The following is a 224,488-nucleotide window of genomic DNA, read 5'->3' as shown; positions in this document are numbered from 1 at the left end:
GTGCCATTGACCAGTCAGCACCGTTCCCAGTCCACGGGGCACGCCAAGAAGACCAGAAAGATGCCTTCTTCGCAGCAGCACCGAGGAAAACCAGAGACAGAGGCAAGACCCATGTCGGGCAGTCCTCGATCCCCACCGGTCTCTAGGCCTCTGACTCACGTAGAGCGGAGTAGCCTGGCCCCTTCAGAGCAGGCCTCCCCTGATGTCCGGATGCCATCCACACCGGAGGCCCTGCAGGTGGCCCGGGATGTTATGTCCATACTGGTACCAGGAGCACCGCTGATGTCGGCCCCACACTCCAGGGGCAAGCCACTGCTGGGATCTCCACAGTCACCCCCAGCTCGGTACCGGTCTCGGTCCAGGGAGTGTTTCTGCTGCCATTCACCACCCAGCGACTGTTCAGGGCAAAGTCCACATGGATCACCCTCGACGCCCACCAGACTATCTAGTTGGGTTCCATCAGCACCGCTCCACCTCGAGGAGCGAATACTGATGGGACCGAGGCAGGTATCACCAAAGGTCCTTGTCTCAGAGAGGTTATCGCAGCCGGTCACAGCAAGGATGTCGATGCTGTTCCCGCTCAGAATCCCACTCCAAGACCCTGCTAAAGCATTGCCTCCGCAGCCCTGGGCGTCAATCGCTGGTGTCTCGCTGTCGTGAGTCTGCCCATCGGAGCCAATCGCAGAGCAGCTGTTACCGATGGTACCGGTCCTCCGTGTCGGGATCGCCATCCTGTAGTCAGCATCACTCCTGGCACCACTGCCCCTCCCAGTCTGGGGACAGCGGCAGGTCGTACATCAGCCCAGCCTCCGCTCATAGTTGTCCATCAGTGGGCTAGGCCGAACAGCTGGCCCCGCTGGTGCTGCAGCAGGTGAAGTGGCACTAGGCGCCATGGCCGGCTCAATGGTACCAGTGGGCACCGTGGCCCCCGACGCAGTCCCCAGTGGGGGCTCGCTTGGTGGCTGGAGCCTCAGAAGCACCATTGGCCTCGCTCTCCAGGCCTCTGAGGAAGGAGGCAGTGGGACGTACATCCTCAGCACCATGCCCAGAGACTGACGAGGCGGTGGATCCTCCGGTGCCAGCGGATACCCAGAGTACCACACAGGCCTCCTCGCCCTCCCCAGATGAGGCAATTACGGCCCCCCCCCTCCGTCCTACAGGAGGACTTTAGGGCTCACCAACCACTCTTAAAAAGGCTGGCATCAAGCCTCCACTTCCAGGCAGAGGAGATGGAGGAGCCCTCGGACTCCCTGTTTAATGTGCTGTCCTCTTTGCCACCGGGCAGGGTGGCCTTGGCTGTCCATGAAGGGGTGGCAAAAATTTCAAATGCCCTGTGGCAAACACCAGCTTCGTTGGCCCCCATCTCTAAGAGGGTGAAATGCAAGTACTTTGTACCCGCCAAGGGACATGACTACTTATACACCCACCCGGTGCCCAGCTCCTTGGTGGTCAGGTCGGTCAACCACAGGGAACAGCAGGGCCAGCCAGCCCCAACCCCAAAAAATAAAGATTCACGGAGGCTGGACTCTTTTGGAAGAAAAATGTATTCGTCCTCGAGCTACCAGTTACGAGTGGCAAACCACCAGGCTCTCCTGGCCCTGTATGAGTTCAACCTGTGGGACTTCCTGCTCAAGTTCAAGGACTACCTCCAGGAGTGCAATAGGAAGGAGTTCAAAGCACTGGTGGAGGAGAGTACAGCGGCTGCCAGGGCAACCCTGCAGGCAGCTTCATAGAATCATAGAATATCAGGGTTGGAAGGGACCTCAGGAGGTCATCTAGTCTAACCCCGTGCTCAAAGCAGGACCAATCCCCAGTTTTTGCCCCAGATCCCTAAATGGCCCCCTCAAGGATTGAACTTACAACCCTGGGTTTAGCAGGCCAGTGCTCAAACCACTGAGCTATCCCTCCTCCCATCAGATGCAGCAGACATGGCCGCGCGGTCCATGGCCTCCGCGGTGTCCATGAGAAGGGCGTTGTGGCTCCTGCTCTCTGGGCTGTCCAGCGAGGTACAGACCTCCATGCAGGATCTCCCATTTGAGGGCAAAACTCTGTTTGTGGAGCAAATGGATACAAGGCTGCATGGCATGAGACTCCTGCACAACCCTCCAGACTCTGGGTCTCTGTGTTCTGGCTCTGGCTAAATCTAAGTTCAAGCTGCAGCAGACTCCCCCCGCTCAGGCCACCCACCCGAAATACGAGGTCACCCATAAGAAGTTGCGGGACTATAAGAGGTGCCCTCAGAGGCAGTCTCGGCCTGCCCCCCAGCCTGGGTCCTCCAAGGGCAAGCAGGCGGGGAAAAGGCAGTTTTAATGGGACGCTTGGGGGTGCCCTGCCCGTTCTCATCAGGGATCCGCCCTCAGTAAAGCTTCTCTTCTCCAATCGGTTGTGTGCTTTCCTCCCGGAGTGGTCGCGGCTGACCTCGGACCGATGGGTCCTCAACACCATCTCCCGGGGCTACACCCTCCAGTTTACTTCTTCCCCGCCCAACCATCCCCCACCTCCATCCTTCCTGGGGGATCCCTCACATGAAGCTCTGCTCGAGCAGGAGGTGGGGCAGCTCCTCGGCCTAGGAGCAGTGGAAGTGGTGCCCTGGAAGTTTAAAGACAAGGGGTACTACTCCCGCTATTTCCTTATCCCAAAGGCCAAAGAGGGACTCAGGCCCATCCTGGACCTGTGAGGTCTGTACCAATGATGAAGCTCAAGTTCCGCATGGTCTCCCTGGCCTCCATCATCTTCTCCCTGGATCCCGGGGACTGGTACACGGACCTCGATCTGCAGGATGCGTACTTCCACATTCATATATTCGAGGGGCACAGACGCTTCCTCCATTTTGTGGTGGGGCAGAATCACTACCAATTTACGGTCCTCCTGTTTGGCCTGTTCACTGCCCCCAGGGTATTTACAAAATGTATGTCGGTGGTAGTGGCCTATCTCAGGTGCCAGGAGGGTCCAGATCTTTCCCTATCTGGACGATTGGCTGGTCAAGGGCAGCTCCTGGTTGCAGGTGAGGGATCATGTGACGCTCCTCCTGTTCACATGCACCACTTTGGGCCTGTTGGTAAACAACACCAAGTCCATGTTAGTCCCGGTTCAACGCATAGAGTTTATTGGGGTGCTCCTGGACACCTCGTCAGCCAGAGCATCCCTCTCACCAGACTGGTTCGAGACCCTGAAGGGGCTCATCGACACAGTCACAAGATTCCAGGTGACAACAGCCAGAGCGTGCCTCCAGCTCTTGGGTCACATGTCGGCATGCACGTACATGGTCCATCACGCCAGATTCTTCTCTTTCGCAGACTAAACAATCCCACTTCCCTCAGCCTCTCCTCATAAGTCATGTGTTCCAGTCCCCTAATCATTTTTGTTGCCCTCCGCTGGACGTTTTCCAATTTTTCCACATCCTTCTTGTAGTGTGGGGCCCAAAACTGGACACAGTACTCCAGATGAGGCCTCACCAATGTCGAATAGAGGGGAACGATCACGTCCCTCCATCTACTGGCAATGACCCTACTTATACATCCCAAAATGCCATTGGCCTTCTTGGCAACAAGGGCACACTGCTGACTCATATCCAGCTTCTCGTCCACTGTCACCCCTAGGTCCTTTTCTGCAGAACTGCTGCCTAGCCATTCGGTCCCCAGTCTGTAGCAGTGCATGGGATTCTTCCGTCCTAAGTGCAGGACTCTGCACTTGTCTTTGTTGAACCTCATTAGATTTCTTTTGGCCCAATCCTCTAATTTGTCTAGGGCCCTCTGTATCCTATCCCTACCCTCCAGTGTATCTACCTCTCCTCGCAGTTTAGTGTCATCTGCAAACTTGCTGAGGGTGCAATCCACGCCATCCTCCAGATCATTTATGAAGATATTGAACAAAACCAGCCCCAGGACCGACCCTTGGGGCACTCCACTTGATACCGGCTGCCAGCTAGACATGGAGCCATTGATCACTACCCATTGAGCCCGACAATCTAGCCAGCTTTCTATCCACCTTATAGTGCATTCATCCAGCCCATACTTCTTTAACTTGCTGGCAAGAATACTGTGGGAGACGGTGTCAAAAGCTTTGCTAAAGTCAATGAACAACACATCCACTGCTTTCCCCTCATCCACAGAGCCAGTTATCTCATCATAGAAGGCAATTAGATTAGTCAGGCATGACTTGCCCTTGGTGAATCCATGCTGACTGTTCCTGATCACTTTCCTCTCCTCTAAGTGTTTCAGAATTGATTCCTTGAGGACCTGCGGCATGATTTTTCCAGGGACTGAGGTGAGGCTGACTGGCCTGTAGTTCCCATCAAGGAACTCAGGGTGGTACGGCTGGCATGCGTGGCCTTCTGCTTCTGCTTGGAGGACAAGGTGGTCAGGGTCCTCACAGACAACACAGCCTCGATGTTCTGTATCAACAGGCAAGGCGGGACCAGCTCCTCTTCCCTCTGACGTGACGCCCTCAGGGTGTGGGATTTCTGTATAGCCCACGACATCGCTTGAGCAGGGATGTCTCCTCTCAACATGAGTGGTCTCTCCACCTGGAAGTGGCTCACAGGCTTTTCCGAGTGTGGGGGACTCCCCAGGTGGACCTGTTCACGACTCAGCAGAACCGGTGCTGTCCCCAGTTCTGCTCCAGGGAGGGACTGGGAAGGAGCGCTATTTCCAATGCCTTCCTCCTGTCCTGGTCAGGCCAGTTTCTCTATGCCTTCCCTCCATTCCCATTGATCAGCAAGGTCCTGGAAAAGATAAAGACAGATAAGGTCCGGGTCCTCCTGATTGTCCCGGAGTGGCCCAGGCAACATTGGTCCAGGACCCTCATGGCTCTGGCGGTTGCTCTGCTGCAGCCATTGCCATTCCCCCTGGACCTGCTCTTCGAGGACCAGGACCACCTTCTCCACCCCAACCTAGCGGCTCTCCACCTCATGGTGTGGCTGCTCAATGGCTAGGTAGGGAGGAGAGGACGTGCTCAGAAGGGGTTCAATGCATCCTCCTAGAAAGCAGGCGGCCCTCCATGCGCCGCGCCTACTTGGCGAAGTGGTCCTGGTTCTCTAGATGGGTGTGTGAACGGGGTGTCTCCCCGGTGGCCACCCCAATCCAGCTTATCCTTGACTACCTTCTCCACCTTAGAGCCCAGGGTCTGGCACCCTCTACAGTAAAGGTGCACCTGGTGGCCATATCGGCCTTCCATCCGCTGGTCACACAGTATTCTCCCATGCTATGGCTGGCTGGTTCCTTAAGGGGGTGGACTGTCTTTTTCTGTATGCTAGGCCCCCAGTCCCACAGTGGGACCTGAACCTGGTGTTGGCCCGTCTCACGGGGCCCCTGTTTGAACTGCTAGCCACGTGCTCCTGGTCCCACCTCTCATGGAAGGTGGCCTTCCTGGTCGCAATCACGTCGGCCCTAACCTCCGAGCCTCCGTACATGGTATTTCATAAGGACAAAGTCCAGCTCCACGCGCACCCTGTGTTCCTCCCAAAGGTGGTCTCCGCTTATCACGTGGGCCAGGACATTTTTCTGCCAGTCCTCTGCCCCAAGCCCCACATGTCCAGTGAGGAGTGCCATCTCCACATGCTCGACGTGCAGTGGGCTTGGGCTCGGGCTTTCCACTCGAGGGGACCGAGCCATTCGGAAAGTCCCCACAACTGTTCATTGCCTTGGCTGAACGCATGAGAGGTCAGTCCATCTCCACTCAGCAGCTTTCTAAGCAGATCACTTTGTGCATCCGTACCCTTTATGAGCTGGTAGGTATCGCCCCCGCACCGATTGTGAAGGTGCACTCGACTCAAGCGCAGGCCTCGGAGGCTGCCTTTTTGGCTCACATCCCCATCCAAGAGATTTGTAGGGCCGCCACGTGGTCCTTGGTTCACATGTTCACCGTGCACTATGCGATCATCTCTCAAACCAGGGATGATGCTGCATTCAGCAGGGCTGTCCTCCGTCCTGGGAACTTGTGAACTCCTACCCACCTCCAACAAATATAGCTTGGAATCACCTATTGTGGAATACACAAGAGCAATCACTCGAAGAAGAAAAGGCAGTTACCTTTTCCGTAACTGGTGTTCTTTGAGATGTGTTGCTCATGTCTATTCCACATCCCACCCTCCTTCCCCTCTGTCAGAGTTGTCTGACAAGAAGGAACTGAGGGTGGGGGGAGCGCGCAGCTCCCCTTATACTGTGCCATGCAGACGCCACTCCAAGGGTCACTGGGGTGCTCCCCCCCCACAGGTACTGCTAGGAGAAGAACTTCTGGCACCAATGCGCGTGGTGAGCACGCACACCTATTGTGGAATAGACAGGAGCAACACATCTTGAAGAACACCAGTTACGGAAAAGGTAACTGTCTTTTACACTTAATAAGGGGGCCACAGTATTCTGCACTAGCATCAACTTCTTTCAGGTCATGCTGCAAGGCCAGTTTGCCCTCCCAGACTTTCTGGATAGGAGGAATGAATTGATGTGGGGTTAGTCGAATTTTGGCTATGGATGGTTCCCTGGGGCTCTCTGAGGGCATTATTTTGGCCATAATCCTACTACTTGTTCATAGATTCATAATGACTGTACATGTGCCCTGATCTTTGGCTGGAATCACATTTATAAAATGAAATAAATAAATATGATATTTAGGGCCCCACTTGTTCCCTCTTTCAGGAAGTACCCACACAGAGGCCAGGAAACTCCATGTATTTTAACTTGTGGACTGTTCCACTGAAATAGGGGTTTTGCATACCAGTCCAGTAACCAAGCTGGGTCAAGACTCATGAGTATTCGGATATGGTCAAGGAAATTTCTAAGCTCGTGTGACGTCTGGGGACAATAGCGGCAGTTGTTCATTACTTCCCTGTGTGGCAGACAGATTCCTTCAGGAGCCATGCTGCTGTGGCCACCTTGCTGGGGGGAACAGGTAGGAGATGATGTCAGCATTGTCATCAGATCTTCTGTGAGGAAAATAATTCTCTTATGCTGTGTTAATTTTAGATGTGCGATTGTGTATGTAAGATTTGATCAGTTGGAGCTTGTATGGGGAGAGAATTTAAAATTAAGGATGCTAAGCTGTGTATGGCTGTAGATGACAGATTTCTTGGTGTGTTTGGGGTGGTTACTGGATCTATAAAGGTAACTGTGGTGATCGGTGGGTTTCTTGTATACAGTTGTCTTAGGGCTCCATTGCCGAAGATGATTGTGGTATCCAGGAAGTTGATGATAGTGTTGCAGTGTTCAAGAGAGAGTTTAATGGACGGGTAGTTGTGGTGGAAATCTATGAGAGCATTTTGGTCATCTGTCTAGAGCAGGGATCAGCAACCTGTAGCATGTGGCCCATCAGGGAAATCCGCTGGCGGGCCGGGACAGTTTGTTTACCTGCTGTGTCCACAGGGTCAGCCGATCGCAGCTCCCACAGGCCGTGGTTTGCCGTTGCAGGCCAATGGGGCTGTGGGAAGTGGCGGCCAGCACATCCCTCGGCCCACACCACTTGTTCAATATCTTCATTAATGATCTGGAGGATGGTGTGGATTGCACCCTCAGCAAGTTCACGGATGACACTAAACTGGGAGGAGAGGTAGATACGCTGGAGGGTAGGGATAGGATACAGAGGGCCCTAGACAAATTGGAGGATTGGGCCAAAAGAAATCTGATGAGGTTCAACAAGGACAAGTGCAGAGTCCTGTACTTAGGACGGAAGACTCCCATGCACTGCTACAGACTAGGGACTGAGCGGCTAGGCAGCAGTTCTGTAGAAAAGGATGTAGGGGTTACAGTAGACAAGAAGCTGGCTATGAGTCAACAGTGTGACCTTGTTGCCAAGAAGGCTAACAGCTTTTGGGCTGTATAAGTAGGAGCATTGCCAGCAGATCGAGGGACGTGATCATTCCCTCTATTCGGCATTGGTGAGGCCTCATCTGGAGTACTGTGTCCAGTTTTGGACCCCACACTACAAGAAGGATGTGGAAAAATTGGAAAGAGTCCAGCAGAGGGCAACAAAAATGATTAGGGGGCTGGAGCACATGACTTATGAGGAGAGGCTGAGGGAAGTGGGATTGTTTAGTCTGCAGAAGAGAAGAATGAGGGGGGATTTGATAGCTGCTTTCAACTACCTGAAAGGGGGTTCCAAAGAGGATGGATCTAGACTGTTCTCAGTGGTAGCGGATGACAGAACAAGGAGTAATGGTCTCAAGTTGCAGTTGGGGGAGGTTTAGGTTGGATATTAGGAAAACTTTTTCACTAGGAGGGTGGTGAAGCACTGGAATGGGTTACCTAGGGATTCTCTTTCCTTAGAGGTTTTTAAGGTCAGGCTTGACAAAGCCCTGGCTGGGATGATTTAGTTGGGGATTGGTCCTGGTTTGAGCAGGGGGTTGGACTAGATGACCTCCTGAGATCCCTTCCAAACCTGATATGCTATGATTCTATGACATCTGTCGGGGCAAGTATAATGTTCAGAGGGAGGTTGTTAATGTTGTGGAATTTCTGGAGGAAGCCAGAACATGGTAATTGTGGGTGGTCTTGTTATTGTTGTAAAAGATTTCTTTGAAGCAGAGTCCCCCCCCTCATGACTGTAGGGGTGTTAATGGGTCACTTCCCTTGATGGATTGTTGACATATGTTAACTGCTTATGCTAAACAATCTGGACCACCTTCTGTTTATCTGCGCCACTCTGAGAACATTTCCCAGACCTGAAGAAGAATTCTCTGTAAATTCAAAATCTTGTCTCATCAATAGAAATTGGTCTGAAATCAACAAGATGAAATTCTAGATTACCACAATGGATCCATGATCAGGAGAATGGAAATGCATCTTAAAGCACCTTTTGCCTCTTCCCTGAGCTGTGGCAATCCGTGCAGCCACAAGCACATAAGAATGGCCATACTGGAGCAGACGAATGGTCTTTCTAGCCCAATATCCTGTCTACTGACAGTGGCCAGTGCCAGATGCTTCAGAAGGAATGAACAGGGAAAATAATCTGGCAGTCTGGGGTTAGGGGCACCCAGAGCATGTGGTTGCATCCCTGACCATCTTGGCTAATAGCCATTGATGGACCTATCCCCCAAGAACTTGTCTAATTCTTTTTTTGAACCCAGTTATAATTTTGGCCTTCACAATGTCCCCTGACAATGAGTTCCACAGATTGACTGTTTTTTTTGTATGCAGAAGTACTTCCTTTCGTTTTAAACCTGGTACCTACAAATTTCATTGGATGACTCAGTTCTTGTGTTATCAGAAGGGGCAAATAACATTTTTTTCTCCACATCCTTCATGATTTTATAGATGTCTATCATATCCCCACCCTTACCTGTCTCTTTTCCAAGCTGAACAGTCCGTCTTCTTAATCTCTCCTCAGATGGAATCTGTTCCATACCCCTAATCACTATTATTGCTTTTTTCTGTTCCATTTCCAATTCTAATATATCTTTTTTTGAGATGAGATGACCAGAACTGTATACAGTATTCAAGGTGTGAGCATACCATGGATTTATATAGTGGCATTGTGATATTCGTTGTCTTATTATCCATCCCTTTCCCAATGGTTCCTAACATTGTTAGCTTTTTTGACTGCCTCTGCACGTTAAGTGGATGTTGTCAGAGAACTGATGTCACAATCTTTCTTGTGATAACAGCTAATTTAGACCTCATCATTTTATATGTATAGTTGGGATTATGTTTTCCAATGTGCATTACTTTGCATTTATCAGCACTGAATTTCATCTGCCATTGTGTTGCCCAGTCACATGAGATTCCTTGGTAACGCTTTGCAGTCTGCTTTGGACTTAACTATCTTAAGTAATGTTATATCCTCTGCAACCTTTGCCAACTCACTGTTTACGTCTTTTTCCAGCTCATTTATGAATAGGTTTAACAGCACTGGTATCAGCACACATTCATGGAGGATACTACTGTTTACCTCTCCACCATGAAAAGTGACCATTTATTCCTACTATTTATTTCCTGTCTGTTAACCAGTTATTGATCCATGAGAGGCTCTTCCTTCTTATCCCATGATTGCTTACTTTGCTTAAAAGCCTTTGCTGAGAGACCTTGTCAAAAGATTTCTGAAAGTCCAAGTACGCTATATCCACTAGATCATCCTTGTCCATGTTTGCTGATCTCCTCAAAGAATTTTTATAGATTGGTGAGGCATGATTTCTCTTTACAATAGCCATGTTGACTCTTCCTCAACATATCATGTTTCTCTGTGTATGATGATTTTGTTCTTTACTACAGTTTCACCAATTTGCTTGGTACTGATTGAGGATTGCCTCCAGACCCTTAAAAAAAAAATTGGCGTTACATTAGCTATCCTCTAGTCATGTGGTACAGCTATGACCTTGGCTTTTTTGTTGATAAAAGTAACCTTTATATTTCCTATGAGAAGAGAGCCCTGAATTTCACAAGGAAGAATGTTCCTTCTTTTCTCCTGAAACCTGTTCTATTTTAGTTTCCTCTCCCTTTATTACAGTGCTTAATAGTTCTACTTTTAACACTGTATATATATCCTGTTTTACATAATGAGAATGTCCTGGTTTGCATTTCTGAAGTGGTGGTGTTTTGTACAAGACATTGTGACCCACACAGATGATCTCAGTAGCTAAAACAAAACTATTATGTCAGATTGGCATTTTACTCAATGGCTGTTTCGACTTCCTACAGTCATCTGTGAGACCTTCAGATGGAATATTCAACACACTGCAGAGCCAGCTAGTGAGGCGTATGCTTAGGTAGATTTATTTTGCTTAGGCCAGGGATTCTCAGCCTTAGTGTGGACCACATCTTAATAGCCAACTCTCCTCCCAACTGTAATTGCTTAAGATCCCCGTGGCACCTAAAATTAAATGCTTTCAAGGAAAAGTGATACAGTAACAACTGGCTTAGAGTTGTCCCGGTTAATGTTGTTTTGTTGCTGATCAATGAGAGAACGTGCTCATTTACAGTTGCGCAATGCTCCCTTATAACGTGGTGTGGCAGCAGCCTGCTTTGTCCACTGCTTGCAGGAAGAGTAGCCCGTTTAAGCTAGCTGGTGGGGGCTTGGAACCAGGGTGAACCGGCAGCCGCCCCATCAGCTTCCCGCTCCCCTAAGTTCCTTGTGCTGCAGCTGCCCAGCAGCCTATCAATTGCCAGCAGTTCAGCTGTCCTTCCCCCCACTGCCATGTGCTGCTCCTGCCCTCTGCCTTGGAGCTGCTCCCAGGAGCCTCCTGCTGCCGTGCCGGGGGGGGGAGAGAAGAAGGGGGACTAATGTCCGGGTGTCCCCCTCCGTCCTGCACCTCACTTATCCCATCTCCACGGAGCAGGGGCAAAACATGACAGGGCTCAGGATGGAGGGAGTTTGCTGGCTCAGCTTGCTGATCTACTTAAAAAGGCAAGTACTTAAACTGGCGTCAGTATACTTAAAGGGGCAATGCACATCTCTCTCTCTCTCTCTCTCTCACACACACACACACAGGGTGTGTGTCTCTGCCATGCTGTCTCTATTTGTGCTGACATGTAGAGTGTGAGGCTACATTAACAACAATGGATTAACCCTTGAGGGCTCAGCCGAGTGCTAGTTTATCATTTAGCAGTAAGGCATCCCCTGAGAAATATCCCACCCTCTGATTTCAGTGAAACAGCTGTTTAAAAAACTTGTTTAATGTAAACATATCAATCCACCATAACGTGTAACATGCATGTTTTTATATTTGTATTTTACTTTTAATAAAATATAAAATCAGTTATGATCACACTGAGTAGAGCAGTATGTTAATTTAAACTCTTGGGGGGGAGGGGGAGGGGGGTCTACTTACCATACCTAGGACAAAAATACATCTGTCCCTTTGTAGCAGAGTTTCCACAGACCTTGGGTTTCTTGTGAAGCAAGTCCTAATTTTTCTTTCATTAGAAACTCAGAGAGAACAGCAGCCAGAGTTTAAGGCAGTTAAACCTTTACCTTTAATGAGAGCAGAATGTAGCACTGAGGGATATGTTTTATGACCCAGTGGAGAGGATAGTACATGCAGCATTACTAGTGAAAAGTGCAGGAGATTGATATCAGACTGAGTTAACTTCACATATAAGCAGCAAAAGCCTTTATGTGGTCTGAAGGCATTAAGTATGTCTTTGATGCAGTCAGTACTGTACAGTAATGTCCAAGAGAGTCTTTCCCTGCCCCCAAATACCTTTGCATATGGAATATGTTAAATATTGACTGTTGAAGGGGGTGATTAAATACAGTTTTTCAGGCTATCAAATATTTTTACACTAGATCTTAATTGCTCTGGTTCAGTATTATAGCACATTAAAGCTACCGTGTAACAGCTATGATTGTGTGTAAAGCAGGAATTCATGTTTATTGCTGGTCTCAAAACACCAACAGCCAACTTTAAGCAGTGTGTTCTCTTCAAAGGCTAAAGCAATCTTTTCCCCATCCTGTTCCCTACCTTGCAGAGACTATGTATGCACACTCCCCCACTCTCCCATTCCTTTCCCTAAACATGTTCAAGGCTTTTATTCCCCCTACCTTCCTTGTGTCTCCTGGCTCTAGTGTACAGCAAGGTACTTGTTAGGCTCCCACTGCAATCCATCTCCAGCTGGGCACAACTTCAGGGTTTGCTCTGCTTTAGCATCACCACCTGGACCATTTTCATGACAGCTTAAATTACATTTCTAATGCTAGATATAATTCAGTGTGTCATTACCATGTTTCCAAAGTTGTTGATGGTGGCCAGTTATAACAAATGCTGCTTGTATTCAATAATATCTAGTACCACAAAGTTACAATAAGGCCATTGCAGAGAAACTAAATGAATTCTTTGCAATGGTCTTCATGGCTGAGGATGTGAGGGAGATTCCCAAACCTGAGCCATTCTTTTTAGGTGACAGATCTGAGGAACTGTCCCAGATTGAGGTATCATTACAGGAGATTTTGGAACAAATTGATAAATTAAGTCACCAGGACCAGATGGCATTCACCTAAGTTCTGAAGGAACTCAAATGTGAAATTGCAGAACTACTAACTGTAGTCTGTAACCTATCATTTACATCAGCTTCTGTACCAGATGACTGGAGGATAGCTAATGTGATGCCAATTTTTAAAAAGGGCTCCAGAGGTGATCCTGGCAATTACAGGCCTGTAAGCCTGACTTCAGTACTGGGCAAACTGGTTGAAACTGTAATAAAGAACAATATGGCCAGACACGTAGATGAACATAATTTGTTGAAGAAGAGTCAACATGGTTTTAGTAAAGGGAAATCATGCCTCACCAATCTACTAGAATTCTTTGAGGGGGGTCAACAAGCATGTGGACCAAGGTGATCCAGTGGATATAGTGTACTTAGATTTTCAGAAAGCTTTTGACAAGGTCCCTCACCAAAGGCTCTTACGCAAAGTAAACTGCCACGGCATAAGAGGGAAGGTCCTCTCATGGATTGGCAACTGGTTAAAAGACAGGAAACAAAGGTAGGTATAAATGGTCAGTTTCAAGAATGGAGAGAGGTAAATAGTGGTGTCCCCTAGGGGTCTGTACTGGGACCAGTCCTATACAACGTGTTGATAAAATCTGGAAAAAGGGGTGTCATAAATATAAAGGGAAGGGTAAACCCCTTTAAAATCCCTCCTGGCCAGAGGAAAACTCCTCTCACCTGTAAAGGGTTAAGAAGCTAAAGGTAACCTCGCTGGCACCTGACCAAAATGACCAATGAGGAGACAAGATACTTTCAAAAGCTGGGAGGAGGGAGAGACACAAAGGGTCTCTGTCTGTCTAAATGCTGCTTTTGTCGGGGACAGAACAGGAATGGAGTCTTAGAACTTTTAGTAAGTAAACTAGCTAGTATGCATTAGATTATGATTTCTTTAAATGGCTGAGAAAAGAATTAGGCTGAATAGAATAACTATTTCTGTCTGTGTATCTTTTTTGTAACTTAAGGTTTTGCCTAGAGGGATTCTCTATGTTTTGAATCTAATTACCCTGTAAGGTATCTACCATCCTAATTTTACAGAGGGGATTTCTTTACTTCTATTTACTCCTATTTCTATTAAAAGTCTTCTTGTAAGAAAACTGAATGCTTTTTCATTGTTCTCAGATCCAAGGATTTGGGTCTGTGGTAACCTATGCAAATTAGTGAGGCTTTTTATCCAACATTTCCCTGGAAAGGGGGGGGTGCAAGTGTTGGGAGGATTGTTCATTGTTCTTAAGATCCAAGGGTCTGGGTCTGTAGTCACCTAGGCAAATTGGTGAGGCTTTTTACCAAACCTTGTCCAGGAAGTGGGGTGCAAGGTTTTGGGAAGTATCTGGGGGGAAAAACGTTTCCAAACAGCTCTTCCCCAGTAACCAATATTTGTTTGGTGGTGGTAGCGGCCAATCCAAGGACAAAGGGTGGAACATTTTGTACCTTGGGGAAGTTTTGACCTAAGCTGGTAGAGATAAGCTTAGGAGGTTTTCATGCAGGTCCCCACATCTGTACCCTAGCGTTCAGAGTGGGGGAGGAACATTGACAAGGGGTAAACAGTGAGGTGGCAAAATTTGCAGATGATAAAAAATTACTAAAGATAGTTAAGACCCAGGCAGACTGCGAAGAGCTACAAAAGGATCTCTCAAAACTGGGTGACTAGGCAACAAAATGGCAAATGAAATTTAATGTTGATAAATGCAAAGTAATGCACGTTGTAAAGCATAATCCAACCTATACATATAAAATGATGGGGGTCTAAATTAGCTGTTACCACTCAAGAAAGAGATCTTGGAGTCATTCTGGATAGTTCCACTCGATGTGCAGCGGCAGTCAAAAAAGCAAACAGAAAGCTGGGAATAATTAAGAAAGGGATAGATAATAGGACAGAAAATATCATGTTGCCTCTGTATAAATCCATGGTACACCCACATCTTGAATACTATGTGCAGATGTGGTCGCCCCATCTCAAAAAAAGATATATTGGAATTGGAAAAGGTTCAGAAAAGGGCAACAAAAATGATTAGGGGTACGGAACGGCATCCATATGAGGAGTGATTTTTCAGCTTGGAAAAGAGATGGCTAAGGGGAGATATGACTGAGATCTATAAAATCATGGCTGGTGTAGAGAAAGTAGGTAAGTAAGTGTTTACTACTTCTCATAACACAAAAACTAGGGGTCACCCAATGAAATTAATAGACAGCAGGTTTAAAACAAATAAAAGGAAATATTTCTTCACAGGATGCACAGTCAACCTGTGGAACTCCTTGCTAGAGGATCTTGTGAAGACCAAGACCATAACAGGGTTCAAAAAAGCATTAGATAAATTTATGGATGATAAGTCCATCAGTGGCTATTAACCAGGATGGGCTTGAATGGTGTCCCTAGCCTCTGTTTGCCAAAAGCTGGGAATGAGCGACTAGGGATGGATCACTTGATGATTACCTGTTCTGTTCATTCCCTCTGGGGCACCTGGCACTGGCCACTGTTGGAAGACAGGATACTGGGCTAGATGGACCTTTGGTCTGACCCAGTTGGGCCATTCTTATGTTCTTATTCCCCCTTGTCACAGATTCACAGGGTCTGGCCTAGCCTGTAGCCAGTCCCTTAGGAGTGACACCTATAGCATGCTGGACCCTAAAGATCTACCAGTTCCACAGGGGCAGGCCCATAGACTCCACAACTTTGAAACTGGACCTTTGTGCACCAGTGATCCCCATCTCACTCTCTGTGGCTCCCTGCAGTGAATTTAACCAAACTAGATGCCTGCAGGAAGCTTGTTCCTATCCCTTCTGGTGAAATGTTCTATTTGGAACAACACCAAGCAGCCTTTCCAAAACAAGGTAACAATATATTAGTTACCTGGCATAAAGAATCTGAAAGTCCTTAGATCAGCATACAGAAGCAAAGTTTCAGACTGATTAAAGTCAGGGCCCCTTGGAGCCATGGTGCCTTAGGAACTCTCTTTGCTTTCTGTCTGTCTTTTTGTCTGAACCAGGTCAGAGCCCCATGTGCCTGAGTGCTCAAGCTCTTAACCCAGCCACCTGACCCCTTTTGCCTTTGTTGACCAGCTCATGGCCTTTACTCTGTGCTTCCCTGAAGAGAAGTGTGTGTGGGAAATCTCCTCTCTCTTGTCTGTTGGTTGCCAAGTGTGAATGTCCCACACTATTCACCTCATTCCTTCCCTTTATACTCAGTGCACAGCAATGCAAAGCCTCGAGGGAGGCTGAGGTGCACACAGGAATCAGAAATATTACCAAAATCCCCATATTCATCACACAATCCTAATATATGTCATACAAAGTAAATAATGCTTTTTCAGCAAGATGTGTGCCAGCTACAAAGTACTACTGTTTAGAGATGAGAAATCCCTGAAAGCCATCCTGCTTTAAAGAGCAGAGAAGCAATATCTGAACCAGTTTTCTTTCATGTTCCTTTGTTCCTCCTTGTGCCACTGATGTTTAAAGGATTCTGTCACTGCATGCCCTGTAACCTTGGGTTCCTTAATGCTATGCCAATATGGCTCAAAACCCTGACACCACTAGCCAGCATAAGAATCTCAACCTGGCTTCCAGCAGCTTAGTTACTTCTTACAAGGTGACCCCAACAGCGTTTTGAGTCCCAAGTCTCCCAAAATCTGTTAGGCCAAGTCCTTAATTACCAGATACTTGGACTACTCCCCTCTGCTCTATCACCCCCAAAGAGTGAAACCAGCTCTCCATGTTATCAATTCACGTTTGGACTTATACTCTACACAGTGTGCACGACAGACCTGCTTGGGGTAAAAACTGTTGATGCGCATTAACAGTTCACTAATGTGGTTTGGTTTAGTTTAGTCCCCTTACAAAGAGGAATTATTAATGTGCATCAGCAGTATGCACATGGACAGTTTGGCTGCAGCAGACTATTGCAGGGTAGATTCATACCCCAGCATGCCATGAACTAATGTGCAGATAACCCTTGACATAAAGGCTTCAGCTAGAGAGATATATGCAGGCAGACCCCTGTGCCTCCTTGTTGTCCTGCTGAAGTCAATGGAGTAGGCACAGTGGTCCCCCACAAAAACCCAGTTGCAGGAGTGGAGCCCAAGTCATTTCACTGTTCATGGAAAAAGTCTTGACAACATTTTTAAATTTTCCTTTCAATTATATTCGTGGTTTCTTTACACAAATTTTCAAAACTCACTTTTATAAATTCTTTAATCTCTTAGTCTTGTTTTAACTCCCTTCCAAATAACTGGTTTATTGGCTGTTTGTGCAGCAAACTTTTCACTGTCATCTTCTGTACTATCATCATCATCACCACTGTCACTGCCATCCTCTTCACCAGATTCTTCATCATGTTGTGCCATTCTGAAAATAAGAAGTTTTTCTCAGAGGTATAAAAGCAAAAGAACTTTCTGAAAGGAGAATGAAAACAAAGTAATTACCCTATGGAGCTGATTGGTCTGTTAGGATTTGAAAATTCTTTTCCTGAGTCAACATCAAATGGATCTGAAAAAAAACATTACATCTGGTAAGTGTTAAGTTTAAGATTCTTTCTTCACTCAGAGAGGAAAATTAAAGGGATTCTACTGACTAAGCCAACATTTGGCTCTATATGAGGAAATCCAGTGAAGCACTGCTGTTCATCTTGACACTTTGAAAACCAGGCCCCTTCCCTTTAAGGCATCTCCAGTTGAGTGCCCAAAAAATTGAAGCACTTAAAATCACTAGTCACGTCTGAAAATGTTGGCCCTAAGCTCCACCTCATTGACAGCTGTATCCATAACCTAAGTGAAAGCAGATACTTTAAGAAAAGCTCACAACAAATTGCCTTTAGTCAAGCTGTGGAATGTGTCAGTTTTGGCTTGAGGAAAAACTGAGATATAAATTAAAGTAAAACTGACTCCTTTACAGTGCAATAAAGTATACATTTCCCAGGGAGCTTTAAGGTTGATTGTAGTAAGTAGAGGGGAGGCTTATATTAAGTCTCCCTGTAATACAACCTCCTTTGTACAGTTGTCGGTTGCTATACAGGTGAGTATAGATTGGATATTAGGAAAAACTTTTTCACTAAGAGGGTGGTGAAACACTGGAATGCGTTGCCTAGGGAGGTGGTGGAATCTCCTTCCTTGGAAGTTTTTAAGGTCAGGCTTGACAAAGCCCTGGCTGGGATGATTTAACTGGGAATTGGTCCTGCTTCGAGCAGGGGGTTGGACTAGATGACCTTCAGGGGTCCCTTCCAACCCTGATATTCTATGATTCTATGAGTATACATACACAGCCTCTGCAAATCATAAATAGCTTTTGATAAAAGTGTTGGAGAGGGGCTCCTGACAGGAGGGAAGATGATTGAGTAAATGAGTCTGAACTTGGCCTCACCTCAGAGTGGACCAGAAATCAACCCAAGTCTCATCATCAGAAATTCCAGCTGACACTTCCATCTGGAAATCAGTGAGTTTCCAAAAGGTTAAGAGTCTGAGTAGATCCGGGCCTCAGTCTAAGAGTGGGAGAATTGCAGAATTCCATCTCAGAAGTGGTAAAGGCACAAAGCTTGACAACCAAGGCTGTACTCAGAAGGACCAGAAAGGAGACAAGTGCAGCTAGCCCTGTGACCGTGACAGAGGCCATCTAGTCTGCCTGCCTTTCTGAAGGACCAGAATAGCCTTGTTCCTTTGGATCTACTCAGGTGAGTTTAGGGATTCTTTTTCTAAATGTTTCAAGTAACTGGGTTTCCACTTCCCTAGGGAGACTATTCTATTCCATAAACTAATATACTCTAGGGACAAGATGATGTCTGTTATTCAGCTTAACTTTTCATTCAGTTTCATCCCCTTAGCCAAGACACCAGGGGCTGGCTGCCTGCCCTCCCCCTCAGAATGTGGATGAGATGCACCCGCCACCTCCCACCTTTGTGGGGAGAAGTTACTGGCAAAGCCAGGACACCATGGTTGCAGGCTTGGGTCATGTGAACTGTCAGCGCATTGTTAGCCTAGGGAGGGGCATGGGACTTATGCACCCAGAGCAGGGAGGGGAAGTGACAGTGGCTAAGAACTGCGGCCTTCACACTCACTTGGGCAGTTTGTGTTGGGATTTTTTTGTGTGCCTCCTGCAATGAAGTGCTTTCCCATGAGCAAGGGAGAGTGAGAGGGGAGACAGAACATGCAGGCTGAAAAACCACTGAAGGAGCCTGAACACAGGAAACTGGCAGCAGCTGTGAGACATGGAAACTGGGAAGGAATTGTACTATACTTTTAGTACGTTACTTTTGACTGACTACATCTGTCTGGATTTTTAGATAGCATTTCAGGCAGGGACTTTCAGTCTTCTATTCTGTCTGTACAGTGCCCACAAAACTGGGGGCCCGACGCCTGGCTGGGACCTTTAGGAACTGCCACAATACAAACATCAATCTAGTTTTAATTTGTGCCAATATTTCTCCTCTCTAGGTCTTCTCATATTTATCAGTCCTCAGTGTTCAAACTTCCCAATTCAGCACTTGTAAATGTAACAAGTGAGCTGTTTACCTTCTTTCTTCTTTAATTCCCTGAAAACATCCTTTATAAAACTAATCGGGGCAGCCACTCTGTTAGTAAATTTATGTCCATGTAATGCCTACTGAGATCTTTTTTCATCTTTAGCAACAGAGCATTTGGAATTGTTAGGAAACCACATGGAAAGGTCACTCAAAGGGAGGCTTTTACCTATATCTTCAGTTTCTCTTTCTTGTGCACTTGCTAAAAATTCCTTTTCAACTTTCAGCACCTCCTCCTGGCAATGGCAGGCCGCATATTTCTCCAAGAGATTTTTGTTCAATTCAAGAAACACTTTTCCCCATTTAAACTTTCTCAGAAGAATGGTGGCTAGATCAGAGAACCCTAAAATAGAAAACAAATATGACCAGCTTCTCTTCAAACATGGGACTCGTAACAAAAAAAGCTTACAGCTGCCTTGATATTCAATCAGCGTAAGTTCAATGCATAGTATCTGTCACTAAAACAGTGATACATGAGACATTTGTCAGCATCTTTGAATGTTTTGGAATCTAGGTCTGGAAACAGGAGACTTAACTTGAGTGCCTCAAGTGAATCCAGAAGAAATCCACTGCGTTCTAGTTAATCAGTCTCCTGAATGTGGAAATATAAAATGTTGTACAGTACTGTGTAAACAAAAGGTAGCTCTCTATGCAGCCAAAGTCTACTGTTAACCCACTTCCAAGCCCTCAGAGTGGAAAGTGTGGGTCTATGATGGTTTCAGTCTTCCTTCTCTAACAGGACTCAGAGTGGCGATGGACAACTGTTCCTTGACCACCTTGAGAGGTTGAGACATATCACAGGCTCTGCTGACAATATGTGATGACCACCAGCTCTATCTCCTCCCCAGCAGATGCATCAAACCTCATCCCAAACATGTCCCAATACCTTCCAGAGATTAGCAGGAGGAGGATGTGCAGCTGGCTCAAACTGAACCCATTCAGGACTGATGTGTTGCTGATGTGAAATGGAAACATATCAAAGAGCAGCCAAGACTTGGCACTCACTATCAGAGCATCTGCCACCCACTTGTTAAGGAGGTACAAATCTCCTCTGGTTACTAGTAGACTACACTTGATATCTAGCAATAATAGTAAGCATCTTCTACCTCTAGCTTGCCAGGATACTGCACCTCTTCTTTTGGAATGAGGATCTGGCCACAAAAAATGACATGTCACCTCCACAGTGGACCTTTTAAACTTACTGTATCTGGGGCTAAAGATGCAGGCAACATGGAAAATCCAGTCTGTGCAGAATAAAGTGACCAGCTCCTTAGCAGGAAAATACAATGAACACATCAAAGCTGCCCACTGGCTCTCTGTAGCAAAGAGGCATGGCCTCCCTCAGATTGACAGTGAGGGAGGGCCAGATGCCCCCTGGTGGGCAGAGTCAGGAAAATCATGCCTGCCATGCCAGAAGCAGAGGGGCAAGGCAGGAGCAGGACCTATAAAAGGCGGGCCTTGTAGCTCAGTTGGGTGGAAGCCACTGAGGGAGGCAAATGCTTCTACCTTGCTGCTGGAGCCAGAGCCTGCTGTGGGCTTTCGCTGGCCCAAGGACTCATTTGAACTGCCCAAGCTACCAGACATGCCCGATGCTGAGGAGCAGCTGGGATTACTGCTTGCAGCGTTCCCAGGGGAGACAGAGGACAATCCAGAGATCCAGGTACACCCCAAGGGAAGGGTAGGAAATGGCCCAGGGACAGCCGACTATGGTCTGGCTGGGTCGCTGCCTGAGTCTGGTTCAGCATGTTGTGGCTGGATCCCTACTGACTCAGTGGCAGAACCCTCTGCCATTGTTAGGGCCCTGGGCTATGATGTGGTGGAGTCAGGTGGACCCGTGTGACCCTACCCTCTGCCACCCCACCTTTGGCCAGGAGGCCTATGGGAGTCTACCACTGGCCTGGGTCCCCCTAGACTGTTGGGTTCTTACCCCTGTCTGAGAGGGCTGGAGCCCTAGATGGCTGGTACCCTGCCCTGCTTGTGGGCTGCGGTCCCCAGATTATTCAGTGGTCTGCCCTTCCTGAGGGTTGGGGCCCTAGACTGTGCTTGGTACCCCGCCCTGTCTGAGGGCCTGGGTTCCCACACTATACCTGGCTTTACCCTACCTGAGGGTTGGGCTTTAGACTCTTTGGTGCCCTGCCCTACCTGAGCGCTTGGGCCCCAATCACTCGCTGCTCTACACCACTGGAGGGATCGAGCCCAGAGACCGCTAACTTCCCCCTTGTCTTAGATTGTTATTCCAGCAAAGAGGCATGGCTTCCCTCAGAGACTGACAGCGAGGGAGGTCCACACATGCCTACACTCTCAGTAGCGCCAATTTGAGGCCCTAGTTTTAATCTTCAAGGTCCACAATGGGTGGGGGCCCAGCTGCAGCCAAGACCCCTATTCCAACACAACAAGAGCTGGTTTAAATTTTTCAGAACCAACCAATGAAGGTTTTCAATACCGTGGAACCCCATTTATCCAATCTAATTGGGAGCAGGGCCAAATCCGATAATAAAAAATTAGACTAATCTGGAGAATGGGCACAGAGCTTCTGCTGTCAGCTCTGGCTTCAACTGGAACCTCTGAGCCCCACCACTTGGGCTGTCAGCCCTGGTTTGGTTAATACGGACAGCCAGATAATGGAGGCTTGGATAAATGGGGTTCTATTGTAACTTCATTAAGAAATATTGAAGCTTTTCTCAAACCAGCTCTGTTTATGATCCCCTGAAACAACTCTACTCCTTCTAGCTAAGAGAAAAGCCTTCAAGAGTTAAAGATAGGGTATTCTCACTGATGATCGGCCGCATGCCCGACTGGAGAAGATAAGACTGAGCCTGAGTAACTGTATTCAGAGCACAATGGAAGTGAAGTAACCAAAGACAAGGCATTACATGTGTGGATACTAGTAATGGTATACAAAGTGGTCAAACCTAGAAGTAAAGAGCAGAATCCATAATGGACCACTCCAGGACTTGCTGTATTTATTTAGTGCTTGATAGTGCAGGGTTGGATGCTCAAGAATCTTTTAAGATATGACAGATACAGACCTTGAGCAAAACATTCTCTACATCTGTCCACTGAACAAGATGTTGATCAAAAAATTACTTAAAAGAAAACTACAATAACGAACACACAGTCCTGATTTTTTTCACATTAGCTCCACATTATAGCCTTACCAACAATACAGAAAGTAGCAGCTAAAGCTTCCACGCAGGACAGCTTGCACGGTCGGCCGTAATTTACAGGATTTGCTGCCACCAAGTAAGGCAACAGTCGGAGACAGCCTCCCCTCATTTTACTAAATGGTGTTTCTTCCAACTTGGCCCACGAGCAATCTATGACTGCAACTCCATTCTGAGCTACAACCTGTCTGAAAAACAAACTTTATTGTAGTTGGGCATCTAATATCTCATTTTAAATGTTTAGTTCTTTGGATTAAGGCTGGTACTGTGTACAAGAACTCCCCCCCCCCAAAGTGCAAACAAGCAATTTTTCATACGTGTGTTAACTGACTTGCCAAAACACTCCAAGTATATGGCAGAGCTAGGAACATAGAGTTCAGCTCTTCTTAGTGCGTGTGCCTTCATCACAAAACCATCTTTTCATTGTGAAAGAATGGACCTTTTTCAAGCTCCACAAGATACCATCACTCCTACAGTGTCAAGTCTCCCGAGAATAAGTGCTCTAGTTAGCAGGAATTTGATTATTTTCTTACTTGATTCATGGAACACACCTTCACAGATAAAGAGAAACTGATCACAGAACTAAAAATTAATGGTAACTTAGGTACAAGTGATCATGACAATCACAATGTGCAAGCAGAGTAAAGTTCAGACCAGTGATATATATTGCTGGTGCTTTAAAAGGGCCAATTTCACAAAGCTGAAAACAGTTGAGCCAAATCAGTTGGGAAGAAGAATTTAATCAGAAAAATGTGACTGATAATTGGGAATTGTTTAAGAACACCTTACCAGATGCCCCAAAAGCCACAATCAAAGAAAAAAGTTGTACTGATTAAAAACCGACAGTCTGGTTGTGTGTGAAAATGGAGGCAGCTATAAAAAAACAAAACAAACAAATGGAAGTCAGAAGGTAGGAATTGTAGAAAATTGACCAGCGAAGCAAAGGGACACAAGGATAAATCTATGGTCAGCTCAGTTCAGGACAATATGTTTAAGTATTAGGAACAAAAAAAGTCTTAACAATGGTACTGGTCCATTACTAGATTAAAAATGGCAGAATTATCAATACTAATGCATAAAGGAAGAAGTGTTCAGTAAATATTCTGTATTTTGGAAAAACAGATGATGTAGATATATGACAAGTCTCATTCCATTCCACTAGCATCTCAGGAAGATATGAAACAGCAGCTATTAAAGTTAAATATTTTTAAATCAGCACCCAAGAATTTTAAAAAAGAGCTGATAAGGATCTCTCTGGACCACTAATATTGATTTTCAGTGCATCTTAGAACACCGAGCAAGTTTCAGAAGACTGGAAGAAAGTTAATATGGTGTCAATATTTAAAAAGGGTAGATAGGATTTCAATTGAACTTTGATCCCACGCAATATAATGGAGCAGCTGATATGGGACTGAATTACTGGAGAATTAAAAGAGGTTAATAGAATTAATGCTACTCAAGATGGGTTTATGAAAAATAGATCCTGTCAAACTAATTTTCATATCCTTTTGATGAGATTACAAGTTTGGTTGATAAAGGTAATACTGGTGTTGTACTATACTTAGCATTCTGTAAAGCATTTAACTTGGTACTGCATGACATTTTGATTAAAAGTCTAAAAAGGTATAAAATTAACATGGTACAGATTAAATGGATTAAAACTGGGTAACTAATAGGTCCCAAGGTAACAGTAAATGGGGAATCATCATCGAGTGGGTGGGTTTCTATGGGGGTCCCTTGGGGATCAATTTTTTGCCCTACACTATGTGACATTTTTGTTAATGACCTGGAAGAAAACAAAATAATTAATGAAGAAGTTTACAGATGATAAATTTGGGGAGTTGTAAATAATGAAGAGGGCAGGTCACTGATTCAGAACAATCTGGATTGCTTGGTAAAATGGGTGCATGCAAAGTATGTGTTTTAATTTGGGTAAATGTAAACAGCTAGAAACTGTAAGCCATACTTACAGGATGGGGGACTCTATCCTGGGAAGCAGAGATTCTGAAAAAGATTTAGGGTTGGTGGTGGATAATCAGCTGACCATGAGCTCTGACTGCAATGCTGTGGCCAAAAAGACTAATGCAAGCCTTGGATACATAAACAGGGGCATCTCAAGTGGGAGTAGAGATGTTTATTCACCTCTTTATTTGTCACTGGTGTAACCGTTGCTGAGATCATGTATGCCGTTCTCATGTCCATAATTCAAGAAGGATGTTTATAAATTGGAGAGGAGTGAGACAGGAGCCACAAGAATGATTAGTAGACTCCAGGAGGTTAATATATTTAGCTTAACAAAGAGAAGGTTAAGGGGTGACTTGATCACCTACAGCTATAAGTACCTACAGAAGGAACACACTTAATAATGGGCTCTTCAGTCACCAGTGAGACAGGTGTAACAATCAAGCAGATGAAAGCTGAAGCTAATCAAATTCAGACTGGAAATACGGCATACATTTTTACCACTGGAACAGTTTACCAAGGATTTTGGTGGATTCTCCCTCACTGACAATTTTTAAATCAAGATTTGATGTTCTAAAAGATCTACTCTAGGAATTATTTTGGAAGTTCTATGGACTGTGTTATACAGGAGGCTAGTCTGGATGATCAGAATGGTCCCTTCTGGTCTTGAAATTTATGCACAGGACTGGACTAGATGAGCTCTCGAAGTCCCTTCCAGTCCTGTGATGCTATGACTTTCTGAAATTTGAAGCCTGGATTTCATAGTTGGCAGTTTAAAAAAAAAACAAACTACCATGAACTGGGCACTTTAGATATGGAATCACTAGGAAACACTAGTTGTGGGCCTCATAATATTAACCACACTTTACTGTATCAAATATTGATTTAAAAATAAATAAATAAATAGATAGATAAAAAGCAGTACATCTGACCCATTATCAGCATCTCTGCATAATCCTGGGGCCTGTTAAAGAAAAAGGAAGCTACTTTCCATGCATAATTAACTATATTAACGGAATAGGTAAGGCAAGATACCCCCATGTTACCATTTTTGTTGACAATCAAATAATGAAACGTCTTCCTTAGATCAGCTAACAGTACATTTGTTAACATCGGCACAGAATGAACACCAGCACCTCTCTATGAAAACTCATAATACGGCAAGAAGTAAATAAGCATGTGATAGTGGATTTGTACCTAAGAAATAACACTCTAGGACTGCAATTCACATGGAACCTACTTGTCAGCTGCAGAGACATACTGAGTTGCCATAGGACTGAGGATGAGCCCCGGGAATCTCTGATTGAGACGCAGGTTTCGGAGCAGGCCTTTGCGAGCCAATTTCCTCCCCGTGCATTTCTTGGGATCGCAGTGTCCCAGCTCCCACATGGCAAGAGGGCATGGGAATCTCACCTCTGCAGCATCCCCCTCTCCAGCGCCATCCTGCTGAACGCAGGCTGCAAACACAGAGCAGAGCTCAGCCTTCTCCTCAGAGGCCCAAAGACTATAGAGGGAGTGGGGCTTGGCAGTGGCTTCCCCACCCCCGCCGCAGGTGGGGCTCAGCAGCAGCTAGAGCTGTCAACCCTGTTTCTCCAGGAGTCTCCCAGAATCGGGCTCTATCTTCCGGAGGCTACTGAAGCCAAACCGGGAGATTTTAGGAGGCTGAAAGTCCAGCAGCACAACAGAGCAAAGGCAAGCTCCCTGCCCGCCTGGCCCCTCGTGGCAGCGGTCAGCAGGTCCCTACGGCCCCTGGGGAGGTCTAGGGGGTCTCCGCGCACTGCCCCTGCTCCTAGCGCCGACTCTGCAGCTTCCATTGGCTGGGAACTGTGGCCAATGGGAGCTGCAGGGGCAGCGCCTGCAGGCAGTGGCAGCTCGCAGAGACCCCTGCCCAGAGGCCCCAGGGAGCTGCTGGCTGCTTCTGGGAGCCTGCCTTAACCCCGCTGTGCCACGGACCAGGAGCCGCCTAAGACACCCCTCACGCATCCCAGCCCCCAGAGCACCCAGCCCCCCTCCCAGAGCTCGCACCCTGCCCCTCAGCCCCCTGCCCCAGGCTCAGCCTGGAGCCCCCTCCCACACGCCAAACCCCTTGGCCCCAGCCCAGAGCCGGCGCCCCAGCCGCCTGCTGCAGCCCCATGAACAGGGGCCGGGCAGGGGCAGCAGGGGCCGGCGGGGGCCGCGAGGCGGGGCCGCGGGACAGGGCGTTGGGTCTGTGCCATTAGGCAGTGGGGAGCTAGGCGGCGGCCTGTACCGCTGGGGCGGGTGGGGCTCGGCATCTCCTGTTCCCCGATCACCGGGGCGTGGGCGGAGGCCTGCGGCGTCTCCCCCGCCCCCGGCGAGCGGGCGGGCGGGCAGGTCCGTGGGGCAAAGGGGGCGGTTCGGTAACCGGCCCCCTGGAGTGGGGGCCGCGGGGTCCGGGCACCTGCCAGCGCCGCCTGCGCGTCCGCCGCGAAGGTCTCCAGGGACTTGGGCGCGCGCCGGGCGCGTCCCTCCAGGCGGCGAAACGGCTTTTTCCTGCCCATGGCTGGCGGGGCGCCCGCACCTCGGCCGCCGCCGGGCCTGGCCGACCGGACCGGACCGGAAGGCGCCGCGCTGCGCGGTTCCCCGGGAGGCATTTCCGCTTCCGGGAGCAATGGCGGCTTGGGCGCTGCTGCTCGCGCTGCTGAGCGCGGGGTTCGGTGAGCGCCACGGGGAAGGGAGGGAGCCCACGATCGTGGGTTGTACGGAGTGGGGGCGGAACCGGGCCCCTGGCCGCCCCCCTCCCGCCAGCGCCGTCGCCGACCGGGAGGCCCCCTCCCCCAACACGCTCGCAGCCGGCCCGCGGCGGGTCCCCATGAGCCCCGCGGCCGCTGCCAGCGCAGCGAGCTTCCCCCCACTGACCGTGCCCTCTCCGCTCTTTCTTATAGGTCTCTCTACGTCAGCTGGTAAAATGAAAATCGTGGAGGAGCCGAACACCTTTGGGTGCGTGGCCCTGGTACTTCCCCGTGCTGAACTTTTCTTGTTACTGACAGCAATTTGCTATCCCTCTGCGTCCGCCGGGCACGTTTACTTCTATCCCAGACATGAAGTTTGGTAGTGATGATCCTCATCTTCCTGTCAACCTCCTTGGCCTGTGGTTTGCACCCTGAGCAAACTTGTCTTACAGGAAAAAACATAAAAATAAAAATGTGTTTTTACACCAAGAGAGCTCTTTCAGTGTAAAATCCTAGTGGAAATGAGGCAAAGGTAGTTTGTACTTTGATGTGGCAAGTTGAAAAAACTGCTCCCTCATATGGGGTTTATCTTGACTACCTGCATCAAGGTTAAAACTACAGTGCCTTGCCTCCACAAGGATTTTACACTAAAGTAATTATCTTGATGTAAAATCACACACTTTTTTGCTGTGAGGATCTAACCACAGCCCTGCTCTCTGTGATCAAGTGAGTGCCACACAAAGAACTACCCGCCTCCAAGTCACAAGTTCAGATCTAGGGACTGTCACCTGGGGTATTTCAGATGGCACCTGTAGGTGATGCTGTTGCTCAGGCAGCTGGCTTTAAGAATTAAAGCCAAAACTAATTAGAACCAAAGTTGAATCCAGAATGCTGAGCATCGGTTAGATTGGAAAGTAATGCATAGCGTTCTAGGAATGAGGATGGGGCTATTACCTGTGAGATGGACCTTGTGCCAATGGGTAATGAGACAAATTGAGTCCATTCCTTGAGATGTCTAAAGCTTTCCTAAAGGAGGGCAGGATGCAGTAGACCAGGTTCTCTCTAAGAAGTGGCTGTTTGGCCCTTTTATGTAAGAAACCATGTTCTGACATTGCCAATGTATTGCTATGTCTTCAACTTGCCGTGTTTGGGGAAACGTGAAAAGGTCATGGTGAGGTAACTGGCATCATCTGGAGTCCCTAGATTTCTTTTATCTTTCAGTCTGGTTTCAGGTCTGATGACACAGAAATGGCTCTGGTCTTTTGGCTTGGTGATTTGTCCCAGTGTGATCGGGTGTCCAGGTTGATGATTTTAGGTGCAACCATGTATTCTACTTAGGTGTGAGAGTGTCTTGTGCTCATAGCTCCTCCCCTGGCTATCTGAGGCAGTACTGCCTCAACCCCCTTGCATCCGATGAAGTGAGCTGTAGCTCACGAAAGCTCATGCTCAAATAAATGGGTTAGTCTCTAAGGTGCCACAAGTACTCCTTTTCTTTCAACCCCCTTCAGTTTCTTCTTACTGCCTGGGGCTGGAGTCAGAGCTCTCTGTGGTTCCTAACCTCACAATCTCTATTTCTTAGTGACTTTTTAAATTGTATATACAGTGGACCCTCGCTAGAACACGTGCCTATATAGTGTGAATTCGCATATAATGCGGTTGCGGCCATGGATCCCAAATTTAATTAATTGCAATTCATTTTAACGTGGTCCCCGTTATAATGCGATACAGTGCATGGATCCCAAATTCCGCGTTCTAGCGAGGGTCCAGTGTAATTAATTAGTACTCTTAGTATCGTGCTAGTTAGATTTTAGTGTTAGTTAGCTTTTATTTAAGTATTTCTGTGGTGATGCCCTCACCAGGGATTAAGCATTATCTGTTTTGTGGGGGAGCAATCCCAACAACAATCCCCACATGCATGCTTGCTATGTTTGGGCAAAGTCCACTTCAAGGAGTGGTATTCAATTTCCAAATAGTGCACAAAATGCCACTTAGATGGCAAGGGATCTTCATCTAAAGCAGCACCTGCTGGGGACAGGCTGGGTTGCTTTCACAAGGCTTGGGGCTCGATCACCACTGACAGCTGGATCCTAAGCAGCGTCAGATTAGGCTATGCCATTCATTCCTTTCCATCCCTTCCTCCCACCCTGCTTCCCTGTCCCTCTTCAGGAACCCCTTTCACAAGATACTGCTCCTCAAGCAGGTTCACTCTCTACTGGCTTTGGGAGCAGTGGAGGAGGTTCCATTGGAACACCGGGCCCAGGTACTTTTTGGTGCCCAAATCCAAGGTAGGGGTAAGATCCAGTCTTGACTTTCACAGCCTCACCAAATGTATCAGATACACAATGTTCTGAATGGTCAATCTATTGACTATTCTCCCCACATGGTCTCAGAACAAGTGGTTTGCTGCTCTGGACCTTTAGGACATGTTCTTTTGGTTGGGAATTTTGCTGAGCCACAGAAAATTCCTTCGATGCATCATGGCAGAGTGCCATTTTCAGTACACTTCCTTTTGGCCTCTCTTTTGCCTCTCAGGTTTTTACCAATTGGATGGTCTTGGTCACATCTCCCTGTATTTGGATGACTGATTACTGAGGGGCAGCTCCAGAGAGACAGTCCTTTCTCACATCAACACTACACTATGCTTGCTCAACCATTTGGATCTCATCCTAAACAGCGGGAAAGTCAACTTTGGTTCCCCCTCATAAAATTGAGTTTATTGAAGCCCCAACAGAATCTGAGTTCAAGAGCGTCTTTGCTGACTGACCATTTTCAGGCAATTTGCTACCTTTGCCTCAGTCTGCAGTTGCAGCCTTCGATGACAATTTGGATATGCCTGAGGCTCTTGGGCCACATGTCCACTTGTATGTAAGTGGTATAGTTTGCAAGGCTGTGGCTTCACTCCCTTCAAATATGGCTCTGGACAGTTTACTGTCTGACTCTTCACCTCTTGGACAAATAGGTCCATCTCCCTCCATTGCTCCTAGACTCCTTGCAGTGGTGGACACTTCTGGAGAATGTTTGTCAGGGTGTTCCCTTTGTCTGGCCATAACCAACCAGTGCCTCCCCGATGGTCTGGGGAGCACATCTGGGGTCCGTGAAAGTTCAGGGTCTGTGGCTGGAGCAGGGGCCCCACTTCATATCAACGTGTTGGAACTTCGGGCCATTTATAATGCGTGTCATGCTTTTCTGGACCATATTGGGTTCAGTGGTTCACATACTTACCAACAATACCACCATGTTGTATTATGTGAACAGGCAAGGGAGAGCATTCCGTGTTGAGGAGCATATTCCTCCCATAGCTGATCACTTGCCCAGGGTCCAGAATCATCTCGCAAACCATCTCAGCAGGAATTTTTCCCATAGTCGCGAGTGGTCCATGAAGACAAAGGCCTCTGGGTCATCTTTGCAGCTTGGGGCATTCTGAAGAACTTGGAGTACTTGCTTCACCTTCAGTTGTCAGACCTTGTGCGTAGCTCATTGAGAGTGCATCTGGCAGTGATGTCAGCATTTCATTCCCCCATTCAGGGAAGATCAGTCTTCTCCAATGCCATGGTAGCAAGATTCTTAAAAGGGCTTCTTCATCTCCATCGTCTTGTCTGAGAGCCGGTTTCTCTGTGGGACCTTAACATGGTCTTAGTGACTTTGATAGGACCTCCATTTGAGCCCCTGGCATCTTGTTCATTTCAACTTTTGTGTCATAAGACTGCATTCCTGGTCGTGATAATCTACAAGGAGAGTCTGTGAGTTCCAGGCTCTGATGTCAGAGCCCCTTTATACACAGGTTTCAGAGTAACAGCCGTGTTAGTCTGTATTCGCAAAAAGAAAAGGAGTACTTGTGGCACCTTAGAGACTAACCAATTTATTTGAGCATATTTATTACAGCTGTAGCTCACAAAAGCTTATGCTCAAATAAATTGGTTAGTCTCTAAGGTGCCACAAGTACTCCTTTTCCTTTATACACAATTCTTCAAGAAAAAAGTGACTTTATGACCAGACTCAAAATTTTTGTCTAAAGTTGCTCAGTTTAATTTGAACCAGGTGGTGTTATTTCCTAAGACACATTGACCTCTGGAGAAGTAGCATCTCCATAGGTTAGATGTCAGATGATGTCTAGCCTTTTATATGGACAGGATTAAACTGTGTCATGCTTGCCTCATCTGCTTGTGTCATATGTAGATCGCATGAAGGGGCAACTGGTCTCTTCACAGATGGTCTCTAAATGGATAACATGCTTTATCAAGACTGCATATGAAATAGCTTCGGCTATACCTCAGTGGGTGCGAGTTCATTTTACGAGAGATAGAGCAATGTCAGTAGCATTCCTCGGTGACATCTCAATATTGGACATTTGCAGGGCTGCTGTGTGGTCATCGATCCATACAGTTATGAACCATTATGCCATTACCTATCATCCAGAGTAGATGCAAGTTTTGGTAGGGCGGTCCTGCAATCCTTGTTTAGGTAGACTCAGCCTCGCCTCCTGGGGTGCATACTGTTTGTGAGTCACCTAAGATGGCTACATCTACTCAAAGAAGAACCACAGTTACAGTAAGTAACCATGACCCTACGAGAGGTTCATGTGATCATACATGTCATTCTCATTGAAGACAATGAAAACTATAGGTCCTCAGGACCTTTGAAAATCAGACTATTATTATTCAGGTATGTAAATATGGATTTAGAATCCAGGTTTGATGGTTTTGGCTATTGTTTTCAATATGACAGTCCTTTAGATGCTCAGATACTAGGGTGCTGGGGGACATATTAAATACCTAGATAAAAATATTCTAATTTAATCTCATTGCAAATGGAAAAAAAAAATTTAAATTAGTCTAAATCATTTTAAATTAGTCTTTTTTTCTTTTTTAAAAGATTGAACAACCCATTCCTACCTCAGACAAACAGGCTCCTTCCAAAGATGGCACCTTCCCCAACCTCAGGTGTGTGCAAATGTCAGTTATTATATGTTTAGTTAATACCACTTTTGTGAATATAATCTCTAAAAGAATCTGTGTGTGTAATTTTTGATTGCAGTTGTCTAATAGTAAGATAGACTTTGGCAGAAGCACTTACCACAGTATAATATCTACATGATTAGTCCATGTTCTTTAATCCAATCATGAAAATGCTTCTTAGGCTTATGGATGAATAATTTCTTCTCTAAATTTCACAGATAATTATTGGCATCCCAGATGCTACCAGTTAGTACTTATCACTTATATAGCACCTAACCTAGTTAAAATAATTTTCCTGTGTGAATCTCTCTCTGCCTCAATTCCAAGTCTCTAAAATGGGAATAACAGTGCTTCCCTACCTCACAGGGTGTTTGAAGGATAAATACATTAAGGATTGAGGCACGAAGATACTATAGTAACTAGGGCAAAATAAGTACCTTAGTTTAGGTTTCTTGGATGCTGATTGCCTTATGCTCTGTAGAATGTTAAATCTGCAACCTGTATACATACAATTCTCTGATCATGATAACTCTGTTTAAATTTAACCAACCCATTGTCCCTTTTGCAAGCCATTTCATTTTATTTTCAGGTCCTGCACATCTCTTTAGGCTTGCTGGCAAGTGTTTCAGTTTTGTGGAATCTACGTGAGTAACTGGTTTAGGTGCCTGGCTGTATTTTTAGGATTGGCAGTGATATAGGCCTTCATTTTATTTTTTAAAATCTGACATATTTTGTTTCTTTAGGTATAAATATGAGTTCTGTCCTTTCCATAATGTCACTCAGCACGAGCAGACCTTTCGGTGGAATGCCTACAGTGGAATTTTAGGGTGAGACAATCCAGACATTTCTTTTTACTTTAGTTTGTGAGTTGCACTCTTTGTAGAACTCCTGAAATCAGCACTTTTTAAATTAGCTATAGTTACTTTACCTTGAAAATAAACTAATCTTGGCATTCAGTCCAAACACTGTTCCCTAAACAGTTTTCAGTTACACCAATGCCACTATCCTGTAGAAGCTGATGAGGTTGTAAGGGTGTAACTGAGAGCACAATTTGTGTGAAAGTACTGCAAAATGTATCTTGTTAAACCTCTTCTAATAGCCAAATCATGGACTTTTAGTAAATCAGGCTCCTTGGCCATTTATTTTAATAATTAATAAGTTCTTATTTGACTATAACATTTTATTCTTGAGACTTAATTTAAGAATATGTAAAATAAATCAATCTGACATCTTTCAACTGTAGGCATCATCTAGTTGCTGCTGTTCTCATTACTTTGTAGCTAATGATGAAAATAGAGTTTTGGTGGCTATTGCTTTAAACTTAAAAACTGCATGTTAGCTAAGCCATGAGAATCCAGAATTTGGAAATCCTACTTGGTCTTAACATATGCCAAGAGTAAAATATGAAAGAGGTCTCTAAAGGTAAGTATTCTTTCTAACAATCCTTTTCCCATTTCTGGATCACGTGTAGCATTACATCAACTGCTTGAGATTGCCAGGAATGGGAATTATCCCATATATGGGATCATGTATCTTAAAACACGAAATAAAAAGTCTTAAGGCAGAACTGACATAACTACAAAATGGAGGCATTATTGTTGCGTATGAGTTTTATTATTGGACGCTCTAAGAGCTCAAAAATTAAGTGTATTCTATATCTTTATAAAGATTTCCCTTTCCACTAAAATAAAATTTTCCCTATCTCACAACCCCTGGAAAGCCTGGGAAAGCTGATAGTACTTTTAATGTGTCCTAAAGGTCAACAAATTTGGGCTAAGTTGGACCAACAGGGCAATAAATTCCATTCTCTGAAGATACCATACCTCCAGCCTTCTTCCATTTAAACCATCTGTTCTGATGTTGAATGGCTTAGCTAATTGTAGTTCCAGTGGCATAACACAAAAAGACATGCAGTTTGAGGTAGCCAGGTACCAAACCATTAAGGGCTTTATAGTTCAAAATTAACATCTTACACTTAACCCAAAAACAGACTGGAAGCCATTGTCAACTGCACATGACATGCATTTCCTGCAAGAAACACAAAATAAGTATACAACCACAATTTACATTAGCCAAAGTTTCCATAAGCACTTTCTCCTTAAATCTCAGTTTTGAGTTGCATATAGCTCTCAAGTGTGATATCTTGAAATGAAACTCCTACTTGGTCTGGGCCTAGAAGTAATTTTAAATATATTTAATAAAAGCCCATTCAGCCTGTAGAGTCAGTGCCTAGATCCAGGTAGAGGAGCTAGCATACATTTAATTTAAAAACAAAGACTGATTTAAAGGTGCCTTCCTCTGTAAATATTTCCTGTGTGCAGATGGGTAGAATGTGAGTGAAGAGCTGGTCTTCCCTGCAAATAGGATAGTCAGAAAGTCTGAAAGGAGGAGGTTACACCCAGAAATATAGTGGGCCTTAGGACCAGACAGTTGCAGAGACTAGTTTGTAGTCACTCTTGTCAGCATCAGAGAGAATCCTACAAGCTAGCTGAGCTGCAGTGGATTCCTAGACAGCAGTAGGGAGCCCATGCCGGAGATAGGTCTTTAAGCTGTGAAGACCCAGAACCACTGAATGGTTAGATTTGTCTGGAAAGTGGGAGAGTAACAGAATTGTTGGAGAAAGTTCCTGACCTGAGAAAGTGTTCGGGATGCAGAGACACTGCACTGAGCTACTGAACAAGGGTATTTATCCATTTCAGAAATATTTTTGAAGGACCACTTTAGTCCAGGATCAGATTCTTGGGTGCAAGGGGCAAAACATCCTATGTTGCAGAGCCCTAGCTATGGGACTCTTGGCCAGAAATCATCAAAATGAGCCTGAGCTTGACTACAGGGGGGGTTGGACTAAATGACCTTCTGAGGGCTCTTCCCACCCTAATTTATGATTCAGGTCTAAGTTCAAGTCCTGTGTTTTCAAAAAGGCCTGTTTCCCACACATCAGAAAGGAGCCTCTTTTTACATATGCTGTAGTCAGTGCTATCTTTATTTGTTGTTTATTGCTTAGATACTTTGGGGATAGGTGCTTTGGAAATGTTTAAGATATTTTTTCAGGGGGTTAGCAAAACCTGGTTCTTTCCACAGTCAAGGACTTTTGTTTCAGTTAAGCAAAAACGAAAACTGATGTTCCAAGAGGACAGATGTGTGCTTGTTTCAGTTTCACTTTAAAATGTTTGTACATCATGAAAGATAGTGGATGGACTAACTTGATGTTTTAAAGGATTTCTTGGACTGAGAAACAAAAATGAGGATTTTACATATTTGACAATGAAAGCTACTGAGTATTTTTAAAGCGTGTGATTATTCTTTCTACTCAAATTAGATAATTCCAAAAGTTTAGTATCTAATTCCCTCCAGTTGTTCTGCTAAATGCCTTCAAACTCCAGGTGCAGAGAATCTGTGTCTTGGAGATCGCAGTGCATTCTGAATTGGGTGCCAAATCCTAAAAGGCAAGACCTTGCATTATCACGTAACAATAATATTTTACTTTTCTGCATTTGTTTCCTCCAGTAGTTTGATAGGCACCTTACAGATCATATATTTTTGGTCCTGCTTTGAGTAGGGGGTTGGACTAGGTGAACTCCTGACATCTCTTCCAAGCCTAATCTTCTATGATTCTATGATAAAGTTCCTGCCTCAGAGAGCTTAGTCTAAATAGACACCATACACATACACACAAAAGGAAAGATATGAAAAGCAAAGTGATTAAAAATTGAAGTGTTGGTTTGTTAGCCCCACAATTTTTGTATGGTTCGATTTCCATGTCTTTTTCAGTAAACTAAGGGAAGGGTGTGAATGGGGCAGGCTGAGGTTTATGGGTTGCCTGCCTTCTACTGTGTTTTAACATTTTCAAAGAGCTGTATAAATGTTATTTGTCAGGGCACCTCTGTGAAGCAGTAAGTATTATTCCCATTTTTACAAGTGGGAAACAGAACAACAGAGGTGAAATGACTTTTCTAATGACCTTACAGTGGCTGTTGTAAAGGCAGGCTTGCTCGTCTTCTCTCCCTAGATGACAAGGAAGTCCATGATCTCTGCATGGTTTCATGTGGATGCACAAGGCCTGGTTGCAATAATAACAGTGTTATAATACTGATGTATGGGGCTCCAGGAGTTTGCAATCGCAAAGGGGGTGATCTTGGCTATGCAGCAGCATTTAAATGGGGAGGTCACATCCAGCTTAAATGACCTCCCAGAGTGGTAGAGTGAACATAGGTAAACAGACAGCTTGGTCCTGATGTGGTGTGATGCAATGCAGTGTGAGAGAGCAACTGGAGGACTGCCAAGTCAGTGCGAAATACAGAAGTATCCACAAAAACCCTTTTCTGCACTAATTAATTCTGAAATAAACTTTCAAAGTGGATTATCTAATTTGCAATAATTGGCACTTCATTTGAAAGAAGAATTGTGTTCTATGAACCAAGGGCATTTTAATTTAAAAAAAAAAAAAGTTAATGTGAAAAAACCTTGGGTAGACAATCCCTAAGGCTGACCTCTGAGTCAGGATTCTATCCTGGCCCCCAACCTGGGTTGATGGTGAGACCACAGTGCCACTCTTGTGACTGTCATGAGTTTTATGGTCTAACGGAGAATATTTCATTTTAAATTGGAATAGGTCACTTTCCAGAAATATATTGTTCTCTTCACTGACAAGTTGTGAAGAGTGAGCATGTTTTTGAGTTTGTGTTCTTGTTTCACCCATCTGCTAACATACGTTGATTGGGCTTACTCTGTATTCTGAGTAATTGAGAAGATTGGAGTTTGGTAATGCCTCTTTCAAACAAATTATTGATGACAAAATCAAACCCTTTTTCAGTTTTATTTGGTTAAGAAAGTGTGGAAATGGTTTTGAGACATGTCAGAATAACCATAGTGCTCAGAAACTACTGTGATGGACTCTATAAGTAATTAAAGAACTCCACTGTGGTTATGAGGTAATTGATCTGTGATGGGGCAGATCTGGGCAGTAAGAAAAGGAGATATTAAAGGACCTTCAAAAAATTGAAATTGATAAAGTGAATTTTAATACAGTGTTAGAGTATTTTTTCTTACCAGGTTTTTAACTTTTCTCCCCAAAATTATAAAACAAGTCTTTCGAGCTGTTCTCTTTTTCCAGCATTTGGCATGAATGGGAAATTTACAACAACACATTTGTTGGCATGTGGATGAGAGAAGGGGATTCATGTGAAACCAAAAACAGAGAGACAAAGGTACAGTAATTAATCATCCTGATGCAGTTAATGCAGCTGGCATGTTTGTACCAGTTTAAACTATTAAAGCCATTAATATACCATAGGACTTGAAAACTTAGATGGGGCTTTACAAATTGAGATCTCTTCCTGCCCAAAGAGTTCATAGCTTAGGATATGAAGTAGAAAAATGCAAGATGAGATGTGGGACAACAGTTAGGAATGGAGGGTAAAACCAGGATAAAAGGCTGATGATGTTTTCACTCACACCAGTCTGGAGGCTTTAACTCTTTCTTTTTATTCATGCAAAATAGGATGTTCTGTTATTACCATTACCACTAGGGACAAATGCTGTGTAACTTCTGCTATGGGCCACTGCTACATAAGAGGAAGAGAAATAGGAGTTACTTGTGGTACTGGAGTTGCCAGCCACTACTGGATGACACATGTCTAGGGGGTCACGGGAGAGAGAACTAGGTGGTTTAGTTAGTTAGTTGAAAGGAAACCAAGTGGCCACGAAACTTGTATGGGAAAAGTAGAGGGCCAGGTCACAAAAGCGTGTGCAGGTGAGAGAGGAGCAGAACCGATGTTGGCAGAAGGGGTGGGAGGTGAAATGAACAGCAAAAAGAGACAGTATAATTAGCTTTTGTCAAAAAGACAAAACTATTAAAAACAGTTAAAATACATGACTCTTACATGTGAGCAGTTGCTGTTGCTGAAAAGGGATGTTACATGATTGTGAATGGGAAGAAGATGTCCAAAAGACTCTGAAAAGATGTGGTCCATACTATGTAAAAAATCTGAGAACTCCTGCCTTAGACCTCTCTCCTCTCCTTGTTAAAATAATGTTTGCACTTCTCTAGGTCCTTCCTAGAGATGAAGGAGCTTTACAAAATTAAATCTCAGATTTCTCTGTTGCTATTGCTATTGATTTTATGTGGAAGCACTTAGATATTACAGTGATGGGTGGCTGTGTAAAACCCTAAGATAGATAGGTTGATCAGTGGGAGAGGTGGGTAATGTAGTGACTTGGCCAAGATGACAGAAGAATCCTGTTGGAGAGCCAGCAATAGAACCAAGGTTTCTGATTTCCAGTGCACTGTCTTACTATGACAGAGTGCTGGGAGCCTAGAACAGACCCAGTACTCTGTCACTAAGGTACTACCTATTCCCCCCTGGAGTGGATTTAGTTGGAGGGAGGGTGCACAATTGTTTAATTAGGCAGGAAGCTGACAAGCTAGTGAGAGCAACCAACCTGTCATCTGGGAGGTTAGAGGACAAGAAGAAAGTGCAAGGGGAGTGGCTGGTAGGGACTTGGGGAGGCAGGATGTCAGGATGAGGAGATCTGTCCCTCTCCTTCCCTGGATAGTGGGCTAAGGGGAAAGTTTCAGATATATATTTCTTCACAAGGCTGTACTGGTGTTAAAAATAAAAAAATGGTGCTTATAAACTGGGAAGCATCCAGCCTGTTTGTGTTGATCCAAGGGGTGGAGAAGGGAGCCTATTACGCATGCCATAAGAGCATCCTTTCTTCCTGTAGTCACACTGAAGATATATTTGGTCTTCTAGTGTTGCATGATTTCTAATATTAAGAATTTGAATCCTCCTTGGGCTTTTGCTTGTAAAAGGTCATGAAACATTAAAGCTGAAAATGTAAAGATCATAATGAGCATCTACAACGTAGGGTAGATCAATATTCTCTGGAAAAATTAAAGGACATAAGAGCCTGGTGTTTAGTGCTTTTTACTTTGTACTGCTATTTAGGAGACCTGGATTCAATTTTTCACTGTTCATAGGCTGGTAGTCCTTCAGAGGTGGGAGCGTGCATCACTCAGTAGCAAATGCACCTGCTGAGTGATGCTGACAGGCTCTGAAGGGCATCTGATTTAGTGTGTCTCTGTTGGAAGTTGTGGTGACTTAGATGGGGTGAAGGTGGAGGAACCACTTCCCATTGGGAAAGAAACAAGCTTGTTCCTTTCTTTAAAATAACTTCATCTGAAAAAGACTTAACTAGTGATTGTGACCTCTTTCTTCTGCACTGGGTAAAATGATGGCAGCACTGAGAGCTGACTACAGTACTTGCTGGAATGCATCTATACTCATGGCAAAATGGGAAATTAGTGATGTGTGTTGGTTCTGTTCAACATGAAACTAGTGACTATATTGTGTGTTTAACCTATTTCCTCTCATCCTTCTTTTTCTGCTCTTCAGGTTCTTCTTATTTGTGGAAAAAACAATAAGTTGGCTCATGTGTCTGAGCCAAGTACTTGTGTTTACTCTCTGACATTTGAGACTCCTCTTGCTTGCCATCCTCATTCTCTTTTAGGTAGGTTGGATAAAAAGGTCTGTGCATGTGTGAGAGGCAGGTGGCATTTTACCCAAGCCTTTAAGTTTAGATTTCTGGTTTATTAGTTTGTATCATTAAGTAAATGTAACATTGTTTATTACAAGCATTTCTAAAGTACCTATCACTATAATAATTGGGCACTCTTATCTGAGCTTGCAAAGTCCCTACGATCAGTTCAGTGGCATTTCTCTGTATGTAATGGGATAACTTTTGAAAACTCCATCCAGTTAATTCCAAAATTTCAGGGAATGTTCTTGGCATTAATTGTCAGAACACTATTTGATCTTGGGGAAGAGCAGAAAACCAAAAGGGGGGAGATTGGGGAACAAAAGAGACCCTGACCACAGCCTTTAGCCACAGCTTCTAGCATCTTTACAATTATCTGTAGATCACAGAGCTAGTTCATGGTTTCCATGAACATTTTCCAGCACAACAATACCCATGCTCATGTTAGCTTATCCTCCCAATAATGTAACATGTTGACATGCTGAATGACTTCTCTTCTGGACAGAAAATAATGGTGGTAGGGGGAAAGGGAAATGGAGCGGCCTGGAGGGAGCAGAGAGAAGTTCACACAGCTGCTTGAATGTTAGGAGAGAATGGGGGGCCCTCATATGGAGGGAGGGAAGAAAGGAGCACATAGAACCTCTGGTGGGGGGGATGGAGATTGGGGGATCTGATATGGGGGAGAGAGGATTGTGGGGCACAGAGCCCATGCTGGGGGAAGATTGAGGGACTCAGGGAAGATGGGGAATAAGCATGCACACAGCCTCTGGCTTGGGGGCCAGAATGAAAGACCCCCCAGACAATTGGAGCAGACACATGCCCTAGCATGGGGGATTTGGAATGGGGGGCACACAGAACTCTTTTGTGGGGGTTGATTGGAGGACCCTGGTATGAGGAATGGAGTATGGGGGAAAGAGGATAATAGGATGCATGCTGAGCTGCTGGTATAGGGAGAGAATGAGGGACCTGGTATGGGAGGGGAGGGGAGTGGGGGGCACACAGACCCTTGTACGGAAGAGATTTGGGTGAATTGCAGGGAGTCCCTGGAAAAAGAAGGGGATGGGATGGTGGGCATACAGAGAGCTTGTGGGGGAGGGAATGGAGGAATAGAAAGAGCATTGTAATAAATTCAGCCTACATAATCTACAAACAACACCTTGGTAAATTTATTTGTGTACAAGAGCGTAGTTCTCTCGTTCTCACCACTTCCATCCCAGTCTCCAATTAGATAAGTCAGTGGATACATTCATCAGTTTGGAAAAATGTCTGCATGAAGAAATATTCCCTGAAGGTAGTAAGAGTGAGACTCAGCTCTAAGAGGGTGTTACAGAGATAATTGGGCCCCAGCCCTTTTGGGGTTTTGTAAATGGTCATTCTTAGATGGGATGTGTTTCAGTAATTTATAAGTGAGGAGGGTGCAATCAGGATGTCATCCAGCAGAGAAGGGTGCAGGCTTTTGGACAGCTGGAGCTGAAAGAAGAAACCTTTGGTCACTGCTGCTGTCTGGGAGCATTAGACCTCTAGGGCCTGCTCCTGTTCCCATTTGAAGTGACTGAGAAAATTCCTATTGATTTAAATAGGATTGAGGAGCAGGTCCAGGCAAGTGAATGTAGCAGTTTGTTGTCTCAATGGTGCATGTTGAAGTGAAGCATTAAGCTGTTAAAACACGCACATAGCAGCACTAGGGTTACATTCAAATAATTAAGGAAAATGTAGCTGTTAGTATTTATGACAGCTTTACTTTCCATTTTTCAGTTTATCCAACACTGACTGAAGTCCTACGAAGGAAGTGGGATGAAGCAGAGCAGTCTCTTTACGATGAGCTGATAACTGAACAGGTTTGCTGATCCATTCTGATTTCTTGTTAAAGGACTATCACTTTCAAATTACTATAGTACTGACCTGTTTTCTACAGTTCCAGCTCTTTTTGGGATAGATGTTTTTATCCTACTATTGGCAAAAACTCTTAGAGCTATGCATCTAGATACAGTTTATTGGTAATCACAAAACCTTGTAAAATAAATAGCCAATGCAAATTACAAACAGAAATAGAATGGCTTTATGTAATGTCTTTGTTTTTCCAGGGGTACAAAAAATTGTTGAAGGAGATTTTTGAGGAAGCAGGACTTTTAAGCGCAACAGAAGAAAAGGAGATTGAGAAAAAAAATAAAAAGTTAAAAAGTCTGGAATTTGAAACCGTGGAGAAATGCAATAAGGTATAGAAAGTAATTCTTAATGCTTGTCTGATACATTTTATCAACATGGAGAATCACTATCCTTCTGCTGTGTGACTGAGCCACTGGGCTCTCAGCCAAGCTGCCTGTCTGTTGTTAGGATTCAGATAGTCTGCTCCCTTAGTTATCTTCTGTTGCCTAAATAACAGTATATTTAAAAATAAATAGAAATGGCAGAACTTATTTTAATGCTGAAAATTGGAAACAAACTGCATTACTGAATGCCTTTCCAGGAGATATTAGGGGGTGGTGTATAGGAAGTAGTTATATACCTAGGTGATGTGCATTTTAGACATACTCTCATAAAGTGGGGTCCGCACGGGATTAAGAAACAGAAGGGAGTTAGTGAAAGTGGAAGGTGGACCAGAGCCTTGTGACAGATGGGTATTTGGTAATCATATAATATACACACTATGCTGAAACATTCAGGCCATTTTACAAACCAAAGGCCCAGTGGTTTATATCATGTATCCTTTAAATTCTGTCTGTGTGCGCCTGTATCTACAACTATATATGTCTATACACATATATTCTGCAGGTTTCAGAGTAACAGCCGTGTTAGTTTGTATTCACAAAAAGAAAAGGAGTACTTGTGGCACCTTAGAGATTAACCAATTTATTTGAGCATAAGCTTTGAGCTGTAGCTCACGAAAGCTTATGCTCAAATAAATTGGTTAGTCTCTAAGGTGCCACAAGTACTCCTTTTCTTTTTGCATATATTCTGCAGCAGAATTTACAAGGCTTGTTAGTATGAATTAAAGGCAAGCGCTAAGCACTAAAACTGAAGTGCATAATATGTATGGAGAGAATACATTCATCCTAAAAGTTCATGTGCTATGGTTATACCTTCTCATTGATGTACTGAGATTCACTGACAGGATATGGAAGGGTGTCCTAGATTACAAAGCAAGAAGGAGACCATTGTGGTCATCTAGTTCAGTGGCCTCCAAACTTTTTGGCTCGCGCACCCCCAGGGTGAAGAGCGGAAGACCAGCCACAGGTGCGCCGCTGACGAAAGAAGAATGGAAGACTTACTGCAGGCGGACCGCCAGAGGGGAACATCAGCTGTGGACGTGCAGAGCTGTCGCCGAAGAAAAACAATGGCGGAGTGCCGTCTGGCGGCACTCCTGCTGCCGCGCACCCCCTGGGATCTGCGCGCACCCCAGTTTGGAGACCACTGATCTAGTCTGACCTCATGCTTAGCAAAGGCTATAGAATTTCACCCATTCATTCCTGCATCAGGCCTAATAACTTGTGATTGAATTAAATGATCTCTCTTAGAAAGATATACGTGGTGATTTAAAGCAAAGGAGAATCCACCACATATCTTCTTGGGTTGGTCCAGTTCCATGGACAATGGGTATAATAGGCCAGGGGAGGCTCTGCCTTCCCCTGTGGTGCCGTAGCGGCTAGACACCCCCCCACCTCCCGTTGCGGGGTTTGGCGGTGAAGTTTTTTTTTTATTATGCCCCATGCAGGTTCCAGAACGAATGAGGAGGCACATACTGCCTCCTCAGCCATCCTGGAAGTTGCATTGGGCATGTCAGAAGTGTCTTAACGGACGCTTTTCCTCTGCGTGGGTTGGGTCTGGGGAGGGGAGGCATGGCGTGGCTTTCGCCAGCTCGAGGCTTCTCTAGCCAAGGCGGGGAGCACTCAGGGCTTCCCATGGCTGGGGGGGTGGGGGCACTCTGGGTGGGGGGGTGGGGCTTGTAGCTCTGGCCGCGGATGGAGCAGGGGGTCTTGGGGCTCTGGCCATGGGGAGGGCGTGGGCGGAAGGTGCAGAGCCAGGGGCTAGCTTCCCCAAAGTGGGGCTCAACCCGCTGCTCATATCCAATTCTATTGAAAATGTGAACCTTATTTTCAATTTTAATTTATCTAGCTAGTGATGAATATTATGGGATTCCAGCCTTTCCTTATAGCAGTGGTCTCCAATCTTTTTATGCCCAAGATCACTTTTTGAATCTAAGGGCAACTCAGGATCTACCCGTCCCTTCCCTGAGGCCTCGCCTCTTCCTCAGAGCCCTGCCCCGCTCACTCCATTCCCTCCACCCCGTCGCTCACTCTCCCCCAACCTCACTTTCACCAGGCTGGGGCAGGGGTTGGAGTTTGGGAGGGGGTGCAGGCTCTGGGCTGGAGTCGAGGGGTTCCCAGTTTGAGAGGGGGCTCTGGGATGAGCCTGGGGCAGGAGGTTGGGGGGCAGGAGGAGTTTGGGGTGCTGGCTCCAGGAGCGGGCTCAGGGATGGGGGTTTGGGTGCGACCTCTTGCTGGGCAGCACTTACCTCTGGTGGCTCCCGGTCGGCGGTGGGTGCAGCGAGGCTAAGGCAGACTCCCTGCCTACCCTGCCCCCACACTGCTCCTGGAAGGGGCCAACACACCCCTGCAGCCCTTAGGGTGGGGAAAGCAGACGGCATGTGGCTCCACGTGCTGCCTCTCTCTGCAAGCACCGCCCCTGCAGATCTCCCGGCCAATAGGAGCTGCAGGGGCAGTGCTTGCAGGCAGGAGCAGCGTGCACATGGTCGCGGGGCTGCAGTGGCCACTTCTGGGAGCGGTGTGGGGGCAGGGTAGCATTAGGCAGCCACACTGTGCTTCCGCCAGAGATTGTGATTGACAGGGAGATCCTCTAGGATCGACCGGTTGGTGACCACTGCCTTATAGTTTAATGGGTATAAACATAGCTGTTCATTAAAGCTTCTGTAGTTATGGAGTAGCCACAGATCTTCAGAAGTAAAACATTTGCGGCTGGGTTGTCAGGCAGCATCTTTGAGACAGAGACTGACCCTGGAGCAGCCTTTGGGAGGGAGTTAACAGCTGTAGTGCTATAAAAATCTAGTCAAAGGGCAGACCTGAGGTGTTTGTTGGGAAGGAATTCCTGGTCTGAGTGCCTGATTCATAGTCCCAGATTTCTGTAGAGGAGCAGTTGGAACCAGATGCTATTGGGTAATATCTTTCAGAAACACAGGCTGTCTTTTTTTGTAGCTGACAATAATTGTTCTTTGTCCATAAGACCTACCATACTGGGTTAGACTAAAGGTCCATCTAGCCCAGTATCCTGTCTTATGACAGTGGCCAATGTCAGGTGCCCCAGAGGGAATGAACAGAACAAGGAATCACCAAGCGATCCATCCCCTGTTGCCCATTCCCAGCTTCTGGCAAATAGTCTAGGAACACCATCCGTGCACATCCTGGCTAATAGCCATTGATGGACCTACCCTCAATGAATTTATCTAGTTCTTTTTTGAACCATTATAGTCTTGCCCTTCACAACATCCTCTGGCAAAGAGTTTCACAGACTGACTGTGCATTGTTTGAAGAAATACTTCCTTTTGTTTGTCCATCACTTTGATGAACCTCATGCACAAGTTAAACAGCCTGTTTTTGGAACTCTTACACCATAAGAATGGTCTGACTCAGTGTGGCCAGTGGTCCATCTAGCCTAGTATCCTGTCTTCAATCAATGTCTAATGCCAGATGCTTCAGAGAGAATGAACAGAGTGGGGCAATTATCAAGTGATTTATACCCTGCCGTCCAGTCCCAACATCCAGCAGTCCAAGGCTTAGGGACAACCCAGAGCATGAGGTTGCATTCCTGACCATCGTGGCTAATAGCTGTTGATTGACCTATCCTTCAGGAACTTGTCTAATTCTTTTTTGAACCCACTTATACTTTTGGTCTTCACAACGTCCCATGGGAACAAGTTCCACAGGGTGACTGCGTTGTGTGTAGTAGTACTTCCTTTTGTTTGTTTTAAACCCGATGCCTATTAATGTCATTGGATGACCCCTGATTCTTGTGTTCTGTGAAAGGGTAAATAACACAATATGTATTCACTTTCTTCACACCATTCATAGTTTTATAGACCTCTTATCATATCTCCCCTTCATCATCTCTTTTCTAAACTGCGTAGTCCCAGTCTTTTTGATCTCTCCCCATATGGAAGCTGTTCCATACCCCTGATATTTTTGTTGCCCATCTTTGTACCTTTTCCAATTTTAATATCTCTTTTTTGAGCTGGGGAAACCAAAACCGCACGCAGTGTTCAGGGTGTAGGCAGACTATGGATTTATATAGTAGCACTGTGATATTTTCTGTTGTATTACCCATCCTTTTCCCAATGGTTCCTAACATTGGCTTTTTTGAATGACTCTGCACATTGAGCAGATATTTTCAGAGAACTGTCCACAATGATTCCAAGATCTCTTTCTTGACTGGTAACAGCTAATTTATTTGTATAGTTGATACTATGTTTTACAATGTGCATTACTTTGCATGTATCAACATGGAATTTCATTTGCCATTTTGTTGCTCAGTCACCCAGTTTTGTGTTATCCCTTTGTAACTCTTTCTGTCTGCTTTGGACTTAACTATCTTGAGTAATTTTGTATTGTCTACAAATTTTGCCACCTCACTGTTTACCTTGTCCAAATCATTTATGAATATGTTGAACAGCACTGGTCCCGATACAGATCCCTGGGGGACTCCACTATTTACCCCTCTCTTTTCTGAAAACTGCATTTATTTCTACCGTTAGTTTCCTGTCTTTTAAACAGTTACTGATTGATAAGAGGACCTTTCTTCTTATCCTGTGACTGCTTATTTTACTTAAGAGCCTTTGGTGAGGGACCTTGTCAAGTCTTTCTGAAAGTGCAAGTACACTATATTGACTGAATCACCTTTGTCCACATGTTTGTTGACCCCCTCAAAAAATTCTCATAGATTGGTGAGGCATGATTTCCCTTTATAAAAGCCATGCTGATTCTTCCCCAACAAATCGCGTTCATCTCTGTGTGTGATAATTCTGTTCTATACTATAGTTTCAACCAGTTTGCATGGTACTGAAATTAGGCTTACTGCCCTGTAATTGCCAGGATTGCTTCTGGAAACTTTTTTAAAAATTGGTGTCATATTAGGTATCCTCCAGTCATCTGGTAAACCAAGATTCCAAACATGTTTATTTTTCCCAGTGGCTTTCCCAACTATGCTTGGACATTTTATACTTGATGCAAACTGAATTTTTAAGTAGACATATGTATTTGGGCAAAACATATTGTCCATTTTAAAAATATTTTTTATTCTAGGAGTACAAGAAACTTTCTAAAGAAATAAAAAAGCTTAAAGATTTATTAACTCAACATGGTATTGTGTATGAAAGAAACTCAGGTAAGTTCTTTGTGTAGTTCTACTTTCTCATTCCTATCTATTTAGAATGTGAATGCTCAGCTTTCTCTTTTTAAAGATCAGGATAAACAAATAATCTTCAATCGGAGGGGGTCAAGCCCCACCGTAAAGCATACTGCATGTGATTTTGACTGAACAGACCCTTGACTGTGAGAACTTGTTTAAAAATATATGTAGGTTTTTATTAGTGTCAGCGTTTACAATGGGATGTAGCTGCTACCACTTCTATTTTGGTATACTTTGAGCTTCAGTCTCGGATTTTTCCCCTCCATGCAAAGTGTTAATGTCCACAGCATTTGAGACTAATATTTTCATCTCATTTCTCCCAACACACACCACCAATAAAATCTGCTCCCATAAGTATGTGAAATGTTCTCCTTTGGTGTGTGTAAAGTCTCCTCCTTCATACCTCATTCCACTCTCTGCTGGTCAGTTTCTCCCCTTCACTGGCCTCCGCTGCAGATATGCACCACCTGTCCCATGCTACTACCTGGTGTGAAGGAGAGCAACAGCAGGAGGGTGGGTCCTGGCTGTGACGAAGCAGTCTAGATTTACTCCAGGCAAGTTCCAGTCTCACCCTGCCTCCCAGCAACCAAGTTACCTCATTCTTCTCAGTGCCTGTTCCTCTCTTATCCTGTCAAATTCCAGTCCCTTAGTTAATTCCCAAAGTCACACATGATACCCCTTGGACATTTAGCTTTCTAAGGTGCACCTCTTTGTAGCTTGTGTGTTCAGAGATTGGCATCTCAGTGAAATATTAGGCGGTAACCTAATAACTAGAACTGAGCAAGCGATAAATTTTCATTTTGTAGTTCTTTTCTGTATGAGAAACTTTCATTTTCATTATGTGAAATGAGTGACTTTTTTCAGGGAAAAAAATCTTGTGTTGGAACGTATGCAGATTATAGATTTGATTTAGTTACATAAATTACACAGGATTTCTGTTCACTGACTGGGTAACTTGTGTAACCATATAGAGCAGAATTTGAATTGTATATTCAAGAGCAAAAATCACAGTTTGCATTGGATGACTTATTGTAACTCAACATCAGAGGGGGAGCTGTGTTAGTCTGTATCCACAAAAAAAATGAGAAGTCCAGTGGCACCTTAAAGACTAACAGGTTTATTTGGGCATAAGCTTTCATGGGTAAAAAACTCACTTCTTCAGATGCATGGAGTGAAAATTACAGATACAGGCATAAATATATATTGGCACATGAGGAGAAGGGAGTTACCTTACAAGTGGAGAACCTACGTTGAAGGCCAATTCAGTCAGGGTGGAAGTGGTCTGCTCCCAATAATTGAGGAGGAGGTGTGAATACCAAGAGAGGGAAAATTGCTTTTGTAGTGAGCCAGCCACTCCCAGTCCCTATTCAAGCCCCAGTCAATGGTGTTAAGGAAGTGGCTGGCTCACTACAAAAGCAATTTTCCCTCTCTTAGTATTGATTATTGGGAGTGGACCACATCCACTCTGACTGAACTGGCCTTCAACATTGGTTCTCCACTTGTAAGGTAACTTCCTTCTCTTCATGTGCCAATATACATTTGTCTGTATCTGTAATTTTCACTCCATGCATCTGAAGAAGTGGGTTTTTTACCCACAAAAGCTTATGCCCAAATAAATCTGTTAGTCTTTAAGGTGCCACCGGACTCCTCGTTGTTTTTGTTACTCAACAGTATTCTGTGATTTATTGTGACTATGTAAAATCATGTAACTTGCAGCTTTTATTCTGAAAAGTGAAGAAATAACTGACATTTTACAATTAAATATTTCAGCTGAAAATACAAGTGCTGAACACGTCATTCATAAAGTGGTGACTACAAAGCCAAGTGTTCTGAATGGCTCAAAGGCTAATGAACACCTACGGGGAGACACAGGCATTTGGAATGACACCTTTTAAAGAAATTTGTCTGGATGATAAATATCAAGTTCATATAGACTAAAATATTGAGCAAATTGGATGCATATCACAGTACTAAGATAATTTAAAAACGCTTTGTGAATATTTCTAATGCTCTGTATTCTTGCCCTAAGGCAATGGGAAGGGAATGTTTGAGTTAAAGTCTGGTGCTGCCATTGCAGACAGCTGTTGTAGTTCAGTTTACAAGGTTGTTTAAGTTGTAAAAATTCTCTTTGCTGAAACTGTTACCAACGATTGGTCTGCAGACTCTACTTCTCCAATCTCAGTTCTGTGCTGTTTGCTTTGATCAACTATTGCACTAATGAGAGTGAAAGGTGATTGGTTGTATACCCAGCAACTGTATTTCTGCCTGACATGAGTGGAATAGTTTTGTCCTTAAGTTTGGATGGATTAGTAAACTTCTTAACCGCTAATAGCAGGGGCAGTTTATTTGCCTTTGTGGGAAGTAGTTCACACTGTACTTCCTAATCCTGTAGCAGCACTGATGAGGCTGGAAGGATGGAGTGATGTGGAATCTTTAGCCAGAGATGAACATGTGAGCAAAAAGCAAAATCTACCTTCTAGCCTTTCAGGTAGATTATATACAGTATACTCCTATTTATCCAAAACCCGATTATCCAAACCTCTGCATTATCCAAATCCCTTCCTTGTCCCCCAGCATGAGATATATGCCCTCTGCAGCAGGTATCTTATGCTGGAGGATGAGGAAGGGATTCAGATAATGTGGAGGTTGTGGTAATAGAGCAGATACTCCTAGCCAGGAGTGCAAGGAGGATGATCCCCTGCTACCATCCTGCTGTTGAATGGGAGTGAATGGGGCTAAGACAGCAGAGCTGCAGAGGGCTCCCTGTGCTGCCGCAGCGCTGGTGACACCCAATCCCTTCAGGCACAAGGTGCAGTGGGAAGGCTGTGGTCCTGGTAGGGAAGAGCAGAGACCTCGGCAAGGACTCCGCTCTGCCCTGCCAGAACCTCAGCCTTCCTTGTGCCTGCAGAAAATTTGGTGTCACTTGTCCTGTGGCTGCACAGGGAGCCCTCTGCAACCTTGCTGTCACAGGAGCGAGTGGGGCAGAGCAGAGACCCCTGGCTAGGACTGTGAAGAGGATGACAAGCCCCTGGCTGTGGAGGAGGCCACCCTGCTGCTGAATGGTCTCTTGATTATCTGAACCAAATCTGTGTCCCTCATGCTATTCAGATAGTTGGAAGTACACTGTATTGAAAAAGATAGAAGGAAATGACTGCATAAAGACTAGAGAAATTACTCCACTTTAAAGCTGTAAGGTGTAAATAGAAAAGGAGTACTTGTGGCACCTTAGAGACTAACCAATTTATTTGAGCATGAGCTTTCGTGAGCTACAGCTCACTTCATCAGTACTCCTTTTCTTTTTGCGAATACAGACTAACACGGCTGTTACTCTGAAAGGTGTAAATAGTTATTCCTTTAACACCTATTTCCACACTAGCAGCTAATATTCACCTCTTACGCATCTCTGCTAACAATAACAAATTCTTGACTAAGACAACTATCACACTGTTCACTAAAAGTTGAGACTAACAGAACGACCATGTGTAAGTAGGATACTCTCCTCCTAACCTTCTGGTTTGCCTCAGGTGGCCATGGTGTTCTCTCGCAAGTTCTTTGGTATAGACTCAGGACTTCTTTGGCCCTGAGTGCTGCCCCCCTTCCCCTGACTTTTCTCTCCAGCCATCCACAGCTTGTTCCTGATCCTTCTAGTCACGTATTGGGGTACTGTCACAAACACTATCATTTTTTTGTGCATTTTGCATTTACTACTCCAAACTTACATTGTAATAGATTTCAAATCAAGGAAATCTTAATTATCCATTCAGCATACGCTGTGCATAATGATGTCAGATGTGAATGCAAAATAATTACACTACTTTTCAGACAAGATCTTGCAAACTGAGGTAGAGTCTGCACTACATGAACATTAAAATCTCCTTGCCAGTTTAAAGAGTAAGCCTTTTTTCTTTTGGCTTAGGAAAAATGTTCCTTCCCTCTGTGGTGTGTATTATTTGCAATTGTAGTTGTCCCGTACTAGGATTGTTTGCATTTGGGGGTGCTTACACCTTGCAATTCTTATGAATGAAAAGTGAAAATCAAATTTTTTTTTTACAGAAGACCAATAATGTTTAAGGAGCGTACCTCTATTCTGTATATTATTATAAAGAATAAATGTATGGATTCTTCTAACAAAGTTGTGGAGAGTTATACTAGCAAGTTGTCCAGCAGCAAGGACATCATTTGTACATAAATAATAATTACAATTCCTTCCCTTGCTGTGTTTAGCTAACCATGACCATCTGCTAATTCAGGGGTTCTCAAAGTGGGGTTTATGACCCCTAAGGGAGTCATGAGGTTATTACATGGGGAATTGTGAGCTGTCAGCCTCTATCCCAGATGCCACTTCACCTCCAGCATTTATAATAGTGTTTATTTTTAATTTATAAGGGGGGGGTTGCACTCAGAGGCTTGCTGTGTGAAAGGGGGTCACTAGTACAAAAGTTTGAGAACCACAGTGCTAACCTACAGTAGATTCTGCTGAGCCTCCAATCTTCATTTTAGCACCATTTTCCTCAACTTATATAGGTTGTATTGGTGACTTTACCATAACTATTACCACTGTGTGAAGTTTTCTCCCCTCCCTTGGAAGCCAAATTTAACAAAAGTCAGCTGATCTATGCAGCAGGTGGGTGGTAGTAAAAGCAAGTTGCCCTTCTGAAGACCAGTAACTCCATCAAGACATCCAAACGTAGGATGAAGACTATCAAATCTTAGCTACGCTGTCCCTAGGAATCTTTCTGATATCAGTTAGGAAGAAGCTTACCTGTACATCCCCATCAGTTGCATCCGATGAAGTGAGCTGTAGCTCACAAAAGCTTATGCTCAAATAAATTTGTTAGTTTCTAAGGTGCCACAAGTACTCCTTTTCTTTTTGCGGATACAGACTAACATGGCTGCTACTCTGAAATCTGTCATAATACTTAGGCTTTCCCTGACAGCAAGGGACGGGACTAGATAACCTCTTGAGGTCCCTTCCAGTCCTATGATTCTATGCTATGGAAGCTAGTCCATACCCTTAGTAATCTTTGTTGCTCTTCTCTGTACCTTTTCTAATTCTAATATATATTTTTTTGAGATATGGCAACCAGAAAAGCACACAGTATTCAAGGTGTGGGCATACCAGATTTATATAGTGGCATTGTGATACTCTGTCTTACTAACTATCCCTTTCTTAAGGGTTCCTAACATTGTTAGCTTTTTGGACTGGTGCTATATATTGAGTGGATGTTTTCAGAGAACTATCCACCATGATTCCAAGATTTTTCTTGAGCAGTAACAGCTAATTTAGACCCCATCAATTTGTATGTATAGTTGGGATTATGCTTTACAATGTGCATTACTTCACATTTGTCGACATTAAATTTCATCTGCCATTTTGTTGCCTAGTCACCCAGTTCTGAGAGATCCTTTTGTAGCTCTTTGCAGTCTGCCTGGGTGTTAACTGTCTTTAGTAATTTTGTATTGTCTGCAGATTTTGCCATCTCACTGTTTACCACATTTTCCACATCATTTATGAATATGTTGAACAGCACTGGTCCCAGTACAGGCCCCTGGGAGACACCACTATTTACCTCTCTCTATTCTGAAAATGGACCATTCCTACCCTTTGTTTCCTGTGTTTTAAGCAGTTACTGATCCATGACAAGACTTTCCCTCTTATCCCATGACTGCTTGCTTTGTTTAAGAGCCTTTGGTGAGGGATCTTTAAAAGGCTTTGCGAAAGTCCCCATATGCTGTATCCACTGGATCACCCTTGTCCACATTTGTTGACCCCCTCTAAGAATTCTAGTAGAATTTTATCAGTGACCTAATGCTAATATACTCACGGGAGGAGGTGACTAATTGAAACGTGCCAATTATGCATAGTCTATTATGCATTTCTATTACTCTTGAAATCCTCCACCATTACTGTTGTAAGAAGGAGATGGGAGAGGCATGCATCTTGAATTAGTTGTAAACTCTTTGGGGGCCTTGCCTGTCTTTTACTGCATCTTTGTACAAGGCACAGGACAATAAGGACCCCAGCCCTATGGATTTTGCTGTATTGGTATTAATAGGAGCAAGTCATGAGCTCGTAGTGCATGTGCATTGCTGGATAATATGCTTGAGGCATCTACTTTCCAGGAAGATAATGAATTTACCAGGCACTAATCATGTACCTAATTCAAATTATATACCTGGAACTAGTGTCAGCCACATCTCACATGACAGTTTTCTGCTCAAGACTATTTAATCAAAGTACACATTTGCATGAACCAGATTTCCATCATTATTTGTATATACAAGCCAGAAAACACCCCATAACCTATTCTCTATCTAAATGGGCACCCTTAATATAATTTTAAAGATATATGGAATATATGTAAGTTTTTATACCCAGCTAACCATGGCAGCATTTGAGTGCTTTGGAGTAGTGCATTAAGCAATGTGACTGCACATCTGTGATAGGCTGTTTGTTCTCACATCCTCTCCTCTGATGGAAAAGCATGTTTTATTATAAACGCAGAGAACTCCCTAAAAACACACACCTAGCCCTGGCGCTACTCTCAAACCATGTTCCAAGATACATGCTTATCTCACTCCCAGTCTCCGTAAACCTGGGTAAAAAGATAAGCTTGTCAGCATGCCTTGAGAATAAATAAGCTTGCTCTGTTTGAAACCCAATGGAAGGAGGCAAGAGAGATATTTTAATCGGATCCAGACTTTCATGTCAGGTTGTATACAAACAGCACTGTGAAGCCATCAGACTGCAAGCCTCACTTTGGTTTGTGCTGAACGTACAGCTGGAATCAACTGTGGCAATACTGGACCAGCAGTTCTGTCCAATGAGCTCTTCATCAAGGAACATGCAAAGAAACCCCCATACTGGGTAGCATGCTCAGGAAACGCATAAGGAGCCTTCAAGGATTACGCAGAGACCTTGGTGCTTTTGGAAACATCTTATCTTAGTCTATGCCAATTCTGCCCAGCTGTAGAGAGACCAGAGAAAGAAGGTAGTATCAGTGACACACATTTACCAGAAACCCTTATGCAATGAATAAATTCATCACTACTACAATATAAACAAACACATTAATGGGGTAAAAGCCTGAGAGGAAAAAATACTTAGCTCCTTCCATACTCAATTCAGTAAGACCTTATAGGTAGAACAAGGTTTGCATGTGTTGCCAAAGTGTAAAAAGGAGATCACCAATAGGCTAACAGCTATCACTTGGGATGGATAGCGGGAATGTGTCTGGCGTTTGATTCCCAATGCCCATTTGTCAGCAGTGTCCATTCCAGGTTCTATGGCAGGTTACTATATAGCCCGATACCATCTCTGGTTTTTCACAGGACCCAAGCTAGAGCCTCTCCACTCCCCCTGCCACCAGTGTCCATCCTCCTGAGGTTAAAGCACAGGGTAGCCTAGCTCACCCTAGAGAAGCTAATGAGGAGTCAGCAAACCAGCTGAAGAATGGGGGCGGGGTGCAGCAGGATCATTTCCATGGATCTTAAATAAATGAAAATTAGGAGCCTAAATAGCTCTGGGTTCCGGGCATTGGGTACACTGCGCCTCTAAGGCCCCCGGGAAGGGCGCGGAAAGCCCCCTGCAGCTTGGAGCACGAGCCTCCTGCCCTTCCGCCCCACTGCGGACAGCTCACCCCATCTATTTAATTTACCATATTGTGTAAAGAGTTGTCACTTTGGATGGGCTATCACCAGCAGGAGAGTGAATTTGTGTGAGGGGGTAGAGGGTGAGAAAACCTGGATTTGTGCTGGAAATGGCCCAACCTGATGATCACTTTAGATAAACTATTACCAGCAGGACAGTGGGGTGGGAGGAGGTATTGTTTCATATTCTCTGTGTATATATAAAGTCTGCTGCAGTTTCCACGGTATGCATCCGATGAAGTGAGCTGTAGCTCACGAAAGCTCATGCTCAAATAAATTGGTTAGTCTCTAAGGTGCCACAAGTCCTCCTTTTCTTTTTGCAAATACAGACTAACACGGCTGTTACTCTGAAACCCATCTCCAGTAAGTGTTATCGCCTCTGCCCCCGGCGGCGTATCTGCCCCTCGAACCGTGGCTCGCGCACCCTCTGCCCGCTCCGAGGCCCCTGCACACACGGCCTGTGGCGGTCCCGACCCCCCCGCCAGCAGCGTGGACCTTCCGAGTGACGTAGCCAACGGAGGAGAGCGGCTTCAGAAGATATTACAGAGCATGCTCGGACACGCGCGCATGCTCAGTCGTAGCAAGGTCGCTAATTCCGACACTTCACCGGAAGGCGCCACGGCGTAGGGAGGTTTGGGGATCTTGCGTTAGTCTCTCGGCCGACGCGCCAGTTCCGCTCAGTAGACCGGAAGTGTGTCACACTGCGCCGGACGTGACGTGTGGTGGTGGAACGGGATGAGCCGCGCGGTCCTGTGGCGCTGGCGGTGAGCGGTGGCGCGGGCTTGCTCCGTGTGGGGCTTTCCTGGGGCGGGGGTCGGATCCCGCCCATGGAGGAGACGGGCCTGTGACTCGCTTTACGTCGCGTTTCTCCTTCCTTTTCTCCTTCCAGGCCGCGCCCGCTCTCTGGTCCCTTCTGTCCAGTGCGACGTCTCAGTCGGCAACCGGGGCCCGAGGATGTAGCGGAGTCTGAGAGCTCTAGGCCCATCCCCTTCTCCACCAGCAAAGCCAGCCCGCGGGTCTGGTCTGTGGACAGGTCCATGGGAAGTGACTATCGAAGACCCTGGGTGAAAGTGCTGCCGGTCAGCTTGCTAGGGATAGGGCTGCTGCTCTGGTGCGTTTTTAGGGAGGAGGCAGAAGTCGACGAGCAACTGGGAGCCGTTTTCCATGAGCAGGTGCCAGGCTTGTTAGATGAGACCCCAGAAAACAAAATGCTGCCACCATCCCAACAGGAAAAATGCTCACCTGCGGGAGGGTAGCTGTGATAGCAGGCCCCCTAGGAAACGGCTTGTATTCCAGGTGATCTGATGCTGCATTGACTTGCCCGGAAACTCTTGTTTTCCCCACACATCACCGTCTTTATTCTGCAAGCCTGATTCCTCGCCATCAGTGGTAATTCTTGGTAATCCTCATATAACTCATGGCAACAGAGATAATCAAGTGGACTCTTAAGTTGTGCATAGGTGCAATTAGAAGGTTGAATATGTGAACACGGCTGTACTGATACTGTCCATTTCGGACAACCTGTCCCCCATCATCTGACTTTTAAGATTTTGAATGTATTACAATATCAAAGTTAGAAGGATACAAAAACATTAAGCCAAAGGTGACAATGACACTTGGATAACAAATTACTTTGTAAAGCATGGTGAAGATAGCTATATATGTATATGCATTATTACGATCAAGCTGAATGTTAACTTCATATTCTGTACTCTACTACTGTGTTAGGTCATGTGGAAGTGACTTCCATACAACTCTTTTAATGCACTGTCAGTAAGAGTTTAATAAATCTGTTTTCTACACTACAGAACTAAACATAGCTCTGTGGTTGAGATGGACTTTCTCTGTCATCAGTAGAAAAGATCCTTTTGCAGTAGATGTAACTGAACAGTTCATTCATGAAGGCAAAAAAACAATCCTCTTAATTGTGAAGAGCAAACCAGTATCTGGGTAAATCTTAATTGCAAAATTAATCCTAAATTTTCAGGTTTTAAAATCATACATCCTACTTACTACTGGCTTTTAGAAAACTTTTCCTTGCAAGGGAAGGAGTTGAAGCCATCTATTTCTACAGAATTTAAGTTTTCATTTAAAAAACAAAATTAATCTTCTAGCTTTTAAGATTGCAAAAACTATCTTCCAGCTGTGACTCACATGCATAATGGATGCAAAACTGTTTTCCTGATCCTGCAGCCCAACTACTCTAGTGTGTCTGCTTCTGCTCACAGTTTTACTAAACAGAAAAGTAAACTTCATGGCTACTATTTAAAATGCCTGTAGTTGCAGGGAAACTGGTAGGAATCATGTTGGGCTAATGTTGTTACAGCTTGGTAAAGCTGTAAGCAACAACCAAAGTTATGTTTTCTGTGGAATCTTTCTGTTGCCCCCTCCCTAGTCTGTCATAATCTCTCATGGCTAAAAGGTGTCTGGTAAATTTCTCAAGTCCAGTTTTTTGAATCCCAATTAAATTGGTTTAACAGTTATAACAAAGACTGATAGCAATGAAACAAATGAGGTATTTAAGGGAATGTCCTGAAGGAGGTGACAGGGTGGTCATGAACTTCACTGCCTTTAGAATCAAATGCAAAATCCAATTAGTCTTCCTCAAAATTCCCTTATTTTTCTCCACCTATCACCCCTTCTTATGTGTGTGGTTTTTAAAAAAGTCCAGTGCTGACTGGACTAAAGAACAAACTAAATCTTTGCAAAAAGAAAAGGAGTACTTGTGGCACCTTAGAGACTAACCAATTTATTTGAGCATGAGCTTTCGTGAGCTACAGCTCACTTCATGCTCAAATAAATTGGTTAGTCTCTAAGGTGCCACAAGTACTCCTTTTCTTTTTGCAAAGACAGACTAACACGGCTGTTACTCTGAAAACTAAATCTTATATACATAACTCTTTAATTTCATGATGGGTGGTAGATAAGACCCTATAAAGTTTGAGTATAACCCAGCAGCTGTATGTATTTTTTTGTTTAAACCACTTCTCAGTGTCATAGAATTATTTACCTTTCCAAGTGGTGACTCTTAAATTTTACACATATACTGTGATATACAGTATGTGGGAAGCTAGCGCTGAAGTTACAAACATCTGAAGATGTGGTACACTTGTGCATAGTAGAAAAGTGCAGTGCTATTTAAAACAATCTTAAAACATACTCTTAATGTGTTTAGCTGTGTAGTAAAATGCCTAAGCCACTGAGCTCCTTTAAATATAAATTAACTACGAACTGGTGTTGGTACCTCCCATATAACTTACAAGAATAAGCACAAGTCTAGGAGATTATTTCTACATCTTTCTCTGCCTTGCCTTAATCTTGTATATTATCAGAGTGCTTTACAAGACCTCCTGAAATATTATTTCTGTTTTATAGGTGATAAAACTGAGGCTTAGAGCTGTGACATTTATGAGTTTGGGAATCAGAAGTAGAATCTTGGTCCCTTAGTACTTGGTTTATGCCTCATTCACTAGACCAGTGGCTCCCTGGGCAGACAAACTTATTCTCGAATAGTAAAATTGGGTTAATACTGCAGAATGAGATGAGCCTTCTTGCTAAATGGTTAGCAAGTGGTGGATTTATGGATATCCTCAGTTGAAGCCTTGAGGCAGTCTGTGGGAAAGAAGTCTTACAACTGACAGATGGACTGAGTATTTGACCCTGTCTGTGACTGTAGTTATAGGATCAGCATTAGGGATGAGGTTATGGGCCAGGGGGAGGAACTTAGTACTGCAGCAGCATCCAGGAGGAGAATATTTAACCTGTACCGTCTTCAAAGAGTAATAGTATTATAATAAGATTACAACAGAACCACCATTAAAGGTTAAAACTCTGAAATACATACAGAAAAGCATATTTCAGGGTATCGCTGTCAAAGAAGATCACATTTAAAAACAAAATGCTTCCCCCGTCCACCTCTTCTTTTGCCAACATCTAGGAAAGGCACATGACTCTTTCAGTCCCTAGGCGGGGGCCAGGGAGCAAAGCCGGCAGCAGTAGGGCGGATCTAAGGTGTTGTGAGTAATGTATGGAGACGGTTTTGGAAGGCCTCATTTCAAGCAGTGTGCCGTTACAGTGAAGGGAGTTTCATTTCTGTGCCTTACCTGAGTCTGCTGCTAGGTCATCCCAGTGAGCAAGGAACCCCCTGAGGCGTAGGCGGTAGTGATTGCTTGAGCGGCATCGCGGCGCGGCTAGGTGTGGCCCCGGCCCCCTGCAGTCTCAGGCACAAACCCTCTTTTTTTCCAGCGTCCCAGAGGTTTCCAAGCTGCAGAGTTAACGCAGCCCCCCTGCGCTGTGAACAGTTTAGCGGCGGGGGAGGCATGAGTTGAGTCGCTCCCGCAATACCTGTCGGCCGTGGGATCAGCTGCTCCCGTCCCAGACTCCCCCGCACGCCCGGGTGGGGTTTATCCCCCGGCCCAGCGGGGGACGAGGGTGGCTTCGCGCCGGGCGGGGCGGCGGGAGGTGGCCCTGGCCTGGCCGGCGCCTGCGCTGTGGCTACCGCGGAGGAAGATGCCGTCGGTTTCGAAAGCAGCTTCTCGAGGTGGTGGCTCCGGTGGGTCCCCGCAGACCGAGCAGCCGACGCACTATACGTAGGTATCAGGCCCTGGAGCCACCCTTCCCGCCCTCGCCCTGGCCCAGCGCCGGGCGGCGTCCTAGGCCCTCCGGTGACGGGCTTGGTTTCGCACCCAGCCTGGGTCCAGCGGCCTCTTGCTTCGGCAGCGGGTCTCGGGCGGCGGCCGGGAAGGGGCTGTGAGAGCCTGCTGCCCTCCGGCGCCGGAACCCGGCCCGAGAGCCCCTAACTCGCCCGGCGGCCCCGGAACCCGGCCCGAGAGCCCCTAACTCGCCCGCCGGCCTCGTCGTCCCCGAAACAGTGCCCGGGCGCCCCTAACCCACCGTACAGCCCTCTAATGTTCCTGAAACACCGCCCTACAGGCCTCCCCACCCTCCAAGTCGCCCCCAGCACCCCCAATGCTTCCACAGCCCCTAACAGCTCCTAATCCTCCTTAAACCGCTCCCGTGGCCTCCTATCATCCCCTAAATAAACACCACCATGCACCCAAGACACTCATAACCCTTGAGACACCCTTAAAGACTTCATAACCATCTCTTCGTTCCTCGACAGTCTTATACCCCCAGTAACCTAAACTACCCCTAAACAAACATAAGAAACATAGTCTGTGACTGTATCCCAGAAGCTCCTAGATAGCCCTGACACCCCCCAAAGCACATCCCCAATAACTGAATTACCCCCAGCCTCTAGATTACTGGGGATTTCCGAGGTAAACAGTGAAATAACTGCAAGTAACTTCACACAACCTGCCAAAAGCATCACATAACCCCCAGATGTCAATAGTTTGTGCAGTAACAATCTCCAATAACCAAGATCCTCCAAACTTCCAGTACCTTCCCTAAAAAGAAAAGGAGGACTAGTGGCACCTTAGAGACTAACCAATTTATTTGAGCATAAGCTTTCGTGAGCTACAGCTCACTTCATTGGGTACCTTCCCTAGTAACTTTTGTGTTCTTTTCCATCATCCCTGCTCTTTCTTGTCCCTGGGATAAACTCCCTCTTCTTCATTTCCTGCGTTGTTCCTGTTCACTTCTACCCACCTTCCCTCTCCTACAGGGGCATCCTGTAGACTACTGTACCAGTGTGAAGGGAATTGCAATCCGCCCCCCATCTCTCATGTTAGTGTTCCCAGGATAGGCTTCTATGCAATGTGAGTCTGTGGTGTGGAGTTATTGGAGTTAAGAGGCATTTCTAATACAAAACAAAATGTGGTTATTTGAAAAAGCAGCTCTAGTAGGATTATCTAATATAATAGGAGGGAGTCTGAATTCATGTTCAAGTAACTTGTTTTGGAGTGCTTGGAACTGCTGTATGATTGTCACTTAGGGAAATCTAATTTGTAAATCCTGTAGATATGATTTTTGACTGTAGTATTTGATATAAATTAGGGCTGTCGATTAATCACGGTTAACTCACACGGTTAACTCAAAACTTTAATAGTGTTTAACAATGCAATTAATCACGATTAATTTTTTTAAACAATAGAATACCAATTGAAATGTATTAAATATTTTGGATGTTTTTCTACAGAATATATTGTATTCTGTGTTGTAATTGAAATCAAAGTGTATATTATTCTTGATTACAAATATTTGCACTGTGAAAGATAAACAAAAAAAATAGTATTTTTCAATTCACCTCATACAAGTACTGTAGTGCAATCTGTGTTGTGAAAGTGAAACTTACAAATGAAGATTTTTTTTTGTTACATAACTGCACTCAAAAACAAAACAATGTAAAACTTCAGAGCCTACAAGTCCACTCAGTCCTACTTCTTATTCAGCCAATCGCTAAGACAAACAAGTTTGTTTAGGGTTAGGATTCGGCCCTCTTCTTATTTACAATGTCAACAGAAAGTGAGAACCGGCATTTGCTTGGCACTTTTGTCACTAGCATTGCAAGGTATTTAAATAAATGGTATTCTATTATTTTTTAACAGTGCAGTTAATTTTTTTAACCGCTTGACAGCCCTAATATAAACATTATTATTTAAGTTGTGCAACATAGTATACAGCAATTACATTGTGAACTTCAGTAGTAATGCATTTTTAATTAAAAATGGTCACATTTAATTTGTAGCTAAACAGTAAAATGTATGTAGAGAATATAATTTTACACAGGATAAAATTGTACACTCTCTCATGGGCTGCGCATGTCGAATTATCAAGTTCCTTGTTAATCCTGTAATAAATGTACCTCCAATAAGATGAACTTGTAACACAGTTTAATTTTTTTAGGTATCTAAAGGAATTTAGGACAGAGCAGTGCCCCCTATTCTTGCAGCACAAGTGTACCCAGCACAGACCATTTACCTGTTTTCATTGGCATTTCCTAAATCAACGTCGTCGTAGACCCATTCGAAGGCGTGATGGGACTTTCAACTACAGTCCAGATGTTTATTGTACAAAATATGATGAGACCACAGGAATCTGTCCAGATGGAGATGAGTAAGTTCTTTTCCCCCCCCCCCCCCCCCCCAGTCAATTTGACATTTGCAATATTATCAGTGACTTTATGTACAGAGATGTACTTTTGGTTAGAGAATTGATATCTGGTAAAACTTGCTCGAGTTAGTTTTGAGAGATTTCCTCTAACTTTTATTTGCTCAAATATATTTGTTAGTTTCTAAGGTGCCACAAGTACTCCTCGTTCTTTTTCCTCTAACTTTAAGTAATTTCTCAGATTTTTGGTGAGCACAGAATCATAGAATTATAGGTTTAGAAAGGGCTGCAAAGCCCTTGCCAAGGTGTGGGATTTTGTTGTTTCTAAATCATCCAAGACAGAGGACTATCCAACCTCCTTTTGAAAGCCTCCAATGAAGGAGTTTCCACAACCTCCCTAGGCAGTCTGTTTCATTATCCTACTGTTCTTACAGTTAGGAAGTTTTTTCCCCAAGATTTAATCTAAATCTGCTATGTTGTAGTTTGAACCGATTGCCCGTCGTCCTGCCCTCCATGATGCAAGAGATCAACTTTTCTCCATTTTTTTTATGGCATCCTTTCAGGTATTTGAAGACTGCTATCATGTCCCCACTTAATCTCCTCTTTTTCAAACTAAACATACCCAGTTCCTTCAGCCTTTGGTCATATAGCTTGCATTCCATCCCTTTGATAATCTTTGTCACTCGCCTCTGGATCCTTTCCAGTTTCTCTACATTCTTTCTATACATTGGTGACCTAAGCTGGACACAGTACTTCAGCTGAGGCCTAATCAGCACTGAGTAGAGCGGTATTATCATCTGCCATGACTTGCATGCTATGCCTTTGTTAATGCAACTTAACGTATTTGCTTTTTTTGCAACAGCATTGCATTGCTGATGCATGTTGAGGTTGTGATCCACCACAACTCCCAGATCCTTCACAGCAGTGCTGCTGCCAAGCCAGTTATTCCCCATTCTGTATTTGTGCATTCGATTTTTCTTCCTTAAGTGTAGCACCTTCCATTTGTCTTTGCTAAATTTCATTTTGTTGTCTACAGCCCAGTTCTCCAGTTTATCAAGAATCCTCTGAATTTTAGATCTATCCTCCAAAGTGTTGGCAACCCTCCCCTCCCAGCTTTGTGTCATCTTCAAATTTGATCAATATACTCTCTATTTCTACATCTGGGTCATTAATAAAGATGTTCAACAACACCGGACCCAGAACAGATCTATGTGGAACTCCACTTGAGACCTCCTGCCAATCTGCCATAATTCCATTAATAGTTACTCTTTGTTTGTGGTTTTTTAACTATTTATGTATCCACTTAGTTCCATCAAGCCTGTATTTCCGCAGCTTACTTATGAGACTGTCATGTGGGACTGTGTCAGAAGTGTTGCTGAAGTCCAGGTATATTATGTCCACTGCATTCCCCACATCCACCAAACCAGTTACCTTGTCAAGAAGGAAATTAAGCTGGTTTGACATGAGTTGTTCTTAGTAAATCCATGCGGGCTGCTACTGATTAGCCCTTCATCCTCCAGGTATTTGCAAATTGAATGTTTTATCCATTGCTCTGGTAACTTCCCAGGTATCAAAGTCAGGCTGATTGGTCTGCAGTTCCCCGGCTCCTCCTTTTTCCCTTTTTTTTAAAGAGGGGCATTACGTTAGCCCAGTGGTCCCCAACCTTTCTGTGGGAATAGCACATTCCTATTCCCACAAGACTGTGGTGGGCACCAAACACCCTGCTGCCGAAATGCCTCCAAGAAACAGCAGTGGAAAGAAGTGTCACTGCCAAAATGCCGCCGAGAAACGGCAACGTTTCTCGGCGGCATTTCGGCCAGCGGTTCTCCAGCGGCCACACTTGGCGGCGGCATTTTGGCTGCGCGGTGTCCTGCGGGCACACACAACTGCCCCAGTGGGTGCCATTGCACCCACGGGCACCGCGTTGGGGACCCCTGCATTAGCCCTTCTCCTGTCTTCCAGGACCTCTCCTGTCATTCATGAGTTAGCAAATACTATTATCAGTGGCACTGAGATTTCTTCAGCTAATTCTTTCAGTACCTTGGGATGAATAGCATCAGGCCCCACTGGTTTGAATTCATTCAATTTAGTCAGAAGATCTCTGACATGTTCTTTATTTATCCCGATCTGCATCCCTTTCCCTTTATTGTCTGTGGTAACTTGGCTAGATGTCCGGTCACATGTTTTTTGTGAGAAGACTGAATCAAAGTAGGCATTGAGCAGCTCTGCCTTCCTATCATCTTCCATTACCAGCTCACCTTCTTCGTTGAGCAGTGAACTCACACTGCCCTTGATCTTTCTTTTTTCTGATATATTTGAAGACCCCTTTCTTGTTGTCTCTAACATTCCTTGTCAGCTGTAACTCTTTGCCTTGGCTTTCCTGATTTTTGTCACTAAATGCTCATGCTATTCCCATATCTTCTTCCTTGGTGACATGTCCCTCCTATTTCTAGGGTGACCAGATGACAAGAACAAAATATTGGGACACATCGGGGGACAGCCACAGGCGCGCGCGCTCTCTCTCTCTCTCTCTCTCTCTCTCTGGGACAAATGGCGTACATCGGTATGCGGGACAAACAACTAAATATTGGGACAGTCCCGATTTGTTGGGACGTCTGGTCACCCTACCTATTTCCTGCATGGTTCCCTTTTGGTTTTTAGATAGCTAAAAAGCTCCTCCTGCAGTCACATTGGCCTCCTGTGGCTCTTCTTATCTTCCGTCTGCATTGGAATAGTTTGATGCTGAGCCTCTAGTATTACATCTTTTAGGAACTGTCAGCCCTCTTCAACTCCTTTTCTACCTAATTAGTCTCTCCATGGGACCTTGCATGTTATTTCTCTGAGTGGATGAAATCCGCCTTTCTGAAGCCCATTGTCCTTGTTTTGCTATTCTCATGTCCTCCTTTTCATAGGATCTTGAATTCTATCAGATCATGATCACTTCCTCCCAAGTTCCTGACCATCTTCGCATTCGCAACTAATTCATCTGTGTTGGTCAAAACCAGATCCAAAATGGATGACCCCTACTTGTTTCCTCAGTCCCCTACACGAGCTAAGAATTTGCAGGACATATTATGTTTTGTTGTAATGGTCTTCCAACAGATATCAGGGAAGTTAAAATCCCCCATTAATCCTAGCACATGTGTGTTAGCTAATCTTGTTACCTGCTTGTAGAATGACTCACCCACTTCCTCTTCCTCATTTGGTGGTCTATAATAGACCCACATCATAACATCACTACTGTTCTTTTATAATTATGCTCTTTTATAAATATGTTCTGTTTAGGGCCACCTAGTGCAGACTTCTGCAGTTTTGCAGTGTCCCACTTGGGGTACAGGAATCCGTGCTAGCAAATCCTAATGAAGGATTAGGACCTAAAGACTGTATTTGTGTAATGATTATTTTAAAGCACATCTGATATGTAAGAAGTTGCTTTTCTGTTAATGCTAGTTCAGTTACTTTTCTGGCTGTAGTTAGCCATAAAATTTATGTACTGTAAATATTATAGGTGTGTTTTCAATGCAGCAGGTAATATCTTTCCCTCCTGTGTTGCAAAGTTTAGGAATATGAATTGGTTTTGAGATGTAAACTGTATAAGGAACATGCTTATAATTATTAAAGTTTCTGTTAGAAATAACAGGAATAGTAGTTCTGGATGGTGATGGCTTTTTTCTGGGATCTAATTCTTGGTAAAATAATGTCTGTGGAGATTTATGTATCGAAGTTTCTAAATTATATATACATTCATTAATGAGTTTTAATTTTGTAAAGTTTGGTTGTCTGTTTGCAGTGTTTGGTGAGATGATTTCTGCCAATAATATGTTCACGCTATTTTAGATTTGTAACTATTTGGTCATTTCAGTGTGTGCTTTTTCTCATTTTTAACTGGTTCTTGATTTTCCTTTGCCTAAAAGTAAGTTTTATATTCAGTTGAAGGAATGTATCAATCAGTCCATAATAAAAACTTCATTTACTTATCTAATGAATTGTTAGTCATCACTTATATCTATTAAAATGTACTATTACATGCATTACACTACTGTCAAGAGGTTCCAATCAAGATTATGGCCCTGTGGTGCTATACAGACCCATACTGCAGTCTAGGGGCTGATCCTGCAAATTAATTTGCATTTAAGTTACTCACATACTTGTGTTTTCAGGATTAGTCCCCCATATTATGGCAAGATGTAATAGATGAATGCAGAGGATGGGCAAAGGAGGACGAGAGTAATAATGACTGGAACATGTAGTTATATATACCTTATATGCAACAATTAGCAGGTCTTGAATCAAAATAAACTTGAAATGGCAGTTGACTTTCAGTGGGATTTGTGTGCCTAACTTCAATGGCCTCTTCAGAAAATTCCAGCCATTATCAGTAACTCCTGCTGTCTACCTGCCAAGATATTATCACTGAGTGGTTTACTGTAAGTGTCATGGTAGAAATGGATCTTGAGGAGGGTTTTGAAGGACTGTATAGTGGCTTTTTCGATCTGTTTAGGGAGAACGTTTCATATGTGAAGGAGAATAAAAAAAATATGAAGGTTTTTGGGAGAAATGGACAACTAGTGTATATTGAAAATAAGGTCAAAGTATCTGCTGTCATTGATGTAATTTGTAAAATCCTACATGGTTTGTGTTTCATTTTATGTTATATTTATGAAAATATGCTGTTCATTTTAAAAAAAATTTTATGTGCACAGTATAATCTCTGATTTGATTTAAAAAAAACAGCTTTTGATATTGCTGTGTCCCTTTTTGATATGCAGTGATCTAATTTAATGATATATGAAGTAGTCTAAGTAGTGCTTGTGTTTGGATAGTTTCAGTAAACATAGAAAAAGTTTTCTCGCAGTTTAAAAAAAAATTGAACAATCAGGATGTAACATTGCATAGTTTAAGCAAACCTTGTACTTGTATATCTTTTAATCCGTGTGCTTCGCTTCCTGGTGTCAGTTTTATTTTCACTGATCAAGTTGGTCAGATAGTCAGATCCTGTTGATATGTGTATGAGTAGTCTTAAAATTAGATGCATGTTTACAATCAGATTTAAGTATTTAAAGATTTAAGAGCATCACTGACTTTACTGGGGCCCCACAAGAGTCCATCTGCAAGATCTGATTACAGGACTGTGTCCTAAGGGCATTTAATTGTCAGCTCTTTGGGCCAGAGTCACAAATCCTATATATATAGGCTCTGCATGTTGGATTGTAAACAATTTGGGGCATGGTCATATGTTCTGTGTGTTTCCTGTGAAACGCCTACATCATTTATGATGTTATTAAATACAAAGTTAGGTAATTACTGCAAGAGATTTTGACTAACTTCTTTAATAATAGTAACTTACAGTAGAAGTTGTTAATTGGCTATCGGAAGATCCACAAGAAGCAAATTAACTTTTGCGTATCTAAATGATTAATGATTATACCCAATATAAATTGTGTTACAATAAGTGGTATAAAATTTTTACATATTTATATATGTTGTAATCCTGTTGTGATTGCTGTCACAGCTGTAATTACCATGCGATGTTGTGAAGACAAAAAGTATATCTGGCTTCAAAAAAGGATTTTTATAAGTTCATGGAGGATAGGTCCGTCAATGGCTATGAGCCCAGATGGCCAGGGATGCAACCGCATGTTCTGGGTTTCCCTAAACTTCCAACTGCCATAAGCTGGGACTGGATGACAGGTTGGATCACTCAAAATTGCCCTGTTCTACTCATCCCTCTGAAGCATCTGGCACTGGGTGCTGTCAGAGACAGGATACTGAGATAGTTGGACCATTGGTCTGAAATGGTATGGCCATTCTTATGTTATAAGGTTGAATTTTCTGAGTTTTTGTAAGTTTTTAATATTTCAACAGTGTCTTATGTAAAATTTTGCATTTAATTTTCTCCTTTTTTAAAATAGAGAAACCAAGTTGATTGTACATCAAAATGAATGTAATAAGGACCTCAGCATTTCAATGCAATATTGAAATGTGCATGTAGCTGTAACTTACACAGTTAAGTCAACGCTTTTTTTCAGATTTAGATGCCTAACTTTAGACACGTAAAATCTATATTTAGGCATAGTATGGATTTAGGTGCCTAGTTTTTGGCATCGTCTGTGGAAAATAGTTTTTAATAAAATACTTCTGTTTTTTCAATGTCCATTAGAAGATCTAAAGAGTTTTTTTATATCTGTATTATATATAATCAAGCAAACGCACATTTAAATGTGTAATACAAAAATTGACAGATTTTTTTATGTAGAGCTGCAGTTGTATCCATGTTTATATCAAAAAGAAAAGGAGGACTTGTGGCACCTTAGAGACTAACCAATGTATTTGAGCGTGAGCTACAGCTCACTTCATCGGATGAAGTGAGCTGTAGCTCACGAAAGCTCATGCTCAAATAAATTGGTTAGTCTCTAAGGTGCCACAAGTACTCCTTTTCTTTTTGCGAATACAGACTAACACGGCTGTTACTCTGAAACATGTTTATATCAGAAACTTTTCACTTTTTAATAGACTTAGTGGAAAGGCAGATGATAGTTCACGTGACACTAACTAGGTGCCTACTGTTCTTTCTACATCAGATTTCTTCAGGCATATTAAAGATGCAGCCTGATCAAAGTCTAACATGTTTTAAGTTATTAGAGTGCAAAAATAAGCAGCAGAACAATTTAAGAAAATACAAGCACATTTTAATTTGCAACAAACTGCCATGTTATTGACTGCTTGAGAAATTATGTGGAAATACTTAAGAATAGTAGTGCACGTGAAATGGGAAATTTTGAGTCTTCCCATTTAGTACAGCATTAACATCTCTGTGAACATGTATATAGAGCAATAATATTCCTGACCGCAGAGCTCAATGGAAGCACCATCTCCTTGCTTTACACTTCTGCCTAAAATATGAACTGTTTTGTAACATGTTTTAATTGATATTTGCTTTGAGCAGTTGTAAACTCTTCTTGAAGCAGAAGGCTAGTAATGCTGTAGTTACAGTTGAAGATGAATAGTTTATAAGCTAAAGGAGTACTTGTGGCACCTTAGAGACTAACAAATTTATTTGAGCATAAGCTTTCAAGTTGTAGCTCACAAAAGCTTATGCTTAAATAAATTTGTTAGTCTCTAAGGTGCCAGAAGTACTCCTTTTCTTTTTGCGGATACAGGCTAGCACGGCTGTTACTCTGAAACCAGTTTATAAGCTGTTGTCTTCAAACACTTCTTTTTTTTTAAATTTAAATTGCACTTTAGACTGGAATTTCTTTTGCTTACTTTCAGCTCAGAGGAAAAATTCGTTTTGAAATGTTTGTTATAATATTGTGTGAGTTATTAGAATATGAAAACTTAGAGGTGACACATCCCTTTCTGTAGCAGTTAGTGTGCTAAGCTTTAGTGGTCATGTCTGTGTTTCACAGTATGTGTACTAAACTGTATGGAAAGTGTAATGTCTAAATTGCCTTGTGTATGATCAGAATGCTGAAAACAGTTGCTTTTAAGTTTAAAAAAAACCACCTGTCAACTCCAGTAAAACTTATGATTTAGAGTACAGTGCTTTCATTATTACTAAAAGTTAGCATTTAGTATAATTTCATTTTTTTCAGCTTGGTTGATAATATAGAAATGTTGCATATAGAGCAGCTTTGATTAACAAACACTTCTTTTATCAGCTTGTTTTTTCTGAGGAGCATTCACCTTGAACAGTCTCATAATAACCATTAAGAAAAGGAGTACTTGTGGCACCTTAGAAACTAACAAATTTATTTGAGCATAAGCTTTCGTGAGCTACAGCTCACTTCATCAGATGCATTCAGTGGAAAATACAGTGGGGAGATTTATATACACAGAGAACATGAAACAATGGATGTTACCATACACACTGTAACGAGAGTGATCACTTAAGATGAGCTATTACCAGCAGGAGAGTTTAATCTTTAAAAAAGGGAAGAAGGAGGATCCTGGGAACTACAGGCCAGTCAGCCTCACCTCAGTCCCTGGAAAAATCATGGAGCAGGTCCTCAAAGAATCAATCTTGAAGTACTTGCATGAGAGGAAAGTGATCAGGAACAGCCAGCATGGATTCACCAAGGGAAGGTCATGCCTGACTAATCTAATCGCCTTTTATCATGAGATTACTGGTTCTGTGGATGAAGGGAAAGCAGTGGATGTATTGTTTCTTGACTTTAGCAAAGCTTTTGACACGGTCTCCCACAGTATTCTTGTCAGCAAGTTAAAGAAGTATGGGCTGGATGAATGCACTATAGGGTGGGTAGAAAGCTGGCTAGATTGTCGGGCTCAACGGGTAGTGATCAATGGCTCCATGTCTAGTTGGCAGCCGGTGTCAAGTGGAGTGCCCCAAGGGTCGGTCCTGGGGCCGGTTTTGTTCAATATCTTCATAAATGATCTGGAGGATGGTGTGGATTGCACTCTTAGCAAATTTGCGGACGATACTAAACTGGGAGGAGTGGTAGATACGCTGGAGGGGAGGGATAGGATACAGAAGGACCTAGACAAATTGGAGGATTGGGCCAAAAGAAATCTGATGAGGTTCAATAAGGATAAGTGCAGGGTCCTGCACTTAGGACGGAAGAATCCAATGCACCGCTACAGACTAGGGACCGAATGGCTAGGCAGCAGTTCTGCGGAAAAGGACCTAGGGGTGACAGTGGATGAGAAGCTGGATATGAGTCAGCAGTGTGCCCTTGTTGCCAAGAAGGCCAATGGCATTTTGGGATGTATACGTAGGGGCATAGCGAGCAGATCGAGGGACGTGATCGTCCCCCTCTATTCGACATTGGTGAGGCCTCATCTGGAGTACTGTGTCCAGTTTTGGGCCCCACACTACAAGAAGGATGTGGATAAATTGGAGAGAGTCCAGCGAAGGGCAACAAAAATGATTAGGGGTCTAGAACACATGACTTATGAGGAGAGGCTGAGGGAGCTGGGATTGTTTAGCCTGCAGAAGAGAAGAATGAGGGGGGATTTGATAGCTGCTTTCAACTACCTGAAAGGGGGTTCCAAAGAGGATGGCTATAGACTGTTCTCAATGGTAGCAGATGACAGAACGAGGAGTAATGGCCTCAAGTTGCAGTGGGGGAGGTTTAGATTGGATATTAGGAAAAACTTTTTCACTAAGAGGGTGGTGAAACACTGGAATGCGTTGCCTAGGGAGGTGGTGGAATCTCCTTCCTTGGAAGTTTTTAAGGTCAGGCTTGACAAAGCCCTGGCTGGGATGATTTAACTGGGAATTGGTCCTGCTTCGAGCAGGGGGTTGGACTAGATGACCTTCAGGGGTCCCTTCCAACCCTGATGTTCTATGATTCTATGATTCTATGGGGGGCGGGGGGAAACCTTTTGTAGTGATCATCAAGGTGGGTCATTTCCAGCAGTTGACAAGGACATCTGAGGAACAGTAAGGGGTGGGGGGGAGGGAGTCTGCATAGCCAGACAATCCTGCTGTCAGGGTGCCAATGCCTGAGATGATGCGGCGTCCAGGATTTCAACGTTTATGGATCTTGGGTAGCAGATAGAATACCCCATGTCGGGGTTCCGGGGCTCCAGATTGACAGATCCAGAAGAGTACCCAGAAGTCACCTACTACAGGACAGGCCCAACAAAGAAAATAACAGAACGCCACTAGCCATCACCTTCAGCCCCCAACTAAAACCTCTCCAACGTATCATCAAGGATCTACAACCTATCCTGAAGGACGACCCATCACTCTCACAGATCCTGGGAGACAGGCCAGTCCTTGCTTACAGACAGCCCCCCAACCTGAAGCAAATACTCACCAGCAATCGCACACCACACCACACAACCACTAACCCAGGAACCTGTCCTTGCAACAAAACCCGTTGCCAACTGTGTCCACATATCTATTCAGGGGACACCATCATAGGGCCTAATCACATCAGCCACACTATCACAGGCTCGTTCATCTGCACATGTACCAATGTGATAGATGCCATCATGTGCCAGCAATGCCCCTCTGCCATGTACATTGGTCAAACTGGACAGTCTCTACCTAAAAGAATAAATGGATACAAATCAGACGTCAAGAATTATAACATTCAAAAACCAGTGGGAGAACACTTCAATCTCTCTGGTCACTCGATTTCTGCTCTCAAAGTGACAATTCTTCAACAAAAAAACTTCAAAACCAGTCTCCAACGAGAGACTGCTGAATTGGAATTAATTTGCAAACTGGATACAATTAACTTAGTCTTGAATAGAGACTGGGAGTGGATGGGTCATTACACAAGGTAAAACTATTTCCCCATGTTTATTCCTCCCCCACCCCCCACTGTTTCTCAGATGTTCTTGTCAACTGCTGGAAACGGCCGACCTTGATTATCACTACAAAAGGTTCCCCCACCCCCCCCCAACTCTCCTGCTGGTAATAGCTCATCTTAAGTGATCACTCTCGTTACAGTGTGTATGGTAACATCCATTGTTTCATGTTCTCTGTGTATATAAATCTCCCCACTGTATTTTCTACTGAATGCATCTGATGAAGTGAGCTGTAGCTCACGAAAGCTTATGCTCAAATAAATTTGTGAGTCTCTAAGGTGCCACAAGTACTCCTTTTCTTTTTGCGAATACAGACTAAAACGGCTGCTACTCTGAAACCTGTAATGACCATTGTCATTGGAATGTAAGCAGGGAAACATTTTTCTTAGTGTTATCTAAAATATAGCAAGTAAGAATTAGTGTATCAGATTGCAACCTTATAGTTAGGTGATGGTTTAATATCTGCCATATAAAATAAAATACAGGTCTTGTTTAAAGCTATGTCATATTGGCTTATGTTTAAGCAAAACATTACACTTTTCTAATAAAGTAGAGATTTTTGTCCATAGATCAGGAAACTTGGAATGGAAGATCAGCAGCAATTGTCACTCCTTTGTTTGTGTAATTTGATTTTAATGCTCTTGTTTAGTGTATGTAATATTAAGTGAGGATAAGAGCCTACTTCTTACTGACAGCTGTGAACCTGCTCCTTTTATCTCAAGTGGTAGAAGCATTTGCCTTTGTTGCTGGGTGCCTTGGGTTTGACCCCTGCTGATGACCGTCCATGGTGTCTGTCCGTGGTCATTGCATATGTATTACCATAGTGTTGCTTATTTGTACGACATTGTTATGAGCTGGGTGAAACCTGGTTATGGATTGACTTAAAACCCCATTCAGACTGATAGATGTGAACTCATCCTTCAATTAACATAACAGTAAGCTGCCTGGAAGCTTTTGGCTGAGGGGTGTGTATGTGTGTTTGAGAGGAGAGATGACACGGAAACTTAGAACAGAGACAAAAAAGCCAAGGAGAATAGCACAGTGCGACTCTGGAAAAAGCTAGAGGGAGAGCTTTTGGGTCTGGTGTGGGCAAAAGAGGCTCATAGGCTGTAAGCTAAGAAACTGCTCCTTTTGTTTTTGGTTCCTTCTGCATTCAGAGACCCAGGATTTCATACATTCCATGTAAAATAAACAAGATTGCTTCAAAGAAAATACCAGACTGCATCAATTTCTGCTTCCAGCTGGAACATCCCCAAGGCCCAAACTTTGACTAGCTGCTTGGGTCAAAAAGGGGGAACAATATATGTATGGGTTTATTTTTGCAAGGGATAGTCTGCGTTTTCAAGGTGCCACAAGTCCTCCTGTTCTGTTTGTGGGTACAGACTAACACGGCTGCTGCTCTGGAACCCGTTTTTTTTACTGACACTCTGCTGAAATTGTGCCTAGGGTGCCAGCACAGCAAGCAAGCAAAATTCATGCAGTTTGGCTTCGTGCTCTTGCTTCTGTTGGGCTGTGTGGGAAGAGCCCTTGGTGAGACCAGCACAGGAAAAAATCTCTATTGATGGGGGCAGTGGTGTTCTCTGTCTTCCCTATGTACTGCATTCCCAAAAGAGTGGAGCACTGTACCTTTGCTTCTCATATGCAGAACATTTCCCATAAAGTCCAGCAGGATCATTAAAGTGAATCTAAGAAGGATTGTATCCTTTTGCATCGTTTGCTTTTCACGGCTGATCCTGGATTTGGGGGCCTGCAGGAGTGCCGGAACCTGTATAGAAGTGGGGCGGGGGGACTGGTGCAGGATCTGTAGCTCTGACCCCCTGCCTCTCCTCTTTCCCCTGAGGTTCTGCCCCCTATCCAGGCTGGAAACCGGACCCGGGCCTTTAGGGTGACCATATTCCCTCCTTCCCTCCCACGTGGAGCTGGCCTGAGCCCTCCTCCCCTCCCCACCCCCCTGCACCAGGTGCAGAGCTGACCCGAGCCGCTTCCCCTGACCCCAGCTGCGCTCCAACCTTCCACAGAGCTGGCCTGAGCTGCACGCCCCCGCCTCCCCCCCCCTCTCGCGGGGCTGGCCCAAGTCCCATCACTCACCCCCCTTAACCCCTTTTTGGCAAAACTGGGCGTGTGTCCATGCCCCCCCAGGTGTGCCGTCCAGGACAGGTGGAGGGACCAGGGCTCCCCATAGCAGCCCGGGCTCCCTGGGCAGCTCTTACTACGGCCCAGCTCCGGCTTTCGGCCTGGCCAGTGGGTAGGATCTTGGGGAGGAACGGAAGGAGCAGGGGACTGGATCCTGTGATGAGGGCGGTGTGGGGCCCATGGGGGCCAAAATTCTTCTTTGTGCCCAGGGCCCCAATAAATCTTAATCCGCCTCTGAGCTAGAGCAGTATTATGATTGGCATTTAAAAATATGTAAAATGAATATCCACTGTCCTTTATTTTCTTAGAGTGCGCACAGGCTTAAGATAGCTTGTGCCATCCCATGACGCTCAGTTAAACTGTTAAGGCAACTATTTTTTGTATGCAAAACCACACAGAATTCCAAACGATGTGCTCGTTTCCATGCTCTTAAGTTCAGTGAGAGCGGGTTTTGGCCCTTGAGGACAAAAAGTAAAACAAAGAGCTGAGTGAAGTTGGAAAATTTGTCCCTTTCACCAGCAGAATTCGGTCCAATAGAAGATATTACCTCACCTCCCTTGTCTCTTTCTCATCACTGATTGACTGATATAATAATTGGACTATTTCTTTTCTCGTAAAATTGTCCTAGTTTTCATCTGAGATGGTTCAAAGTCTTCAGTGCCTAGAAAGTGCAGGCAGCATTAGAGAAAATTAATGTTGTTTTTAAGTACGCCTTGATTTTAAGAATATTATGGTTCATATAAACAAGGAACAAAATTAAAGTAAAATAGTTTTATACACATTTAAAAGTGGATTTAATTTGATTGATGGTGTCTTTGCGGGGGAAATAGCTTGTTGTGGGAGTCTGAACCTCAAATGTTAAGTAATTGAATAAACTGATTGATAACACCATAATGTTGTACACAAAGGATATCAAGTAGGGTTCCCAACTTTCTAATTGCACAAAAATGAACACCCCTGTCCCGCCTCTTCCCCAAGGTCCCGCCCCTGCTCACTCCATCCCCCCTCCTTCTGTCTCTGGCTCTCCCCCACACTCACTTTCTCATTTTCACCAGGCTGGGGCAGGGGGTTCTGGTATGGGAGGGGGTGTTGGCTCCGGGGTGGGGCCAGAAATGAGAGGTTCAGGGTGTGTGTTTGGGGGGGCTCCAGCCTGGGGCATGGGGTTTGGGGTGCAGGAGGGGGCTCCAGGCTGAGGGGTTCATAGAATCATAGAATATCAGGGTTGGAAGGGACCTCAGGAGGTCATCTAGTCCAACCCCCTGCTCAAAGCAGGACCAATCCCCATCTAAATCATCCCAGCCAGGGCTTTGTCAAGCCTGACCATAAAAATATCTAAGGAAGGAGATTCCACCACCTCCCTAGGTAACGCATTCCAGTGTTTCACCACCCTCCTAGTGAAAAATTTTTTCCTAATATCCAACCTAAACCTCCCCCACTGCAACTTGAGACCATTACTCCTTGTTCTGTCATCCGCTACCACTGAGAACAGTCTAGATCCATCCTCTTTGGAACCCCCTTTCAGGTAGTTGAAAGCAGCTATCAAATCCCCCCTCATTCTTCTCTTCTGCAGACTAAACAATCCTAGTTCCCTCAGCCTCTCCTCATAAGTCATGTGTTCCAGTCCCCTAATCACTTTTGTTGCCCTCTGCTGGACTCTTTCCAATTTTTCCACATCCTTCTTGTAGCATGGGGCCCAAAACTGGACACAGTACTGCAGATGAGGCCTCACCAATGTCGAATAGAGGGGAACGATTACGTCCCTCGATCTGCTGGCAGTGCCCCTACCTATACATCCCAAAATGCCGTTAGCCTTCTTGGCAACAAGGGCACACAGTTGACTCATATCCAGCTTCCTAGGTCCTTTTCTGCAGAACTGCTGCCGAGCCATTCGGTCCCTAGTCTGTAGCAGTGCATGGGATTCTTCCATCCTAAGTGCAGGACTCTGCTCTTGTCCTTGTTGAACCTCATCAGATTTCTTTTGGCGGTGGCTCTCGGCTGAAGAAGGGAGTTGGGGTGCAAGGGTGAGTTTGGGATATGGGCCCCAGAAGGGAGTTTGGGTGCGGGAGGGGGCTCAGGGCTGGGGCAGGTATGCGGGAGGGGGTGCAGGCTCTGGGGTGGGACTGGGGATATGGGGTTTGGGATTCAGGAGAGGGCTCAGGCCTGGGGCAGAGGGTTGGGGTACGGGAAGGGGTATGGGGTGTGGGAGAGGGATCAGGGCTCGGGCAAGGGTGTGAGAGGGGGTGATGGCTCCGGCTGGAGGTGCGGGGACTGGGGTTGGACTGGGGATGAAGGGTTTGGGGTGCAGGTGGGGGCTCAGGCATGGGGTTGGGGTGTGGGAGGAGGTGCGGGCTCCGGGTGGCACTTACCTTGGGGAGCTCCCTGGAAGCGGCAACATGTCTCTCCTACTCCTAGGCAGAGGCGTGGCCAGGCGGCTCTGTGCGGTACATGCTCACTGCCTCCGCCATGGCCAGTGGGAGCTGCGGAACTGGCGCTTGGGATGGGGGCAGCATGCAGAGCTCCGCTGGCAGTCCCTCTGCCTAGGAGCCAAGGAACATGTTGCTGCTTCCGGGGACCCATGCAGAGCCAGGTAGGGAGCCTGCCAGCCCTGCCAACTGGACTTTTAATGGCCGAGTCAGCAGTGCTGACCGGAGCCACCAGGGTCCCTTTTCGACCGAGCGTTCCAGTTGAAAACTGGACGCCTGACAACCCTAATATCAAGTTAGATCTTTCCTGAAAGCTAATGACATGCTGGTGATTGATTATCATTGTGAAATATATATGTTAACCCTATATGAGGAAATATGGATACTTAATGATATTGTGCTTTAAAGTCTGTGACCAAAGACAAACAGGTTTTCTCTCAGAAAGGAGGGATGGCAGTTATAAAAACTAAGCAAGGTTGGACCAAAAACAATGGAAGCCCCATTTACATATGAATCAGCAAGAGGTATGGGAAGTTCACAGGAAGGGAAGAACAGCATGAGGCCATCCTGAGTCTGGAGACAAAGCAGTGAGTTTTGGAACATATAAGGAGAGAGAAGAAACCATATTGCCATCAATCACTGGACAGACACAAGGGGACAGAGCTCTTGCAAACTGAGACAGATGGTCCTTCAAGCAAGAGGTTGAAGTCTTTGGGAACTGAATATAAGTGAGAAACCTGCTTAGGCAAAGATCTTTCATCTAGGACTGCGGTTCTCGAACTTCATTGCACCACAACCCCCTTCTGAAAACAAAAATTACTGCATGACCCTGGGCAGGGTGGGCTGGAGCCCCGCTGCCCCGGGCTGGAGGAAGGAGAACAGAACCTGAGCCCTGCTGCCCTGGGCTGAAGTCCTTGGGCTTCAGCTTCAGCCCCAGGCAGTCGGGCTTGTGCTTGAGCCCAGACCCCAGCAAGTCTAACACCGGTCCTAGTAACCCCATTAAAATGTGGTCCTGACCTACTTTGGGGTTCCAACTTACAGTTTGAGAACCGCTGATCTAGGAAGACAAGGGAAACCAGCACCTTGAACTTCTGTGGAAGGTCCCAACTGACAGAAAGTCAGCCATGGCTGGAAAGAAAATGATTGGTGAGAAAAATACCATGAGCAAAATCGGTAGCCTGTTAGGTCAGGTCTTAGCTATTAGAAAGCATATTTTTACTTTTGTTTATTTGTAATCCATTCTACCTTCAATTTCTTCTATTTGGTATCACTTAACCTATGTTCTTTTGTTAATAAACTTGTTTTACTTTTGATCTAAAACAGGGTTTCTCAACCTGGAGGTCATGACCCCCGGGGGGGTCACAGGATGGGTTGGGGGAGGGGTTAGGCAAGTGCAGGGCTGGCATTAGGCGGTGGCAATCAGGGCAGTTACCTGGGACACTGCAAAATTAAGTTGCATGCTTCAGCCATGGCGGTGGGTCTGAAGTGTGTAACTTAGCTTGTTGGGTCCCCTGTTGTGTGGGGCCTTGGGCAGTTGCCCTGTTTGCCCTAATGCCAGCCCTTTTAGTAGGTGGGCCACAGTTTTTTAAGTCCAAAAGGAGTTGCAAGCACAAAAAGGTTGAGAAACACTGATCTAAACCAACTCAGTGCTGTATTTGAATTGAAGTAATTAACTCTAATTAAAGTAATAAGCTGTACTTCTGTCTCTTTAAGGGAGCAACAAATCTTCTTATTTCTCTGAGTGTTCCAGGAAAAGGATGGACACTTCAGGGCAGAAGGTTTTGGGGAAGTTCAGGACTGAGTGTGTGTTGGGTGTCACTCTGCAAGTAGTAACTAAGGCTGGTGGAGACCAGTGTGGAGCTGTTCCATTGTAGGCACGCTACTGGGATCAGAGCACTGAACCAGGCCTGCACAGCACACACATGCTCAGGGAGCTACATGCTTGTCTACTGGCTGCTGGTGTCTGGGCTGTGAGCCATCGCAGCAGAGCATTTAAGGCACCAGAGTTACAGGGCAGGGGGTGAGACAACTTCTCTCTGGTCTGAATTGTATTGCCAAAACGTTACAAGTAAGTTATAAGAAGGAAAGGGACAGCAAAATGTTTGGTTAGGAGTTTAAACACAATCTTCCAGGCACTGCGCAGTGGTGCTCCATAATTGTTTCCTTCTATTATGTAGTTGTCCTTATCTGCATCGAACAACAGGGGATACAGAAAGAAAATATCATCTCAGATATTACAAGACTGGAACATGTATTCATGAAACAGATGCTCGGGGCCACTGTGTGAAGAATGGACTCCACTGTGCCTTTGCTCATGGGCCTCATGACCTTAGACCACCAGTATATGATATAAGGTATCCTTTTATTTTTAACTTTCAGTCCTCATTATTAGGAGACCATTGTCCTATAACATTCCAGTCTGTAGACATTAAACTTTTCTGTCTCCAAATACAATTAACTTTACAATCAAATGTATAATTAACTTTCTGACATTATTACTGTAAATGTAAAAACCTATATTAAATCAATATTAAGATTGCAAATATAAAATAATGGGAAATTAAAATATTAACATTTTTAGAGCAACAGTAATGTATCCATGTATGAAGGACCCTGCATGTAATGCACTTAAGAGTGCACAAGGCTGGATATTTTACCTTTTTGCCTTGATGCTGTGTAGATCTTCTTGTGCTGCTAAATTCATAAAAATGATCATTTTGATGCTATCTTTCAGCTCCTCATTTTGTGTTTGTGATATTTTGCCTCCTTTGTACATGGTTTCTTTGGGATTTTTGATTTTTTTGTTGTCCCTTTTCCCCTCCCCCAATACGTGAGATGTCAGTGGTCTCTGTTGCTGCCTTTTAAAGGTGAGATTAGGTGGCAGCCAAAGGGTGATGCTTTGTGATTCAGGATAACAAGGAGGATGAGCGTTATTTGTGACTGTGAACCAGCTTTTGAAATACTAGGGGACAAGAGGAAGGGGATAATGCACAGGCTTAGGATAAACAGTGGGATCCTTATAGGAAGTGATGATTGCCAGCCAGGCCTTCTGAGCTTTGTAGGGATGGAGCTCTGCTCCTGCAGGATTTAAGAGCCTTTAATGGCAACTGCTACCTTCTGCAATCCATCCCTTTTGTTATTCCTTGTTCCCTGCCTACAGCTTCAGGCTCACTGTTCTGTTGCTAAATTGTTCCCAGAATTACTTCTGCAACATTAAAGCTTATTGAATAATTTCATAGTCATTTAACATGAGCTTTAATTCCCACCGTACCACAGAATTCCTTGCATCTCTGCATGATCACATACTGTTTCAATTATCTATCACATACTATTTTTTCCATAGGATTCCTGCCTTGTGCAGTGTGCACTCTGAGTGAGACAGCAATTCAGTATTTTTTTTTACCCTCCTTATTCACCATGTGGTACTATGCCTTATTTTCTGCATACCAAACCTCATCATGAGTACAGTATATTCCATTTCCTTGTGATGTTTTATATTGTGATCATCTTTGTGGTACCTGAGTGTCTCACAGACATTAAAGAATTTACTTACAAAACCTCCTGAAGTGTGTGTAGAGAAGCATTATTATTCTAGTTTTATGGATGGAGAACTGAAGCACAGAGATATTTAAGCTAAAATTCACAAAAGTGATTGCTAAATGCTTCATTCATTGGATTTCCAACTTGAGATGCTCTATGGTTTGATACTGAGCACTAGCATCTTCCACCAGTTTCAGCTGGAGTTACGAATGCTCAGCACTTCTTAAACTCAGGCTTTAGGTATCTCAAATTATGCATCTAGAAAATGGAGAACATACAACTAGTTGGCAACCTTTTGGTTTAAGTGACTCCCAACATCATATAGGAAATATGTGGCTAAATTGGTTCACTGTATTAACTACGAGAACCTTCTTTGTCTTCCTGTAGGCCCCTGCTTTGTTCCTGTCACATCTTCTTCTCTTGTCTTCTGCAAATGAAGTAGAATTCTTATAGATAATAGTCTCCTTAACCGTAGTGCTGTCTCATTCATAGTCCATCCTGTGCGCTGAATGAGGCAGGAGTCCTGTTGAAAACATAGTATGTGATATGTAATTAAATAAGGATGGTCACAATTCATTTGCACAAGGAGGCCAAATAATGCAACCTCCCCTGCAAAGAACATAACCTTATATATGCTTGTATTGCGGAGGAGATGAGTGGTGGCAGGGGTGAATTGTGGAGGTCAAGAAATGGGAGGAGATAGGATTACTAGGTTGAATTAGGTTTACTAGATAGCAACTGTGAAAAAACTGGATGGGGGTGGGGGGTAATAGGCTCCTATATAAGAAAATGTCCCAAAAAACGGGACTGTCCCTTTAAAAACGGGACATCTGGTCACCCTACGTTGAATGGAAAGTGTAGAGGATGAAAGCAAGGAAGCAGTCTGCCTTTGTGACAGAGGAAGAGGTGTGTGAGCAGGTAATGGAGGAAGGGAGAGGTAAGGGAGAGAGGGTTAGAGGTCACATCAAGTTCTTGGGATTTTTTTCACTGAAGAAGTTGGCAAGATCCTGGCAGGAGGGGAGAGAATTTTTAGAGGAAGAGAAAAATCGTAAATAGGCAGCTGGTATTGTGAGCGTGGAAATAATTGAGAGTGGAGGAATAATGTTGCTGCTTATTCAGAAAGAAGGGAAAGGTAAATAAAAATGAATTTGTAGTGGAGGAAGTAAGCATAGGCATGGGACTTCAACAATAGACTCTTATGAGTGTAGAAACAGGAGCAGAGAAAGTGTGTGTGTATAAGGGGGGGGAACCAGAGATAGGGGTTGGCAGGGTGAACCTTGCAGTGTGAGAGAGGGGAAAAGGAGTCAAAGGTGGTGGCGAACGCAAGTTGGAGGGAGTTAATGATCATATCGGTGGAGGAGAAGGAAAAAGAGGATAGGGAGGAGTGGGCTGAGAACAAAATTCCTTAATATTGATGGATTGGAAGTTGTATAATCTATATGGAAAGGGAGAGGAGAAAATAATTGGGTGGAGTGTTGTTCGAAAAAAGGAAGGGGTGTGTGTGTGTGTGTGTGTGTGTGTGAATGGGGATGAGTTGGAAGTGGGAGGAATGGGAGAGAAAAAACCTGCCACTCCAGAATGTTCCTGTGGTCCAATTCAGGATGGGGAGTGTGAGAGAGGGAAAGACCGCTGTAAGAGGAGAGCAGCTATAGAGGCGGTGTCACAGAACAAGATTCAGGTCTCAGGGAGAGCCAGGATCAGGAAATGATGGCATCGTGGGAGCTGCTATCTCTGGAGATGGAATGGGCACTTTGGAGGGTGGAGGGAAATGGGGATAATGTGAGGTTTTGAAGAGGAAAAACTTGGGATGAGGTGATGACAGGGAAGGGTGTAGGGGTAGGAGAGTGGGGATGTGGTTAGGAGCTGGGTTGCGGGTGGAGTAGCTGGAGGCAATGAGGGGAAGTCAGGAGAATGTGTGGAATATGGATTTGTGGGGTTGTATAAGGAGTTGGGAGATGAATGTACTTTGAAAGACTCAGTGGCCAAATTGTTCTTCTGCTGTGGTGAAATTTTTCTGCCTCTTCCTCAGTGGGGATAGTGGTAGTGTGGAAGTGCCTAGAGGCAGCCATCAGGGCCTGTCAAGGTTCCTTCTCTGCTCTGAACGCTAGGGTACAGATGTGGGGACCTGCATGAAAACCTCCTAAGCTTTCTTTTACCAGCTTAGCTTAAAACTTCCCCAAGGTACAAACTATTTTACCCTTTGCCCTTGGACTTTTACTGCCACCACCGAACATCTAACACCGGTATTATTATTATTAGGAAAGAGTTCATTTGGAAACATCTTTCCCCTCAAAATCCTCCCAAATCTTACCCCCTTTTTTCTGGGGAAGGTTTGATAAAAATCCTCACCAATTTGCATAGGTGACCACAGACCCAAGCCCTTGGATCTTAAGAAGAATGAAAAAAGCATTCAGTTTCTTAAAAGAAGAATTTTAATAGAAGAAAAAGTAAAAAAGAATCACCTCTGTAAAATGAGGATGGTAAATACCTTACAGTGTAATAAGATTCAAAACATAGAGAATCCCTCTAGGCAAAACCTTAAGTTACAAAAAGACACAAAACCAGGAATATCCATTCCATTCAGCACATCTTATTTTCTCAGCCATTTAAAGAAATCATAATCTAATGCATATCTAGCTAGATTACTTACTAAGTACTAAGACTCCATTCCTGTTCTGTCCCCGGCAAAAGCATCACACAGACAGAAACAGACCCTTTGTTTCTCCCCCCTTCCAGCTTTGAAAGTATCTTGTCTCCTCATTGGTCATTGTGGTCAGGTGTCAGCAAGGTTATCCTAGCTTCTTAACCCTTTACAGGTGAAAGGGTTTTTCCTCTGGCCTGAAGGGATTTTAAAAGTCCCTTTATATTTATGACAGGGCCCCATTTTGCTAGGCTGTAACGTGTAATATGAAAGAGAGTCCCTGCCCTGAAGAGTTGACAATCTTAGCGTATGAGAAGTGACAACAGGTGGATACAATGACAAATGGGGTAGGGAGAGACAAGGTAGTGTTGAAGTGATCATATTTAGAGCAATAAGCAGTTGCCTAGCATGCTAGCTGTCCAGCTGTTTTGTAGACATCACTTCTGAAAAGATTTTCAGGAGGATAATGTGGTGGCTTTATGGATTTTTATGTGGCATTTTTCCCATACATAAGATGTGGAATGGGAGAAAGCACCAAAGATGCTTGAGGGCAAATTGTACTAATGGGTGTAAAAGATGGCATAATTGATAAAATGGAGGGATGTGTGGCAGAGTGGATAAAAATTTGATTTTTTTTTGGTAAATAAAAAAAATCAGATTTTCTATTTTAAATAAAATACAGACATGTAAAAAACCTATTTAAAATTAAGTTTGAAATTAGCAATTTATGTTAAGGCCTAACTTTATTATAATCCATTAAGATCAAGTAAATAGAAAAAATATTAAGCAGTACAGTAACTCCTCACTTAACGTTGTAGTTATGTTCCTGAAAAATGCTACTTTAAGTGAAATGATGTTAAGGAAATCGAATTTCCCCATAAGAATTTGTGTAAATAGCGGGGTTAGGTTTCAGGGAAGGCAGATACAAAAATTAATACAAAATTAATACAAAAATTAAGAATCTGGAAAAACATAAATTAAGAACATACGAACAGCCACACTGGGTCAGACCAAAGATCCATCTAGCCCAGTATCCTGTCTTCCGACAGTGGACAATGCCAGGTTCCCCAGAGGGAATGAACAGAACAGGTAATCATCAAGTGATTAAACAATATAATTGCTTAAATGTCTATAGATATAGTATATGCTCCTGGTTAGCAAAAAGAAGTATCAAATTTGGTGTAAAGGCTATATTTAGTTGCAAATCAACATGTTTGAAATGTCCCCAACCAGTGAGAATCAGCCTTTCTTTTAGAAAATAACTAAAAAGTACCAAAGGAATTAAAACTGATCCGTCCTAGTGAGTGGATGGTAATATATTAGAGTTGATAGGTAGGGCATATCTAAGCTGTAAAGAGCCTTTAAAAATAAAGACAAGAAGCTTGTTTTTGGGATGGAGGACAGGGAGCTAGTGGATGGGGGCCTGCATTGTGCAGGAGGTCAGACTAGATGATCATAATGGTCCCTTCTGACCTTAATATCTATGAATCTATGTAATCAGTGCAATAAGAAAAGATGATGATCTAGCAGCAGTGTCTTTAATACACCTGCTGGGACAAGATTGAGTTTATCAAGGCCAGAAACAGGAAGCTGAAATGGTTAAGATGTGAGATGAGTTTTGTCTGTGTGAACTGAGAGGAAAGATCTGATCTTATGGACGTTGTGTAGGAAGAAACAGCAAAAATTAGAAATGGAGGCATGGGTCTAAAGAGAGGATAGAATCAAAGATAATAAGGAGGGCCAAATAGCACCTGGAGCTGCAGCTAGCGAGAGATGTCAAGAGTAACAAGAAGGGTTTCTTCAGGTATGTTGGCAACAAGAAGAAAGCCAAGGAAAGTGTGGGCCCCTTACTGAATGAGGGAGGCAACCTAGTGACAGAGGATGTGGAAAAAGCTAATGTACTCAATGCTTTTTTTGCCTCTGTCTTCGCTAACAAGGTCAGCTCCCAGACTGCTGCGCTGGGCATCACAACATGGGGAATAGATGGCCAGCCCTCTGTGGAGAAAGAGGTGGTTAGGGACTATTTAGAAAAGCTGGATGTGCACAAGTCCATGGGGCCGGACGAGTTGCATCCGAGAGTGCTAAAGGAATTGGCAGCTGTGATTGCAGAGCCATTGGCCATTATCTTTGAAAACTCGTGGCGAACGGGGGAAGTCCCGGATGACTGGAAAAAGGCTAATGTAGTTCCAATCTTTAAAAAAGGAAAGAAGGAGGATCCTGGGAACTACAGGCCAGTCAGCCTCACCTCAGTCCCTGGAAAAATCATGGAGCAGGTCCTCAAAGAATCAATCCTGAAGCACTTACATGAGAGGAATGTGATCAGGAACAGTCAGCATGGATTCACCAAGGGAAGGTCATGCCTGACTAATCAAATCGCCTTCTATGATGAGATTACTGGTTCTGTGGATGAAGGGAAAGCAGTGGATGTATTGTTTCTTGACTTTAGCAAAGCTTTTGACACGGTCTCCCACAGTATTCTTGTCAGCAAGTTAAAGAAGTATGGGCTGGATGAACGCACTATAAGGTGGGTAGAAAGTTGGCTAGATTGTCGGGCTCAACGGGTAGTGATCAATGGCTCCATGTCTAGTTGGCAGCCGGTGTCAAGTGGAGTGCCCCAGGGGTCAGTCCTGGGGCCGGTTTTGTTCAATATCTTCATAAATGATCTGGAGGATGGTGTAGATTGCACTCTCAGCAAATTTGCAGATGATACTAAACTGGGAGGAGTGGTAGATACGCTGGAGGGCAGGGATAGGATACAGAGGGCCCTAGACAAATTGGAGGATTGGGCCAAAAGAAATCTGATGAGGTTCAATAAGGATAAGTGCAGGGTCCTGCACTTAGGACGGAAGAACCCAATGCACAGCTACAGACTAGGGACCGAATGGCTAGGAAGCAGTTCTGCGGAAAAGGACCTAGGGGTGACAGTGGACGAGAAGCTGGATATGAGTCAGCAGTGTGCCCTTGCTGCCAAGAAGGCCAATGGCATTTTGGGATGTATAAGTAGGGGCATAGCGAGAAGATCAAGGGACGTGATCATCCCCCTCTATTCGACATTGGTGAGGCCTCATCTGGAGTACTGTGTCCAGTTTTGGGCCCCACACTACAAGAAGGATGTGGATAAATTGGAGAGAGTCCAGCGAAGGGCAACAAAAATGACTAGGGGTCTGGAACACATGACTTATGAGGAGAGGCTGAGGGAGCTGGGATTGTTTAGCCTGCAGAAGAGAAGACTGAGGGGGGATTTGATAGCTGCTTTCAACTACCTGAGAGGTGGTTCCAGAGAGGATGGTTCTAGACTATTCTCAGTGGTAGAAGATGACAGGACAAGGAGTAATGGTCTCAAGTTGCAGTGGGGGAGGTTTAGGTTGGATATTAGGAGAAACTTTTTCACTATGAGGGTGGTGAAACACTGGAATGCGTTACCTAGGGAGGTGGTAGAATCTCCTTCCTTAGAAGTTTTTAAGGTCAGGCTTGACAAAGCCCTGGCTGGGATGGTTTAGTTGGGGATTGGTCCTGCTTTGAGCAGGGGGTTGGATTAGATGACCTCCTGAGGTCCCTTCCAACCCTGATATTCTATGATTCTATGAACACCTAGATCGTAGTGGTAGCCATGTTAGTCTGTATCAGCAAAAACAATGAGGAGTCCTTGTGGCACCTTAGAGATTAACAAAGTTGTTTGGGCATAAGCTTTTATGGGCTAAAACCCACTTCATCAGATTCATGGAGTGAAAAATACAGTAAGCAGTATTTCTATTACAGCACATGAAAAGATAGGAGTTGCCTTACCAAGTTGGAGGTCAGTGCTAACGAGGCCAATTCAGTTAAGGTGGAAGTGACCTATTCTCAACAGTTGACAAGAAGGGGTGAATATCAACAGAGGGAAAATTACTTTGTAGTACTAATGAGGCCAATGCAATCAAGGTGGATGTCACCCACTCCCAACAGTTGACAAGAAGGTGTGAGTATCAGCAGAGGGAAAATTACTTTTTGTAGTGACCCATCCACTGCCAGTTTTTATTCAGGCCTAATTTGATGGTGTCCAGTTTGCAAATTAATTCCAGTTCTGCAGTTCCTCGTCAAAGTCTGTTTTTGAAGTTTTTTGTTGAAGAATTACCACTTCTAAGTCTGTTATTGAGTTTCCAGGGAGATTGAAGTGCTCTCCTACTGGTTTTTGAATGTTACAATTCTTTATGTATGATTTGTGTCCATTTATTCTTTTGTGTAGAGACTGTCCGATTTGGCCAGTGTATATGGCAGAGGGGCATTGCTGGCACATGATGGCATATATCACATTGGTAGACATGCAGGTGAATGAGCCCCTGGTGGTGTGGCTGATGTGGTTAGGTCCTAAGATGGTGTCCCTTGAATAGATATGCAGACAGAGTTGGCAATCGGGTTTGTTGCAGGGATTGGTTCCTGGGTTAGTGTTTTTGTTGTGTGGTGTGTAGTTGCTGGTGAGTATTTGCTTCAGGTTGGGGGGCTGTCTGTAAGTGAGGACTGTCCTGTCTCCCAAGGTCTGTGAGAGTGAGGGATCGTCCTTCAGGATAGATTGTCGATCCTTGATGACGCGTTGGAGAGGTTTTAGTTGCGGGCTGTAGGTGACGGCTAGTGGCATTCTGTTCCTTTCTTTGTTGGGCCTGTCCTGTAGTAGGTGACTTCTGGGTGTTCTTCTGGCTCTGTCAATCTGTTTCTTCACTTCAGCAGGTGGGTACTGTAGTTTTAAGAACGCTTGATAGAGATCCTGTAGGTCTGAGGGATTAGAGCAAATGCAGTTGTATCTTAGAGCTTGGCTGTAGACATGGGATCGTGTGATGTGGTCTGGATGAAAGCCACTTCCACCTTAATTGAATTGGCCTCATTAGCACTGACCCCCCACCCCACACTTAGAAGGCAACTTCCATCTTTTTATGTGCTGTAATATATATACTGCTTACTGTGTTTTTCACTCGATGCATCTGATGAAGTGTGTTTTAGCCAATTAAAGCTTATGCCCAAATAAATTTGTTAGTCTCTAAGGTGCCACAAGGACCCCTCGTTGTTTTTACCTAGATCATAGACCTGAGTCACTGGAAAATGGTGACTGAGATATGGAAGGGTGCAGCAACACCAAGGTCCAGATTTTTTTTAAAGGTGTTTAGGCATTACTCTCAGCAGTGCAATGCCTAACAAATTTGGAGCCTACATTTCACTTTCAGAAGGGAATTAGGCACTTACAAGCCTAACTAACAATAGGATTTTGATGGATTTAGGCCCCTGAGTGCTGAAATTACCGTATATACTCGATCATAAGCCGGTTCGTTTATAAGCCGACCCCTCACAATGGATAAGTAAAAATGGTAAAAACTGTATGATCCTTTCATAAGCTGACCCTATATTTCAGGGGTTGGCAAACTTTGGCTCCCGGCCCGTCAGGGTAAGCTGCTGACGTGTTGGGACGTTTTGTTTACCTGGAGCATTCGCAGGCACGGAGCCCCTCAGCTCCCAGTGGCCGCAGTTTGCCATTCCCAGCCAATGGGAGCTGCGGGAAGTTAGTCTGGGAATGGCAAACCGCGGCCACAGGGAACTGAGGGGCTCCATGCCTGCAGACACTCCAGGTAAACAAAATGACCATGTATTAGATATTCAATTCATTTATTTCATAGAGTTTAAAATGTTGGTGTTGACCTGTTTATAAGCCGACCCCTGCTCTTTGATGTGTCACTTTTTTACCAAAAATATTCAGCTTATGAACGAGTATATACGGTACTTTTGAAAGTGAAGTGTAGGCTCATAAATCAGGCATTGCAATGCTGAGCGCAGCAATGCCTTAATACCTGTAAAAAATCTAGGCCCAAGGGCTTTCAGTTTTGCTCCAGAGCCGGACAGAGTTCTGGCATCATGACACGTGGCTTCCTACTGAACTGGAGTAAATATGAACTTAGTGTCCTCTATTAACCGTGATTTCCCAAGGGTGATCAGAAAATCATACAATACACGTCCCGAATGTTGCCAGGAATTTGGATCTCAGATAGTTTTGGTTTTCTGAACTCAAGAATCTGGCAGCAAAGCCACTTGTGCCTCTTCCAGATTTTCTGTCTCAATATCAGGGTCAGATACTTTACCCAGGTCCGAAGTCTCTGCATTTGTTGGCATAGGTCATCTGATTGTGGAGACCAGCCTTTCTCAGGAGTGCCTGGGAGATGATTTTGAAGAGTTGGAAAATGTTGTCTAGAATATCCTATGCAGCCAGAGAGAGAAGATTTTTTTTCATGGTAAGCACATAGAAACATGAAACCTGTCTCATCGCCAGTCCCAGACCTCTGAGGACACATAGTGAGAATCCAGACTTCTTGAGACACAATAAGTTCCCTTCAAATTAATTTTTCAGTGATGGCAGCATATCATGTTCCATATCATGTTCCAAGGTGTGGGTGTACCAGGGATTTATATAGAGGCAATATGATATTTTCTGTCTTATTATCTGTCCTTTTCCTAATGATTCCCAACATTCTGTTAGCTTTTTTGACTGTTGCTGCACATTAAGTGAATGTTTTCAGAGAACTATCCAGAGTGACTCCCAAGATCTCTTGAGTGGTAACAGCTAATTTAGACCCCCCATCATTTTATATGTGTAGTTGGGATTATGTTTTCCAATGTGCATTACTTTGCATTTATTGACATGGAATTTCATCTGCCATTTTGTTGCCCAGTCACCCAGTTTTGAGAGATCCCTTTGTAACTCTTCGCATTCTGCTTTGCACTTAACTGTCTTGAGTAGTTTTGTATGATCTGTAAATTTTGCCACCTTACTGTTTACCCCCCTTTTCCAGATAATTTATGAACATGTTGAATGGTACTGATCCCTGTACAGACCCATGGGGAACACCAGTATTTACCTCTCTCCATTATGAAAACTGACCATTTTTTCCTACCCTTTGTTTCCTATCTTTTAACCTGTGTTTGTATGCCCTATAGTCAAGAATGTTTCTAAGTGGCCTTATCTAATATTTTTCCAACTGTGCATGAACTGGTATATTTGTAGGATCTTAACTTCATCCTAATGAAGCTCTCATAGTCTCCGAATGAGACTCTGGGAGAGAATTACTTCTGTGGCTTGTCAAATGCTCATGGGCCTTGTGATGATAACATTAGCCAAAAGAGTCAGCAAGTGCCAGGCTTTAATTGTTGCATCTGAAGAAGTGGGGTTTTTTACCCATGAAATCTTATGCCCAAATAAATCTGTTAGTCTTTAAAGTGCCACCGGACTCCTCATTGTTTTTGTGGATTCAAACTAACACAGCTACCCCTCTGATGTTTGTTACACAGCCTTTGATTATTTTTATTATTTGTTACAAGAGCACCTAGAGTCTCTGATCAAGATTGGGACATTATTGTGCTATAAACTGTACCCGCAAGTAATAAGAAAGTTCAAACCCTGAAGATTTACTAGTATAAACAGAGGAGAGACAAAGGAAGAAGATGAGAAGAACATCTTCATCCCAAATTAATTCTTAAAATGGCCTTTGATTTTCATCTGAATCACATCCTCAGTTTACTTCCTTTCTTCCTCACATTCTTTTTACTGTAAAGGAAGGTCAATTTAAATATAATAGATGCTATGAAGGGCCTTGGCTATGGCCTGAAAAGAACAAAATTATTCCATAAATATACTAGATTATCTGTAGTTTATAGTGATAGTTAGGAGCCAAACTGTTTCCACAACACCTTTCAAAGCAGATCAAACCTCTATAGAAACATGCCATGAGATCCAGTCCCTGAAGATGTCAGAGTGCATTTATTAGCTCCAAGATGGCCTTGAAGGCATTGCTTTGGAATGTGACAGTTGTAGAAATATATAGAGCTGCCAGTTCCTACCTTTATGCAGCATTATCTCTTGACCTTGCCTCAATATCTAATGTTCAGTTCACAATCTATGCAGTGAGTCATTTCTACCTCTCCGGAGGTTTGTTGTTGCTCTCAACCAAGATGAATGTCTCAAACTTGCTAATAAATTGTTCTTGGATGAATTAGCAGATGTGTTGTAAGCAAAACATGAGAAGTAATTCTTCTACTCTATTCAGCATTAATAAGGCCTCATCTGGAGTACTGTGTCCAGTTCTGGGCAGCACATCAGAAAAGATGTGGACAAATTGGAGAAGGTCCAGAGGAGAGCAACAAAAACAATTAAAGGCCTAGAAAATGTGATATATGAGGTAAGATTGAAAAAATTGGGTTTATTTAGTCTGGAGAAGAGAAGATTTAGGAAGGACGTAAGTCTTCAAGTACATAAAAGGTTGTTATAAAGAGAACAGTGATAAATTGTTCTCCTTAGTCACTGAGGACAAGAAGTAATGGGCTTAAATTGCAGCAAGGGAGATTTGGGTTAGACATTGTGAAAAACTTCCTAACTATAAAGGTAGTTAAGCACTGGAACAAATTACCTAGGGAGGTTGTGGAATCTCCATTATTGGAGGTTTTAAAGAACAGATTAGGCAAACACCTGTCAGGGCTGGCCTAGATAAATTTAGCCCTGCCTCAGTGCAGGGGACTGGACTAGATGACCTATTGAGGTCCCTTCCAGTTCTACATTTCTGTGATCTATAACGATGATATTTGAAGTAGAAAATAGTTAGTTACTTGTAGCTGGAGTCTCTTAAGGTTCACATGGGGAGAACAGAGAATATGTGGGATGACATTTCCTCCAGATATGACCCTGCCTGGGATATTCCATTGCTCTAGAAGAAATATGTGCTGTGCCTTAACGGTAGCAGTTTCTACAGTGGTCTGGGCTTGATGGAATGTGACTGCACCTTCCATGAGAGTGGAGATGCTTACTGATAATATGCAAACTAGATACCATTAACTTGGGTTTGAATAGAGACTGTGAGTGGCTGGGTCATTAGACATATTGAATCTTTATTTCCCCATGTTAAGTATCCTCACACCTTCTTGTCAACTGTCTAAATGGGCCATCTTGATTATCACTACAAAAGTATTTTTCTCCTGCTGATAATAGCTCATCTTAATTAATTAGCCTCTTACAGTTGGTATGGCTATTTCCACCTTTTCATGTTCTCTGTATGTATATATATATATATCTTCTGACTATATGTTCCATTCTGTGCATCCGATGAAGTGGGCTGTAGCCCATGAAAGCTTATGCTCAAATAAATTTGTTAGTCTCTAAGGTGCCACAAGTACTCCTGTTCTAGTTACAGGTGAGTAACTTTTCTTCCTTCCTTGTTGTGTATACCCTTCAAATCCAGTATGTGAAAACTGTTGTTAAATGCCCTTTTAAATAGGCATTCAGTCACACAGCATCTGTGTTTACATTTTATGTGCTGCTCCTTCTGGTTTAGTAATTTTTATTGCTCCCACCGAGGAATTCCTTCCAAATATATTGTAGAGAACAATAAACATAATTCTTTTTGGTGAGGTGCCCAGAAATAAAAATTTTAAGTCTGTAAGCACTTTAGAACAGGGCTTTTTTTGTTCTTGTACAGTTGGGACCCTGACCCATGATTGGGTGCCCCTATTCACTACCAGAGTACAAATAGTAATAGGTAGGGTGTCATAGAAATGGTAGAGAAAGGGATTATATTTTTTCCTGTCCAAGATATGATGTGTCGATATAAGGGCCACAAAGCATGGTTTCAATATCCCATCAGAAAGTTGTATCAGCCTTGCCATTCATTATCACTGTAGCTTTCCAAATTTCTGCCATTGAAAATCTTTGTTTTGCCACATTGTATTAGCTCATTTTTGTCTAAAATAATCTTATTTATGCTGTATTTGTATTTCTGCCATATTTTAACCTGTTTAGTTCCTCTTGCATTATTGCTCTTTCTTGGATACATGCAACATTGTCCAATATAATGTCATTTGTACATTTCTTTAGTGTGTTCTTGACAGTCCTCTTTATCAGTTTAAGATGTTAAATGCAACTGTACCTCACACCAGTTATTACCTCTTTCTGCCTTGTGCCTATCCCTTTGTTAACATATATAATTATCCTTTGTTGTGATGCTTTCACCTGTATCAATCCATGTAACAATGCCAAGGCAAGACAATTTGAGTTTTTCAAATAAGGCTTTGTGAGGCATGGCATAAAACCCGGGCTAACAAAGTCAGTGGCAAAACTCCTATTAACTTCCATAAAGCCAGGATTTCATCCACAATCGGGACATTTAATGAAGATACACAGTATGGTAAAATTATCTTCTGTTCTCCATTTCAGGGAACTTCAGGCACAGGAAGCCTTACAGAATGGGCAGCTAGGAGGTGGAGAAAACATCCCTGACCTACAGCCAGGAATTCTAGCTAGCCAAGCAATGATTGAAAAAATTCTTAGTGAGGATCCGAGATGGCTGGGTAATGTTCTATATTTTGTCTTCTCATCACTGTTTCTATATCTGTCTAGACCTATTTTGACTTTTATTGGAGAGGCTTCAATAGTTATGTTGAATAAAGGAGTGATTGTGTGTGTTGTAACGGAGTTCCTCCTCTGCCTTGGTGGGTCCTGCACTTATTGGCGGATTTTCTCGCCTCAGAGGTTCACGGCAGCCCTCAGTTTGGCCACTTTCATGGCTCAGATCTGCCGTTCACTGAGTTAACCTCATTACTGGCTAGCATGGGGAAAGGGAGGAGAACAATCCCCGCAGTCTCTGCTGATCCACATAGTGGATCGGGGAACAGGCCAGAGACCTTCCCCACTGGTGGAACCTGCAGTCCCATTCAAATCCTCCGGTAAAAAGTAGGGAGTTGGAGGGATGGGGGGAACCCGGTCCCCCCCTCTACTCCGGGTGCCAGCCCAGGTCCCTGTGGATTGCAGCTGTCTACAGTGGCTCCTGTAACAGCTGTGTGACAGCTGCAACTCCTTGGGCTACTTCCCCATGGCCTCCTCCCAACACCTTCTTTATTCTTACCACAGGACCTTCCTCCTGATGTCTGATAATGCTTGTACTTCTCAGTCTTCCAGTAGGACACCTTCTCACTCTCAGCTCCTCGCACACACCACAAACTGAAGAGAGTTCCTTTTTAAACCCAGATGCCCTGATTAGCCTGCCTTAATTGATTCTGGCAGCTTCTTGATTGGCTGCAGGTATTCTAATCAGCCTGTCTGCCTTAATTGTTTCCAGAAAGTTCCTGATTGTTCTGGAACCTTCCCTATTACCTTACCCAGGGAAAAGGGACCTACTTAACCTGTGGCTAATATATCTGCCTTCTATCACTCTCCTGTAGCCATCTGGCCCGACCCTGTCACAGTGTGTACACACACACACACAATAGTATGGGTGTTTGGAAAAAAAATCATGCAGTCAAGCCCATTTATATTCAAATAGCATACTGGAAATTCCTGTCTATTGAAAGTGTTTCTTTTGTACCAAACTTTTTTTCATTCACTCAGTACAAATGTGGCTATTTTGAGGGAATTGATACATATTTTCCTGATTTAAAGTCAGTAAGAAAACTATCTTGTGCCAAATGATACTGATGTCACTTGAATCTTTTTTTGATTGTTGTTTTTAGTCAACTTTTAAAGGATATTTCTTTTGCTTAACTTGATTAACAAGAACCAGAAAACAAAGAAATGTTACTTGTTTTAGGCTTTGAGTGAATTCTTTAAAATCCAATATTACTGTAAATTTATTAATCTGACAGGTCACTTAAAATAAGCCCAATTGCTCTAGTTTTCTTTAAGCTTTTAGTCTGGTTGTGATTTTCGGTATTTGGTGTCATTTATTACATAACCATGAATTTTTAAAATCAGCAGAACATTAGTGGTTGTACCTAAATGCTACTTTGTAACAGATGGAACACAAACTGGTGCAGTACCTCTGGTCTTCAAGAGTAAAGTTTTTTTATTTCTTTGTTTTAGGTAGATTTGTATTATTTACAGTATGCAAGGGGAAGACAATTATACAGGAAAGACAGATGAGGGGAGTAGTGAGTATCTAAAGAATTCTATAAAATTGGGCAAGAACAAGATTCTGAGTGGAGAGGACCACACAGTTGAATCTATAAGAAATATGAATCCCAAGTTATAAGAAAGTAACTATATTAGTAGAGCTTTACTATAAGTCTCTGTATCAAGAAAAGGAAATTGAGCACACTATGTTCAGAGAGATCCCAGGCAGCAAAATCTAACAAAATAAGTGGAGAGAGAAGAAGGAGATCCAGGGATTAGGTTGCTATCATGGGATTTTCTAGACCTGGATTCTGTTCCCTGCTCCACCCACAGACTCCCAGAGACACCTTTGGCAAGTCGCTTAGTCTCTCTGAATCTCAGTTCCCCATCTGTAAAATGAAGATAACAGAACTCCCCTTAGGCGTGTTGTGATGATGAATACATTGACTGTGAAGTGCTCAGATACTATAGCATTGGGGCCAAATAACAAGTTAGAATAGAATAGACTTGAACTACCTGCATATAAACAGATGAAATGGCAAAACGGGACAAAACGGAGAGAAAAAAATTCTCAGTACTCTGATTGTTTTTGGAACAGATTGTGTCAGAGCATGTAAGAGGAGTGGCTATTTTCAAATAAGTAACATTCAGGAGTTGATTCAAAAAATAACAATCCTACTAAAGTAATGCTAACCACAACATAATTTTCAAGATTTCTGTAGGGAGTAATGTACCAAAAAGTGACTTAGTGACATTAAACTTTGGAAAGGGAGATCTCAATACAATGAGGTGGTTAGTCAAAAAGGCCCTAAAGTCAAACGTAAAGCAAAATGGCATGGTTGCTACTTAAAACAAAATAATAATAGTCTCAGAAGGCATGCCCATTGGACAAAAGGGCCGCCAGGAAGACAAGGTGTAAACCACTGTAGCAGAGTGGCAAGGGTCGAGAAGCCAAACGTAATACTTCAAAATTTAAAAACCTAATCCTCGTGAAATCAGTAAACAGGAGTATAAATTACAGTAAGTGATAATATAAGAGGAAATTAGAAGGGCTAAAATGGATTTTGAAGAACAAATAGGTAAGTATCGAGAACAAACAAGGGATTATTTTAAGTATAGCAGAAGCATGAACCTGCAAAATAATTAGTCTCCTGGATCACCAGGGGCTAAAAGGAGCAATTAAGGAAGATAAGGATGTTGCTTAGAGGCTAAATGACTTCTTTGGATCGGTCTTGACTGCAGAGAATTGTGGGGCCTGTACATTTATATGATTAACAAGAATATCCAGAGTTGTTGTTAGTTGTTGGTAGCACAGTGTTTCAAAGGGGTATTAAACCTCATGCTTCAGGGTTTAAACTAAACTAATCTCTAACTCTTAGAGTTTTGATGAAACCTAATGGGACAGATTATCCCACACCCTGTCTGCTGCAGGGGTTCCTTCACCTTCCTGTGAAGCATCCAGTGTCAGCCACTATCGGAGAGAGAATACTGGACTAGATTAACAGATTTTAAGCCCGGAAGGTACCATTGATTGTCTAGCCTGATCACTGAATAATACAGGCCAAAGAACTTCACCTAGAAATTTCTGCATCAAGCCTGTAATATCTAGCTGAACTATAGATATCTCTTAGCCCTGGTCTCACTGGGGAGTCATAGCTGAAATTGGCGTAGCTGAAATTGGCGTATTTTAGGTCGACTTACCTGGCCGTGAGGACGGCGGCAAGTCGACTGCTGCTGCTCCCCCATCAGCTCCGCTTCCGCCTCTCACGAGCTGGAGTTCCGGAGTCGACAAGACGTGATAAATCGATCCCTGATAGATGGATCACTACCCGCTGATCCAGCGGGTAGCAAAGACCTGCCCTTAGAAAGATATCTAGTCTTGATTTAAAGTCTTCAAGTGATGGAGAATCTATCACATTCATTGATAAGTTGTTGCAATGCTTAATTACACTCACTTAAAAAAATTGAGCATTATTTCTAGTTCGAATTTGGTTAGCTTCAGCTTCCGTTAGCTGGATCATGTTTTGCCTTTTAATAGTATACTAAAGAGCTGTCTACTGTCAAAAATGTATATTCATAAATACTAGTTATGAAGTGCAGAAAATTTATAAAGGAAACTGAAAGCTACAGGGGAAAAACCATGGCTAGCAGAGCTAAGGACAGTAAGAACACAAATATAATATGAACAAAAGGAATCTTAACAGTGATATAAGCCCATTACTAGATGGAAATAGGAGAATTGTTAATAATGTTGCAGATTAGCCAGAAGTGTCTAAATATTTTTGTTGTGTATTTGGAAAGAGCTGAAATGAGGTATGATACCACATGAGGATGATGAACTACTTTCCACAGTCTCTACTAGGGAAAAACATTTTAAAATCAGCAGATCACGATAACAGGAACCCAAGAGTCACAATTTAGGAACAAGGAATGCATGCCATACCTACAGAATAGGGTATTGTATCCTGGAAAGCAGGATTCTAAAAAGGATTTAGGGGTCTGAGTGGACAAACAGTTGAACTTGAGCTCCCAGTATGATGCTGTGAATAAAAGGGCTAATGTTTGGGTATATAATAAAGAGGGAAGTAGGAGTAGGGAGGTGATTTTTACCTCTTTGTACAGCATTAGTGAGACAGGTATTGGAATACTGTGTCATGTTCTGGTTTCCACATTCTGAAAAGATATTGAAAAATTGTAGAAAGTGCAGAGAATAGCCACAAAAAAGATTCAGTGATTGGAAAAATGCCTAAGTGAGATACTGAAGAAGCTTGATTTGTTTAGCGTAGCAAAAAGATTAAGAGGTGACCTGACTACAGTGTATAATTTCCTTCAATGGAGAAAATATCAGCTACTAACAGTCTCTTTAACCTGGAGGATAAATGTATAACAAGAAGGCTGGAAGTTAAAGCCAGACAAATTCAGACTAAAAATTGAGCACAATGTTTTAACAGTGAGGGTGATTTAACCATTCAAACAAACTACCAAAAGGAAGTGTAGATTCTCCATCTCTTGATGTCATCAAATCAAAACCGGATGCTTTTCTGGAAGATATGCTTTAATTCAACACCAGGGCTCCGTACATGGGTAATTAGTTATAATTCCATGGCCTGTATTGTACAGAGGTCAAGCTAAAGGATGGTCCCATCTGGCCTTAAAAACTGAAAATCTATGAAAAAATTCTTCCCCATGTAGGTACCTCTTATCTTTCTCTTGGATAAACTAATTAGATTGTGTCTTTCATTTTTCACTGAAAAGCAGAATTTTTCAGATCTTGAATTATTCTCATAACTCCGTTCTGAGCCCTTCCCCATTGTTCCACATGCTTTTTGAAGTGAGGATGCCAGAATTGAATATAATTCCAGTAATTGTCTCACCATGGTAACTAAGAGGTTAAGCATGATTGATTAATATTCCTAATTTGATATTCCCCTGATTATACATTCAAGGACCATGTTTAACTTCTTAGTTACAGCATCACACTGAGAGCTCATGTTTAAGGCTATGATTTAGTCACGGCTGTTTTTAATAAAAGTCACGGACAGGTCACTGGCAATAACCAAAAAATCATGGCTAGTGACTTGTCTGTGACTTTTACTAAAAATACCCCTAACTAAATCTTAGGTGCTGGGGGCAGGGAGGGCTGCTCCAGCGAACACTGCTTCTCCTCTGGGCTGGGGGTGGCCTGGGGCTCCACTGCTGCCCCTGGACCTCTGATCTGGGGCAGCGCCCAGGACCAGTTGCCTGGGGCCGCCAGAGTAGCAGCTGGTGTGGTTGGCCCCAGGGCCGCCCCAGCTACTCGGGCGGCCCTGGGGTCAGCTGCTACAGCTGTGGAAATTACAAAGGTCCCGGAAAGTCACGGAATCCATGACTTCCGTGACCGCTGTGAAAGACTCGCAGCCTTACTTATGTTCAGTTGGAAATCTACCATGGCCTGTAAGTCTTTTTCAGCCACGCTGCATTCCAGGATACAGTCCTGCTTCTTGTGTGACCTACATTTTTTTATTCTTAGATGTATGACTTGCATTCGGCTGTATTTAATGCATGTTTTTTCAAAGGAGTCTGCATTACTACATAATCCATATAATTCCGTATAACTGACTAGTCCCTACCATCATTTACCATTTCACCAATTGTTGGAATTACTGTTATAGAATTAGTATAAAAGATATCACTATGACATCAGCTCAAACATAAATTCCTTTATTAATTGTAAAGGCCAAATGGTATTTATACAGTTGCTTAAGCAATAAGCAATTCCTACATTCATACAATAGCACACATTCATAAGCATTTGATCGGAGTACTCAGGAAAAGAGAGAACCCTTTCATACTGCTTGCTGCAGCATGATCAGGTGGGATCTGATAAATACCCTGAGCAAGCCTGGTTCTTTTATACAAAGCAACAAATAATTGATGTCGTCATCCTATCTGAAAACCAGGTTTTACCACTTTGGGGCTGGGTAGAATCATGACTGGTGTGGAAAAAGTAAATAAGGCAGTGTTATTTACTCCTTTTCATAACACAAGAACTAGGAGTCATCAAATAAAATTAATAGGCAGCAGGTTTAAAACAAACGGAAGTATTTCTTCACACGACGCACAGTCATCCTGTGGAACTCTTTGCCAGAGGATGTTGTGAAGGCCAACACTCTAACAGGGTTCAAGAAAGTACTAGATAAATTCATGGAAGATAGGTCCATCAGTGGCTTTTAGCCAGGATGGTGTCTCTAGCCTCTGTTTGCCAGAAGCTGGGAATGGGCGCCAGGGGATGGATCACTTGACGATTATCTGTTCTGTTCATTCCCTCTGGGGCACCTGGCATTGACCACTGTCGGAGGACAGGATGCTGAGCTGGATGGACCTTTGGTCACATTCTTATGTTATGACCCTCTTCCTGGCCTGGGGCAGAACCAGATATGGCAGTTGGACCTCTTTCTTTCAGATTATTTTAAATTTATAAATCTTAAAGCTGGTTGTACCTGACATTTTATCTTGTTACACATGTCCATATTCTAAGATAACACGGGTATGTTAAAGGTAGCTATCAGTTTATCACAAAACACTGCTTTTTTGGTCGGTGGAACTGATTTGTTACCATCTCCTATAATTTTAGAGGCTTCTTTTAGCTCATTAGCCACTTTCCAAACTCAGCATCCTCCCAACACTTGTCTTGCTAGATGCTACATTCCTTCTAACTTTTTTACCTATTATTTTCAAGCTCTTATTACATTTGTTAACCACCGACATTTTGCAGAAGCTGCAAAGCACATGGCTAAACTAACCTTACCCCTTCTGTTCTGAAACCATCCTATACCAATCTTTGTGTCATCTTCAAATTTTACCAGTAAAATTTTATATTTTGTTCCTATCATTAATAAAGATGCTGAATAGCATTGGTCCAAAACAGTTTTCTGTATAACTCCACTAGATACATCCCCATGGGATGATAATTCCCCATTTACAATTACATTTTGAGATCCATCAGTTAACCCAGTTTTTAATCCATTTAATATGCGTTACATTGATCTTGGTATAGTGCTGATTTTTTTTAATCAGATTGGCATGCTGGGCCATGTCAAATGTCTTATGGAAGTCTAAGTATATTATGTCAATTATATTATTAAGTATATTATTCATCAGAGATGTGATCTCATCAGAAAGTGATATGAAACTTGTTTGAGAAGACCTATTTTTCATAAAACAATGGTGATAGATATTCATTATGATGCCATCATTTAATTCTTCACTGATTGCATCCCAATTCAGTCTTTCCATGAATTTACCCAGGATTGATGACAGACCAAGTGGTCTGTAGTTATCTGGGTCATTTTGTTTATCCTTTTAAAATATTGGCAAAACACATAGTGTTGTTTTTCGTCTAAATGCTCTGGTGTTTCCCCATAGTTCCAAGAGGTGTTAAAAACAATTAAAGGTTCAGAGAGGTGCTTGGCCCTAGATGGACAGAGTGAGAGAGACAGTCAGGTAAAGGGCAGGTGGGAATCCGGAAACTAGAGGTGGTCTCCAGGGGAAGCAGCAGCGAGCAGAAAGCTGTCTGCAGGGTCTCCCTGGAGGAGACTATGGCTTTATGATCCATTGTCGTAATTCCTATGCTTCTGTGTTCCAAAGAGGATGCATCTACTCAAAGTGGATTTTCAGCTTTGTTTTTCAGATAGCTTCGTGGAGAAGAATCTTGGTGGCGGGGAGGGGAGGAAGTTGTGACAAATTGGGTTTGATACTAAGTTTGCTTGGCAGCATGACTAAGAAGTCATCATTTTCCTTTTTTAAATTAAAGATTCTAGTATTCAGTACAAGTAAGCTAATACAGGAGAATTTCCACAGTAACCATAACTTTGACCTTTTAGTACATATGAAGCATTTGCCTTAGCAGTATTTTAAAATCATTCAGAATTCTGCATGTACATAAGTTGCTGTGGAGCTGTAACTTTGAATACCCTGACTCTTAATAAATTTCAGTTCTCAAATGTAATGTTCCATGTCAGTTATTTCGGATTGAACTTCCTTGTTTTCTTAATGGTAAAAGTGAGTAATTACCTCCTCCCACCCTCATCCTGGTCCAGCTCTTGTCCTTTCTAAATTAAAGTCAGGTAGCTTCCTTCTCCATGCTACGTGGGTGTTTACAGTCTAAATCTAATAGATATTGGGAGATCATTAGCCTAACAAATGTAACAAAAACCTTCACATTGTTATATAACAAAAGCCAATGGACACGTGTCCAAAAATTCATCCAGATCTAAATGGACTATAACCAGATGACCAAAAGGCACATCGCTGTCTTAGGGATTATGTTTTAGGGTACAGGAATAAAGTAGTGTCCCTTTATATAGTTTGTGTCCTTTATGGTGCTCACTATGTTCTGTGTTTTAGAAGCTGCCAGAAACTAGTCAGAGCAACATGTATGTATGTAGATAGGTTAGCATGTTTATGTGTATTTAGTAAACATGGTTATTTGGGGCCCACCTCTGTCTTTGTGGTTTCTTGTATGAAGAGCAAAAAAGACAAAAATGCGTCTACCAGATTTTATATTTCTGCCACCAGCCACTGAGAATAGTAGAGCTATTGCAACTGGTTTTTGTAACGGCAGAAGTGTACTGCTCCCCCACTCTTTGCATCTGAAAATAACTGAACCTTTTTTTTCTTTAATTTTTAAAAATAATCACTCTTGAGTGGAAAATTACTGTGGGAAAATACTTTTTATATTAAGGTCATGACTGAATTTTATTGGTATAGCTTTGCATTTGTCAGCCTAATGGAAGAAGTGAGATTTTGAAAGGGATATGAATGATAACAGGGAAGTTGCCAGATGCATTGGGATAGAGAAGCCATTCCATATCGGGGCGGGGGGAAGTATGAAAGTGTGAGATGAAAGGCTTTGCCAATGATGTTAACTTTACCATTCCTAGGAGGGAATAGGAGACACTCTAAGAGACAAACAGATGTTGACCTAAAAAGAACAGGAGGACTTGTGGCACCTTAGAGACTAACAAATTTATTTTGAGTATACGCTTTCGTGAGCTACAGCTCACTTCATCAGATGCATTTTTTTTTTCCCCAGTCTCTGACCCCGTCCGGGTTCCCCCCGGAGACACGGCCCTACTCCCAGCCCCAGCGGGGGGTGAGGAAGGGGGGGATGGGACACGACATGGGTAACAGGGCTGGCTTTCAGCACGCCCACTGTTAAGTGTTTCAGTACCACTGAACGGAAAGGTATCCAGTATATACTAGAAGACAGTTGAAGATGTGACTGTATGTAAGAAGGCAAGTTAAGTGGTGAAGTAAAGAAGTAAACATAGAAGATATTTGAACCATGCGGGATGAGATTGTTGAGAGAGAGATGAGAAAGGGATCAAGGACAGAGCCCTTAGAGATGCTAGCAAAGTGGGAGAGTAAGAGGAACTGTCAAAGGAAATATTGAAGAAACAATTGGAAAGATACCAAGTGAATACAGGGCCATGGAAACCAAGGGAGGAAGTATAATCAGAGAAGTTGGAATGATCTGAAGTATCAAAGGCAGGGAGAAGATTAAGGACAAGGATAGAGGAATGACCCTGAGACCTTGTCAAGACCATCTTATTGGAGAACGTTAGTAAGAGCAGGTGTGGTGAAGTAAAGAATGCTAAAGTCATACTGAAGGAAATCCAGAAGGGAACGTTGCATAAGGTCCTAGTTATATGTCTTACTAAAATGAATAATATACTTTCAAATTTTTAATATTGAAGAGCTTATTTTTATTTTGCTTTTAAGATTTATAAGTATGAGACTATATGAAGAATACTGGGGAAAAAATAAAAAATACTTATATTGAGAGCTTCTGGACATTTGTGTGATGTTGGGATTCTGCTAGTATTTTATTTGTGTTTAGTGTGATGGCAAAATTTTTATGTAATATAAAAATGATAAAGCTTTAGTCAGACTGCCTAATGACAATAAAATCCACGTCTCACCCTAATCGTTTGTGAATGGTGATGTATAAGGCTCTGATTTAGTCACAGATGTCACAGCAGTCATGGATTCTGTGACTTTACCCGACCTCCATGACATCTTCTGCTTCAGCTGTCAGCAGGACCCTGCAGTGGGGGCTAGGTGCCCCCCTCATGGCTTCCCAGGGCTGTGGCGGGGGCTGCAGCCAGGGCCGCACACCCCTGTCCCTCAGCTGCGGCCAGCTCTGGATGGGAGGAGGGCGCTGCACCCCCTGCTGCGGCCACTGGAGCCAGGACTGTGCCCCCCCTCCGTGGTGGGGGTGTTGGCCTGTCGCCCCCCCCGCCCTACTCCGGCCCCCCCCCCCCCCCCCCCCCCGCATGAGACTCCATTCCTCCCTCCTACTTAGCCTCACTTCCAGTTATTTTTAGTAAAGCCAGGGACAGGTCACGGGTTCTGTGAATTTTTGTTTGTGAATTGTGCATGACCTGTCTGTGACTTTTACTAAAAATAACCGTGACAAAATCTTAGTGTTAATGATGTGTACAAACCAGGATTTTTATATAAAAGAAAAGCAAAATTTTATTGCTTTCAAGGATTTTATTGATACCTGGATTCGTTAAAGGTATTCTAAATGCAAAGTTAAAGTGTTAACATATTTTAAATTTCTTAATCTGTTTACAGATACTAATTTTGTATTAGCTGGCTACAAGACAGAACAGTGCACGAAACCCCCGAGACTCTGCCGCCAGGGTTATGCATGCCCTCATTATCACAACAGCCGAGATAGAAGACGGAATCCCAGAAGATTCAAATACAGGTGCATAAATAAATACTAAGAACATGCTTTCCTAACTATGGGTCTACGCCCCCCATGAATCAATAGAACAGTTATTGGGGGCTTATTTCTTTGGATTACACTAACAGTGCAACTGGGTATACCTAGTTTAACAGTATTAGATTTTTGTGACAAGCCCCATAAAACTATAGGAAACAAACTTCAGAATGATTGGACAGCCCTGAATAGGAAAGTAATTAAAATATGACTAAAACATCAGTCTTCCCTGGGAGGAGGTGAAACTGTTTCTGCATCTCCTGGCACCAACTCAAAATCTCAATTGTTCCTCCTTCAGCTGCTGTTAATAGACAAAAGGACCCTTGATAACTTCTGGATTTAGCTGATTCCTCCTGCTACAAATTCCTTTCCCCAGGCAATACTTTCATAACCAAACTTTGCTAAAAAACATACTGACATTTGACTTTTAGTATGAATTGGTGGCCTGAGAAATGTAGTTTTTCAGTTTCTATATCCTCAGTTCAGTCGTGCAGTATTGATGAGATTGACCTAACAATCTCATGATTGTAAGTAACCATCACAAAACACAAGAGAAATTGAATTTAGCTGTGGTTTATGCATTACTTCTGGGGGAATTCTGCGTTATTGCGCAATGTGGAATTTTGCAGAAATCAATGTTTTTTGCACATAATTTCCTTACCCGCACAGAAATGGGCTGCAGTGCTGCTGGCTGCCGCTAGGGGCTGCTGGACCCGGCAAAGCCCAGGTCGCTCATAAAAGACACTGTTGGTGGGGAGGGGGAGAGAGCTAGAGGGTTCCTGACAGCTGCAGTTCCCTGCATGCCCTGAGGGAAGGAGAGGGTGGTGCGCAGGAAACTCTGTGCAAGCCTGACTGAGCATCAGGCTGTTTCTCCTGCTGGATCTCTGGGCTCTGAGGGTAGGGGGTAGGTGTCTGGGCTGGGGGCATGGCTGGGCTTGTGGGGGGGGTGTGGGTATCTGGGCAAGGGGGGGCCCTGCAGCTGGGCTGTGGGGAAGAGAGGGTGCAGGTATCTGGGCAAGGGGGCAGAATTCCCCCAGGAGTAAGCATCCTTTTAGCAAAAGAGCATTTGCCCAAAGAGCTCCCAAAATATTGCTGGCCCACATCTGTAGGCTTCAGAGGCCCCAAAGCCTGGCTCTGGCGATAAGCTGTTGTTGCAGAAATGGAAACAGTGGGCTTCAACAGCTGAGGTGCTACTTTGGACTTAATGGGAAAATATTTGAGTTTGCTGCTGGGGAATTAGTACAAATGCATTTTTGGATTTCACTTTTTCCAGGTCTACTCCATGCCCCAGTGTAAAACATGCAGATGAGTGGGGTGAGCCTTCCAAGTGTGAAAATGGGGATAACTGTCAGTATTGCCATTCTCGTACTGAACAGCAGTTCCATCCTGAGGTAAGAACTGAGGTTATCTTCCCCCACTGTTTAATGTGTTAAATTGAACATGGTTTATCTTAATAATGGAAATAGACAAATATTTCATTTATCATAAGGGCATATCATATAATAAATCTAATTAGTTTTCTGATCTGTTAAAGAAGTTGCAAGATTTCTGCAACAGTTTTAAGTTGCCTGTTTTAATGTGCTAACTAATACTAGCAATTTTATTTCTGAAGACTGTCTGTGACCTGTCTTCAGAGCACTGTAACTTCACATGTCATCTTAAAAGTAGATATATTTTATCCAGAGCTGTATGGAATCTGGAGAGTCGTTCATGCAGTAGTTGAGTTAGTGGATATATTTGCTTTAAAACAAAACAATTTGCTAGGAATATCATTTGTACAGTTACATTAGTCACCTACTAGCATCTTTTAGAACACTAATATGAAAGAGAAGTTAACGTCATAATGTCTTCTGTAATATTTGGACATGGATCAGATTACATTTTCATAGGATTTGTAATTCTCTTTGCCATGCTTCTTAACCCCAAGGTGTAAGATTTGGGTTTAAACAATCCTTTTCACTATTCAGCATATTTCTTGATCCTGCAATCAAGTCAAAATGATGATTTCTGTGATGCCACAATCATTTGTAGTAAACCTCTGTGGTATAATCACGGTAGTAGGAAGGTTTCATTGCAGTTGATAGGGGAAAATTGAATAGACCCACGGAAGAAGAAAAGAGAAGAAAACAAAAATTCTTTGTGTCAGTGTGGATTCCACTGTAGGTATGCATGTGTCTCATGGGCATGAGCTTAGAATTTTTTATGCCCTCGTATTTGTGGCCCCAAAAGTCACAATACGTTGACCCTTGCTTAGTTCCCTCTTATTGTTTATCCTTTGGTCTATGTTCGCACAGCCCCTAGCATGTGACTGGGGCTTCTTGGTGCTATGATTATACAAATAATGAAAAAAAAAAAATCTGGGGTAAAGTCCTCAAAACCCTCCTTGACTTGAATGGGCAGAGGCATGACACTGACAGGGAAGAGAGCCTGAGAAAAAACATCAGTACCAAAGTCAACACCAATAGCTGTCTTGTTACCTATCCTGGCACCTGTTGACTGACCCTCTTCTCCTTGGTGCCGAGATATGTGTTTGAAGATCTGCTTTCATCCTTCCTCCCAGCACCAGCCCTGGTAGCCTCATTGAAACCGCACCCAACAGTGCTGTTTCTGGGAAATACTTGTCCCCTCCTGGGCTATTTCTTCTTCCTTGCTTCAAGCATAGAGCACTCTCCAGAGAGAGAGAGAGAGAGGAGTGGTATCTTAAAGAGTTCTCCAGCACCACCTCCCACCAGGCTCTGGTGCATGAATGGTAATGGATGGGCCACCCACAACCTTGCCAATACAACATGCCACTATGGCCATATTTCTCCTACTGAGGTCCTTCTTATGCTATCGGAGCAGAGCCCCATCACAACACTCAAGGGACGAGGTTAAAGGCACTGTTGGCATCCATAGCTGGAGCTTTTTACCCAGAATCAGAGTTGCTCCCTTCTAAAGAGTCGTCATCATCCCCCTCTGAGGCAGTTGTTCCAACCCTGACATGGGCCATGACCAATTTCCGGACGTTCCAAGAGCTGTTCTTCAGGATAGTGGAAATTGAGATAAGTGACAGTAATCCAAGAGAAAGTGCATAAGATAGTTAACATCCTAAGCTCCTTGGTACCCACAAGGATCACTCTTCCAATTAATGGATGCCTATTAGAACCTGCAAAGGCCTTTTGCACATCTTGGCCTTACTTTCCTTGACCTCAAAGCAAGTGGAGAAAGCTTCAGCTAGCTTTTCGCTTCATTCAGTGTTATGAACTTTTCCTGTAAAATAGTTAATAGTTATCCCTTAGTGTGTTAGTGCGTTTTATTTGGTTAGTCATGAATGGGACTCAGCCTAGGGATGGCGCCGGTCCCCAGGCTTTCAGCCTTGTGATCGCTGCAAAAAAACTATGCCCATCAGCGATCCACATAACAGTTGTCTAAGGTGTCTGGGTGAGTCACATATAAGTGACAAGAGACGCATCTGCATGTCCTTCAAACCTCAGACTAAGAAGGAACGAGACACCCATCTCAAAGTGCTCCTAATGGAGGCAGCTCTAACTCTGACACCGGAGCACTCGAGGTCTGACTGTGCCCCGAGCCCTGCAGCATCGGTTCAGAACGCTCCAATGGTGCTGTCGATGGACCGGCACTGATGCCCCTCCCTGGCACCTGCCAAGCGGCAAAAGAAGACCGGGAGAGGAAGATCTCCTACGTCCCGCAAGGGGAAGGGGAGGGGAGGAGGAGAGCCAAGGCCCAAGGAGGGCAGCTTGGTACCTCCAACCAGGAGTCGGGCCCAAGCTAAGGTCGAGCGGTCTAGCCCACCCCAACCCATGCCTGCCACACTGGACAGTGACGCGGGCCTTTGTCAGTTAGAGGTCCCGTTGATGCCCGAGGCCCTGCAGGCAGAGCAGGATATCTTAGTGCTACTGGCGCCGCCCACACCAGCTATGGCGGTACCCCGATCCAGGGGTAAACCCGCCTTGGGACCTTTTCATAAGTCCCCATCTCAATGGTACCGCTCCCCTTCCTGAGGGACATCTCGCCAGCGCTTGCCCGCACTGAGCCACCAGGCTTTGAAGGCAGGGAGGCAGGCTTGGCGCAACCCTCTTCCATCTCTGGACTCAGGGCAGCGCCCACAGGTCTTGAGATGCTCCTCACTGGTGACCTGGCACAGACTGGTAGAGGTGTGCTCTCCTGGCATCAACAGCACTGAGACTGGCCCAGCGCTTCAGCCATGACCCAGTACTGTTCGCAGGCCCGACAGAGTCAATTATGCGAAGTCACCAGTCATCAGTTTGCTGATACGCGTCACCGCGAAACAGATCCTCTTGGTCAGTAAGGTGGTCTTCCCAGCGACTGACCTGCTCCGGCTCCTGGTCCCGCGCCAGATCCTGGTACCGGTTGAGAAGCGTGAGGCGTAGATCGCTGGAATGCCGTTGCCAATCCACTGAACGCTGCTGGTCTCCGAGGACCCACAAAAGGAATTTTTCTCGAGTGGAGAGCTCCCCATCGAGGTGCAGCGATCGGCACTGCAGCGAATGGGGTCACCAGTCCACCAGCTCATGGTCGCCTGAGAGCTCCCACTCATCGTCAAGCTCCGACACCGGGCAGGAGTCGTAGCTGGCAGGCCAAACCCCAGCACCGGTGGTACCCTCGACGTCAGTGGTACCTCCAACTGCTCCATGGCCCTAGGCCCAGTGGCTGGCTGCCTGGTACCTGTGGAACCCATAGGGTTTTACCCAGCCTTCCTAAGGGCTTAAGTCAGTGGCGGGTGCCTTGGACAAACCATCAGCCTCAGTATCCCGCCTTTCTCTGGAAACAGATGTCCCCAAAAGGAGAACCCCTCAGGCTCTCACGGACCCTGGGGAACAGCTGGTTGGACCACCTATGGATGTGGCCGACCCCACGGCACTGGCTTCTTCCTCATCTTCTCCAGGAGAGGTAAGGCCAACTGAGAGCTACACCTGAGAATAAAGACTCAAAGAGGCTGGATTTGTTCGGACGCAAAGTTTATACATCCTCCAGTTGAGGTTGGCTAACCACCAAGCCCACCTTGGCCGCTCTGACTTCAATATGTGGCAAGCCATGGCCAAATTTGAAGATTCGCTTCCCTGGGACACCAGGAAAGAGTTCCGGGCGATCCTCGATGAGGGCAGGGCTGTGGCCAGGATGGCCCTTCAAGTAGCCTCAGTCGCGGCAGACTCCGCAGAATGCACCATGGCCTCAGCCATCTCCATGTGAAGGGTGTTCTGGCTCCTTCTCTCAGGCTTATCTACGGAGGCCCAGCAGTTGATACAGGACCTTCCTTTTGACGGTCAGGCACTGTTTGCTGAGCAGACAGACAATAAATTACACCGGTTAAAGGACTTCTGTACTACATTGAAAACCCTAGAGCTCTACGTCCCACATCTAGCCTGCAAGCGGTTCAACCTGCAATAGCCACAGGGTCAAGGGAGCCAACCCAGGCAGGAGACGGCTCGTAAGAAGAGCAGAGGCTACATACGTCACCAGAGCCACCAACCTTCGCCCTCTATCCAGTCAGATAGAATGACAAGCAGGCATTTTGAGGGTGCGCCTGAGGGTGGCCTACCAGACTGTTCCCCAGAGCCATCCTCCTTATGTTTCTCCAACCGCCTCTCTTTTTTCCTCCTTGCATGGACCGTGATAATGTCAGACTGCTAGGTCCTCAACACAGTGGCCCTGGGCTATACCCTCCTTTCTATCCCCTCTCCAACCTCCCCTTCCCTGTCCCTCTTCAGGGACCCTTCTCACAAAAGTCTTCTTGCACAGAAGGTGAAGCGCCTGCTACAGCTGAAAGTGGTGGAAGACGTTCCTCACGAATACAGGAACAAGAGGTTCTGTTCCTGGTACTTTCTAATGCCAAAGGCCAAGGGCAGTCTAAAACCCATCCTGGACCTGCGAGATCTCAACAAATACCTAAAGAAGTTGAAGTTACACGTGGTCTTCCTGGCCTCCATCATCCCCTCCCTGGATCCGGGAGGCTGGTATGCCGCCCTCTACTTGAAGGACGCAGATAGGTTGTTTTTTTTTAAAGCATATAACTTTCATATAGCGATTTTCCAAGAACACAGGCACTTCCTATGCTTCACGGTGAGATCAGATGACTACCTTTTTAGCCTACCAGCAGCACTGAGGGTGTTTACCAAGTGCATGTCAGTGGTAGCAGCTTACCTCCAGCATTGGGGTATCAAAATATACCCATATCTTGATGACTGGATGTTCAAAGGTCGCTCCAGGTACCAAGTCCAAAGGGGCGTCGTGATGCTACAGGTCACATGCCGGTCCCTGGGCCTATTGGTGAATGACAAAAAGTCAATGTTAGTTCCAATACAAAGGTTAGAGTTCATCGGAGCAGTGCTCGACTCCACCTGCACCAGAGCTTTTCTGCCACAGGAGAGGTTCCAGGCAATGATGGACCTCGTTGCGGGGGTCTCTGCGTTCTCTCTAACCACTGCCCGGGTATGTCAGCGTTTGCTAGGCCACATGGAAGCATGTACATATATCGTCCGCCATGCAAGGCTCAGAATGCAACTCCTGCAGCAGTGGCTGGCAACAGTCTATTCCCAGTCCAGAGATCACCTCAGCAGTTCCTTTTTCTCTCACCATGAGTAGTCACTCCATCCAGAGGTAGCCCGATTGCTCTTCCAGAGGTGGGGAACTCTCTGAGTGGACTTGTTCGCCACCAGACAGAACAGGAAATGTCATCAGTTCTGTTTCCTGCAGGGCCTGGGCAAGTGTTCCCTCTCAGATGGCTTTCTCCTTCCATGGTCAGGGGGCCTCATGTACTCGTTCCCGCCGATCCCGCACATCAGCAGAGTCCTGTCAAAGATCAAGAGAGACAAGGCCCAAGTCGTCATGATCACCCCGGTGTGGCCGCACCAACATTGGTTTGGCACACTGATGGACCCGGTGGCGACTGCTCCCTGGCCCCTTCCCGACCGACTGGATCTGATTTCGCAAGATCATGGGTGACTCCTACACCCCAACCTCGCCTTCCTCCACCTCGCAGCGTGGATGCTGCGTGGTTGAACTCGGAGGAGCAGGCCTGCTCTAACGAGGCCCAGCAAGTCCTCCTGGAAAGCAGGAAGCCTTCCACCAGAGCAATTTACCTGGCCAAGTGGATGAGGTTCTCCCACTGGGTGTCTGAGTGTAGCATCTCTCCGTCGCGCTCTTCCTTACAATCTGTCTTAGATTACCTGCTTCATCTTAAGAACCAGGGGCTGGCCCTCTCTTCCATCAGGGTGCACCTTGCGGCCATCTTCGCTTTTCACCCACCAATCCAGGGTCATACGATTTTCTCTCACGACATGTTGCTCAGATTCCTGAGGGGCCTCGGAGAGACTCTTCCCGCTGGTCCGGGCCTCTGTCCCACAGTGGGACCTTAACTTGGTTCCTTCTAGGCTCACGGGCCCATCCTTTGAGCCTATGGCCTCCTGCTCCCTTTCCCACCGGTCATGGAAGGTTGCTTTCCTTGTGGTGGTAACATCGGCAAGATGAGTGTTGGAGATTAAAGCCCTGACATCGGAACCGCCGTATATAGTGTTCTACAAGGACAAAGTTCTACTGTGACTCCATCTGGCCTTTCTGCCGAAAGTGGTGTCTTCCTTCCATGTCAACCAGGACATCCTCCTCCTGGTGTTTTGTCTGAAGCTGCACACCACTAGTGAGGAAAGGAGGCTACATGCCCTGGATGTCAGACGTGCACTGGCATTTTACCTGGAGCATACCAAGCCCTTCCGCAGGTCGACCCAGCTCTTCATCACGACAGTGGACAGGATGAAGGGCCTTCTGGTGTCCTCAAAGAGGATTTCCAACTGGATCACCTCCTGCATCCGGACCTGTTACAAGCTAGCACAGGTCCCACTGCTGCTGATTGTGAGGGCCCATTTGACCGAAGTTCAGGCATCCTCAGCAGCCTTCCTGGCGCACATTCCCATCCAGGACATTTGCAGAGTCACGATGTGGTCTTCGGTTCACACGTTCACGGTGCACTATACCATCACTCAGCAGGCCAGAGATGACTCTGAGTTCGGCAGAGCTGTGTTGCAGTCTACACGTCTATGAACTCCTACCTGCCTCTGTTGGTACTGCTTGGGAGTCATCTAATATGGAACGGACATGAGCAAGCACTTGAAGAAGAAAAGACAGTTACTTGTTCTGTAACTGGTGTTCTTCGAGATGTGTTGCTCATGTCCATTCCATAACCCGCTCTCCTTCCCCACTGTCGGAGTTTCTGGCAAGAAGGAACTGAGGCTGGGGGGAGCCAGCGGCGCCCCTTATACCACAGCATGTGCACGCCGCTCCAGAGGGTGCCAGAGCAAGTCCCCTACGGATACCACTAAATTTTCAGTTTTCACAGTGGGAAGAGGTAAATAGTGAAGTCCTGGAAGGATCTGTACTGGGACCAGTGCTGTTCAACATATTCATACGTGATTTGGAAAAGGGGGTAAACAGTGAGGTGACAAAGTTTGCAAGTGATACAAAATTACTCAAGATAGTTAAGTCCAAAGCAGACTGGGAAGAATTGCAAAGGCTCTCACAGAACTGCCAGACACAGTGGCAGAGGACATTCAGTGTTGATAAATGTAAAGTAATGCGTGTTGGAAAACATCATCCCAATGATACATGCATACAAAATGAGTTGTTACCACTATGGAAAGAGATCTTGGAATCATTGTGGATAGTTCTCTGAAAATGTCTGCTCAGTGTGCAGCAGCAGTCAAAAAAAAGTTTACAGTGTTAGGAACCATTGGGAAAGGGATGGATTTATAACAGAAAATATCATAATGCCCCTATATAAATCGATCATACAGCCACACTTTGAATACCGTGTGCAGTGTTTCCCTATCTCCAAAAAGATAATTAGAATTGAAAGGAGTACAGAGAAGGGAAGTAAAAGTGATTAAGGATATGGAACAGCTTCCATACAAACAGAGATTAAAAAACCTGGGACTGGTCAGCTTAGAAAAGAGATGACTAAAGGGATCATAGAACTTCCCAAAAATAATTCCTAGAGCTTCTCTTTTAGAAAAACATCCAATCTTGATTTAAGAATCATCAGTGATGGAAAATCCACCATGACTTTTGGTTATTTACCCTCACTGTTAAAAAAATTATGCATTGTTTCCTGTCTGATTTTTGTCTAGCTTCAACTTCCAGCCATTGGATTGTTACACCATACTTTGCTAGATCTAAGAGCCAACTGTTAAATATTTGTTCCCCAGATAGGTACTTATACACTGTAATCATGTCACCCCTTAACTTTCTCTTTGTTAAACTGAATAGATTGAGCTCTTATGCTATTAGCACCCAGATAATTTTAAAGTTATTCACTTTCTATTTTTTTAGATTTACAAATCTACAAAGTGCAATGACATCCGCCAAACAGGTTACTGCCCGCGGGGTCCATTTTGTGCATTTGCACATGTTGAAAGTGAGTATGAGAACGGTTCTTTTGTAACAATATTAATAAAATTCCCACAATCATGCAGTAGAGAATGTTTGTTTTTATTTCACTTAAAAAAAAAAAAAGAAAGAAAGAAAAAGAAATGTTTTATCCTGTTCTGTTACCTTGCATCTATGATTTCATCACTACTTTGCATCAAACTCCTCATGGCAACAGTGGAAGTAGAAAATGCATTACTTGTGAAATGGACTGTACCTGTTGTTTATTTGGGCCCCAGCAAACACTTATGTAGATATTCTACTTTAAGCATGTAAATAGCCCCATCAATTTCAATGGGACTACTAACATGTTTAAAGGTATTAGAGCGATATGGTGAATGAGGTAATATCTTTTATTGGACAAGCTTCTTACCTCACTCACCTGTCTCTCTAATACCTTGGAACTGACATGACTATAACAACACATGTTTAAAGGTGAGTATGTGTATAAGTATTTGCAGGACCTGGTGCTTTAGTAACCTGCAGAGAGGTGTCACGGACAAGTGACGCTTCCCTTACCCTCTCCCATCCTCAGCACTTCCAGGCTGTTGTAGCCAAGAAGCAGGAAAGAGGCACATCTTTTTAGAGTTCTCCTACTTTCTGTTTTCACGTATATGAAAAAGATTAATACATTGAAGAGGTGTGACACTTTAGCAGTCATAAAATTCCTAGAAATGCTGTAGCCCTACATTCCAATTGATAAGTAAATTTACTAAGTATTTCTTCTGTGAACAAAACAGCAGAAACCTATTTTTCAGGGTCAAATGCTGTTGATGGGAACTGCATATGTTTCAGGGAAGGAGGAAACAAAGCACAGTGCACCAGAGACAGAAATTGAGACTTTATATTGACTTCAGTAAGAACAGGATCAGGCCTAATCCCCTACCTCCACTCGCACTATCCAATGATACAGAAAGGGTGGTGATTTTTGTGTTACTCCTGAGGGAATTCTGCACCAAAAAATTAAATTCTGGGCCAAAAAAATAAAAATTCCATGCACTATATTTTAAAATTCTGCAAAGTCTGCATATTTTATTTGTCAGTAAATAAATGTGGAGGCCCCAAGCATAGCAGTGGGGAGCACTAGCTGCATGGAGGTGAGAAATCACCCTGCAGTCCCTTACCCGCATGGGACATGAACTCAGCTATGAAGCTGCTCCTGACTCTGACCCAGTGCAAGGGCTGGGGCTGCCCCACAAACACCACGGGGCCCTGCCCCTCCATGCCAGGTGCATCAAGATAGCTGGTGAGAAGGGCAGAGTCTTGCATGCAAGCCCAGCCATGGCCCCCGATCCAGGTGTGGGATCGGCTAAGCCTGCTTGCCCAGCTGTGGGGGGGATCTAGGTACTTGCTGAGAGAGTTCAGGGTGTGGCAATCTGGGTGTGAGGTGCTCAGTGAGGGGTCCAGCTGCAGGGGGATCTGGATGCACAGGGGCTGGTGGGGGCGGGGTGAGAGGTTCCGGATTTAGGGGGAAATGGACTCTGCAGGGGGTCCAGGTGAAGGTGTTTGGGGCTCAGGAAGGGGTGTCTAGGTGTGGGGAGGATGGGGTTTAGCAAGGGGATCTGGGTGTGGAGGACTCAGTGTGGGGGTCTGGGTGCTGGGGGAGTGGGGTTGGGGTCTGGGTGCAGCTGGTTGGGGCTTGGTGGGGAGGGGGTCCGAGTGCAGGAGGTTTATCGGAGTGATCCAGGTGCTGGGGGGTCTGGGTGCAGGGGGTGATGCAGGGGGTGAGGCTTGGTGGTGTAGAGGCTCAGATAGGGGGGGCTTGTTGGGGGTGGTCTGGGTATGGGTGGGTCCGGATGTACAGGGATTGGGTGGATGTGGGAGCAGCTCCCCATACAGTGGCCCCTCCCCCCACAGCTGAGGAACAATGGTGGCAGGAAGTGGGCAGGGAGTGCGGAGCTTCCTGCAGCCGCAGGAGGTTTCTGGGAGTTGGTCTGACCCAGCCATGGCCATTCCTTACAAGGGAAGAGGAAGTCATCTCCCTCCCTGGCCGCAGCACAGCTGAGATTAGCAGCTGAGCCCAGTGCAGGGTAGGAGCCACTGTGGGTAGGAGCCACAGAATTACTTTTCTGCCGGGTGCCCGAAACAATGCACCTGTGCAGCTGGGGAGGGATGTGTGACCACTTTTGTGGCTTACCTTTGCTTCCTCGTCAGAGAGTCATTTTTCTGCAGGGAAGCAAAGAAATATGCAAGGGACATGAATTCTGCATGCACACAGTGATGCAGAATTGCCCCAGGAGTAGTGTGTGGAGCTTGTGTGGTTCAGGCTCTTCATAAAAGACAAAAGAGAGTGAGAAGATTGTGGTAACATAGGGAGGGGTATTCAGAACTAGGTCAGGACTTTACTTCCTTTCCTCCCATATCATCAAAATATTTGCAGCTGGGAGCCAGGTCAGGATTTACTGGGAGTAAAAAGAATGCAAAAGTTGGATTGACATCAAGTAGTGATAGGAGATTCAAGTGGCCCATTCTTTCTATATAGGTTCTTATGTAGCTCTTACCACTGTGGTTTCTCTGTCTCTCTCTGCCAGTAGCAACAACCCTTAGCTCAGTCCTGCAATCCTGACCATCCACCTCTCTTGCTCAAGTATGATCAGTAGAAAAGAACCCTTCCATATTTCCAGTGGGAGGAAGAGAGAGAGGATCCATAGCCAGGAACCCTATCTCATAAGAAAGGTGACAGGGAGAATCTTATCCCATGGCTCCTGTTTCTTTGTCCCCTAAGATTCTGTATGCATCTCCCCCTATCTTCAGTGAGACCCTAGTTTCTCAGACCAGGTAATCCCTTTTGCCCCACTGTGCAGGGGAGGCACAAAGTCTCTTATGCCCACTCCCCTTCCCCATGGCTGTAAGGGAGAGAGATTCCTCTCATCTTTGGAGGTTCTTCAGAAGCAGCTGACATCCTCTTCTCTTCATTTTTTGTGGAAGCTGGCAGGTTGGGTCCCTTTCACTATCCACTGGAACTGGGCTTCCACTGGTGTCATTGCTGCTACTCTGCTCCCTTTTAGGTCTCACCTATCAGTCCTCTCCCACTGGTTGGGGTAGCGCACAATTCTTTCAACTGGCACAGTCCCCAAAGGGTGAAGAGCAGTGGGGAATTGCCAGCTGCCTCTGAAAAACTTACCAGGGGAATGAGCCAGTCAGCTACTCCTAAAAACATTGGAAGGGAAGCCATGGGCTTCTGTAGGACTCTTCAGTGCTGTTGGTGCTCTGATAGTCAGTGTATCAAAAACACGCACTTCCATTTGACTTCCTAGAAGATTGTACCCCTTCATGTTGGACCCAGACCTGGCCATAGCAACCCACGCGTTCATGATCTCCAGTCTAATGTATCAGAGGGGTAGCCGTGTTAGTCTGGATCTGTAAAAGCAGCAAAGAGTCCAGTGGCACCTTATAGACTAACAGATGTATCGGATCCGACGAAGTGGGTATTCACCCACGAAAGCTTATGCTCCAATACATCTGTTAGTCTATAGGGTGCCACAGGACTCTTTGCTGCTTTTACAGAGTCTAATGCTGATTGTAGGAATGAAGCCATACCTGAAAAAGCTCTGATTTAAAAAAAGAACACAAAAACCAGCCAATTTGATTAGCAGCAGGTTGTCATGAGTGCATTACCCTGATACTCCACTCTACACTGGCTGTCTGGTGAATAGAGAGCCCCTTTCAAAGGCTGTGTCCTAATATTCAAAGCCCTCTATGGGATTGGCCCAAATTCTCTGAGAGATCGTCTTTTCCTTAGCAACCACCTCGTATAGTAGCTATGTCCCAGTGGAACAATGAAATCGTTGACCAACTAGGGGAGGCTGATGAATGCAAATGTCAGAACTTTTGCAGGAACTGGACCTAGACTATGGTACTCACTCCTTCAAGGAATTAGAATGCTACACAGTATTCCAAATGTAATGCCAAACTCATTTCTGTGACTTTTCCTCAATAAGTACATAAAACATGAGCAAAAATGCCAATAAACTAATCACGCCAGTTCCCTTATAGGCTAGGAAGGAAGGGAGCGAGACTATTTCTATTTTTAAAAACTTGGGAGGCACTCCAATCCTACTTTGATGGGGACTGTATAAGTATGTAAATAAATATGTTCGTTTATGGGATTTGGGATTGATGTGCAGCTTTGTATATGGGGAGCGAAGCTAACTGAACATGGAGGGCTGGAGCAGTGACCTAGAAGGGAGTGTGAGGGTGGCAGTAACCAGAACTGCACTTCTGATGTGAGGGTGTGAGGGGCTGCTGGGCAGTATTTTTCCTCTAGACTTAATAGAGATAACAGTGACTGTAACTGCCTCGTAAAGCAATCCAGAATGAGGACACAACCCCAAGGGAGAGTGGAAGTAAATAACATTAGATAAGTCAGCATCTTCTGGTCTTCACATCCATTTTTTGCATATTCAGTCAGGCAGAGGATGAGCGGGGGGCTACCTGTGTTCCTTCTGCAGAGTGCTGGCGCTTAGTCTGGAGTCTGTCTGCCCAATGATAGTTATTACTCATCTCCCCTGTGTCTCCTTTGTTTTTTAATTGTCCCCTACTCCTTCACTTGATACATAAGACAAAGGAAATATGTTGGATACAGCATTTGGACACAGAGTACAAAGGCAGAATTATGCAGTAATTAAAACATAGCTCATCAGGTATAAAAATTACACCATGAGAAACAATCCTCAACTATGCTATCTCCCCTGAAGAGAGGTAATGGTGCTGAATTTACATGTCCCACTGTTCCATCTGTTCATTATCATGGCATGTACTCTTCTGCATGATGTCATAACTGTTAGTTGTCCTTGGCAGAAGGAAGGTTTGTGCAGGACACAGTTTATTATGGCCCTTCAGAAATACAGTTGTGAACAGAGATGAAAAATAAGAAACATTTTGAATAGAAAATTTTGGCTAAATCTGTGGAATTTCTTCAGGGGATGATCAGATATTTTTTTTTCTAGCCCTGTTTCTTTTTTTAATACCACGTGTTCATGAATCAAGGGGTAAGGAATGTCAGTCAGCTTATTCAACTAAATATCTGTTGCTAATGCATTATTTATGTAGAAAACCCACACAAACCTAAATGTCCAAATTTTTAATAAATACCATTTTAAAGAGTACTTTTATTTATATATTCCAAAGGGCAGTAAGTAATGAGTATCTAAATTAACCAAATCTGAAATGTTCAATAGAATACTGATGATGTCTTCAGAACACCAGGAAGTGATGTGTGGGTCCAGTTACTCTGAATTAATTTTTCTGGCATAAAAATTGACATTAAATAGTTAGAATGACCACTTAAATGTCAATATTTTCTTAGTTTACTATATCCACTTAAGATAAGCAGTGGAAATTCCAGATTCTTCTTCGAGTAGTGTCCCTGTGGATGCTCCATTGTGGGGGTGTGTGTTCCTGCACCTTTGATTGAAGATCTTTGGTAGCAGTGTCCATTTGGCCTGGACATGCTTTCTGTGTCTTTCATGCTCTGCCTCACGGCTAATTAATGTCTGCACAGGTGAACTGCCTTCTAAATCCCCGCTGGCTAGAGACAGAGCGATTAGCAGTCTATTCACTCATACTTTAGATCTTTAGAATTGTTTTTCAGATACTCTTAGTGTTTTCGTCAGTTTTTTCTTCTTAGTGTTATAGGGTTTCCATTAGTTTCTTTCCTTTTTTAAAGAAAAAGAAATGTTTTTATTTTATCTCTGTCCTTCCCCAGGGATTGCCCCCAGTAGAGGGCATGCCCAGCTTCCCCGGGTTTAAGAAGTGCCTGTCCTTCAGGGAGGCTATACTGGCTATGCTGCATCCGATGAAGTGAGCTGTAGCTCACGAAAGCTCATGCTCAAATAAATTGGTTAGTCTCTAAGGTGCCACAAGTCCTCCTTTTCTTTTTGCGAAGACAGACTAACATGGCTGTTACTCTGAAACCTGGTTACAGACAGACATTCCCATTGCGTTTAGTGCCTCGGAGAGGCCCATATTCCATAAAAGTGTACTTTTTGCCAGCAGCTAAAAGCCAGATCCTGAAAAATCCAGGAATTAAAGTTAAAGCTACTCCTTATGGAGGGAGCTCTTCAACCTGTGCCTGACCCTGGCCCCGAATCTCCTTGACAGCATGAACCATCACTAGAGCATTTTACTCCCAAAGAGGGGGAGCTGAGAAAGAAGTCTTCAGATTTCCCTCGCAAGATCTCCCAAAAGAGAGCTGTAAGGCCTCATACTGAATCCCAAACCAGCCAGATGAGATCCCCAGCACGTTCAGTTACTTTGGCACTGATGGCTAAAAACATGGTACGCACAACTCGCATGGGTCTTCCGATGCATACACAGCTAGTAAGCTATGGGCACAGGCTCAAAAACAGTGGCAAAGCCTGTCAGAGACGAATTTACACTATACTGTGTCTACGAAGACATCATCAGTGCAGAAACTCTTGGTACCAATAACTTCAAAACAACCCTCGTCAGACCACCTGTCTTGAGCAAGATTGCTGGATTCCTTGGTACTGATGAGTCAACACCAACACGCCCTGGCAGTACCAATTATGGCACCGCAGGAGTTTTGGTTTTCCAGGGACCTCATGGTATCTGAGACCCCAGAGTCCATTCTACTCAGTACCGGGGGTTTGGAACTGAGTGCATCTTGAAGCCCAGAATCACCACCAGCACTGAGGCGTTCAGCTCCACTAATATCTAGCAGAGTCTCAGATAGTGACCAGGAGGATATCCTCTCTCGGCATTTGGCATGGTCCTTCTCTCTACCAACCAGGGCCTTCTCAGCTACATCCTCACTCTTTGTTTCAGCCCCCATGATATGACCAACAGTGGATTCCGCCACCCATGCCCTTTCTACCATCCCAGTGGCAATACTAGGATCCATGGGCAGCCTACAGGCACCATGCTTCCCAGGCATTTAGTGTCACCCACTGGGAGTCTGAGATGCTCAGATCTCAGATGCTCTCCTCCAACCTCTGTCTCCAGAACCTCATAAGGAAACTGAGGAGCAGGAAATCAGATTCGCAGATGAGGCCACACCGCAAACCAATATCTCCTCTTCTTTCCCAGATGAGGTGGCAATGTCCCCTCCACTGTCCATAGCAAATGATTTCAGACTCTTTCAGGACCTTACAAAGAGGTTGGGGGAGACGCTGCAGATCCCTCTCAAGGAGGTGAAGGACACTAACCGTAAGTTGTTGGACAAACTGCATATGCCCTCCTCTCAAAGATCACCCTCCCAATTAATGAAGCGTGCTTGGATCCAGCTAATGTCATATGGCAAACACCAGCCTCAGTCACACCAACATGCAAACTGGCCAACAAATATACTATGTCCCTTCCAAGAATACAGCATTCCTTTTTTCACACCCTCCACCTAATTCCATCATTGTGGATGTGGTGAATTCTCATGGCCGCCAACATCACATGAAATCCACCCCCTTATGGTAGAGACTGGAAAAGACTTTACTTATTTGGAAGGAAGGTGTACTCCTCAGCGACCTTGTAATTTAGAATTGCGAACTACCAGGCCTTAATGGCAAAATATGACCACATCAGTTACGCCAAAAGACCACCTGCCAGAAGCACAATGAGAACAGTTCAGGCCATCATACATGGGGGCAGTTAGTAGTCAGAACAGCACTCCAGACTGCACTAGATGCCACGGATACAGCAGCCCACTTGGTATCAACAGTGGTAGTGATGTCATGGGAGTTATGGCTACACCTTTGAGGGCTGCCAAAAGAGGTAGAGACGATGGCCAAGGACCTCCCTTTCAAAGGCTCCAAATTATTTGCAGATAAGACTGATGCATCACTCCATGCTCTCAAGGACTCCAGGGCCACACTTGGGTCATTAGGGATATATACACCAGGTCAGAAAAAGAAATTTAGTCCTCAGTCCTCCCACAAATCATGTCTGCCTCAGTACCTATCACAGCTCTGCTATGAGCCACAGCGAAAGAAGTCTCAATTTCAGAGGTGAAAACCACCAGTCCCTCAACCTCCCAACCTTCCACCTCAAAACCCTAGTTTTGATGCCTTGGTTGAGGCCCTGAGAGACCACTCCCTACAACATCAGCTGCAACTCACGAACCATTTGCATCCCTTTGAATGCTGCCTTTCTCTGTTCCTCCAAAATTGGGTCTTGGAGATGATCTCCAATGGATACTCTATCCATTTCACCTGCCTCCCTCCCTCCCTGTCCCTCGTCAGGGACCCTTCTCACTAGAGACTGTTAAGACAGGAGATAGATCACCTGCTATGCCTGGGAGCCATAGAACCTATTCTGACTCATCTCGGAGGCAAAAGCTTTTATTCATGATATTTCCTGATCTCTCCCCTTCCCCTCCCCTTCTCCCCCCCCCCCAAAAAAAAAAAAAAAAGAAAAAGGTTGGAGACTCATAGTGGATCTCAGAGCACTGAACAAATACAAGCAGGCACAAAAATTGAAGACTGTCAGATTAGCAGCGATTATTCCATCTCTGGAACAGGAAGATTCATTCTTGGTCTTGACGTCCAGTCAGAAATACTTGTGCTCTTTTTCTTCCACTCATGAGAAATGCGCTCACAAAAATCATGACAGACAACATAGTGTGCATGTACTACATAAATCATCAAGGGGGTGCTTTAGCACTTCCCTTGGCATGGAAGTGCTAAAGCTATGGAATTGGCACATTCGGCACAATGTTTTAATTTCTGCCGCCTACCTACTGGGAGTGCAACATACCACAGCAGTGTCAGTTGCAAGTTGTCACATGACCGCGAGCGGGAAATGAACTCAACGGTACTCCGCAGCATAGTTTAACAATGGGGAACCCCAACAATAGACTTGTTCGCTATTTACTTGAACAGGAAATGCCCCTGCTATTGCTCCAGAGATGGTCTCAGAAGACACTCATTAGGGGACGTTCTCCTTCTCCTAGCAGAAAAAGGCGTCCTATACGTCTTTCCCCATTTCCTCTGCTCCTGAAAGTCCTGATAAAAATAAAAAGAGAAAAAGCAAATGTTATACTGATTGGTCACACCTGGCTGAGACAGATATGGTACCCATACCTGTCTCAGCTTGTGACATGTCCACCAGACCCTCTTCAACCCACTCCTTATCTCCTCTCACAGAACAAAGGACAAACTCTCCATCCCAACCTACGGAAACTCTATCTTAAGGCGTGACTCCTTCATGGTTCCAGTACATAGAGAGCTGCTGCTCTAAAGAGGTGCAGGAAGTGTTACTACACAGTAGAAAATGGTCTACCCAATGCACTTACCTGCAAAAGTGGACAAAGTTTCAGGTTTGGTGTAATTCCAAACAAATCACCCCAGTATTTTCCATACTCACTGTAGTGTTGAACTACATACTGGTTCTAGAGAGGACAGGACTATCTCTCAGTATGCTCAAATTACACCTGGTGACCATGACAGCTTTCCATCAAGTGATAGAGGGATACTTGGTTTTCACACACCCAAAAACTACAAAGATTCCTCAAGAACATGGTGAACCTCTTTCGCCAACCCAGACACCCCACTCCAATGTGGGACCTAAATCTAGTTTTAAAGGGCCTAATTAGGCCGTCCTTTAAACTTGCTTGTTACATACCTGTCAATGAAGACAGCATACTCTTAGTGACCATTACTTCAGCAAGGAGAATAGAGGAGACAGAGGCATTAAGGGTACCCCCCGCACCCTCTTCACAGCATTCTTTAAAGACAAGTTCACTCATAGGCCACATTCAAAGTTCATTCCCCAGGTGGACTCATCTTTTCATGTAAATCAACTCGTTCACCTCCCCACCTTTTACCCAAAGCCTCAATGTGACAACAGGGAGGCTGTACTATATATGCTAGATGTTAGGAGGGTCTTGGCCTTTTATTTGGACAGGACAAAGGCCTTTAGGAAATGTCCTAAGCACTTCCTATCCATTGTGGAAAGGTCAAAAAACATAATGATATCAGCCCAGAGACTCTCCAGATGGGTCTGTATTAGTTGTTGCTATCATGCTCACAGTGTGTTACCTCCATCTGGGATCTGTACACATTCCATGAGATTGGTTTTCACCTCTGTTGCTTTCCTCAAGAATGTTCCTATCTTGGAAATCTGCAGATGGCAGAGACTTGGCTGTCTGCTTATACATTTGCAGAACACTATGCGATTACTGGAGGCTCTGCTTCCAATGCTATCTTCGGCTCCACAGTATCATCCATAAGAGACTTGACTCCAAAGTCCCACTTTCCCATCAAGGATACTGCTCGAGGGTCACCTACAGTGGAGCACCCATAGGGACACTACTCGAAGAAGAAGAGGAAGTTACTCACCTTGTGCAATAACGATGGTTCTTCGAGATGTGTGTCCCTATGGGTGCTCCACAACCCACCCTCCTCCCCTCTACTTTGGAGTTCTCAATAAGGGCTGTATGGTAGAGAAGGTGGTTTGCCCAGGAGGGTGGTTTTCCCATGCAGCGCTAATTAACCTTGAGACAGAGCACAAGGGAGGGAGAGCGTATGTGCGGGCCAAATGGACTCTGTTACCAAAGATGTCCAATGAAAGGTGCAGGGATGCATGAACACCTAGTGTGGAGCACTCATATGGGGACACATGTCGAAGAACTATCATTACTGCACAAGGTGAGTAACCATTTTCTTTTGATGGGATTCTATAGATCACTCTACAGCCAGGTAGAGTGAAAAAAGGAGTAATTCAGTGTACAGTGTTGTGTTTATCTTAGCAACCCGGAGTCCTACAAATGTTGTCTTTTAAACACTATAGTATCTTAGATTCTTGAAAATACAGCAACATCTGTAATAAGACTGTATATTCTTGGGATGCAGATCTTTTTTTGTTTCTGTGGATTTTTGTTGGACCATTTAATGAGGAAAAGCCTTCTGAGTTACAAACATATATTTGGTACTAAGTTTGTTACTGGCCACAAATATATAAATATTACATTACACCATTTTCAAATTCACTTTGTTTATATTATTATGCTTTCAGAAACAAAGTTTTTATTTGTGTAGTTAAATGTTTCCATATCAGAGGTGGTGTTGTTGTGTTTGGTTTTGGGTATGTAATTGTTGAATTCACACAGCTAAATACAAAATCTGTGTGTAATTTGTTGGGGATTCCTTCAACAGAGGACACCATGAATGTAGTCATACTGCAAACTGGTTGTCAATCAAAGCCAGGCCCTCATCTGTTTTCAGCAGACAGCATAGGAATTGCAAATGAATGGAGCAGCAGTCTTAACTCCACAAACAGCATTACAAATAACAATGGGCAGTCTGGAAATGTAAGTTTAAATACTTCTGAAAAAGTTACTGCTAATGATCACTGTGCCAATATATAATTGTTTGTTTTATTTATCAAACATCTCTTTTTACTATATGTATATTACAACAAAAAAGAAGCACCTTACTTAGACATTAAAAAGTCAGTACAAATCAGCCCTCACATGTGGCAATAAAGGTTTTTAACTGGTTCTGAATACCTAGTGTAATGTCTGGCCTCTACCTGAGTACCCGATTTAATTTTGTATTACCTCTGTTTTTTCTCTCTCTTTCTTTCTTTGTCGATGCAGTGAGGTGACTGTAGGTACTCAGGTACTACAGTGAGAAGTGTCATATAAATACCTAAATAGAATTCCTTTAATCAGGGAACCCCAACATTTGTTATGTAAACACAGGACACCATAAGGTTGGTTTCCCTTTTGGAAAGTTTTCATTAAAGCAAGCTCCTTTCTGCTACAGCTCTCCTTTTTATTGTTTTCTGTTAACAGGAAAATCAGATAAGAATTTGAATATACAACTATGCACTTGACATTTTACTTTAAAGCTATCTTCAGGCTGTTCCTGGAGCCATTGTATATTTGGTAGTTAAGAGGCTCTCCAGTATCAGAGTAATGAGTATGATGTAAATTATCCTATTCTGCCAAATTGAGTTGAAGGGAAAAGGAGATGGAATTGATGATAGAGTCTTTTTTCTCTACCATTTAGCCATACTTGGAAATGGATCATGTTGGTATGCAACAGTTATTTTGAGGTAGTTATTGTGGTTAGATGTTCAGCTGCATGTTTGTGTGTTCTCCCTGTGTGCTGTCCCAGCTCTGCTCAGATAGCTGGTGCAGCAGACCTCAAGCGAACCGTCAAATGACTACACTATTCTTTAAGGTATGAAGGCACCTAGCTAGGTTTATTGTTGACGAAGCAAGGTACTGGTATCCCCAGACTCTACTGGACCACTAATACATGTATACCCATAACAATGAACACAGCTCAGTCAGTGGCAGGACTTTACATTTCCCTCTCGGCTGGCCAAAGACACTCCCTCTGAGATCCATCTTTATACACCAATACAAACAAGTAACATATTGCCCCGACGTATCAGGATGCCACCTTCTGACGTATTTGGGTGCTACCCTTGCACCTGTAGGTTCAATCATAACATCTCTATCCATCATGCTGTCATCCTGACCTTATCTTTAGGATGTGTCAGTGTGTTCCTGTTATCTTTGGGGAATGTGCTGGTATTGAGGTGTTTTGATACCACCCTTCTGGAATGTGCTTGCGTGAGTGCTCAGTGCCCAACACCTCTTAGGAATGTGTTTTTGCAATATCAGCCCTGTGCTTGCCAAATTCTGTGAGCAGGGCCTGCCTCTTGCTCACAACCTGACTGTTTCATATCAGCAAAGTTTTGACCACTACTTTAGTTCAGGAGTCTGATACAAAGGCTTATGTCTCAGGCTGTCTTCCTACCACAGCTCTGAAGATCAGGACCCCTGGTCTAGCCCTTCCTACCTCTTCATTTACTTGATTTTTCTTGTTTCATGAGCAACAAAGACCCTTCTGTAGCTCATGAGTATATGTGTATTTATTGGTAGAACTTTCACTAACAGGTTTCCAACACTAGTAGGTTTTTGTTTAGAAGATTAAAGCAGAAATCAAATATAGGTTACATGTTTTAAAATAAGGTTAAAAGGAAATGGCTAATAAATGTGTTTAAAAACCCAGAGGTCTTTATTGATGCAGGTTCTGCAGCTTCACACGGTTGCCTTTAGCCAACCATAAAGATATATCTGTGTAGCTGTCTACACTGTGCCTTAGCTCTCCAGTATGAAATCTACTCCTACAGCTCCCTCAAAAAGCACTTCAGGGGACTGTCAGGGGCATACCTGTTCCACAGTAGGAACCACTCCTTTTTCTGCACAGGGACTTGAGTTCCATTGGACTCCTTGGCTCAATTCTGTTTGCTCCTGAGGCTTTCAGCAGTGACCTATAAGAGGCACCTCCTCCCTCAGAAACTCTTCAATCTGCTCCCACTTCCAGGTGACTGTGTAAGAGTACCAGGGAGAGTCTAATGGCTATCTTGTCCACAGGAACTCTCCTGCTGTTCAAGGACTAAGTTTCATCAGTTCTCTCCACCCTCCCATGTTCTTATACTCAATCATTTGCTGCAGTTAATCTAGATTAATTATTAATTGCCACAGTTTCTTACCTTTGCCATTGCCTTGATTAATTACTTAGCTGCTGTTATCTCCTCCATGCTTCCAGGATCCACCTTCTGAGACTTAAACTCCTGCCTTCTTATCTGCTCTTCCCCTGCACCCTGGTCTCTTCTTTTCCTCTTCCCACTTCTTGAGCTCTGTTGTGTTTTCTCTTTTACACTTCTCTCTTCCACCATCTTAATCTAATCCCAGTCTATTGTAATTTAGATATTTATTGGGCAACTCCTCCCTCCCTGCTTCTCCCTATCCCAACTACACCTTTTCCTTCTTGCCTCTGGCAATATCTCTCTCAACTGCAGCCTGCTGTCACCCATTTCCTCTTTGTAGTCATCTTGATTAGCCACTGATGCCCCTTCTTGCTGGCTCCAGTTTAGTTGCTGTTCCCTCTTATCATTCCTCCCCTCTTTTCTGCTATCCCTAAAATTCTTGTGGTGGTTTTTGTTAGAAATGAATTCCTCGTCCTTCCTTCTGCTGCTGCCTTTATGCCCCACTGAATTCTCTCTCTCTCTCCCCTAGTGCTACCTTCATAGCATCTTCTCCTCTCTTTCTTTCACCCTGCAAAAAGGCATCATCAGCAAAGGCATTCTGCCTTCAGATGTTTGTCACTTCAAACTGCTTCCAGAGAGGAAGGATGGTCCAATAATTAGGGCACTTGCTTTGGACTTGGGAGGCCTGAGTTTATTTCCCTACTATGTCCCACATTGTGTGGCCTTGGGCAAGTCACTTAGCCTCTCTTTGCCTCAGTTCCACATCTGTAAATGAGGGTAAAAGTATTTCCTACTTGTATAGATATGTTGTGAGGATAAATGCATTAAAGATTGTGGGCATGCTATGGTGATGGAGGAGGCCATATAATCACTTTACATGGATTCCTCCCTCACTTACCCATGGTACATCCTTACTCATGCATCTGAGTCTTTGCTCCCCTTTTTGTCCGTTTGGCTGTCTTCTGTTATTCCATGGCCTTATCCTTCCTCCCCATTTCAGTGGGTGACTCTCTTCCTTTCTCTCATTTCAGTCCTCACCCCCTTTTCTGGGAAGTTTAGCTTCCACATTGTTCCCTGCTGATTATTCTAACTCTCAACTGATTATTGTAGCCACCTCCAGGTCTTCCCTTAAACTCATATTGGGTCCTTTACCTCCATTTTCTGACTTCAGCTTTGAACCAGCTTATCTTACCCACCTTTGTCACTTTCTTAACTTAATCTTCATCAAGCATGGCTTTTCCCCTAACCTCTTAATTTCTGCATACCTGCTTTCTAACCACTCTTTTCCATTTTAACATAATTAATTACTCTCCTCTGACTGCATCACACAAGCCTTACATAACCTCTAGTCCATGAACAACTCAGATTCCTCTTCAGCTTTCGACATGATCCTTCATTTCATCATTTTTTGTCATTTCTTCCCTTGGTGCCATCCTCTTCTCTACACTCAACCCTTTTCTTCACTGTCACATCATTTGTGTTGTTCCACCATCCCCATATTTGACTATCTTGTCACATCCATTTCTTCCATTCCTGCTTCTGTGCTGCTAAGTGTGTGTCTACACAGGGATAAAAGCCTGCGGCTGGCCCAGGTCCCCTTGCTTGGGCTTTGGCTCTGGGGCTGAAAAATCACTGTGGAGACCCTCAGGCTGGAGTCCAAGCCCGGGGACCCTTCACTCTCTCACAGTCCCAGAGCTTGGGCTCCAGTCCGAGCCAAAATGTCTACACAGCAGATTTTTTCAGCCCCAGGGTCTGAGCCCCGTGAGCCTGAGTCAGCTGGCCTGGGCCAGCTGCAGGTTTTTATCCCCTTGTAGACAAACCCTGAGTGCGTTAAAAGAAAGTCTAAGGGTTTTGCAGATGCTTTCAACTAAAGTTCATTCTTTTTTCCACCAGTTCTGTCTACATATTTGACACTTATGCCTACGACTCCTGCTGCCTATTCTCTACCCTTGACTCTCTCCTGAAGCCTCTTCTGCAGCTACCCCCTCCTCTTTCAACCTAGATCTTGCTGGGGTTTTTTTCCCCAAGGAGAACATTGATATATCAGAGGCAGTGTTCCTCTTCTCCCCTTTCTTTCCAACCTTCACCTTCTCTTCCTTCACCCTTTCACTAATGCAGACACATCTTTCTTAACCTCTTCTGCCATCCCATTTTTGTGGTCCATTAATTTCCTGCTCTTCACCTCCAAGTTCCTTGAGCGTACTGTCTACTTCAGTTTCCTCTAACTCTCTCTGTTCCTTCATTGTCTCGCATGATGGCTCATCCTCTTTCAAACCCTTTTTCCAGGGCTCTATTCTTGGTCCCTACCTCTACACTGTTCCTCCTGACATCAACTCATGGTTTTAATTACTATGTCTGTGCAGATGACTTCAAAATCACTCTGATCTCCTCCACCCTCAGTTTATTTATGAATCCCTAACTGTCTCATCAATTCTGGATGTCCTGCCCCAAACTCAAATTAACTATGGAACAAATGGAGTGTTCCTCTCAAACACTTGTTTCTTCCTCCCTTCTCTATTACTGTTCATAATTTCACTATCCTCCCAGTTACCCAGGTTTGTAACTTTAGTGTCATTATTCAGCTTCTCTCTCTCCTACTCCCCAGACATTCAGTTTTAAAGCCTAGAGATTCTTCCTCTGCATCTCAAACATAATCCTTACATTATGCTCTATACATATTGCTAAAATGTCAATTCATGCCCTAGTCACCTGTTGCCTTGATTATTGTAGCCCCTTGGGGTCTTCCCTTACTCTCATATTTGGTCCCACATATCCTTCCATCAAGGTACCATTAAAAGCATCTTTCTTGTCCAATACTCTGACCACCTCTTTCTATTATTAACACATACCCAAATACCTAACTTGCGCTGGCTCTCAGTTCTCTGTCTCAAGGCTCTGCATGTTTCTTCTATCTCCCAACTTCCCTGTTCATGCCTTACATTCTGCCAGCTTTGCACAGCATGACATATCCTTGGTGGTCTCCTCCCGTGAGTGATTCAGTGCCTTTTCTTACACAGCCTCAAGACTTAGAATAACCTCACTGACTCATTGCATCATGCAGCCATACTCGACACCTTCAAATGCTTTTCAAGATTGATTGCTTTTGGTTAGCTTTGCAACCATGGAGATAATCTGGTTGGGTAGAAAGTGTATCGGAAATTAGGAATATATGAAAAACAGTGGTCCCAGGAAAAATCTCTGGCCTGTAAGAAACTGGGACTTATAAAAAAAAAAAAAAAAAAGTAAAAGGGGAGGAAAGATGACACCAGTATGCACAGAGGCTGTGATATATATGTGTGTGTATATATGTATGTAATGTGTGTGTATATATGTGTATATACACACCAGAAAGAGCAATGCATTTGCATCACGTAGGTATAAGAAACCATGTACAAGGATGAGAAAGAAGCAACATACTTCTCTTTTTACATCAAGTGTGCTAAATCTGAATCTTGCTAGTGGAGCATGTTTTAGGCTCTTCTTAATTCTTTAATGCCATTTTTCCCATTCCATTGTTCACTGTTGGTAATGAGGCCTCAGGCGTGGGGGATGGGAGCCAGGAATAGCCCTTGTTTTCTAATCCGGGAACCTTTTCCCTCTCTGGCCGTGGACAAGTAATTCAATCTTTTTGTCTTTGTTTCCCTATGTATAAAATTTGAGTAAAACTAACCTATCATGAAGGGTTTTTTGAGGATTAATTAGCATTTGTAAAGTGCTTTGAAGAAGAAAAGGGCCATGGAACATGTTTTCTGAATTAGAGATGAATACAACAATAAGGCGCTGAACAAATCATAACTAAACATTTTATTACAACATGCGGGGCATATTCTCCCCTTTTTCTTCTGTGCAAGCATTCTACTGACATCAGCATTCTGCACTCTGGGGAGTATAATCACGACTGTACTCTGGCCAACAGACTAAAATTAAACAAAATTCAGCCCTCTCCTCTGAGTTTGACACCACTGGTCCAACGAGTAATCAAAAATACTGTATTTGTGCAATGTGGATGAGTTAAGGTTGCTATGAGAACTACTCTACTTACATTTTTTTAACTCTGATGTTTAAATTTTCACCCTTGTTGCATTTCACACAGTTTTTTTTTATTTCACTTCCTAGATTTTTTTTTTTTTTATAAAGAGAAATATAGATAAGAGAGCAGAAAAACAAAAGCATCACACTGGTGCATGCTTCTTGGAGACACAGTCACCTGTCCTAGGGCACAGTCTGGGGACCCGCTCCTCAGCCATGTCTTCAAAAATTTCCCATATGCTTGGGCTCTGCACCTCAGAATGCTGTCCTGCCACCACACCAGGGAAGATTTTAAGAATTGTTGGGGTTACAGATGAAAACATAGAAAAAAGGCAGCAGATCTTGGTGGTTTTTGTCCTGAACTTTTCCCTTTACATTTAATATGGCAGGAGCACAGTACCCCTATAGGTTCTGTCATTCCTCCAATCCCCATTCCAGATGCAACAGTCTGGAGGCTGGAGTTCACTGTGGATTGTGAACCCCAGAGCAAGGGAAACTTGATTGAGCAAGCAGTTTTCAAATATGAATAACTTCGGGCAGTTTTAGCTCAAGTTTATGTAGCCTTAAAGGTGATGTGCCCCAAACAACCATATAAATGAGCTGTGTTGTGAAGGACTGAACCTGAGAATGGTGGAGGTGTTCAGATCTGGTTTTTAGCTCTAATTTGGAGCTCTTGGTCATGGAGAGCGTTGTCTTTGGTCTTTCCTGTCCAATTTGTCTTTCCAGCTGTGAATCAGTTGTGGAGGAACACTCTTGACTTCTCACTAGGGCAATGACATTGGCAAGTAATGTCTAAGTTCCGGCAACCATATGTAATAGGCAGAAACTCTGCTCTATCTAATTTTTTTATAGTACTGAGGAACTGTTGGCCGGTTGTCAGAGTGACACTGTATGTCCAGTTTAAAACTTGAAACATGTTTAAATTTAGCAAAGAACTGCTGCTCTAAGAAGAAGCCTCAGGCCAAGTTTGAACTTTAAAAAAATTAGCTACTTTAGTTATTTTAACTCAAGTAATATATCAAGATAACGGGGGGCAGGACTGTATTTTTATTCTGGCTCAGATAACTCAAAAACAGATTGACTTTCATACAGTTTTCCACCTTTTGAGCATGAAAAGTTTTAGCCCCAAAGGAAACTTCCTCAGAAAGTGATGATTGAACACAGGGTTAGAATAGGTTTTGTTTTGCAACTTTTTTATTATTAAGCATTTATGAAAATCAAAGGTTCCATTTTTAAAATTTGTATTTGTTTGCAGTAGTGCCCACTACGTGCAAGGCGCTTTCCAGCCACTTAAGAGGATCCTTGGTCTGAGGAGCTCATAATCTAAGGATAAACAATTAGATAAAATTAAGAGGAATAACAAGCAATTAATATACAAGTCAGCTTGATTCACTATAGATGGTACACAGAGTCTTTAATTAATACACAGCAGCAATAATTATTGGTAGATTTTAGGCAATATAATTTAGTGACTAAGAAAATAAAAAATAGTTAAAGCATAAACAGGTTAAATAATTCGGTAAAATCAGTTTTACTGAAATATTCCCAATTTTTGTGGCATTTTAAAAATAGATATTAAAATCCAGGTAGATATCAGCACTGTTTGAAAAATCACATTTTTGCCTCTCTTCTCCCTTAATTTAAACAAGATATAAAGAAGGCATGATGAGTGTACAAAATAAAAATACAAAATTACAAAACAAAAGTCCACGAATCCAAAGTTTCATGAGGTTGAAGATTCATTCTGGAAAACAGTGCCACGTGCTTAACTCTGCCTGAAAGCCAACCATTTCAGCATTACCAGAAAATGTGATTGGCCTGTTCTGTTACATCACAGGAAGAAGAAATCCTCAGAGCAAAATTTGTCAAATATGTAAGAGCTAACAATGGATTATGCAAAGTTGATTATTGTAGATCACATCATGAAAATCTCACTGATCTCAGCCAATTTGCCCTCCAAATCCTGGTATTGCTGCCAGATCCAGTCCGTGTAATATGTGGCTTCTCCAAATTTACCTATAAAGTGATATTGTCTGAATATGATAATCTCAGTGAAGTAGAGCCTTTCCGAACAAAGAATCCTATAAAGAATATTGGACATCAACTAACTCATAGTACACATGAAAATTTAATACGTGAGTTTAAAATCAGTTTTTTATTACTTATATTGTTTTCTTTTAAAGTTCACCACCAAAACAAATACTGAAAAATTCCCAGATATTTTTAAAGGTATAAATTTAGCTGTCTTCGTATACTGTGCAGCGTTGTTTATAGGCATGTCGTTCCCAGTATATTACAGACACAAGATGGGTTAGTTAATATCTTTTCTTGGACCAAATGAGACTAGGTTAGAGTTCATAAATGAACTGTTAATGCACGTCAGCAGGGTACACATGAACAGTTAATCCGTTGCAGGCTAGTGCAGGGTAAATGTAAACCCCAGCTTGCCTCAAACTAATGTTTCTGTAAACAAGGCCTTAGTCTTGCATCTTTTATATTGGTAAATAATGTTTGTATCCCATCTGTAAATCCAGGCTCCCTTAATATGATGTAAAGATGATGAAAGAGAGATTTGAATGAATAAATAATTTTAGATGTTGCTAAAATTCTTTTTGTGCGTGTGGTTTTAAGATGCACCATAATCTATCAGTGCTAGAGGCAAGTTCATTACACCATCAATAATAAAGATTCAGTTCCTCTGCAGTGGTATAAAGTACCTTTTTCTAACTCTTAGGGTCAGGGTCACCTGCCCTTAAAGGTGTTACTAGTCCAGGCGTGAATTACTGCCCTAGGCCTTGAGCTAATTTAATTTTGCTTTTTGCTTTTTTTTTTTTTTTTTTTTTTGAGGAAAGGAAGTTGAAAGGTCACTTTGTTTCTGAGTTAAAGGCATTTGTTTGAAGCTGCTCAGAAATTTGAAATGTTAAGTCACGACAAAGTGAGCAGAGTTCATCTGAGGCAGCCAGCGATGCATTATCAATGTAGTTTATCAAATAGAGATCACTGCCACCACATGGGTAACAAATTTAGTTACATTTAATTTATTGTATTTGGTTCTTTTGAATTCATGAGTTAAGGTTTTGTGTAATAAGTATTACAAATCCAATGGCATTTCTCATAAGAGTAGAGATCGATACCAGATTTAGCCAAAATTCCTTCCTTTGCTCTAACTCCCACCCCTTCTGGAAGTACTGTTCGGTAGGCATCCACCTAACTGCTGTGGACCCACCCAGAAGTTGCTTTATGCCAATGATGAAGTGATTTTTTGTGTGTGTATAGGTGTGGATTGTGACTTTAGGAGCAGTCCTGAGGAAGATGTCGTATGCAAACTGTACCACCCCAAGAGTTAGTCTCAGGAGGCATTGTGACTCAGTGAAACACCACTAAGTCACAATATTTGTCCTGGTTTCTCCTTGCTTTGAGGCCAGGGGGTAGGAATAAGGAATTAATAATTATTTGTTGGTATATGACACCCTCATACTGGCTCAACTGCCCTATCTCGTGAGTTTGTGAATGGCAGGTCCACCGACAGCAATTCCGGGTGCCAAGGCCATTCCTGGGGGGTGTAGGGCCTGGGGTGGAAATGATGAATCCGTCATTTCTGGGACCAACCACGTTGGCCATTCGTGCCGGCCCACTGGGCCCCCCAAAGCATGGGGCTCAGAGCGATCACATGCTCCTGGGAGCCCTGCAACCCATCCCTGGCCCTTATAAATCACCCAGGCCTCTTGGCAATTGCCCCCTTCGGCAGGCCTGGTGAATGGAGGTGGGGTTAGCTGCAGATCCACCATTTCCACTTACTCATCACTCTCCTGCTCTGTTGTGAGGAAGGATAGGGAAGAAGATAAGCCAACACACAATTCATGCTAATTCCTACATGCCTAGAGACTTGTCTGGAAAACGTTTGCAGGTGCAGTTTTTGTGCCTGTGTATTCTGCTGCTGGAATACTGTGTCCTGTTCTGGTGTCCACAGTTCAAGAAGGATGTTGATAAATTGGAGACGGTTCAGAAAAGAGTCATGAGAATTATTAATGTTTTTTGAAAAACATAACTTACAGTGAAAGACTCCAAGAGCTCAATCTATTTCATTTATCAAATAAAAGATTATGGGGTATTTTGATCAGTCTGTAAGTATGTACATGGGGAACAGAAATTTGATAATGGGCCTTTCAGACTTCCAGACAAAGATATGACAAGATCCAGTGATTGAGAGTTAAAGCTAGACAAATTCAGGCTAGAAATAAGGCATACATTTTTAACGAAGAGGGTAATTAATTATTGGAAGAATTTAACAAGGGTGTGGTAGAATCTTTATCACTGGAATTTTTTTAAATCAAGATTGGGTGTTTTTTTCTAGAAGATATGCTCTAGTTTAATCATAGCTATTGGACTTGAAGCACAAATTAATTCAGAGGAGTTCTGTGGCATGTATTATGTAGGAGGTCAGCCTAGATACCCCAAAGGTCCATTCTGGCCTTAAAATCTATGAATGTATATAGTGCAAGTCACAGTCTAGGCCATTAACTGTGAAGTGCTTTGGAATGATATGAGATGTAAAGTACCATTTTAAATTGAAAACAAATTAGGCAAATATTTATATTCTATTCTGCAACATATGAGATGTATTTAAAATAGAGCCATAAAATTAAAACTTCCTTAGGTAAAATTTCTTCAAGGAAGAAATTAGGCTGGTATGTTCATGAGCCAACCTAGCTTGAGAAAATGGCTTGTAAGACAGAGCGCCAGTAACACTATTGACAAAATTTTTATTCTAAAACTAGAAGAACATGTTCAGACTGATTAAATATTTAATACAGTTCTAAGTCAAAATTGCCAAGTTTTAATCAAGTTTTAATCTCAGTCACTTACTGGACTTAGTCTAGTTCAGGGTTTCTCAAACTTCATTGCACCATGACCCCCTTCTGACAACAAAAATTACTACATGACTATGGGAAGGGGGATTGAAGATGGCAGCAGGGCTGAAGCCTGATACCTGTTGCCTGGGGGCAAAGCCAAAGCCTGAGCCCCGCTGCCCAGAAGGGGGGCCAAAGCCGAAGCTTGAGGGCTGCAGCCCTGGGCGGGAGATGGTGGTGGCTGTAACCAGAACCCCGCTGCCCATGGCTGAAGCCACAGCCTGAGCTCTGCCACCCAGGACTGAAGACTTTGGGCTTCAGCTTCAGCCCTGGGCGATGGGGCTCGCACTTTGGCTTCAGCTCCGGGCTCCAGCAAGTCTAACGCAGGGATAGGGTGGAGAAACAGAGAAATCTGTTGCATTTCTGGTTTTATTCTATCATTGTTGAGGTGGGTAGAAGTTTCCTGACTTTCTGCTGCAGTCATATCAGTTAGATAACACAGAGCTACTTCTGCATGCATGGTGGGAAGGAAGACAGGAGACTAGAAAACAAATGGAAGAAAATGCTGCCCATAGTAGTGTTGTTTGGTAATAAGCAGATTTAGGTTTTTGTTCTTGATTTTACTCATCCTTTAAAAATATTTTATCCTTATATACTATTTATGTAACTGTGGATAGGTGTGAGAGCACATAGTATAGTATTAAGCAAGTAGTGCGACAACAGTGGTGGGTGAAGAATAGCTAAACAAAATGAGTGACTTTGGAGGAGAGCATGTAATCAGAGAGAGGCTGTTGTAGGTCCAAGGGGTATTTTTAAATAGGATTTAGTGTTATGTTTGGGAGAAAGAAATAAAGATAATTCAGAAGTGAGATGAACCAAGTTAAATGTCAGGTGCAAGAGGGAGAACAAGAGGCGAGGAGAGCAGGGATAGGAGTGGAGTTGTATGAAGTCCTGCAGGAAAAAAAACATGATTTCATTCAGGTAACTGATTATGCAAGACAGTTCAAATACTAATTCATTCTAAGAACATTATAGTATCACACTAACAGTACAGCAACTGTCCTGGAGGTGGTAGTTCTGTTCTAAACTCCTATTTTCAGTCATTTGAAACTGTCTAAAAACATCTATTTTGGGGTGAAACTTATTTTGGTTGTGGATTATTTTATATGGAAAGTTTGAAGAAAATGTATTACTTTGTTTTACGAGTTATTAGAATATGACAAGATGTCTTCTAGACATCGAGAACTTTAATTGTATGCTTTTTGGTGCACAAATACATACGGTTAAAAATATTTTGGTTTAAATCTTCACACTTTGTGTATGGTGGAATGACAGTTGTGTGCTTTGATCCTATTTGAAGGAATTTTGATTTTGCAATTACAAAGTTTTGCACGTTTTTCAGATCCATTGGCCATGGGCAGCACACCACTTTACTTAGTGATTTAAAATGAAGTTCTCCTCAGAAAAGTGACTTTTTGTTAAAGAAAAAAGCCTCTAAGTGTTCTGTGTTTATCTCAGTTATGCTTCATATCTATTTTGCTCAGTTTACAAGTAAAAAAGATGAATTTTCTCACTTCCTATTCTCCCACTCCGTCTGGGTCTGAAACTCATGTGGATTTCTTTCTGGCTCATGTATAGTTATTAATAATAGAGATTGTGAAAGCTGGATTCTGCTCCCACTTTATGACTGTGCACCCTTCTTTTTGGATACAAGGTGTAATTGTGGGTAGTTTTTGTACCTACAATAAGAAGTTAATTGACAATTCTGCTCATAATACACAAGAGAGAAGAGAATCCATCTCCTGCTCTTCTTTGTGTCGACTCTGCAGGAGTAAAAAATAGTAAACATTAAAATCGTCAGATATAATGCTCACTACACCCAGGGAGCACATCGGTTCAGTAAAAAGATAGGATTTTTAAGTGGTCACTTTTCAGAGCAGAGCCATACATCAAAGTATTATGCTCTGAATATTTATAGGTGTAGGTGTGTTTGTGCCACCATTCATAAGGGAGGAAGCATTATGATGATCCAATCTGATCTGTGTAACACAGCCATAGAATTTCATCCAGTAATTCCCACATTAATCCCTTAACTTCTGGTTGAACTACAGCATATCTTTTAGAAAGACATCCAGCCTTGATTTAAAGAATTCAAGTTATGGAGAATCCATGACATCCTAGGTAAATTTGTCAATGCTTAATTAACCTCAGTTTAAAAATGGGTGCTTTATTGGCAACCTGAATTTGTCTAGCTTCAGCTTCCAGCCATTGTCTCTTGTTATACCTTTGTCTGCTTGATAAAACAGCCCTCTATCAGAATTTTCCCCCCTGTATATAGGTACTTTTGAGATTATAATTAAGGCTGTTTTAGTCACCGGTATTTTTAGTAAAAGTCATGGACAGGACACAGGCAGTAAACAAAAATTCACAGCTTGTGACCTTTCCATTACTTTTTACTATATGCCCCTGACTAAAACTTGGGGGGGGGAGGTGGTTCATGGGTGCGCCTCGGGTGCTCAGACGGGGGGCGCACCCCGGCTCCTGGCAAGCGGCAACCTCCAGCTCCTAGCTCTATGTGCTGTCTCCACTCTGCCCCAAGCCCTGGTTCTGCAGCTCCCATTGGCTGGTAACTGCGGAGGCAGCAGTTGGCGCTAGGAGCTGAGGGAGGGAAGTTCCTGTCACCCTTCCGGGGAGCCCCCCCAGGTAAGCACTGCCCTGCACCCCAATCCCCAGCCCTGAGCCCCCCTCACCCAAACTCTTGCCATGGGGGGGACCCAAGACTGGCCCAGCAGCAGAGGGTGTGACTGGCCCAGGGGCTGCCCGAGCTGCTCAGGAGGCTCCTGGGCCAGCCCCACGGGCCTCTGTAAAAATCACAGAAAGTCACAAAATCCATGACTTCTGTGATCTTCGTGACAAACACAGAGCCTTAATTATAATCAAGTTACCCTCAGTTGTTTTTACAGTCTTTTAAGGTTGGACTGAATACTGTACCACACATTTATAAACTACAGAACTACTTGAGAACAGCCCACTTCTTTTCCTGAGACAGTCATCCTTAATTTTTCCAATTTCTCACTTACTGTTATACAAAAATGTTAACATGTTAAAGCTCAAGGATATAACAAATGTAAACAATACTGTCTTTGTACAAGGGCAGCCTTAGAAAAGAAACTTTTTGGGGTTACAAGAAGTGGCATCTGAAGGAATAATGATTGGATGCTGTAACATTAACATCATAGCCAGATCATGACATCGTTACTTATTGATTTCAATAGTAGTTTTGCCTGAATAAATCTTGAATAAGGATTTCATGATTTTGCCTGTGGTGATTGATGGTGGTGGTTGTGGTTGTTCAGAATTTATATAGCACCATATGTTCACATGGTGCTTTACAAAGAAGTTAAACAAACAAACACATTGGGACTAATGAGGTTTTCCCTCAAAATACTTGGGTTGCAGGGGATTACAGGAGGCCAGATCCATTTATGCAGACTCCTCTTGTAGCTCTGTGGCTTCCTAGTTCCCCCTTAGGTACATGGGCATTATCTGGCTCTGAGTTGCCAGAGCTTCCTTTGCTGGTGTGTGCTCTAAAATTTCAGTGAAAAGGTGGACTCACAGCTGGGAAGGGGCAGAGGGGCAGCAAAAAAATTATTGCAGACGCAAAGCTACATTAGCTTTTGAGCAGGTTAATGACAAGGCTGAGGTGTGGTCATCCTTACCCCCTATTCTTACTCTGTGCATGGATTCCTAGACCCTGTGGAGATTCTCTGCAGGGTCATATGTGGGTGGGGGAACAGGGCAGCGCCACATATAGCATTCCCTCACCTTCTCTGACACAGAAAGGTGACAGTCTGTACATGGAGTCTTCCCATGTTTTTTTACAACACTATATCCCTTGGTATCATTTTCATCTTCCCTTGTGTTCTCAGCTCCCTCTCAAGTTAGTACTTGCAGTAGATTTCATTAACATGCTCTTTATTCATCATTTTTCTGGTCCTTACTGAAGATGTCAAATAAGACTGGTGCTTACGGCAGTTCTCCCAGTGCCTGGTAGACTGCTGCCCCTCAGGTTGTGATATATCACTGTTTATTTTTACCATTTGTTTGCAATTCTTCAGCCAGTTTTCAGTCCACATTACATTTTTTTATCCCTCAATTTTAATTAATTTTTCAAATAAGATACTCTATCAAAAGCTACATTTACCATTTTTATTTTCCTCCAGTAGCTTTTGTAAATATATCCCACAAAAAGCTGTCATGTATGTTTGGCATGATTTGTTGTTTATAAGGGAGCTATACACAAGAATAGTTATTAAATAGTACATAAAACCAACGCATCTTTCATGTCTGGATAACTTTACCATCATCACTTTCATGTCTTCCATCACTTGCATAGACTTTATTAAATATTTATCTTAATGTTTTCAAAATATTAAAGAGGAGGAGAGTGTGTCCCTGCTCCAGTGTGTAGTGTGTTTTACCTAAACCATCATGCTAATTTGTTAGTGCGCGTGTATAAAAAGTAATGTCCATTAGCCAAAATAAAATAGAATTGGATTCACGCTACTTTTTTGCCTTTACTTTGTTATAAAAGTAATGTTGTTGACTGAATAGTCAGTTTCTTAAGAGTCCATGCGTTTTGGTAAGATTAAAAATAAAGCATTGCTACAGTTATGGTTGAGGGTACACTTCCATTTGAAACCCTTGTTTTAAGGAGTTTTTAACTTTCTAGAAAAATTACCATTAGGAATTAAATGTCTTGTACTTGTTCTTATGCTAATAGTAAAATTTTTGTGATAGTTTATTTAAATTTCATGAGGTTGTTTTCCAACTTTCCTGAGTACTGAAAATAGGCATTGATTAATTTGACAAATTACATATCCTTTTTTTGCAGTGAGCTACTTCAAGCAATGTCATTTTAAGAATTCAGACTTGGCATACGTCTTCCTCAACAAGGAATGTTTACTATGTGTCTTCTTTTTTTTTTTTTTTTTTTTTTTTTAAACAAGCAAGTAGATGGGAAAATAGTCGTGAAGGAGTAGACATCTGTATATTGCAAGACGATAATGTCCTTTTTTTTTTTTTTTGGAAACAAATATGCACTGAGTGCAATTATCCCCCTGAGACTGTTTTTCTATACATATTCAAAGAACCACATAGGACCAAATTCAACCCTAGTGTAAGCAAACACAATTCTGTTGAAGTCAGTGGAGTCTCAGTAGGATTGAGTTTACTCCTACTATATGAGTTTTGAATTACTGTTTAAAGAAATACAGTTAGGGTTATGATAGTAGTTGTAACATTGACTTCAGTGGGAGTTGTATCTGCATATGACAGGGCTGAAATTGGTTCATAGTCTCATCTGTTCATTTTCCAGATAGAGAAATGTGTGGGCTGAATTTTTCACCAAAAAAGGCAGAATTGTAGGGCCAGAACTTCAGCTAGGTCATTGATTTTAATTGAGTCTTTTGATTTTCACCAGTGGAGGCTTTGGTCTATGTCAGGGGTGGGTAGCCTACGGCCTACAGGCTACATCCGGCCCATCAGACCTTTTAATCCGGCCCTCGAGCTCCCGCTGGGGAGCAGAATCAGGGGCTTGCCCCACTCTGCCTGCCCGGTGCTCCCTAGTCCCTGACTCACAACTCCTTAAGAACCATCTTCCTGCATGCAGAGCCACACTGCGCAGGCATGACCAACACCGCTTACCCAGACTTTAGCCCGCTGTTTCCGGGATTGGAACCCTGCCCCTACATGGCACTGAGCCCAATCCCCGAAGTGCCAGCCTCCTTGCATCAGCCTCCGCCCAAACTAGCCAATAATCAAGCCCAGCAGCATCCCAGGATACCACCCTCCAGACTCTCGAAACTGCCCAGGGACCTCACTTGTCCCAGCTAGCGGACCTGGTACGGCCCCCTTGGTATCACTGCCGGCAGGGCCCCTAGGAGTCCCCAGTAGTGCCCCTGTAGAGCACTGCCCCCCGCAACTCACCCCATGAGTACCCCTGCCCCTACTTCAGTAACATCCCTTATAGAGCCCCCCCCCCTTTGCATATCTCTGAATTGTTAATTTCCTGAGCATTCATGGCCTACCATGCAATTTCCATACCCAGATATGGCTCTCAGACCAAAAAGTTTGCCCACCCCTGGTCTATAGGAACGTGAGAACTGCCATATTGGGTCAGACTTGGGGGTAGTACGCAAAACAGGACAATTTTGGAGAGTTCCAATCCTATCTTCTCCTCCTGGCTTCTGGCAGTCAGAGGTTTAGCATCACCCCAAACATGGGATTGTATTCCTGACCATCTTGGTTGATAGCCATGGATGGACCTAGCCTCCATGAACTTGTCTAGTTTTTTATTCACCTCAGTTATACTCTGGCCATCACACCATTCTGTGGCAATGAGTTCCACAGGTTAATTGTGCATAGTGTGAATGTTTGCCTTTGGAACCATTACTTTGAATTTTCCAACTTTGAAAAATAATGTTGCATTAACATAGGTTTTGCCATTTAAACACGCATATGCATGTGTGTATGTATTTGTATAAGTAGGTATATGGTTATTTAAGTAACCATTTAAAAATGGAGTAGAGTAGAGCATATTGGACAGATCCTATTTTCTCTCTCCTACAGATTTCCTGTGCCTCAAGTCCAACAGTAATGTCAAGCTCTGGTAGCTGTAGATCATTGTCGCCTATTGGACCCCTTTGTAGGCAAAGATCATTAGCAAATGGTGCTTTGTGTTCCGAGTGTAGCACATCAGGTGTTTCTTCACCAAATTCTAGCTACCCAAAAGCACCAGGTTTTGAACGAGAGGATCAGGTATGTAAATACTAGAAATACAAATAAAATCTTGAGATAGATAAAATTAGAGTCTGCAGAAAACCTTTCTTGTATTTCCCTCAACTCTTTAAAATGCATTTTGATTTCTTAACACCCCACCCACCCCCCCGGCGCTTTGAGATGGCATTTTTGCTAACACATGCTTTAGAACTTAGCAGCTTGTCTTGTAAAAGCGTTAAAATGTTTAAAGAGTACAGTTCCAAATGTAAGAGCGGAAATATTTTCCAAACCCATTTTATCTTTAAAACAGACCTAAATATATTCTTCAGATATATTCAGTTTAAGTTGTTTTTGTTTTTTTAATTTATTCTAGATTTTAGAATTTTTGGAATTTTTCCATTTATGAAGTCCTCAGTTGGTTAAAAAGTTAACACGCAAATGTGTTAGATGCAGTTAAAGCACATGTTTTATGTAGATGTTTATCATTCGCTCAGTGTAGTATCTGATTTGTTACACCATTAGATTAATGCACAAGTTGCCTTATAGGCTTTAAAGCATTCAGTTTTGGGTTTTTACTTAATTGAGAACTTCCTACCAACCTATCAAGGACTCACATTTTGCTACAAAATATTACTCATTGGAGGCTTGATCCTGCTTCTATTAAAATCAATGGAAAGACACTCATTGACTTCAGCAGAAATTAGATCTGCTCTACTATACATAGGTTTCAGAGTAGCAGCCGTGTTAGTCTGTATTCGTAAAAAGAAAAGGAGTACTTGTGGCACCTTAGAGACTAACAAATTTATTTGAGCATAAGCTCCAGTGAGCTGTAGCTCACGAAAGCTTATGCTCAAATAAATTTGTTAGTTTCTAAGGTGCCACAAGTACTCCTTTTCTTTCTACTATACATAGTCATAGAGTTCAAAGCCAGAAGGGATCACCAGATCATCCAGTCTGACCTCCACCAACACCACCCAGATGCTAAACCCAACAATCAAAATTATATCAAACTATTATAGCCCCCAGGAGACTAAATAATTATGTGCCACAGGCAGAGAATAGGAGGGACTGAGGTGCACCAGTGCTTGAGGCTCCCATAATGGTAGGGAAAAGATTGATATATACCTAGATAATCCCGGCAAGTGATCTGTACCCACAGGCTCTAGAGGAAGGCGAAAAACCCCATAGTCACTGCCAGTTTGACATGAGGGGAAATTCCTTCCCAACCCCACATACAGTGATCAATTATAACCTGAGATGAGAGCAAGAGCTAGCCAGCTAAGCACCTGGGAGAGAGAATGTTTGGTGTTGCCTCAGAGCCCCAGCCCTCCCTGTGTGATGTCCCGTCTTCAACTATAGCCATCCCTGATGCTTCAACTGAAGGAGATTTTTTAAAAAATGTGAGGGGAAGAAGGGGAGCAGAAATCCCTTCCTAACTCTCCAGGTGGTTGGCTGAAACCCTGAAGCATGAGCTTTTTAGGAACATAAGATGTAAACTGGAAGTGAGCCCCAGGGCTGTCGAGTACTGCCTCCTACCAACACATTCTACCATCAAAGTACACATTGTTGCTCAGTGCACACCTTGACCTAAGTGATTTGCAATGTAAGTATCCAGCAGGCCAACTTATTTAAAACAAATGAAGTTTTACTTAGGAAAAAGATGCTTTGTTTCTTACATGAAACATTGTCAGGAATGGAACAGGTTAACAGTGGAAAAACTCATAACAAAGGAAATGTCATTGTTGATAGTAGGTTATCCAGCTGTATAGCTGTCATTTATCAAATACACATAAGAAACCCACTCTCCAGCAACGAAACCCATTTGATTATATGTTAAGCTTGTTCAGATATGTGATGTCTACCATGGGTTTCTGCATAGTCTTTGTTACTTTGAAATAAACAAACAGGGTTAGCATTCCTTCTCCTTTCCCTCACCACCTCTTGACCTTCAATCCTAGATCAGCTCTGTCATTCACCAAAAAAGCCACTTGCTCAACTTTGTGTTTACTAAACAATGCTCCATCAATTCTGTTGATTTCTGAGTTCTTTCTGATCACCACCTCATCTCCTACATCAGCCATCTATCTCTAGTCTCCATTGCTCTGCTTTGCCTTTCTATCACTTTCAATACATTAGAATTTACAGAATGGGGAACTCTGTCCTGGGAAGTGGTGACCGTGAAAAAGATATGGGGGTATTGATGGATAATCAGCTGAATGTGAGCTCTAAATATGACACTGTGGCCAAAGGAGCTAATGCAATCCTGGGATGCATAAACAGGGGAATCTCGAGTAGGAATAGGGAGGTTATTTTACCTCTGTATTTGGCACTGGTGAGACCACTTCTGGAATATAGTATCCCATTTTGGTGCTCACAATTCCAGAAGGATGCTATAAATTAGAGAAGATTCAGAGAAAGCCATGAGAATGATAAAGGGTTAGAAAACATATTTTACAGTGATAGACTCAGAGTTCAATCTATTTAGCTTAACAAAGAGAAGGTTAAGGGGCGACTTGATTACAATCTGTAAATATCTACCTAGGGTGCAAATATTTAACAATAGTCTCTTCAGACTAGCAGAGAAAGTTATAACACAATTTAATGACTGGAAGTTGAAGCTATACAAATTCAGACAGGAAGTAATACATTGTTAAATCTGAGAGTAATTAAACTCTGGAACAGTTTACCAAGGATTGTTGTGGATTCTCCATCACTGACCATTTTTAATTCAATATTGGATGTTTTTCTAAAAGTGATGCTCTAGGAATTATTTTGGGGAAATTATGGCCTGTGTTACACAGGAGGTCATACTAGATGACCACATTGGTTCCTTCTGGCCTTGGAATCTACAACTTCGACCTTGCCTGTTCAATTCCTCCCCACTCTTCCACTGACTTGAATCCTTTTGCCCCTCTTCCCCACAGCATTCTATCCCTGTAGCCTCAGCCTGCCCAAGTCTCCAGTTCCTTAACACCTGCTGCTGGCCTGCTTAACTCCTCTGGAAGAAGCCCATGACAACATGGACTTCTATGTGGCTATGGAATTTCTTTGATGTTGTTTTTGCTTCCTGTGGTATTCAGTCAAGCTGGAGGCCAGAAAGCAGGTGGCAGAATCTGTTTGACAGCTGTTTGACAGCTCTCTCCCAGTGTTAGGAACAGCTAAGGCAAGCATATCCAAGACAGCTAGGGCTTAACTCTCTCTATAGGATTGAAATGGCAGAGTTGTGATCAGATTGTTCCAGATAGTAGGACATAGCTGCTGCTGGCCCTGCACTAAGTATTTATATTAATATCCATTCATTAAGCTGATATTTGACTGAGGTTTTTCTTTTTTCCAGGTGAAACAGAAAAGCCTGCCAGCCGACAATTATCAGAAAATAAGTGAACAAGACAATAAGCAGGTATGGTCAGTGAAAGAGCATTATATATATGTCCTTTGTTGTTAATTACTTACCTAGCACCAAACATGTGTCTGGAATTAGTACAGTCTAAAAAGAGCACAATAGATGGAGGACACTGTGGGGAGTGTTGGAAGAGGAGGAGGAAAACTGAAGCAATGTGATCAATAATATGTGTCTGGAAGGTTACACAGGTTTTGGTTTGGTTGTTTTGTCTTTTAAACTGATGGGACTGTGTAATTTTATGAGACTTCTTGGGGAAGTAGGATTTGAGAGCGGGAGACATGGAATGAATGAGAAGTTTGGGCTGAACACAGAAGTTGTTGTGGGATCAAAAGGAGAGAAGGGCAGATAAATAGGGAGAGGCAACTAGGTTATTGAGGACCTTGGAGGTAGAAAGGAGAAAACCCATAATTTGTTTTGGGTTATGATCTAGAGCCAGTGAAGGGATTTTTAGAGGGTTATATGGTCATTGCTTGTGTAAGGAAGAGGATTTTCACAACAGAGTTTTGGATTAATTGAATTTTGGAATAGATAAGTAGTCTTGGCACAAAGACAGGATCTGGACAAGAGCCTTGGTGTTAAGGGGGAGAGGGCAGATTTTGGAGTTATTGTGGAGCTAAAACCAGCTGGAATTAGAGATCGTACTACATCTATATGAGAGTTGAAAATTCAGCCAACTTTCACACCTGTGGAACTAGAAGACTGATGGAGTCATCGACAGTCTTGGAGATAGGAGAGTGTGGAGGGAGGATTTAGAAGGGAAGAAGAGGTGGTTACTTCTGAGCAATCTGAATTTCTGCTAGCAGTGGGGGCATCCAGGTGGAGATGTGAGACCATATCAAGGGGAGAGCTCAGGTGGAAAAATTGATAAGGGTCTGTGACAGGGTCAGGCCAGATGGCTACAGGAGAGTGATTAAGGTAGATATATTAGCCCCAGATTAAGCAGGTCCCTTTTCCCTGAGTAAGCTAATGGGCTGTTCCAGAACAATCAGGAAGTTGCTGGAACCAATTAAGGCTGGCTAATTAGGACTCCTGGCACCAATTAAGAAGCTCCCAGAATCAATTAGGACAGGCAGACTAATCAGGGCACCTGGTTTTTAAAAAGGACCTCACTTCAGTTAGTGAGGTGCGTGTGAAGAGCTGGGAGCAAGAGATGTGCAAGAAGCTGAGAGTGAGAAGGTGTACTGAAGAGTACAAGTGTTATCAGACATCAGGAGGAAGGTCCTGTGGTGAGGATAAAGAAGGAGTTGGGAGAAGGCCAGGGGGAAGTAGCCCAGGGAGTTGTAGCTGTCACACAGTTGTTACAGGAGACACTGTAGACAGCTGCAATCCACAGGGCCCTGGGCTGGCACCCGGAGTAGAGGGAGGGCCTGGGTTCCCCCCATCCCCTTCAACTCTCTATTTGATACAAGAGGAGGCGACCTGGACTGTGGGTCCCACCAGAGGGGAAGGTCCCTGTCCTATTCCCCAACCCACTAGGTGGGTCAGCAGAGACTGCGGGGATTGTTCTCCTTCCTTTCCCCATGCTGGCCAGTGATGAGGTTAGCTGAGTGAACGGCAGGTTTGAGCCACCAGCAAAAGTGGCCAAACTGAGGGCTGTTGTGAATCTCTGAGATGAGCAAATCTGCCAATAAGCACAGGACCCAGCAAGGTAGAAGAGGAACTTTGTCACAGGGTCCTAAGAACAGAAGAAAATAAGGACAAATGTCTGGAGAACAGCAGCTGAGAGAAGGAGGGGCCACTTAAACATACATTGAAGGAGGGGTCATGAAGTGGTAGAAGATTTAGAAAGGTACGTAGTCTAAAGCCAAGGCAGGAGAAGGGAGTCATTAGTTATGTCAGTGGCCATGTAAAGGTCAAGAAGGATGAGAACAGAAAAGAAGCTTTGAGGACTGCACCTGGTTACCTTGGCAAAAGTGTTTAAATAAGGGGGAGAGGGAGCCACATTGTATGGGATCAAGACGAGAGTGGACAGATGTTTAAGCTTTAAGAGAAGACAATGCACTCAAGGAGATAGGAGAGAAAGAGAAGACGATGAGGTTGGTAGTTGGAGAGGCAGGTGGGGTCAAAGCTGGAGGGAACAAAGTTTGCTTAATGTAGTTGGGAACGTGCAAGAGAGTGAATGGGAGGATTAGGGAGAGATAAGGAGACAGGATGGGTTGGCAACAAGAAAGGAGATTGAGCTGGAGACTAGAAGAGGGTAACACTTCAAACTCAGACAGAGCTGAAGGGGAAAAGAAAGGCACATGGTAGGAAACTAAGGCAAGACAGTTCTAGTTTTCTCTATGCATTAATGTGTGAGACCCTAGGCAGCAATGGGCGGAATGTGAGGAAGGGGCTGTGAGGAAAGGGTCCAAAGTGGAGAAGTGCCTATGATTGTAAGAGTGAGGACTTCACCAGGGAGGAAGAAGTAAATTTTCTTGGCAAGGAATATGTGCTGATTGAGGAGAGGAACAAACCTGCATTGTCTCCAGATTTTCTCCAGAGATATCCAGCAGTGTGGGAATGGAGAAACCAGTTTGGAAGAATGAGCTAAGGCTGCAGGTCAGAAAGGGGGGCAGAAGAGTCAATTGTGGATGAAAGTATATAGTTGTTGGAGACCCTGAATTCAGCTGAGCAGTGTGTTTGAAATATCCTCCTGTGTGTGTGAGGTGGCTTTCAAGTGTGTTTTATAGTCATATTTTCTACACATCTGTAGTTTAGAATGCTTGGCAGTTAGGTTAAGTCTGATCATGGCTCAATTACAGTTTTCCTCATGAGACATCTTTACATGGTTGGCACTAATTTTAATATTTTATCTTGATTGATGTTTGCAATGTACAATAGCTATAAACACAATTATACAATATGTGATAAAGTAGGGCCAGAGGTCAACAGGAGAGTGATTGATGGGAGGTATATAAGCCCCAGGATGATCAGAGCCTTATTCCCTGTGGACTAAGGAGAGGTTACTGCAGGCTAATTAGAGCACCTGGAGCCAATTAAGGCCCTACCCGAGACCTAATAAAAACCCCTGCTTCAGTCAGACAAGAGAGAGGAAGGAGAGCTGACCTGTAGTTTGGAGGCGTAGTGGTGTTGACCAGAGAATCAGAGTCCCAGGGGAAGGGAGACCTTGCCCAGGCATGGAAGAGGGACTCCCCCAGTACAGAAGACAGAGAGAAACCCTGCCCCAGGAGTAAGAAGCCTGTGAAGCTGAAGGGGCTGCAACAGGAGTAGGGGACGGATCTGGACCCCAACCTGGGTCCCTTCCCTGCTTCCCATCTCTCCCCCTCCAGGGTACTAGCAGAGACCAAGAATAGGGGCAGGGGCAACACCCTGACGCACCACACCAAAAAAAAGCACGGGACCCACCACAATAGTATTGGCCATTTGCCACAAATATATATAGAAATAGCAATACTTAGCTCATTCTTAACATTCTTTCCTGTAAATTTTTTAAAAATTATTTAACCTCTTTGTAAATGCAACAGAATGTATGAAATACTATTGCATAAATAAGAATCTGCTGCAAATGAAAAAAATGATCTCATGCCCTGAATCTCAATCTCTTGGATTTTACTTTTTGATCTGTTTTCTGTTCTGTTCAGGAATTTCCTAGGGTTGGGGAATTGAAGTTATGATTAGGGTTAGCCTTGTTGAGGGGGAAGAAAACAAGGAAATAGAATCATAGAATATCAGGGTTGGAAGGGACCCCTGAAGGTCATCTAGTCCAACCCCCTGCTCGAAGCAGGACCTATTCCCAGTTAAATCATCCCAGCCAGGGCTTTGTCAAGCCTGACCTTAAAAACCTCTAAGGAAGGAGATTCTACCACCTCCCTAGGTAACGCATTCCAGTGTTTCACCACCCTCTTAGTGAAAAAGTTTTTCCTAATATCCAATCTAAACCTCCCCCACTGCAACTTGAGACCATTACTCCTCGTTCTGTCATCTGCTACCATTGAGAACAGTCTAGAGCCATCCTCTTTGGAACCCCCTTTCAGGTAGTTGAAAGCAGCTATCAAATCCCCCCTCATTCTTCTCTTCTGCAGGCTAAACAATCCCAGCTCCCTCAGCCTCTCCTCATAAGTCATGTGTTCTAGACCTCTAATCATTTTTGTTGCCCTTTGCTGGACTCTCTCCAATTTATCCACATCCTTCTTGTAGTGTGGGGCCCAAAACTGGACACAGTACTCCAGATGAGGCCTCACCAATGTCGAATAGAGGGGAACGATCACGTCCCTCGATCTGCTCGCTATGCCCCTACTTATACATCCCAAAATGCCATTGGCCTTCTTGGCAACAAGGGCACACTGCTGACTCATATCCAGCTTCTCGTCCACTGTCACCCCTAGGTCCTTTTCCGTAGAACTGCTGCCTAGCCATTCGGTCCCTAGTCTGTAGCGGTGCATTGGATTCTTCCATCCTAAGTGCAGGACCCTGCACTTATCCTTATTGAACCTCATCAGATTTCTTTTGGCCCAATCCTCCAATTTGTCTAGGTCCTTCTGTATCCTATCCCTCCCCTCCAGCGTATCTACCACTCCTCCCAGTTTCGTATCATCCGCAAATTTGCTGAGAGTGCAATCCACACCATCCTCCAGATCATTTATGAAGATATTGAACAAAACCGGCCCCAGGACCGACCCAACTGTACCCAAATGCACAACTGTAGATGTGTGTCTGCAGGGGACAGTGAGCTCCCCATCTGTGTGTGTCAGAGAAGACAAGGAGAGAAGAAATGAGGAGCCACCCTGCCATGTATGTGTGTGTCTTGGAGTGATGGATGAGTAGCCATGTGCATGTGTACTTACGTTACTCCTCGGGGAATTCTGCGCATGCACAGAATTTATGTCCCCATAGATTTCTTTGCTTCCCTGCAGAAAAATGACTTTCTGATGGGGAAGCAAAGGGAAGCTGCAAGAGCAGTCATGCACCTTTTCCCAGCAGTATGTTTTGGGTGCCCATGGCAGCTGGCAGAGAGTTAAATCACTGTAGGGCAGGGGCGGGACTGGGGAAGACCTGGCTGGTCGCTCCTACTGTTTGCTAGGCTCAGCTGCTAGTCCTGGCTGGGCTGAGGAGGACAGGACTTCCTCTTCCCTTGCACGGCATCCGGGGCTGGGTCAGACCACCCCAGATTTCTCCCCCAGCTGCAGGAAGCTCTGCAAACACAACCCCTCGCCTTTTCCTGCACCCATCGCTTCTCAGTTGCAAGGGGAGGGATCACTACGGGGAGCTGCTCCCCAACCACTGTGCATCCAGACCCCCTCATATCCAGACCCTCCTGCCAAGCCTCACTCCCCCATGCACCCAGAACCCTCCTGAGGAGCCCCTCTACCCCTGCACCTGGGCCACCCTGATGAGCCACTTGCACCTGGATCCCCACCTCACCGAGCCCCAACCAGCTGCTCCTGGATCACCACCCCACTGAGCTCCACTCCCCCAGCATCTGGTTCCCCCACTGAGCCCCTCACCCCCAGACCCCCTTGCCGAGCTCTATCATCCCACACGAACCCCCCCGCTGAGCTTTGTCCCCCCCCCATACCCAGAAACCTCCCCCCTCACTGAGCCCCAGCCACCTTCACCTGGACCCTGCTGCAGCATCCCATTACTGTTGCATCCAAAAAACCCCAAGAAGCCCCTGTGCATCCAGATCCCCTCCGCACCTGGATCCCCCACTGAGCTGCCTGCAGCCAGATGGCCCCACACAGAACCCTCTCAACCCACACCTGGATCCCCCCACACTAAGCCCCTCCATACTTGGATCCTGCTAGGCTGAGCCTGCTTGTCCACACCTGGTGCACCTGGCATGGAGAGGCAAGGCACTGGGGTGTTTCTGGGGCAGGCCCGGTCCTTGTGCTGTGTCAGGGCTGGGTGCAGCCTCACTGCTGAGTCCATGTCCCAGGGGGAGCTGCAGAGTGATCTCCCACCTCAGTGCAGCCAGTGGCCTGTGCTCCCCAATGCCATGCTGGTTCCTCCACATTTATTTGACAAATAAAAGTTGCAGAATTTTGCAGAATTTTAAAATACTGTGTGCAAAAATTTTATTTTTTTGGCACAGAATTTTTAATTTTTGGCGCAGAATGCTCTCAGGAGTAATATTTGTGTGTGTGTGTGTGTGTGTGTACCAGGGTGGGGTAGGAGGAGAGCGAGGAATCCCCTATCTTCATGTGTGTTTGTGATTGGGGGAAACCTGCAAGGGTCCCCAGCTTCAGAGTGTGGTAGAGGGGCCGAGGAGGCAACCATATGTCTTGGAACTCTTAATTCTCCTTCGAGTGATTGCACATGTGCATTCCACTGTAGGTGTGTGCGTACACCCAGCACAGTTACTGGACATTTTTCCCTCAGTGGTACCCACTGGGATGTCTCAGGCACCTTCAGTTGCTGCTGTATCATGGTGACAGTATAAAGGGCCCAGCTGACCCATGTCCCCTCAGTTCTTTCTTACCACCTGTGAATGTTGCTGGAACTGTTCTCCTATGGCAAGCTTTCTCAGTGGTCTCTTGTTTTTTTTATATTGTTTTTGGTTAGTAGTTGTACATAGTTAATTAGTTCTAGTCAGTTACTATAGTTTGTATATCTTTGTTAGCGGAGTTTCTTGTGTACCCCATGCTTCGGTCATCAGGCTTCAAGCCCTGTGCCTCCTGCAACAAAACTATGCCCTTCAGCGATGCGCAGTCTAGCTGCCTGAAGTGCTTGGGCGTGGCTCACATCCAGGGCTGCTGCCAGATTTGCAGGGACTTCAAAACCCTTACAAAGTGGGATTGGGAGGCCAGGTTAAAGTGTCTGCTTATGGAGGCAGCACTGAGACCTTCCTCCAAGCTGAGCACCTTGGCTGCAAGCACCTTGGTGTCAGTGAGGAGTGCTCCACCTGCTGTGCAGGAGTCTGGCACCATTTGCCATGCCCCTTGCTGAGGAAGAGGCACAAGAAGCAGCCAGCTGAGAGGGGATATTTCCCGACACCAAAGAAGGCCAGGCATGGGGAGCAGAGCAGAGTGCAACCCAACCCAACCCAAGCCACTCCTCTGCTTTGATATTGCAGCAGTCAGCACCATTGATTCTGGCCCTTATACAGGTACTGTTGAGTTCAGTACTGAATGGACTATCAGCGCCTGAGGGACAGCATGGTACCAGCGTTTGCGTGTCATCAGCACACAGGAGTTGGTGGTATCAGTGTCAATGTGCAGGAGGAAGCATTTGGCCCCCAGTTACTGTTTGGAACTAGGCACAGTGGTATTGTTTAAGGGGAAACCGACCATGCTGGCCCCAATGCAGCGTTCCTCGTTCTCCAGCACCAGTGGGAACCGCACCTCCTTGGTCACCAGACAGGTGACTTCAAGGAAGCACTGCAGACCTCAGCAGTTCTCCTGGTACTCTGGCCCTGCCAGCCCATCAAGACCCACAGAGGAAAAGAAGCAGGGGCTTTTGGCATAGACCATCCCCATCTACATATATCTGCGTCACGCAGACACCCAGAAGGTTCCAAGCAGACCTTTTGATGGGATGCACGAGGATGTTGTACTAGTTCCCATGTTTCTGGATTCTGTTTCCCTTTTATTTGTGGACCACCTGTCCCACTTCATCAGTGTGTGGTCCGTATCACCCCAGAACGTTGCGCGCTGAACACAGTGGAAGTTAGATATACCCTTCAGTTCATTTCTATCCCTCCTTCCATTAATTTCTATCCCTCCTTCACACGCTGTCTCCCCGTCCCTCTTCAGAGACCCCTCTGGCAAGCAATTTCTAGCCCAGGAGGTTCAATCTTTCCTTCGGGTGGGATCCATGGAAGAGGTTCCACAGAATGTAAGGGGGAAGGGGTTATACTCCCGTTATTTCCTAAACCTGAAAGCCAAGGGTGGGCTCAGACCTATTCTAGACCTGCGCCAGCTCAACAACTACCTCAAGAAATTAAAATTCTGCAAGTCTCCCAGGCTTCCGTTATTTTCGCCCTGTATCCCAGGAACTGGGATGCCACCCTCGATTCAGGAGACGCCTACTTTCAAATATCAATCTGCCAAGGCCACAAAAGGTTTCTCAGGTTCGTTGTGAACCACACGCACTACCAATTTGCAGTACTCCCATTCGGCTTGGCAACTTTGCAGGTGTTTACAAAACTATGGCGGTAGTGACTGCCTTCTCGAGGAGACTGGGGGTACAAGTCTACCTGTTTCTGGACAACTGGCTAGTCACAAGTCAGTCCAGGGCTCGGGTGAAGTCCAGCATCCACATCATCCAGTCAACATTCAAGGTCCTAGGCCTGCTAATAAGTGTACAGAGATCTACCCTCACTCTGGACAAAGGATAGAGTTTATTGGAGTGGTACTGGACTCTGCAGGCCAGAGTAAGGTAACCAGATGTCCTGTTTTTATAGGGACAGTCCCATTTTTGGGGACTTTTTCTTATATAGGCTCCTATTACCCCTCACCCACATCCCTTTTTTTCACAGTTGCTAGCTGGTCACCCTAGGTCAGAGCCTTCCTCCCAGAAGGTCAGTTTCAAACAATCATGCCCCTGATAGTACACCTCAAGGACCTCCCAACCTGATTACAACAGCCTGAAATGGTCAGAGACTTTTGGGTAATATGGCCTCATGTATGTACATAGTGCAGCACACAAGACTGCATCTCAGACCCCTCGAGGCACGTCTGGCCTTGGTGTACTCACCAAACTGCCACCGTCTGGTCTTGGTTCTTACAGTAGCTTCCCTGGTCCACACCTCTCCCTCAACTGGTGGCTAGATTCGCTTACTATTTGTGCGAGTGTCCCCTTTTCATGGTCCCAACCATCAATATCCCTGGCTCAGACGCATCAGCACTAGGCTGGGGAGCTCACCCAGGACCCTCAGAATTCAAGGTCTTTGATCTCCAGAAGAGCTCTTACTACACAGCAATGTCAGAGAGCTCAGGGCAGTTCACCTGGCCTGTCAGGTGTTCCTGCTTCCCATTACAGGCAAGAGCATGTTGGTTCTTACGGACAACACTGCAGACATATTCTATCTCAACAGGCAGAGAGGGGCTCGCTCTTCCCACCCTCTAAGAGGCAATTCAGCTGTGGGACTTCTGCATAGCCCACTCAGTCCACCTCAAGGCTTCTCACCTTGTGGGGGGGTACAGAATGAGCTAGCAGATAACCTCAGAAGGTCTTTCTTCTGTCATCCCAAGTGATCCCTTTGCCTGGAAATCGTGAGGAATGTTTTCCAGCAGTGGGGTCTCTCCAGATAGACCTGTTTGCAACCTGGTACAACAGGAAGTCTCACTAGTTCTCCTCCCTGCAAGGTCCCAGCCTGGAATTGCTCATGGACGCCTTCCTACTCCAATGGATAGGTCACATGTACTACTCTTTCCTTCCTATCCTGCTTGTGTACAAGGTTCTACTAAAGATCAAACAGAACTGGGCTTGTGTCATTCTAATGTCCCTCTACATCGGAAATGGCCGGAAAGAAGGAACTGAGGGGATGTGGGGCTGGCTGTACGCTTTATACTGGCGCTATGAGAGCACCGAGCTGCCCTGACAGGTACCACTGAGGGAAGAATTTCCAGCAGCTGTGCTCAGGGCATGCACATACCTACAGTGGAATGGACATGTGCAACATATCTCGAAGAACCATAGTTACAGAAAGGTTAGTAACTTTTTTTCTCTCGACAAGAACACAGTTAATTGCCTCTCTTGTGCCCATGAACTTCTGTGTCACCTCTCTCCATTGAGAGTTACTGGGCAGATGCCCTAAGAATTCTAGTCAGGCTGCTCTTTTCATTTCTGTTCTGTGTTTATTTTATTGCCATTTTACTACGGTCTGATGTGTAGCTCCAGTATGAAGATATCATTCTTTTTCAGTTGATTTTAAATGCATGAGGAGTGCAGAAAGCAGAAAAGCTGTGAGCAAGTGGTTAAAGAGGAAAGTAATATGTAGGGGTAGATTGTAGCCATCCCTGTGCAGGTTCGCAAGGGATTGAAGCCCCATCACTTGAGACATTTAAAAATAGGCTGGATAAAACAGTAGAAAATGTCCAAGAGGAAGCAAACCTGCCCAAGTACAGAGATGAACTAGATCAGTGGTTCTCAACCTTTCTTCATTTGTAGACCCCTAAAAAATTTCAAATGGTGGCCCGGACCCCTTTGGAAATCTTAGACATAGTCTGCGGATCCCCAGAGGTCTGCTGACCCGAGGTTGAGAACCACTGAACTAGATTTCGGAGTAACAGCCGTGTTAGTCTGTATTCGCAAAAAGAAAAGGAGTACTTGTGCCACCTTAGAGACTAACCAATTTATTTGAGCATAAGCTTTCGTGAGCTACAGCTCACTTTCACGAAAACTTATGCTCAAATAAATTGGTTAGTCTCTAAGGTGCCACAAGTACTCCTTTTCTTTTTATTGAACTAGATGGTACAGGAGCTCTTACAATTCTGGATTCTATGAAATCTCTACATTTAGAAATGATTGGAAACTTCATAGTGAAAGTCCATCTAGTGCGCTGCTCTATAGATTAATTCTTTTGGAGAATGTGCAGTGTAGTTTTCACAGTAAACCATAATACTAAGGACTTGTTGTCATGGGACATTACTGCACAGCAAGCTAGAGTATGAATCTACAGTGCACCAGTTTGGCACACAGTAAAGTCCTGTGTGGACACTGCTGCAGCACACTAAAAGTTCTGAGTGTGCTTTTGATGTACTGCTGTATGAAACTGGAATACATCAATGTACTATGGAACTTTTAGTGTGTGTAGCAATGTCCACATGGGATATTACAGGCAAACTAGTTTGCTGTGGATACACATCCTGTCTTGTTGTGCTGTGGAGTAACATCACATGTAGACAAGCCCTGAGACAGTGTTCTGAAAGGTGTATAACGGGCTCCAGTGAAATTCCAGTTTTGATAGCTTAGCTTTTTAAAAATGTTTTGGATGTAGATGGGATCCCACTTTTGAAATTTTCTTTTCAGTGATGAACGTTATCTTTTCTGTAATCATTTTATTTCAGTTGTTTGCTTTCTGTTAATTTATCAGTTAAATCAAAAATCCATTCTCTTAATTATAACTAGGGGAAAAGTTAACTCTCTTCCCAAACAAAACTACAGTAAAATACACTTTATCGAATTATCTATGCTATGTTTTCAACTGTGCTCCTCCCTGGAAATGTTTGTACATTTTTGTGCCTGCCATTTAGTGCAAATTGATACAGTCCAAAAAAAAAAGTGCACTTCTGGCATCTCTTGAAGAACAAGAGATAAATCCTCTTTGACAGAGGTGGCTTGGCATTACCCAGGGAGAGGGCAATGAACTTCCCCAAAGGCAAAGGAAATACCCGGCATCACTTCGCAGCTTGGTATACTGTATAAAGTGTTCTCAGTATAAGCTGTCTCCCTCCTCTTCCCACCTCCATAAAGTTTTGCCAAGCACTTCTTAAATCAAGGTCCTGAGGTTAGATGAGATACAGAATAATCATGACTGTACTGTATATACATACACTACTCACTAATCTCCTAAAATCCTGTCTCAGGACAAGCTGGGCTCAGTGTGACATATGGGAAGGATTCTTTGCTGGTGGTCTCTTCATTGGTTATTGCAAAGTCCTGGTAAGGATTATAGAGGGGATATCCTTAAAAGATTATAGGAGTGTTTGCCCAGGGCACAGGATTAAACCTCAGAAAAGTGAGCAAATCTTCAGATGTCTCTCAACTTGCAAAGGAAGAATAAAAAGAGAGAGATTTAGTATTTTTTACTATCTTTTATATACAGCAGAAAAAGAACACAACTTTTTATGACTCTTGTTTCTCTTCAGAGGACCTAGTGGATGGAGCACTAGACTGAGATTCGGGAGACCTTGGTTCTATTCCAGACTCTGCCACTAGCCTACTGGGTAACCCTGGACAGGTCATTTCACTTGTCTCTGTCTCAGTTTGCCTATCTGTAAAATGGAGATAATCACACTGACCAGCTTTGGAAAGTGTTTTGAGATCTGTAGATGAAAAGCTCAATATAAGCACTAGTTAGCTAGCTAGTTATTATAAAACATAGCAAGACACATTGTCTGCCCCAACAAGCTTGAAATCTCAGACATAAAGACAGCAATTCAGGTAAGGAAAGGTATGGAGATAAAACTGGGTGGGGGGGGGGGGACAAGATAGGAAGGATTGCTGGAAGGAAGTGGGTTTTAAAGGATTTTAAGAAGTAGAGAGCATGTTTGATAGATAACAAGTAGTGGCATGAAAAAAGGTATGAAGCTGAGAGAAGGCGATAAAAAGAATAGCATGGAGAGAGGAGTGTAGGGAAGAAGAGGGGTAGGAGTAGGTGAGATATATAGGAGTTTGAACTGAGTCAGGGGATTCAAGGAATATGGAGGAATTGATTGTTACACTTGAAGCAGAATTACGGGGTGAAATTCTATGGCCTTTATTATGCAGGAGCTCAGACCAGATGATCACAATGGCCCCTAATGGCCTTAAAGCCTATGACAATAACATTCATAGTGTCCAAAAGAAGGAAAAAGAAGAAAAAGTGGACAGAAACTAATAAGGATTAGAAACAGAGGCAACTCTGATTTAGTGACAAAATCCAGACTAGATAGCTAACTGTATTAATACAGCTGGCTTTCTTAGTGTCCCTGAAGGTGAACCTATGGTATAGCCTGGCTACAGAACCTCAGTTTGTTCTCCAGTTCCTCCACCACTCAGATGCCAGAGAGGTGCCACTCATTCCGCAGCAGTGGATTTCATATAAGAACCTAGATAAACAATAATTAGGGCCCTATCAAATTCACTGTCCATTTTGGTCAATTTCACTCTCATAGGATTTTAAAAATAGTAGGGCTGTCAGGCGATTAAAAAAATTAATCGTGATTAATCATGCAGTTAATCACACTGTTAAACAATAATAGAATACCATTTCTTTAAATATTTTTGGGTGTTTTCGACATTTTCAAATATATTGATTTCAGTTAGAACACAGAATACAAAGTGTACAGTGCTCACTTTATATTTATTTTTATTACAAATATTTGCACTGTAAAAAACAAAAGAAATAGTTTTTTTCAGTTCACCTCATACTGTACTGTAGTGCAATCTCTTTATCATGAAAGTTGAACTTACAAATGTAGAATTATGTACAAAAAATAACTGCATTCAAAAATAAAACAATGTAAAACTTTAGAGATACAAGTCCACTCAGTCCTACTTCAGCCAGTCGCTCAGACAAACAAGTTTGGTTACAATTTGCAGGAGATAATGCTGCCCGCTTCTTGTTTACAATGTCACCTGAAAGTGAGAAGAGGCGTTCGCATGGAACTGTTGTAGCTGGCATTGCAAGATATTTACATGCGCTAAAGATTCACATGTCCCTTCATGCTTCCACCACCATTCCAGAGGACATGCTTCCATGCTGATGATGGGTTCTGCACGATAACGATCCAAAGTAGTGCGGACCGACACATGTTCATTTTCATCATCTGAGTCAGGTGCCTCCAGCAGAAGGTTGATTTTCTTTTTTGGTGGTTCAGGTTCTGTAGTTTTTGCATCCTAGAGTTGCTCTTTCAAGACTTCTGAAAGCATGTGCCACACCTCATCCCTCTCAGATTTTGGACAGCACTTCAGATTCTTAAACCTTGGGTCGATTGCTGTAGCTATTTTTAGAACTCTCACATTGGTACCTTCTTTGCGTTTTGTCAAATCTGCTGTGAAAGTGCTCTTAAAATGAACCTGTGCTGGGTCATCATCCGAGACTGCTATAACATGAAATATATGGCAAATGCAGGTAAAACAGAACAGGAAACATACAGTTGTCCCCCAAGGTGTTCAGTCACAAATTAAATTAACACATTTTTTTAACGAGCATCATCAACATGGAGGCATGTCCTCCGGAATGGTGGCCGAAGCATGAAGGGACATACGAATTTTAGCATATCTGGCACATAAATACCTTGGAATGCCAGCTACACAAGTGCCATGCGAACGCCTGTTCTCACTTTCAGGTGACATTGTAAATAAGAAGCGGGCAGCAATATCTTCCATAAATGTCAACTAACTTGTTTGTCTTAGTGATTGGCTGAACAAGAAGTAGGACTGAGTGGACTTGTAGCCTCTAAAGTTTTCCATTGTTTTGTGAGTGCAGTTATGTAACAAAAAAATCTATATTTGTAAGTTACACTTTCACGATAAGGAGATTGCGCTACAGTTTTTGTATGAGGTGAATTGAAACCTACTATTTTTGTTTTATCATTTTTACAGTGCAAATATTTGTAATAAAAAATATTATATAAAGTGGGCACTGTATACTTTGTTTTGTGTTCTAATAGAAATCAATGTATTTGAATAGAAAAACATCAAAAATATTTAATAAATTTCAGTTGGTATTCTATTGTTTAACAGTGCAATTAATCACAATTAATTTTTTTAATCGTGATTAATTTTTTTGAGTTAATTGTGTGAATTAACTGCAATTAATCGACAGCCCTAAAAATAGTAAATTTCGTGATTTCAGCTATTTAAATCTGAAATTTCACGTTGTTGTAATTGTAGGGGTCCTGACCCAAAAAGAAGTTGAGGGAGGCACAATGTTATTGTGGGGGGGTTGCAGTACTGCTACCCTTACTTCTACGCTGCTGCTGGCATTCAGAGCTGGGCAGCATAGAAGTAAGGATGGCATAGTATGGTATTGCCACCCATATTTCTGCGCTGCTGCCTGCAGAGCTGAGCCCTCAGTCAGCAGCCACCACACTCTGGCCGCTCAGCTCTGAAGTCAGCAGCGCAGAAGTAAGAGTGGCATGGTATGGTATTGCCACCCTTACTTCTGCGCTGCTGGCTGCGCACTGCCTTCAGAGCTGGGCACCCGGCGAACAGTCGCTGCTCTCCAGCTGCCGTGCTCTGAAGGCAGTACAGAAGTAAGGGTGGTAACGCTGCAACCCCCCCTAAAATAACCTTATGACCAGTGGTGAGCTGGAGCTGGTTCGCACTGGTTCACGCAAACGGGTTGTTAAATTTTGAAGCCGATTTAGAACCGGTTGTTAAAGGGGTGGGCAAACTCCTGGCCCGGGGGCCACATCTGGCCTGCAGGACCGTCCTTTCCGGCTTTGAATCCCTTTTTAATTTTTACTCACCCAGCGGCGCTCCGGGTCTTTGGTGGCACTTCGGCAGCGGGTCCTTCACTCACTCCAGGTCTATGGCAGCAGGTCCTTCAGTGCCGCTGAAGACCTGGAGCCAGTGAAGGACGCGCCGCTGAAGTGCTGCCGAAGTCCCGGAGCGACTGAAGGAACTGGTTCTTCAGATTTTGGCACCTCATTACTGCTTATGACCCCCCTGCAACTCCCTTTTGGGCAGGACTCCCAGTTTGAGAAACGCTGGTTTCCCCCATGAAATCTGTATAGTATAGGGTAAAAGCACATAAGACCAGATTTCACAGGGGGGAAACCAAATTTCATGGTCCGTGATGCGGTTTTCATGGCCATGGATTTGGTTAGGCCCTAACAATAATTAATAAATACTTAACATTTATGAAGCTATTTAATCTTCAAAGCCCAGGAAAAACAGTAGCATAATTGGTTTGTTTATACAGGATTTTGCACATTTAAAGTGCTGTATAAGTGTTGAATGTTTAAGCATTTTTAATATTTAATTAAACATTTAAGAAGGGCTCTAGAGGTGATCCGGGCAATTACAGACTGGTAAGTCTAATGTCAGTACTGGGCAAATTAGTTAAAACAATAGTAAAGAATAAAATTGTTAGACACACAGAAGAGCATAAATTGTTGTGTGTCAACGTGGTTTCTGAGTAACAGCCGTGTTAGTCTGTATTCGCAAAAAGAAAAGGAGTACTTGTGGCACCTTAGAGACTAACCAATTTATTTGAGCATGAGCTTTCGTGAGCTACAGCTCACTTCATCAGATGCATACCGTGGAAACTGCAGCAGACTTTATATATACACAGAGAATATGAAACAATGCCTCCTCCCACCCCACTGTCCTGCTGGTAATAGCTTATCTAAAGTAATCTTCAGGTTAGGCCATTTCCAGCACAAATCCAGGCCTAACCTGAAGATTACTTTAGATAAGCTATTACCAGCAGGACAGTGGGGTGGGAGGAGGTATTGTTTCATATTCTCTGTGTATATATAAAGTCTGCTGCAGTTTCCACGGTATGCATCTGATGAAGTGAGCTGTAGCTCACGAAAGCTCATGCTCAAATAAATTGGTTAGTCTCTAAGGTGCCACAAGTACTCCTTTTCTTTTAACGTGGTTTCTGTAAAGGGAGATCATGTCTTACCAATCTATTAGAGTTCTTTGAGGGGGGTCAACAAATATGTGGACAAGGGGGATCCAGTGGACATAGTGTACTTAGATTTCCAGAAAGTCTTTGACAAGGCCCCTCATCACAGGCTCTTATGTAAATTAAGTTGTTATGGGATAAGAGGGAAGATTTTGTGGATTGAGAACTGGTTAAAAGACAGAGAACGAAGGGTAGGAATAAATGGTAAATTTTCAGAATGGAGAGGGTTTATTAGTGGTGTTCCCCAAGGGTCAGTCCTAGGACCAATCCTATTCAATTTATTCATAAATCATGTGGAGAAAGGGGTAAACAGTGAGGTGGCAAAGTTTGCAGATGATACTAAACTGCTCAAGATAGTTAAGAGCAAAGCAGACTGTGAAGAACTTCAAAAAGATCTCACAAAACTAAGTGATTAGGCAACAAAATGGCAAATGAAATTTAATGTGGATAAATGTAAAGTAATGCACATTGGAAAAAATATCCCCAACTATACATACAATACGATGGGGGCTAATTTAGCTACAACTAAACAGGAGAAAGATCTTGGAGTTATCGTGGATGCTTCTCTGAAGACGTCCACACAGTGTGCAGCAGCAGTCAAAAAAGCAAAGGTGATGTTAGGAATCATTTAAAAAAGGGATAGAGAACAAGACGGAGAATATCTTATTGCCCTTATATAAATCCATGGTATGCCCACATTTTGAATACTGCATACGGATGTGATCCCCTCATCTCAAAAAAGATACACTGGCATTAGAAAAGGTTCAGAAAAGGGCAACGAAAATGATTAGGGGTTTGGAACAGATCCCATATGAGGAGAGATTAAAGAGGCTAGGACTTTTCAGCTTAGAAAAGAGGAGACTAAGGGGGGATATGATAGAGGTATATAAGATCATGAGTGGTGTGGAGAAAGTGAATAAGGAAAAGTTATTTACTTGTTCCCATACTATAAGAACTAGGGGCCACCAAATGAAATTTAATGGGCAGCAGGTTTAAAACAAATAAAAGGAAGAAGTTCTTCACTGAGCGCACAGTCAGCTCCTTGCCTGAGGAGGTTGTGAAGGCGAGGACTATAACAGGGTTTAAAAGAGAACTGGATAAATTCATGGAGGTTAAGTCCATTAATGGCTATTCGCCAGGATGGGTAAGGAATGGTGTCCCTAGCCTCTCTTTGTCAGAGGGTGGAGATGGATGGCAGGAGAGAGATCCCTTGATCATTACCTGTTAGGTTCACTCCCTCTGGGGCACCTGGCATTGGCCACTGTCGGTAGACAGGATATGGGGCTGGATGGACCTTTGGTCTGACCCAGTATGGCCGTTCTTATGTTCTTATGTAATGTTACCACTTTCGACCGAGTGGCTAGGCAAAAATTTGGGATCTTTGCAGGTTGTTCCAGTTAGGAGGAGAAATTGAGAGTAGGTATTTGATGCAATTTTGTTTATTTACAAAGAATGTACAGAGTCCTGGTTCCCTGAACACAGTAGGAAACACACAGCAGGAGACAGGTCCTTTGTTTCCTCTTCCAACCCTGTCTTTGCAGCCAGCACTCTGTACCCAGCCAGCTTTCTTCTCTTCACTTTCTCTCAGGGCGACATTGCCAGCCGGCTGTTACTGTCCGCTTAGCTTTCTTGCTCCGCTCCAGCTTGTGGTGTTCCTCGTTCACTCTCTCACGTAGATACCAAAACAGTTCCGCCAAACAAAGTGCTAGCCCCTGCATTTGAAATCGCTTGGGCTTCTACTCAGATTCAGCTTCTACTCAGTTTTGCCATGGGCCTGTGTTTTGGGTGCTACTGCTACTCTTTCAGCCACCTGATTCCAATGGCTTCTTTACATTTACCCTGATTGTAATGCAGTGGCCATGCCTGACCCATAACAACAGGGTTTAACTCCATCGAGAAGAGTAACGATTGAAGTGCTAGTGACTGTTATAGTAAAGGTTGCTTGATTATTCTTATTATAAACCCTATTTTCATTTCTGAAACTTCCTCTTTCTGGCTGAAAACTTCTAGGTCTCATCTCTCCCTAAAGATGATTTTTGAAAGATGGAGCTGAAACAACTATATCTTTAGATCCACAAGTGAGAAAACATTTTCCCACTTAAAAATAAGTGATTACACTTTTTTTAACCATGCTAGCACCAAAACAGTTGGGCTAGGAAGTGTAAATATGGCAGAGAAATAGCTCTCTTTAGAAATGTTGGGTTTCATTGGGCAGAGATATGCATCACTGAAAATTTTACTTTGCACATGTGTAATATTGGGGGTTAGGTTCTTTTAGTACTTTTAACCAGCGTTCTTAGGGAAGGAAGACTGCACTACACATGCGTACTTGGCAAACATAGCTAACAATGTGCTGAGAAGAGTTGTCTCAACTACTGGGCTGCTTTTAAGGTGCAAACGAAGGCCCTGATCCAGCAAACAATTACACATGTGATAACTTTATGCACGTGACATGTCCTGATAATTTCACACATAAGTTGTCCCATGTAAATCAAAGTGTACATGTTTGCAGGATCAGGAAATAAATGTAGTTCTACCTCATTCTATCTACAATTACAAACAAAAAACTGTGTTAAAAGAATGTTTATGTTGAAAATCAAACAGAATATAGGAAATGCTATAAATAAGGTGGCCTGTGTATTCTTAATTCTGCCCCCTTGTGTGTTATGATTATGGATATGATTTTGTCACGGTAAAATTAGGCAAACTTCACGGAGCAGTCGTGGTAAAAATATACAAAATCAGGGTATGGTCACGGTGGGGGCTCAAGCCAAAGCTGAAGTCACAGAGATCTGTTAAAGTCACGGAATCCGTGATCTTCATGACCAAACCGTATCCTTAGTTATGACACAGTTTTGAAGTACATGATTACATACTATTTTTTCCTCATTCACTGCACAGGATGAATGGTGCTCACATCATGATAAAATACTCAATATTTTGTTTTATCCTCAATCTTCACCGTGTGGCCCCATGCTGTATTTACTGCACACCATTCAAACTATGCTCTGAATATGGAATTATTAATTTTGTCATGGACTTTTCTGTGGCACTCCTGGCTGTAGCATCTTCACGCTTCACTAACATTCATGAATTTATCTTCACAACATCCCTGTGAGGTAAGTTGGTATTATTATTTCCATTTTACAGATGGGGAAATGAGGCACAGAGACATTAATTTCAGAAGTGTATGCAGTTTTTGGGTGCCCAATTTGAGATGCCTATGCCCTGATTTTTCAGAGAACTTAATATTTTATAGCACTTTCAAAATGGTTCAAAATATCACTCCCATTGACTTCAGTTGCAGCTGTGAGTGATAAGACCTAAGATCTGATTTACAAAAGTAGGCACCTAGAAAATGAGGAATACCCAATTGGTGACCACCTGTGAAGTAAGTGTTAGATGTTAATGACTTTCCCAGCATTGCATAGGAATTCTGTGGCAAAGGAATTGGATTCTATCCATGCTTCAGGGTGAATTCAACTGCAGTAACCGCTAGACCATCCTTTCTCTTCCTGCAGTCCCCTGTCTCATTCATTACCTGACTACTTTTCATAGATTCCTGTTTCACTCCAACACTGGGATACTTGGGAAGCAAAATTGTAGATCTGGGAATATTGGCATATCGATGACACAGCATACTCTATAGAATTTCATGAACAGAAGTTGGTCCAATAAAAGATATTACCCACCTTGTCTCTCCAATATCCTGGAACCAACACGGCTACAGCTACATTGCATACAGCAGTCTCTCCAAGCATTCTATCATAGGTTGAATGAAAGAGGTGACTGAACTGAGAATTTAAGAGACTTCACAGCTGAGAGCTAGCTATCACATTGAGTAGTGCACTAGAAATGCAGACTTAGATCGAACTTTCAAGAAGGAGATGCAACTCCCACCATAGCCCTTTGAGATGCACGCAAAATAAATTGATGAAGTCAGAGTAATACACTATCCACTTGTGCAAGATCTTGAGACAAGTCAACAGTATCTCTTCATGGACAGGATCAGAAAACTACAAAAATATCTTCAAGTATCAATATGCATATTTGGCCTTTGTCCATTGCCATATAGAAATTGTTTGAGTTTTACAACCAGCCTCGTTTCCATAGTATATCCATGTCTGAATCTGACTGGAAACCACCAAAGATATTAGTACAAATCAGTTTAGCTCTTCAGCAGAGAACTAATGTATTAATGCAAATTCAGTGCTCCTGAGTCATAGGCACCAATGCAATAAGTTATTGTTCCATACACTGTTACTGAAACTTGATATTATTATTTTGTTAATTTTTTAAATTAAAAGACAAAAAATAAAAGTTGGGTTATGCACAGACTCACTCCAAACTTTTTGAAACTTAATTTTCCTGTTCAGAATGTTAACTGGTGACATTTAAATTTGTAGGGAAAAAACTAACTTGAATCAAAGACCTAACTTCTTTCCTTGGGTCAGCAGGGCTCAGCTAGAGGTAAGCAGCACAGGGGTACAAGCGCCATACGTACAGTCATATTTTGACACTATGCTAGCTAACTTGGACTCTAGCTTCAGTAAGATATAGGTGTGTGAGTCTGTATGTTTACGTCTAGAGAATGGATTAAATGACCTAATGCCTCTAGGTCTTTTATACCTCAAATTTCTTTGATCATTTTTATACGGGAATACAGAACTGACCTCAGTCACCTCTTGCATGGATTTTTTTTTCTTCTGGAATTGTTCCTCAGGCTCAAACTGTCCTAGCCTGTTGTATAACTGCCTTTGTGACATATATTTTCTGGGAGCAATTTCCAGACTATTGGAACGTGCTAGCTGTGTTAAGCACATTTTCTGCCAAATACACAGGAACATGATCCTAAATTAATTAATTACATAGATTCTTCTATTGTGCAAATTTAAATAACCTATATAATGTCTCCCAAATCTTTGTTTTTAAGATTATTTTAATAATTTTGTTTACAAATGCATTTTGCTTATTTTATTTATATATTTTTAAACAGAACCATCTCAGTGTTTTTTCAGTGGTTAATCCACTTGCTTCAAGTATAACCTCCAGTATAACTTCTAGTCTGGCTTCCAGTATTGGATCAGATAATTCATCCCCAACAGCTCTCTCAGCTATCAGTGCCAAAGCTCTCCCATTCTACCCTGGCAGTAATACAGTTGAATCAGTTATAGGTAAGTCTGAGCATTTCCTCTTTTATTGCACACGTTTTGTATTTTTTTCAAGATTATTCTATTTTAATATACATTCAGAAAATGCATACGGAAAAGGGCAGTTATATTTTTACATATTTGCTTTATTATCAGCAATTAAAATTAATACTTGGAATTGAATTTAATGTTTTTCCAAATAAGCAGCTTTTGTAAATTCTCAGATGGAAATTTAGGAATTATCAACCTGGAACAGATCAGTGGACCGTTTAATCTGGTATTCTGTTTCTGATAGTGACCAATATTTAAGAAGTTATAAAACTTTGATAATGTATCTAATTGTGCTCTTATAGGAGAGGGGTTATTTTCCTGACTCCTGCTGGTGATCTGTTCATTCCATCGAACATGAGGACGGATATTATTTTACAATTTTATTCTAGCAAGTTTAATTGCAGATTATATTCTATTAATAGAAATGCGAATTCTTTCTTTGCGTGATTGTCCCTATATATTCCATTCTTAATGCTCATGAGATTGGAATCTTTTGGCCAGCAGTGTCCATCGGGGCTGTGCATGTGCCCTGAATGTCCTTGTGCCCTGTACTGAGGGCATAAATGATAGAGCATGCCCAATTGCCCCTCAGATCCCGCTTCACCACTCGTAGCTGGCAATGTCTGTGTCATGATGCACTCACAAGAACTCGCATGCATCTGAAAAAGAGGGACTTTTTACCCACGAAAGCTTATGTCCAAATAAATCTGTTCATCTTTAAGGTGCCACCGGACTCCATATTGTTTTCACAAGAACTGTTTTTTACATAATTGTAAGCAATTCGTTTTATGAATATTTACTGTAGTTAGTGTAGTTTTTGCCAGTTGGCATGTGGGTTTGTTGTTTTTGTTTTTATTTTCAGATTTTTGAGAGAGAGTATTTTTTCCTGGTACCAGTTATAATGTGTTTTCACATCCCTGTGGCCTGCACCGCTTCCTGCAGCTCCCATTGGCTGGGAACGGTGAACCGCAGCCACTGGGAGCTGCGGGCGGCTATGCAAATATAAACAAACTGACAGCCCGCCAGCAGATTACCCTAACAGGCCACGTGTAGGCTGCAGGTTGTCCTCTACTGTCCTAGAAGGTTTAATGAGAGCCCCATTTGAGCTGTTGGCAACTTGCTCTTTGCTATATTTATCCATGAAGATAATATTTAAGTAGCAATTATCAGTCAAAAGAATTGGGGAATACAGGAACTTACGGCAGGCGTTCTTCATAAAATATTCCATAAGGATAAGGTCATCCTGAGGCCCCATCCCAAGTTTTTGCATAAAATAGTTGCTGATTTTCATTTGAACTAAATTCATTTGCTAGATTTCCGCCCCCCATAGGTGCTGACTCTGTGGGTGCTCTGGGGCTGGAGCACCTACGGGGAAAAATTGGTGGGTGCTCTGCACTCACCGTCAGCCAAGTTCCCCAGCCCGCCCCAGCTCACCTCACCTCGGCCTCCTCCCCTGAGTGCACCGTGTCCACGCTTCTCCTCCCAGTGTTTGCCACCGCGAAACACCTGTTTCATGGTGTAACAAGCTTTGGGAGAGAGGGGGAGGATCGGGAATGCAGTGCTCTCAGGGGAGGAGGTGGGGCCAGAACAGGGATTTGGGGAAGGGGTTGGAATAGGGGCAGGGAGAGGGTGGAGTTGGGGTGGAGACTTTGGGGAAGGGGTTGGAGTGGGGGCGGGGCAGGGGTGGGAGGAGGTGGGTTGGGGTGGAGTCGGGGCGGGGCAAGGGGGTCGAGCACCAACCGGCACCAGCAGAAGTCAGCGCCTATGCACTGCCTCCCCCACCACCACCACCACAACATTCTAATCAGGGGGAGGTTAGTTGACATATGTTAGATGTCTTTAGAGCACTCTTGTACTATTTATATAGGACTAAATCATTTAGAGTCTCCTCAAGAAATTTCTTGACGGGTCGTATTATTTCAACCCTCAGGCTTTTGATAGTTTCATTAGTCTATTATAAGCTAGCCAATTTGGATTCCACCAGCTCAGATTAGGACTCATTCCAATAGGGCTCAGGCATCATCTGCGGGAAGCATACCCATCTCAGAAATACACAGGGCAGCAACTTGGGGTTCAGTCCATATCTTTACAAAATATGTTCCTTCATTGAAACATCAAGATATGATACTTCTTTTGGCAGAGCTGTGCTACAGTCTTTGTTTTGGTGGACTCCAAACACCCACCTCCTTCTTATGAGGTCAGTGCTTGAGAGTCACCAAGAGTGGAGTATGTATGGAAAATCACTTGGAGAATAAGGAATGGTTACTTGCCTTACAGTAACTATGGTTGTTTGAGATGCGCCCTCCTTCCCTGCTACTATGGAATCCCTTAACATCTGGATTCTGTATTGACAAAGTAGCTAATGGGTGGTTGGGCCCATTTTACCCTTTGTGCCTTTGGTACAGGGCATGAGGACACTAGGGGCACAGGCATGGCCCCAATAGGCATGGCTAGCCAGAAGAGTCTGGTCTTGAGATCATGTGGTCCATGCACATCAAGAGTGGAATATATGTATGGACAGCACATCTTGAAGAACCATAGTTATTTTAAGATAAGTGACTGTTTCTTCCTTTTTAGAACCTTCCTAAACTGTTAGCATAAGTGATACATAAATGAATTTCACAGCATAATTATAGATTAGGTAAAAATTATCTTTTTAATTTTGAAGTTTGTTGGCTTCTATTTTCTAATAGCCCGAAGTGTTTAACAGCTATCTATTCTCTTTATTAGTTGATTTGCTGTACTTCGATAACAGTTCCACTGGGCAGTTAGTTTGCTTAAAATGTTGAAAGGGCATATTCTTTGCGCATACAACATAACTACAGTGTTAACTTTAACACACTCAAGATTAAATTGCTGTATGCTACAGAAGATGTGTATTTTTCTGTATAAGAGTTCTCCATGACGGTTCATTCCCTCTTGCTTACATTGGTATAACTAATGTGAAATCCCTCATAATGTCCCTCTCTCCCAGCACATACATCTTCCTGCTCTCTGTCCAATTCCCCTGAGTCCAGGGGGTTTTGCAGCTGGAAGGGATAAAGATATTTACCCTCACAACTGAAAAATGCACCTGCACTCCCCTCACAAGAACCCAGTGTTTACATCTCAGCCTTTAGAACCCATCCAATTCCTCCTGAGTGTTTCTTAGCTGCTAGTTAGGGCTGTGAAAGTTACATTCATGGTATAAATTGCTTTGTTGTTTTAGTTAGCTAATAAATGTGGAACACTGGGTGTGTTCTAAATAAAACTTGCATCTTCTTAAATTTCTGTATTAGAAATTCAGTTAGATGAGTCAATTCTTACAATTAAAGCCCACATTTGAAGTTTCCTGTCATGTACATTATGTTTACATTCTTATCTATGAATGACTGTAGGAAAGTTGGGATAAAGACCCCCTAATTATTGTCATTCACAAAATTTTTATTCTTAAATCTGTCAGGAGCTCAGACAAATTTGGGAATAAAACTTGTGAGAAAACAAAATTTACAGGTCTTCTGCGATGAATTGTGCTATGATGCATGCTGCTGTTTTGAGACCCATTTCAACTCCTATTAAAGTCAATGGAAAGACTCTCTCTGACTTTAGAGCAGTGGTCCCTGAACTGTGGGGCATGACCCCTGGGGGACATGGAGGAACGTTTCGAGGATGCACAGTGGGCCAGCCCCCACGGTGGGACGGGGAGTGAGTGTCATGCTTCCAGCCCTGCTCCATTCCCCAGACCAGCTCAGCCCCCAGCCCTTCTCCACCCCCAGCTCCACGCTGTTCCCAGTCCAGCTCTGCCCTCATTTCCTTTCCATCCCCAGACCAGCTCCGCCTCTAGCTCCAGCTCCTCCCCCATCCCCAGTTCCGCCCCCAGCTCTGCCTTCAGCCCAAGTTCCACTGCTGAGGAAGCCTTGTCTGTGCAGTAATGGGGGGTGGGGAGGCGTGAACAGATTCCATTAATGGTAAGGGGGGGGGCGCAACTAGAAATGTTCGTGCACCACTGCTTTAGAGAGAGAGTTAGAACTAGCCCTTTGTGGTAGGTGACATTTCAAGCCTATGGAGCCTTTTAACTGCGTTCTCAAATGAAACTATCTGCATCCCATTCAAACAGGTTTCTCGCATTTTTTTTTTTGTCCTTTACATGAATAGATAAGATCTATCTGGATTGACAGAGGAGAATGTATATTGCTTTAGAATTTGCTTTGTGTATGGCGTTTTTACTGTGATTTTTACATGAATTTTATTAAGTTATCTAGTTTTATGATTTATACTGCACTATAACATTCAAAAACCAGTCAGAGAACACTTCAACCTCCCTGGTCACTCAATTTCAGACCTAAAAGTTGCAATTCTCCAACAAAAATACTTCAAAAACAGACTCCAACAAGAAACTTCAGAACTGGAATTAATTTGCAAACTGGACACCATTAAATTTAGGCTTGAATAGAGACTGGGAGTGGATGGGTCATTACACAAAGTAACAACTATTTCCCCATGCTAATTTTTTTTCCCCTATTGTAACTCACACCTTCTAATCAACTGTTTGAAATGGGCTATCCTGATTATCACTACGAAAGGGGTTTTTTTTCTCCTGCTGATAATAGCCCACTTTAATTAATTGGTCTTGTTACAGTTGGTATGGCAACACCCATTTTTTCATGTTCTCTGGTTATATATATCTTCCTACTGTATTTTCCACTGCATGCATCTGATGAAATGGGTTTTAGCCAACGAAAGCTTATGCCCAAATAAATTTGTTAGTCTCTAAGGTTCCACAAGTACTCCTCGTTTTTTAGGGGTGTGCATGGTGCTTTACCATATTTAAGTACAATTAATGTTGTGCTGAAAGCTGATTGATGCATGAGAATGATTCTGAGGCGAACCCAATCAGCAGAAATTACACAGAAGAAACAATTAAATTGAAATCTTTAGAATCTGTCATTATCATGATTATTTGCCGGGGGGGGAGTGAGTAAAATGAATGGCTGCCTGAGCTCAAGTTTATAATCTATGAGCAAAGATGCTCTCATTCCCTCTTCCTTACTCTACCACCAGCTGTATTCCAGTTATACCTTCAGTAGTTCTTCCCTTCTTATTCACCCAATACCTCACATTCGCTCTCACCTTCTTTCCAACACACTCTCCCCATCCCATATCCTCTTCCTCACTTTCACTCAATAATTGACCCAGACATTTTTCTTTCTCAAATCACTGTCTTTCCGCTTCCTTGAAAGGTGAGGTTATTTGCTTCCTCTATAAGGCAAGGAGCCATTTGTATTGTGTTAAAGAGGCTCCCTTGCATGACAGACACTGGGCAGTGTGTAGTACCCATCAGCAACGTACGTGGCTATGTATCTACATGGCTTTGGGGAACCTTGATTACTACTAATTTTAATTATGTATTGTATAAGTGTCCACTTTGTGTTATAGAGCACAGTGGACAGGGTACATGTCATAATGAAGCATGAGGATGGGGGGGTCCCTCTTTCAGTCAGTCATGATACAGTTCAACTAGGACTGTCGATTAATAGCAGTTAACTCAATGAAATTAATTCAAAAAAATTGTGATAAAAAAATTAATTGCAGTTAATCGCACTGTTAAACAATAGAATACCAATTGAAATGTATTAAATATTTTAGGATGGTTTTCTACGTTTTCAAATACATTGATTTCTATTACAACACAGAATACAAAGTATACAGTGCTCACTTTATATTATTATTTTTATTACAAATATTTGCACTGTAAAAAATGGTAAATAGTATTTTTCAATTCACCTCATACAAGTATTCTAGTACAATCTCTTTATTGTGAAAGTGTAACTTACAAATGTTAATTTCTTTTTTGTTACATAACTGGACTCAAAACTGCACGATGTAAAACTTTAGAGACTACAAGTCCACTCTGTCCTACTTCTTGTTCAGCCAATCGCTAAGACAAACAAGTTTGTTTACATTTATGGGAGATACTGCTGTCTGCTTCTTATTTATAATGTGAGAAAGTGAGAACAGGCGTTCGCATGGCACTTGTGTAGCTGGCGTTGCAAGGTATTTATGTGCCAGATACGCTAAAATTCGTATGCTCCTTCATGCTTCAGCCACCATTCCGGAGGACATGCTTCCATGAAGATAATGCTCTTAAAAAAATAATGAATTAATTTAATTTGTGACTGAACTCTTTGGGGGAGAATTATACATCCCCTGCTCTGTTTTACCTGCATTCTGCCATATGTTTCATGTTATAGCAGTCTCGGATGATGACCCAGCACATGTTCATTTTAAGAACACTTTCACAGCAGATTTGACAAAACGCAAAGAAGCTACCAATGTGAGAGTTCTAAAAATAGCTACAGCACTCAACCCAAGGTTTAAGAATCTGAAGTGCTGTCCAAAATCTGAGAGGGACGAGGTGTGGAACATGCTGTCAGAAGTCTTAGAAGAGCAACACTCAGATGCGAATACTACAGAACCCGAACCACCAAAAAAGAAAATCGACCTTCTGCTGGTCGCGTCTGACTCAGATGATGAAAATGAGCATGCGTCGGTCCGCACTACTTTGGATCGTTATCGTGCAGAACCCATCATCAGCATGGAAGCATGTCCTCTGGAATGGTGATTAAAGCATGAAGGGACATGTGAATCTTTAGTGCATCTTGCAACGCTGGCTACAACAGTTCCATGCGAACGCCTCTTCTCACTTTCAGGTGACATAGTAAAGAAGAAGCGGGCAGCATTATCTCCTGCAAATCGTAACCAAACTTATTTTGTCTGAGCGATTGGCTGAAGTAGGACTGAGTGGATTTGTATGCTCTAAAGTTTTACATTGTTTTATTTTTGAATGCAGTTATTTTTTGTACATAATTCTACATTTGTAAGTTCAACTTTCATGATAAAGAGATTGCATTACAGTACTTGTATTAGGTGAATTGAAAAATACTATTTCTTTTGGTTTTTGCAGTGCAAATATTGGAAATAAAAATAATAATATAAAGTGAGCATTGTACACTTTGTACTCTGTGTTTTAATTGAAATCATTATATTTGAAAATGTCGAAAACACCCAAAAATATTTAAAGAAATGGTATTCTATTATTGTTTAACAGTGCGATTAATCATGAGATTAATTTTTTAATTGATTGACAGCCCTAAGTTCAACCAAATAAAGGAAATAGGACAATGTGTGCTTATAGCTCTGACCATTCCACAAGCAGCAATGAGTGGGGAGCCAGGCTGAGAGAGCTGTTTACAACTTCAAACTGCTTCCACCTGCTTGCCCCTAGGATTTCCACAGGGTTGTCTGTTATTGCTGCAGCCCAGACTTTTCACTATGAGTAGAAACAGCAATAAAGGTACATACGGATTGAGGGTAGAGAGCCCTTTAGGACCTCTGAGTTCACATTCACCCATAGATCTAGTTCTCCCATAGACCATCTGTTACTGTAGGTTAGCTTCCAGAGTCTATTGGTTTTGATTTTGAAGATGAAAAAAGGACGCCTAACTATTCAAAATAGAAACATTGTTTTGACTGAAAGTGTTCTGGGAGGGAGTTAGGTGAAGACAGATCTAGTCCATTGTGGGTTGACTAGGAGAATTGAGAACTATGACAGCACAAAGGAGGATCAGGAATCTCCTGCCAATCACAGACGTGATGAAATGAAGGAGAGCAGAGTTGGAGAGGTTTTTCTTAAAAGTATGTTTGTCATGTTCTGGGCTGCAATCCAGACCAGTGCAGGGTTGTGTCACTGCCTGTCTTGCAACCCTCAATGCCTCAAAATGCTCTGCTGCTGTGGTTTTCTTTTCAGGATGCTTCCAGTCAAGACACAAACATGCAGTATTCTGAGTATTTGTATGCTATGCAGCCCTGGTCCAGTGCTCTGACCCCAGCAGCCTGCCTACAACATAGCAGCCCCATTCTGGAACTCACCACTCTTTGGTTACTTCTTGCAGAGATGACCCCAACACACTCCCTGTCCCAAATTTCCCCAAAACTACGCTGAAGCATCCAGCCCTCTCCTGGAACACTCAGAGAAATAATAATGTTTGTTTGCTCCTTTAAAGAAACAAAAGCACGTCACAGCTTATTAACTTACCTGGGGTAAATGCACCCTTCTGTTCAAGCACAGCACTGAGTTGGTTTATTGTAAAAATAAAACAAATTTATTAACAAAAGAATATTGGTTAAGTGATACCAAGTAAAAGGAATAAAGTTAAGGGTTACAAACAAAAGTAAAAATATGCTTTCTAATTGCCAAGACCTAATTTAACAAGTTACAGTCTTCGTTCAAGATCCTTACCAATCTTCCATTCCCAGAGATTTCAGCCCCCTTGTTAGAGGGACCCGTCGTTATCAACTTGCAAGTGCTCGGGCCTCTTGTGTGCAAGATGGCTTCTCCTCTCCCCTTCTATCTTCCCAAACTTACTGTTTTGTCCGGATGACCTCATGCTGTTCTTCTCTTCCTGTGGGCTTCCGAGCCCCCCGCTGATTCATATGTAAATGAGGCTTCCACTGTTTTTGGTTGCACTTTGTTTAATTTCATCGGAGACAGGTAGATAGCTCCCTTAACTCCTGTCTGGGAGAAAACCTATTTCTCCCTGTGTTTGGTCACAGATTTTAAAGCATAATATAATTAAATATCCATATTTTCTCCTATAGTGTTAATATAGTACATACATTTCACAGTGATATTAGTCTCCAATGTGTCTTTAGCTTTCATAAGATCTTACTTGATTCACTTTTATAATACAGTAGTATTATATGCAATCAGTTGATTCAATTATTTATCATTTGAAGTTCAGATCCCCTGTGATTATAGCCCAGATGAAGTTTTTCTCTCCTGTTGGGGGCGTAGCTGTCATACTAACTTCTCCCCAGATTAATAGCTTGTTTACGTTTTATGTAAATGGACCATTATTGTCTCTGCCTGAGACAAGTATACGTTCTTCTGTCTAGGGCAAACTGGGCTCATACTTTGCTTGCCAAACACATTTTAAGAACATAATGCTAACACGTATTCATAATTCTTTGTAGACACCCTGTGTGTACAGCATTCAAAAATATTAATGATCAGTGAGTTATTAATTTTCCAACTATACCCCTACATGCCATCTTTTATACACAGATTATAACAACAGTATTAGGTGCAGTGAGTATTTCAGGCTTGACAAGAGCTGCTGACACAGAGTCGTGAACTACAGATGATATTATAGCATAAAGGACAAAGACTAAAACACAGAGTAGTATCCCAAAATGCAAGCAATATAAATCCCCATGAGTTTATTCAGTTAAGGAGTAGTTAAAGTCCAGTGTTCACCAGTTTGGTGAGGCCCTCTGGACCCTGTATTGTTCTCCATGGGTTTTTCCTCCCATGGTCACTCTTAGTGCACCCCAAACACACTATTTTTAGTACTGTTTTTTCCTACATGTGTCTGAAAGGGAGAGGACCCAGTATTTTTAAGAGCCCCAGACTTCAGATGTAAAAAAGAATAAAACAAATCTGAAATTTAAATGGTTTCCTAATTTTTAACTTATTTTTATAAGTGAAAAACTGTATCTCTACGTATAAGTTAACAGCTCAGAGTATTCACACTTGTTTTGTTGTAAATTGGGTATTTTTGAAAATAAAGCATTCTTTATCGTTTTTAACTTCATGTTCCACTCATCCACAAAAGTATATAACCTTTATAGACATTATTCATTTGTTTTCTAAATGCATTACATTCTTTTCAGAGTAAATACACATTCATGAAGGACTGGCTATATGGCTGTTGTATAATGTGATAGAATAGGAACAGTGTATTGCATTCATTAGAGAGACAAAGTGGGTGAGTAGTATCGGGGGTAGCCATGTTTGTCTGTTTCCACAAAAACAACAAGCATCTGAAGAAGTGGGTTTTTTACCCATGAAAGCTTATGCCCAAATACATCTGTTAGTCTTTAAGGTGCCACTGGACTCCTTGTTGTTAAGGTGGGTGAGGTAATACAAGAGAGAGACAAGCTGATTCTTCAACTCTGTGTAAGGCTGAAAGCTTGTCTCTTCTCACCAACAGAAGTTGGTTGAATAAAAGGTATTATCTCACCCACCTAGTCTCTAATATCCTGGGACCAATACGGCTACAGGCACACTGCATATTGCATTCATTGACAGATTCTGTGGCTTAGCATGTGATTAGGGAGTTGCTCTGATTAGCTGGTGCATCTGAACAATTCTGTTTAAATTGGTGTGTGCCAGAGACCAGGAGACTGCAGACCAGTGAGTCAGCACTTCCCGAGAGGGTAAGTTGGGCATCTGATTTCTTTCAGTAGAGAAATCAATGAAGAATATTAAATGGAGGATGTTTTCACCAACTTTATAATAAGTGCATAGTTGTTTTTCTAAAAAACTGAGCTGTGAGATACAACTGACAAGAAGTGATTTTAAGCTATTCTTAAATTACAGATTTTTTAAGATTGCAAATCCTGGTCAGTCTTATTTCTGATTATTTTAAAATAAAAGTAATTGAAATATAATTTAAAAGTTTTCATAACCAGTGTTTAAATATTCAAGTAAATCATATTTTACTAAGAAAAATATTCTAGCTGAAATATTTTGGTTAGTTAGATGTAATGTTATTAATATGACAGTAAAATACATACCAGTGTAGTAAATTTGCTTTAATTTAAAAATTAAAATATTAAAAAGATCAACATTGAATATAATATTTTAAAATGCTATATTTCATTTTCAATAATACTTTATTGACATGAGAAGCTGGACAGATGTTGCAAAGCACAATGTCAAATAAATCTGGGCTTTTCATGATATACTGTATTTGATTATTTTTGATGTTCCAGTTGAATTAGGTATTGAGGTAAGCAGAATGTTGCTTTTCTTACTGTAAATATTCTTATGGTGTGTGTGTTTTTGCATAAATAAAAAACATGTACTGCTGTTTCTGTTAACAGAATCAGTAGAATTGGGGTAACTGGGATCTCTTTTATGCATACATTGCTGTGTTTACAGTGACTTACTGCCTTTTCTCTCTAAAGCAAGGACTTAGCCTCTTGAGTTACTGGCATGTGTGAATATAATTGCTGGAGTTGTGATAGCTATGCCTTGTGTGTATGTGTGTGAGTGCAGTGAAAATAATGTGCTTTATTTCTGTCACTGTCAAGAGAACCCATTAGAAAACCAAGTTATTTAAGGTTTCAGAGTAGCAGCAGTGTTAGTTTGTATTCGCAAAAAGAAAAGGAGTACTTGTGGCACCTTAGAAACTAACCAATTTATTTGAGAATAGAATGCATCCGATGAAGTGAGCTGTAGCTCACGAAAGCTTATGCTCAAATAAATTTGTTAGTCTCTAAGGTGCCACAAGTACTCCTTTTCTTTTTCCAGTTATTTAAGTGATATGTAACTTGGCCCTACGACTGTGCTTTATGCTGGTGTTTGCCACAAAGCTCTGCCTTTGAGCGATTTTGGTTTTAAACTAAAAGTTGTAAATCATATAAATATAACATCTCCTTCTCGCCTCCATCTCTGAAAGCTTGCAAGACTAGGGTGGTTTGGTTACTATTCTAATTTAACAAAAAAAAAATCAATCAAATATGGCTAATTAGGGTTCATTGGCTTCCTCTAATTCCTTTTGGTATTTTGGGGGTGAACTATTAAACTAGCCAAGTGATTAAACTTTGAGGAATAGTTGCTGGGCATATTCAGTATTTGCTGTTTATGAACTTTAATATCTGTAAAATCCACCCTAAGTAATTTACATGAAAGATGAGTACTGTAGCTTTGGATGACACTGCAGCACGTCATGGTATTCTGCTTTATGTTTTTTAATAATGCACAGGTGCATGTATTATACTTTTTTATATACTGGGAAAAATGAAAATATAGGATGCACTTTTTTTAACTTAGCCCCAGTCAGGAAAATCCACTTAATAGGAATGCTTCTGGAGGAACTAATCTCCAGTGTTGTTCACTGGGAAGAATTGCTGCTGAGTAGGAACAGTAATAATGTTGGTTAATTGAGAAATAAGATACATCCCTTCCCGCTGAATATAACTGGGATTTTTTGTTCAATGCAGAATTTCTGATCTCTGCAGAATCTGTTGTGGAACTTCTAAGCTTTACTGGCACTATCTTGAGAAAATAGAAAAGTAACTGAAACATGACAATAGGTACTACCTTTCTTGGTAGAGTCCAGACCACTGAGGGACGGTCACCCCTGCCCTGCGACTTTGGGTGCCTTAAAAGCCTGACCTTAAAGTCTGACCTGTCAAGCCTGACCTTAAAAACCTCTAAGGAAGGAGATTCCACCACCTCCCTAGGTAACCCATTCCAGTGCTTCACCACCCTCCTAGTGAAAAAGTTTTTTCCTAATATCCAACCTAAAACTCCCCCACCGCAATTTGAGACCATTACGCCTGGTTCTGTCATCTGCTATCACTGAGAACAGTCTAGATCCATCCTCTTTGGAACCCCCTTTCAGGTAGTTGAAAGCAGCTATCAAATCCCCCCTCATTCTTCTCTTCTGCAGACTAAATAATCCCAGTTCCCTCAGCCTCTCCTCATAAATCATGTGCTCCAGCCCCCTAATAATTTTTGTTGCGCTCCACTGGACTCTTTCCAATTTTTCCATATCCTTCTTGTAGTGTGGGGCCCAAAACTGGACACAGTACAAATAGAGGGGAATGATCATGTCCCTCGATCGGCTGGCAATGCTCCTACTTATACGGCCCAAAATGCCATTGGCTTTCTTGGCAACAAGGGCATGCTGTTGACTCATCTCCACCTTCTCATCCACTGTAACCCCTAGGTCCTTTTCTGCAGAACTGCTGCCTAGCCACTTGGTCCCGAGTCTGTAGCAGTGCATGGGATTCTTCCATCCTAAGTGCAGGACTCTGCACTTGTCCTTGTTGAACCTCATCAGGTTTCTTTTGGCCCAATCCTCTAATTTGTCCAGATCCCTCTGTATCCTATCCCTACCCTCCAGTGTATCTACCACTCCTTAGTTTAGTGTCATCTGCAAACTTGCTGAGGGTGCAATCCATGCCATCCTCCAGATCATTAATAAAGATATCGAACAAAACTGGCCCCAGGACCGACCCTTGGTGGACTCTGCTTTATACTGGCTGCCAACTAGACATGGAGCCCTTGATCACTACCTGTTGAGACCGACAATCTAGCCAGCTTTCTATCGACCTTATAGTCCATTCATCCAGCCCATACTTCTTTAACTTGCTGGCAAGAATACTGTGGGAGACCGTATCAAAAGCTTTGCTAAAGTCAAGCAACAACACGTCCACTGCTTTCCCCTCATCCACAGAGCCAGTTATCTCATCATAGAAGGCAGTTAGGTTCGTCAGGCATGACTCGCCCTTGGTGAATCCATGGTGACTGTTCCTGATCACTTTCCTCTCATCTAAGTGCTTCAGAATTGATTCCTTGAGGACCTGCTCCATGATTTTTCCAGGGACTGAGGTGAGGTGACTGGCCTATAATTCCCTGGATCTTCCTTTTCCCTTTTTTAAAGATGGGCACTACATTAGCCTTTTTCCAGTCATCCGGGACCTCCCCCGATCACTATTTATTTTCAAAAATAATGGCCAATGGCTCTGCAATCACATCCGCCAACTCCTTTAGAACCATCGGATGCAGCACATCCAGCCCCATGGACTTGTGCTCATCCAGCTTTTCTAAATAGTCCCGAACCACTTCTTTCTCCACAGAGGACTGGTCACCTCCTCCCCATGCTGTGCTGCCCAGTGCAGTAGTCTGGGAGCTGACCTTGTTTGTGAAGACAGAGGCAAAAAAAGCATTGAGTACATTAGCTTTTTCCACATCCTCTGTCACTAGATTGCCTTCCCCATTCAGTAAGGGGCCCACACTTTCCATGACCACCTTCTTGTTGCTAACATACCTGTAGAAACCATTCTTGTTACTCTTAACATCCTTTGTTAGCTGCAACTCCAAGTGTGATTTGGCCTTCCTGATGTCACTCCTGCATGCCTGAGCAATATTTTTATACTCTTCCTTGGTCATTTGTCCAATTTTCCACTTCTTGTAAGCTTCTTTTTTGTGTTTAAGATCAGCAAGGATTTCACTGTTCAGTCAAGCTGGTTGCCTGCCACATTTACTATTCTTTCTACACATCAGGATGGTTTGTTCCTGCAACCTCAACAAGGATTCTTTAAAATACAGCCAGCTCTCCTGGACTCCTTTCCCCCTCATGTTGTTCTCCCAGGGGATCCTGCCCATCAGGATGAGTTTCAAGTGAGTACAAGTATTAAGGCATTAAAGTCTAGGGCAGCTCTTCAGGCTTTGGGCATCTGCAAGCCAGGACAAAAAAGAGGGTTCAGTCCACAATCCCAGCATAGACTGCGCATATCTCAGTACATAGCTCAATGCCACTATGAGCCTCAGAGAAAGAAAGGCAAATTCCCCAAGCGTAAATCATCTGGCACACAATCTTCGTCATCCCAGCCCTCTACGTCCAAACACCAATTTTGATGGGTAGGTTAAGGCACCGTTAGACTGCTCCCCCCAACTAATTCAGCAGTCATCACTTTACACCCATTTGGTCTCACCGATTGGCAGCATTCCATGGTGCCTGGGAACGCATAACATCAGACTGATGGGTCTTGGAGATCGTTCAAACTGGGTACTCCATTCATTAAACCTCCCTTCCCCATCCCTCTTCAGGGACCCTTCTCATGAGAGTTTTCTGCGAGAAGAGGTAGATGGTCTCCTCCAGTTAGGAGCCATAGAACCGGTACCTCAAAATCTATGAGGCAAATGGTTCTACTCTCATTATTTCCTAATACTCAAAAGGAAGGGAGGTTGGATACCTATACCAGACCTGAGAACTCTCACTAAGTGTGTCAGTGCTCAAAAGTTCAAGATGGTCACCTTGTCAACGATCATTCCAGCATTGGAACAGGGAGATAAGTGTCCTGAAGGTCAAGGGTTGAAAAACAGTTTTCATATTTCCAATCCTGCCAACTCTCAGACGATTTCTCTGATTCACTCTGGGCAAAGAACACCACCAACAGAGGGTGATTCCCTTCAGCCTATCATTAGCCCTGAAGGTATTTTCCAAGATCCTCTCAGTAGTGGCCAGTCACCTGCGCTCCCAAGGGATCATGATTTATCCATACCTGGATGACTGCCGCCTCAGAGGCAATTCTCCAAGAGGCTCACCAAGTCACCAAAGCTGCAATGCACTTGTTTATGGAACTTGGCCTATGGATCAACACCCAGAAATCAACCCTCACTCCAGTACAATGGCTGGAATTAATAGGTGCTGACTTTGACTCGTTACAGGCTAGATCTCTCTCTTGCCTCAACACAGGTTCCTCTCCTTGGTCACGTTCCTAGAGACCATTCAGAGCAGCCGTCAAATATCAGTCTGACTCAGTCTCCAAATCTCGAGGCATATGGCAGCAAGCACAGCAGTGATACCACATGCCAGGATTCACATGAGATGTTTTCAAATGTGGTTCAGCTCAGTTTACGGACCAAACAGACTCAGACTAGACAAGCTCCTGTCACCACCCACCAGGATCAAAAACTCCATAGACTGGTTGAAGGACCCAGCCAATGTTTGGAAAGGGATCCTCTTCTTGCAAGCCCCACTGTCATTACTTCTCACCACTGACACATCATAAATAGGATGGGGCATGCATCTAAACGGCCTCACGACACAAGGCAGGTGGTCGTCCATGGAGATATCTCTTCACATCAGTCTCCTCGAGCTAAGAGCAGTCAGGAACGCCTCTGCCCATTTCCTCCCACTGATCAAAGGATCCCATATGACGATCCTAATGGACAACATAGCCTGTCTGTACTACATCAAGCGATGGGGGAGTCAGGTCTCCCTCCCTCTCTGTGGAAGTGATGAGGCTATGGAACTGGTTCATCTCCCATGACGTCCTACTGTCCGCAGCTTACCCCCCAAGCGCACAAAATTCGATAGCGGACAGTCAGTTGCAAATTTCCACATGACCACAAGTGGGAAATAGACCCAACAATACTTCATGACCTATTCAGACGTTGCGGGACGCTGTCCACAGACCTGTTCACCACTCACTTGAACAAGAAATGTTCACGCTACTGCTCCAGAGCGGGGATGGGACAGCATTCCATGGATGATGCCCTCCTCCTCCCCTGGGTTAGGGACCTTCTCTACAGGCCTAGTACCCTTACCTGTCACAGCTCGTGACATGCCTTCAGATCCCTCTCACAACCATTCTGCACCTCCTCTCACAGAACAGAGGATGTATCCTACATCCCAACTTGGTAGTCCTCCACCTCAAGGCATGTCTCCTGCTTGGTTCCAACGCCTAGAAAGCTCCTGTTCAAGGGAAGTATGAGAAGTTCTGTTACACAGAAGAGAGTCCTTGATATGACATACTTCCCTGCAAAAATTGTCCAGGTTCCAGATTTAGTGCAAGTCCCAACAAATCTCCCCAACATCTGTAACTGTTCTATGTATCCTAGACTATGCATTGACCCTAAATAGGTCAGGACTATCTTTAAGTTCTCTCAGGATCCACCTTGTGGCTATAAAAGCTTTCCACCAACCTGTAGAGGGGTTCCCTGTGCTGCCAGACCCAACTACTAAAAGATTCCTCAGAGAAATAGTAAACCTCTTCCCACAACCTTGACTTCCTACCTCCATGTGGGACCTAAACCTGGTTCTGAAAGGACTGATTAGGCCTCCCTTCAAACCCATGGCCATGTGTTAGGTGAAAACAGCCTTCCTGATAACGATTATCTTGGCCAGGAGAGTAAGAGAGTTAGCGACCTTGATGGCACATCCCTCCATATATTTTTTCCAGACAAGGTTACATTCAGGCTGCATCCTAAATTCATCCCAAAGGTAATGTGACAAGTTGGATCACAGAAACACCTTTGGGACTGCCACCTGATGTGCCTAGACTACCTCTGAGCCCGTTTTCCGTGCGAGCTTGGGACTTCAGTGCCTTGCCTTGTTTGAGCCAGACATGCTTGCCTGCTGCAAACACAGATCCAAGTCTGAACCACGTCCCCTTACAAGCTGCAGGCTTAACTGAAAACAGCTTAAGAAGTGTTTCTGTCTCCAGCAGTCAGATACCCAGCTCCAAATAAATCTGTTTTACCCTGTATAAAGCTTATACAGGTAAACTCATAAATTGTTTGCCCTCTAAAACACTGATAGAGAGATATGCACCGCTGTTTGCTCCACCAGGTATTAATACTTGCTCTGAGTTAATTAACAAGTAAAAAGTGATTTTATTAAATATAAAAGTAGGATTTAAGTGGTTCCAAGTAATAACAGACAGAACAAAGTAAATTACCAAGCAAAATAAAATAAAACACACAAGTCTAAGCCTAATACAGTAGAAAACTGAATACAGATAAAATCTCGGCCTCAGACATGTTTCAATAAGCTTCTTTTTCAGACTTTCCTAGTCTGGGCCAAATCCTTTCCCCGGTACAGTCCTTGTTCCAGCTCAAGTGGTAGCTAGGGGATTTCTTATGGCTGCAGCCTCCTTTGTTCTGTTCCACCCCCTTATATATCTTTTGCACAAGGTGGGAATCCTTTGTCCCTCTCTGGGTTCCCACCCCTCCTCCTAAATGGAAAAGCACCAGGTTAAAGATGGATTCCAGTTCAGGTGACATGATCACATGTCACTGTAAGACTTCATTACCCACTTGCTAGCACGCGGGTATACAGGAAGACTTACAAGTAAACAGAGCCATTTACAACCAATTGTCCTGATTAATGGGAGCCATCAAGATTCCAAGCCACCATTAATGGCCCACACTTTGCCTAATTACAATAGGACCGTAGAGTTATATTTCATATTTCTAGTTTCAGATACAAGAATGATACATTCATACAAATAGGATGAATACATGCAGAAGAACATAACCTTTGCACAGATATGTAACATGACATGTCATGTAACATGTCATGTAACATGACATATCTAGCATAAAACATATTCCAGTTATGTCATATTTACATTCATAAGCATATTTCTATAAAGCATTATGGGCTGCAACATCACAGCTAACCTCTCCGTTTCATATAAATCTTTTGATTCACCTTCCAATCTTTTACCCAAACCTCACCAGGACAGCAGGATATATGCTATACTGCATATTTTAGATGTTAGGAGAGCCCTGGCCTTCTGTCTGGACAGGACAAAGTCTTCAGGAAGTCCCTTAGATTCTTCCTCTCCATTGCAGACAGATCCAAGGGCTCAGCAATATCAGCCAAAAGACTCTCCAAGTGGGGTCTTGAATTTCATCAGACAGTGTTACCAAGTTCACAACATGATCCCTCCAGACTCTATTTGTACACACTCCATGAGGTCAATCTCCTCATCCATCGCCTTCTTCAAGAATATCCCTATCTCAGAGATCTGTAGAACAGCGACATGGATGTCAAGCCACACACTTTCGTGGAACACTGTGTGATTACTGGAGACTCTGCCTCTGATGCCATCTTCAGCTCCACTGTGCTGTCATCTGTTACTGACCTGATTCTGAAGTCCCAGCCCTCCAGAAGGGGTACTGCTAGGGTGCTCCACTACTCAAAGAAGAAATTATTCATCTTGTACAGTAATGACAGTTCTTTGAGATGTGTGTCCCTATGAGTGCTCCACAAACCATCCTCCTCCCCCTCTACTTTGGAGTTCTCGTCAGTGGCTCTGCGGTAGAGAAGGAACTGAGGGGGTTAGCCTGTGCATGCTGACTAGCCTCGTGATGCAGCATGAGGAGGGAAAGTGTATGTGAAGGCCTAACAGACAATGCTACCAAAGTTCTCCGATCAACAGCGCAGGGACATAAGCACACCTACAGTGGAGCACCCATAAGGACTAACATCTTGAAAAAACATTGTTACTGCACAAGGTGAGTAACTTCTTCTTTCTGCACCCTTTCCTTGACAAAACATGGCCACTTGATAAGTGATGGCCCATCAGCTTTGATGACACCTGGCTAGGTGTCAACTTGTCCTTTGTCTTTGAGAAACCGGTTTACCCACTCCCCAGATTTGTCTGGTAAATACACTTTAGTCATGATTTAAGCTTATGTTCTTAACTTTACATATAATGTTGTTACATAGATTTTACCATGATATTATTAACAGTTAGTTTTTTCAAATGATACCTTACAAGACATATTTTATACAAAGATTATTACAGTAGTGTGTAGGGTATAACTATAGGGGTGTATTCTGTTACAATAGGCCACCCCAATTAAGCAACTTCTGCTACATGTATCTTGGCTTTTTAAGAACAGTATTATTCTGTGTTTATGTGAAAGAGATTTTCAAAGGCAAAAATGGGAATTAGGTCCCTAACTGTCATTTGTGCCTTTTGAAAATCTCCCTTGTAACATGTATAACTATTTTCTGAAGACTGACATCTTATTTCTTTGTTGCTTCATTCTTTTCAGGTGCTCATGTTCCACTGAGATGTTAGCAACAGGTGGACATTTCAAACTGATTTACATTAGGCAACAAGTGATGCATTTTGCCTCAGCTGTCAATAATTAATTCTTATTAATATTTAAGAATGTGCCTGAAGTTTTAGAAGTCTTGGTAGATACTTTTGTGAAATTCTGCAGGTGTAACAATGCGGCAGAATTTTCTTTATTTATTAGATTTTTCTACTTTCTCAGACTGATTTTTTTGTTTTGTTTTTTAAGGCAAGAAGATAAGACTGTTTTTTATATAAAATGCGTTATGTAAAGAAAACATCCGGGATCTGGGGCTCAATAATAGCATAGATTCAATATGCTACAGGAAGTCTTTAAATTTCAGCAATTCCAGAGAATTATGAGAACATAAAAGTTAGAAATGGAAAAGACCAGTTGGATTATTTCTAGGAGGTCAGTGCAAGATTATTCCGCACAATCATTTTCTAGTGTTTAGTCTTGCTTATTTTTAAAAGTGGCCTTTCCACCAGCTCTCTAGGGCGTTCCACAACCTAATATTGCTCACTTTCAGAAATTTTTTCTTAATGCTTGAATAGAAAAGAACACAAAGGAATTCCTATTTGACAGAAATAAGTAATTTTTTGGATGTGATAATTCTGTTTTTTGTTGCGTGATGGTATAATTCATTTCTTTTTGGGGAAATGGTGCACTGAAATTGCTAACTGGGATCCAGTTAATTGAACTATTAAAGTTATGTATCAGAGGCGTAGCTGTGTTAGGCTGGGTCTGTAAAAGCAGCAGAGTGTCCTGTGGCTCCTTATAGACTAACAGACGTATTGGAGCATAAGCTTTCGTGGGTGAATACCCACTTTGTAGGATGCATGTAGTGGAAATTTCCAGAGGCAGGCATAAATATGCAAGCAAGAATCAGGCTAGGGATAATGAGGTTAGTTCAGTCAGGAAGGATGGGGCCCTCTTCTAGCAGTTGAGGTGTGAACACCAGGGAAGGAGAAACTGCTTTTGTAGTTGGAGAGCCAGTCACAGTCTTTGTTTAATCCTGAGCTGATGGTGTAAAATTTGCAAGTGAACTGAAGCTCAGCAGTTTCTCTTTGAAGTCTGGTCCTGAAGTTTTTTGGCTGCAGGATGGCTACCTTTAAATCTGCTATTGTGTGTCCAGGGAGGTTGAAGTGTTCTCCTACAGGTTTTTGTATATTGCCATTCCTAATATCTGATTTGTGTCCATTTATCCTTTTACGTAGGGACTGTCCAGTTTGGCCGATGTACATAGCAGAGGGGCACTGCTGGCACATGATGCCATATGATACGTTGGTGGACATGCAGGTGAATGAACCGATGATGGTGTGGCTGATCTGGTTAGGTCCTGTAATGGTGTCACTGGTGTAGATACATGGGCAGAGCTGGCATCGAGGTTTGTTGTATGGATTGGTTCCTGAGTTAGTGTTACTATGGTGCGGTGTGTAGTTGTTGGTGAGAATATGCTTCAGGTTGGTGGGTTGTCTGGGGGTGAGGACTGGCCTGCCTCCCAAGGCCTGTGAAAGTGAGGGATCGTTGTCCAGGATGGGTTGTAGATCACTGATGATGCGTTGGACAGGTTTTAGCTGAGGACTGTATGTGATGGCCAGTGGAGTTCTATTGGTTTCTTTCTTGGGCTTGTCTTGCAGCAGGAGACGTCTGGGTACACGTCTTGCTCTGTTAATCTGTTTCCTTATTTCTTTATGTGGGTATTGTAGTTTTGAGACTGCTTGGTGAAGATCTTGTAGGTGTTGGTCTCTGTCTCAGGGGCTGGAGCAAATGCGGTTGTACCTCAGCGCTTGGTTATAGACAATGGATCATGTTGTATCCGGGATGGAAGCTGGAGGCATGAAGGTAGGCATAGCGGTTGGTGGGTTTTCGGTATAGGGTGGTGTTAACGTGACCATCACTTATTTACACCCTAACCCTAAGCCCACAGACAACCCGCTAACCTGAGGCATATTTTCACCAGCAACTACACACCACACCATAGTAACTCTAGCTCAGGAACCAATCCATACAACAAACCTCGATGCCAACTCTGCCCATGTATCTACACCAGCGACACCATTACAGGACCTAACCAGATCAGCCACACCATCATCGGTTCATTCACCTGCACGTCCACCAATGTAACACACGGCACCATGTGCCAGAAGTGCCCCTCTGCTCTGTACATTGGCCAAACTGGACAGTCCCTACGTAAAAGGATAAATGGACACAAATCAGATATTAGGAATGGCAGTATACAAAAACCTGTAGGAGAACACTTCAACCTCCCTGGACACACAATAGCAGATTTAAAGGTAGCCATCCTGCAGCCAAAAAACTTCAGGACCAGACTTCAAAGAGAAACTGCTGAGCTTCAATTCATTTGCAAATTTTACACCATCAGCTCAGGATTAAACAAAGACTGTGACTGGCTCTCCAACTACAAAAGCAGTTTCTCCTTCCCTGGTGTTCACACCTCAACTGCTAGAAGAGGGCCCCATCCTCCCTGATTGAACTAACCTCGTTATCCCTAGCCTGATTCTTGCTTGCATATTTATGCCTGCCTCTGGAAATTTCCACTACATGTATCCGACAAAGTGGGTATTCACCCATGAAAGTTTATGCTCCAGTATGTCTGTTAGTCTATAAGGTGCCACAGGACTCTTTGCCGCTATTAAAGTTATGTTTTTGTGTGTCTTGGGGGACAATAGAATAAGGAGGAAAACATGATCAGAAATAGTTTAAAACTGATAAAGATGACCCAGGAGCCGGCCTTCTTGATGTTTAAGAGGAAGGGCATTAATAGTATCTAAGCTAACGCCAGATAGCACTTGGGAGTTCAAAAAGAGACTCTTAACGATCCGAAGAGGAGTAGAGCCTATCTGCATGGAGTCCAGGGTTAAGTGAGATGTGAAAGGAGGGAGAAAGAAGGAAGCATGAGAGGTTAGATGCTGATTTGAACCTAGAGTTTTTAGTTAAGGAAGGACAGGGCTGGACTTTTAGTTTGTGAGATTTTCAAAAATGTATTACTCATTTTGCCTGCCCAATGAGGTCCCATTAGGTAGAATTGTGAAGCTTTGTGGTACACTGTTTTAATGTAATCTTTTTTCAGGATTGTGAATAAATTTATTTTTAGCTTTGACTGTATTGGGGGATAAATTAATTGTGGTGCATTCTCAAAGGAAGACAGCATAATCAAAGGAAAAGAAGTCACCTAGGATGGGTGGGTGAGATTCTGTGGCCTGCGTTGTGCAGGAGGTCAGACTAGATGATCATAATGGTCCCTTCTGACCTTAGTATCTATGAATCTATGAAAACGTACATTGATGACCAGGAAAATTATTTTAATCTTTTAGAATCTGGAAAGAACTATTAGTTACAATAATTCTGTTTGCCATAGTTTCTTCTCCTCCCTTTGTAGTCAAAGAGACAAAGCACCATGACGGTGCTACCTATCAGGAACCAAGGAAACAAAAGTTTTGCTAATTGTGCTGTGCATGTAAGGCCCCAGACCATCTACTTCCCTCAAGTCAGAGACATCCAAAGCATGAATTTATCTGAGATAAATGAAATGTAGCTGGGGGAGAGAATTCAGGGAAAAGATGGGTGGGAAGAGAGACAGCAACCTGATTTCCCCTTATTTTATGTCCATCTTTTCCAACTCTGTTCACAGAGATACTATAGAACAGGGGTAGTCAATAGGCAAACCTCAGGCCAAATCCAGACTGCCAGATGCTTTTGAACGGACTGTGAAATTTTTTTATTTACTACTACTTCTTATTATTATTATTATTATTAAGGATACAATTTTGTCATGGAGGTCATGGATTCCATGACTTTAACAGACCTACGTGACTTCTTCGGCTTCAGCCCTGGCCGTTGAAGCAGCAGCCGGTGGCCGGAGCAGTGGCCAGCAGTCAGCCCTCGGCAGCAGGATGGAGACTGTTAGCCTCCCCCCGGGTATTTTTAATAAAAATTAGAGACAGGTCATGGGCTTCCATTAATTTATTATCATTATTATTGTTTTTGTATTATTTTCTCTGGAGTCTGGACCTTGGTTATACCTTGACCAAGAAATTTGGACCGTGACAAACCATAATTAATTACCCAGGTATAGAAAAAGCAGTGGATGTAACAAACAATACACTGAAGGGGCAGGCTTTTTTTACTGAGTCACCTACAATAATTTGAGTGAAGGAACTACTTGTAGAAGTAGAATCCAGCTGTTAATACATGGAGATGACTGTCTTGCTGCCTTATGCCCATAAACTGACCATAAAGTGGATACATCTCTGGAGAAGTGACACTGGACAAACTCCAAGGTTTGGCATCCAACTTCATTGTACACCAAAATGCATTCCCTTTCATCTTACAGTGGAAGGTTTGGTGGTGATGTGAACAAATGCTTTCCCCAACCTCCTGTAGAAATACAGTCCGCAAGACTGCCGAGTTTGAACTCATTCTCTTCCATTTGGCTTCATTTACATAGAAATAAAATAACACAAATTTCAGTTAAGACATTGTCACCAGACTTGGTTGGTCATAGGACTGTTCCTCCATCTGGACGGTTCAGCCCCAGAGCACCAGTGCCCCCTCTCATATATTCAGGTGGGGTGACAAGTGAATGTGTTTAACCCTTTCCCAGCAGGATTAACTACTTTTTTTTTCTCTTTCTTAATTTCTAATCCATAACAAGTGCCTCTCTCTCTCCCCGACCTCCCCACCTTTATGCACTACTTGATTAACGCACTAAAAAATTTCTAGTAGACGAGAGGCAAAATCATTGTCTTACAAGAGCCAGGGACTTTCCTTTATTATGTGTCTGTACAGTACCTACAGAGGGGTCCTGATCTAGCTTTTAGGGTCCTCTAGGCATGACTGTAATAGAAATAATAATGGTCCAGATAATATTGTGAAGTTCCAGGAAACATAACAGTTTTATCAATAATGCAGATACATTTTCATTAACACGTATTTTATTTAACAGGTTCTGCTTTAGATCTACATTTTAGTGATATAAATGTCGCATCCTTAGATAAAGAATTAGAAGATCAAGAAAACAGTGACCTTGGATTAACAAGTAAGAACTCAGTTTACAAAAGTTATCCATTTTCATGTATTTATTTAAAGTATTTTTCTTCCTTATCAGACTCTTCAGAAGATTTATCTTACAGCCGAGACTCACATAGCAACTCATAATGTTGTGGACAGCCATACTGTAAACTTTGGCCTTGATCTGGCAATTGACTCTGCCTGCGTGGATCCAATTTCAGATTCGGAAACTTTGACTATTATTCTACAATTCTATTTAGTGGAAAAAATGTGAACAAGACTGCTTTAATGAAAACTCACTTTCCAACTCAGTCCCAAGTTCAGTATCTTTCTCAGGAAAATCAAGATCTTGGCTCCCTTATATTTTAAACTTCCTGTTTGTATTATATGTCCAAGGATTATGAGTTACATTGAGATTCATCAGAGACAGTGTTTAAAGTAAGCAGGACCTGAACATCTTGATTTAACAAAAGTTTATTCTGTTTTTCCGTAATGAGTGACTAAAAGGAAATAATGCAAAGAATTAAATGAGTAAAATAATCATATTTGAAAGAAGGAATGACCAGTTAATTTGAAGGTCTGACTGGCTTTGTTTTACAGTGCTCGCTCCCGGCTACCTACATTTTCCTCTACATTATTTGCTTTCCTGCTTAGAACTGAGAGAGAATACTTTATCCAATTGGCCTATTCTGAGAAAGGAGAGGAAGAGACAACACAGAGGAAGAGCAGTATTGGGGTAGAGAACTTGGGAGGAAGGATGAAGGGGAGAAAAACATCAAGGAAGAAACAGTTTAAAAATGCCACCCTTTCTAGATGAAAGCAGAAAAGGAAGGAGAAAAAGAATGGAAAAATAGGAAGTTAAAACTGAGCCATTGTAGTTTTATGAAATATTTAATTTGACATTCATTTTGAAGTGACACACTACTAAGAAAATAAGGGTATGTTTTCATAACATCCCCGTGGAGCAGTGAAAACTAAAGCAACATTAAAATAATTTATTAGTGCATTGATAACCTAGCCCATGCTGGCTGTTTCCTTATAGCACATATGGTCTGTTGACATTTACCCCGAGCCTTTCTCAAACTTTTGGTGGTGCCAATACTGAGTTACCAGGGAGACGGGAACATGGAGAGGCTCTCTCCTGACCATACTGTGACGGGATCCTCCTGGGGTGCAGCCTGGGACTGTGGGACCGCTGTGCCCCCTTAACTGAATGCCTTGCTAGTGACCAGCAGCAAGCCCCTCTAGGCCCTGTGATCACTCAGCACAACAGCATGTGGAGCCCCACACACCCAGCTAGATTGAATGAATGCTCCCAGAGCCACTCATGAATTACACAGAGAAAGGCACCAGAGCCAAATCCCCCGAGCTCCCAGCACTCTACCTCAGAAATATACCATCTTGCACTGCTCAAGATGGGCAGTGCAGATTTATTAATTGGTTCACCACTTCAGCAATGGAAAGTGGTTATACACCAGCCTTTGCAAAACCTGAGATTTGCCACACACTTCATACAAAAGATAAACAGTTAAACAAATGTATTGACTATAAAAGATAGATTTTAAGTGATATTAAGTGATAGGCAAAAAGTCAGAGTTAGTTACCAAAAGAAATAAAATATAAGCATGCAGTCTAAACTCTCAACCCTGTTAGACTGGGCAACATCGAGATTAAGCAGTTGCTCACCCCACTGGATATTGCAGTCCTTAATATACAGGTTTGGCCCAGGTTTAAGGAACAATCTCCTCTGTTAGAGTCTTGACTTCTTCTCAGTGTCTTAGTTGCTTGCAATGTAGGTGTGGGAAGGAGAAAAGGACCAGTATGTGTCCACTCTGTTTTATACCCTCAGTCCATGTGCTTGGAAAAAACAAGTCCAGGCATGTCTGGGTGGGCCTTGCTGAGTCTCTAGGCAAGGCTGAGCAATTTGCCTGGTGTGGCCTTATGCAGTTGAGTCATTGCATCATAGCTCCCTTGCCAGACAGTGGTTGTTGATGGGTTGATTGATACACCATCCAGGTGTTGGCTACTTTCTTTGCTGTTGCCTCTGGGGAGCTAATGTCTAGCTGATCCCCCAACTTACACCATGTTTTAGTGACCACCATATAACATAATTCTCATAACTTCATAGGCATTAATGATATACACATGGGTAGAGAAATGACTTTCAGCAGATCATTCCCTTTCCCCTGATACCTTACAAGACATGCTTTATATGTAAGATCACGATTATATAAAAATGAGGAGTATGAAGGTTCCAGAATACGCCCCCAAGGTAATGAATGTCGCATACACAGAAAGAAAAGGCTTCAGAATCACTAACATTATTATAATTTGCAGAGAGACAGAAGGGTGCTAGGTGCTTTGCACACAGTAAGAAGAATAAATATAATTTAAATAATCAATGTGCAAGGAAAGTGTGGATGATGAAATGCAATAAAATCAAAATGGTAGAGCGCAGTTAATTCCATTAATTTTTAAGCAATATTGACAATATTTTCTATTATCTATCTTGTTAATTCTTATTTGAAGGGGCCTATTTCTAAGATTTAGCGAGGGGAGGGAACTACATGGGAGGGTGTATTTTAGGGAAGAGGGGAATAAAACTGAGGCGAGAGTGGAAGGACAGAAAAGCAGCACATGATATAATGGAATTACTGTGTGGACTTATGACATCTTGCGATCTGCCACAGCTTGATTACCAAAATAACTAGTATCACCTTTAAGTTAGCTCTGGCAACAACTTTATGTTTGAATTCCAGATTTTACATTCTTTGTATACGGTAATCTGGTTTTATGGATTATAATTCCTGTCATGAGAGCAACCAGCAGTACTGGTAGAGTGACTTTCTTCAAAGTTTGGGCAAGTTATGCTCTTCTGCTTGAGTGATTGTCTCCCCAGTTTTCAGTAAAGGGATACAACAGCAGGCTACTCCTTTGTCTCTGTAAGCACACAGTGTGATGTGTTAGCTGTTACTTTTCTCTACTGGGGTTAGTGGTGTGTCCTCTTGGAAACCAGAAAATATGTCTGACGGTTTAAGTGTGCAGCTTAGAATTTATCTCTGCTGCTGACCATAGTAAGGTCAGATATGCCGTGAATTATGCTAATGCTATAACTTTGTTAACAGGGATTTGATCTGCTTCCCCATATCATAAGGACAAATGCGAAGTTCTCCACTTAGAAAGGAACAATCAGTTGTACATATACAAAATGGGAAATGACTGCCTAGGATGGAGTGCTGCGGAAAGGGACCTGGGGGTCGTAGTGGATCACAAGCTAAATAGGAGTGAATAGTGTAAAGCTATTGGGGGAAAAAAGCAAGCAAACATCATTCTGGGATGTATTAGCAGGAGTGTCATAAGCAAAGCATGAGAATTAATTCTTCTGCTCTACTCTGCGCTGATTAGGCCTCAACTGGAGTATTGTGTCCAGTTCTGAGCACCACATTTTAGGAAAGATGTGGACAAATTGGAGAAAGTCCAGAGAAGAGCAAGAAAAATTATTAAAGTCCTAGAAAACATGACCTATATGGTAAGACCTATATTGTTTAGTCTGGAGAAGAGAAGACTGAGATGGGTCAAGATAACAGTTTTCAAGTACATAAAATGTTGTTACAAGGAAGAGAGAGAAAAATTGTTCTCCTTAACGTATGATGATAGGACAAGAAGCAATGGGCTTAAATTGCAGCAAGGGCGGTTTAGGTTGGACTTTAGGAAAAACTTCCTGAATGTCAGGGTGGTTAAGCACTAGAATAAATTGCCTAGGGAGGTTGTGGAATCTCTATCATTGGAGATTTTTAAGAGCAGGTTAGGTAAACACCTGTCAGGAATGGTCTAGATAATACTTAGTTCTTCCATGAGTGCAGGGGACTGGACTAGATGACCTCTTGAGGTCCCTTCCAGTCCTAAGATTCTGTGATTCTGTACCCTTCCCCATATCAAAAGTAATACTGTACAACCTCCAAAATGAAGGCTATTGTAACTAATGAAACCTGCATGGGTTGAGGTAATGTAGACAGATTGCATTTGCCTATGTTGGAATTTGTCTAGAAAACCTAATTTAATATCCCAACTGTTGCAAAAATGGCGTGAGATCTTTAATGGCCATCTGTGGTAAGGGGATATGTCTCATCTGAAAGACAGTGGTTGTCTTTCACCATCATCCTCCAGAAAAAACAGTTATTTTGCTGTTTAAGTTAGTGCATTTCTGCCCTATGCTCATCTGATATTTCAGTGCTTTACTTGCGTATGTTCTAACCAAATTCTAACTTGGCCAAATGCATTGTACCTACCTGAACTCCCATTACTGGTATTCTTCCTTATTTACTGTGGTGAAGTGTTGCTATCCCCTGTATTCCATGCTTGGGGTGGTTACATCTTTGTGGTGAGTAGTGTGATTCCTGCAAATCCCATATGTACCTCATATGGAGGATTGTGTGGCTGCATTTTATAATGTTTGTAAAGTACTTTGAGATCTTTGTTTGGAGGGCATTCTGGAAATATGGTGCATTTAGCCTTCCAGTCTTATTCAGATTTTTACTGAAATAATTCTACAAGGGGCCAAATTTTTTTCATCATAGGAACCTCTTGTGTATGTTTGGGAGGTGGGCTGAGTGGCTCGTGGGATTGAATATGCATAGTGTCTGCACTTACACATAATACAGGTTGTTTACAAAAGTAAGAGAACTGATTAACCTTTTTCTGTGAGGATAGGGGTTAGAGAGATCTTAATTGTGTTGCTTTGTAACTCAAAAAATGTTTTTTTTTCCCCCCTTTATCTAGGTCAAAGGTTACTGGGAAGTTCAGCTCCTGTCAATATTCCAGGTTCTGTTGCTCGTTCCTCATCTTTACATTCATCATCTTCCCTTTCAACCTCTCCACTCAGTTCTCTTTCACAGTCGTTGTCTCAGTCTTTTATTTCATCCACTATGGCTCCTCACCAACAGCAGACTCAGCCTTTGAAATCAGAACATAGTATGTTAGGCACTTCAGCCTCTTCTCATAATTCTTTAGGTAAGTCATGTGAATGGTTAATCCTTTGTGTATAATAGAAAGGTAGTCCATGGCAAGTCAAACAGATTTTCAGCTGAAGTCTGTATACCTTTCCTGTGATCTCTTATCTGGAAGTCAAAGGTTAATTATTGTTATAAATAAGTAATTTGTCCTGTTCTTTACAAATAGAGTAAGAGATTCGTGCCTCAAAGAGCTTCCTATCTAAGGGTATGTCTACACTGGCAATTGAATGAAAAAACTTTTGTCTTTCAGAGGTGTTTAAAAAAGAAACAACCCTGAAAGACAAAAGTTTTGCCAGCGAAAAGCACCAGTGTGAACAGCACTTTGTCGGCAGGAAAACCGACAAACAGCAGCTACGCTGCGAAACTTTAGCAGCATGGCTGTAGCGACACAGCCAGGTCGCTAAAAGCTGTGTAGTTTAGACATAGCCTAAGACTGATCAGAAAAGTAAACATAAGTCATAGGACAAAGTTCAGAGAAGGGAAAGTAAGGAGAGGTTATTGGCAATGGAGGAAGGAACAAAGAATTCCTGGAAATGGTGGGTTTTAAAGAGGGATTTGAAAGAGAAGAGAGGGCACTTGGCACCTTAGTTGGAGAACGTTCTAGCTATTAAAAAATAGTATGAATTACAATCCAGAGCAGAGAATGTGAGAGAGCTGAAGCTGAAAATAAGAGATTTTGGGGCAGCAACTACTTTTTGGAATAGAAACAGATTCCTAGTCTTCCTGTTCCCATTTCAGGGCTGTGCTTTGTGTGAAAGCAAACAAACAAAAACCTACACACAGTGAGGTTGCTGGAATGCTTCGAGTACTTCAAAAAAAATCTTTTGCTTAATGCTGCATCTCTGGACATAGGTGGAACTGTTATTACATATCTTGAAGCTAAAAAATATAACTGTCTGCTTAGTGCTTTTATCTAATTGTCTAGTTCCGCATGTGGTACATTTTATTAGAGGTGTGCAACATGTTTATTTTTGTGTGTCCTATGTTTGGCAGGTGTTACAGGGAGCATTTGGGACTTCATAACTGGGAGTTTCTCTCCTAGTCCATCCCCAATATTGAACAGTGGTACTATGCCCTCAACAAACTCAAACGCCAGTGGAAGTGAATTAGCTCACGTTAGACAGGAACTTGATGATGCCAATCGAAAAATAAAACAATGGGACGATTCTTGGCAACAAGTAAAGCAGGTACAGTAATGATGGTGACACTAAATTAAGGTTTGTTTCCTGAATAACTTCTGATAAAATCACCTTCTTATTGTGTTTATTTTTACCAAGGCATCTTTAATTGTAATTTCAATTTAGAGGTTTTATTCCATTTTACCAATTATTAATCCTGAATTCTGGCTTTTCATGTCTAAATTGTCCTGGAGGAATGAAGGAGACTGATCAATAGCAGCCAAGAGAGAGAGAACCAACTTGTTACTTCCCTTAAATCATTCTGCTTTTAAAGACAGAGACAGACAGACAGAATGGCTTTAGGGAGCATGTTCAACAGTTGCCGCTGCTGCTGCTGTTTCAGCAACTGGTGGCATGTCTGCCCTCCAATACCTGACTCAGGATGTCCGTAGCATACAGAAATGGAGTGAGATTGACACAATTAATACATGGCTCGGGCTGTGGGGCATAGCTGGACATTTTAGCTAACTCCCTAGCACGCAGGATGCTAGGGTCAACATCTGCCTGGCTTCTCCACTGGCGCATTTTGGGAGTGGGTAGTAAAGGGCTTTTTCTGTTTTTTTCCGTCTCCTGGCATATTTGCACTGGACACAACAGTTCCAACTTTTTCTGCTGTTGAGAGATAATAAATAGAGTAGTTTTACTATATTTTGAGGTTTTTATTGTCTTTTGCCATCAAATTATGAACTGAACAATTCCTATTTTTATTTATACAGCTCCATAAATGTGCATAGAGACTTACAGACAAGCAGATATGGCATTCTTGCTTAAAATCTAAGTTAAGACAAAAAACAAAGGGAAGTGATAAACAATGGGTGGCGGGAGTAAAGGAAAGTGATGGGGACAGTAAGATCATATTGTAGCTGAAGGTAAGTATTGCATGTATCTTGAGGGCTTTTATAGTTACGCCTGTGTTCTTAGTTTACAAAATATTTTTATAACTTTCTGCAAATGTTTTTGTCCCAGGCATGTGATGCATGGCAAAAAGAGGCCCAAGAGGCAAAGGAACGTGCTAAAGTGGCAGATGCTGACAAAAAACTAGCTCTTCGGAAAAAAGAAGACTTAGAAAATAAATTAAAAAAGCTGCAGGAACAATTTGATATGTGTCTGTCCACTACAGTACTCCATATGAAAAGCTATGGCGATATAAAAAAGATACCATTACCAAAGCTTCATTCTTTACAAAACCAGCTGCGTTTAGATTTAGAAACAGTAGATGGGGTAAGTGTGTCTGTACTGTGGATATTGTTAGTTAAAATAGGCAGTTTAACAGTATTATATAAGATGCTGATTCAGAGTTTCATTTCAAACTGATACAACGTTAAATCTAAATACCATTTTGGTCTGAAATATGCAATAGTTTGAATTTCCCGAATCCAACTGATGATTTTTTTTTTTTTATTTTGGTGCTGAGCTGTGACAAGAGTGGCAAGCAACTTCAGATATCTTTCAGTGAGAAAAAACACATTAAAACATACTTTTAACTACAATGCACTAAAGAGCAGCTATGTAAATAAAGAGCTTTAAATATTTGGAGAGTGTGTAGTAAAGTCTCCTATTTAGAAACTGACATCTCTGCATGCAGACTAGGTGGACTGCTAGCAATGATAAAGTAAATATAAATTTAAAACAAGAAATTGCTTTCCTTTCAAGTGGTGTATTGTTATCTCGGAGGTTAGTTTAGTTCATTTCTGACCTCTCTTGGTATGATCTCATAATTGATTATGGGTGCAAAATTAGAGGCTAATTTTTTTAAAGTTGGCCTATATATAATCTGTAATTTAGCAATATGAACATAGTCTAATGACAGATGACAATTACATTTTAAAGATGCAGTCTTTCTTCTGCAAGTCAAGGGTGACCTTCTACATGTCTGAGAAAACAGAACATAGCAACCTTTTTTTCCAGACTGCTGTAACCAATTTTTCGTTTTCTACCATGTAACTAAAGAAGACTATTAAAGTTTCTGGATGAAATCCTCAGCTGAACAGAGGATATGGCAACCAGAGCACAATTTCAGACTTCCATTTAAAGAAAATCTGAACAAAAGTTATATATATTTTTATGCCCTTTGAACTCTCTAACACTGAAATTTCTGAAGAACGTAAATAAGAATTAGCCACTGTCTTCATGAATGACGGCTCAAAAATCTGACCTTAAAAGAAAATGTACTGGATATGGAGACGTAACCAAGCAAATTGGTTGAAACTATTGTAAAGAACAAACACACAGATAAACATGACATGGGGAAGAGTCAGTACGGCTTTTGGTGAAGCATCATTTTCCTTTACAATATATTAGAATTCTTTGAGGGGGTCGACAAGGGTGATTCAGTCGGTACTTGGACCTGTGCTGTTCAATGTATTCATAAATGATCTGGCAAACAAAAATTTGCAGACAATACAAAATTACTCAAAATAGTTAAGTCCAAAGCTCACAGTGAACCATTGCAAAGGGATCTCACTAAACTGACTAACTGGGCAACAAAATGGCAGGTGAAATTCAATGTTGATAATTGCAAAATAATGCACATTGGAAACATAATCACAACTATGCATACAAAATGATGGGGTCTAAATTAGCTATTACCACTCAAGAAAGATCATGGAGTCATCATGGATAGTTCTCTAAAAGCATCTGCTCATTGTGCAGCAAAATGTTAGGAATGGGATAGATAATATGTAAGGGTATGATTCTGTCACAGAGGTCACCTGGATTCCATGACTTTCTGGGATCTCCATGACTTCTTTTGCAGTGGCAGAGCTGGAGCAATTCTCAGCCCCGTGGCAGCCAAAGCAACAGCTGAAGGAGTGAACAGGGTTGGGTCAGCCCCCTTGGGATAGGAGAAGCGATGAGGCTGGAGCAGCTGCTGGAGGTCAGCCCCCCCGCAGCACTCCAACTGTTAGTCCCTCCCCCCACAGTGCATCTTTAGTAAAAGTCACAGACAGGTTGTGGACCTCTATGAATTTTTGTTTATTGTCCGAGACCTGTACCTGACTTTTACTAAAAATATGTGTGACAGAATCTTAATCTTTATAATAAGACAGAAAATATCATAATGCCATTATATAAATTCATGGTATTCTGAAATACGGTCAGCAGTGCCGGTTGCCCTATCTCAAAAAGGATGTATGAGAACTGGAAAAAGGTACGGATAAGGGCAACAACAACAGTTATGGGTATGAAACAGCTTCCATAGGAGGAAGGATTTAAAAGACTGGACCTGTTCATCTTAGAAAAGAAATGACTGAGGGGGGCTATGATAGAGGTCTATAAAATCACAAATGGTGTTGAGAAAGTGAATAAGGAAGTGTTTGTTTACCCTTTCATGTAACACAAGAATTAGGGATCACCTGATGAAATTAATAGGCAGTAGGCTTAAAACAAACATAATTCACTGTCAACCTGTAGAACTCGTTCCATGTGATGTTGCGAAGACCAAAAGCATAACTGGATTCAAAAAATTTATTGAGGATGGGTCCATAAATGGCTGTTAGCCAACAGGGACAGTAATGCAACCCCATGCTCCAAATGTCCCTAAACCTCCAATTGCCAGAGGTTGAGTCTGGATGACAGGAGATGGATCACTCAAAATTGCCCTCCTCTTTTCATTACCTCTGAAACAGCTGGTACTTGCCACTATCAGAGACAGGATAGATGGGCCTTTGGTCTGACCAGTATGGCCATCCAAACAAGAATATCAACCGTAAATAAAGACTAGCAAGGAGAAGACAAGATCAGCAAAACAAGCTAGTGCTAGTAAAAAGGGGATAAGAAGGGTTTTGTTTACTTGTTTTGATGGGAACTTGTTTTGTCTTGTATCAGATGTTAATGGAACCAGAGTTTCCAGAGGACTTTGAGGAAGATATTCTTATAGACTACTCTCTGTGAGTTAGCAGAACTTGATAATTGAGAACAAAAGATTATAAACACAGTGGCTTATAAGCACACTCTTCACCAAGTTCAGCCTCACAGCTCACCTTCTTTGGATGATGATCTACAACTGGGAAAGTAAGAGGGAAGACAGTTGGAGTTACATAGAACAACTGGGTCAAAGATTTATTTTTTTATCCTTCTGTGGCAAACACATTTATTTGCCAACATAATGGCTTCCCCAAAGTCTTGATCAGCAGATTTTTACTGAATGTTGTGTATCTGGGAGGTCTCCACTCTGACTGATGCAAATTACATGCATTGTGAGGAAATATGTCAGATTGAATGGTCGATATTCATAGTGGCAGACCAGCGTCTCAAAAGCGTCTCAGTCTTCTCAGTTTTAGAGCTTGTCTTCATGTACAGCAATACAGTGGTGCAGCTGTGCCACTCTAGCACTTTAATGAAGATGCTCCTATGCCAATGGGAGAGCTTCTCCTGTCAGCGTAATTAATTCAAGTCCCCAGTAGGAACTTGGGGTGGTTAAGTCAGTATAACTATGTTGCTCAGGGCTGTGGATTTTTTGCACCCCTGAGCGACGTAGTAATACCGATATAAGTCTGTAGTGTAGACCTGGCCTGAATTTTGGGTGGTGGTACTCATCCAGGTTTTGATTGTGCAGGGAAAAATTTGAGTCACAGCTTGTTTTGCACTTGTGTCCTTGCTGAACACATTATTGCTTTATAGACTATTCTCAGTTCTGTTTACCCTGTTCTGGTGCTTGAACTAGCTATTAACTGTACCAACAGAAGATTCTTAAGTGTTATTGAAGTAAGAATTTATCATCAAATAATAGGAATACAGCAACCACTGTGAGACATTACACATTGGAATTTTTATTGAGAGCAATTTTCTTTTTACAGGTAATTTTCCAACTTCATTCAAAGAAGTGTGTTGTATGCCAAGAACATGACCGGAGTGTAATCCTGAAGCCATGTCAACATTATGTACTTTGTGAACACTGTGCAGCTAAACAGGAATGTCCTTGCTGCAAGATGAAAAAAAGAAATGGTAATGAAAAGTCATGGTACTTATAATCATGTTAATGAACTAAATATATTTTATGTTCTGGTATTTTATATAAGAATTATATCTGTAGTAATTAATCCATTTACTAGTGCTAGACTGATCTCCATTTTGACCTTATAAGATATTTTAGTTGTTTTTACTATAGGAAATGTGGTTTGGCTGCCTTTACGTATTGAATTCTGTTAATGAAGTTCTAAAGTTCCGTGGTTATTTCTTTCCCCACCTGCCCTTTTCAGTTTTCCACTTACATTCCTGGTGCACAAGCTACTCAGGTTCACTTACAGCATAATCACTTCTTACAGGTATGTACTCGCAATGCGTGAATGGGGGATTTATGCCCGTGCCTCCCATTAGCATTAATGTAAGACACTCATGTAAATACAATACTTGTTGATGGGAGGACCTTACCCCTCACCATGTTTAGTGTGCTGTAATCCTTTGCCAGTATTTTTTAATCAGTCTAACACTACTGTTTACTTGGTTATTTGAAGAAATTTGATTCCTGTAAAAGCACTTTGCTAACTGTTTTTTGTTAGAGATTGTTATAAATTGCTTTAACCTGCTTTCTAGGTTTTAATGTTTATTTTTTTAATATGCGGTATGAAGCTTTGTGTGTGTACTGTGAACTTAAAATATTTATATCAGTTTTACTGTTAAATCATATTATGATAGTATAGTATAGTTAAATTTCATTTTTGGCTTTAGTAGTTACTAAATGAACAAGTACATATAAATGAGAACTTGCCTAGAATTTTTACAGTTTAAGTCAACTGCAGACTAATAGTATTTATAAGTATACTAGCAGAGAGTGACATTGAAAGAGACACATATGCGTAAATATTCAAATACTTTTTTTTTATTTTGTGAAACAAACCAGTTTTCTTAAACAACTGTGCATTTTCATATTGCCCCAAGTTGGATTTTTGTAGTCTTAATGAACACATTTGTATAACTCCTAATCTGTGTGATTACCTATCATGAATTGATATACTCCATAGCCACTTTTACCAAGTGCCTGTGCCTTGCACCCAGTAAAATTGCAAAATATGTGAAGGAAACCGTTTGCAAACAATTTATACCACCTAATTCTGTACAGGACAATTGGATGATAATTAAAATTTAATAGAATTTCAAAATAATACCTTGCAATGGGCAAAAGATACTAGGTTTTGTTTTTACGTAAATAAATACAATACACCTTTGGGTTTAGCTCTAAAATTATTTAAATATTTTATCAGGCAGTGGTGCTTTATTGTAATGATTTTTTTAAAAAATAGTTGTCCATATTTAATGCTGATGATTAGGAGTATGCAATTTAGGAGAAGTTAATTATTGTATCTTAACACTGTATCTTGTTGCTTTCCTTAAAGTTAACTATTCTTGTAGGGAAGAGTTACCTGTGGTGTTACTTTTCTTTCCTGTTAAATACAAGTATGACACAAGTACAGCTTACGTTCAAATGACCTACAACTGTGTTACATAATGTGAATATTCCTATTAATTAATACATTAATGAACAAGAAGTGCATTGATATGACCAGCAAAGAGTTTAATTATTTCTGAAGTTTGTTCAGATGCATTGCAATAGAAACAAGATACATGCTAAATTGTATTTCTGATCTTGAAAAATATCTTTGAGATTTGTATCAGTGTTAAAGAATTCAGAGCCCAATCCAAAGCCCCCTAAAGTCAATGTGCTTTCATTGATCTATGTGCACTTTGGACTAGGCCTTGAGTTAGCAGAAAAAAGCACGTAAGATTACATTTATTGTAGTAATAAAATCTACAGAATCATCACTACCTTGTTCTATCAAACTGTGAGAACATGAAGATCTTTTGAGAATGAAGGAGGGAAGATAAAACCCATGATGGATTTACATTTGGATCTGGAGCTCTTAAAAAGTAATTTACAAACACAATAGTCTGAAGATAATTGTCGAACATTTTTAAACAGGTTTTAAGGTTGAATTTCATAATATGGCCTGATGCATTTTTCACGTAATTTTTTAACATTTTCTCTCAACATTGTATATTGAAATACTTTATTACTATAATTTCATTTTCAGCAATATATTTCTCTCTCCTGAAAGATGATTTTGTATTATCATAGAAGTAGAACCAGTTTAGATTTTTTTTAAGTGGTACTTGAATCACTAAGCTTTGCTGTGAGTATTAATGGACTTCTACACTTGTGGAGTCTTTGCCAAAGATTTTTTTTGAACATTAATTAACTTTTGAACATGGGACTAACTTCTCTAGCTCTTCTTTGCTAACATAGTTAACTAATATTCTTAGCAGATTTTAGTGAAATAAATCCAAATTAGATTGAAATGTGGCCATATGTGTCAATGTTCAGTTCATTACTTAAGAAATTTTGAAATATTTTTGTGCTACTTTTGTCACAGTTTATAGTTCTTTATATACATTACTGTGCATTTGTGTATCATCCTAGGACCTTTTCTTTGGTCTTTTCTTTTTGTAATAGGAGGTTTTTAAAATCTCTAGCTGATGCTTTTCAATTTACAAATGAGTTTTAACAGCAAGGACAAAGTAAATTGTCACATTAACGTGCACAGTTTGCACATACTGTCTTTTTAGATGAAATCAACTAATTATTGGGTAAACTTTTTCAGTTTTTTAGCATTTGTATGTTACATAATTAATGTTGAGAATGATTACATAGCTGTGTATTGTTGTTTACAAGTGGGGAAAAAAAAATGTAAATATATCCTGGGAGCAGCTGAGTTGGCTTTTGGACAGATCTAAATTTGAGTCTTGAAGGAAAAGATAGACCAAAGAAATGTTACCTATGAGTGAAATTCCCAGAGTGAACAGCTTGTTGCTTGTTACCTTGTGGAAATATTGTTAGGTAGTTACATGAACCACATGTAGCATTCACATAAAAAATGCTATAATTATTTTCCAATAAGCCCATTCCCTGAGGAATTATAAGCAAGGTCTCATTAACTTTTCTTTTTACAGATTAACTCAGTTACTTAAAATTAAGAATTATTGGAAACATTTTTACAGTGATACTTTTAAATCCAGGATAATGCAATATAGGCAGCATAAATTAGCAGTTGTACTTCAATGAAAAAATGTTACAAGGGAAGTATTTACATTTGTGAATTTTTGTCCTGGTGATACAAATGCTATGTAGATGCACTAAAAATATATTTGAGCAAGAATATAATATTGTCATTTGTTAGATGAGCAAATTATATAAAGGTAAAATACACTCATTTGTTAGTTTCATTCTAGTGTTTGAAGGCAGTTTGATCAAGTTATCATGTAAATTTATGTAAAAGTATTAATACTTTTATGTGAATGCAATTAACTTGTTATTATGCCTTGGGGTATAGTAGATGAAAATTACAGTTTCTCAGGGTTTTAAAATCAAGAACTGTAATTTAACAGAAAGTTTGCTAAATTCAGATAGATCCCAAGCTGCATCTTATGGTTTTGTTATTTCGTCTTTTTTGAATAGCAGATTATTAAAAACATCTGTTTTGTTATGTATTGCTATTCAGAATATCCTAGTGTTAAATATTAATAGTAATATTATTACTGTCACAATATATTTGTGTAACTGTGGTCAGCAAAATACCTTAAATGGACGTGGAATTTTTACTTGTATTAATTTATGGAACCTTTTAATGTTCTGAGTGCATAGACAGAAATGGTATTGTGAATGGAAATGTTCTTAACTGAGAAGGTATTTATAATGCATAATCATTTACTTGTAGTGAATTGTTAACACTTGTTAAAACTTTTTTACACTATAGCATTTATGCAATGGTTTACAGAATTCATGGACTTATTTTTATTATCGATATGAAATTAAAATTTTTGATCTTTATTGCTTAGCTTACTGTGTTTGTAGACAATTGAGGTTTGAGGTCTTTCATTTTATTGTAAAAGATGTATACATATGGTAACTGTGGGTTTGCATTTCTAAACATCATATTGGAAAGATTTTACTTACTGACTTCCTTTTTAGATCAATATTTCCAGGGATTCTGTATTGTGGAATCATCATCTTCTGGAATCAGGTTGTGGCATTTCTAGCATTGTGACTGGACTTGCCTGTCTCCAAAGGAAACCCAGTACTTAATATTATCAAAATAACTGACTTACATAGTGGAGATTAGTGGAGATACTATGTTTCAAATTTTCTACTGTTGTATGCAGTGTAGTTGTAGTAATTTCAATTCCAGGATATTAGAGAGATAAGATGGGTGAGGTAATATCTTTTATTGGACCAGCTTCTTTTTGGTGAGAGAGCTCACCCACCTTGTGTCTCTAAATTTTCCACTGTCACTTACTGTGAAACATAACATTCCCAGATGCTATCTCCCATCAGCCAGTGGCCTCTGGCACCATGAAAGAGAGTTCTTCATAGTTCTGTTACATTCCCTGTAATCTTCCTGCTTAAATTTTGATAGTTCTTTCTGACTTAAGTTAAGAAGTTACACACTTTGTAGCCTGTGTAGGCTGAGCGTATTGCACACACCAGGGCTTATTTTCATTTCTCCATTCCTAATCCCACCCCCAACAAGCTCCATGGGTGCCACTCTCTTATCCCCCTTTTCGAGGGACTCCGTGCAATTCCTCACAATCTCTTCCCTTCCAGTGTCTGTGTGCACCCATTCCCTCCATCCCCCCATACCAATGGCTCTGTGAGCACCCCCTTCCCATTTCCCTTTGTTCCATTGGCTGTGTGCCCCATTCCCCCATGCCAGGGCATGTGTGCACCTCTGTTTCCCCCTCATACCTGGTTCCTCATACCTGGTCCCCCGCCCCCTGGGGTTCTATAGGTGCCAAAACCCTGTGATAGCTGACAATACTTAATAAGCATATATTGAGCCCTGTGCATCCCTGGAGTTGTAATCTCCCTCCCCGGTGTGTTTGGCAGGCAGCACCCTATGTGCTGCATGTGGCAGCCCCACATCGACTCCATGATTTTTCAGTGGTATTTTTTAAGGTAATTTTAATTTTGCAAAGACTCCCAGAATGTCAGCCCAGGCTCTTCCTTCTGTCCTATTACCATTGCAGCAGCCTGGTCACTGGTAGGAAATGTTACCTTCATAGATATTTGGCTTTAACTTAACTCTATGTATTGGCCAGTTGCTGGGGATGGTCTTTGGCCTGTAAATACTCAAAGGGACACATATGTTACTCAGCTGCATAAAGAGTTTGGTCCCGATCCTGTAAACAGCAGTCCAGCTGGGAGCAGAGCAGTTTCAAACTACAGCAAAGCAGATTTAGATTAAATCTTAGGAAAAACTCCCTCACTGTAAGAACAGTCGGGCGGGGAGCAGACGCCTCAGCTCTTGGGAGGTCGTGGAAGCGCCTTCACTGGAGGTTTTCCAAAGGAGGCTGGATAGCATCTTTCTTGGATGGTTCAGACACAACAAATCCTGCATCTTGGAACCTTGTGGTCCCTTCTAACCCTATGATTCTAAGATGTACTTTCTTACGTTTCTTTAAAACTTCCTGACAATTAATGTCATTGCGTGACTCCTAGTTCTTGTATTTTGTGAAGAAGTAAAGAACACTTTCTTAATCACTTTCTCCACACCATGCCTGATTTTATAGACATCTGTCATATCCCCCCCCCCATTGTGTCTCTTCTAAACAGATCGGTCCCAGTCTTTAATTTCTCCTCCAATGGAAGCTGTTCCGTACCCCTAAGCATTGCTGTTTCTTCCCTTCTCTGCACCTAACAAGCTAGCAATGTTAGGAACTGTTAGGAAAGGGATAGGTAAGACAACATACCATAATGTCCCTCTACAAATCCCTGGTACACCCACACCTTGAATATGGTATGCAGTTCTGGTCACCCCATCTCACAAAAGAGATACTTTCATAGGAGGAGAGGTTAAAAAGAGTGAGGCTGTTCAGTTTAGAAAAGATAGGGAGGGATATGATAGAGGTCTACAAAATCTGCCATGGGGTGGAGATAATGAATAAGGAAGTGTAATAGACTGGAAGTTTAAAACAAACATAAGAAAGTACATAGCTAATTCATGTGTTAACTGCAGGGAGGATAGGTCCATCAATTGCTCTTAGCCAAGGTGGTCAGGGACCCAACCTCAAGCTTTGGGGTGTCCCTAAACCTTCAACTGCCAGCAGCATCTGGCACTGGCCATTGTCATATACAATGATACTGGACTAGCTGGACTATTAGTTTGACCCAGTAGGGGTGTGCCTATCCTCTAATCCCCCAAGAATCTACACCCAGATGTAGGTGTCTGAATCCTTCCTCCAAGCCCCCAAATCACTCTAGAGCCCATGACTCATTAATGGTGTCTTTCCCCCCTCACCCCCTCCTTGCAGCAATCCAAGGAGGAGAAAGCCAACATGCTGGAGATCATGTGGAGAGCCTTCAACTGAGCCACCTGCTGGGTAATGATCCCACAGTCTCCCATGCTTCAGGCAGGATCCATCTGCTCATGGAGGATCCATGTGGCCCCATGGAACCTAGGGGAGGATCCATGTCACTTGTCATGCTATGGGGCATGCTGCCTCCTAGTCATGGCTTTGGGCTCAGAGGAAGTGGGGCTGGGACTAGAGCTGCCTGGACCTGCACTATCACCTTCCCAGCTCCTTTACTACAGCACCCAAAAGCCTCACTCAGGGTCCAGGTCTCACTGTGATGGGCACTGCATGGATAATCAGAGAGAGGGATGCATATGGAAGGTGAGTGTGTAAGGCATGCGGATGGATGGAGGGATGTGGCATACAGCACATGAATGGCTGAAGGAAAGATGGTGATGTCACAGGCTGATACGTTGGTGGGTTCAGCTCATGGCTGCCGCCCTCATCGCCTCCGGGCCCCCATTTGCTGCATGATCCCTGACTCTGCACCTGTCTCTTGTAGCCAGCACCCAGCAGAGCCTGGCCCACAGTGCTACCTCCAGTGCATACACATGGTTCACAACCTGCTCCTCAGTGTAAAATAGTATGAAAGTGTGAAATAGCCACCAGGGGTCACTGCTCAAATGGGGGGAAGAGGGGGTGGACGGACACACACATGGCACTGTCCCACCTGGGACAGCCCAACACCTTGAGTCCCCAAATCCTTGTACCTCCCATCACCCATTAATGGTGCCTCCCTCCACTCCAGGCAGCAATCCAAGCTGGAGAAAGCTTACATGCTGGAGATCACGGTATAGCACATGGAGAGCCTGCAACAGAGCAACGCCCTGGGTAACAACTCCCTGGCACCCTGTAGTCTCCCATGGACTGGTGAGGATCCATCTGGGGGAAGGGTCTGTCTGCCCCGATGCCACCCAGAAGGAGGGTCTCAGTGGGATGCACTCTCTTGCTCCTCGTGGTCTCCTATGGGTCACATAGGATCTGTCTGCCCGAGGGATTGTCCATGCCATACTGAGCAGCATTCATGCTGCCTGCCAAGCTCAAGGTGTTGCTCCTCCCCCATCTTCATGGGGACTTTGAGGAGATTCTTGTTGATGTAACGGGAGCACAGAGCACAAGCAGCTAGTCAGGTGTCTTCGGGGCTATGAGGTCTGGGCCCAAGAGGTATGAAGTCAGAGCCATGGCTTTGGGCTCAAGAGAAAAGGGGCTGAGACTAGAGATGCCCAGAGACGCACTGTCATCCTACAGCTCCAGTACTGCTGCACCCAAAACCCTCACTCAGGTTCCGGGTCTCATTGTGTTGGGTGCTACATGGAAAATCAAAGAGAAACAGAGATGTGTATGGAGATGGATAGATGAGCATCTCTGGCATACAGAGGAGGGACGGAGAGGTGTGTGGCATATGGAGGACTGATGGTAATGTTGTAGACTGACAGGTTTGTGGGTTTGCCTTGTGGTTGATTGCCACAGCAGCTCCTGGCCCACCATTTGCTGTGCTGTTTCTGACGCTGATCCATCTCTCGCAGCCAGCACCAAGCAGAGCCTGGCCACAGAGCAGCACTACAGCACTGGCTACATCAGGTGCATGGACCAGCTGCACACTGTGCTCCTCAGCTGCTCAGGGACAGACAAGCACATGGCTCCTGTGCTGCTGAACAACCTGCTCCAATGCCTGCCCCAGATATCACCCTCTCCTGCTCCCAGAGTAGCCTGCTCCCCACAGAGACCAAGAGCAGCCCCCTGCTGGAGCCCCAGCCCAGGACCCAGCTGGCCTGGCAGCCACTGTCCCTAATGTGGGGAGCCTGATGTCTGATGGGGGGAAACATCCCAGCATCTCCCCTGTAGTGTAAGGATGTACTATTACAAACTGCTCCCTATCCCAATTTCCTACCAGTTGCAGTTACCGACACCAAGTTTTTGCTGTCCTGCTGTAATTTGCTAGCCCTGGGTCTAGGGGTTAGCGATTTGTGACAGATGGGGTATGCCTTATCACAATGTGCTACTTCTGGGAAATCTCTATGTGAAACTGGGACACTCATGAAATGAGTTTTCTACTTGAATACATTTTTCTAAGTTAGAAAACATGTTTTCTTGAGGTCCATATTTAATATAGAGATTTCATGGGGTAGGAAACGGTGACAAGGCAGACACCAACTGTCACAAATTGCCTGGACCAGGGCTGAGGCAACCAAGGAAATTCGGCAGCACTGAAGTGATATGATCACAAATAATAGCCTGACTATTTAAAAAACCCACAAAAGCTTGAGAATTAAAACCTGTAATTCACTGCGTCACAATAAAAACATAGGTGTTATAAGAGCAATGAAACTAATGTTTTTGAAAAGTCAGTAAAAGGAGTTAAACTACATTTACAGGAAATTATGATACATAATGGTCAATTCAAGCAATTAGAACAGTAAAAAGAAACCCTGAGCCCTCACTCGCTAACCCTAATCCTAAACCCTAACTCCTGTTCCCCTACCTCAATACTCTAACCCAACTCCTCCCCCAGTATTTGACCCATACCTATCCCACACCCCAACCCAACCCTAAATCCTGATGCCTCTCTTCACCCTAGCCAACCCAACCCTGGCCCCCACACCCTAACCCTTCAACCAACCCTGATCCCCGACCATCACCCGACCCCAATCATAACCCCCACCCTGACCATAACCCTAATCCCTTAACTCTAACCCACCTTTGAACCCAAACTCTTACCCAACCTAATCCCTAAAGGTAATTCTAACCCTCACTTTTAACGCAATCCTCTAACCTTCAACTCTGCCTCCCGGAACCCTAACCCCTCCCCGCTTCCTAATCCAACTCTTCCTCTCAACCCCTAACCCTTTTGTCATAAATATAAAGGGAAGGGTAAAAATAGTTCAGGCACCAGGTTAGCCGTGACATTATCGGGGATAGTGTTCTTGACGGCTTGTAGTCCATCTTTGTGTGGAATGTTGGTGTAGAGGGCTTCTACATTCTACTATTCCTGTCTGTGTGTTTTTTTTGTAACTTAAGGTTTTGCCTAGAGGGATTCTCTATGTTTTGAATCTAATTACCCTGTAAGGTATCTACCATCCTGATTTTACAGAGGGGATTTCTTTACTTCTATTAAAAGTCTTCTTGTAAGAAAACTGAATGCTTTTTCATTGTTCTCAGATCGAAGGGTTTGGGTCTGTGGTCACCTATGCAAATTGGTGAGGATTTTTACCAAACCTTTTCCAGGAAGTGGGGTGCAAGGATTGGGAGGATTTTGGGGGGAAAGATGTGTCCAAACTACGTTTCCCAGTAAACCCAGTTAGAGTTTGGTGGTGGCAGTGGAGATTCAGGGTCAAAGGATAAAATTAATTTGTACCTTGGGGAAGTTTTAACCTAAGCTGGTGAAAGTAAGCTTAGGAGGTTTTCATGCAGGTCCCCACATCTGTACCCTAGAGTTCAGAGTGGGGGAGGAACCTTGACACCTTTCCAAACCTAATCCACACCTTAAACCTAACTGCCCCTTACCCTCATCCTAATTGAACCCCTAGACCTTGTCCCTGTAATCCTAACCCTAACCCCCAATTTCCCCCTCCATGGGCAGCACCATCATCTTCCCAATTGGGGGGCTGAGATAGGCTAGACAGAAAATTGGGGTGGGGTCTGCACCTCCCCCTTGCCACAAGGCCCCACCCTGCTCTATAAAAAGAAAAGGAGTACTTGTGGCACCTTAGAGACTAACAAATTTATTTGAGCATAAGCTTTTGTGAGCTACAGCTCACTTCATCGGATGCATTCATACTCTGCTCTATGGCTCTGCTCCCTGTGCCTCTTCAATTAAGTGCTAGCTATGCCTCCTTCCCCAAACCCCACATTGCCCTCCTCCTGGCCAGGTTGGAGGCTGGAACTGGGCAGTGGGGGGTGACTGATGTGCTGGCTGGTGCCATGTTATGAGCAGCTGTGGTGCTCCCCCATCTCCTGCTGCTGCTCTGGGCCCCAGGGCTGTGGCTGCCCCTCAACTTCCCGCCACCCTGTGACTGCTTGTAGCCCCCAAGAGCCGCCCAGGTGGGGGAACCCGGCTCTCGCAGAGCCCTCGGGGAGCATCAACCACGGGTGGCAGGGCCCAGGACAGAGTGGGTTTGTTTGGATTCCTGTGAGGCATCTTGTACCCTCTCCCTGCTCTGGGCAGCGCATACTGTTGAGTGAGGACTTCTGCGATGCTGCTGGTGGTGGAACTGTCGTCAGAGCTGGGCAGCCGGAGAGCGAGCCAGCTAGGCTAATAAACAGTGTCTCTCTCCCATGGAGGTCCAGTGACACCTGGCGGCCACTCACGGTACTGCACAGAATGTGGTGTTTCCATGGAGCAGCAGTGAGACCAGGTGGCCAGTCGGGGTAGTGCACAGAAGGTGGTTGCCTTGGAGCAGCAGTGACACTCTGACCAGTCAGGGTAACGCAGAGAGTGTGTCTGCCTTGGAGCAGCCGTGGCACCTGGTGGCCAGATAAGGTAATACAAAAGGTGTGTTTCACTTGCAGCAGCAGGCACACCCAGTGACCAGTCGGGGTAATGCAGAGTGGCCAGCAAGTGTGTCATCAGCCTCTTGCCATTTGTGGGTGGGGGAATGAGGTGGGCTAGAGAATAAAAATTGGGGCAGCGTGCCCCCCCATCACCTGGCCCCACCCCTCATGGGGCCCATGCTTCTGCTCCTCAGTTAAAGGCCTGGCTCATCTCCTCTCCCGCCCTGGCCAGGGTTTACAGGAATATCACCTTTATTAAAACAAAATAGTAAACAGGATTTACTCCAAGGCCATCTAAATCTGTACAAATTTTAGTAGTAAATCCTAAATCTTCTTAAATATCCCATCAGAAACCAAAAATCTAAACCAAAATTTGAAACTGCAAACAATGCTTAATTTAAAACCCAAACATAAAGAAAAACTATTTTGTTTTTAAAAACAAAAATTAACAAATGCCATAAATTATCAAGTTTCAGAGTAACAGCCGTGTTAGTCTGTATTCGCAAAAAGAAAAGGAGTACTTGTGGCACCTTAGAGACTAACCAATTTATTTGAGCATGAGCTTTCGTGAGCTACAGCTCACTTCATCAGATGTATACCGTGGAAACTGCAGCAGACTTTATATATACACAGAGAATATGAAACAATACCTCCTCCCACCCCACTGTCCTGCTGGTAATAGCTTATCTAAAGTAATCGTCAGGTTAGGCCATTTCCAGCACAAATCCAGGTTTTCTCACCCTCCACCCCCCCACACAAATTCACTCTCCTGCTGGTGATAGCCCATCCAAAGTGACAACTCTTTACACAATGTGCATGATAATGAAGTTAGGCCATTTCCTGCACAAATCCAGGTTCTCTCACTCCCTCACCCCCCTCCAAAAACCACCCCCATACACACACAGACTCACTCTCCTGCTGGTAATAGCTCGTCCCAACTGACCACTCTCCAAGTTTAAATCCAAGTTAAACCAGAACATCTGGGGGGAGGGGGGGGGAGGAAAAAACAAGAGGAAATAGGCTACCTTGCATAATGACTTAGCCACTCCCAGTCTCTATTTAAGCCTAAATTAATAGTATCCAATTTGCAAATGAATTCCAATTCAGCAGTTTCTCGCTGGAGTCTGGATTTGAAGTTTTTTTGTTTTAAGATAGCGACCTTCATGTCTGTGATTGCGTGACCAGAGAGATTGAAGTGTTCTCCGACTGGTTTATGAATGTTATAATTCTTGACATCTGATTTGTGTCCATTTATTCTTTTACGTAGAGACTGTCCAGTTTGACCAATGTACATGGCAGAGGGGCATTGCTGGCACATGATGGCATATATCACATTGGTGGAGTCGGAGAACACTTCAATCTCTCTGGTCACGCAATCACAGACATGAAGGTCGCTATCTTAAAACAAAAAAACTTCAAATCCAGACTCCAGCGAGAAACTGCTGAATTGGAATTCATTTGCAAATTGGATACTATTAATTTAGGCTTAAATAGAGACTGGGAGTGGCTAAGTCATTATGCAAGGTAGCCTATTTCCTCTTGTTTTTTCCTACCCCCCCCTCCCCCCAGATGTTCTGGTTTAACTTGGATTTAAACTTGGAGAGTGGTCAGTTTGGACGAGCTATTACCAGCAGGAGAGTGAGTCTGTGTGTGTATGGGGGTGGTTTTTGGAGGGGGGTGAGGGAGTGAGAGAACCTGGATTTGTGCAGGAAATGGCCTAACTTCATTATCATGCACATTGTGTAAAGAGTTGTCACTTTGGATGGGCTATCACCAGCAGGAGAGTGAATTTGTGTGGGGGGGTGGAGGGTGAGAAAACCTGGATTTGTGCTGGAAATGGCCTAACCTGACGATTACTTTAGATAAGCTATTACCAGCAGGACAGTGGGGTGGGAGGAGGTATTGTTTCATATTCTCTGTGTATATATAAAGTCTGCTGCAGTTTCCACGGTATACATCTGATGAAGTGAGCTGTAGCTCACGAAAGCTCATGCTCAAATAAATTGGTTAGTCTCTAAGGTGCCACAAGTACTCCTTTTCTTTTTATAAATTATCAAAAAAGTGTGCTACAGCAGGATAATAAAATAACATAAAATATATAAGCCCTGCTATTACAACCACCTAGAAAGAAATTGAAGAGTTGAATACTGGCCAAATCTGTATAAAAATATGCAGAACTATATCAAAAGCGGTATTGCATGTCAGACATTCCAATCCAGCAAACTTCAATTAAAAGCTCCACTTCAACTTAAAAAAAACAAACTAAACCAATAAACCAAAACACTGAGGCTTAAACAAACCTGCACATAAATAAAATTACACCCGTACCAACATTGGAACAAACTATGTAATTTTCTAATTCTAACTTTTTGTTTCACCCAGGAGGGAAAGTGTTTTGTAGCCCCAGTAACCATGCTGTCACTACAGCCTTTCTTTCACTAAATAAGGTTTTTACCAAAAATAAATTGCCCTTAAAATTGTCTAACAGAAATTCTAATTGTATCTTTGCAATAATACGTCCCCTCAGAGCAGCACCACATTCCTCAACTGCTAACCCCAGTGAATAAGTGATACTCTTCTGCTAGAATCCCACATGGTTTATGCATTTGTAAACCCTGGGCTGAAGCTGGTGCGAGACAGTAAGTGAGCGAGCTCTGAGCTCTCCGACATCACCTGCTGGAGAGCAGAGGGAATGACTGAGCGATGTACTAGCTAATTTAACAAAAAGAAAAGGAGTACTTGTGGCACCTTAGAGACTAACCAATTTATTTGAGCATAAGCTTTCGTGAGCTACAGCTCACTTCATCGGATGCATACTGTGGAAAGTATAGAAGATCTTTTTATACACACACAGCATGAAAAAATGGGTGTTTACCACTACAAAAGGTTTTCTCTCCCCCCACCCCACTCTCCTGCTGGTAATAGCTTATCTAAAGTGATCACACTCCTTACAATGTGTATGATAATCAAGGTAGGCCATTTCCAGCACAAATCCAGGGTTTAACAAGAACGTTTGGGGGTGGGGGGTAGGAAAAAACAAGGGGAAATAGGTTACCTTGCATAATGACTTAGCCACTCCCAGTCTCTATTCAAGCCTAAGTTAATTGTATCCAATTTGCAAATGAATTCCAATTCAACAGTCTCTCGCTGGAGTCTGGTTTTGAAGTTTTTTTGTTGTAATATCGTAACTTTCATGTCTGTAATCGCGTGACCAGAGAGATTGAAGTGTTCTCCGACTGGTTTATGAATGTTATAATTCTTGACATCTGATTTGTGTCCATTTATTCTTTTACATAGAGACTGTCCAGTTTGACCAATGTACATGGCAGAGGGGCATTGCTGGCACATGATGGCATATATCACATTGGTGGATGTGCAGGTGAAGGAGCCTCTGATAGTGTGGCTGATGTTATTAGGCCCTGTGATGGTGTCCCCTGAATATATATGTGGGCACAGTTGGCAAAGGGCTTTGTTGCAAGGATAGGTTCCTGGGTTAGTGGTTCTGCTATGTGGTTGCTGGTGAGTATTTGCTTCAGGTTGGGGGGCTGTCTGTAGGCAAGGACTGGCCTGTCTCCCAAGATTAGTGGGAGTGTTGGGTCATCCTTCAGGATAGGTTGTAGATCCTTAATAATGCATTGGAGGGGTTTTAGTTGGGGGCTGAAGGTGACGGCTAGTGGCGTTCTGTTATTTTCTTTGTTGGGCCTGTCCTGTAGAAGGTGACTTCTGGGAACTCTTCTGGCTCTATCAATCTTTCTTCACTTCCGCAGTTGGGTATTGTAGTTGTAAGAATGCTTGATAGAGATCTTGTAGGTGTTTGTCTCTGTCTGAGGGGTTGGAGCAAATGCGGTTGTGTATCGGAGAGCTTGGCTGTAGACAATGGATCGTGTGGTGTGGTCTGGATGAAAGCTGGAGGCATGTAGGTAGGAATAGCGGTCAGTAGGTTTCCGGTATAGGGTGGTGGTTATGTGACCATTGTTTATTAGCACTGTAGTGTCCAGGAAGTGGATCTCTTGTGTGGACTGGACCAGGCTGAGGTTGATGATGGGATGGAAATTGTTGAAATCATGGTGGAATTCCTCAAGGGCTTCTTTTCCATGGGTCCAGATGATGAAGATGTCATCAATATAGTGCAAGTAGAGTAGGGGTGTTAGGGGACGAGAGCTGAGGAAGCGTTGTTCTAAGTCAGCCATAAAAATGTTGGCATACTGTGGGGCCATGCGGGTACCCATAGCAGTGCCGCTGATTTGAAGGTATACATTGTCCCCAAATGTAAAATAGTTATGGGTAAGGACAAAGTCACAAAGTTCAGCCACCAGGTTAGCCGTGACATTATCGGGGATAGTGTTCTTGACGGCTTGTAGTCCATCTTTGTGTGGAATGTTGGTGTAGAGGGCTTCTACATCCATAATGGCCAGGATGGTGTTATCAGGAAGATCACCGATGGATTGAAGTTTCCTCAGGAAGTCAGTGGTGTCTCGAAGGTAGCTGGGAGTGCTGGTAACATAGGGCCTGAGGAGGGAGTCTATATAGCCAGACAATCCTGCTGTCAGGGTGCCAATGGCTGAGATGATGGGGCGCCCAGGATTTCCAGGTTTATGGATCTTGGGTAGTAGATAGAATATCCCAGGTCGGGGTTCCAGGGGTGTGTCTGTGCAGATTTGATCTTGTGCTTTTTCAGGGAGTTTCTTGAGCAAATGCTGTAGTTTCTTTTGGTAACTCTCAGTGGGATCAGAGGGTAATGGCTTGTAGAAAGTGGTGTTGGAGAGCTGCCGAGCAGCCTCTTGTTCATATTCCGACCTATTCATGATGACAACAGCACCTCCTTTGTCAGCCTGTTTGATTATGATGTCAGAGTTGTTTCTGAGGCTGTGGATGGCATTGTGTTCTGCACGGCTGAGGTTGGCATAAGTTTTGGGACCCATATTTTTAGTGTAGCTTGGTGGGAGCCTGCCTGGGAAGAGCCTGCCACGGACTGGGTGTGTGGTCACCCTGACCTAGAAGCCTTTTGCCCGATGTGGGGAAGGAGCGCCGTTCACTTCCGAAGAGCACAACGAAAGTGCTGGTGTAGATGGTCTGTTTTGTTAAAATTATGGTCTTCGGCAGTTTTAAGTTTGGGCCGCTGATTTTCTAAATGTGTTGGTGACTCCTCCTGTTGGGCGGTGCTGTTACCCTCGGTCTGTGTGTACCGCTGTGACCATTACCCTGGTTAACTGACCGCAGAACAGACGAGCGTGGGGGAGCAGTTGAGGCGCACGGCCGCACCTGGAGTGGAAGGCAGCGCGGGTCCAGCTCATGCGTGCTGGAGATTGTGAAAAGAGCCACTACGTGACGAGGGCAAGGCGTTTGCTCTCCGGCGACTTGAGAAGAGCTGCCATGCCAGCCTGCCCAGCATTTTCTGACAGCTGATCTTCCATTGGGCAGAGTGAAGTGAGGTTCTCTGAAAGCTGATCTCCCATAGGGCCCTCACTAAGTGACGTTTTCCGACAGCTAATCTCCCATTCGGCTGTCACCAGGTGAAGTTTTCTGAAAGCAATGCTGGGCGGAGCCGTCATGGGCCTCGGCGCACGCCCCGGGGGAAGCAGACAGCGGCGGGGCGGTGTCAGTTCCGGCTACCTGGTCGGAGGAATGGAGACCACAGCACCGCATGCTGCTGTCCGGCCTGGCGAGAAGCCGCAGCGCCTCCCTGGGGATGTTTGCAGCTCGCGCCCACACTTGCACACACTGGTGTTTTCTGGCAGCCAATGGGCTGTCACTAGGTGACGTTTTCTAACTGAGCTGGCAGCCAATGGGCTAGCACTGCCTGGGGGTGGAGATTGGAGTGACACCAGGTGGCCAGTCGGGGTAATGCACAGAAGGTGGTTCCCTAACCCTAACCCTAACCCTTTCAGAAGTGGTGGGCTGAGTCTTCATTTATTCACTTTAATTTAAGGTTTCGTGTGCCAGTGATACATTTTAGCGTTTTTTAGAAGTTCTCTCTCTATAAGTCTATATATTATATAATTAAACTATTGTTGTATGTAAACAAGGTTTTCAAAATGTTTAAGAAGCTTCCATTGCTGATCTTACACCGCTGGCCTGCTCAGCCCGTTGCTGGCCTGGGGTTCCGTTCACCTATGCTGGCAGTGGGCTCAGCGGGGCCTGTGGCTGGGACCCCGGCTGGCAAGGGGCCAGCAGCCAGAACCCCAGACTGGCAGTGGGCTGAGCGGGGCCGGTGGCCGGGATCCCAGACTGGCAGTGGGCTGAGTGACTCAGCCCGCTGTCGGTTTGGGGTTCTGTACACCGGCTCCTACCAGCCGGGGTCCCGGCTGCCGGCCTCACTCAGCCCACTGCCAGTCTGGAGTCCTGGCCCTGTCCACGTAGAGTAGGTACCTACCTTCTCCCTGGTTCTCCCTACCCCTTCCTGCTTCTCCATGTGGGCACCAATGACACTGCCAAGAATGATCTTGAGCGGATCACTGCGGACTACGTGGCTCTGGGAAGAAGGATAAAGGAGTTGGAGGCGCAAGTGGTGTTCTCGTCCATCCTTCCCGTGGAAGGAAAAGGCCTGGGTAGGGACCGTCGAATCGTCGAAATCAACGAATGGCTACGCAGGTGGTGTCAGAGAGAAGGCTTTGGATTCTTTGACCGTGGGATGGTGTTCCATGAAGGAGGAGTGCTGGGCAGAGACGGGCTCCATCTTACGAAGAGAGGGAAGAGCATCTTTGCCAGCAGGCTGGCTAACCTAGTGAGGAGGGCTTTAAACTAGGTTCACCGGGGGAAGGAGACCAAAGCCCTGAGGTAAGTGGGAAAGCGGGATACCGGGAGGAAGCACAGGCAGGAATGTCTGTGAGGGGAGGGCTCCTGCCTCATACTGGGAATGAGGGGCAATCAACAGTTATCTCAAGTGCTTATATACGAATGCACAAAGCCTTGGAAACAAGCAGGGAGAACTGGAGGTCCTGGTGATGTCAAGGAACTATGACGTGATTGGAATAACAGAGACTTGGTGGGATAACTCACATGACTGGAGTACTGTCATGGATGGTTATAAACTGTTCAGGAAGGACAGGCAGGGCAGAAAAGGTGGGGGAGTCGCACTGTATGTAAGGGAGCAGTATGACTGCTCAGAGCTCCGGTACGAAACTGTAGAAAAACCTGAGTGTCTCTGGATTAAGTTTAGAAGTGTGTGCAACAAGAGTGATGTAGTGGTGGGAGTCTGCTATAGACCACCGGACCAGGGGGATGAGGTAGATGAGGCTTTCTTCCGGCAGCTCACAGAAGCTACGAGATCGCATGCCCTGATTCTCATGGGTGACTTTAATTTTCCTGATATCTGCTGGGAGAGCAATACAGCAGTGCATAGACAATCCAGGAAGTTTTTGGAAAGCGTAGGGGACAATTTCCTGGTGCAAGTGCTAGAGGAGCCAACTGGGGGGGGGGCGCTTTTCTTGACCTGCTGCTCACAAACCGGGTAGAATTAGTGGGGGAAGCAAAAGTGGATGGGAATCTGGGAGGCAGTGACCATGAGTTGGTTGAGTTCAGGATCCTGACGCAGGGAAGAAAGGTAAGCAGCAGGATACGGACCCTGGACTTCAGGAAAGCAGACTTCAACTCCCTCAGGGAACGGATGGCCAGGATCCCCTGGGGGACTAACATGAAGGGGAAAGGAGTCCAGGAGAGCTGGCTGTATTTCAAGGAATCCCTGTTGAGGTTACAGGGACAAACCATCCCGATGAGTCGAAAGAATAGTAAATATGGCAGGCGACCAGCTTGGCTTAATGGTGAAATCCTAGCGGATCTTAAACATAAAAAAGAAGCTTACAAGAAGTGGAAGGTTGGACATATGACCAGGGAAGAGTATAAAAATATTGCTCGGGCATGTAGGAATGATATCAGGAGGGCCAAATCGCACCTGGAGCTGCAGCTAGCAAGAGATGTCAAGAGTAACAAGAAGAGTTTCTTCAGGTATGTTGGCAACAAGAAGAAAGCCAAGGAAAGTGTGGGCCCCTTACTGAATGAGGGAGGCAACCTAGTGACAGAGGATGTGGAAAAAGCTAATGTACTGTATGCTTTTTTTGCCTCTGTCTTCACTAACAAGGTCAGCTCCCAGACTGCTGCGCTGGGCATCACAAAATGGGGAAGAGATGGCCAGCCCTCTGTGGAGTTAGAGGTGGTTAGGGACTATTTAGAAAAGCTGGATGTGCACAAGTCCATGGGGCCGGACGAGTTGCATCTGAGAGTGCTGAAGGAATTGGCGGCTGTGATTGCAGAGCCATTGGCCATTATCTTTGAAAACTCGTGGCGAACGGGGGAAGTCCCGGATGACTGGAAAAAGGCTAATGTAGTGCCAATCTTTAAAAAAGGGAAGAAGGAGGATCCTGGGAACTACAGGCCAGTCAGCCTCACCTCAGTCCCTGGAAAAATCATGGAGCAGGTCCTCAAAGAATCAATCCTGAAGCACTTGCATGAGAGGAAAGTGATCAGGAACAGCCAGCATGGATTCACCAAGGGAAGGTCATGCCTGACTAATCTAATCGCCTTTTATGATGAGATTACTGGTTCTGTGGATGAAGGGAAAGCAGTGGATGTATTGTTTCTTGACTTTAGCAAAGCTTTTGACACGGTCTCCCACAGTATTCTTGTCAGCAAGTTAAGGAAGTATGGGCTGGATGAAAGCACTATAAGGTGGGTAGAAAGCTGGCTAGATTGTCGGGCTCAACGGGTAGTGATCAATGGCTCCATGTCTAGTTGGCAGCCGGTGTCAAGTGGAGTGCCCCAGGGGTCAGTCCTGGGGCCGGTTTTGTTCAATATCTTCATAAATGATCTGGAGGATGGTGTAGATTGCACTCTCAGCAAATTTGCGGATGATACTAAACTGGGAGGAGTGGTAGATACGCTGGAGGGGAGGGATAGGATACAGAAGGACCTAGACAAATTGGAGGATTGGGCCAAAAGAAATCTGATGAGGTTCAATAAGGATAAGTGCAGGGTCCTGCACTTAGGACAGAAGAATCCAATGCACAGCTACAGACTAGGGGCCGAATGGCTAGGCAGCAGTTCTGCGCAAAAGGACCTAGGGGTGACAGTGGATGAGAAGCTGGATATGAGTCAGCAGTGTGCCCTTGTTGCCAAGAAGGCCAATGGCATTTTGGGATGTATAAGTAGGGGCAAGCGAGCAGATCAAGGGACGTGATCGTTCCCCTCTATTCGACATTGGTGAGGCCTCATCTGGAGTACTGTGTCCAGTTTTGGGCCCCACACTACAAGAAGGATGTGGATAAATTGGAGAGAGTCCAGCGAAGAGCAACAAAAATGATTAGGGGTCTAGAACACATGACTTATGAGGAGAGGCTGAGGGAGCTGGGATTGTTTAGTCTGCAGAAGAGAAGAATGAGGGGGGATTTGATAGCTGCTTTCAACTACCTGAAAGGGGGTTCCAAAGAGGATGGCTCTACACTGTTCTCAATGGTAGCAGATGACAGAACGAGGAGTAATGGTCTCAAGTTGCAGTGGGGGAGGTTTAGATTGGATATTAGGAAAAACTTTTTCACTATGAGGGTGGTGAAACACTGGAATGCGTTACCTAGGGAGGTGATAGAATCTCCTTCCTTAGAGGTTTTTAAGGTCAGGCTTGACAAAGCCCTGGCTGGGATGATTTAACTGGGAATTGGTCCTGCTTCGAGCAGGGGGTTGGACTAGATGACCTTCTGGGGTCCCTTCCAACCCTGATATTCTATGATTCTATGGTTCTAGCCATTATTTTCCTCTCTCTGCACTGAGATGAGGGTGGGAGTGTGCTGAGAACAGGGCTGGGGGTGAAGGAGTAGGCTGGGGGTTGGGGTGCAGGGTCTGGCCAGGAGCTAGAATGAGGGAGGGGGTTCACGGTTGGGGCAGGAGGTTTGGGTGTGGAGCACTTACCTGGGCAGCTCCCATTTGGTGTGAGGGGTGCAGGTGGGAATGTGTGTGTGGCAGGGAGGGGGGTGCAGGAGCTCCCGTTTGGTGCTCAGGGTGGGAGTGGGGATGTGGGGGGTGCAAGAGTCAGGGCATGGGATGTTAGGGGGGCTGGGTATGTGTGGGGGGTGCTGGAGTCAGGGCTGGGGTTGTGGGGGGGTGCAGGGGTCAGGGCAGGGGCTCGGGTGTGGGGGGGGTGCAGGGGTGAGGGCAGAGGGCTAGGTGTGTGTGAGGAGGGATCAGGGCAGAGGGCTGGGGGTGTGGGCTGGGGTCGTGGGGGTGCTCCCAGCCCCATGCCCTGAGCGGCTCATGGCAGGGGATATGCCCTGATTCCATCCCACTTCCCCAAGGTCCGCGGAGCAGAGAGCCGCTGTGGCTCCACTTTTACCTCTCCCACTCCATAGCAAGGGCTGTCAGCTGATTGGCCACAGGGAGGGAGAGAAGGAGGGGCAGGAACCTAGCACGCTGGGGGAAGAGGCAGGGGTAGGGAGAAGCTTGCCTGCCCTGCAAGGAGAGCGGTGGGTGAGGGGGGGCAGAAAAGAGCGGGCCGGGTTGGGCAGCATTTTTAGTGGCATGGGTCTGGCAGACAGCAGTGTGCCATTAAAAATTGGCTAGCGTGCCATCTGTGGCACGCATGCCATAGGTTGCAAACTCCTGCCCTAACCCTAACCCCATCCTACCCCTGACCCCAACCCTCTAACC

At 43.5% G+C, this 224,488-nt stretch overlaps 3 protein-coding genes and 1 long non-coding RNA gene across 14 annotated transcripts; 2 read left to right on the top strand and 2 right to left on the bottom strand.

Annotated features, from left to right (window-relative positions):
- Positions 1-17,022: 17,022 nt before the first annotated feature.
- Positions 17,023-27,166, bottom strand: TSR3 (TSR3 ribosome maturation factor). Of its 2 annotated transcripts, none has more exons than XM_077828767.1 (6): positions 26,959-27,166; positions 25,780-25,996; positions 22,572-22,765; positions 19,583-19,756; positions 17,327-17,390; positions 17,023-17,249 (listed from the first exon to the last, which is right to left on the bottom strand). In XM_077828767.1, the coding sequence occupies exons 1-6, from the start codon at positions 27,149-27,151 to the stop codon at positions 17,096-17,098; spliced, it is 996 nt and encodes a 331-aa protein (XP_077684893.1). In that variant the 5' UTR covers positions 27,152-27,166; the 3' UTR covers positions 17,023-17,095. The 2 variants fall into 2 exon arrangements, with proteins under 2 accessions (XP_077684893.1, XP_077684894.1); XM_077828768.1 differs by having other exon boundaries at positions 17,023-17,229.
- Positions 27,137-52,527, top strand: GNPTG (N-acetylglucosamine-1-phosphate transferase subunit gamma). 2 transcript variants are annotated; one of them, XR_013347347.1, is made up of 12 exons: positions 27,137-27,214; positions 27,443-27,497; positions 32,102-32,169; positions 32,774-32,828; positions 32,928-33,011; positions 37,298-37,391; positions 39,582-39,696; positions 41,479-41,561; positions 41,808-41,939; positions 47,034-47,115; positions 48,910-50,333; positions 50,476-52,527. XR_013347347.1 is itself a non-coding variant. In XM_077828769.1 (11 exons), the coding sequence occupies exons 1-11, from the start codon at positions 27,169-27,171 to the stop codon at positions 49,032-49,034; spliced, it is 939 nt and encodes a 312-aa protein (XP_077684895.1). In that variant the 5' UTR covers positions 27,137-27,168; the 3' UTR covers positions 49,035-52,527. The 2 variants fall into 2 exon arrangements, 1 of the variants encoding a protein (XP_077684895.1); XM_077828769.1 differs by having other exon boundaries at positions 48,910-52,527.
- Positions 52,528-53,802: 1,275 nt separating this feature from the next.
- LOC144271773 (uncharacterized) lies at positions 53,803-59,029 on the bottom strand. Its single transcript, XR_013347416.1, has 2 exons — positions 58,893-59,029; positions 53,803-54,107 (listed from the first exon to the last, which is right to left on the bottom strand). It is a non-coding gene; the product is annotated as an uncharacterized LOC144271773 (long non-coding RNA).
- A 214-nt stretch (positions 59,030-59,243) lies between these two features.
- Positions 59,244-206,843, top strand: UNKL (unk like zinc finger). Of its 9 annotated transcripts, XM_077829350.1 has the most exons (18): positions 59,244-59,378; positions 60,416-60,509; positions 61,597-61,806; positions 78,815-78,991; positions 93,035-93,168; positions 103,826-103,961; positions 105,250-105,367; positions 113,316-113,400; positions 124,520-124,674; positions 142,382-142,570; positions 145,869-145,931; positions 167,159-167,336; positions 191,768-191,860; positions 196,612-196,842; positions 197,838-198,031; positions 198,989-199,243; positions 202,819-202,966; positions 203,221-206,843. In XM_077829350.1, coding segments are annotated over exons 2-18 (2,421 nt in total). In that variant the 5' UTR covers positions 59,244-59,378; positions 60,416-60,507; the 3' UTR covers positions 203,274-206,843. The 9 variants fall into 9 exon arrangements, with proteins under 9 accessions (XP_077685476.1, XP_077685473.1, XP_077685474.1 ...); XM_077829347.1 differs by lacking the exon at positions 60,416-60,509; XM_077829348.1 differs by lacking the exons at positions 60,416-60,509; positions 203,221-206,843 and having other exon boundaries at positions 201,848-202,848.
- Positions 206,844-224,488: the final 17,645 nt, after the last annotated feature.

The sequence above is a fragment of the Eretmochelys imbricata genome, chromosome 10 (assembly GCF_965152235.1).
Source record: "Eretmochelys imbricata isolate rEreImb1 chromosome 10, rEreImb1.hap1, whole genome shotgun sequence".
In the NCBI taxonomy this organism is placed as follows: domain Eukaryota; kingdom Metazoa; phylum Chordata; order Testudines; family Cheloniidae; genus Eretmochelys; species Eretmochelys imbricata.
The sequence above is the reverse complement of the archived record's forward strand: the minus strand, read 5'-3'. Positions and strand labels throughout refer to the sequence as shown.

Bases quoted from the DNA above. Each gene is read 5' to 3' on its own strand.
- TSR3 (XM_077828767.1), bottom strand. From the start codon at position 27,151: ATGCCTCCCGGGGAACCGCGCAGCGCGGCGCCTTCCGGTCCGGTCCGG. The intron at 25,997-26,958 runs GTGCCCGGACCC...CTGTGTTTGCAG, and splicing joins CGCGCAGGCGGCGCTGGCAG to CCTGCGTTCAGCAGGATGGC. The intron at 19,757-22,571 runs GTAAGGCTATAA...TTTCTATTTTAG, and splicing joins TGCTACTTTCTGTATTGTTG to GGTTCTCTGATCTAGCCACC.
- UNKL (XM_077829347.1), top strand. From the start codon at position 59,299: ATGCCGTCGGTTTCGAAAGCAGCTTCTCGAGGTGGTGGCTCCGGTGGG. The intron at 61,807-78,814 runs GTAAGTTCTTTT...TCTATTATGTAG, and splicing joins ATCTGTCCAGATGGAGATGA to TTGTCCTTATCTGCATCGAA. The intron at 198,032-198,988 runs GTACAGTAATGA...TTTTTGTCCCAG, and splicing joins CTTGGCAACAAGTAAAGCAG to GCATGTGATGCATGGCAAAA.
- GNPTG (XM_077828769.1), top strand. From the start codon at position 27,169: ATGGCGGCTTGGGCGCTGCTGCTCGCGCTGCTGAGCGCGGGGTTCG. The intron at 27,215-27,442 runs GTGAGCGCCACG...TCTTTCTTATAG, and splicing joins GCTGCTGAGCGCGGGGTTCG to GTCTCTCTACGTCAGCTGGT. The intron at 41,562-41,807 runs GTTTGCTGATCC...TTGTTTTTCCAG, and splicing joins ATGAGCTGATAACTGAACAG to GGGTACAAAAAATTGTTGAA.